Source organism: Neopsephotus bourkii, unplaced genomic scaffold, assembly GCF_033783945.1.
Source record: "Neopsephotus bourkii isolate Nb327-2 ecotype Australia unplaced genomic scaffold, CSIRO-AGI_Nbou_v1 NB_379, whole genome shotgun sequence".
Classification (NCBI taxonomy): Eukaryota; Metazoa; Chordata; class Aves; order Psittaciformes; family Psittacidae; genus Neopsephotus; species Neopsephotus bourkii.
This window is the reverse complement of record NW_026900884.1, coordinates 582,146-870,503: the sequence shown is the minus strand read 5'-3', so window position 1 is coordinate 870,503 and position 288,358 is coordinate 582,146. Positions and strand designations below refer to the sequence as shown.

The window sequence follows — 288,358 nt, the reverse complement described above, 5'->3', positions numbered from 1 at the left end:
TGTGGTGACACAAATGGGGCAGTAAATAGGTTACTGCCCACTGAAGGGCCAGGGCCCTGCCAGGGCAGGAAAGAAGTTGAGCCAGGTTCAGCAGATGGAAAACGCAAACCTGAACACTCAATTCACTCGGCTGTTAATGCCTCCCCCACTGTCTAGCAGGTTTTCTCTCCAATTTGTTAATAAGGATTGCAACCGCAGCTACCTTTCATAGGCCTGCAAGCATTCTCCTCTCATACTTAGTGATCTGAAGACCTGACTGTGGTAGTAAAGCTGTGATTTAGGCTCCTATCGATTAGAATGGCTAAAGATGTTTTTGTGGTCAGAAGCTAACCGATAAATGTTGAGGTCTTGTGGAGTTCAATTCTTCAAGACCAGGCTGTGGTACACTGCCTGACTTATTGCTAACGGCAACTTTTCTTCATTACTGATGACTCTGAATTCTAATGCCTAGTGTTACAGGCATGTCTCTGTTTATAGTTCACTTAAACAAAGTGCTCAGAGGCCAACCTAACCCTATTCCTATTCAGGAATTTTCCTGAAATGAACTATAGCTACAAAGACCTCCAGTGTGCTATACAGAAGTGGTGTTGTATTTCTGCTTTGAGACGTTGAATTTTTCCAATTAGTTATGCTAGTGTAATACTTCTGTCTTCAAATTTGTTACAGTAGAAAGCAATTTGCCTCCAAGTATGCATATTTATATTCATATAATTGTTTATTTATTCTCCAAATAAACTAAAGTGGATGATGGCAATAATTATGTTACTGTTCCCAATCTCCTATTCATCAAATCAATTTTTGAATTCTCAAAAGTTGTTTTCAGCTCAGCCTTCCTTTATCCTTCCGACTGAATTATTTCAATTGAAGAAGGACTTTCTGACCCATTCTCACTTCCTGTTCGAAGGCCTGGATAGCGACAGCAGTATGTTAGCAAGTTGTCAACCTGCCCAGATGGTGAATATCCAAGAAGGCTGAAAGACCTTCAGAATAAACAGGCTGATCTGCTAAGAATACACAGTCCTTCATTAAAAATCATTTATGTGCAAAAGAACTGGAAGTAACGAATATCATGTCTATTTTCATAAAAACTTCATAGGATAATCAGTGGAGTTTCAGGCCAGTGAGACCCAGATGTATATCTGGTTGAATATCTGAAATAATAATTGAAAACCAAATTTCAGGAAAAAGTAGGTAACTGAACAAGCAGGACATTAAAAAAAATTCACAATATCATCCATAGGAAAGAAATGCTTGCAAGGTTTAAAATTAGCAGTAGAGAAAGGCAACTTGACATTGTTGTGAACAACTCAGCAACACACTGATTACGATATACAGCTACAGGAAAAAGAAAATAATGTTACATCATGGGCAGGACAGTAAGGAGAATGCAACACTACACATTGTGGCAAATCAATGCTGTTGCCTTAGCTGAGATACTGTGTGCAGTGCTAAAGTAGTCATCTTAAAAAACACTGCAGAATGATTAAGTACTGAGATAAATGTGAAAAAACTCATTGAAAGTGTGGGCAAGATGACACCTGACTTTAGCAAACATTAAACAATAAAAAAAAGTATTTCCCCCATCCCCCCCATTAAACTGCGGCATTCATTACAATAAGCAGCCACTGAGAAAAAGAACAGGGCGTTCAGAATCAAGCATGGACAAATTGAAAAAAAAAAAAAGAGAAGAGGAAGTTCCTTGCACTTCTATCAGAAGCATCTGGCTGTAGCCATTTTGGACAAGAGGACAGCCAAGCAGCTGGATAGTGAATGTGCTCCAGTGTGGCATTTCCTATTTTCAGTCCTTGAGACACATTGCTCAGAAATTAAGTCAACTTTGTTTCTGGGATTCACAAAGCTAAATACATAAAACCTACATATGAATTAGCTGTTCAGAAGCATTTACAATACTGAGAACATGAACACCAAACAAATCTAGAAGATACCAGCAACATACATTTTGAGGATGTCAACAATTAGAAAATTTTAGCAAACTATTTGCAAGTTCCTGGAAATGTAATTGCACAACTTTGGCTGGCTTTAGCTATGTGTGTCCTGACAGAGTCCCATGGGAAGAACAGAAGTCAGCCTTTTTATAAGCTTATTTTTAAGAGTTGGATATCAGAGCTGCAGAAATATTAGTCACAAAGTACCTTGTGATTAACCAGGTAATAGTATTGTCCTGTAAGGGGGTAATATTAATACACAAGAACAGATCATCAATTTTGGAAAAAGGAAAGAAGGAAGGGTGGGAGGCAGGGAGGAAGAGAGAAAGAGAAGGGAGGCAGGGAGGCAGGCAGGGTCGGAAGGAAGGAAGGAAGGAAGCAAGGAAGGGAGGGAGGGAGGGAGGGAGGGAGGGAGGGAAGGAAGGAAGGAAGGAAGGAAGGAAGGAAGGAAGGAAGGAAGGAAGGAACCCCAGATTTCACGATTTTAAAGTAAGTGTGAAATCTGAAAACCCTACCCTGCTCCCTTTTGTCCTCCATAGACAGTAACATAATGATACTGCCCATTCAGGAAAAACACCAGTAAAGATATTGCTCCAGAGTGCAAAACAAAGGAAGAAAAAGGACAAAGCTGGAACAGAAACAATGGCTTGTGGTCAGGAAATCTGTTTGGTTTTGGAAAGTTCAATTGCACCTGTGAACATCAAAATTTTCTGATATATAGAACATTGCTGAAAAGAGAACATCCTTTTAATGTTTACATTCGAAGGCATTAGCTACCTGGATTATAAACTGCAAACACCAGCAAAAGTCCTCTGCTTTTAAATAATCCATGTGTGCTGGCATTAGTCCAGTCTTAAACCCTATCTCTAACTTCTCCTTGGCATTATTTAAGATAACAGTAACTCCTTCAAACTAAACTCACTTCAAGGCTCAGACCAAGCAAAATTATCTGGTACAGCAGCCACTAGGAAAGCTGTGCTTTTCTATACAGGGTTCTGGAGTACTTCAGCTACAACAGCAGTACAATAATCATATTTAATTAGCTTGAACCAAATAGGAAATTAATGTCTGTTCCAGAATTACAACTCATTTCAAAATTTCTGTAAAGTTATTTTGAGAGCAGTGACATTATCAAGGGATCTAAGAGTAAGACAAACGGAAGCTAATTTCAACTGCTTCTCAAAAACTCCTACTACTGTGGTGGTTGTGACTTGTCTAAAAGTACACATAAGTGCAACTAGGTTAAATTGCAAAATAATCAGTTCATTCAATGACATGGACTGTAAAGTGTACCTAGCAAGACTAGTACAAATAAACTATGCTACGCTTACATCATTGTATACAACCAGCGCTCTCTTAAGCAAGTACATTGCAAAGTTCCATTTGCCACTCTGAGAGTCCCTTGTAACCCTCCCTATACCTGCACAGGGAGCAGACAGCACAGAAGTGCCTTTGGAAGAAGGGAACAAGCTCCGTGTGTGCCTCAGGAGTGACAATTTCCTTCAAGTACAGCCATGGAGCAGAGGTGCTCCTCCAAGAGACAAGGACAACTCAGCAGGGTCTTGAGGATGTATTTCGGAACAGTTTTGCTGGTATTTCAGAGGGAGTAATCAGCTTGCATGTGTCATCAAACCCAAGCTCACTTAGCGTCCACTTGCTGGGGCGGCAGGAACAGATTGCAGAGATCAGCACACTCTGCAAAAGCTTGGTCAGCCCATTCCTGAGGGGCTACCACACTGGCACTTTTAGCAGGATCTGAGTTAGCTGCGGTTACATGGACATAAAAATAACCATTTGGAGTTAGACCAGGGTTCATGTGCTCCAAAGTCCTGACTACTTGGCCAGAAGCGATGCTTATAAAGAACCAAGAGTATGGGAAATACAGCACAATGATTTCCCAGGATACCCTCTCAGCCTCCAGCAAGGAAGGAAAATAAACCATGCTTCCTGCCTTAAGGAGGTATTCTTGCCAACAGCAAAATGCCTAGAATCGGTACATTCTGCATGCATGGCAGCAGCAGGGGCTTTTTCTATAATAATGAATGCTGTTCTGCATTGCAGCTGCTGGAGGTAATGAAGGAGCACTGACTTCACTTAAAAAAAAAAAGAAAACAAAAAAGACCTCACCTATATTAGTGACTGACAAATAGAAAGAGCTTTAAAACCTGTCTTGTGAGGTTTTTCTCCCATAACAACAGTTAGGACTGCATTTCAGATTGCTCCCCTTTGAACATACCAATACAAGTAAATTGAGAGAAGCAGACATTGCATTAGCATGTCAGAACAAGATAAGAGGTGCACAGGCTGAATCATGTTAGAGTTTTATATATCATATATTTATATAAATACAGAACATAAATATATTTTATTTCATGTATCATTGACATCTGTAAATTTATATATGTGTGATAGCGTCCCAATATATCAATACTGATCCATCACCTGTGACAAGCTTATGTACACTGCATGTACTTTTTGTTCTGGGGAAAAGTAGAAGCCAAGGAAGAACAATGTCCTTCAAGAAGATGTAGGCATGTAAGGCATGTAAACGCATGCTTAACAACTGATAAGAGTTGCAAGCAAAGAAGTTTCCCCCTTCCTGCCCTGCAGAGCAGCCCCAGGCACATAGCTTATGGAATAGGAAAGGTACTGTGTAAGTGCCAAGAAATGCAGCTGATTGAAATAATTCCGTTCCATGAAGATAAACTTCCATGACCTTCAGTCATTCCTACTGCTGTAAAAAAACAGTTAAGGTGACAGTGAAAAAATATAATTGAACAAATTATCTAACAGCCACAAATGGCATAACAGAACAGAACAAAACAAGCAAAAATTATCAGCGGCAACTGTGAGCAGTTTCCACTTTCCTCCACTGCTCCTTGGGAGCTCTAACACTCAATGGTACTCAAGCTGTACTTCTACTATCTGATTTCTATACTGTACCACTTGCCAGGGAAGAAATCTCTGGAAAATAGCCATGTACTTTAAAGTTATATAACTTTTTATTTCTTTTTCTCTTCTCTCCACAGTTCTGACTGCTATGAAGAAGGAAGAGGACACTTCCCATATCTGCTTACTAATTCACTGAGTAATTTAGAAAGAGCATGTATTTAATGATTATATTATTTCTATTCAAGCATATTGCAGAATGACAACTGATACCTGCTGCCTAGTCCTGTTTTCTCTATCTATAGTTTAAAGAGCATCTGCCCTTCCCTCTTCCAAGCCCTTTGACTTTGGTAGCTGCATTAAATGAGCTTAGATAGTCACCTCTGCAATACGTAAGTGGCAATTTGCACTGAATGACAAGTTCCTAGGTGATTTCCAAGAACTCCTCCAAGGAAAAGGTAGAAAAAAAAATATGTAGTTATCAAAATTGCAAAACACAGTTTTTCAAATTATCCAGAGATTGGGATGGATTGGGGAAATAATTTTAAATGAAAAAAAAAAAATGTTGGGGACTGAAAATGTCAAAACATTAGAGTTAGATATTTCCAAAAGAAAGCATTTTATTTTGGAAATATCTAAATTTAAGCAACTACCAGGAGGTGATGCTTACCAGAAGAAGCAACTTCCCAGGGTAATGCATGCACAAATGCTAGGATGCTTATTTCTTCTCTTCCATATATCAAATGACATAAATGTTTGGCTGGTTGGGGTTTTTTTGTGGTTTTGTTGTTGTTATGGTTTGGGTTTTTTCTGGATTCCTCATTTATTTTCTCTTATTTTTTTTTTTTTTGTTCACTGTGCATTTCTGTAAGCACTGGATAATCTTGCCTCAGTACTTTCAGTCTTCTGAAGAGCAACTGGTAATAGTGCAATCTGAAAAATACAGTTAAAAAGAGTTCCAGGATCTCTCCATTATATTAAATGTAATTGCAGGATTCCCTATTGTTACAATGTTCATTCCTATTTCCTGTTGCTATAATACTATTCAGTACCACCACAAACTCATGTGGAAGAAAACTGTGATCATCTGAATATGTTTGTTGACACAAGATTAAATGTTTGTACAACAGTTGTATATATACATGTGGGAGCAATTAGTGGTGATGGCAAAACTGAGTATCATGCACTGTTCACTTTAACACGGAAACTAATAAATATGGGTCTCTTCTAGCACATGAGATGGACACACAAACCACTAAGGCATGCACTGTAATTCTGATGGAATGGTAGCAGCTCATATGGACTGTATCTTCATAGGGCTGTGAGACTACGAGGGCTCACTCATTTTAAACTTTTATTTAAGAGTGAGGGGGATTGAACACTGGAGCACATTGCCCAAGGAGGTTATGTAGTCTCAGTCCTTGGAGATATCTAAAACCCCAAGAGACACAGTCCTGAACTCTAGCTGACCCTGCTCTGAGCAGGGGAGTTTGGACTAGGCAACCTTTCAAGACACCAGATGTGTTCATCAACCTCAGCTATTCTGTGATTCTCAAACAACTCTGGGTTGACCAGAAGTTTGAATGAATGACCGGGACAATGAAACTCCTTGGTGCTGCAATAATCAACTGGTTTATGGCATTCAGGTGCAGAGGTAAATGGTTATTACAATGCACTTAAGAATTGGATCCATTTCAGAAGCTGACAAAGTAATTCTTATCTTTTTTTTTTCTTGTTTAACCTTTTCAGAATGAAAGAAATGAATTCCAAGTTTATTATGTTACTTCCTTTGCACTAGCCTATATTAGGTTTAATGAATTTACTGCTAGACAACTTGAATCCCAAGTTAAGATCTTAAAAAAAATAGCATTTTTATGGAATAAAACTCACCAATACAGATTGCTGGTTTGATTTAAATCTTTTTATAGCTTAAGCAATACATAATTGGTGGCACAGCTGTGTTAAGATCAAACCGGGCTAAATGTCATCAGAGCGTTCCACATGCAGAACGCAGGAATCCAGCCTGCTGGATTTACCACCAGTGCTCTGCAGAGTCCCTTAGGAGAGGTGAGAAAGTGCTTGTTCAGTTCCAGGGATCCCTGAGTTTATACTATTTGGTTCTCACTAAACCTCCAAGAGGCAGCAGTGTTTCAAAAAGCTTATTAGGATACTTCAGCAGTGGATTAAAGGAATTATGTGATTGTGGATAAAGGTTTTATAATCTCATAGAAAACTCCCACGGTTCTCCACAAAACTCAACATAATTGCTTTGTCATTTGTGCCAGTTAAGAGTTTATGGAAAGTCACACTGACAAGTCAGAGACAGCACTTGCAGGCAGGGAGATAGAAACCAAACACCAAAGGATCTCTCACCAGGCACACAGATCCAGACCAATGACTCATCACAGTACTTTACTAAGTACTTGTCAGGTCTATATGTCAACCTGCAATAAAGCACTTTCTTGTTCCTGGAATTTATAATGATGAAACTGTCTGCCTAAATTCTGGATGAGGATGAGAATATTCCTCCTTTCAAAAGAGTAACCCAAGAAAACTTCGTGTAGGGTAGTAAGTACGCAGGAGAATGTGGCTCCCTTTCTGCTCTTACAGTATTATGGAAACCAGACAAAGGCCATTCTAGAATCATAGAATGGTTTGGCTTAGGAGGGACCTTAAAGCTCATCTAGTTCCAAGATCCCTGACATGGACAGGGACACCTTCCACTAGACCAGGTTGCTCAAAGCCCCATCCAACCTGGCCTTGAACACTTTCGGGGATGTGAGACAAAGGGGCACAAAATGGAATATAGAAACCTTTAGAATTAGTTTTAAGTAATGTTAAGTTTGTTGGCTTTGTAACAGTAGCAATGGAAAATTACTGAGGTGCATGATACATAGAGAAAAAAATAAGAGTACAGATAGAGAACATACTGAGAATTCTCACAAAATAAATTGTTATAGTTGACATAGTTTTAAGAAAAACAGTCTAGAAGAACAGGACACACAGGGATAAGGAGTATCTGGGAACCGCAGGTGTCCAGGATGGGCTACAGTTAAGCTAACTGGTAAGTAGGAGGATAGGATGATTATTATGTCTCTGGTGCTAACAAACCAATTAAACTGGTATGAGCATCTACTGCACGTGCTTCAAAGGCTGCCAGAAGTGATGAAGATTGTTGGAAGAAGTAAACGACCCTCAGAGACCACCACCACAATTCTGTAAGCATGTGGGGAACATTCTGGAAAATAATGTAATCCATAGGTAGCCTCATGAACATGTATGTATGCCCAGGGGCTATTAAAGGACAGCTTGTGTGGCAACTGGGGGACACATGTTAGGAGGAGCTATCCCCCGTGTCTCCCGGCGCCACAATAAAGAATACCTGCTTGTCAGCTTGAAAACTTTGTTGGCAAGTTTGTTCCTGGAGTTTTCTCTGAATCAGATGGGGCATCCACAACTTCTCTGGGCAACCTGTGCCAGTGCCTCATCATCCTCATAATGAAGAATTTTTTCCTAATATCTAACCTAAATCTCCCTTCTTTCAGTTTAAAGTCATTCCCCTTGTCCTATCACTATATGCCCTTGTAAATCTCCTCCCAGCTTTTTTGTAGGTCCTCTTTAGGCACTGGAAGCTGCTTAAAGTTACCCCCAGAGCCTTCTCTTTTTCAGGCTGAACATGCCCAACTCTCTCAGCCTCCATAGGAAAGGTATTGCCAGCAAACTTGCTGAGGGTACACTTGATCCCGTTGTCCATGTTGCTGATAAAGATGTCAGGGACAGTGCTGTCTCAGTACCGACCCCTGAAGAACACAGCTCATCACTGGTCTCCACTTGAACATCGAGCCATTGACCACACTCAAAGAGTAGTCTCTTTGCGTGTTAACATTCAGCTTTCATCTGTTTTCAATGGTCAGATTGCCAAAGTTGACTAAACCTTTTTCTCACGGACTTTGCAATTGGGGAAGATATTACAGGAGGTCCTTACTGCTCTGCTGTTGGCAGTGTGCTGGAGAAAGGAACAGCTAGTTCTGAGCACTGTATTGTACAGATGAGGTTTAATCTGTACTTGAAAGGACAGCATAAAACATTGGCCTGTCACATCTATGCAGCTACTTAATTTTCCAGTCTAGGGCAGCATGACTGTAAATTACTTTTGCCTACTGGTTGGTTTGGGCAGCTGCAATTGCTCTGCCTCCTTACTCAGAGGAGTGTTGTACTTTGCAAGCAGAACTTGGAAGCTTTCAAGTTGAGGCAAGCCTGGCAGTTTGACCAGGAGCAAACAGAATACTTTATGAATCTTGGCATAAACAAACACTGCCCTTAGATGTTCCCTTTCAAAGCCAGACATGGAGAGGGGGGATGGAAGAGGCTGTTGCAGAGTCTCTTTGAAACTCTCTACACCACAGTATTTGGCACTGTGTCACTTAAAAAGTTTACTTTGGGTTTCATAGTGACAATATTATAAAGCACATAATCTGCACATTTTAACACAGTATATAAACAAATAGCCAGAAATCATAAGTACTCACTAAACTTTGTTCTGTGTCTGTACTATGGATTAAATGTTTTGGCTCTGGTTTTCTTCACCAAAGGCTCAAATAAACCATCCACTCTGCTGCTACTGACTACAGAGGTAACTCATGTAGTGACCACAAGGAAAGGCCTTTTTGTGGGTGCATGCACTCTGCAAGCCTGCTTCTCGGTTGCTGGCCAAGGGACATGTTGGGTCTTTCCCCTAGAGACCCATGGGATTGACACCCCAGGATGGCTGGTGAGAAGCAGGATCTCCACCAGTCTTTCACCAAAACTCCTGTGAGGAAGGGCAGCTCTGCCTTTGTGTTACTCATGGTACAGTGACCTGTAAAAGCTGCCCCAGTGTACAGAAAAGTGTATGTTTCTTGGGAAAGCAGCAGGCTGCCAGGTTCACTTGCACCTCCCTCTCCAAATTAAACCAAACTCTGAGGGATAGGGAAGTGCATCTGGCAGAAGTAATTAAGGGTGTCTCTTTGGGAAATGTTGATGGCCTGATTCTCCCCTTTGTAGGACATGAAGCTGCCATGTCATCGCCATAAGGAAAGACTAATAGAGCTTTGAACATGGCCTCTGTAGAGGACTATGCTGACAGAAGCTTTAATAAAAGGAGTTCATGTCTAGTGCAGCAGATACTTATTTTGTTGGTTTCTAGAAAGAGGAGTTCAGATAATGTAAATCTGTAGAAAGAATTAATCCTGATTTCAACACCAACTTTTAAATTTATTTATTTTCTCTTTTTTAATAATTGATATAACACATCTAATTCTTAGTTAAGAATAATTTCTGAAATAATTCTGGTCACATTAATCAAATGCTAGGTCTGAGATAATGTAATATTTATGGTCTCTGGTGGATTAGCATGGACTATAAAATGTGCTAAATCAGAGACAAAGAAAGCCTGAAATTGCTCTTATGAGGTAGTTTGAGGGGAAGTTTGAAATAGTTTGTGTAAAACGGCTTGTATTTACCATTTAGTACTCATTTTTCTAAAGCTACAGGTTACATTTCCCCTTGTTAATAATAAAGAAATAAACACTGAAATATTAGCGTGAACATAAATCTATTCTTTGAATAGAAATTTCTTCCTGTTTTAATTATTGATAACAGCTCAACTTGCTAAAAAAGGGAAGAATTTTAGCTTTTGAAAATTATTCTGCTGCTTTTTCTCTGCAGTCTTTGATGGGTAAGGAAAAGAGGCCAGCCTGTATACTTGAACCAGCTCCCCTCTCTGATTCCCCTGCCCAAAGACAGAGGCAGCATCGGTTTTTTAGGAAAAATCTACCAGGAGAAGGTGGTTAGATGATTTTTGTACCCTACCAACAACGCTGTGAGGGTTTTCCTACACACACAGAATGACAAAATCACCCACCAGGTTCGCATCTCCATTCTGACCTCTGTGAGGGCAGCGGGTGCAGGTAGCAGCTCTTCCAGTGATGCTACGGCAGATGCTCGGGTAATCGTGTAATTGCACGGCAATTACACATTAACGGCCCGCTGAAAGCTACTTAAATCGGTGCGGAGATTGCACCGGGAGGATTTCACGCTGACACACGCAATGTGGAAAAGCTGTAACAAACCGCGGCTGTCCCCGCGCAGACCCTGCCTGCGCTCGGGCTTACGAGCCGGTATTTGAGGTGTCAGTCCCGCGTACTCAACAGTTACACACTTTATTTCGGGCGCTCAGATGACGCAACAACGCCCCTGAAGTAACTCTGCGTCACCGTTTACCACAGCTTCACTCCCCCTGAAGCTCGCCGCTTCGGAGCGCGGGGCAGCACCAGAACTCGCGGTCTGCGCCACCCAGCGCCCCCGCCCCGCGGCTTTGGCCGCGCCTAACGGTCACCCGTCGAGGCCGGCGCCGTGCCGCTCTCCGGCAGGGTGAGAGCTCCCCCTCCCGAAGCACCGCGACCTCGCTCCTCCCCGCCGAGGCCCCGTGCCCGAGCACAGCTCCCGTACTTCTCTCAGTGGGCCACCGTGGGCTGAGGGAACAGCAGGGCAGAGCATTGCCTCCTGTCCCGGGAGGGGCGTTTGTCTCCCTCCGGGCTCCCAGGCAGGTCTCTGCCGTGCAAGAATGGCTGGCAGCCTGGCTATCTCCAGGCGGAGCCCTGCCTTGGGGGTGGTTGAGCCGCGACCTGGCATACCGCCCCCCCCCCCCGAAGCGCCGTACACCCGCGGGGCGGGCGCAGGGAGGGAGGGAGCCGGGCGGCGCTGGGCGGTGGCACCGCATGCACAGGAGGCCAGGTGCCTGCCGGCTTGTGTTCTGCCGGTAGTCCCGCAGGTAGCCCAACGTTCTCATGGTGCTGAGTGAGAGCGGCGAGGCCGCCGCTGTTCCGGCAGCGCGCGGGAAGGAGCCGGAGGTGCCGCTGAGCCGGGAGGAGGATGTGGGTACGGGGCAGCCTTGCCTCTGCCCGGCGCCCGGCGTGGAGGCAGCGGGCGCCGAAGAGCGCCGCGGCTGTGGCTGCTGCTCGGGCTTGCCCTGGCCACGCTCCTGCAAGGCGCCTGGTGAGGAGGGGGAGTCTGACAGGCAGGGCGGGGGGGAGAGCAGCGCCCTCCTGGCATCGCTGCCCGCTCTCAGGGTGACATTGCCAGAGGAGCGGAGGAAGAGGAAGCGGCCCCGAGGGCATAGGGGCTCACCCCGCGCCGCGGCAGGGCGCAGAGCGACCTGGGGCGGCCGCAGAGGGAGTCCGGCACCTGAGCCTCGCTGCTCCAGCGGCAGCCCTCGGGTGGGGTCGGCCAGGGGCAGCCGAGGTTACTTGGCTGTGGCGGCCCACACCTGGTGCCCGGCGGGGGACACCGGGTCCCTGGGAGCGTGTGCGGCCTCTCCTTCCTCCTCGTCCTAATGGCAGGCACGACCTCCTCCGTGGTTCTATCCCCTGTGCTTGCACTCCGGGGTTGGCTAGGGTCAGGACCTGGTGCCCCTCCAATAGCGGGACGAGCGCTCGGGGCCACTCCGGCCGCGCCTCCCTGACTCCCAGTCCTCAGGGGCGAGCTGCTGCTCGTCCTTTGGTAGCGATCATCCCTTCGGGAAAACAGACCTTGTTGCCAAAGTTTCAAAGTAAGGTTTGAGTAAATCAGGGTGTGTTCTAGCAGCGTGAACTTTGAGAAGGGGCATGAGTGCTGTTCAACAAGTCCATGTACTTGCGACTGTGACTTCCTTGGTAATTCATACCTTGCTTTAGTGTGAGGTTCCTCTTTATTTTGTCTTAATCGGTGCTTCACTTCTTGGTAATTTTGAGTTGCTAAAGCTAGAAACTTACTGCGAAATACATGTTTTTTGTTAGTTTAATACATGTTAGTTTTTGTTAGTTAGTTAGTAGCTTCTTCCTAAAACCCAAATGCCATCTTAAAATAGTGTTTGCAGTTGTTATCTGAAGTTGTTTGGCATGTGTGATTTTTAAACAACTAAAAATGTGTTTCTCGTTAAATATGGACTATAATTGACTTTCCAGCAGAAAATGGATTAAATAATAGTCTTTGTTAGCTGGTGAGCTGTGGAGAGGCCAGAAGAGATAACATGCTTCACCAGTGAAATTCACATCAGTTCTGAGTTGCTTGAGAGAAAAAAACCCACATTTGTAATCTTGAGAAACTTGTATTTATTCATCAAACTTACTTTTTTGTTTTTTTTTTTTTGTGTCTGTCTAGCAAAATTGTTAACTGAGTCAATGGCTGAACTTTATGAATCACTCCTAGATCTTGTCTGCATGACCATGGTGAGCTCTTGCGCAGGCTGTTGTGCTCGTGGCACTTTCCCAAAGTCTGTGGGAGAGCCGTTCACCTGCTTCTTACAGTGTGAAGAATGGATCACCCTCTGGCTTTACAAAAGGTCTGGGAGAATCATCTTCTCACTGACCACCTTCCCTATAGCCAGTACTCTTCTGCCTCTGCTACTATACTCAAGATGCATGTATGTGAGAAGTGTGATTTTCTTCTCTGCATTTTGCAAGTATAAAAGCTGTTTTCAAGAAAATATGGAGTTAAAATACAGGCAACAAGAATTTACACAGAAAATGGTGCGCAGTGGGAGGCATTTGACTAGTACTTAAAACAGGAATGAAAGATTCTTGGAAAGCCTTACATTTGGAGATGGTCAGGGAATAAAAGTGAAAAACCTCAAACCTGCAGCCACTCAGAAAAGAGAGTTTGCTGCTACTTCAAACTTTGTCATTTTCAGACTGCTACACTTTTTTAGAAAAGCATGAGTGCTTGAGTATTTTGATGGCATGGGGCTTTTGCTTGGAAGTTTAATATTTTGTGGGGTGGGAATGTTATCTTAACCTACCATCTTTACAATGTATCTTGAAATGAGTACTCTTCAGAGCTGCAGTTCTTGGTTTTGGTAGAAGAACTTGGACCGGTGTATTTTTAAAAGGAAATAAAACACTTTCTCATGGCACCGAGTACATGCTTTGGCAATATGAGACGTTGATGGTTTAAATTTTACAATTACAAGATCCTGTTTCCGATAGGTTTGGTTTATTGGCTAGCTTACAAAAATGAGTTCCTTCTGTTTTTCCTTTGTTCCTTCTGATAGCGGAATAGACTCCACAACTTCGTTAAAGTTGTAAAGTAGGTATGCTTTATTCAGCTGAAGACGCACGGGGGATTGGTCCTCCAAAAGTCATGCGTGCCTCAGTGTTGTTTCCCTCCTCATTTATCCTCTAAAGTTACAAGGTTGCACAATACGCCTATACATATTCATATTCTATCCCCGCTTCGTATTATAATGACCTAGAAAGTCCTCTGCGCCTGCGTAGTGCCCCCTCTGGTCATGGGCAGGGGTCTCAAGATGAAGTAAATGAGTCTTCCTCTGTGGGTAGGGGTCTTCAAGATGAAGTAAATGAGTCTTCCTCTTCTTGAACTTGTCACCTTTTAGTCTTTACACATATGGCCTTAGGGTTTGGTCGGTGCCCCAGCCATAAACCATCTGCTTCTTCCCGTATCCGGCGCCTGCTTTTCCTTATCAATAGCTACTTATCATTATAATCAGGTGTCTGCTTATCAATACGACCAGGTGCCTGCTTTTGCTTATCAATAGGACTTGGTGTCTTTGTTCTGCTTAGTAAGCACTTACAACAGACAATACCTTGTCTAGGCAAGTAAATTCCTCTAACACAAGTAAATTCCTCTAATGCAAGCAAATTCCTCTAACCCCCCTGTACAACCCCCCTGTACATTGGTCAACCCTCTGCATCACTTCAAATCCCACCCTTAATTCTGGGTACTTCGGCTTACTTTAATTTGATAGGTTTTCCATTTCAACACTCCCGTTATATAGATTGGCTTTGTTCTGTAGTTAATCAAACAAGTTATCATGCCTGAAATAAAAGTTAATAGTTCTGTTTGTGCTGTGTTCATCCATAAGCCAGCATGGGTTTGGATTTCCCATTTCAGTTATGGACCAGTCTGATTCCTCTTGCTTTAATATTAGAGACATTGTTGATTTTGTAGTTCTGTTGTGTGACTGTGTGGATTAGGACATGTAGTTCATGAACATTTTTTAAACGCACTCTGCTTCATAGCTGGTAGATGTCCTGGTCCAGTGTTGGTTGGTGCTAGCTTTTATAGTCACTTTTATGTAAGAGGCTGTTGCTTAACAGAAGTATTTCTAGTAGAAACTGTCATTCATTTGCAGCTGCAGTGTGGCTGGATTCCTTGAAAAGCAGACTTTCTGTGTGCTTCAAATTTTGGTTGTGGTTGTTAAGCCTGGGTCTCTAGAGCTGTTGAAGCCAGAACCAATGCTATACATACTGTATTGGACCAGTCTTAGCTATTGTGTGGTAAGTGCAGTTTCTCATCCTTGAGTGCTGATCTCAAGGAGGATCAAAATGGTTTGTGACAAGTTTTGTTAGTTTAAAACCCCCCACCCCAAACAAAACAAAAAGCCCCTCAAACCCATATTTAGTTGCTAAGCAACTCACAGCAGTGTCCTGCTGATTTGGTTTTTAGAGGATCCATAAGGCCCACAGGCTTCCACAGTAATGTGAGATGAGGTACCCTTTTGTCAAAACACTGCCTCAGGGACATGGAGTTCTTGCTCTTCCTTTTAGAGGGTGTTGTAGAAGAAAAGGTAACTCAGTGTTTTGTGCAGACAGAAAGGAGTGAGGTAACATCCCACTCCGATTTTTAGATGGGTACTCTTCCTCACTGTTCACCTTTAGGTTCAGTGGAAAGACTTCCTATGCAGCAAAGCAATAGCAAAATAGGCTGGTTTCTTTGGGGACGCTGCTGAGGTCAGCAGCAGTTCATCCTCTCCGTTAGCCGCCCTTTTTCTTTTGTTTTTTAAATAATTGTTTGAATAGTTGAGGGTGGAGAAGATGAGTGGAACAAGGAAGAGTATGTCCCTGAAGAGAGCCCGAGGCAGTGGGGAAGCTTGAATAGAGGCTATTAGACTTGGGAAACTACTTCAGGAAGTCTTCTAAGTAAGTGTAAACTAAGGTGATAACTAAGGTCTTCATGGAAGTTTATCAGTACTTTAAGCAGGCCTTCATATGGGAGCACCTCCCATATGAAGATAGGCTGAGAAAGTTGGGGCTGTTCAGCCTGGAGAAGAGAAGGCTGTGTGGAGACCTCATAGAAGCCTTCCAGTATATGAAGGGGGCCTATAGGGATGGTGGGGAGGGACTCATCATTAGGGACTGTAGTGGTAGGACAAGGGGCAATGGGTTAAAACTTAAACAGGGGAAGTTTAGATTGGATATAAGGAGGAAATTCTTTCCTGTTAGGGTGGTGAGGCACTGGAATAGGTTGTCCAGGGAGGTTGTGAATGCTTCATCCCTGGCAGTGTTCAAGGCCAGGTTGGACGAGGCCTTGGGTAATATGGTTTAGTGTGAGGTGTCCCTGCCCATGACAGGGGGGTCGGAACTTGATGATCTTAAGGTCCTTTCCAACCCTAACTATTCTATGATTCTATGATGTTTTAAAATTAAAGTCACTTAATTTTTTTCTGCTTAAAAATGAATACTTAATGGTGATGTAATAATGATACTTATTTGAAGCAAATACTTGGATTTTTACAGCAAAATAAAAGTGTTATGTAAAACTTTTGTAGGTCTAGGTCAAAGTTAGGGTGATTTAGCTGCAAAATAAACATGAAATATAACAGAAGTGAGGTTCTGTACACAAGTTTTATGTGTGTATTTGTGAGAAAGGAAATTAAGTTGTTGCTTATGAAACCTGAGTAACTTAATCGATAATCAGATGGTTCCCAAGGTAATAAGTTTCAGTGTTTCAGAATCTGACCGTGGACCATTTTGTAGTCTTGTATTTGTTGGTCCTTGCAGTGGTCAATCATCCTTCTACAGTGAATCACCCAAACTAGGCTGATGTATCCAAGTTGTAAAGCCCACTGACTTGTGGAAATGTGAGAAGTTTTATATCCAAAGTGTTAAGAGTTCATCTCTTACTTCCTATTTTAATTAAAAAATGGAGACCTGTGGTGGTCAGTGAAATATGTTTTCAAGGCAGTCTCATAAATACATGCAGTATTTGCATTTGTTCCTCTTGCTTCCCCAAGAACAGCTACAAATGTATAAAGCACTGCAGTATGTAGAGCTGATTAACTTGAGAAATCTTCCAGTGGATCATTATTAATTTGAGTTTATCTGTTGCAGGAACAAAGAAGAAAGCTGCGTGTCCAGGACTTGGTCTGTTTTATACCGTACTGTCTGCCTTCCTTTTCTCAGTGGCCTCTTTATTTCTTAAAAAAATAGAAGATGTACATTCAGTGGAAGTTAGTGCGTTTCGATGTATTTTCCAAATGGCGTTTGTTCTTCCTGGTTTAATATACTACAAGTAAGTAGTTAAAGTAATTTCTTAAAAATAGATGTAGAATTATCACTCACTTAAATCAGATTGCAAGATTATTGTAATTCAGACTTCAGTTGCATAACTGCATTGTTTTGGATTAGTTAATAGTTTCTGAATACAATTCAGAAACTGAAAATCTTTGACTCCCTGAATTGTAGAGGTTTCTACAGGGGTTATATCAAGTGTCTTGATCTTCCATGAAATGGTGTTCTTAAAAAATAGAAGGTAAATTGCAGATACGCTTGGGTTATTTTGCAAGCAGGAAAATTAATAGCTAGAAAAACAGGTTCTTGACTCCTAATGTGATTGGGAGTTGTGATGGGAATAAATTGGTCTGTGGTCAGAGTTAAAAATATTTTGATATTTGAGATAAGACCTTCATTTAGAAAGGTGTGTAAAGTCTAGAAGGGTGTGTACATTTAAATGTGATTGAATGCTGGTCATGAAATAAGCAAGCCAGCAATATTAATGTGATGTTTCTGTTTTTCAGAACAGGGTTTTTGGGACCAAAAGGTAAAAGAATTTTTCTTTTCTTCCGAGGATTCCTTGGCTCTAGTGCAATGATTCTTCTCTACTATGCTTACCAAGTCATGCCACTAGCTGATGCCACTGTTATAACTTTTAGCAGTCCTGTTTTTACATCATTGCTGGCATGGATCTTTCTCAAAGAGAAGTACAGTATTTGGGATCTTCTGTTCACCCTCTTTGCCATCACTGGAGTGATTCTTATTGCCAGACCACCATTTCTGTTTGGGTCAAACATTACAGGGATTGAAGGAAGTTATACAGAGCACCTTAAAGGAACTATAGCAGCAATTACAAGCACAGTGTCTGCGGCTTCGACTTTTGTTATACTAAGGAAGGTGGGAAAATCTGTGCGTTATTTTTTGTCAATTTGGTATTACGCAGTCATTGGTTTAATTGGATGTGTTATAGCATTGTTTGTTATGAATGAATGGCATTTACCACACTGTGGTAAAGATAGGGTTCTTCTAATATTAATAGGCTTGTTAGGGTTAGGGGGTCAGATATTTCTTACAAAGGCATTACAGATAGAGAAAGCTGGACCTGTAGCCATAATGAAAACAATGGATGTGGTGTTTGCTTTTATTTTGCAAATTCTTTTTCTCAATCATCTGCCAACTTGGTGGACTGTAGGTGGTGCCCTTTGTGTAGTAGCGAGTAGTTCTGGAACTGCTATTCGTAAGTGGCGACAAACCTTGAAGAAAGCTAAAGAAAATGAAATTTGACAGTGCAGACACTAATTCATTACAGAAACAAACAATCTTGAAATATATATACACACAATATTTGTTTTTATTTATTTTAAATATCTCTTTTACCAAATTGTAGTACCAAATTATGGGCAATAAGTTGAATATATATATATATATTTTTTTTTTTTTTTTTAACAAAATTGAATATGTGTGAACAACTGATTAGGTATATACTTTTCTTTCTCATATTTAGGTGTGCAAATACGAGAAGTAGAAAAAAAATTGAAAGTTGCTTGCCTCCTATCAAAAGTGGGCAATAAGTTTTTGGCTTTTATTTTCCTAAAATCCCTGATTCTCCACTTAGACCCTTTCTCTGTTCTTCTGAGCAGTGAAAATCAGTCTCCCAGGCTTATTTAATACTATTCTGTGCTTGATTAGCAGAGGGATTACAATACAAAAGTTAGAAGTGAAAAGAGAGTTAAAATCCTATAAACATCCAACTTTTCTAGAACAGATAAAGCTTGTACATTTATAAGCTTTCTATTTATTTTTTTTTTCCCACAAAAGAGATGCCAAATGGGGATTTATTTTTAATTTGGATTCTGGAAGAACAAAAGCTATTTCATCTTTCCAAATTATATAAAGAGAAAATTAACTTGTGAAAATTATCTCCAGCTTTAGTTTCTTTTAAAAAGAATTTAAATATTTGCACTTGCTTTAAAGACATAATAAAATAACTTAATCCCTCTTTTTTTTTAACATGACTCTTCAGTTGCTGCAGTCTCAGTGATGAGAGACAACAGTTAATTGTGTACCACTTGTAAATTCACCATTTCTTGTGGTATGGAATGTTATGCTGTAGCTGCACTTTCTTTATTCTATGCAAAATATTATATTTTTTAGGTATTTAATACAGGTTATTTTAAATGCTGCTTATGACCCTTTTGTTTAGGTTCTTCTGTACAAAAGTTCTTTATGAGACCAAGTTAAAGTTTTGGCCTTCATAAAGTTAGGAGGATTTACAACAAAGCTTTTGCCTTTTTCCTAAGAATTTACAAGAGCACAAAGTAATTGCAGTTTCACAGAAAATGCAGGTTGACCAAGGTTATAGCAGAGGTTCTACAGAACAGATCTGGGGAGAGCTTGTTGGGAGAGTGGCATGGAGGCATCCACACCACATCAGGCAGTGCTAGTGGGCAGCTTCAGCACCATTTTTCCAGCCGATCTTTTTAAACCTGCATTTAGTTGCTTCTCTTACACATCTCACTTTTATGGGCCTTATCTTGCTAGCTACAAATACTAAGAAAAAAGGCTTGTGTTACTTATATTAGCATCCTTAATATTTGAGGAGGAATGTATGTTTAGTATCAGATAAGGGCATTTTCCCAAATGGAGTCTTATGTACTTTGAGGTCCTGTCTCAGTAGTGCACAGAGAAAATTTTAATTTGGATCTTCATTTGGTCCTTTGTATCGTGAGGTGGTTTTCAGTTATTTACTCATGCTAGTGTTTTTTCTAAAAGAGAATGCTGGTGGATGTTTTCTTACTTTGATTTACTGATGTCACATATCTTTTCTTTTGCCAATAAGCATTGCATCCTAGTAGGGCAGATCCTGGAACTTAAGCCCTGAAGGACTGGAATGTGCATAGTCCTTTGGGATGTGCCTGGAAGTGGGGAGCTGTCTTTGTGCAAGATTCTGTATGTAAATGTCTGTATGTAACCAACACCCTGAATCCATATATGTTTATGGACACAAGCAGATTTCACTTGAGTGATAGAATCAGATCATGCTTATAGCATGCATTCCTTGCTTCTCAGGAAGGCTGAAGTTCAGCTACTGCTGACACGGTCAGGGGTAGTATGAAACTGCTTTCACACCTCTTTAAGGCCTGATGTAATAATAAAATTCCAGCTTGGAATTAATACTTGAAATTGTAAACTGGAATTGTTTCTCCTGCTGCTCAGCCATCACTGTCATTGAACAGCTGCTTTCAGGGAGGGAAGGAAAATAGACTGCATTTTTTACTGCTTCACTTCATGTTTAATAGCATGTCTTTGAATTGACACTTAACAAAGGTGTGGTTCCAAAGCAGTTCAGGCTGATGTAAACTTGGTTTGTCAGCTAGTCCTGCTCCCTCCCGTTGGCTCAGTGCTCATGCTTATGTGGTTATGTGGTGAGCTAGCCCTGGGAGCTGATCCAGCTGTGTAACTTTTTAGTAAGGTGGTTGGAGAAGGCAAAACCAGAGTAGCCTGAACTTGATGACAGTGTGAAAACATTAGGAAGGGGAATTAGATAGTAGTTTAAATTACAGTTTACAAATGCTGCTTTGTCAGTACAGAATAAAAATAATGTGGAAGCTTACACAGAAAAAATGTTTAAGTCATATGATTTCAATGAAACTTATTTACAGTTAGTGGAGAAGAACAGGCAACTGAAGAAAGGACTGTTTTCTTGCCCTTAACGTAAGTGTAGAAAACAAGCTGACCTGAAACCACCAACCTGATACAGTGATGGGTAATTTTTTCTCTCCAGTTCTTGCAGAAACTTTCATTATATTTCCATATCTCTAGTGCCAACCCCCCCCCGATTATTTTTTTTTTTACTTTATCCAAACCTATAGGGTTTCCTTATGGCTCCACTTACTTGTTTCCTGTTACTGTTCCTAAACCTAAATATTTAAGTAATTTGAGTAACAGTCTACACAAGTTCTTTTTTTAATTATTTTGATTTTGATCAATGTTTTATAGAATTACTCAACTTGTGTGAGAATGAAGGACTTGACTAGGGCTTCTCTAGTCATAACGCATGACAAGCTAGCTTCTGTAGCTAGCTTTTCTAGGTGATGTTGGGAATGGAAGACATTTAAGCCTATATTTTCTCAACCACCTCAATTTTTAATTTTTTTCTTACCCTCAAATGTAGACTGAAAACCAAAATTTTAGTTGGAAGCCATGAAGGAGAATGAAATGATACAAAATTATGGATACCCTAAAATGTTGTGGTTTTTTAAGAGAATCTGAAATGAAACTGGTAGAGCCTGGAGTCTTTCAGATTCTGGTGTGTCTTTTTTCTTGATGATTTCTACTTCTGTATTTTTATTTATTTTTTTTTTAGCTTTAAGTTGCAATACAGCAAGTTTCTCAGGGTCAAATGTTACTTTTCTTAGCTTTCCATAAGAAACATATTATTAGTGTTTCTCGCCTGTAGTATCCTGTTGTGATCTTTACAGTATTTTTAAGTTTAAATGTACTTTTCTAATAGGAAGTCCTTCCTTAGTAATATGGTAGAATATTGTTGCATTGCAACTGCTATGCTATAAAGTTGTTTCTCTTGAGTTTCAGTGTATTAATTCAATGTACTGATTTCAGTGCATCCTGAATAGAAAGAGTAATGATTAGTTATTGGTTGTTTTACACATAAACACAGGGTAAAAAGAGTTAGTGATGTTATCAGTAACAACAAGCATATTTCTTATGTTCTTTACTATGCAAAACACTGTTCATCTGGTGTCCTCAGCGGGATTTTGAAGCCTTAAAGCCTTACATACCCAACTCTTCTATAGAAAGCTAATGGCTGAAAAAAGCTATGTACTGTCACTGTGCAGCAGCCAATTTCTTCAGGTTAAGCTGGTTGTCAAAGTATGCTCTAAAAGCTCTCTAAATACATCTACACTAAGAATTTGACAAGCTCATTGTGTAGACAAGAGCAGTCTACCTAATTAAAATGGATTTCCTGTGTTTGTCTAACACCAGGCGTGAAGAAACATCAGCATAACAGCACTGGTGAAGTAACTAGTTCAGTGTGTCATTTTTCTTCTGAAGCCTGAAACTAGGGTCTCTCCCAAGTCCAAAAACTGTTCTGCGATGTCAGTTCCTGTAATTGACAATGACAAGATGGATAATACTAACCTTGATCATCGTTTAGTATGAACACTTCAAGTTTTTTCTCTTCCTTGAGCTTTTGTTCAAGAACTGTCTGTGAGAAGAAAGTTTATTTCTGGAGAGACAGCCTCTTAGAAAAATCACTTCCTTGCTAGCTAGCAGTAGTTAACCAGGAAGAGTCTGTTTTCCAGTTCTCTAACCATGGTAGCAGGCTCATCTGTGACATCAGTCCCACAAGGGTAGTAGAACCACAGCCTCTGTCCGTGCATGAATTCAGGATTGGCAATGTTGACAACAGATGTGCAACACTGACATCAGCAGGACATTGCAGTTATCAGCAGAATGTTTTTGTGGTCATGACTGCCTGTCCATCCAAAGAAATGTTGTGGCTTTATGTTCCTGCAGACGCAGGTAACTTCAGGTGGAACATACATAGACTTCTATGATAACACTTCTGTATATCAGAATGAGTAGTTTCCTATGTTGTGTGAGTTATTGTTTGACAAAAGGGGTGTAAAAATACCCTAAAGTAATTGATTTTTACTATGTCCTATATATTGCTAAATATATGTTGGACAGTATGTTTTGTAGAAGTTACTGGCTTTGTTATGTAGTAGTATATTTTTATAGACAATTCTTATATATTGAAATGTTAAGAATATTTTCATAAGAGATTTGTATTCATCATTGCTAATAAAATGAACCTGAAGAATTAATCTCTGGTTTTCCATTGGTTATTAGAACACATTTGAATGAAGTGATTGTAAAAGGTTTATGAAAGAACTGTTAATCAAACAGTCCCTGTTAAATATGACCATATATGTCAAATTCTGCTACTGTGAGCATGCTTCATCACTTCTTATGCCTTGCAACAAGCTAGAGGAGAAAAAAAGCTCCATTAGCTTCCATGCAGCTATTTCTTAACTGGAAACACTGTGGCACTGTCAGATCAGTAAAGATCCATTTTCCAATGTCCAAGTGGCAATTTGTGTGGTTTTTGTTTGTTTGGTTGCTTTTTATTTTTATACATCATGATTTTCATTTAAGTCATGTTCCTTCTATTACAAGGTGGTACTTAATTCATCTTAGTGCTTCCCATTATCTGGTATTTCAGTAATTAAATAAACTTTTCACCAAAGAGAAAAAAGCAGAAAAATAAATTATCTCATTTGCTAAACCATCACCTTATTAAATATTAAAAAATTATCCTTGTAACCATGCTTCCTCCTGCAGTGCTGTTTGGTTTTGTAAGAGCAGAAGATAACAGAACAGAACAAGGGTATGAGTCTGCTTGACAGCTCTGTGCAGGTAATACTTTTTTTTTTCTGGCCGTGACTTGTCTTAGCATTACAGAGGAAAAAAGTATAAATGAGGGAACACACAGCAGGGAGTTACTAGTTAGCCTATCTATCCAGCACCCTCTTCTCCACCTTAGGTGCTCAAAGGTTAACTCATTGTAGACTACTTGAAATCATCTGTTTCTCAGGCTGTAAAGTAAAGGGAAACCAAAGTGCTTCCAAGAAAGCTTACTGTGCCAATCAGAGGCAGGAGAAGCCTAATTGTGAAAGAATTTTGTGGAGAAAGTTTGCAACTTTTTCTTGGCAGTTCTGTGGGATCTTTGGAAAAACTATAAATGTATAATGTATAGAAATTTAAGCTTTAAGGCAGAGTGGAAAAAGAGCTTTTTGAATAGGCAGCATTAAAATCTTCATTATTTACAAATGGATAGTGATATAACACATGAAAAGATGAGGGCTATTGATAAATACGAAGACTCTTGAAATAAAATTGTAGAATTATAGCTACCCACTCAAAAAACCCCCAACAAAACCCAAACCAAGCCAAAAATCCCAAACAACAAGGACAAAACAAAAAACCTCCCACCAAAACCCCAATCAAAACTAAGAAAACGGGGAAGGGAAATAGGGTCAAAGGATTTCAAAGGATAAAGAATTTCCATTATTACTTGGAAAACAAACTTTTCTGAAGTTACAATGTGCTAATGAGCAGTGTGAGTTATCCCTTACTGACTTGATAAAGTGGTCTGACAGTCCTGAACACAGGAAGCAGCACCTGTGCTACAGTATGTGGATGAACCTTTCAGATGGGTTTCACTTAATTCTTTTGATTCTTCACTTAGCTTAGTATTGAACTTCTGTTTTCTGACATCCCTGAATGTCGCTCCTGTTACCCTGTCAAGCAGCAGTAGAGTGTGAAAAGGATAATGGTGTGAACTACTTTGTTATCTGAGCTTATGTACTGAATAAAGGGAAAATGGGGGATCTGAGTTCTTGCCCTGCTGGTATAAAGTGTTTCTGGGGTCTGAGTGGAAAAGGGCTGGAAAGAAATCAAATGTTTTCTGGTCAGTGAGTATGAAGTTAATTTTCACCCTGTATTGTGACTGCTCTGTCAGTAGGTGGGGCTATCTTTCTTAATTTATCCTTAATGTGCAAGATTAAACCTTGTTAAAAGCCCAAATCCGCAGTTTTGGACAGTACAAGTTTCAGTACAATGTGGTGTACACAATGTAAATATCTGAATTTAAATAGGAGGCCAAATGCTACTGAAACACTTAAATGACTGTACAGAATGCTGCTCTGTAGACCCCAGGGTAATCTCTTAAACTCATTTCTCTGATGTTTTAAACTGCATCCTGCACCCCCTCTCAGAGCAAAACACTCTAGCGGGTGTAGAAGAACTTTGGCAACACTCTGAAATTCTGGGGAGCAATGGGAGAGTGAGCCTGCCGCTTTCATGTGAACGTCAGTGAACTGGGAGGGATGTTGTAATGAAATCGGGCACCTCCTTGGTAATGATGTTGCTAGATGTGATGCAGTGTGTATATCTAGTGTATGACCTTCTTAAAGAGAAAAGAGGCTGTGTGTGGTGGTAAAAAGTACATTCTTGCTATTGAATACTTTGAGATAATTTGTGATGAGTTAGGATGAATTTGGGCTACTACTTCTGATTTTGCATATAAATGGAGTACATCTGCTGTCTGAGTGGTTGATCAGGTTGTAACTACTGCCCCATTTTTCTCCTGTTTTACTGGGGGATTTACAAAAGTATTTTCTGATCCGCTCTGATTTATATTTTGGGCCTGGGGTGAGACCCTACATTGTTCTTGAGCAGGTTCTTGGTGCAGTTACTGAGGTAGGGAGACCCTATACATCTTCTAGCACTTCATCACCAGGGTTCTACTGCCAAATATTTCTAATGCCAGGGTTTCCCAGGAACTGTGTTGCTCTGGTCACCACAGCACAGGGGTATGGACAGGAGCAGGTGAGCTGAAAGAGCCTCTTCCTTAAGTGTGAAAGCCATGCAGGCTTTTTAGCATAGACACACCATGCTTGAAGCCCGATAAGAGTTGGGATTGGTTGGTCCAACTTCAGGTCAATTTAGGGGAGGGAGATATTAGAAAGGGAGGAAGTGACACATTTAACTACTACAGTGAGCTAGGAAAAATACTTGTTAACTTGTTTTCCATTGGAAGGCTGGCTGGAGGATTTTTTGCTGGTGTTCGCTGGCACTGGTAGGTGTTCTATTTAATAGGAAGTACTAGAGTTCTGGGGAAGCTAAGCAATGCTAAAGGAGAGGAAAACCTTTTTAATATTACTTGGAAAGGCTATGTGGCAAATGCCTTTTATTTCATGTAGGGTGTGCTATGAATCAGATACTAATATTTACTTTTTACTTTCCCATTTGTAATTTATTTCTTAAACATTCCTTTATATTCCTATAAAAGCTACTCAGTCACTATTGAGATTTGATCAGGAAGTGAAGGAAAAAGCTGTATGCTTGTAAAGTAATCCTGGTTATGGTAGGTTATATCACTTTACCAGTACTTCATGCCAACCAATGCTGTGTAGTAGATGTGTTCATTTTTTTAATTAAACATCATGTTTAATATGAATATGGCCCTATGTTCTACTATTTGTAGTAACATATGTAGGCAGTCCATATGAAAACACTTAGCTGACGTTCCTTACTCTTGCCGTATGGCAAAACATTTTCTTCATTATTAAAAACGGAGAGTGATAGAGAAATACTACTATCTGAAATCTTCTGTGGGAGGACTTCATATGGCAAGGTAGCATTTCAAGCATCTTGACCCAGCTTTAGAGAACAGCCTTCTGTATCTCATCTTCACTTGGAAGAGGAGGGGAGAGGAAAGGCAAAGGAAAAGTGTGGGGGAAAGTCTTTGTTCTCTCACTTGCAAAACATGAACCCTGCCTGTGTGATTGGGTACAGATTTAAGGAAGAGGAGGAACGGTTTGTTCTCTGCTGATTATTTAAGAATACCCTTGACAGTGTGCTGCTTGCTTTAGATTATAGCGTGTACCCCAGGGTTAGCATGGAAGAAAATAGGAAAACTAGTGTTAAACCCACAATTTTGTTTGTTTAGTATGCTTTTGTTGAAACCTAGAAACCTTGATTTTGAGGTGATGTATGCTACTTTGTTTTGGCTTGTAGCTCTCTAGATGCCAGAGTTTTGATCAACAAACTATTATACTGTTTTCAAGAGGAATATACTTGCCAGTTTATTTCAGGTCTTCTAAATTTTCTAGAGGACTCTTCGGTCTTTTCAAGCTTTGATGTCCACAGGTATTTTGTAGCATGTTTTTCTAGTTTGCCTTTTGTCTCCTTTTATTGGATATTTAGAGCATCATTGCAGGATTGACAATATTTATTTGCAGCCTTTACTGATCCATTTTTATGAGAAAACAGGCTTCCTTTTTCAAATGCATGCTTATAAATGTGTTCTAGGTAGGTAACTGATGAGAAATTTAATCAATTTTTTGATATTTGCATTTCATTTCTCCCATTGAAACATTTTTAGTGCATTAGGTACTTCTAGACAGAAGCATGAAGGATTAGTTCTCTTTGTCTTGAGGTTAATGGGTATTTTTTGCCCCCCTAATTTTTATATAGATCATACCACACTTACATACAATCTGCTGTAAAGAACAGTGGCTACCTTCAGTTCCTCAGTTGCGCTTATACTCTCATCTGTTAGATATGGAAGGGAGGTGGCTGCTATGCTTGTACCCTCAGGGGGACAGGAGTATTGGGTATGCAATGGTGGCACACAGGAAAGGGAATACAGCACTACAGATAGATCAGGACGATGCAAAACTCTCCTAATCCTGCATATAGTGAAGATTAATGTGACTAGGACATCATCTGTTTTACACTCTCTGTCCCCTGAAATGCTCCCATCAATGGACTGTTCACTGGAAAGCCAATGACATTTACAACACACTTAGACAGTTGAAATCAGGAGAGATACCAACACCAGATTCAGAAATACTAGAAATTTATGTTTTGGAAAAGTGCTCTTCCGTCATCAGCCCCTTTCCTGAACAATTTGGTTCATTACAACAGTTTTACTCTCGTAATCTGGATAGCAAGTTTTCTGCGCATGATTTTAGGTCATTTGCTTAGAATATGGTGGTGGTTTTGTTTAGGCTTTTTTTTTTTACCTTTCAATTTTAGTTCTGCAAATGTTGGGATAATTTCAGGTGTACTTTTATTGCTATGTTACCACTCTTCGAGTAATTTTAGTTCATGATTTTCAGTATTAGATGCCTCATAACCACAGATATTTATTTTCTTAGCCTTAACTTATGATTCCAAGTTGTAATTAGTGCCTCAGTGTTAAAGTGTACCAACATGTCTATAAAACACAGCATATGGATATTCTGATGAAAGGAAATGGGAAGATGGTGCTTTTATAAACCTGAAAGCTGCAGAGCAGATGTGGGAGGAATTACTGCAAAGAATCTAAACTGGCATATAAAACAGAAGCTGAACTTTATTTTGTTTTTATTATAAAAGAAAGAACACATTACTAAGGTTTTGTTATATTCAAGGTTAGACAAAATTGAGTTGCTGAGGATTAGCTGTGGAACTGTGCACTGATGTGACAGTTAATGGAATGAGGCAATTTTTTTTTTCTTTGAATATTTTGTACTAGAACTCTAGACATTGATTGTAAAATGCGTAGTTTTAGAAATCACAGTAAATTTAATGATGTTACTTTTGGGGGGAGAAGCCTGTAATAGATATTGCAAAGTTCATGTCCTTTTTTTAATTTCACGAGCAAAGAGCAGAATAGTGACTACCCTTTTTACAGTCTGATTGGCTTCTTTCATGGAAAGTCCTGGTCATATACTCATTTCTGAATACCTGTTAGGGTTAACCACAAGTATTCCCATACTCTCAAATTTTGAACACCTAATCAGCCAGTCTGACCTTGTTGAAAACAGTAGCTTATTATTTACTTACCTTTTCCAGATTTCAGTAAAGCACTGACGTACCTACCCCTTGAAACATGGGAACTATAATAGTGCTAAAAGATTCTTCTCACTTCATTTTCTTTTTCAATTGATTTCTTAGTGTAATGCTACATTAGAATTGCACTGAATTACTCTCCAGTATGAAATACTATCTTAAGCTTGCAGAATAATTTGGGCAGATAATGGACTTACTTTCTTTACATAAACCTACTGTTTAAAACAGTATGGTTATTATTTTTCATTCTGTTGTTAGCACTTCTAAAAAGAAAAGAGGCTGTGGCAGAACAACATGCATCTTTTATGTCCCTAAGTATCAAAATAAATTACGTTGAATTTATGTATTAATCAAATGCTGCTGGTAGTGTAACTATATATTGCTATGACAAGCAGTATGTACACAAGCACAATGACAGCAAAAGCCAATATGTTAATAGGCTGTAAATTACTGTAAACAGGAATTTAACCTAAAAAGTGGCTTGCTTTCAAATGTGAATTTACAGCATGTAAATTATTGCTGGAAAAGATGGATCCTTCAACTTATTAACTGACAGATGCTTTTTCTTGAGCTTTTTATCTTTTTTGTAGTATCAAATGTCAAAACAGTGAGCAAAGCCAGACCTTTTGTTCCATGTCCATAATTCACGTGTGCTAGGAAATGCGAATCAAAGCTGACAAAAAAAAAAGTAATTGGTTGCATATTGGAATATATGAACAGTCCAACTGTATGTTTTCTTTACAAAATTGATTCAGTTTTATTTTTGCCAGATTCAATAAACTAACAGTTTAAATACATGTTGGAATCTACTTCAATTCAATAGCTTTAAATGAGAAAAATACCACTGAGGAATTAAATTTGAAAAAGACATATGAGAAGCCAGGCTCTTTTACACACTGTGTTTTATAACCAAAACCACCTTGGTTTCCTGAATTGACTGAATTATGCTTTCCATTTGGAAGCCAACCATCAGCAGTAGAAATGAGGGACCCCAAAATGCAAGAGTGATAAGGCTGAAATTGCCTCTGTATATGTGACCCAGGACTAGACTTCAAGCCTAAGTTAACTCCTCATAAGACATAGTTCATAAATTGCCCAGTGAAAACTGGAGATTAATCTAGCCCTATGAACGGCACTCTCAACTCTCCTTTAAATTCAATCACTCACTACTCACCTTGGCAATGTACTTTCTTTGCCCTGTGTAAACACTGTTTTGTTAACAGTCATACAATTCTCTGTGTATTACATCTTTTTCTAAGATATTAGTTCCCCAAAACAGTTACTGAAGTTTCCATGCTGATTTTTTTAATGCCTTTATTCCTTAGCACATCCATTTCCCAAAAGCAAATCCTTCAGGCTCCTTTAGGAATCCTTCAGGCATATACCTAGAGAAGCAGCAGTAAAGAAAATGGCTGTGGACATTAAACTTTGTACATATGTGCAATAAATAGTACATAAAATGGCAGTATACTTGGCTGTAGTAAGAATACATGTTTTGTATAGCACAAAAGACAAATTCTACAAATAACAAGGGGCAGAATTAAGTCCTAAAAGAAGAGCAGCCTATTGGAAAAAGGCAACAAAATTCTTGGCAACTTTATGCAATTCCCTCCCCATATTCTCTACATTCTTAGTAATTAAATCTCTTGATGTGCATGGGTATTATATACCTGTGCCAAACGTCACTGGAAAACGCGACAAGATTTTGAGTTAAACTTTTTATATAGAGGGTACTTTGAATCATCCAACGTGAAATTAAGTATCTTAACATTAAGAAGAGAATAAATACTAATTCACTTTGTGGCTACATGCTTTTTAACATTATTGCCCTCTGTGTTGGCGCCCAAATTTTTTGGCTATTAGAAGAAAAATAAATGTTTGAAATGTCTTATGGCTTTAACTGTTCTGGTTGGTTACCTAAACAAATTCCTGTGTTGGTTCTAGAATTTGGTCAAATGTGTACTGTGGCAGGTTGCCAGTAAAGGAACTGAATGTTGAATTGACCCTGTAAGACTGGTTGTTATTTAGACATGGGCATTAGAGACATCATTTATTACATTAATAACTCATTGTCCTGGCTGCTTGTTTAATGGGATGACAGATTATGGGTGAGTCAGGTAATTTTTTGGTTTGTGGGTGAAGTGAATCCCTGATTACAATAATAATTTGGTATTCACAGAATCATAGAATAGTTAGGGTTGGAAAGTACCTTAAGATCCAAACCCCATGCCATGGGCAGGGATGTCCCAGTCTAGACTCTGTCCAGCCTGGCCTTGAACACTGACCGGGATGGAGCATTCACCAGTTCTTTAGGCACCCTGTTCCAGTATCTCACCACCCTCCCAGTAAATAACTTCTTCCTTATATCTAACTTGAACTCCCCCTGTTTAAGTTTTAACCCATTACCCCTTGTCCTATCACTACAGTCCCTAATGAAGAGTCCATTTCCAGCACCCTTGTAGGCCCCCTTCAGATACTGGAAGGCTGCTATGAGGTCTCCACGCAGCCTTCTCTTCTCCAGGCTGAGCAGCTCCAACTTTCTCAGCCTGTCTTCATACGGGAGGTGCTCCAGTCCTGGGCCTCCTCTGGATTTGTTCTGACAGCTCCATGTCCTTCTTATGTTGAGGATACTAGAACTGTACACAGTAATCCAAGTGAGGTCTCATGAGAGCAGAGTAGAGGGGTATTCAAACTGAAGGCAATAGAAAAACTGCCTTTTGGTGAAGCTTCCTTGAACATGTTGATCAGGAGAAGCAAGCCTAGAACTAAAATACTGTTCAACAGGATTGATCAGGTGAACATGAACAGTTAATGTCATTATACAAAGATAGATACATCTAATGAGCTTAGATAAATCAGACTTTATTGTTTAGATGCTGAGGACAATACTCTATCCTGGTTGGACCATGTGATTTAATTCAAGAACACATTTTATCATTATAAATGTATTAAGGACTTCACTGTGTATTTGAGGAACTTTAAATCTCAGACTATATGGGGAAAGTAATAAAGCAGGCTTCTCAATACATTTTCATTATGGCTGTATGATTTGATCTGGAATGTCAGTGCTTATTGCTTGCCACTTTAATATCACTAATATATATGTACCATTCATGACCCCCACTTTTCATAAGTTCATCCATTAATAGATACATATGTTTTATCTTCTGGGTGTTTTAGGGACAACTAACAGACAATAATGGTATAGTATTCGATTTTATTCAATTTATTATCTGTATTCAATTGTTGGTACTAATACTTTGACTCTTATTGTCTCTGAACTGTAATAATAACAAAGCAAGAATTATTCCTCCAATGTTTTGAAGGCCTGTATTCTAATATGTCTCTAACTTTTAAAAAACTGCAATGAAATTGGCTGAATGGTCACACTCAATTTCTTGTGGTCAATACCTGATGTCTAAGTGGAGATCAGTGATGAGTAGTGTTCCTTAGGGGTCAGTATTTGGACCAGCGCTGGTCAATATCTTTGCTGTCAGCAACATTGCCAGTGGGATCAAGTGCACCCTCAGCAACTTGGCTGATGACACCAAGCTGTGTTGTGTGATTGACATGCTGGAGGGAAGGGATGCCATCCAGAGGGATCTCGGCACTCTTGAGAGCTGGGTCTGCGCAAACCTCATGAAGTTCAACAAGGCCAGATGCAATTTCTTGCACTTGGGTTGTAGCAATCCCAAGCACAAACACAGGCTGGGGGAGACTGGATTGAGAGCAGCCGTGAGAAGGACTTGGGGCTGTTGGTCAATGAGAAGTAAAATGTGACCTGGCAATGTGTGCTCGCAGCCCAGAATGCCAGTGTATGCTGGACTGCATTAAGATGGAGCATGACCAGCAGGTTGAAGGAGGTGGTTCTGCCCCTCTGCTGTCATGAGGACCCCCCTGCAGTACTGCATTCAGCTCTGGGGACCACCTGTTGGAGCAAGTCCAGAGAAGGCCACGAAGATGAGGCTGGAGCACCTCTTCTACAGAGACAGGCTGAGAGAGGTGAGGTTGTTCAGCCTGGAGAACGCTCCAGAGAGACCTTATAGCAGCCTTCAGGAAATCTGGAGAGGGACTTTTTACAAGCGAAGATGTTCTTTATCGTAAGGGTGGTGTGACAGTGGAGCAGGTTGACCAGAGAAAGTTGTGGCAGTGTTCAGGACAAGGTTGACAGGACTTGGAGCAACCTGGTCTAGTGGAAGGTGTCCCTGCCTATGGCCAGGGGTTGGAACTGGATGACCTTTAAGGTCCCTTCCAACCCAAACCATTCTATGCTTCTATGAAATGGAATACACTTGAGACATTAAAGGCTTCCTTTAATTTGATCTGTATGAGGAGTTACTCCACTGAAATACAAAATTTGCCATACTAAAACTTGTATAGCCAAATAACTGATAAAGCAATGAATCCGTATTTATAATTAATTACCCTTACGAGAAATTTTTTACCTTATATTTGCAAGTAATGTATAGGGGTTTTTGAGTTTACTCAAAAAACACCCAACCAAAACAAAACCAGAACCCAACCAAACCTTTTAACATTTATTTTGTCTAGTTTAAATTTTTTCTTCCTAACTGAAATATCAGAAAGTCTTTGGGCATGTTCCTAATGCTTTCAGAATTGCCTCCATGACTGCTAGTGTTTTTAATAGTCAAATGGGCAAACCAGACTTTGCATTATGTGAAGTATGAAGTAACATTAAATCAGTAAAATAATTACAAAGTCCCTGGAATATTCATAGAATAGCAGGCTTGATAAGAAACCTCCAGTCCAGAGTTAATAATTTACAAACAATTTCTGAAATTCAGGTATTTTGTTTTCTGTGTGTTCATTATTTTGAGCGAGTATAGAAATTGTACAGAAATACGTATAGAAATTTTGATTATCTAACAATAATAATCACAGTTGTCTAAAAATCAGACTTTTACTAAATTAATAGTTTTCATAACTAAAACTTTCTTTCAGTACAACTCAAAGAATAACCTTATGATTGAAATAGATTTGTGCTTTATAGAGTGAGCTGAGCTGCCCTGACAGAGCAGTTGCTACCCTCCATCCATGGGCTGTACTTTTGTAGAATGATAATTGGTCCTGTGTGATGTACTCTAGGTTACCCTGCTCTTGCAGGGGGGTTGGACCAGATGATCTCTTGAGGTCCCTTCCAACCCTTGGGATTCTGTGGTCTAGTGGAAGGGAGGAATTGTGGATAAGGCCTATGTGTTCCTTCGCAAGAAAAATTGCCATCCATTGGTAAATAAATAAAACTTGCTGTACTGAAACCAGAGTGCAGTTAAGAAAACACTCTCAGTCCTTATTTTCATGTGTTTCTAATTTTCTTCCAGAATTTCTGTTTTCATGTACACAAGCATGCGTGCTTTTCTTTAGTCCTAGCTGAAGGGTGAATTTTGGAGCAAAGCCCAAGGAAAAACCTTTTGGCAATTTTTTTAAATTAAAAGCATATTTTCAGTGTTTTATGTAATTTGTTAAATAAATTGTTTGAAAATACTGTTACAGAATACAGTATTAAAGACAAAATATTCCTTCATACATTATACTGCAGGGTTTAAGCGAGTGATATATAGTTCAGGCTGAGTGCAGAAAAACGACCAGGTATTCCTCCTGATGTTGGAATATTGCCCAAATAAACTCACATTGCTTTAGTTTCCCCATCCATATAATGTGAATAATACCATCTTGCAGGAATGTGTGGAATTTAATATTTATGCATCACTTTGAAGTTCATTTCTAAGTTGATTTTGTAACCCAAACTCAAAAACACACACTCGGTAGAAGACTGTTGGTTTGTCAGAACTGAAAGACACATCAGTATTTTCTGAAAGTCCAATTATTTTTCTCTACCTGTAAACACTATATGTAGAATCCTAGAAAGTAGAATTCTGGGGCGTTACTTCTGTCATGCACATAGCCTGGAAGAAAGGTCCAAAATTGATGAATCTCCCTGTAACAGAGGCAAACAGATTACCCAGGTAGGTATTCTAACAGGCAGATTTCCAATGTGTCAGCGAGGAGATGAGGTTCTTCCCAAGTAAATATGCTTGCAGCATCTCAGAGGATCGTGCACTTACACTGGAATGGACAGAAGATAGCTTGTCTCCACCATGTGTAATTGGGATGCAATTTCTTCTTTCTCACAATCTGTGTATAGCTTTTGACCTGATTGTAAAGAAGGAAATCACATATGAAATATTAAGTAGCAACTTCCTTTGTTAGATATACCTAGGCACATCATTCCATCATATTTAAATTTTCCTCAGTCTGAAATGCTTTTTTGGGAATGCAATTTCTGAACTATCAATTTCATGAATACATTTTAGAAAGAGTGCAGATGCATAAGCAGTCCTGCAGCTTTGTAATCCTGGTCGTGTCTTCTTTTCTACGGTATTCAGAGAAGTGAATGTCACCCCAGGGGAAATGGGCATCTCATTATTTTGTAGCAAGCTCCTGTCACCATTTTACCTGACTTTAACATTGTTATAATTGTTTTTGGCATATTCCATTATGGTAGAGTTAAAAAATCTTACCATTAGTAAGTAATCTTCCTACGTGCTGGTGAAACATGAAAATCTTCAATTTATGAGTGAGGAACTGGATCTCAAGAAGAGATTGTTAACAAACTGCTTGAACATGCTATTGATTCCTCGCATGCTAAGTTAGCCCATTGGCACTGCCCTGAAGCTATACAGATGCCTTAGTGTTTTGTTGAGTCAAGGATAGGATGATTACTTCAAATTTTCCAATCTGTAAAATGTGAGGGTTTTTTTTCAGTACGGGATACCTTTTATTGTTGGGGTTTTCCAAGCTGAAAAAAAGCATGAACACATTGTGAAGGAAGGTTTATATATATTTTTCCACTGGAATAATGTGATAATAACTTTCCTGCACTCTTTAAAACAACTGGAAAAGCAGAGAGAAACTGGAAAAAGCTTCCATGGAAAGGTTCCTGTTAGATAATTCATTGCCACTATTGTAGTGCTGAAAAACCTGTTGCATGATTTGTCATGAAATAGTTACAATGCCTCTGACACTAAAAAAAACTAAAGTGCACTGAAATATTATTAATTGAATATATTTTGGGTCAATATTCGATACATGAATATATGGAAGTACTGAAAAATATAGAGATGAAACAGGACATGAATTGAAAATGAAAAGATTGGCTACTCAAATTTTACTTTTTTGCAACATATCGTATTATGGCCATTTTGGGGGGGTACCACATGCAGTGAATGAAATCCAGGCCATACTGGAAGCAAAGGGAATATTACGTTTTCTGTAGGACTTGGACTTTATCCAATATGTACTGTGTTTCAGTATAGAATGACCACTATTATGAGTTAAGTAACTGATTTGGTTCAGACTGGCCATGTCTCACAAATCCTAAGCAGTGAATTATTTTGATGTTACATGGCTAAAATATCAATGTTACATGGCTAAAATATCAAAGTGCTTTACTACAGTGAACGTATTTTCTCTCACTATTCTAACAATCAGAACCTGTAAGCCACTGAATGAGTCAGAGTAGATAATAAATGGAGAGTCAGGAAATACTAAGTAAATGAGTATAGTACATATAACACTGCATCTGACCTAATTTCTTCAATCCCTCCCCCCCCCCAAACTTTTTGAAACAGACAACTGCTGATAGATTTTCTCCTGATTGCTATCTCCAGGGCATCAATAGCGTTATATTACCCCCACATGACAATTATTGCAATGATGTGAGTGCAGGCTGTTTGCCGAGGTAACAGCGTAGAATACACTAATAAATCTGTCTTTCAAGTGTTTGGATTTGTTCTTCCCTTAGAAAACATTAGGGTGAGTTCCTTACATTGGAAGAGAATAAAGTGAATGATCTGTAAGTTTTACAGCCCTGTACCAGGGTGCAGTCTCCGCATACCTTAGTTACGAGAATCGGTGCCCTTCACATAAAACCGTCCTAAATAAACTCGTGTTATCTATGGCCAACTTTCGCATGCTTAAAGATGAGAGTGTTTGCTTTAAACTGAAAGTTTACGAGACTTTTTCTTCTTGTACTGCCCACCGAAAAGATCGCATGCAAAGACGCACAGCCTGGTTTACCGAAACCGCATGTTCCCATGGCTTCCAAGGCAGCAGGGCAACATTTCCCCCTCGCCTTCCACAGGATCCCCTCTCTGTTCCCGGAGATAGGGGTTGGCAGCGGGGTACAGGGCAGAGGTCGTGAGCCGCGCTGTTCAATCGCGCCGTTGTGTGCATGGCAGCAACCCGTGAGCGGCAACGGTGCTGCGGGGGGGAGCCGGCACCTCCTGCGCTGCACCGCGGGGGGCGCGGAGCTGGGCGCGGGGGCCGCGCCGACATTCCGATGCGGTGAGGCAGCCGCGACCCGGCCCCGTTCCGCGGCCGCGCACGGCGATGGTGCTTGGGCCGGCTCCCGCGGCTTGGGGGGGGCGGCGCCGCTCCTCAGCGGCGTGGAGGCGCGGGGCCGGGGAGCTGGGGAGAGGCGGCCCGTCTGCGGGAGCTAGGAGGAAGATCTTCCTTGGGGAGCTCCAGCGGGCGGGAGGGCGACCCGTGGTGGGACAGACCCGGGGCGCGCTGTCTGCGGGGGTGCCCTCTGCGGGCGCCGTCTGACCCTTTATGAGCAGTCACACATGCACGCAGGGGGGAAGCAGTCGGGTTTGCGGCCGAGGGGCACGGCTGCTGACGGGGTTATCGCCAAACTTGCAGGGCGTGGAGTGGTTCAAACACCTCCCGGCGCGAGCGGAGCAGCTCAGGGCTGCCACCTCCGACCACGCAGTGTCCGCGGCTCGGACTGGTCTGAGGAGGAGCTGCAGCGGCAGTGCGAGCTGCAGAGCCCGCGCCCCTCGCCGCGGTGCCGGGGCTGGCTCGGGGCTGGACGGCGGCTGCTGCCCTCGGCGGGCTCACCGCATCCCGCCTGACTCTTGCGCGCGGGATGTTCTGAGGGAGGATTCCCTTTCTCACCGCCCAGGAGGGGCGGTCCCAGGGCCCCCCCACCGCGGCCCCGCGGCTGAGTCACCCGGCGGCGCTGTCCCGCGGCACCTCCCTACTCCGGCCAGGCCCGGCGGGGCGGTGCGTGCCCGCCCGCAGCCTCCGCCCCCGGACAGCCAGGGTAGGTGCCTTACCCGCTCCGCTGGCCCGGGCAGCGGCGGCCGTGGAGCGCTGGCGTAGGCGGGGTCAGCCCCGTCCCGCAGACCGCTCCGCCGCGAGGCCCCGCCGCTGCTGGAGTCACCCGGCGGCCCGAGGAGAAGGAGCAGGAGCAGGAGGAAGAAGATGCCTTGGGGACACTGAAAGGTGCGTCCCTTGCTCACCCCGCCCGTGCTCACGGGGTCCTTCCCTGGCTCGCAGACGCTTCCCTCAGGGGCCCCGGGGGTCTGAGCGCTGCGGCCGTGCCCGGAGCGGGGGGGGGTTCCACTTTCGGCCATATTCTGCTGCCCCGGGCTGCCGGTGGCAGGACCCCAGTGGCCCCCACTGCCCGCACACTCTCGCTCGTCGGCGTCAGGGGTCCCCCTCTTCCTCAGGGAGGGTTGAAGAAGTTCCCAAATGTAAAAGCAAGTTGGGGTGGGTTCCCTTATACCACATGCTATAAATCGTTATAAATTCATCCCTCGCTTTTCCTGTTCTCTTTTCTTGTACCCGTTGTGATTGTACAAACGGTTGCTTGGTTTGTGGTTTTTTTTTGGTTGTGGGAGAAGCCTGTGGTTGTGACTGGCCGTGGTGATGTCTGTCTTTTCCCCAACTTGGTGTAGGTCTCGGGGAGCCTCTCTCATGGTCTCCAAGCATTCTTTGTGGGTGCTGCAGGCCCTGGTGCCCAGGCACGAGGGGCAAATGCATTCCTTCCAGCTCCAGACTTCTTTTTGGCCCGCTCGGTGAAGTATGGTTGAGTTACAAAGGCTCTAATTCTGCAAACACTTAGAGAAGTAGTTTCACTGAAGTGTTCATAGGATCAGGACCGAAGTGGCTGGGTGTGATGCTTATCAGTTCTGTTGCGTGCTCTTGGGATGCCACCAGCACAGGTGATATGGAGAAGAGCCTACACAGGTGGCTGTGAACTAGGCTTCTGATAAAGGAAGTATAAGAGCTGGGTAGGGTGATAGAGAAATGCATAAAGGGTCAGCTGTACTTCAAAGAAATGTTTTGTGTTTCATGGTAAGGCTCTTGGGTGAGGAGCAGAATTGGGTTTGCTGTTGTAGTTATGTGACAAAAGTTTGCTAAATATTTCAATCCTGTATGTTTTATACATTTGAATGTTTGAAAGGGGATCAGAGAACCTGCCAATTACGCAGAAGCTGTAAAGAAGCTGCAAAGCAGCAACTGTTACATAGTTTAAGAAGTCATGCGTTTCCAGCTACAGTTAATAGTCTTTGATCTGTGGTTTGTCATCCTGTGAAAAATCAGTGGCAAACAAAATGAAAAACGCCTAAACAAATCTGGGAGCAATGAAACAAATGAGGTGAAACCAGAAACAGACGCAACAGTTTGTGGTTTAGGAAGTGCTTCAGAGAAAAATGCCCAAGTCATAAAAGAGCATGTCCAGTCTGTGCATAAATTTGCAAAGGAGTATTAAAATCTTTCTTCCTTAGGCATCTCAGTAGAATTCATTCATGTTCTGCCATATTGAGGTATTTATCTAGGATACTGTAGTGAGTTCATTCCTATTTTCACATACAGTAGGAAGTTTGTTATTAACACTTTATGACTGCAGACCAGGCAATGCAGTTCCTGCCCCCTCAGTTCACATAGATTTAATGGGATGCATCCATTTAGTGTGATGTTTAAGCAAGAATTCCAACAGTTTAATAATGAAAGAAAAAAAACAACCTTAAGTAAATCTTTAATTTCAAGAAACATGAACACCCTCCTGCAGAATAAAAAATCTGAAACAGTATTTGCTGGAAACCATAGAACAAGTTCATGAAAGGGTTGATAAGGTAATTTGACGTTTGGGAGATTTACAAGATGAGAAAAAGTAATTATCTAGGTTATCCAAGAGAATGTTTTAAAAGAGCCTGAGCACTGTTTGTAAATACCCATAGAAGAGAGTATTTCTTGTATCAAAGGGCTGTTTTATTTAAGTGAAATGTGAATGTTGAGATCTAGTGACTAAAACCTGCACCACAATCCAGTATAGCAGCAAGGCGCATACCGAAGAGTGACAGTTGTAGCTGTTCAGGAAGGATTGTGGTAGATTTATAATGGTTGGAAACATTTAGCTCAGGTTAGCAGCTCTTCTTCTTTGCAGCTGTAATTTAGCAGTAGTTCTTGGAACTGCAACAAAAATTAGTTAAAGGGGGATTTGAGCTATAAAGGAGGCAAAAAGCAATTAATCCATTATTTCGTTAGAAGTACATAACTGCATAGGGATTTTTCATTAAACATTAAAACTAAGGGGTTTTAGCCATGAGCTTACCCTATCTGCATACTTACAGAAGTGGTTTTTTTAAGATTTCCTTTAAAAAGACTGGAGACTGCACTTTGGAGCAGGGTTGTCATTTTGTTTTCTTTTTGTACATCACTTACCCCAAAATGGATATTGGCTTCTGACTGAGTTCTAAATTTTATAAATGACAATGATAGTGTTATTAGCAATAATTCACATCTTTGTTTGTTTTATACACTTTCTGAAAGTATTAATAACATTGGAACAAATCACACAGCTCCAGAGTGGACTGACTTACTGTCACACTTGTGCACAATGCAGCCATTGATGGTTTCATTTGAGTAATGGCTGTCACTTGATTATGCAGGCAGCAGGTTAGCGGCTGGCTGGCTGTACCTTTAGTATGCAGTCTGATTAATTTGTAAATAATACCTTTCTTCATGGCTCTGTTTTAATCTGTTAGCATGCTAATGTGAAATCCATGTTTTTCCTTAGGTTAATTCTGTCTGTTCTTGAGCCTTCTTCATCTCATTTAGAAGAGAGTTGTTGCACGTGTACTTGAGGGCCTACATGACTGAGTACATATTATGTGCAAGCAATCCAGCTTACTCTGCATACTGCTTTATTTGTCTTGGCAAACCTAAACGTATATTTGCTTGTGGGTGGGGTTTCTACAGTCATGGTGCTGCCAGATATTGGTCATATTTCACTCTATGATTTATTTTTTTTTTGAGCAAAATGTCTATCTACTGAAATCAGACTTGTGTTTAAGAGCCGAGGATAAAGTGGCAACAGTTTTTCTTTGCATTTCTTTATTGGGAGCTCTCTATGTTCTTTTGCTTCTGTTTTTGAGGCACAGAATTTTGGTCTTACTTGAACCAATGCAGTTAATTTGTAAATATGTCACTGTGGGATCAAAGTCTTCTCCTTGGTGGTTTCACATATTCTGTCATGCTGACATCTCTGTGCAAGACTTAATTAAATGTCACTGATTTTAAATTAGTCCATCCACAATGCTCTTAACTGCCCAGTCATTCGTAAATTATCCAGCATTTCAAACAAAAGCTAGATATGCCATCAGTTCCTGGAAACTGGTAAACTACAAGAGCTAGAAGGAATGAGCCCCGCTCTTCACCTTCTCCCAGAGCATGCTACATTTCTCCAGTTTATTGAGCATCAGTGATGGTGCCACAGGTAATACCAGTTCTTTCAGTGGGTGATTTAAAGTAGCAGGGACACGCATCTTGAGAAATATGTGACATGCCCCTGGAACCTGCCTTGTGCATTCTTTACATCCAAAACTTGTTATGTACTCCGGCATAACTTTCGAGTAGGGAGACAGTGCAGGCTTGAGTCTCGTACAGGGATGTGTATTCTGTAAAATACACTTTCTTTTTACTCAAATATTTTACTAAAAATATTTTTCTCAAAGTAGCCCGAGGCATATCACAATAGTTTAAAGAGCCTGTCACCCCTGAGATACTTTTAGTCTACATTGTTATCAGTATGTAATGTTGAATACTTTGTTTCAACATTTTCAATGGAGCCACCTCCTTAAAAAAAAACAAACCTGTGTTTTTCAATTGTTGTAACATTTCATAAGTAACTAAAAATTAAATACTTGGGTATTTTCAGTATTCTTTATGTGACTGTTTTGAATGTTTTACCTGAGACAAAAAAGTTGAAACATTGAGTGCAAAGTCAAAGCTCTCATTTGAAAACATTTATTTTGGGCGTAATGGTTTTATTCTATTAGTATGCACAAGTGCTGCATAACTTGCATCTAATAATAGTGTGTTTTCTTAAACAGATGACTCTCCAGTTGCATTGACCTTGCCTTGTGTAGTAGGACCTTGCTGTCTGCTGTTTCAGACAATGCTGTGGTGTGAGATCTCTCCTCCCAGTCTTTTTTCTCTGTCTGTGCTACAGCATACAGGAAGAATGCTGCTGCAGTGATCTCTGGTGTTTGAGGTTTTTGTTACACTGAATCTTCTTTTGAACGTTTTCATAATGTATTCCTTTACTCCAAGCACAAAACTCTTGCTTGGGTTAGGTTAATTTCTGTGGCAGTGCCAATACCTTTCAGCAGTATTTGGGAAAACCCAACTAAGTTTTCCTTTGGAATTCAGCAAGATAAAAAGGGGTCATGAGCAGAGTAGCTATTACTTTGTGCACTACCAACAGTTCACATTAAAGAACAACCTGTGGATTTCCTCTTGAGGAACTTTCTTGATGAGAATAAATCCTTTTTAATTCCTTTAGGGTTGTTATGATCGTTTTGGGTTACAACTGTGTGCCAAATTGCAAGGGAAAAAAAAAACCCAGTGTTTTAATATGGAGGCTGAATTGCCTTCTGAAGACAGTACTTTGCTTCTGTTCTAATTTTAGTTAGTTTCATACTCTGACATTTTTCAAAGATGTACTTTCAACCAGTTAGTTATTATTCAGTTCAGAGAAGTGTGTCAAATTGCATATATAACCATATTGTTACATTGGTGGGCAGAGATTTGTAAGAATTGGATAGTATTTTTCTAACTTTTACTAGAAAAGGTCACTTTCAATAATTTTAAAAAATATTGGATATTCTGTGATCATATGCACTGTTCCCACTGAAAGTTGTAGGAAAATAACCTAATTTGCAGGCATTTCTTGTGAAAGCTTCAAGTTTCTGCTTACTCTGTGTGCACCTGTGGTAGTTCAGTAGGCTTATGGGAAGCAGTGAAAGTAGAAGAATATCTATATGGGTAAGAATTTCTGTATGCATAGCTGAATATCCAAGGCTGCAACCCCCTGGATTTCAGACTGCAGGACTGACTGACAAACAGGCTCCCTTCCTGTTTGTTTCTGTAATTCACATTTAGCTCCATTGTGGGCTGCTTTTCTATAACATCTTGAGTGGCAAAGGTGTCAAAGAATGCCAGGCAGATAATACTTCTTGAAGTCTTTTTTTTTTTTTTTTTACTGTGGTACTTCTGCATTATTGTGCTGGTACTGCAGTTTCTAGATGAAAATGTGGCTCCTTTATAAGCCCTTGAAATTTTTCAGTGTAGCTGTTACTTCTGTGAATGCTCTGTTGTTTGCCTTTTTCCCCCAAAGGACAAAGTGGGCATACAAAAATGGGAGAATTTTGCATAATTACCTTTGCTTTGTTGTGATGGCACCTTTTTTTTTTTGACTTTTCTTAATAGTGTATTTGTGTTAGAGACAACAAATATAGAAACAATAAAATCAAGCAGTTGGACAGCTGCTTATACTGGAATTATTTTACTTTCAGTAACCAAAATGTTGCTGTTATTGATTTGAATATACATCTGTTCATGTTCTGTGCTTTTAATTCAGCAAAGTATAAACAAGGACTTCCACGTCAGTGGTGGTGTTCACTCAGTAGACATAGAAATGTAATATGAAGAAAGTAATAAAAACACATGGTTTCCTATGTGTCATTAACTCAAACCTCCATGGCACTGTCATTTAGAGGCATTCCCAATACCATTAGTCTGAGTAATTTAAATATGTAGGTCCAATTATAAGGCTTTATTATTTTTTATTTTATTTTTGTAGGACAGATTTAGAAAGTAGCTGTCACTACTTCATCATCTGTCATTGTATGACAATTCCAATAAGTTATAACAAATAATAACCAAAATATAACCAAATTAAATACACTGTTCCTTCGAACAGTCTTGGTATACCTGCCAATACGTAATAACTAAATTGTCCAGTTCTGTGTGTTTGATTTTGTTTTACTTGTTTTCAAAATGATCTTTTCTTCTTGAAAGATAAGGCTGTTTGGAGGGCAGTGCCGGAGGGTGGTAATTATTGCTCAGTACTCCCTGCCCACCAGTAATTCATCCAGTTCCAAATTTTGCTCTTGCTCTGGATGTTTTCCTGTTTCTCCTCCTTCTCTGTAGTGCTGAGTATTGTGCTGTTACCCAGAGATAGGTTGTAAGAAAGAGTGGTTGACACTTGAGGAGGATACCATTTAGTTCTTCTATGTCTTTGGTGCTTTTGGTTTGACATAGCCATGGTATGGTATTAACATATTGCCAGTTGTCACCTGATACTGTGGTATGTGGGGCTATAGATTGCTTTCCACAAGAGAAAGTTCAGCTCCCTGCAGCGTGAGTTTATGTGTATGGAAGCAAGGATTATCTCTATTTTCAGGTTGTGTTTCTATCAAAGGTACTTGTCTCAGTTAAAATACTCTTGTGTTGCTGCAGACTGGACACCTGCAGAAGATACGTATCAGCTGAAAGGGTCAAAAAAAGCTTAACTGTGTTTACACATAACAAAGTCTACTCATATTGCTTAACACCACTGTTCCCTTTCTTCCCACAAGACCTGTTGGTGAACTGGTACGTAACAGGACCGCTTAGTTGTGCCTCCTTCTCAGTGTTACATGAAGTCTGCAGTGTTTCTGGAAAAGGAGAGTTACTGCAATTTGCTGAGAAGGGAAAAGAGCACAGCTTTTTCTTTCCTTAGCATTAAAACCGCTCTGTCTGTACTCCTGGCTTATATCTAAAAGCAGTTCTTTGCCTTCTGCACCTTTGAAAATATGGGCTCTTCTAAGTCTGCCATGTCACAGAAACCTATATACTCTTCCTATGTTTTGGATATATATTTTATGTAATATGCCTCTGTTATGGATGCAATTATGGAGTAGTTAACCTAAAGATGTTATCATGCAACTAATTAAGCAAAGATTTTAAATGCCAGCTGCATGTATACTGTTACATCATGTTTGGAAGGTTGAGAAGTTTCCTAACTTTGGAAAAACCATGATGTTGACTTTGTACAATTCTTCTCCTCCAAGGAACAGTAAACCTTGGATCTGGACAGATTTTTCTTGCTTAGCCCAAATCCGTGTAACATTGGATGCTGTTGATTTTATTGTGTTACTTATTCCATGCTGGCAGAAATATGATGTGTCTAAAAATACAGGTTTTGCTATCGAGTTGCCTTTTGGGCCTCTATTAAAACAAATTTCAGAGACTGCATTACTAGGTTCCACTTCATGGTTGAACTAGCTTGTAGTATGAAACAGAAATGTTCATTTGTTTGTATGTATGTATGTTTGTTTTTGTGTTTAGATGTGTGAATTTGAAGGAGAAATTGTTCTGGTACTTAACCAGAAAACAGCTGTAGATGTAGATCTAGATTTTGAACTTGTTTGGGAATACAGTTGAAACCCAAAATGCTCTATTCGGTCGTTTCCATTCTCATCCACCTTTCCTGAAATGAGAGTTAAGTATGTACGTAGTGTGCATTTATATATACTGGCATTAAAATGTTGTGGTCATTAAAACACCAAGCTTTAGTGGGCAATTTTGCTATAAAGAGTATAATATTAACACTGTTCGTTCTTGTTTGTGTTAAGCATATATCGTCAACTACCGATCTAGTTGCATAGATTAAATTTGTTTGGTTATGGAAACATTTTTTATTTGTTACAAGGAAAGAATATTCTTTTAAAATATTAGTTTAGGGCCATGAATAAGTAGGTTTATGAGTCTCTTAAATCATTAAATTTTAGTAGTCAGCCAAAATTTTTTCTTGTTCCAACAAATTCTGAGTTATGGCAAATATTTTATTTTTAACTGAATTTCTGTGTCCTTCAATTATGAGTATTTGTTGGAAGATTTTTTTTTTAATTGTGATTATATTCTGTAACTCTGTCTTAAAACTTTTATTGTGTGTGATAGAAGTGATTTAATGACGAGATCAGGGAAAATATGAAGTCTTCATTAAAGTTTTGTAGATTCATTTGTATAAAGGTATAAGAATTTCTTCAAAATCTGCAACATTTGGGACATAAATGGTCCTTTCTGCTTTTCCAAGATGAGAAAATACTAAAATTTTAGGTATCTTTGGGAGAATCAGAAAAAAAATAATAAAAGAAGTGTAATTTGTGATACTGATAAATAAATAATATGTACAATCAAAATCTATTCTCATAAGTTTCCTAGTTCCTCAGAGCACTAGCATCATGCCAACAAACTGATTTTATTATGAAAACTGCATAGTCAGCACCAACTGTTCAGTGCATCAAGTTCCAAATCCTCATTATCCTTCCCTTTCTAAGGTTAGTTTGGCTCAAAATTAGTAAATGTAGAATCTTTTTTTCCTAAAAATTCTTAAGCCTTTATTGTTCCCATTTGGCTCTTGGTTTTGTGACTAAATGATCTGTTTTTAAAGCTGAGATTATGAGTAATTATATAGTGGTATGACTAGGGGCTTCTACAAAACCACTGCCTTTTCTGAGTACATGACTGTAAAAGTAAGTAATACTGTGAAGTCTGCTTAGAAATTAATTCTCCATACTATTTGAGCTGTGATTCTAGATATGCAAGCCAGGTTCAGTAGTGGTTTGTCGAAATAAACAGTTCCCTAGACAGCAGGCTATAAAATGGGTCAGTGTTAAAATATGCAGTAACATCTTTCAAATGTCTGTGTAACATTAGACTACTATGCCAGCTTGAGTTGTCTTTCAAGATTCAGCTCATAACATTTGTTTGGAGTTTTGTTACCTGATAGGAGTAGGAATGGTAGAGACGTGTAAAGGGTTTTCAGGAGGTCTTCATGACACCCCTCCAGAAGAGGCAAGTTTGTGTGTTCTCTTAAAATTTGCAAATGTCATTCTATTTTGCCAAAGACTTCCCTCTGTGTTTGTATCATCCCCTCATTTTGTTCCATCAACACTTTATTCTATTATGCAAGTTGATAATGAAAATATTTATCTCTAACAGTCAGCTGTTCTTTTGGTTAGGTACAAAAAAGCTGTTACTGAGGCTAAAACTTCTGAGGACAAAAGATAATGTACTACCGTTGCAAGAGTACAGCCCATTATTACCCTGTATAAGAGCATCTGTGCAACCCTGAACTTCATCTCAACTATGTGCTTAATAGAAATCTGCATAGAGTTGACATAGGAGTTAGTGGGAGAGCTGTAAAAATATTTGAGGGAGTTTAAAGCAAGGGAAAATTGTGATATAACACCATTGGAGCTATGATGGTCTATAAAGTATCTAATCTGTACATGAGTCACTCTGCTGTAAACTCATGTGCCTTACTCTGACTTGACATGGTGCTCTGATTATTTTTCTTTTGCTTTGTAATGCTGTTTTCAGTCTTTTATCAGCTTTTCTCTGTTTCCTTGAGCTCTGAGGGAATTATTTGGGGCAGAAAGACCCAGACAACAAAAAACCCCAGCAACCCAACAAATCTTTCATTAGCTGTTCTTGCTGGAATTTGAACTTATCAAAACTCTTCCAAACATTTCAGATGCATTTAACTCAGCTAAATCAATGCATGATTTAAAACCCTGATGGCCTCTGTCTCCTGGTTTTCCTGCCTTACCCATCTTGCTTACAGTAAAGCTCTATTCTGCTACCAACAATATGCATCCCAATAAGGGTTTTGAATTGAGACAGAGACTGTCTCAGCTCTTGGCCAGCGAATGCAAAGGAAGTTGGCCATGTTCCCTCTACTTGCCAGAAAAGCATGAAAGCTGGGGCCCTTCCTCTGTCAAAGAAAAAGGGAAGCTGTAATCTTTCTGCATACAGATTTTTGCAAGTATTGGGTCCCTGGCCTATTCTTGGTAGGACTTGTCTGTCTCTTGCTCACTAGAGGTGGGCCAAAACTCCCAGGAAAAGACCTCTGATCTGCTGTGAACTTGTATAAGTCAACCTGGGCTTTATCCTCTGATTATCAGTTTGACTGTACTTTTTTCCCCCCCTCTAGTTAGTCTTAAATATCAACAAAACCATCCTATCTGTACAGTAATATGGTTCTTATGCATATGGCTTGTTTCTGTTATTCTTTCTACTAAATATGAAGACCTGCTTGCTTATTTTTTTTTTAATATTTGATGTACATATGAGTATATAACTAAAAGAGCATAGGTGGTGTTGTTTTCTAGTATCTATTTATTGTGTATTTTGGTGCAGGCACTTCCACTACATGGTCATCTCTCATACTGGGCTTTAAAACTTTCAGTATTAAGATAATCTGGCAATCCATTGAGTGATGTGTGACTATGTAAAATAAGGAAAAAATACTAAGTTATGAAGGCAACTATTCATAAAATTTAGGCTTATTTTTAATACATACTGGTACAATTTTAAAATATTCATTACTGTCACATCTGAGTATAAAGCATTAAAAATCATCTTTTTGAGTTTAAAAGTTGTACAGTAATAACACTTCTTGCACATTCTTCTTGCCATAACTGTACCTAAGACGGTATAGAGGTTGCTGTGTAATTTTTCTGGTGACTGAATAATGAAAACCAAGTGTTTTGGTTTTTATGGTTATTATAGAAGATAATTATGCAGACCTGATTTATGTACAACTATTATAAAGTTGTATAAAGTACACCTCACTGCTGCTTTTTTCTCTGCAGTTACTGTTGCTTTTTTCTCTACAGTTACACCGTATTTTGTGTAGAAGAGCTCACATGTAAAGTAAGAAGGGATGAAATGCATACATTGTATTTTCAAGGAACTTACTGAAATGTTATAATACTATTAGTGTTATTACTTCTATAGCTGTTTCTGCTTTTATAACAGCATTAGAATGCTTAAATAAAACCTGCCAGCATTAATGAACAGCTAATAAGCCAGAAACCATACAGAATCCACTAAGTCCTCAGTGTGAGAGGTGTGCTGTCTGTTTCTTATTTAACCTGCTCTCAGATTACTCTCAGGAACTGTACTAAGTTTGTCAAAAACTTTGAGAGGTCTACAGTAGATTTTGGGTTTGAAGGTGGTTTGTATTTCCTAAACTAAACTTCAGTCTACTGATTTTAGTTTTCTTAAGGGTTGGTAAAAAGGGAAAGCAGTATTCAATAGATAATTTTTGATTGCTTTGGAAGTCAATAAAAAAATGTCTTGGCTATTTAGAGGGTCTGAGTGTGTCATAGTCCCTGCTGAATTAACAGGAGGAGGTTTAAGGAGGCATTTAACAGTTTGCAAGATAATTTCCTGATAAGATAAGAGGACTATTGATGAAAGAAAAAAAAAAAAGGCACTAGAATTGAAGGCATATGAATTGATTTGGAAAGGACGGAACTGAAAAGGTCTGCAGGAGCAGGTGACTCTTTTGAGGTGTGGCAGTAGCATGCCTAAGAAGACAGATGAACAATGTTTAATTTGAAATCTCAAAGGACGGGTTAGTCTGCTTTCATTTACGTGTACTAGTTTTATATGTTGGTTCTTGATAGGCCATCTACTGATATCCATGAACTTTATTCTAGACATATAGGTACTGGGTTTTTTCTGCTCACCTCAGTTCTTGCACATGATCTGCTTCTTCCTTGTTGGCTTCCTAACAACCAGAAAAGGACATAAAGGAAAGCAGTACCATCTACATTAGAAACTGTTATTGTTTAAAGAAAAAGCTCCATATAATATGCAAGATGTTGGGGAAACGAAGAGCTTCAGACTGTGTACTGTACCTTGTGAGTACTGGTACAGGTGATGATACCCTTTTTGGGTTACTGTTTAAAACCACTTTCTCTAGATATAATCAATGAACTTGACCCGTTGTGCAAGCCACTGGTATACATCACCTTACAAACTATCTTGAAACAGTATTTTGTTTTTACACTGTTTTGAAACATCACATAGGTTTTTGCTGTACGCAGAGCACTGTTGCTAGCACCAGCTGTTGTTTTGTTCAGAACTATGAGGATTGCACAGAAAATTTGTTTTTGTTGCTGTTTTGCCTCCCCTCAGGGATCTTTTCTCATGCTAGTTGTTACTTCATAACACATTCAGCTGCCAGCAGTGGGCGATTTGAGCTGTCTGTCCTTCAGGTGAGCCTCCTGCATCTGATCTACAGGTTTTTTCCCCTCAGCGGGATGAAGTCTGGGTTGTCATCATGTCCAAGGCAAGCCTGATTACAAGGCCTTGGTTTGCTCCTTACATTTTGGTTTGCTGCTTCAGTACTGGCCTGACAGTGCTTGATTCAGTGTTTCTGAATAACCTCCTCATCCCTGCTCCTGACATCCCCTGTTCCTATCAAGCACCAGCACATACACCTGGCCTGATGTTGGTCTGACAAGTCTGGCTGAAAGGTCAGGAGCAGCAGAGGATAGGACCTTGTCCCAGAACTGCCAACAACACAACTCAGCCCAGGACTGGGGTCACAGTCCTGAGCTGAAATGGTTCCTGAGCCCGTTGGTGGGAGTCGCAAGTGCGGCCAGTTATGGCTTTAAGAACTTGGTGGCCTTGGGGCCTTGACAGTCCCTCTGGCAGATATCTGTGATGACCCTGTCCTGGGTTAACATTGCGTATTGTTGTGCTAGTTGCAGCATTGGTTTGTTGTTATCGTGCCCAAGTGCGTTACAGAAAATGGAGTAGTTTTATCTTCTTTAACTGTTACAGCAGAAATAGCATTGAGCAATTCAGCATGCATTTGCCAGTTCATTATCTTTTACAGACCATTTGTGGCTGGGCTCTTCAAGCTTGTTTAACTGTGGCATTGTTCCCTCTCTAGTGCTTTCCCTTTTTCTCTGCTCAATCTTAGGGTATACACCAGGCATATGTATATGCTTTTGCCTTTTTCAGCTAAGTGTAAGGATCTTAAGTAATGTGTTAGCAGCAGGAATACACAATCAAATGGATGCAAACTAATCCTTCTGATTGACTGAGAAACTGTAGCCTATATATGCAACCCTAATTTTTAGAGAATGTTATTACTGAGGCATATGAAAATATGAACGTATGCGTATCTAGGGTAAAAGAAAAAAAAAAAAAACCAAGCAAGATTCCTAGTAGCATTTTCAGGTTTTAACAAAGCAGTGTTGTTTGGATGCTAGCAGAGCCCCTGGCACATATTACTGCTTATGTCAAAATAATAGAGGGTGTTACAGAGAAGGAAGTGTCCTTCTCCAAATTATGACTGTTTTTCATCCTAGTTCCTTATGGAAAAGACTTTGCAAAGTCACACTGTGTGTCTGTATGCCTTTTCTTTCAACTTTTTAACTTGTCTTGTAGCAATCAAGGTTATTACAAAAGTGCAGATCTCAAAAATTCAGAAGACTCAACAAGTATCATGCAGATGTTACTCAGATGCAGAAGTTCTGTAAATCATTCTAGCTCTGAAGAACTTGCTGATAGAGTTCCCACATTAGCAGAGGGTCTATGAAGGAGAAAGACCTTATTAATACACCAGCTGTAAGAAAAGCTTTGGTTGGAACTGGCATCTCCTTAGACATGATTATCCAGAATTCATTACTTTTAGAAGTATGTAAGTTATTTAATGCTTGGTTATTGTGTGTTCTGTTGCTTTACAGTGTACCTTTAGCTACTGAATACTCTACATGGACATTAAATATCCTCTGAAATACTTTTCCCTTAATTATCCCAAGCACTTTGCTGTGTTAAAATTGTATTCTATCTATTCAGCTGAAAGTACGAGAACTTCCAAGAAACATAACAAAGTATGAACAAGTGATTGTTTGCATTAGAGAAGTATAGAATTAGCTTTTTCCACATATTCTTATCCCAATTAACAATACTGTGAAGGCTGAAGTAGACTAAAAATCTGGGATAAAGTCCCATCTTATTAAGGGAGCAGATTTTCATGTTTAGGATTCCAAATTCTTACTATTCTTGAAGCCTACTCCCTAAGTGTGAGCTGGTTTATGATGTCTGCAGTTAAGAAAGAGTAAAATATACAATCGTAAGATACAGGTTCTAAACAGGAATCTCACAAGTTATCAGAAATACTTAATGGAGTACTTTGATACAGGCCCTGAAAGGTAATGAAGAAAAGCAAATAAATCCATACTTTGATAGAGGCCGTGAAAGATAATGAAGAAAAGCAAATAAATCCATGTTTGCTCAGCAAGGATGTAGACAGTCATTGCAGTAATTGAAAAAATCCTTAAATAAAGGATTGCCTCAATGTGTCATAATCTTATGTGGAGACATGCTATGTTGATCTCCAGGCATGTTTCTCCTTCAAATAGGCTAAGTTGTTAAAGATGTGTGAGTGGAGCTTAAGGATTATGGATATTACCCCAAACATAGAGGTTTCTCTGTCTGGGTAAGCTTATCTTAGAAGATGTGACAGTATATTATAAAAGAAACCTCTTAATTTTGACCATGGGTATATTTCTTTCCTATCTATTTAATCAATAAGATTGATTATGTAGTATTTATAATGTGAATTACAGTGATGCCTGCAGGAGTTTTAAAATGTTAAAACATTTAATTTAAAATGGTCACTTAGAATTGATTTTGTTGGTAAAGATCTTGTATGTTAATGTAGTAAATATAACATTGTGAAAAAATAATTTGCAGTTGTGTGGTGACTTGCTGCTTACACATTTAATTCTGGCAAGAGCCAGCATCTTAGAGATTACTTCATGGCTTGAAAGAGGCAGATGTCAGGGTGGACTTTCTCCCAGAGAATGGTAAAGCCATCATAGGCAAAAAATGAACATACTGTTCATTTGCTGAGCAAATGTTGTTTGCTGTGTCTGAGTAGTGCTGTTCTCAGTATCACAGTGCTTAGTATCTGGAAAAGTTAGAAACGTAGTAGTAGTATAGAAGTTTTCATGTATTTTCAGGGGTGCTTGATCAATAGTCTGAAAATGACATTTTTCTGAAGATGTCTTTCTCTTACTCTCTAAGCAAAGCCCCTTGTTTTTTTTTCGCTTGCATTCTCTATTAAGCATGATGTTAGTATGCAGATGAAATAGCAGTTTGTTCAAAGAGAGAGTAAAAATAATAAAAGATTAAATATTACGATTCCTGAATGAATGGTATGACTAGGTCAGGAATGGTGTACAAAGAAAATGTGTTTTGGGAAATAGCAAGAGTGGTGCAGTAATTTAATAATGCTAGTCTTCAGCATTTGAAATATTTTTCTTTGTTTTTCTAGAACTAAAGTGTAAATGCATAGATTGACAAATGACTGAACTCTTGCTCACATACAGATTTGCTTTTCATTTTTATTTGAACTAATAGTGGTGTTTCAGACTTACTCTTGTTGCAGTTATGACAACTGAGCAATAATATGTGAGTTATGACTCAAGTCATGTTTTTAATAGGACTACTGTGGCTTAGCATACTGTGAATAAAAGTGTTAGCTTCGGTTTACAGAAGATAAACTGTAGTGATCTATGCGCCTCTAGCATACCATCAGACATTTTAGTAGAAATATTTTTATTACAGGTTTATTCTGTTCTCATGAGTGTGGGTAGAATTACAGCTAATGCAGGACAGTGAGAGAGAGGGAAATGAGAGGAGGCTTGGGTGCTCACACAGGAAAAATGCTGTGAGGAAGAATGAACAGGATGAGGAACCTGGGGTGCTCTTGTTGCTTATAGTGTGACCTTATTTGGAGCAATTTTGAAGATTTGTCAGGGTGGCATCGTTTTATGGCAAGGTGCAGTTGCAGTGTACTGAAATATATGTCAGTCTGCCTCTTTAAGTCCCTCAAAGTCATGGGTTCACATTGGACAGAAACGCTAAATGAGCTCAGGTGGGAAGTCTACCTACCAGTGGTGCTTTGCTGTTTAGGTAAGAAATCTAGGTAAGAATCTCCAGGGCTGGAGATTCCTGCTGGAGGGGCATGGATTTCTTCCTTGTGATGCTAATCTCTCTGGTATTACTTTAGGAAAAGGAAAGATGAGTGATAATGGTGTTAGGATATTTGGGAAGTGGTTCTTTGCCTCAAGGCTGAACTGTCACTCAGTTACAAGCTGCTGAGCTGAGGCTTGTAGATCCTCTGAATTAGTACTTGTTATTGAAGTGTCCGGGTAAATAAATCTACTTTTGTGGAAACTGATGTACTGGTTTCTATAGCTGCGGGTGTTTGGATTTTGGTGCAGGGAGAGAAACCTTCCTGGGAGGCACGGATGGTGCTCCAGGAAGGGCATGGTGTGTGGTTGATGTACTGTGGTGTCTGAACCATGTCCAGTAGTCTGAAAGGGTCAACCTACTGTAGAGCTGAGTGAGTGGCTGGCTGACCAAGGCATTGACTTCTAAAGGCTTGAAGCAACTGACTTAGACAAACAGTATCCTTTGGCCAAGGCAACATCTCTAACAGCATCTTTTTCAGGGTGTAGTAGGAAGAGAACTGGGATTAAAGTGTGAAACACCCAATTCTGTCACTGCTCTGCCATTGTGAATCTGTGGTTGGATAGTTTTTTTTGCAAGTGAAGGCCTGTAATCATTTTCCTGCTTACTTTCCCTTCCATTTCAGGAACTTTTCTGTCCATCAAATAATGTAATTTTTCCTTCTCGCACACGGAATTTAAATGCAATAATGATTCTTTGAAGAGAAAGTTTGATAGAAACTAGAATGGAGGGAGTATGCCATATTTACAAATTACATTAGTATATAGTCCCAGGTTACTGTTGACTTTTTACAGTTATAAGCAGTTCATGTTTTGAAGTGGCAGATTTTGAATGTGATAACTAAGTTCTCAGAACAGTAATGTGTGTATCCAAGCATTCCATTTTGTATTAATATTTTAAGGCCACAGAAGTGATTGACAAATGACAGGAAATACAGAAAAATAGTTTTCCTCATGTTATTATTTGATTATTAGTATTTGATTACACAAATGATTTTCATTCATATTTTAACAGAAAAAATCTTTTACAATGCTTTAAAAATAATTTGTAATTGAGGTTCTTTGTGCACAAAACCGCTCCACTTTGGCTTCTTTGCTTCTCTTTGTGGGATTTTGCTTAGAGTCTTGATCAGTAGAAGCTCCCACAGTTATTTGCCAACATATTAAACATTGGGTGGCCGCAGTGAAGGAACATACTGTGCTTTATCAACTGAGGAGAAATTGCATAAATTGACTAATGAGAAACCATGTGAATGAACATGTGAATGGGTAGAACTTGAGAACTTGTTAAGGAATAAAATGAAGATATTACTGATGGCATTGAATCCAGGGGAACCACAAAAATCTTTGAAGATGGACAAAGCCTTGAAATGGGATGATGGCTAAATTATTTCTCAGTTTGAAGCTGTAGGTGTTTCAAAGGATCTGAATGATTGATTATTAGCACTCAAATACAGAACATATAGGCCATGTTGTGAATATGCTACTTGCTTTTCAGATCTGCAAAAGATCCTCAGTGGGCCTGAGTGAGACAGTTCTGCCCTTGTGGCAAGAATGCATTACTAGGCTCAGTTAATCTTCACATTAAATACTGACCTAACTAGCTGAGAACTTACTTAGGGCTGAAAGACACAAACCTGTTACTTGTCCTTGTCTTTTAGTGTTGTGTGCAGTGCATATATTCCTTCATAGCAGTTTGTTTCAGGGCTGAACTGAAATTAGAATGAAATTAGAAAAAGGCAGTTTGTAGAGGAGCTGGAAATGAGTGTTGAGGTTTCCAGTGTTTTCACATTGGAACAACATCCCTTTTGTCTTAGGTGAGTATTAATGCAAAGAATAGGAGTAATGAGGACCCTATAATTAGTGTAGGATTCAGCTGTGGTGAACTGATGGAAGACTGCCATGTGGAAATCATAGAGTCATAGAATAGTTAGGGTTGGAAAGGACATTAAGATCATCAAGTTCCAACCCCCCTGCCATGGGCAGGGACACTTCACACTAAACCGTATCACCCAAGGCCTCATCCAACCTGGCCTTGAACACTGCTAGGGATGGAGCATTCACAGCCTCCCTGGGCAACCCATTCCAGTGCCTCACCACCCTAACAGGAAAGAATTTCCTCCTTACATCCAATCTAAACTTCCCCTGTTTAAGTTTTAACCCATTGCCCCTTGTCCTATCACTACAGTCCCTAATGAAGAGTCCCTCCCCAGAATTCCTATATGCTCCCTTCAGATACTGGATGGCTGCTATGAGCTCTCCACGCAGCCTTCTCTTCTCCAGGCTGAACAGCCCCAACTTTCTCAGTCTGTCTTGATACAGGAGGTGCTCCAGTCCCTTGACCATCTTCGTGGCCCTCCTTTGGATTTGTTCCAACAGTTCCATGTCCTTTTTATGTTGAGGACACTAGAACTGCACACAATACTCCAGGTGAGGTCTCATGAGAGCAGAATAAAGGGGCAGGATCACCTCCGTCGACCTGCTGGTCACACTCCTTTTGATGCAGCCCAGGATGCTGTTGTCTTTCTGGGCTGCGAGCGCAAACTGAAGCTGGCTCATATTCATTTTCTCATCGACCAGCACCCCCAAGTCCTTTTCCACAGGGCTGCTCTGAATCTCTTCTCTGCCCAACCTGTAGCTGTGCCTGGGATTGCTGTGACCCGGGTGTAGGACCTTGCACTTGGCATGGTTAAACTTCATGAGGTTGGCATCAGCCCACCTCACAAGCGTGTCAAGGTCCCTCTGGATGGCATTCCTTCCCTCCAGTGTATCAACCGAACCACACAGCTTGGTGTCATCGGCAAACTTGCTGAGGGCGCACGCAATCCCACTGTCCATGTCAGTGACAAAGATGTTAAACAAGACCGGTACCAACACCGATCCCTGAGGGACACCACTCGTTACTGGTCTCCAGCCGGACATTGAGCCATTGACCACAACTCTTTGTGTGTGGCCATCCAGCCAGTTCTTTTTCCACTGAGTGGTTCATCCATCAAATTGATGTCTCTGCAATTTAGAGACAAGGATGTTGTGCGGGACAGTGTTGAATGCTTTACACAAATCCAGGTAGATGACATCAGCTGCTTTACATATTTGTATTTTTTTATATTTCTACATTGCTCCGAGCATTTATTATAGGTGCTGGCAACTGACTGGGTGTGTTGGGATGGAATGATGACCCCCTCCCCCAACATATGTAGTTGAAATGATGAAGAGCAAAGCACCATCTGCATAGTGCAAGTTACTGCCCATTGTTGCCAGGTGAAAAATATACACTTTGTGCCCAACTGAACCATGCCCCCTTGCATCTTGTTTTATATTTCTGCATGTCTGAGGCAGGTTTCCCCTCTGTTTAGTTGCTTGATATCACATTTGACCTCAAGGTGAAAGATTTTCTGTGGACTACATGGATGGAAGAAAATACTCTTTTAGTGGAGTGATATTTAATCCGATTAATATAGTGACCATAAGATATTGAGGATGATGGAGGGGGTAACCAAAGCTTTTCTGAAGAAGTCTTGCAAGCTGACTAAATGAAAATGTGTTTGTGAAACTGTAGGAAATTTTGATCGTTAAAAATTGAGAGAGTGTGGTTAAGATATATAATTGTATTAGCTTTAAACAGATCTAGCTCTAATTTGATGATGATCTGATAAGGAGCAGAGAAAGAATTTTGTATAATAACTATAGTTATTCACTCTGAAGAATACAAACCTGGAGAACTGAGTTGATGCTCTTGGTTTTTAAGATCACAATGGTATGTATTTGTTTTGGTAGTTTCAGAGAAAGATGATTTTCTGGCTGTTTTGAAACAGTAATCAATTATGTGAGTAATTCCAGTGAAGCAGAGGATAACATCTGAATTCTGAAAAATGGTTGAACATTTCATCTTGTATCAATCTTACTGATTCTTACTACCTTTAAGTAATGGAACTTTCCTTATGGTCTTTGCTTTGTTGTGTTTTACCTTACTTGTTAGTTGTAACTTGTGTTGCCTTCTCAAGTTTTTATAGTTACATGTCTATGTTCCTATAGATGAATTTTTAGAATGCGTTTTGGTGAGTTGTTAAAGCTGTTTCAATGTGAGACGCTGTAGCTACATTTCCACTCTGTCTTGGATTCTCCCTCTAGCCTTCACCCCGTTTTGTGCTTGCTCTGTCCTCTGCCAACTGTTCGTGCTGCAAGTGGCATCAGATAATTCTGTCTGAAGACCAGTCTTTCCTTTACCCTCGATTAGTTTTCCTCTGGATCACTTGATTCCTGTCCTTGCAGGAGTTCCTGTTCAGGAGACAGTGAAAATGCCTCACTGGAAGTGACAGGGAAGGAAGGATCAGCTACTTTGGCTGCAGCCTGCCAGTAGGCTGGCTCTAACCCCAAACCTTATGTTTAATTTTGTCCACTTTTGCATGGTTTGTATGATTCCTTTTTGAATTCTTAGGTCTTAAAATACATCCTGATGCACTGGCCCACTGGTTTTGTAGCTGAGTTTTTGTTTTTGTTTTTTTAATTTTTTTTAATATGTATTTTTTTTCTAACTGTATTTCCTACTTTTCCTCTGCATAAGCATTATTTGTCCGTGCCTTTCATTTACTATCTTTTATTAATTTTCAGTTGTTTTGTGTTTCCTTATAGTTTCATTTTATCTTTGAAGAGATTCTTCTTACTAGAGTCAAGTTCATTGAATTCTATTCTTTGAAGATTTTTTGTTTTAAATTCTGCTGCACTCCCTTTTCCTATGAGTGTGAGTCTCTGCTCCAAAGTTTTTCCCACCATGTGAGACTGCTTTCACAGTTCTTCAGAAAGTTAAGGGAATTATTCCAGGAGTAGTTGTTCAAAGATGGAGAAGGGTAATCTTGTCTTTAATAGTTAGAACTGAATTGTCATGCATTGGATAGGAGGACTAGTTTATGTGAGTGTTGATGAAATTACACCTTTGAGATAGGGTCATTTAGCATGAAATTCAAGTAACCACCAAACAGGAAGTTTATTTAAAAAACTTATTGCAGAACATATCTAGAAAGAACTAAAGAACTGACTCTGAAAGTGAGATAAATTCTGTCTTGGGTTCTCTCACTGTGTCTCCTTATACAGAAAAGGAATTTCTGTACAGAAATGAGGAGTGGAGCTGGTATCTGGCAGTAGCTTCAGATTCTGCCTGATGCAGCAATGAATGATGAGGCAGTTGAGGAGGTTCACCATCTGGTAGACATTTGCATAGTTTGAGACATCTAATACTTGATAATGTTTGGATAAGTATTCTAGAAATTAGAAAAAAGACTCTAACTTGACAGGATATATAAATACTGTAGTTCTTCAAGTCTTTTTGTTGTTGTTGAAACATGGACACGGTGGTAAGTCTGAGGTTCTGCATGATGCTCTGTGCCAAATAAAATGTTGTCATAACTTGCTTCCAACTGTTCAAACAGGGTTTGTGCACATCTCGAGTGATTTTTAAGTGTCTGGCTATTTCCTCCTTACTGTTTGCCCGTGGTTCCCCGGGCACAAGAAAGGTTTAGAAAACTGATGACATGGTGCCTGCTTTAGTACTGGTATCTTCCGCTTGTTTCTGAGATAAGGCACTGTAATGATAAAGTAATACTGAGCATGATACAGGATAGGTTAAAGAGGAGTTAATAAATGTGGGTTTCCTATTCTCTTCAAGGAATTGGTCTGGAACAAACGGCAGCTTAATTACTAGAAAAGAAATGTAAATGGATGTTTGTAGTTTACAAATAACTTTCCTTATGAATCAGTTGTTTCCTTAAGAACTTGAACTGGGATAATATTGTTTAACTTGTTGGGGTCGTGTGAGATGATCAGTAGTTTTGTGTCCAATTACTATGCCAAATTATCTGTAGTTTACTGCTTCCCAAGAAGTTTACTCACTGATTGCTTATGCCTTAGATGCTGTATAAATACTTATTAAAGTGAATTAATTAATGTAACTGTTTGGTTGCTGTTATGGTTTTTTTGTTGTTTTTTTTGTGTGTGTGTGTGTGTGTGTGTTTGCTGAAATGCCTTCTGTTTAGGTCGTCACCATCTATATGTAGCATGTAGGATAAAAGCTGGAGATACAGCTATAGATGTCCCAGTGTAGCCAAGATTGTCAGGTTGCCTCAGTTTGCCCTTTAGGTGTCTTAAATTAACTTCCATCCCAGTTCAATAGCAGTTTGCTATTCTGCTGTACAGGAACCACCAGTATGTGTTTTGTAGCATCAAGTGCTTGTTTATCAGTTCCCTTCATCCTCTTCACCCATAATCTTGGCCCCTGCTGGGCATTCACTGAGTTCCCTGTAAAGTTCCCACAGCATCCTACGTACTGGATTGCATTTGGAATCTGGCAGCATGCAGCTTCTCTAAACAATCCCCATCTTTACTATGAAACCCATCCCATACTTGCCCCTCATGCAGTTCCTGCTTCTTCCCACAGTCCGAAAAACATCCTCAAATATTTATCTAAACATCTTTTCCTTGACAGCCTAGAGTTGAAAGGCTTTCAACTTGCTGCATTGTGCAATGGCTCTGATCCTTCACATGCCTTTCCTTAGACTAAATAATAGTGTGTCTTAAGTCTTAATGTGCTCTGTTTTGTTGTTTGTTTTTTTTTTTTTCCTTCTGAAGCAGAATTCTTGCTGACTTTGAAAGGCAATTAATTGAGTCATGGATTATAGGTTTAACTGATAATAAATTTATACAGTTTTATAGTCTTTGATGATGTTGGGTATTCTACATAGACTACTGTAGACCAATTCCAGATGTCTGGGGAATAACCAATTATTAAATATTATAATTGTTGTTAAATATTATTAATACTGATGTAAAGCTTGCACTTTAAGTCTAAAAGTGTATGTCTCGGGTTCAGCAGTAGCAGTCATTTTTTCTCTTAGTAGCTGGTGCAGCGCTGTGGTTTTGACTTTGAGCCTGGGAACAGCACTGATAACACCGATGTTTTAGTTACTGCTCAGTAATGTTTACTCTGATCAAGGACTTTCTGAGTCCCATGCTCTTCCAGGGAGGAGGGGAAGCCGGGAGGAAGCAGAGACAGGACACCTGACTCAAACTAGCCAGAGGGGTATCCCACATCACAGCACGTCATGCCCAGTATATAAACTGGGGGCAGTTACGCAGAAGGGCGAGATTACTGCTCGGGTTGGGCTGGATATTGGTCAGTGGGTGGTGAGCAGTTGTATTCTCTTCCTTTATTATTTCCCTTATCATTATTTTTATTGGTGGTAGCAGCAGTGGGTTTGTGTTATACCGTAGTTACTGGACTGCTCTTATCTCAACCCATGGGAGTTACATTCTTTCAATTCTCCTCCCCATCCCTCCCGGAGCTGGGAGGGGAAGAGGAAGTGGGGGGAGTGAGTGAGTGGCTGCTGACTAGACTTAAACCACAACAGTGTATGCAGCAGTGTTAAAAAAAAAAGCAGACAAATTAGTTTTATGTTGCATGTTTTCAGACTTAATACATTTTGTGTATGTGTGTGCTGAAAGGTTGCCAGATTGTTTATTTTCATTATTCACTTGTCTTTATTGGCTGACCTCTGCATCCAGGATGATTCACTAATGCTGGATCTAGTTTCTTATATTTTTACTTTACTGATAGAAGGAGCACATTACATTTCTGACATAACTTAAACCTTGTAAAATGAACCAGTGTAGTTATTAATGGATTTCTTTGGCTAATCTAGTGGCTTTAGAAAATGTCAGTATGTGTTGAATACAGTGCATGCTTAGCTGTCTTCTTCATGTACTTTTATATTTAGATTTAACTGTGAAATAGGTGTGTTTTGAGTTGAATGTGCAAGATAAAGAATATGATTTTGAATAATTTCAGTGTTGTTTTATATGTAAATACATGTATATGTTTGTATGAAGATTTTATACAAAGATCTTGGCTTTGCCACCCATATGCAGCTAGGCAAGTAAGCCACAGGGAGGGCTTTCCTTCTCCCTCTTTCTCTGCAGCTTTAGAGTAAGCTATAAAATACTGTTTTATTGGTTGAGCTGGTGAGTTTTACACTTGATAGCATTTATAACACTGTGTTAATGTGTTTCATCACACATCTAATGAATTCCATCAGTTTAAGGAATTTGCTAGGCATAATGAGTTGAAACCTGTTGATTAAATTAAGAAGTAGAGGCTGAGAAGAGTGTGATGAGGGACACATAAAACCCTTGTCATCTGTTCAGCAAAGCCACAGCTTCAGGTATTTTTGCAGTTGTATGTAGATGAGAGGCTCTCCCATAATGGCTTTTATTTGCTATTTCATGACATTTTAGCATACTCGTGCACAAGAAAACTTTTCTCTTAGTCTGCTATGTTCATGGTGCATTTAGACATCATAGCAAACTTGATGTAAACTGAAGCTGCTGCTGAGATGTGTGGTCCCTACCAGGCATTCCTACTATTTGCTTTTCATGGAGCATAGTGATCATGTGGCCACAAGGTGGGTCAATTCATTTGGATGGAAAGAATACTTTCCTGAAAAATCAGCCAGCTGAATCAACTTAACTCTCTGGACTCTTGATGTCCAACTTCATTAGATGGGAGAAATGGGGACCAAAGGTCAAGAGTGAGGGGAGGAACAAGTCTGTCAGCTTTAGTGTCAGCTACTTGCTAGATTGACATAGCTGAAACATCAAATTACATTTGAAGATTGCAGAAAGGTGAAAACCAACTTAAGTGACATTTCCCCCCCTCCCCATGCTGCTCATTTTCTCCCGTGTGCTGTTGTAGCACACATGTTAGTACAACCATACATGAACTGGATTGGGAAAATGATCTAGCTGTCAAGTAACTTGAGCAAAAAATTCTTGAGATGGATCAGTTCCATATCACATTGCAGTGGTCATGTGAGGGTGAGAACAGCTGGACATAGACGGGGAGCTTCTTAGTCAGACATTGTTCTTGAGTTGGATTTCAAACATAGGCATGGATAAAAAGTGATGCTGGTAGAGGGACATGGGCAGGAGTGTATCCTCTGGAGCTGAGGAGAAAGGTGACCAGGAAAACCACTGTTGGGGAAGATATGGTATAAAGTTTGTAGAGAAAAGAAAAAGATCCAAGAAAAGCAGTCTGGGGAGGACATGTGTAGAGAGACTTTGGCATAGGAGACAGGTGGGAGGATGATGTTGAAGGAAGGAGGACTGTGGAAGACTAATTCTGGCCTCTGTATGAGCTTTTTGGACATTTGGGGCTATAAATGCATCTTTTTTTGCAGGTTTTTTTTTTACAGAAGCAAATTGGTGAATCAGTGATATGATTAGTTTGGTTTTTTTTTCTTTTGTGGCTTTTTTTTATAGCTTCTCTATAAAGGTGCAAAAAAAGTTAACATGCATGGTCAGTTTTGTGATCTCGGTTTTATTGTGTGATGTTAAATTTGCATAGTAATGTTGTCTTTTTTGCCTTGTAGAGTTATGTGGTTTTGTAAGAATTTTGTTTGGTCACTAGTGTAATAAGAGGTATATTTTCAGTATCAATCCATTCCATTAATCTTTACTCCTGGCTTAGCAATATTACAGTTATTATTTATATAAATATTATTAATATACAGCAATATTAAGAAATGCATTAATAAATATATTTTCATGGCTTGCATTTTCATTTGATTGGCTGGAATTTTTCTGATGCAAACAGGAAAGGTGAATCAGTATACTGACATGTTTTGATAGATGAAAGAAATACTTCAAAAATCAGTACTGAAGACTATTACTTATATATATACTAATATATATAAATATATATACATTTTTGTGTACCCTTTACAGAGTATTATTGTTACTTGATATAGCAAGAAAGAAACTTGAGAGATCAAGAATAAAACAGCTGCTTCTCTTATAACTCCTCCTAGATCTTTCTCATTTGATCAGCATCGTCATATATAGATTTGGACTCAAAGGCACAGAATGGTTGCCAGAACAAATAAGATGGGAATTTCTAGATGGATTGCTTGCAGCTTTCTTCAAGTGTGTAGTGGTAAAAAGTTGTATAAGTTGTGATGTGAGGATTTGAAGGGGAAGGAGCATGGGGAAAAGGGATAGGAAATGGTAGAATAAGGCAATTACAGAAGTACCTTCCTTTTTTTATGTATGTGCTTATGTGTGTGGGGTTTTGTTTGTTTTTGGAAGTGAAATAGCAAGATTGAAGAAAGTGAACTAAAATGAATTTCAGGGTACAATTTAATGATATAGGTGCTGTCAGGGGATATTAAGAATTGCTTGGGTGTTGGGTTTCCCACTATACCTCCTCTACAGTTGTGCTGTCGCAGTATTTTATAGGGTGCTCTGTGAACTGTGCTGGTAACATGGCTTCAGTTTGAGTCCTGTCCCTACTACTCTATCCAACTACTGCTATCTCCTTCTACATGACTTTTTTTATGAACTGTAGCTTTTATTTTCCTTTCTGGTGCTAAATCTCTCCCTTGTACAGGATCCGAGTTTCCCTTCTTGCTTCTCCTCTGGCTGATCTGGCATGCACAAGTATTTTGTAATGGATGGAGAATGTCAAACTCGTGGCTCTTTGTTCTGTCTCTGTCACTCTCCTTTGCGACCCTCTCTGATCTCTCTTCTGCCATTAAACTAATAAATCGCTGTTGAAGGCTGAGATTTCCCATGCATTTATGGTAGCTGCTCTCTGAAGAATGAATGCTGTTCACTGATTGGCAAACTGTTAAGCCATGGATTTGCAGCAAAATGTAACTTCTGTTAAAAATTAGTTTCCTTTTCTTATTACAGACATACACACCACTCCCTCCTGCCCCCTCATCTCCTCCACCCCCTCCGAAAAGTGATACAGTCAGTTACACTTGTGTATTTTATTATATGAGAAAATAGCATATCAAACATCCTATTAACCAAAGAGTACATTCTACATTTTGATTTTTTGCCAAACTGCTTTTGGATGAAGATCGGTAATAAATAAAAATGAAAGCTGACACTAAAATGGTTTAAAAAAAATTGTTAATTATAATTACTTGAGAAGAGTAATAAAATAGATTTCACACTTTAAATTACACTCACTATTAGGCTTTCCTGATGTTATCCTTCCCATCATTCCTTGTTGTTTCATCAACTACAGATGATTTAATTATTGTGCTTAGCTAAACTGCATGAACTGAATTGAAGGAAGGAGCCCCTTCTGCTTCTGTAAATAGTGTCTGGGTCAACATTTGTTTGATCAGTTCAGTAATCAAGATGTGGTACCTAGCCAGTGATTTGCCTCAGTTCTGTGGTATGTTTTGCTACTCAAGTTTCAAAGTCATGTTTTTTTTCTTGTTTCTAGTGAATTTAGACTGTTTTAGTAAACTTAGGCCTTAATATAACTTTTCATTTTCCACATTTTTAATAACATGCAATGGTTTTAAACATTAATTATGGTAAATTAAAATAAAAGCATATGTATGTTTAATATTAATTCCCCATGATTTAGCTCTTATCTTTCTGTTTCCAAGATTTACTTCTACCATGCTAGTTGCAGGAAAGAATCTGAGAGTTAATGGCAAGTGATGAAGGGCAAGTTAAGTTTTTAGCTTAAAGCATACAAGTAAAGGGATTAAAAAGATAATGAATATTTCAATCTTTTATCGTATTCTGCCTTCATGCTTTTTCAGTCATAAAGTTCTTTCAAAAAATACTGTAGACTCTTCATGATTTCACGGAAACAACATGAACATTAAACGTCACGAACATTTAATAGAAAGGGAAACAACATAATACCAAAACACTTCTATTTGTCATAGAATTTAGTTCTGAACAGGAAAATAATTACTTTTAAAAGACAGTGTAGGTTTTAAAATAACTTTGTTCTTCAAAATGTTTTAACCTATCCTGCCTGTAGGTAAAAAAAAATAAAATAGAAAAGGCATTTCCTTTTTTCTCTTTGTATATATCCTGTATGTTCAATTTCATTGTTACAGCTTCAGTAAAATTAGTTTTCTGCAGTCATGTAGCTTTCCATAGTAAAGTGAAGGCGGCTATTTAAATATATACATCATTACTGCGATTTCCCCAAATTGTCAAGTGAGACTTTAAGACAGATTTAAATGTGTATTTTGGGATTCTCTAGGTCTCAATATAATTAACTTGTGTTGTTTTGTGTTCTTTCTCTTCGCATAAAAAAACCCCAGACTTTCTGCTGTAGTTGTGATGGTGGATTTTGTACCATGGATTCTGTTCAATATTTTTTTTCTTTCTTTTTTTTTTTACAGAAATCCAACTTTTTGGATGCCTTATGGAGAGAAGTGTCTTTGACATGGATTATGTGTTTGGTCGTCTTATACAACCTGAGGCAACAGTGTGTGTACTACATATGATAGACGAAGCAATTGTTGGGAGAGACAAGCTGAATGGCCATGTCACAGGAAAAAGCTGGTTTAAAAATGTTTGTATTTCTTGCCAGTAATCCAAGGTTGGCAAAGCCTAATAGCCCCACAGTGAAGAAATACGCTTTCTTTTAAAACCCAGCTCAAAAAGAACGAGAAGTCAATGTATATTTTACCATGTGTTCCCTGATTACTTAGCACTGAACCTTTTATTACACTGAAATCATGCTGTGACGATTGGTAGACAGCGCACCCCCCCTTCCCCCTTCTGCATCCCCAACACACATCTAGGAATTAAAGACTGTTTCAAGATGACCTCTGAGGAGATGACAGCGTCTGTTCTTGTCTCTGTGGTACAGGGTAAAGTGATACCTGCTCAGTCAGCTGGAGATGAAAATACTCAAAATGCTTTGGACACCAGTGTTATAAAAAGACATACTGTCAGTTCGGGAAGGCAAACCACACACACTTTCTCATACTTAAACAGACTTGAAGAAGAAAGTCTTCAGGGCTCAGTGCCCAAAATATTCTCTCTGGCAAAAGAAAAACTGACTAATGACAATAGTAATGAAAACTTCTGGGAGAGGAACAGTTCCATCCCTGATTCAGTGGAATTTGTTAACATTAACTGTAATGTTGTACAGAAAAACTACAAGAGCAAAATCCCGTGCAGCCAGCTGTATAAATCCTGTGATCCTTTAGCAGGGGGAGAGGCATGCCTGGAAACTGGAATTCCTGCTTCACTGGAAAGAGCCATGCTTGCTGAAATTCAGTTGAAAATGAATGGACCTTCGCTGAGAAGCCAGACAGCAGTAAATAAGAATGACAGCAATGATACTGATAAAGTGGCCTTTTTTCACTTTCACTGTGCTAGTGAAAGGAATATATCAAAAGATCTGTGCAGTTTACACAGCAGCTTCATTTTGGATAACTGCTTGCAGCCAGTAAGTGTTGGTGTTAGTAACACCACTGGTTCCCCGACCTGCACTTGCAGATTAATGGAGTTGACAAATAATTGTGAGAATGAAAATGAGCAGCAGCTGTATGAAGACACTTTAAGGGATAAGTATTTATGTCTGGAAAGAGCATCACGTAAGGTTAAAGTGGCGTGCTCAGGTCACAACTTCTGTGGAAATAACTTTACTGGAAGAATGCCCTCAAAGCCGTTTCTGAGCCATTTTGAAGACTGTAATGATAACTGTGAAGAAGATTTGGAAGAGGATTTTTTCAGAAACAAAAAGGAACGTTCTACACTGTTGATAAGACGATTCTGTAAAAATGATAAAGAGGTTAAAAAATCAGTTTATACTGGAACGAGAGCAATTGTTAGGACTTTACCTTCAGGGCACATAGGAACTATTGCTTGGAATTATGTTGAGCAAAGAAGGAACAGCAGTGTCTTGAAGCTTTCTAGGATTACAACAGAACAGCTAACTATAATTCAGACCTTAATAAAATGGGAATTTAATTCCATTCTTGAGATGTCTTTATGGTATGAGGTAAGCTTCTCACAGTGTTGTTTTTGTTGTTTTGGGTCTTGTTTTGTAAATGTTTTGATAACCTGATGACCTTTTCATTCAAAAAAACCCAACCAAAAACCCTTTAACTAGTCAACACTTAGTAAGACTCAATAGGATATTTCACTTAACTGTGTTGAACCTTATGTTGACAAGTATTTTTTTAGAAGAATATACTGTCATACTTTAAAATTAATTCTCTTTAAAATAGATATGGGGTAAAATGTAAAGTTTTAGATCTGTATGAAATTTATACATCCGTGTATATACGTACGTATTTATATAAAGTATAGATTTGATGGTTATATTAATGGTATAATATTTCCATTAAATAAATTGTACTAAATTATAAGTGGCAGTATTAGATTACAGTGAATATTTTTTTGTAAGAAAGCATAATATTTTCCCCAAGCTGCAGATATTTACAATGCTTCAACACTTGCAAATAATTAAAAAACCAATGTAACAGTTGAATAACATGTATTAATGTCCCTATAGTGCCCTGATTTGTGTTATCTTAAATTAGATAATACGAAACATTTTAAGTTTAGAATGAAATCCTGAATGCATGGTTTATTACTGTAAAAAATGACATAGCACATCTCTGATAAATGTGGGTTGAAAACCGGAAGACATTTCTTGCAGTTAGTGCTCAGACTCTGCAACAACGTTCAGTAGGACTAAAATGGAGGAAAACTGACTTGTATAGCATCATAAAATCATTTAGGTTCTGTGAGGGAAAGGTTGGAAAAGACCTTTAAGATCATCAAATCTATCCCTAAAATTAATGAAAAGGTTTATATGAAATTTTGTCAATGATAACAGAGGACTGGCTTTGGTGGCCCAGGAGCTCCATGACAGTTGTGCCCCTCCCCATCCATTTAACCAGTTGATTGAAGAGTTTTATGAACATGTATTTGTTAGGTGTTTGTACTAGGTTGCAAAGCCTTGTAGTGCTGTTCATTATTGAGATATTCAGGTACAAATTTGCTGGTACAGCATGTGATGCATGGTGCGAGGTCATGCTCCCATTAAGGGATGAATATGAGCCATGTATTTACCTAACATGATATCTGCTCAGCACATTTGTTTTATCATTACCAGCTTATTTGGGAGAGAAGGGAGAGTGTTTTGTCACTGAAGTCTCCTGTAATTTTTATTTATGTAGGTATAAAAAGGGAAGGATGTGTTTAGATTTCTTCATTGGGTGTTTTGAATTTAACTTGAGTGCTTTAGTTTTTAACATGAAGGCCTGTTTTACCACTTTCCGCCGCTGCTGCATAACACTAAAAGTGGAGCATTTGGGGGTAAGGGCTTTAATTTGAAGATTTTTTTGTAGTACATACAGAAAACTCAGAAATAAATGTAGTAGGTACTCATTGAATAACTACTTATCTAGGAAAAGTTCTGTCTACAAATGCAAAAAAGTTTAACAGGCACAGTAAAGCACTTTGTGCAATTACAGTGCACATAATGTTTTCTCATGGTCAGAAAAGGTTTAAAACCACATGATTCTAAGTCGTTCTTCCGAAGTGGCGACTACAGATATTTCTCTTATCAACCTCTGTATTTAATCTCTTTCTGTATGATGTGCATCAAGCATTCTTAGCATTATTTTTATGTTATTTTAGTGCCAAATATTATTTATTCAATAATATTTATATGTGTTTATGGTTTATATTAGCATTAGAGATGGTTTTTCACAGACATTAACTCACAGTAGATTTGACAATTATATGGATCTGTTGAACATATGCACTGGGTTAAAATAATTTAATGAATTATGAGCCTTTGTAGGAAGCTTTCATGCTAATAATCAAAGGAAGAAGGAGAAAGTAGTAAATGAATGTGGTAATTTGTTCTTTCTTTCCCCTTATCTCACCCTTTGAGCATGCATTCTGTTTGGAACAGCTAAGTGAACAGTAGTTCTCTTCTTCAAGGAGAAAAAAAAGTTGGAGAAATTAAGTTTTCATAGCAGTACTGGTGTAACATGGAACAATAGAGACCTTTATGTTTTAAGTAGGAAAATGTGGGTCTCATTTGTGCATATCCCTTACATAAAAATTCTAGTGCTAATAAACGAAAGGCACAGGACTGTTGTCTTGCTGAATAAGTTTTTCTTTTTAATTTCCTTACGCAGGAAGATGGGACTGAGGCTTTGCGTTATGTAGAAAATACTTTAAATAGTATATATTTTAATGTAGCATATGATTATGGTTTATAGATATTGTATATGCAGATTTGGACTCCTCTGCTTTGGACTTAATATATGTGTTGTTTGAAGAAAGATCTTTATGCTGAATATTTTTCCTAATTTTGTGTATAGTTTTGGGGGCTCTATACAGTGTAGTACTTGCCATTATCAGACGAATGTGTATAAGATGGCCGTTGTATCTGTTAATGAGAAATTTACTTGTCCATGTTGGAACAGTACGAGCCCCTCACATTAGTATATATTGAAGATGTTGCAAATGGAAAGAATTTGACATAGAAACAAATAATAAGAGTGCAAGCTTTGGTGTTGGCTTTGCTTGGCCTGGCCCAATTTGTCCACTACTTGGGCTCATCTCAGGTTGATCATATTAGCAATCTGACTAATTACAGAAGTCAGAGTTTCTGGGATCTGTCTCTGTGAGATGTTAGGTTCACGGTGCTAATGCACACTTCTTTTTTTTTTTCCTCCTGATATGGTGTTTCTGTGGTGCTGCTAGTGTAGTATTGACTAAGGTAATAAATTTGAGCAGCTCAATAGACTACTGCAGGCTGATTCTCACAAACAGGGTAAGTGACCTCAGTATCTCCAGATGACAGCTGCAATAACATAGTTGCAATGCATAATAGCCGAATTCTTTAGTTAAGCTCATTTTGTAGGCATCAGTACCATCTTTGCTGTGTCATTACATTCCTGATGCTAGTAGTTGAGCTTTAAGAAGCAAGAATTCTGCTGTCTTGTTTACCCAGACAGAAGTTAGCGCAGTAGTATATCTTCTACTCTTCATAGCTGCTAAGGTGCTACTGAAATGCCAAATACTAATAAAGCAACAGTTTAAAAATCTTAATTGCCCCCTCATCTGTTTCCAGATAGAATAATGGTTTCATTAGATTTGAGAGGAGATTTGTCATGTAGGTGTGTTTTATAGTTAATTTAACGATTTTGTATAATGGTTCAGCATTTGTTAGCATTAGGTATTTTTTTCCGTGTAGTGTCCATAGTGTTTTTATGATTTATGTGTAAAATCAGTGTAATGCAAGGGGCTTTGATTGTGCATGGATAGTGTAAGGAGTTTGTAGTAGAACTTCTTTATTTCCATGAAGTTGAGCTATAGTCAGATGGTGGCATCTGTTATCAAAGAGTTAAGAATAGAAAAAAGATTTAGAGGTAAAAAATGTTTCATTAATATGGTATCTAAAATAGTCATTTTAGATAATATTTTTAAGGAAACAGAGCCAGGCAGAAGTAGTTTTCTGTTTAATAGATAATTGAACCTTTTTTTTCTTTTTTTTAATTGATTACTGATTCTGACTGTATTTAGAATTAAAATGAATTTTATATAATTAATATAAATGCTAATTGTAATTCTGAAACTATAGAGAGCTCAATATCCTCTCCCTGCAGTCACCCTCTGTCAGAGTTGTATCAGCAACACTAGTCTTTATGTTGCATGCTTTTCTGGCATTTCTGAAAATATGGATAGATTGAGCAGATGTTATTTCCACTGTCAGTCATGGAAATAGCATCTGCTTTGAATGTTTTGAGAATCAGTTACACTAACTAACTGCAAAGCACTTTCCATCAAATGCTAACATGTGTTTATGAACAAAGAAAGTGTTAGTACTGCTGTATGTTCAGAAGAACAATTTTTGGTAGCTTTTCTCAAGTATCTGGTTAATTGTAACCTTTAATAGTAAATATTTTGTCAGAATGAATAGTATAATCCTTTTTTTTTTTTTTTATTTTTTATCTAGCAGTATCTTGGAAGATACTTTTCCTGTATATTCAAAACAGGGTTTGTATAATGAAGAAGCCTATGTTTATTCTGAAGAAGTGAAACAAAAGCTTGAAAGTATCTGACTTACCCTCTCTGCTAATGATAATAATAAGGATAAGAGTCCTTGTGTATGTACTGTTTCACTAAGAGGATCTGATTTAGTTAGAACAGACGCAAGACTTGCTGGGGTGGCTACATGAAATCACCTGGCAATAAGAGTCTTACTAGTGAAGTTGTCCTGCCAAACTCTGTGAGATTCACAACCCACAAAGCAGCCTAAAAAAATTGAATTCTTCTAGGCTTTCACTTCTTGGTGATTTTTAATTGTTTCTGTAGGAATTTCAGGTCTAGATTTGCTGTGATATCTTTAGGATTATGTAATTTTCCCACAGGTTTTTGCTTCTTGCTGCGTATTTAAAAAGATCAATTCTTTTAATTGACTTTTACTTCTCTTGCAGTTTTGCATGCATATCCAAAATGTAACACTGCTCCTTGTGCTAAAGTCTATGCTATACTTGTACTTTCATTAAAAACCCCCAGTTTGCTACGCTACGTTGTGGATTACAGACGAATTTGGGGTTTGAGATTTTTTTGGTTTTCCAATTTGAAATAAAATGTCTACTCCAGCACACTGAAAATAATTTACAGGAAAAAGATACATCTAGAAAATAATAAAAAAGCAAATAATCTGTAAGTGGTTGGTGTTCTCCACTCTAAGAGTAATTTTTGATCTGACTGGGCATGAGTAGTTTGCCTGTTGCTAACATTATCATGTTCTTGGACATAAAGGTTTATATTCATATGTTAAAGTAGTTAGTAGGTTTGGATAAGATGGTTGATGGTTTTTGTTTTACCTGGACCCTATTTTCTTATGCAAAGGAGTTGCAGTCTTTTCTTTAAAGAAAAAAGCTCCTGAGTGAAATTGACTCTTTGGGAAAAAATTAGGGAAGCAGAAGAAAAGCCAAATAGGCATGAAATTATGTTTTCCCTTCAGTAAGTGCTGTAAAAATAAATAGAATTTTGTTAAATGAAGCACTATACTTATATTTGCTCTGGATTGAATTACCCCAGTTTTAAAGGCTAGCTTTAAAACCAGAAAATTTACCCTGTTTGTAGAACTAGTCAGTTTTATTACAATAATGTGTGATAGTTAGAGATAAATATCTTCGTACTTTGTATTATTTTGTAGTTGCCTTATAGCTTTAACAATTTTGGGCCAGATTATGAACAATAAGCTTTAGCTGTGAGCGCACTTAGGTATTCAGAGCCAATAGTGTGGGAGTCTTGGCAGGAGCAGTATATTATGCCTTCAGTTTTTCCACATTTTCTGACTTTCCTTCTAGTGACTGTTCATTAACTGTAAAGAAGCATGAAGATCTGTTTTAGAAAATCTCCCTGCAGCACATTAAAGAGTTCAGTTTAGAGTGTTAGAGTTGGACACTCTTCTAAATTCTTTCTCAGTTGAAACTAAGTTATCTCCATTACCTATATGAACCGTTGAAAAGTTTGGGTTGTTTACTCTGGTGTGAGTGAATAAAAACTGTGCCATATAAAGATCACTCTGTTGGTGAGTGAATAATTAAAATGTGAATTTATGAGATGTCATATACAATTTAAGTTATCTTGCTTTTCCACAGTCTTTCAAGTCTTCTTAAAAAAAGTTGGGTTGACAGTCATTGGTAGTCATATCTTATCAGTATGAACTTTCAAGAAGGACTTGCAGAAAAAATCTCTACTGTAAAATTATACTTGCCACAATATCTAAGGCATCCTCCATGAGATATGGGGCTGTTTGGTTTCTCTGTGAAAAGTGATTTGATATAGTGTAGTTATGAGCCTCTGCCCAGAAAGAATTTTGTTTGAAAGTACAGACTGGTGACAGCTTAAAAAAAGGAGTAACAACTGAACCTAATACAGCTGTTAGGTACTGTCCAAGTGCATATGAGCTGCAGTATCAAGGGACAGGAGAGCTCTGGGGGTGCTCCCACACCAACCAAAGCTAATTACATCAGTGCAGCAGTCGGAACCAGAGTGACTCAGGGCAGTGTGACAGCACAGAGCTTTCATGAGGAATGTCGGAAGTGGGACAGCGCTGGAAACATCAAAGTTCAGCCCTGGCATTTGTAACCACTTCTTTTTTCTCCTTTTTTTTTTTTTTTTTTCCCTGTTTTTTTTAATTCACCTTGTAATTTCACTAGAAAATTATATAGTTAAAAGCTATTCCTTACCAGCAAAACACGTGTCAGACAGTGCTCATTTTGTCCTGCGAGTTGAGTGCAAGTATCTATGTTTTGAATATTTTGAGCTCTAACCAGATATAATAATTTTTGAACTGGGATGGAAGACTCACTTTTAAGACACACTCATCAGTCCTCTAGCTGAGTATGAGAGTCATAGTATGGAAATATGCAACAGCAATGAAAAGATTTGTTCTTAGCTTGAAATCAGCACATGCACTTGTTGCAGGACTCTGAATAATCTAATTAACTGTTGTGAAAATAGAAGAGTTGATTTCTCTCTCCTCCCCTCCCGCCCCCCCCCAGCTTTTTCAGTAGCTGAAAACAGCCTATTCACTGTTGCCAGCCTTTGTACTTCGAATCCAATAATGTGAGCTTCTTTTATGATGATTAAAGGTGATTCTTACGTACTCTTATTAATGATTACTTTTATTTTATTCTCCTGACACTGTAAAAATTGTTTTCAAGAAACCACAGCACATACAGATCTTCATTAATAAAGTGTGGGCAAAACAAAGGATGTATTATTAGCTGCTCTGGTTTCATGTTGCAGCAGTCTTAGTTCTTAAAGTATTTAGGAATTCCCTTCAAGTATTAGAGAGTGCGTGAAATCCTGGTCGTGTTGTGATCTATTGAAAATCCCCTATCGGGAAAAGGTTAATTGGAGGGAGAAAAAGAAGCATGTGCAAAATGGAGCTGTTTGCTTTATGGGAAGCATAATTTTATGTCAAACATTTTAATAAAGTTTTAATATGGCAAACTTACATTAAAACTTACTTTAAGCAGTTTGAAAACTGTAATTTTAAACTAGAAATATTGTCTATATAAATATGTATAATGCATTATAAAATAATTCAGGTGGAATCATTAACTTGATAAGTAGAACTTCAGTGCCCTTCAGTTGCGTATGCTGTTATTTACTGTTCGTGTAAGCCCTACTTCTGGACTTGAATTTGTTGTCCTTGCTGTTTTACAAACAAGTGATGATCTCATCTGTTTTATAGACTTGGAGACAGTCAGTTGTTAGTGAGCTCACTTGGGTTTTGGAGAAGATAAACTTCTTCCAAACACTCTCCATATGCTGTGGCTAAATTTTTTCTTTTATCTCAGCAGGCTTAGTAGCTCTGTGCTGCACTGTAGTCTGCAGAAGAGACATATCCTCAATTTCCAGTGCAGGACACCCCCCCCCTCCCCCCCCGCCCCCCATATTTTCCCACTGCTCCATCTGTTAATATTTGGTAATTTTAGAGTTACATGCATAAGAACAAGATCCCGCATTGGGATATTTTTTGCTTGGTTTTTTTTTTAGTGTGTGTAGCCAGTCAACACTGAAATACTTCTAGGCTGAATAAATGTCTGAATGATAATTCTGAATGTTTTATCACTCAGAAGAAACATAGGAGCGTATCTGAGCCATGGAGAACTTTTCAAATGTGGTTGTGGGTTAGATTAAGCAGCTGACCCCTGAGAGAAAACTGTTGTCAGTCTTCTCTGTTTTAGATTAGGAATTAATCTTGAGTAACTTTGCAGACCTAGAGCATCAAGCTGCAAACTTGAGGCCGTTACAGTTCTGACCCTGTGCATATAAGAGATGCTTTACTTATATAAGCACATTATGGTTGCCTTGGGAACCATAACATTTCACTTCCTGTCTACTGTTTACAATCTTGGGACTGCAGTAGATGGCTTGTCTGTGGAAATGTGTGTATTTTAGAGGGAAAAAATATTATGATATTAACTAGTATTCTGGCTTACCTACGTGTCCTTTTCTAACTTATCTTACCTGAAATACAGGCAGAACTACAGGAGTGCAAAATCTTTTGCTACATGAACATTTTATTGTCATCCAAGGATTTGCTATCAGAATAAAGGAGGCTTTGGTCTATTAGCATCAAGTCACTCAACAGGTTGAGGCTGTAGAAAACATAGTGAAAGGTTTTCAACAAGCAGAAAATATAGCGTAGGTCGTATTTAAACCAGCAGTGTATTAATTTTCTTATTCTCTGGCAGTCCACAAATAGAGGTCTTTTTGCTTTGTTTCTTTTTTTTTTTCTTCCTTTAACCAGCAAATTGGAGATGGACTTTTATAATAATTTGAATGCTTCTTTTGAGCAGATATTTTTTTGCCATTGATTTGCAAAACCTGCAAATCCAGCCTTTGCAAGCAATGCTCATTTTGAGTAATTTTTAATATTTTAATTTTGAACACATTTCTCTTCACAGTTCAGCTTTGACCAGCTGTTTCCTGTTTTTCCTTCCAGTGGTTCAGCTGACAAGGAGATAAATGCATCAGTGGTTTGTTTCAGAATTAGAATTACCTTTATAAAATGGTGGAAGAATAAAACAAATAAGTTGGACGTCATTACAAATAAAGTTACGGTGGAGTTCTGAAGTACTGTTTGCTGCACCTAGATGTTTTATAGATTACAAAGCTTTTGCTACTCGGGGAGCTCATTTGGTACAGGAAAATTAATCCAACATCAGAAACACCAGGATGAAGCTTTTTGTGGGGAATTTGGGTGAATGTGATGGACTTTTTTCATGCAGTTCCAAATATTTATGTTTGTGAGATAATATTTTGATTGATCTGTGGTCTGCATAATGACCTGACCATTAATTCATATTTGTCCTGCTCAACCTTCCCTCCCCCCGGCTTTTGGACTGATTTGGATAGAACATATAATCATTTCTGTAATAATGCAAACTGTTTTGGAATTCTAGAACTGAGTTTATACATGTATTTTTGCAGACTAAAGGAGGGCAGGTTTACTGGGGAAGAACTGGTATATTTGATCAGTCTTAGTACTGACTTGTACAGTATACCATTTCTTTTTCTTTGCAGTGAATTTAATCCACATCAGCACAGATAACAGCTGTGTTCTGGCTTCAGACATCTTTCTTCAGGGCTTTTAAATGAGCTATTTACTCATTTGAAAGGTGTTTATGTAATGAAAATATTGCCCTCTGTTTTCAGAACTGAGGTTGTCACTGTAGGACTGTGGAAGGATCAGTTCTTGACCCTTCTTTTTTTGTCCTGGTGTAGCAGGCTGTCCTATGGCATCTAGCATCACCTGTCCTTTGCTCTTCTTTAGTTCTCCCTGTGACCTAAGTGGTCAGATCTCATTTAGTCTGCACCCTCTGGCATGAGAGAAAATCACACAGAGACAGCTGACAGCATGTTGACTCCCATGGCCAGGGATTCTCCCTTGACTGAGGGGTTTAAATATTCCTTACTTGTTAGGTTACTGAGTTTCTTAACAGCCAGTAGTAGAGGAAGAGCTGCAACTTGGTCTGTGGTGAAGGTCCCGGCTGCAAAACCTTAGAATATGCATTTGATACCCTGAGCAAGGTGCTGTATCCTCAACTATTTTTTTATCTTTACCCATTTATAGGCCTCAGCCCACACCATTTTTAAGGCCTGCAGACTTCTAGAAATGCCAGCCTTAATAGCATTTACCTCAGGGTATGATCCCACTGTTGCCATTTGAAAAAGGCTTCCCCTGCAGGTTGCACTGGGTGCTTTTCTCTGAGGTTTTTCCAGGCTCCTCCCCATGTTCCTTTTGGTGGATGCCTCCAAGATCTGCTCTCACTTTCTAGGCTTCCTGATCTCAGAAGGGTTTTTCATTAAATTCTGTGATGGGAAGGGAGGAGAGTTCCTCTTCCCTCTTGAAAACTAATTTTTTTTATAACTCCTAACTAGGTTTTCTCTTTTTACTTAAGCCTATCAATAGCTGTCTGCTGTTGTTCCTTAGTGCCATTTTTGTGCTTACCTTCATCTTGCTTACTATTCCCTACATGGTGGTCTTCATGGAGCCTCCCTTATCCTTCAATATTTTATACAGAAAAAGACTTCCCAATATATTTCTTTTTAGCTCTCTACTACTAGATAGTATTTTTTTTTCTTCAGCCAAGTTAAGACTGAAGTTAAGGCTGAAGTTCCTTCTTCATGCAGTTGTGTGGTCATAATGGGCACTCCTGTTTCTATTATCCTTACATCCATCTTTGTTGAGCTCGTACAAGTTTACATGAGACATCTGTACCATTTATAGCTATTATATTTAATTTTTGGCATTTTTTTTTTGCCTTCTTCCTTTCCATGTTCTTTCTGGGCATTTTTTTCTAGTGAAGGTTAGAAACAGCATTTAAACTGCACGTTGGACAACTGATCGCACCTGGCTCTAGTATGACACTTTTAGACTGTAATTGGCTTTCCAAGAGAGGTGGTATTTTTGGCTGAAGTTAAATACACATTTCATCAAACTATCATAGAAAATAGTAGATTGGTAACTTTTTTCCCTATTGTACTTATCAGGAAAATAAAGTCTGTTATAATCAATACTTATGTTAGGCATTACTGACCAGATTCCTCTGATTCTTGCTTAATTTAAATTTCTCCAGTCTGCAAAGAAACACAAGGAAAACAACAGACAAGATGAAAGCAGATTCACAGGGCATATCCATGAGGTTGTGACTCACTGGATCCAGGAGAACAAAACCCAGAAAAACCTTTTTCCTTGAGTAAAAGAAGTGGAAATTGCTTTAACAGTACTGGGTAGAATTTGCTAATACGATATGAAAGGTAGTTAACTGAAAGAACTAATGAAAAGGAACCAGTGTTCTATGAAGAACTTGGAAGTAAAATAAAAGAGAGAGTTGATAGAGAGTCCTTTGGGGACTTTAAAAATAGAGAGAGTAAAAACCAACAAAATCTTATTTCCGAACCTAACCAGAACTTAGGGTTTTGCTGTTTTTCTTTGGACCTAAGGCATAAGTAAGCTAGTGCTAGTAGTATAATGCTTAGGTGTAAAATTGTATTTGATTGCACTTTCAAGTAGAAATACAAAGAAAATCAATAGAATTTGGAGACAGATTGTTAGTCATCATTTGATTTCTAAGCCATTATGTACTGAAGCACACTGGGAAGGCATGGTGTGACAGTGCCAAACATGTGTGGCAAGGCTCAGTAGCTGGGCTATTCTGCTAGCTTCTTGGGTTTTTAATTAGATTATGTTTTATAGTGTTGTGGTTTTTTTTCAGGAATATTTTCTGCAATGGAAAGTATCTGATGAAAATAACATGCTTTTAAAAATAGTTGTTAGTTTAAAAACTTCAAATCTGCAAACAGAGTTACTGAGTGTCAGATTTGATGAAAATAAGTTTCAAAATCTTTGTGCAACAAATAAAAATAAATGATGAAAGAAATGGAATGAAACTTCATTTTGGAAAGCTTAGAATAGCGAAGTTTCCTTTAAGATTAAGATGAGGCGTATCAGAAAATCTGACACTGATATAGATCTCTTGTGTCTACCTCTCTCTCAGAGAAGAGGGACAGAGCTCGCACATTTATCTCGCTCTTATGATACCATTATCATGGTAGCAGCAGAACTTAACATGCACATGCAAGAGTTGTCTGGTTGCTTAGGTGACATTTCTGTATCACACCACAGCACCACAGCTTGGAAGCCCATCACTGAATCCAAATTTTAAAAGAGAAATTAAAGTGAAAAGTCCCATAAGCATTGTATTGTTATCCTGTAGTCAGACTTACGGCTCTGCCCCAGCCATGTTGATGTTGTCCTGTTTCATTGCCTCCCTCTGATGTACATCCTGCAATGTAGATAACTTTCAGCTTCAGATTTTACATTGCTGCCTTCTTTGCTGTGACCCTCTTGTGAAGCATAGTGATTTCTTTCAACACTCTGAGGGTATTGAAGCCCTGGGTGCAACCCCACTAAAATTATGGTTTGCTGAAACCTTGCAGACCTGGGCAGAGAATAGTGCAGGGGGTCACACCCCCTCCACATCCACCATTTTATGTCCAGCTTTAAAGAGGGGAAAAGCTATCCTTCCCATTGGCATACCTGAGCTGCTTCTCTTATGCTTGTCCTGAATCACATCATAGAGCTTCAGTCTGTGGCTTTTATGTCTGTGTTAGCTCCAGCTGCATGGAAGGGAATCCCACAACTGTACCTGGGATCAGGAGCAGCTGCCAAATGAGCAGGGGCTGGATGGCACAGCGAGCCTGCAGGATAGTAAAACAAGTTCAAGTTTTCCAGACACTCGTTTTTGAGTATCTGGAAAGTTGTTAGGCCAAAATGTTAAGACATTAAAGTCTTCCAAACACCTTAAGACTGGGTAACAACTTCTTAATGAATTATCAAGGTTACCATTGAAGGAACATAAGTAGCTTGAGGTGTATTTGTCTAGAACAGATAAATCATTATTGTGTAACATTGAAAACCATGTTCTTTTTCCTTCTGGACATTTGCTTCATTATGATTTTTTTATTTTTTTTCCCAAGAAGAAAGGTCCATGAGCTTAAAAATAGATAAAGCACTGACAAATTATTAACTGGGAATTTGAAACTCCATGGTCTTTGTAAGACAGCAGTGTTGTTTCTGCTGAACAGTCTACATTTTGAATTTTTGTACTTTTTAAATTTTTAACATATATTGTATAAGCAAGTCACTGATACTGTTTTTTTCTGTAGCACATCTGCTTATTAAAGAACGTTACTGGATTTTCTCTCTCATTTGGTCTTCTGTATTTAGAGGATCTTCTTACTAGTATGTCTATTAACACATGTGGTCCATCTGTTGATCCTTTGCAGGTATTAATACAAACTTGAATAAGAACAGAGGATGCAAAAGAAAATCTATTTTGAGTTTCCTGCTTGAATCAAGTTGGATGATAGGACTTGCTCAGATCAAATGGCTCTAGAACCATGACACTGTAGATCCCTGTTCAAAGGCTGGCCTCTTTGCTAATTGTTTCAAGTTGTTACTGTCCAACCAGCTGTTGACATGATGTCTAACATGGTTCCTTTGTCTTAGCCAAATACCATGGACAGATGCAAATGATCTGACTGATGTCAGTCAAAGAATTGCCTTGTATTTCTTATACTCAGCAACATTAGGATTAGGGATTTAAAGGTTTGATTATAGGAGTCCAATTTGAAAATCTGGGCCTAAATTCCACTGAAACATTTTATGAATGTGTTGACAAGGTTTCTTTCAGTTTAAGTACGCTATCTGTGTAACTGTCATCACTCATTTCTGCTTAGACCATACATACATACTTGCATACACACATGCGTATATATTCAGATCATTAGCAACTGTGAATTATCTGGTAAAATACCCATAATGATAAAATGTTTGTCTTGCTGCAGTCCTTTTGACAATACAATTTGATTAGAGAACCTAGACAAACTATAGTGGTAGCAGAATCCTTACACTACGTTTACATGACTCAAATCTCTGAAAGTTTCTTGGTAGAACTGCATTAGCATCTTCTTTCTGGGAGAGAAAAAGCTAAGGTTTCAAAACAGCTTATGGATGGCTGTATGTATTGTAATGTGGAAATTAATGTTTTTATGTACCTTGATTACAGCACATATCTGTTCATTTGTTGAAATTGTATAAATTCAAAACTATTATTGAAATTTGTGCATTAAAATAAAATGAAACAGGAAAAGTCTGATCTTCAACATGTCATTGAAGTCTGACTATATCTGAAACAAAATGTGAGCCATATGCCATCTGGTGGATAGAATTACTCATACAGTTTTATTAGTAACATTTAACAAGCAGCTTCTGTTAATGCTTTAAATTAATGTCAGTTCTATGCTGCATTATCACTTTTAATTGGCATTAGTGGATATTTAGTCAGAATTAAAGGGAAAAAGAAGAAAATCTGAAAACTGAATTCAAGACAAAATGAAATTCCATACTTGGTTTTGGTGTATGAATAGTAAACTGAATGCTTGGAAGAAAAGCTGCAAAGCCCAAATGGCAATGTAACCATTTTCCTCCACTTCAAGTATTAATTTGAAAGGTGTAAAAATGTGTGCCAGTTAGTCGAAGATCTCTGATACACCTTTCTCAAGTCCTTGCGTAACTGCAAATTATGATCTGTGTGACATAGCCTCTGCAGAAAGACTGAATACTGCTCTGCATCTGCACTGACATGACGGGAGATTGGAGTGGTCTTTCAGAGCCCATAAGCTCAAATAATACAGCAGCTTTGGTGTTCCTTTACTGCAGATCAGAATTGCTTTTTTTTGCCAGCCATTTGGGCCACAGTTTCATCAAGTGTTGCACAGAAAGCTGTGCTTCTAAAAGTATTAGACTGCTAGTAGATATGAAGGCAGAGCTGAGTTGGGTATTTTAAAAACTAAATTAGGCAGATACAGTAAATAATATGGCCAGTATTAAATATTTTTGTTTTCACCCAATGGTGCATGGGCATATGACTTCATGATATGCATCTCAGGACACCTTACAGAGTAGACATAACGTGGGATAACAAGTGGAGCAGTCAATGTCTGTTGATTCAGGCAGAGAATTTCTGTTATGTTGGTGGATAGTTTTTATTCTTTGCTCTTTTAGTAAACATGAGGGGATCTAATGTCCTGTTGTCTACTGGAAGAATCACATTTTTCTTTAGACTGATCAAAAATAATAATTTTGTTTTTTCTAAACTTATTCTTAGCATATTAGAAAATATTTGAAAAAGTACTTCATAGTGTCTTTCATACTGTGATCTGCTACAGGTCGGATCAAATAAAAGCAAGTTTATGCTTATAGTCTGAAAAGGAATGAATAATTCAAATACATTGTAATCAATGAGTGTGTGAAATGGATTTGTCATCACCATGTTATGTCATCGTTCCATTAGCTAATGTAATGGCAAGGAGAGAGCCGAAATGCAACACAGTGGAAAAAACAGGTAATGATATTACTTCCACATGCTCCAAATTTCACAGGGCTAGTTCAGGTGTCTGTACTGTGCTGCACCACTTTCCCAGCTCTGAAGGTTTAATAGTTTAATCATGGCACACAAACAAGATGGAGATTTAATTGCACATGGAAACATTCATGGTTTGTTTCATTACGGGAAGTAACTGGCTACTTTAGAAGTATTTAAAAAGACTCTTCTTGACAGTAAATTTACTTACAGTAGACTCAACAGACTTACTACATTTGACTCCAAACTTCATGGTTCTGTTATTCTTCTTGTAACTAATTTATTTCTCAACATTCAAAGACAAATAACGTTTAAAAATCCAGAGCAGATGTTCGTGTTATTTGCAAAAATTACAGTTGAAATGCTTTTGTGCTGTATTATAACAGAGCCGCTTTCTGAACTAAGCTGCTTTGGCACTTTTCTGTGTCGAATATTTCATGAAGGAACAGCATGTACAAACTTACCCCCATTTTAACTCTTTCACTGGTCAGAAAGCACATGTTCAGTGGAGCGTTGCTAAAATAACTACAGGTTTATACTTCTTCTCACAGTGCTCTGTTCTTTCAGAAACATATGTATGCTACATTGGGAATAAATTATCTGGTTTGTGCTGTGAATTTACTGTTTCATATGATTATTTACCCAGCACTTCAAAAGATTCAACAAACACTGTTGTCTAAAGTTGCTTCAAAAAGATCCTTTCCCATCATTTCTTTTAAGCATTTTCCACATACTGCAGTTGTCTTCCCATGGAATGCTGAATGACTCCTGCCACGTTACATTTAAAAAAAAAGAAAACAAAGAAAAGAAGTATTTTTCCCAAACTGCTTGAATTGTGGTCAGCCAAAGGAGAAATATAAGTCAACTCTGTCCAGAAGAGGCTAAGAGATAAAAAAATTATTCCTTCAGGAAATTCATGGTAAACCCTCCTCCACTTACATTGAAAAGCTGGGCAGAAATGTTCATGTTTTCATTTCCAACTTAACAGCATGGCTAGGGAGGCAGGTCCTTTTCCACCCTGTGTGACCAAGCAGAAGAGTCAGGTCTTTTCATAGGCTTTCTGATGACATGTAGCTCAATTAGTCCTGATCTCACTTTTTATTTTGAAGAATAAGGTCCTGATGTATATGTCGAACCTTACTTTTCTGAGATTTCCTCCCCCCTAAACTTTAAATAGTTAGAAGTTGGGGTTTGGTGTTTTGCTGGCTCTCTTCTACAAAAAAGACAGAATAATCTTTCCCTGAGGTGAATTTGCCCATCATGGAGCCAACCTCCCTGTCTTTTTGTGCTTATATGGCTTGAACAGAGATGATATTTTCTCTTGGATAGTCTTATGTCATGACAGTTATGTTTATATGAATATAAACAAAAAGAAGATTTATTCTGAGCAAATTATCTGAATATAAAAGTTTTATTCAATTTGCTTTGTGTGATTGCTTAAAATGTCCTCTGTGTTCGCATATATATTTGAAAAACATTTAAAGATCTGGATTTATGAAGAAGTTGCTCTTGGCAAAATGATTAAAAGAAACTTTTTTCATGTCCAGAACAATGCAAGCACTAAAACAGATTGTATGAAAGAAATTTAAAATGAATTTTCTTTTTTCAATCTTCACTGCTATGCATTTCCAACAATGTCAGGCTTTAAAGTCGAGGTGTTTACAATACAGCCTGTGAATTTCAAAAAACATTGGAATATCACTCCTCAAAGTCTTCGCTAGCAGATTTTTAAATGTTGGATGCCAGATTCCTTGTTGGAAGAATGTGATTATCCATTTTACTTTCTACTAAATGAATAAGATTGTGGGCAAAACTTTTTGCTTGCTCATACCCTTGTACAGACAATTCAGTTGTTTTCAATTGGACATTGAAAACAATTTTCCTACCAGTAGATGGAATCAGATGTAAATCTTAACTATTAAACACAGTGTGTAGCTGTGTTTTCTGATCTGACCAGAACAAATAGTGAGTAGCTCCAGTTTTGAAGTTCAGAAATAATAGCAGCTTTCTAAAAACAAGTTAGCTCAGAAGAATAGAAATGGCGTTGATAGAAAGTTAGCCTTTGTATTTAACAATGGAATGGCTTTGACACTGGTTGCCTACATGCACTTTTGGAGAGTACTTGTGGATGGGTTAAAAATGTTCGATGGTTATTGAAGTTTACTACTGTCAGAAGGTAAGACTTTCTCCTGGATGCTATCTTATAGTCATATCCTGGTATTTTTGCATGTCTTGAGTTAAAGAATATTCTGTTGTTTGTTAATATCCAAGAGTGAGTGAGCCATGCACCAGTTTATCTTTACCCAACTCATTGAAAGGGGTATGTAATTCCTTGGAAAGGTCAGACAATATACAAAGCTTTGTCTAGCCTTATAACTGTGGCGGTTGAAGGAGAGTTGTTCAGTGTAGAGTTAAATACTGGAAGTTAGTAGTTACAGGCTTGCCTGCAGACTCTTTCTCTGAGTAGTTCTTATTTTGGAGATGTTATTTATATACTTATTTTCTCCACTTCTTCTGTGTTTGTGACACAATAGTAGTATTATGTACTGATTTTGGGGTACAGTTTTCCTTCCTCATTTTGGAAAGTAAGAGGGAAAATTTACAGACTTGTGACTAGTAAAGCTTTTCAATGAACTTTAGAAATTAGGAGATATACAGGAAACAAAATGTTCAGGTACTTAGTGATGGACATTCCTGGCAAGGCTTTAACACAGACTTTCCACTTGTTTTTTGTCAGGTATGAAAAGTGGAAAGCTAGGCTTCAGTCTGTTTTTCTGAATTCCTCTGAATTTTTATCTTCCTTCCTTCTCACCAATAATTTTATGAGCTGGAGAGTTCCCATTTATATTTTTGGAGGAAATAATTTTTCATGGGGACATTTTTCTCCTTTCACCAAGAAGAAGCTTTCCAGGGATGGTTTGGATCAAATCATACAGAATATTTGTGATGAAAAGCATAAGTTTCTGGAGCTTGAAACAGCTCTCACTTTCTCAGTGAAAGGACTAGAGTACTTAATGTATTGCACATCCATGTCTTGGTACAAAGCTTCCAAAATGTTTATGACGCTAAAGCCCTTTGGAACAAATCTATACAGGCAAACTTACTGAAAGTCACATGGGAGAAGTTGTAGCACGACAGTTCTGCATCTGGGTTTTCCTGCTTTGGGACAGATCTGGCAAGCAGACCAAAGAGGATATGTGGGATGTTGTCTTCATTTTCCTCTCCTTTTTCTCCTTCCTCCCTCCTCCCCCAGGCTGTATACTGTAATACAGTTCCTTGCAGATATGTGCTCTCTTCAGTTCCATTGATATGGAGAAGTAGAAAACCAACAAGATATGTATTTAATGATTTGTAGGAAATACAGAGTTTACTTCCATGCTTTAGCATAAATTTTCATCTCTTTGCAGTGTCAAAGAAGGTCACTGTGAAATTAAAGCTATTTTGGAATTGACAGGCTCTTAAGCGGTCATATAGTCAGTCTTCTACAGAGATGGTTTGTTGGTTGTTTGCTTTGGAAGGAGAACAAAGCTGAGTCATAGGGCAACTTCACCTTTCTGTCATGAAAATCCTGCATCTGGGGAGAATGTCCTCTTCTCCTAAAGCATGTTGCACCATTTATCCCTCGTGTGCTGGCACAATAAACTCTAAAGTGTCATCCCTCAGGCATTTTGCAGTGGTTTGTTTACCTAAAATTCCTTGACATTACTGGGAAAACACAGGTTTTCTTTCTTGGACTGGAAGAACAACAAATAACGAAAAAGCTGTTGATGTGGGTTGGAGGGACCAATATTGTTCATCTGTTGGATTCCACAGGTGAGTGGAGTCTCTTGTAAATGTTCTCATGCTATCAGGTCCGTATGTTGTGGCACTGAAAAATCCATGAAAACCTGTATTTGACAAGAAAAGCATTTCGTTTTCTTGCTACCCCTGTGTTAAGAGAGAGAGTAAGGATGTCTTACTGATGTCTTACTCCTGACTGGCTTAGGCATGTCAACACTTGTCGTGTGTCCTACATGTGATATTGCGAGTGCCTAATATGATCCCGGGAACAGCTCAGGCCTGGAATCTTGGATGTAGACTGTAAGCCTCCTTCTCCCAGTCTCTTTTGTGTAGGGAGGCACTTTAGGGTGTTGAGAATTTAGTTAGCTCGATAAACCTGTTTGTGTGGAAAAGAATATGTTCAGGACTATGGGGACATGATGATCTTAAATTCAAAGGTTAGAGAGCATTACCAAACTGTACGTGGAATTTAGGTAGTGTTTTGTTCTTCTGCACAAACCCTAAGTCCTGAAAGAGGAAAGAGAATTTCATTGTTTATCTGCCAGAAGTGCACTTAAATTGTGTTTGAACAAATCAGTTAGATTCTTGTTTTGTTGGGACTGCCAAGAACAGATTGGCTGTCTTGAAGTATTTCATTGCATAGTGGATCATGCTGCACATTAAAGAAGCTTGAGAGAGTAAAGCAGTTTCTGTACTAGATGGTATCAGGGTTCACACTATTTGGATAATAATGTGGTCATAGGCACTTAAAGTGAAGGTTTTATTATGGACTCCAGGAGTTGGGAATTTTCAGTTCAAATTATATCTTTTGTTTAGGCACTTTGTTCTCAATTCTCAAAGAACACTTTTGTAGTGATTGCAAAGTAATAGCTAAGAAAAAAAATGTGAACTTTAGCAGTGTATACTATATAGGTAAAGCTAGAGATTCTAGAGCTGCTTACCTAAATGTATTGCGTACTTTTAAGTCATTATTTTTTACTGTAGTCATGTTTCTTATCAGTTACCATTTTCCAAAACCATTTTACTAAAAATCATTAACGTATCCTTTAAAATGTGCATAGACTTAAAAGTATCAGTACATTATGAACTAAATGCCTATAGATATTTGCAAACAAACTTCAAATTTATCTTGGAAGAATTCTCTTGTAGTTGAGAAAAGCAATTAAAAATACTTACCTGAACTTTATTAAATTCCCTGCTTTGCTTAATTCAAAGTTATTGTTGTTCTCCTACTTTCCAGTGGAATAGAAGCTGCCACTGGGACAGGAGTAATTATAGGAAAGAAGGACATCTTTTCATTAATCTCCCATGTAAAAGTGGGGCTACCCATTATGAAGACAGATTATGATTTCAAAGAAATGAAGGAACAGGTTTGTCACATAAGACAGGTAGCAGGTGGAACATCTGTAGATGTTTCTGTCTGTTTCCAGTAAAACATTTGGCAGGCCAGCTAAGGAAGAATAGCTGTTTTTTGTAAAGTTTAGTTACAAGACATATCTAAAGATAGGGGTTTCCCTGAGGAGCTAATCTGTGCTGCAAACCTTAGCGTGTTTGGAAGAGTATTCAACATGTTTTCTGTGGGAGAGGTATCTTTAAATATTTATATGATATTTCTCTATCAAAGAGTCTCAGTTTTGACAGATGCTCTTCAACAGAGTTAATCAGTAGCTACAGAACATAAAGCAGTGTCTATGTACCTACTTAGGTTGTCGTTCTACATAGAAATGCAGTCATCATTGGGCATAAAGTAGGCAAAGAAGAGACTAGAGCTATCCCTCTCCCTGATTACCAATGCTGACTCTCCTTCCAGCATGCTTTTTCTGTTGCTCTTTTGCTCAAATATTATTGATTGATCCCTATTTAAAAATTGAATGAAATTGGTGTATGTGGAAGAGGTGTTTACACTGTCTTTTCATGTTTGGGTATTCCATGTAAAGACTTATGTCAGTATTGATACTATAAAAGGGGATTGTTTTCTAGACACAAATACTTGGCAAAAAGAACCAAATTTTAGAATATCCTGTAGTTACGCCTTTTCAAGCAAAAGTACATTTTCCCTGACAGTAACAGATAAGAAATTTCTTCTGCCTTCCAGCACTTGAGGAAATCAACCACAAATTGCTATTAGGGAATTTTGGGTGCCAAAGCAGGTATTATAATGTCAAGGCAATAGCAGAAGATCAGTGATTAGAGATAGCCAAAAAAAATTTTTTTTTAAAGAACACTTCTCCACAGGTAATTCTATGATATTTTGCTATTTTTGTAAAACTAAAGATTCTGTAGAAAAATAGATGCAATGTATTCCAGAAAGTCTTAGTCAATAAAAACAATCATGCGAAATTGTCTTTGCTTCAGTTCTAGAAAACTGTGTTGTAATGCCAGAGCCTACAGTACTAAAAAAGTCATAATGTACTGATCCTTGGAGCTATTAGTGACAAAGTTTTATACAGTTTTGTAAATTTTTTTATAGAACTCAGCTTTTCCCTGCTATTTTTACATTACTTTCTAGATGATGTTATATTTAATAACTATCATCCTGATAAGCACTGTTAGTGCAATAATATTTAAACATTTGTGCATTTTTTTTTCCCCCAAAGTCATTGTATGTGTTTTCTTTAGACAGAAGAAGTAATGAACAATGGTCTCTGCTCTGTACCCTTTTACTGTATTTGTTGCAGTCTGTTAATTATTGTAAGAGGACACTGAAGGAAGCTACTGGGTTTTACTGATTGTTGATGTCTTTCATGTTGTTTACTTTGCTGATGCTCTACATCATACTCTATATTTTCATGGGTTTTCTTCTGTTAGTTTTTCCATAACTTTTGATGGAAGGTATTTTAGAGACAGTAAGGGATGAGTCATGTTATTTAGAATATATTTTCAGAAGATATGCAGCTCTTCCATTTATTTCACAGTTTCTGCTACTCGGTGGCTTTCCATGACTTGGTATTCTCAGCTGTCATTGCTTTTCAGTTGCTGTTTGTCCACAGATTTCAAGAGCAGTATTTGAGGGTAAACTAAATAGTAACAAGGCTCAATTCTCAGATAAAGTTACCCAGGTTACAACATACGGATTTATTAAAGTTAATTTGAAGTGTGACACACTTTAAGGGTTCTTCCTGAGGAATGTAAGGCCATGCACTCACGATACAGCCAGTGTGCTGTAGTTCTTCAATGTGGGCTCACTCATCTGTACTTTCATATAACAAAACAAAACAAAACAAAACAAAACATTTGTAAGGCTCCTTATTTCAGTTCCAGCACTAGAAAAAATTCTATTTCATCCACTTTGTGTTCCTTTGTGACCCTCTTAAAGTAGCATACAGCCACACTTGGAATTTTTAGGTTTGCAAAAATAACTTGTGAAACAGTCCTTTCCTGTCTAAATTGTGCCCCCTTGTGAAGAAATACAGTGGGTCAATAGAAAGGACATCTGCAGAGTTAGAGTAGAGCAGTGTGCAGCAAACCTCAGCAGTATGCTTGGGAACAAGAGAACAGACATTAGAAATAATTTTCTTGTGTTTATATAATTTGGCTCAAAGTTTTATTTACCAGTTAATCTATGTATTTTCTGCAATAATATGATTGCATTTGTAACTTAGAGATGATAAATCTAATGTGGGAAGAATTATTTTATTTTTACTTACAATGAGTTTACATCATGCTGGTGACATTTTTCTGTATTTATAAGTACATTTTAGAAATTGCTTAATGGCTAACATTGTAAATTTTTTTTTCTATAAATTCATACAATACCAGGAGTCTAAGGCATTCCTTTCAGATAAATTTAGCATTGCATAATTTCATTTGCACTAATGTAAACACAATCTCCAGTATATCAGCAAAATTAAATATTAAATATGTCAGATTTTGTTATCTGTGTGTCTGTGGTTAAACTAAAATGCTTACTGAGTTTTGACAGAGAACATTTCCACTGACTGTTGGAAAAGTAGAGTTGTAAGAGCTGCAGAGGTGAGGCAGCACCATGTGAAATGCAGCGACAGGATTAAGATTTGGCAATGAACTTCTTTTCTCTCCAGGCTCTTCGGCAGTCTCTGTAGACGAGAACAGACTGTCATCCTGTATTGCTGAAAGCTAGCTTGCAGTTTCTGCTTGTGTTTGCTTGTTCACATTTTATACAGTTCTATTTTTCTTGCCAGTTGATGTGACATGGATATGGATATGGTGAAACACAAGGGGAAAAGGTATGGTTCATGTAATATAAAATATAAAAATGTTTTCTTACTGCAGGAATAACAGGAAGAATTTACTTCTTCAGAAAGAAGAATGTAGAGTTGCAGAAAAATATATACTTTATATTAAACAGGATATTTCTTGTTGGAACATGCTGCTTTTTCAGCCAGTACTTGCTCTGCAGATGTAGACAATTAGCAATTTCTAAAAGTCTGGGTTTTGTTTCCTTTTTTTATTTAAATTAGGCATATTACATGTGAATGTTTACCAGCTTATTGTGTGTAATTGGTTGTAAAGCCACTTACAGAATTTAAGTACTTGAAGTTATAATACTTGGTTGAACTTCTGTCTAGTTATTTGTTTAGTTTTAGGTTCTAACTATAAATAAAGTAATAGAAATACAAGCTTTTCTTTTTCTTACTTTGTTGTTTTGATAACAGACGAAATTAATGAAGTCAGCGTTAAAACCCCCAATAAATAGCTCAGTTACTGTAAATTGATGAAGAAATATTGCATGTACAGCAGGAATTTATAGAAAATACTTGCTATTTTTTAGTGAATTATGGTGAAATTAACTGGTTATATAAGATTTGGGGTTTTTGAATATTCAGTAAGAATACAAATGAAAGCAAATTCTGTACCTACCACTTCACCCAGTGTAATTAAGAGAAAAATGTTTGGTAGAAATACAATCAGGATGACATTTGATTATTATGTCTGCTTTTATAAAGACTAAAAATCCTGTTTTGTCTTACTCTCATACTGTATGCATGTGAAACTAAAATTATAGGCAACTCACTTCACACTAGTGATGATAGTGAAAGAATTATTTCCTTTTCTCAAACATATGTTGTACTTTTAAATAGTTGAAAAAACTTGAAAACTGTGTAATGTTCAATTCCTATACTAGTCTTCCAGTAAAGTACTATGTTTCAGGAATTTAAACTATGAACAGTGCTTTTGACTTGGCCCAAGCAATTTCTTGTGTAGGCTGGTTAATGAGGAAGCCAAGTACCTACTTGTGAAAATAACTTAGTAATGTTCTTTTTTGTACATAAGCTCTAATGGTTAGTAAGAGCAAGTTGTGATGGTTATCTTTAATGAACACAAACTCTATCACTGTGACAACTTGTCTTATTTTCACTTGTATAGCAGGAGTTTTACCTTTCTGATGCATTTGTAGTTTAGTGCTGTAGCTTTACTATGTTGAAAGCAAATAGGCTGGAAGCATTATGGCAAAGCTTTGAGGTCTTCAGTAAAAGGCCCACATACCTGCTTTTTCCTTTGTGTAAAAGTGATAAAAGGTAACTGAAGGTTGATACAGTATGAATAGTGTTAAAAGTCACGTATACTGTGATAATGTATGTCAGCATTAGGCTGTGGGACTTGCTTTCCAAGGAGCTGAATAAATGCATAGGAAGATAAAATTCTTCTTTTAAAGTGTGTACAAAGTGATAAAAAGGTGATTGTGGGATTATTAACTGACCATATTGCTAAGTAGCATGTACATGAATATGGGCCTTTGCTGATATATTAGTAAGTCCAGAAGAGTAATGCCCCATGAAGAAAGTAAATACACTGGTAGCCAGTCAGGAGATGAATGACTAGACTAAAATGTAAGATTACAGTCAAGTACAGATTGATAGTGCAGCATTATCAAAACCATCTTAGTTTATGGAATAGTATTTATTGCCATCTTTATTCCTTCTTGCTTCTCTATTAATCTTGTGAGAGGCCATGACTCTTAAGAACTATCACTTTTGTATCAGTTATTTTAATAATACTAAACAATGTGCCCAAATTTTCCATCTTTTATTTTCCATCTATAAGTAACTGAACTTCCATCATTGCTTCATTTTCTGTTTTCATATGGTCTTCGATAGATAAATCTTTTTAGACAGGTTTCATTGTAGAAGAATGTATTAGTACAGTTTGTAATGTAAGTTTTTGAATATAGAGGCTCAATTTTAAAACAGATTTTAAACTTGCATGTCTCAGACAGAAATCACCTTTTTTCAACACAGGATTGCCCTTCTCTATGCTAGTATTGAATAGGTTTATATATTTTATATAGACCTCTGTTATTAAAAGCATATGAAAACATTACCTTCAATAGGAATCGATTGTCCTTGATACACTACTGAGAAAATCAGGGACTTTAAATTATAAGGGGCTTGTTTATTCTCTGCTGCAGTAAAGATCCATTAGATCTATACTAGCTTTCTAAAGTACTTCTTCTGGGTTTTGTCCCTGATGCCACTTCAAGTTCTTATTGTAGCACTATTTGAACAAAAAAGTTTTCCTGCTTATTCTCGGAATGACACTACTGTGACAAAAATGACCTCTAAAGATCTTAACAGCATGCTTGTCAAGTTTAGAGTAATTTAGACTTCAGTAAAATGTTATGCTGCTACTAGAATTTTAAGGAAAAATGCAGTGCTTTTAAGGTTGGGTTTTGTTTGGTTGTTTTCTTATCCTGTGGTAATTATTTAAAATGAGAGAGTAACCATTTTTGCTTGGGAGTTAATCAAAATATCTACTACAAATTTTCCTCCCTCGAGTACATGAATACTTTATTATGTACATGAAAACTTGATGCAGCTAATTCAAACCAAATCTGAGCTCAGCTCTCCCCAGTCTATTGAAAGGCACTATTTTTCACTAAGATGAAGCTCTGAAAAAGTTAAAAAGAAATCCAAAATTGGGCATGTGTAATTATAAATAAATGAGTCATTTTTTTTTTTTTTAAACTGGTGTGATGGTGAAAAGAGAAACTTATAATAGGGATCTGAGTTTTATCCTTCATTTTGAGAAGTTAAGCATATACGTATGTCACTTAGGCATATAATAGTGTTATATAATTGCAATTTATAAAAATGATTGCACTGAAAAGAGTGGCTATGACTTTTGCTAAGGAAGCTGTTGTATATACAGAGTTTAGTTGAAGCTAATGCTAAAGCAAAATAAATCTCATGGATGACTAAACTGTAGTCCCTGTGTCTAAAACAATCCCCAGAGAACAAGAAAGTTAATTTGAAATATTTTTGTTCTTCTGGTCTTCAGCCAGATGCCTTAAATTCTGAAAATCGAGCCTCAAGTGACATTCCACTCCAGTGGGAAAGAAAAGGAGAACATATATTTTAGTCCTCCAGAATCATATTTAGTTCATTAAGAATTAAAACATGTAATTTAAATACTGAACTACTGCTCTCTCATTCCCATTCTCTTGTTCAGTCACTCTCATTCTCTCAGTCACTTTCTCTTAAATAAGCATATTTACTTTAAAAAACACCTTCCAACTGTGATGTAGGAATGGGACCTTTTGGAAACTGCAGAACATTAGATAATCTGTCTTGTGCATTTCAGGCAAGTAGAACTGAACTGGAAAAAAAATTAATGAGTCATTGTCCCATGTTCAGATCTTGGAATTGGCTTCCAAAACTCCATTTAGAGAAAGCAAAATAAACCTGTAAATTTTAATGTAAATAAATACCATCATTTCATCTTTTTAGCAGATTCTGATGAAACCTAATAACTCCTCCAATAACAATTACTTTGGTAAATATAGTTTTATTCTGGTATACAGTTGTATGGCCATTAGTATGTATTAGGTATCTATCATCAAAGTTACGTCATAAAACAAAAACAAGGTGTAAAAATTGAATATACTGTGCTCTGAGGGACAGTTATTTAGTTTAAGGCAGCATCTGAACACACTGCTGGAAACAAGGAAAAGAAGAAATTATTTCTTTAGGTCACTGCATTGTGTATTACCTGTTCACACTGACTCTACCTTAAACTTTCCTAAACTTTTGATACTTCCTATTGATATATATTCACTGTGGGCAGTGGTCAATAAGGGCTCATTTTTTATCAGTAAATTAAGGTTAAATATAATTTAAAAATTAAGTTCAGAGTATCAATATTCTCTTGTTACTTTGGGCAAGGAATGGTGCTTTCCCTATCTCTAGGCAACTAAAAGAACCCCTCCTCAAAGTGGAAAATGCCTCTTTATAGAACAGTTATATCATTTCATGAAATCATGTTTTGTAGCCTGACCTAAAAGTCTATTAAACAATTCAGTCATGAAAACTCTGAGAATTTCCTGGCCCCTAAGTACTATCCAGAATAATCTTATAATTATTCATGTGACCCTGTGAACCCAACAGCTGAAGTACAAGCAAACAAATAAAGCATGGATTCAGTGTCTACAAAATTGGAAAATGAGAAATAGGTTTCCTGTGCTAAGGAAAATGCTCCAAGTTGCTCTTTTATTAGCTGTATACCATGAGTAGGATGCATAAATTTTACAACTGGAATAACAGTCCTACTGATCTTTTGCAACATTATCAGTTACAATAGGTTTTAAATGAAAAAAAATTAGAGATACAGCATGCTTCTGTGGCAGTTTATGTATATGTAATACTTATATTTCTGAGCATAGATCTAAGCTGTAGACTGTTTCTGCTAGACTGAGAAAGATCCATCTTACAACAGAAATCCACAATGAAAATCCAGTATCAGTCAGTCTGATACAAATAATAATAGTGATTCTATAAATACAGTTTTATTACATGTACTTTGTCTTTTAGCTTTGTCACGTTTACTCTGAGCTTGAGACCTTTGTAAGCAATTTGAAGCAGGTCCTTTAGTCACAGAGATGCAACATCCCACCACATAAAAATTAAATTAGCCAGTGCTGTGAGCTTTAACTGCTATCATTAAATATCTTTCGAATTTTAGTATCAAAGACACAGGAATGAAATAGACTGCATGCTTTGTGAATCAGTTATGTAAGTGTATGTCTTAAAGTAATGTTTCATAAGAACAGGTAAAAACCAGAGTTTTGCAAAAGTAGTTACACCTGACTTCGTCAAATACGTAAGGTTGTAGGAAGAGGATGATAAGCAAAATATTTAAGGGCTGGTAAGAAACAGTCTTTGACAGTCATAATTTTGGGGTTTTCTGTTTCATGCTTTGTTTTTAACATGGTCCTGTTGACCAGAGATCACTTCATACATACTGTGAGTTGCCCGTCAAGCTTACTGTCAATTCTGTAGTTCAGAAAAATGTAACTAAGCTCATCTTTCAAAGTTGTTTAAAAAATCAGTTAACGTGTGTGGAGATGCAGTTGCTGTTAAATGTGTGAGCTTTGCAGAAGCCTTTCCTCATATGGAAATATTACAGTTGTTATAAGGTACAAAATCATACCGACTTCTGCCTGTATCTGATGTGTGTGTGGGGTTGTCTGTTTCTTAAAGAAAATCTAGACTCTGTGTTGCTCCATGCATAGAATAATGGTTGCAATAAATAGACATGGGAAGGGAGCTGTTGGGTTCCTCAGCACTGAATGCTCGGCATTCACCTGGTTTGAATTCACCTCTCATGCTGTCAGTGTTTCAGAAATTAAAAAGATGAAAATTATGCCTGTTTGAATATTAAAATTACTCATTTATGTCTACCTTTGAAGACAATAAGCCTTTAAGGATGTGTTAAATAGAGTTTTCAGTAGCTTCTGGTATATTTCTTACTAGTTTTTACTTTCAACCTGGAAGCTTAGAAATCCATTGTAATAGTAGCATCCCATTACAGTTTGATGTTCCAGAGATGTACAACTAAAGGTGGAATCTACAATGAAAATCTGTATCTCTCTTGATTTGGAATTATTTGGTTGTGGCATACTTAATATTCTAACATGAAGCGGTTTGACTGTGAGTTATTTCAGTGTGCTTTCTGACATGGAATTTTAATCCTTTTTATTTTAGATTATTACTTAGGTACAGTAAAACTTCTGTTCTCTATTGAAAAGTCAAACTCCTGGTATTTTTCTTGGTTTAAATGTTTTGTATAATACACCTGACAAGTTTTATATGAATGGAATATCTTTGATTTTTTAATTAGTAAGAAGTATAAAAAGTAATCATTAATATATATTAGAAATACATGATTTTAGAATGAAAAATGTTTTTATGTTTAAAACTCTGTAGACAGTTTTGAAAGCTGTTAAGTAATTCCAGTTCACTTGATAAGGTGTTCAGCGATCAAGCTGTCATCTTCTCACTAAATGAAGGTGTGCATTAGCTTAGTAGTATGTTTCGAATAGGTGGTTACCTTTAGGATAAAATTGAAATAATGCAGATGTTTGAATAGAGTGTATTTAATTTATTCAGTAATTAAATCAGCAATTTTTTTGATAAAATTTGGAGGAAGTAAATAAGCACTCATTTAGTGCCAGCTGCACAAATATTTGACAAAAGTAGAACAGTTATCAGAAATTTATCTCAGCATACACCAAGTTGAAAAATACTATAAAAATTATGATATAAACTGAAGAAATTAGCAAGAGAATTTAATAATCAAATAATAACTATTAAGAAAGATTTTTTTTTTTTTTTACATATACTTTGGTCCCAACAGAAATATAAATAGCTGGCTCGGCTGAACAGAAAGAGGTATTTTTTGCCTTTTCTGTGTAAGATAATAGAAGTAATCTGTGTCCCATGTATATCAGATTGCTTTTTCTGTCTTCCAAATTTGTGAAGTCCATCTTTCCTTTGGTAATGGCTTTTAAAATAATTAGTACTGTTACCTTACAAAAAAGGAAAATTAGTAAGTAGTAGCAACCAGGCTTTACCAAAAGTGAAAATCATGACTTGTCAGACTTTTGGGCCTGCTATTACAATTTCTGGTCATAAGTAAAACCAGCTCTCAAATATATTTAGTTTCTTAAAACTGTATAATTATTTTCTTTTTATCATAAATGAAACAATTTTCCTACTAAAGGTATTGATCATATACCAGAACTGAATGGAGATGGCTGATATTATTTCTGAAGAATGATGAGTTATGTTTAAGGATTGCCTCTGCAAGATGGTTTGATCCTCATTAAATTCAGTTTCTGCTCCTTGAAATGATTTCATCCTTAACAGGATGCGATTCATAAGAAATATTAGCCGGTGAGGTAATACACATTCTGTAATTGCAATTGAAGCTGTAGAGAGCTCACAGAACACCAGTTAATGAATATTAATATTTGGGCACATCTGTGCTTTTTCACTCTTATGTCAACCTTCCAGCTGCTGTCAATACTGCTGCCTGTGTTACCACGGTGAACTTGGCTGTTTTCCTGTGTCCTCTATTCTTCTGTGCCATGTTGCCCAGTTACAACTTACTGTGAAGAATTTGATACACAGCAAAAATTGCTGTTGCGTAAGTGAGCATTATTGCTATGAGGCATGGTACTCTGTATTGTGCTCTGTGCGGGCACTGGAGGACCCACTTCTTCCTAATCATTGAAGAGAGAGGAAAAATTTGAAAAGCCTTTGAGAACAGGCACTGCAATGAGGATACTCACAAGACAACTGCTTGCTGCAGTGTTTTATCTGAACTGTTAGAACCTGAAGCTCATTTACAGAAAAGCAAAGGAAAACATCTGGGCCTCCCACAGTGACTGTAACACTAGACCTTATTAGAAAAGCTGTGAGTGAGTTTGTTTTGAGTATGCTGGAACAAGCATTGACTGCTATGATGATGAGATGCCTTAAGACCATATTTCTTTCCTGTGATGTGTTTCCTTTGAATGTGTAAGGTGACTGGGCAGACTCTGCTGCATGCTCTGTCATGCCATACATGCCCTACCCTGGGGAGGTCACCTTACTTTTGACTCAGGGCAGAGAGGGCATACGTATGGTGTTTGTTTTTACTCACTGCTCTCAACTGCAAATTATGAAAGCAGATAATTTTTTTAAATCACGGTCTTGGTAGATGCATTTAAAAAATACACACGATGCCAGAAAAAAAAGCCCCCAAACCAACCAACAAAACCATCTTACTTCATTTTTCTATATTTCCTTTCTGTCCTCTTTTACCTACTTGTGCTGACTGCATTCAAAGCATCCTCAATGCAGTGATACTTAAGATCTTTCTACCTCAGCTATCTAGTCAGAGCATCCTCCCCTTTGTCTTTCCTGAGCTTCCATGCTGGTGGGCTGCTGCAGTAAACAAACATTTCCACTTCTTGCATTCTCAAAGTAGCTCCTGTTTTTGTTCTTTGTAGTGTCAAACACCACCTCTGAACCACACCACCCTGAGTATGCCGGAAGTTTTTTACCCTATAGTAAAATGGTGCATTTGTCACTGGGCAAAATCGTAGTGGTAATAGTTACTGTGTGTATGTATTTTGAGCAAGGTCTTCTCCCTATCTCTGCCCCCCAAAAGCAACAGTAATCCCAGTATGCTATGAGGTACACTTCAAATTGTTCCATGGCACTGTATTCTCCTATTTTCTAGGCATTTTTTCAAATACAAAACAGCATTTCAGCAGTCTAAGGATATTTTAAGGAATTTTTCCATTACGAAAAGTAGTATTTCCGCATTCAAGATATTCTGTTTAGGCACCATGTGAAAATACATAGAACAAGATATGAGCATATTGATTTCTAGAGAGTGCTGTTAACTCCTGATGTTCCGAACAGTCTTTGCACAATTACATGCATTTCACTACAAGTATGCATTTATAGATCCAGCTTTCTTGCTGGTGAGTTGCTGCTGTAGCTCTGAGATTAGCTGCATACAGATCGCCTGAGGCTATTTGTCATCCTGACATGCTGTGGCGGATGGTGACCATGCCACACTGTGCCAAACCAGTCCTTTATTGCTATTTCTTAAACACAAATGCATACCTGCACAACGTGGCTGTTCCAGGAGAAGTTGTTCAGGTGATAGTTCTTTTTTTCATGTTGGTAAAGCTGCAGGCAAGCTAGATGGCAAGTGCCATTGGTGAAACTGAAGTGAGTTCTGCTTTGCAGAACAACTGTTGTCTTGCAGAGCCAGTCTAAAGGTGACATCCAAATACATCTCCAAAAACTGTTGAGTGTGAAGAAGGCCATCATGATATGTGACCCTTTATTTTATTTCTTTTTAATCTGGGATGGTTGTTAATACTTTAAGAATGTTGCTTGTTAGCCAAAAAAGATGGATCATGAGATGCTGGAAGAGGATTTGTGGGAATTTTTTGAGTTTGACCCCAACTTGTAAAACTGCAGTTCCTTCCAGATAGCTTTTTCCGCATTTGCCACTGTGCAACCAGGGGGAAACTGCACAATGGAGTGTCGCAGGAAGACAGAAATTGGAGAAGCTTGAGATAGGTGGTGAATCTCATGCAAATTTGAGTGGCAGTACAATTTGCTAAAGCTTGCGGATGACCATTTGTCATCATCTGATTCATCTTGAATAGTAAGTAGGAATGGAATTTAGCTGACCACAGGTTTTATCCCTTGCCCCACTTGTCTTGTAAAATACCAGAACTTACTAAGATTCTTAGCCAAAAATTTGATCAGTTGTTCTGGTGTGTGCTTATTTGGTCACAGGCCGCAGAGGACCACCAAGAATAAATGTCTATCTTTTCTACTCCAAATACTGGAAAAGACTTACAAAAAAATTCTCAAAAGGGTTTTTGAAGACCTCACCTGTTTGTTTGCTGACGTGAGCAAGACATGTCAGTGAACAGAGCTGAGAAACAGTCTTGACACAACAGACCTTTCTGCTGTTCACAATGCCATCTCTGTCAGTCAAAATATATTTCAGGTTTGAGCAACCTGCATAACTGAGGTACAGAGCTCTGGCATGTCTTCTTGAGAATCTTAAGTACATGAGAGAAAGAAAGACAGGTATATAAACTATTCTAGCTGTAACAGAAAATGCATTCAGTGTTTAATGTATTTCAATTCTCATCATTGACATGTAATCAAAAATTGTTACAACAGATTCCAGTTTTAGAAAATCCATGAGTTAAACATTTCCTTCTTCCTGAAAACCAGAAAAGTATGAATACTAAACTTGCAGCGCCCTCTTTATCTTCTTCGAGGAAGGTCTTGTAGAGATGGCCAGTCTTTGATCTTTTTGGGTGCAGAACATTTGCAATGATGCACATTTGAACCCAATGGTCACCTCCAGTCTCTAATGTTGTTATTTTCTTAATTTTTAAAAAATATACTTTTGTAGCTGGAACCCTTGGAATCCATGCTTAATGCATAATAACACGAAGCTTCTGTCCTGAAACAGAATAACTGTTCTGTAAATAAAACACAGTGGATTTATAAATTTGTTTTAAAAAACCCAAAGTGTTTGTATATATTTGCGATTTTGCCAAAGGTTTGGCTTTCTGCAGGGGAAGTTTGAGTCATAATGAAGTTGCATGCAGATGCTTGTTAACTTGTTCTTCTATGTTAAAGGTTTGTTTCTTTTAGGCATGTCTTTAGTCTATATTTTATTGCAATTTAAATAAAATACTTTTCAAAATTTTTACTTGGTAACCCCACCAGTAGCAATAGAAAATAAAACATTTTTACTGTAGCTTTTGAAGTTTTCGTTTAATAAAAGTTTTTTTTTCCCCCTTAACATTACAAACACCCATCCATGCAGAATCTGATTGCTTCCTGCCGTCTTAACCAAATTTTGTAGTGAATTTCTCTTCAGAGATGCCTGAGCCTTATGAGAGCACAGAGAGGAAGTTGCTGAAGGAAGCCCTGTAACTAGATTCTGTAGTGCTGTAAGCAATAAGCATGCCCAATCAAGTAAGCCTTTTCAGAAATGGGATCTCTGCAAAAACAGTGCTGAGAAATGGGCAGTTCAGGTCAGAAAGCTTGCTGTGATTTTCCAGAGTTGACCTTCCATGCCTTGTCCCACGTGTCCTTGTACCTGTAATGTTTACTCATACTATATAGTTGTAAATGAAAACTGGAGAATTGACTGTACAAAATAGTGGGATTCATTTCTGTTTTTGCACAGCAAGAATTATTTTTGAACATACGAGACAGATGAAATGCAATCTCTGTAATTCTTCTGTATTGGTTTAGAAATCTAAGAGTTTGTATGACCTGACTTTAAATCCCAGAACAGTGACAGACCTTTATTCATAGATTGGTCTGTCTGATTTTCAGCATTGCTGTAAATCCCAACTGACAGTTGTTTGTTCCAATGTCTTTGAAAATCAGGCTATAGGTATTTGAATGAAACTGTTGTGAAGTAAATGCATGTGAAAGTGACTGGAATGATCCTTGGTCATAACTTCCAAGCGATTACTATTAGCTTCATTTGGACAATATTAGTGAGGGATTTCTTCTGAAAAACCTGCAGTAAATGAAAGAGAACCATCAGAATTTGCTCATTTTAATGATTTTTTTCTTGGAACAGAGCATATTTGGAAAGAGCAGTGTTTCCTGTGATGTTAAGAATTGTGTTCAGGCTCATATATTCTGTAAAATCTTTGTGTTTTCAAAGTATATATTTAAGTGATCTGCAAGACATACTGTCCTGAGAGTTATTACTTGTTAATATACCATTCTGATTTGCAGGCATTTAAAATTACTTTAAAAACATGCAAGAAATGAAGGCTTTGTGTTGCAGGAATGCTGCACATGTGCTGTTGGCAGCCCTTTCTAATAGAAAGGCTTGTAGCTAAACACACACAAACACACACACTCCTTCCTCCCTCATTTCTGTGTTTCATTTTGATTATCCAGGTTATATTAATCGAGGTTGGACAGATGCCAATCAAAAACAATGCAGTGAAATATTAAAGCCCCATTAGAGTCTATTTTCTGTTGTTTCTGTAGCCTAGTAGCACTAAGCATAATTTTTCGTGACTGTTCTTTAAAACAAACTTTCTGGGTGCGTATATTCTTTATATAAAGTTAGAGAAATTAAGTGTCCTTCCTAATAATAGGAATTTTCAGTTTCTTCTTAATTCCAGTTTCTGGGTTTCGTATGCACCAAGCAGTTGCTAGTTGTTTGGCAAAATGGTAACTTGCCCCCAGGTTCTAAGCTAAATACCTGAGACAGAAAACATGAAGAGAGAAACAAATAAAAGATTACAGTAAATAGGAAGAGATATGTGTAAGTTTAAGTGAGAAATTAGAACAGTTATCTTAGTGAACTGCAATACCCAGTATTTCCAATACAGCAGAACCTGTGTACACCAGCTTCATTTTGGGGGAATATCTGTCTTAAACTGCAGGGCTAAGAATGGCTGTAGCGTTTAGGTTTCTGCCACTTTTACTTAGGAAGCCTACAGTAAGGTCTGTGGAGAAAAGGACACAAGACGGTTTGCAATTGTAGTGATGACTAAACAGAAGAAAAGATTATGAGAGAAAAATGTGGAATAGTTTCAGGGCCAGCATGAGTTGCTTGTTCTTGTAGTTCTTATCGTTATTTTTAGAGAATGTCTTAATAAAATATGTTTGTTGTCACTGTAAGAAAGCTTTATTGCCTGAAGGTTATCAATAAACTAACTTGCAGAAAACCATTTTAAGTTACTAGAAGCAAAACTGAGGGTTTTTTTAAAGTAAAGTTTTGATGATTTATTGCATATGTTACTAAGACCTGAAAAATATATTTTGCTTCCATTTATTTTCCAAATATGGACTTTGTTGTAAAACTATCAGGATGGAATTCTGCCTAAATTCGATCTTTATTGTAATGTTAATTTTCATTGTTTTTCTTCTTTAGCATTCTAGAAAATTTTATATTGCTAGTAACTTACTTTCTTACTTACCATTAAAATCTCTTAAACAATAGAAGAGAATAAAAAAGCAGCAGTATACTTTCATTGGAATACCAGTGTATTAGTCTATTGAGTTATCTGTTTCAGCTCATTTCTTATTTTAAAAGCAAAAAAACAAACAAAAAAGAGAAAAGAAAAAGTATTAGAATGTATGCTTGTCTAAAGTAAATCTCGAGGTTTTATAATTGCATATAAATTTTACTGTATACATGTTTAGTACTCATTACAGTGATATATATGAAAGTTCAACCCAAACTCCTTCTACTACGTGTCAGTACTTTGCAGTACTTTGAAATATGTCTAATATTGCAACACTTTCAGATCCAGCTACTGTCCTCAGTTTCTTGTGAGTTACAGCTCAATATGTAGTATGTGAGACAGTGCAGCATCAGATTGCACATGACTTTGAATCTTTACTTTGAAATGGAAGGCAAGAGTGAATCAGGAGAGATACGCCCTTGTGAGTCATTGTTTTTTGACAGGTAACTAACTGTCAGTTCAGTGCTGCATTTCACTCTTTTTAGTTCATATTAATTTTTAATTGCAGTGATCATTCCTTCATAGTGATGTAGGTCAATATAAGTACATCTGCCAGAATGAAAAGTAAGCCCTGGCTTGGAATCAACTTTTTTTTGTCTACCAGGCAAGTTTAAGTTTCCCCAGTTCTCTAGTGCAATCTCACTAAAAGGTGATTTTTCCCTGTCAGTTACCTGAGGGATATGTTCCTATTCTTATTGCTTCAATTCTCTTCAGTAGCTAAGTATACACGTTGTAAGTCTGTATTTTTTCCTAAACTCATCTATGTGCAGCAGCAGTAACAAATTCAGAGCTTTAACACATCAAAACAAACAGTATTTGAAAATGTTATGTGAAGCACAGAGTCTTTGGAGACAGCTAGTGCCCCGAAGTCTACTTTATACAAAAGAGATTAACACCATTATTCTATGTACAATCTCCCCAGCAAAACACTGTCGCCTATTTCTGTCAACAAATGGTTTCTTTGCTTTGGCAGCTGAAGGAAACGTTGGTTGTGTAGGCAACAGAACATGCCTTTAGAAGTTACAGAACCAAATTTTAAAAATATTTTGGAAGGTAACTGCAGTTTTGAGAAGTTAAATTGTTTTCATTAACTAAATATTTTTTTCAACAAGCCAAGAAGAATAATCATGTCTGCCACGTGTGACACACTCATAATCCTTGGGTAAGGGAGGTTCACTACTTTACAGTGCACCTTTTGGAAAGGTGCACATCCCACTGTTCCTTGCAGACACTCACCTGATTAAAAGGTCTGCACGTATCCTACCCAGATAACACACTTTCTAAGAGTGCATTTTCTTTCTGAATAAAGGTGGAGATGAGCAGCATTCTTAATGAGAGTTTAAGAGACCATGAAACTGTTGTATACCAAAGAAAAGAACATAAAGATGCTCAGTAAAGGTTTGCTATTTCTAGAAGCCAAAAAAAAAAAAAAAAAATCTGGAAAATTTGCAGGGAATGGGGAAAAAGAATAGATACTACAGCATTTCACAGCATAATGAATCACAGAAGCCATAGTTCTAATGGAAGTGAATTCTAGAAGTCATAGGCGACATGTGAAAGATTTATGTTAATAAATGTATCAGTGCTATTTTTCAAACAACTGAATTGCATTATTAGTTAATAAATTATTATATTTTAAATAATATTTAACTGGTTTCCCCAGTAAAGAGTTAACACAAAAATAAAAGCTAAGAAATACATTCTTTAGTGAATATTGGATCGTATTTAATTTTCTTATTTATGGAAAAAAAATTGCCAAATTTTGAATTTAGTAGCTGAATCAAAGCTTCAGCTATTCTCAGTTTCTTAATCTGGATGAAAGACTTACATCATTGTTCACAGCTTCTGTTTGTAGTGGGTCAGATACCTTGTGGGAACGGGGGGTTTGAACTGCCCTCACATACATGGCAGGATGGAAGGCAGGCCTTAGGGCAGAAGTGGAAGTGTGTGCAGATCACTGTCAGGAGCCACTTCCCTCCTAGGTTACATGGCTGGGCATGTATGTGCCCTGTGGAGGTTGCCCGTGCCTCTGACATTTGGTGTGCACAGGCTCTGCAAACAGTTTCTTATGATTTGACTTGGTGCATGTATGCTCACATCATAGGAACAGATGTGATTTCTGCGGTTGGTGGCTAGCTGTATTTTATTTATGTGTGGGGAAGGATGGCATCAAGAAACAAGCCATTAATCACAAAAAACAGTCATTATGCCATCAGCTTATTTCTTGTGTGCATCTAAGGATTGATGAGGAACAACCCCATGAAAATTGTCTCAGCACCTGTCCTGGTCACAGTTATAATGATCTTTCCCTATGTTAATTTTTATGTTGGTAGTTTACACTTTGTAATTCCAAAGCACAGATCATTGAAACAAATTAATGCTAATTAGTAAGTCAGCATACAAGAATGCCAAGAATCAAGGCTGTCCTCTTATACTAAATGAAAAGATTTCTTTCAGATTCTTGCTTTGATCATTAAACTCTTTTAAGTAAGCAAACATTACTTAGTTGCTAAGCCACAGAGCGAAGTTCATTAGTGTGTTAGCACAAATATCGGAAAAAGAGTACTAAACCAATATTAGATAGAGGACCTGTGCGTAGGCTGGAAGTAATGCAATGAGCATGACATCAGGACATTTTGAACGATTGCTCACAGAGATTAAAACAATTTCTGTTTGCAAAAACACGCCCCACTCAGCAAGAAAAAGTGCAAACCCTGAGGAAATCTGTTTTTCTGCTACTGATGTCTGTAGGACTTTACTGAAAGTACAGTAGATTTAATAGTCTTATGAATAACTTTGTGTGTGTTACCTATTTAGGTGTTGGCCAGATGTATTGATGTGGCTTTTTTTTTTCTTTTTGTCTAATGCTGATGCTTAAAATTGGCTTTTATTAGAATGCTCTTAGCCATAGATTGAAAGCCAGAATGCCATCTTATTTAAGTAGCCTGTTTGGGAACCCAACTCAAAATCCTCACAAAACAGTTTTGGATTAATAGATATTTCAGGTTTAATGCATAAATGTGGTGGTTAACGCAGACCCTTTTTGCAAAGGCTGCTGAAATTGCATGAAGTCACACTTGTCTGGAAGTTTTTGATATTGTTCATTATCTTCAGCATATGAACTAACATCTCATGCTTTTGTATTCTTCACAGATCTTCAGTACAGTGAGAGAAGACGAGGGAGCAGAAGACATTTTTGAATATTTTCCTTATCTTCTGAGAAAACTGCCAACGTTTGATACAGACTGTATATGCAACGGTGATGGCTTTTGTGTAAAACCATGTGTAACAGGTGCTTACTGTCAGTACCGTGCCACTTTACAGAGGACTGCTCTCTCTAACTATATAACTGGTGCTTTACTAGAAGCAACTACATCACTAGGAGCAAGAAGTGGTCTTTTAAACCTCTTCGGAGGATCGACTGGAAGAACCATGCTTAAAGGTAATGAAGACTTAATTTTTTAAACCCTGCCCACTTCAAGTATAGGGTGTATTGCAAAATATGAAATACTGTGTAATATTTTGTAGTTTATATACTTCTATCTGAAGTCAACAGATGAAAAAGATTTTGATGTTTTCAAATATTTTCATTTGTCATCATTATGTCATAATGATTAGCTATGTTACTTTAATAAAGTAAAAATGCATGCAAACCTGAAAAGATTCTTATTACAAAGCAGACACCTTTTCAGACTTTTTTTCTTTTTCTCTTTGGAAACAGTCCTTTCTGCATCCAAAGTTAATGCCTAAGCCATTGCTGTTAGGGTGTTCCTTTGTATAATATTTCTCTTTTGCGAAGTGCTCCTGCTCATGGGCTGACTTGGTTCAGGACTTGAGAAGGGAGTATAAACTCTACTTGGTTGTTATTGTTATCATTGTACAGGTAACTGTCAGCATAGCAGTGCATGGTAAGTATGTACCATTCATTACTGATTTATTGTTGATCTTTTCCCAGATCTACCATTTTTCTAGTACTACACCATTTCAAATGATATGGGTATTATGTTGAAAATGCCTATTGGAGGATAGATGTTATATACTAACTTTCCATGCTGATCATCATCACATGCAATAAGAATGCCATTATGTGATTTAGTTTAGTCAGTTTTGGAAGTTAAATAGGACAAAAGCATTCTTGGTACAAATTCACTGCATTAAACCAAGGTTTTGTAGAAAATAGTAACCGGTTGTTAAATTCTGTTTTAGTGAAAATGCCTAGAGTATTTCCTAAGGTACTCAAGCGTTTGGGAATTTATCATCATTTGGTATACTGTAACAAGAGCATGTAGTATCTCAGTTGTACAATTGTAGAATTGAAGCATGTGAATATTATGGTTTGCCCAAAATTTTGCAGGAATATGACAAAATCAGTACAGAATTCTCATTGAAATTTTCTTAACTAGTGCAGCTACTGACCTGTTTTTATAGACAGATAATGGTGTAGTTTTTGCTTGGATCAGGTTGTCTTATTTTTATCCCTGAAAGTAGCTCTTTTCAGTTTTAATTCATCTCTCTTTAAGTGTATCAAATGGCAGAGAGAGGCACTAAAATCTTATAAGAACAGGTACAGATGGCAATCTGTAGCGTCTGAGTGAATTTCAGTAGTACGTTGAGTAACATCACTAAGCTTCACATATGCTTGTCATCTGTAAGAGACAAAGATACGTACAGTGTCCTATTTTGGTAGGATTTTTCCTTTTTTTTTTTTTTTTTTTTGTTTGGGTTTTAATTGTTCTGGGGAGATGAGTGTTCTAGAAAAGTAAACATGTATATTCCTGCGACAGCTCTGGAAAGCAAGGTTAAAAGGGCTGAGTTGTGTATTTGGTGGTGCAGTGTGATGGACCTTCTTCCTACAGAGTGAGAGAAGGGAACACAGGTTTTTGATGCTCCAGGTTTGATTGAGCAAGGATGCTGTCAACTGAGTACAAATGTCAGCCTTCCATGGGGCATGTTCCTGCAGTGCCTGAAAAGCCCAGCTGGTGACTGTCACTGTAGAGTTGCAGGCTCTTGAGTTCTGAAACTGGAACCAGCAGCAGTAATTACTAACTCAGGCTCACTGACATGCTAATATAGCTGTATCTTTTTATGGAGACTGAGCTAGTGACACATGCGTGTTCTGTGTACTAGCACACTTGGCACTAGTTTGGATTCTGAGCTCAAGAATGTAAGATCTTAAAGAAATGGCCTAGGTCTTGAACGTGATTTGCAATTCCATAGTCAACCTGTGTAAATACTAGAGATTTGTTTTAGTGTAGTGGTCTAGGTATGATTTACTGTAGTGGTCTCTGTTGAGGAAGCTTTAGGATTTTGAAGTTTTCTGGTTGTAGAAGGTTCATGTTCAGATATAATTCTTCTTTTTCTCTTATAAAAATAAAGAAATCTAGTTTGTGCACCTTGGTTGATCACTAGCACACCAGTATGAAGGAGAATGAGGTTTTTTTTCTGGTAAGAAAATCACAAGCCATTTTGAAATATGTAACTGAGACCAGTAACTTAAGTTCTGTCTGAAAGCAGTAGAAAGCTTAAGCACAAGGGAAATAGAGTGTGTGAAGTACTGAATTCCACATTTCATGATTTCTGAATTGCTCTAAGGGGCACCCCATGTAGACTGCAGTATATCTAGTCTTTCTAGTCTTGTGCCAAATTTGTGTAATATGAAAGCAGGATCTGTGTCAAGTAGATGTGTATCTTCCACCACGTAAGCCCATTCCTTAACTTTGCTACAAGTTAAGCTTCAGTACTGACATGAAACTGTGAGCACAATTTGGCAGCTGTCAGCTCTAGGCAGAGTAATTATTACTGTACTTGGAATGAGTTTCAAGACAGTTCTTAAAAAGCTTCAAAAGTGGAAGTGATTCTGTTTGTTAAAGTCAGTTTGTATCAGCCAGTCTTGAAAAGATCTTAAGGGCTGTTGGATTTATACTCGGAGACCCTCTTCTGGGCCAGACATCGTTCCACTACTTTTCTTTCAAAATGTTTGTAATTTCTGGAGATAAAGTCCATCACTCTCTTGCACAGTCTGTTTAAAGAGGAGACCATTACTTTAATGGGGCGTGTCCTTTATGATTTAAAAGGAAAAATTCTCAAAATCTTTATACACTCTGTAGTCAGGGATTTTATGTAGTATTTCCCCTGGAAATAGTGATCCTGCAAACAGAAAGTCCCTAATGCTGGCATAGCCTCCTGGTTTCATGTCTCCCCAGCACTAAGCATGTCACAAAATTCTTCATGTTCAGTCCTTCAGGAGTTATTTAGTGACCTATGCAATGAACTGTACAGTCACAAGTGGTATAACTCCAGGAAATACTGTTCCAAGGTTTTGTTCAGTAGCTAAGGACTCTGAGTGCTCTGAGTCCCCAGGGCTACGATGGTCTTGCGGGCAAATCAGCTGCCAGTGTTGTTAGTTCAGAGTAGGCTTCCAAACATACCAGACCTCAGAATCCAGAATTCCCAGTCACGTGGATGTGGGACTGAGTCTTTAAAAACTCCTGTAGGGCCTGCTCTGTAGGAGACTCCTCTCTGGGGTCTGAGCAGTGAAACTGCAAGCCCTGCTCTCAGATGGCTCTCAAGAGCTGTCAGGCTCCCGACTGAGGAGCTGCAACTCCGGTCCTGGTAGCACAGAGACAGTCTGAGAATGGACTCCCGGGAACCACAGATGCCTGGAGTTCCCACAGCTGGTTAGTGACATTCACATCCTTGTCAGCATCTTTGTTACTACAGAGGACATAATTTTCACGTAGGAACACTGCACACATTTCAGCTGCACTGTTTTAGCATCTCTATATGTAACTCAGAATTTCTGGTTAGTAAAAAGTTTTGAGAGTGTCTTTCAACAGGATTTGGATTGAAACCAGATTTCTTTCTATAGAAAGGAAGTCCTGCTTCTCAGCCTGTTCTATTTCTTGCAAATTGATCGTTACAGAAGTTTGTTTATAATTGTGAATGGGCCAGAACTTTCTCTGGGATCATAGTTGAAGGCTCAGTTATTGTCACAGTTCATGTGGTGTTGACATTTTTATGCAGAAAGTGAAAAAATGTTGGGGTCTGTTTTAATCTTAAAGAAGGAACTTGTGAAAAAGTTTGTGCTTTGTATTTGACATCTGCATCGGAGTTATTGTTGGAAAGAAACTTGTACCCTGTCCCCTGCCCCCTATTCTATGCCTCTTATAGGGGTAACTTCTGTAGTTTTGTAATCTGAGGAAAACAGAAGGAAAAAGAGGTGTCTGAGGATGGAGAGGACCATGGACATTTTGTATCAATATTCTTTTCACTTCAGCATCTTTCAAAGCTGATCAAGTCTGATGCCACTTTCTTAAGTGATATAAATTGGACTACATCCTTGATTGTTGTTGTTCATTTTCCAGAGAAAGCTCACTAGGAACTTATCAAATAGGCAACAGCAATTTTGGACCAAGAACAGAAGGAAATGGATTTGTCGTTAACATGGAGACAGAGTGCGTTTATCTTAAGAAAACCTATTACCCAGGATTCAGAGATCAGCCTTTTTTCTGTAATTAGACTTCACCATCAGCAAAGATTGGCCAGCAAACAGGCCCTAAGTTGCTGTGGCTTTTCCCACTTCTGTTTCTTGCAGCCTTTGCAAAAGGCTTATTATTACAATATTAGGGAAATTCTAGGATCCCTGAAGTTGGGGCAGCTGTCTGACAGCTATATGTCAGAGTCATGGGCTATAATAGGCTTTATGCACACAAATTTAAGAAGGCCAGCATGATTCAGCTAGTCTGTGTTTAGGCCCAAAGGTTACGATCATCTAAAGTGAGGGATAAAGGCCAATTGAGCTGAGATTAAGACCTGAAGTGACAAAGCATATCTCAGGCTGAGAATCTAAGGTAAGAAGATGAGACAAGCAATACAGTGTAGGAGAGGAAGTCAAATCTAGGAGATAAGTTAGACAGTAAGTGGACAATTTGTCCTGGAGCAAGGGTGCGAATCAGGAAACCAAGAATTTCATTATACTCTTTTGGCTCCAGGAAATGGCTCAGAAAGACCAAGAACAACTGCAGGTCACCTGGTTAGGGGCAGAATTAAGAGTGACATGGAAGAATCAAGTCTGAGATGGCAGAAAGGAGAAAGATTTGGGAGGACACTATAGCCAGGCAACACCTGAAACTGTCTGGAGCTGACTACAATGGTTATCTCTGTAAACTGGGAGAGGGGAAAGATCACTGCAGTCAGTCTCCTGGACCTGTCACCATCTGGTCAGGCCTGGTTGCAGCCAGGTTGATCACAGCAAGAGCAGTAGGAGAAAGACTTAAAGGAGGATCCTTGCCAACATTAATTTAACAAAAACTTCATTTAATCCAACACGTTTGATACATTGTAGGCACAAAGAATTAATCTGCCAGCATAGACAGTCCTCTTTCTGGGTTCAGTAAGGTATGTTACTGCAAGATGAAAGGATACATAATCTATCTAGGCATGATTGAAGTAAACTAGTCTAACTAATGTAAATAAATGAAAAAATAGTATTTTCATTTGTAAAATTACTCTTTTGAATGGAACAGGTATGATACTCATGGTACATGTGAATAATCCATACATGACTGTATGGATCTGGGTATCCTAACCAGTGTATAGAGCTAAGCAGTTAAGAAACAGAACTGAGTTTTCAGTGGTTTTGTATAGATTATGGTTCCAGTAATAGTATGTGGCAGTTTGATGATCCTTTGACTTGTGTAACTGAGTTTCTGCTTACAGGAATGTTTTTGTTGGTACTCTATAGCTGGTGTTTCCACCAGCAGAAAAAAGAATAAGGAAGGGAATGAAAGACATAGTAATGTCTGTGGATGAAGGCTGAGATGGCAGAAATTTGTGCAATATTATGTTAGTTTTAAAATAAAATTTCTTATTTTTTCATGAAGAGTAATTAGCCTTCAGAAAAAATCAAATGGGATTCAAAGTGCAGATAGTTAATCCCTGAGCTACTTATTGTTGTTTATTATTTTAAAAGTCTGAACATTTGTTTGAATGGGCTTTGTAAAAGTAGTGTCCATGGGAACTTTTAAAGTGTAGAACAAAACTTTTTTGGTATGTTTATGTTAGCATGTCAATCATGGAGAAAAAACCCAAGGACCTCAAGATGACTCAAGAGTCATCTCGGGAGTCCCTTGAAGTTTTGTTTCTAGGAAACAAATTAGAAGAAAAATCAACTTTTATAGCATAATGCTGTTGTATTTATACCCAGACGCTTCTTTTTTTTTTTTGTCTTAAATTCTCAGATATACTGTTCAGTTTTGTTTGTAAGATTGAGAGCATTCTGATTCTTTTTCTATAGTTTTTTAGATATATGCTTTTATATTTGGTGAAAAATTCCTTAGTATTGACACTATAATGATAAGAATTGTTTCATCTGATGCTTTGTTTTATATTTTTGTTGGAGATAGTATTAATAAAATTGATATCTATAAATAAAATTAATTTTTAAGTTCTGTAGTGGATTCCCACGGAGGTCCTTGTATTATCATACTTAGCACGAATTCTTCAGACACCTAAATGTAGTAGTTTTCATCTGGAAGCTGAAAGCATCACTGAATTCTTCCAGTTAAGAAAGAACATGCTGGTACTGTCAATGAAAAAATAATGGTGTTTTGGCCACATTCCAAGATCATTCCTCCAGTAGAGTATCTTCATACAAGACGTATATTCACCGAATAAACAAAGTGACTCTGAGTGTACTGCTCACATTCCAGTTCTGCACAGACCACTCTTTCAGACTTCCTGGGGAAATGGAGAAAGGTTTCTTGTGGCGGTGTATTGTTTTTCAGTCTTGTGTGCTCTAGCAAATTTCATAACTAACTTTTCATGATGTAGTCCTGGTGCTTTTAAAAGTGATGTAAACCGTGTGTAGACAAGGCTAAGGTTAGAATGAAGAAGTTTTAAAAATGCCGGAGTATGATATTAACAGTTGCTGGGATCAAGGCAGAGTTTTGGTGTCTACTTAGTTTATGATCATAGATGCAGTCTGAAAGGCTCTGCTGTCTTCTTAAGTCCCCCTATTTGTAATTTCTTTACAGTTAATCACAGTTCTGGAAGGCTCTGGGAGGTTTTCTTCTTTGCCTCTCAAAGAAACTTTTTTGGATTGTTGCCTAAGTCATAACCCTTTGTCCCATTAAAGCTAGTGCTATTGCCTTTTATTAGTGACTCTAGTGCAGAGTGCATAATAGCTGTAAAGGTAGGGTATTTGCTAATAAAGAAACCCATGTTGTGGTTTTTGTAATGCTTCGCTGAAGTTTCCTAAAACAAAACTAAATCCGTTTATTACTTTTGGCCTGTTTAAACAACACTGATATAAATATAACTTGTACAAAAGCTCGGGTGTAGGCTAACTTATTTCTTTATATATTTCAAGACAAAACTCCAGCAGAATTTAAATTGCTCTAGTTTGTAACTCTGCTGTCAAAATCAAATGCCTTTGGTCTTCGCAGGATGTATGCCCGTCCTTAATTTCTTAACTTTCTTTCATTTGAATCCTGGTGTTTCAACTTTTATCTGGGGAGGGGGGTAACCTGACCTCTCAGTGAGCCAGCCAAATGCATGTCTTCTTCATGGCTTACACAAGGCACGTCAGTTATGCATTTTGCCACAGTTTGTAGCTTTAAACTGAGCAGCTGTTGCCTGACTGTTAGTTTAGACAAGTGCAGCCTGCAGACTTTTTGTCGTATTGGAAGTACCTGTTCTTCTGGCATTTCAGGAGGAATCTAAGGTTCAATGGATGACACATTTGCTGGTAAGATTTGCATTTCTGTGGCCCACAGTACTTGGTTCTGATTATATGTAGGTAGCTGAACAGTTTTATTTCCAGAGTTAGAAGAAGATTGGGTAGGTAAGGGTTCTAATCTAATGTTGGATCTATAATGCCTGCACTTGATAACAGTGCTTTAAGAACAGTTAAAACTGTTGTTAGATGTAAAATGAAGTATTCAATATAAACAAAAAGAAATAAAAGGCCCTCTCTGTCTTCAATGTGTATTTTGTATTTCAACTTGCTCAAAATGGAATGTGATATAAATAACTATAACTAATCTAAGTGTACTTTGCATTTATTCATTTCACGTTGTAATTATTTTGATATCAAATTATGATGTGGATCATTCCCGTTATTCTACAAAAATAAGTGACTGTTATAAAAAATGCTGTACAAAATATGAATGTGAGATACAAAGAAGTTTTAAAAAAGTACTAGCAGCAGGTAACTATTTTTTTCCCTGAAGTTTAAAAATTACTCAAATGTTACAATTTAGTAACATACTTTTGAATGTAAATCCACTCCTGCTATTTTCTTTAGTAAGATTTTATGCTTGGATCTTCAGTATATAGCTTATAACTTGTAAGCAGTTCATGCTTTGTGGATGCTTAAGGCAGTTGATTCTTTTTTCCCCTTTCTGAATGACAGAAGTGCACAGCAGCATGTAAAAGAATGTATTGCTACTAATTGGTCATAAAGAAACACCTATATTTACTTTCTTTTTTTCCAAAGCTGGCATGTGTAACTTCAGTGAATGTTCATAAGATTTTACCCTGCGAAAGGAATGTCTTTTATGTGCTAACCCTCCCATTTCCCTAATCTGTCTGTTAGTGAAAGACTGTGACAAACAGTCACCATTCAAGATAGTATCCCATTGCAACAGGAAGATTGTATTGGTTGTCAGCACCTGTATTTTCACTTCAGTGATTTAGACAACACAGAAAAAAAGGGCCTGATATCAAGTGTATCTTTATTAATTGCAAAATAATGGTGGTTTTAATCTTTTTATTCAGACAGTGATAACCAATCTGAGATACACTTAATTGGATTACAAGAAATAGAGGGGAAATTATTTTAGTTAATTTCTGAATTATTAAAATTATAAATTCAGCTCAGACCCTGCCTTTGAGAGGGCTGTTTTGTGATATTTTATTTTGCTTTGAGTTTAGGTAAAATGGTGCAAGAATTTTCTAGAAAATAAGCTGATGTGAGAATTTTCTTAGTGTAGAGTTTAATTACTTTTTCCTTAAGGCAATTCATATTGACGTAGTTTTCTAATGTTTAAGTATTCACTTTGGAAATAGTTGTTATATATAAAAATGCATTGCTGCTTATTTTAATAATTCTGAAATAAGGAAGTTACCAGTGAGATCTATCAGGTGCAAATTGAAAGTAGTTTGCCTTCAAAATATCTAACAATAAAAGAACTAGAAATACAGTTTGATGCTACAAGTACCTTTAATTGTTTCTTGTGATTTCATGCACATCTTCTGCTTTTTTTAATAAAGTGTTCAGTTCTTATAGAAGGGGGATAAATCTCATGTTGATGCATTAGTTCTTCTATCCTGCCCCCCTGCCCTCCTCCCTAATTCCATTTCTCTTTCCTCTGATATTTTCAAGTAAAGCACAGATACATACCTTTTGATTTAACCACATGATGTCTTCTGAAAGCTTTTTCTGAGGGGAGGGTGGGGGGTGGGAGGAGGATGACATCTCAGTCTGGAAAAACTATCATTTTAAATGCCTTTTAATATGTTATTGCTGGATATGGAGAAGACTTGTTCTGAAGTTGTTCACTTGTATTTGCTCTTTCAGAATTAAATTGCAAAGCTCTGCAGAGAAATGGAACAAAAATTTCTTAAACATGGATTTTTCCTTGTAAAAGTGAAGTAGTTTCTGAAGTGTCATAAATATGTGTGACCTTTTCTAAAAACTCCTCCAACATATGTTCTTTTGCGGGGGGGAAGAGGATGGGAAATTGCTATATCTGAAGCCATTGAACTACATGTTTGGGTTGTGTTTTTTTCCCTACTACACTTTGTTTTGTAGAGTATTTGTAGGTAATACTAACATTTCCTACTGCCTGCAGCTATGGATCTGCAGCCACTGGAACCATACTGAAACTTCTGAAAATCTCAGAAGGGCAAAATGTGCCAGATGTACAAGTTTATTTTCATGTACCCAACTATCCTGAGCTGTACAAGGTCATGGTAGAATTTGTAGGTTAAGGACTTGATTGATATTTTAGAGATCTTTAAAACATCATTTTTATTAGTGAGTAAATTAAACACAAATAATGTTAACAGAAACCACAGTAAACCATTATGGCAATAATAATTCAAACTAAGAAACCAGTACAGTGACTAATTTGAACTCAAAAAGATGGGAAAAGTAAAAATGGTTTGTATGGTCAGCAAAGAATGCTTTTACTGTATTTGCTGAGAAGAGTTACATCACAGTAATTAATTCTGGTTTTGTGTCAGGGTAGGCACTTTCTTGACTGATAAAATGTAACTAATATTTTATGAACTTAATTATGGTGTCATTTGTTAAAGCACCATGAAATAGTTTTGTTATTGCTTAAAGACAACCAATGCTATTAAACTTAAGATGGCATAGGATTTTGCATGCAGGCTTAGTGTTTGGGAGGAAAAAACTTCAGGAATTTTCAATAACCATATATAGAACGAATTTCTGTAAAAAAGACATCAGGGGATAACTAAATATATTTAAAATTCTTGTATGCAGAGATACAATTAAGAACTGTGTCTATAACTAGGATTTGTATTTGCTTCCAAGTAACTTGGGGGGCAGCAGTGGAGCAAAAGAAACAGCCAAGCCTCCACCCCCTAACCCCAAACTGCTTTTGAACATCAAGAGGAAAAACGTCTTGGTTTGTCTATGTTGAATTATATGAGTTAAAAAGAACAAATGTAGATTAGCTTCAGAATAAAGAGTTGATCCTTTTTATTTTGATAATGTCATTTTTACAAAAGCTACCAACTGATTGGCCAAAATATTTGGACAAGCTCAATGTAAATTCGTAACTATTTTAGTCACACAAATAGGAAATAATTTCATCTAAAATGTTGTGCAGAGATTCAGTGTTTAACATGCTCACTTTTGCAAAAGTATCATCTTGAGAAAAATTCTTCTTTTTTATGTATACGAGTTTTTTATAGAACATAATTGCTTTCCCTTGAGCTTCTCATGCCGTGTAAAAAAGCATGAAACTGGTAGTTCTACATTTACATTTTATTTGACTTAGAGCAGACTTTTGCAGACTAAGTTCATGCATACTTCATCTCTCTCTCTGATATGATTGAAAGTTAAAGAGCTTCAAGCATGTTGCATGTCACAAACAAAATAAACCCCCAATATTTCCATAGTTTGGAAATTATTTATTCTTTTTAAAAAAAAAAAAAGTCTTACAGGAAAGGGAAAGCATGAGAGGCAAAATAAACTAAAAAAAAAAAAAAAAGGTGATTGCATGGATGATGTTACATCAACTTTTAAGACAGGAGGGCAATAAGAGCGTGTTGTTTGCAAAAGTAAAACAGCTCATAGAATTGCAAAGCCTAATGTCAATGGAGACTTCTAGCTATAGCCTGACATCCTTTTAAGATGTCATTTACTTTGACTCAGTTGCCTCTGGTCTAGGCTCAGTAGTTGAAAGGCAGCAGTGCTAATGTAAAGTCTTAGAAGGATGCCTTAGAACTATCATACACATGCAGAGCTCTTTCCAAGTGGTCAGTGATGCTTGCATTCAGAGTGGGTGACCTATTTCCAGTTTGAGTTTGTCATCAAGGACCAACTGTTTGTGCTTGTTATGCCTTTTTTCTTACTGATTGAAGTCTTTAAATACTAGCTTATTACCCCTGTTAAACATGCTTACATATCTACTACGATCAAGTCACCTCTCAATCCTCACTTAATTGAACTGAATTTATGCATTTCTGATCTAAATCTCTCCCTCCAGGTCTCACTATTCAAGCCTGCACAACTGTATAGCTCTCTTTTGCACTCTATGGCTAGTCTGTGTCTGTAAAAGCATTGACAAGGTAGTGGATTGTTGATATCATTGGTGATTTATGTGGGAGGACCTTTATTGCCACATCCACCTCCTATAAACTCATAGAAAACATCTGAGTTTAGTGGCCCTTCTTATTTTTTCTGAGCCATTGCTGTTAGGAAAGCAGAACTCCATTACATACACAGGATCTTAATTCTGTGTCTAGCATGCTTCCTGTTTCCAGTAGATCTAACCTTTATACACTAATTTGACTACTCTTTGCTTTACTATTAAAGTGATACTTAATGGCTTACAAGGCAAAATACTGAACTGTAATATAACGTTACTGGAATCATTTGGTTTGAAGGGGACTGTGCCAGTCATTTTGTTTTGATTCTTACTGTGTAAACAGTATTGTTGACAGAGTTGTCCCTAACCCCATTTTACACCTCAAACCAGTGTACAGGTAGCAGTGGCACCACAAGGAATGGAAAGAAAGAGAACTGTTAATTTTTAGTATGTACTTTCAGAGGAGGAATTAGTTGTATTTGAAGTCTTCAGATTAAAGGAGATACTTTAAAATCTGAGGAAATTATCTCAGAAGGTAGTAATTTTGAGGGGCTTTTGGATAACAAAATTACTAATTTTGAAAGTTTTTATGTTAGAAAAGGACCTCCCAACATTTTCTAGCATAATCAGCTAAAGCTAATGACAAAGACACAATTCACTAAAAAGTCTTGTGACTGTTTAGGAGAGCTTTTGTGTAGTGAGTGTCATTAATCCTGTAAAAACCAAATGGGATAAATGCTTTCATTTTTACAAGTTATCTAGTAACAACAGTATAATACATGTAGCTATGCTGTTTGCTTGAACACAATCTTGTGTAACTGTAGCTTTGTTTTAGCTTACACTAATTGCCAAATGAAATGAACTAAAGAAAAACAATTATAGAAAATAATTGCTTATAGCAGAATTTAGTCTAGCAGAACCATAGCAGTTCACTAAGGAGACTGTTAAAATGCTTAATGGATAAATAAGTATTTAAAGCATTTATATTTGAGGTAGGAAGAAGGAAGTGATCTTGAGGCAAGCTGTAGATGTTGAAATCTCTACTATGAAGTTAAGGTTGATTTAATGGTTTGTGTAGTCTATTGTTTTGTTTCTTTCAGTTTCCACACATGTGCTTGCCCTGTTCTCTGGAGTCTGCTGTATTCCACTAATCTCTCTATGGCTTAAACTCCTGAGCCATTCAACAGATTTTGGTTCGAAGGCTAAATCATGCAGGCTCCTCTACTCTGTAATTTAAATGCACCTGAAGGAAAGAAAGCATCTTTTCAGCTTTGACTTCTTGGAAGTTCTTATTATTCTGCTGAGTGATTTTCATTAAGCTACATTATATTTTGCTTGTCTCAGGACTATAGATTCTTTCTTGGACTTCACAGTTTTATTAAGCATACCAGCATTTCCACTGAGATTGGATGCATGCTGTAGAACAGCTTTTGAGGGTATCAGTGAATTTCAGCATGTGACTTACTAGGTTATTTGTTTTGTGTTTTAAATGTATGCTAAGAACTTTAGTTGTCTGCAGAATGCAAATAATTATTCCACAAATAGAGAAATCCTTTTGAGCAGTTATATAATCACAAAGAAAAATATATTTTCTTCATGTTTGCTGTGTTTCCATACATAGACTTCTTGGCTATATTGCCAAGAAAAGTATTTGGTTTGATGAATGCTCTTTCTGTCACAGCTGGACATGTTGAACATGAGAATCTGTTGCTAAAACATCTATGCACCTTTTGCCTTTGACCCGACAGGTAACTAGCTCAGTGAGTTGCATGTTAAACTGCTAACTGTTTCTCATATATAACTACAATTTTACAACCCCAGTAAATTCTGGGTTGCCCTCAGTAAGTTCCATGGATACCTGGTAGCCCAACAGGCCATGTTTCTACTGCACAGCAGTCATGGCTGTCACTGAAGTGGTGAGGTAGCTCAGGATGGCTAGGTCCTTCAATCATTGGTATAGCCACTTGCATTTGATGTGTTCTGTATGTCAGTGAAAGGATTTTGATCATATCGACCTGGGTGTTGCTGATTTTTTTTCCTTTTGAAATGCCTCTCAGCATCATTTAAACTGTGCTCCTGGTGCAGTCATTTGTGATTCCAGAAACCTTGCTAAAAATAGCTGGCTAGTAACAATACTTTCTTAAAAGAAATATGGAAATATAACACAAGCATGACAGTATGATGCAAAGTTGTAAAATCATGTTAACCCTATACAAGAATAATATATGAATTTCCTTTAGTTTCCCATTATCCTCCTTGTGGGAAAATCTGAGCTTATTTAAGGAAGCCTGCTGTGAACCATTTTGAAAGCTTTCTGGTAACTGGTGTAGTTAGATGTTTGCATTAAAAGATACCTTTTAAAATTATATTTGAAAATGACATTCTAAAATGGGGAATAGCTTCTTTCATTTAATTTCATAAGATCATTCTGCAATTATTTTTCTTTACTCAGTAAATTTAGCTATGATAATTTCTCTTTACCAAAAAGGTGTTGTACTACACTGGAAACTTGCCTTTTAATTGCACTTAGGAAAAAAAGTGACACTAGAAGTAGTTAGGATTACCCCTAAAATAATAGATAGTTGTGATTCTAGGCAGAGAGATTAGTTATAGGTTTTCCAAGTTACAGAGAGAAGTAGTCTACACAAGAAGAGAGCTGAATTACTCCCCTTCTGAAAAAGCACTACAGCAAAGATTTCATTTTATTCCTCTATAGTGATAAGCTTTCCTTTTCTCAGGCTGGTTTCCTGGGTTATAGTTTAACCCTACATGAAAAATACTAATTTTCTTAGTAATTTCTTAGTCTGGGTGAAGAAAGACAGATACACTAATCCACCACAAAGTAAGCAATAAACATGTATTAGAAAAGCCTGTGCTTTTCCTGTACTGATCCTTTTTGCATGTTGTGTATTGTAGTTTTATACTTGAGATCCTCTCCAGGTGTCCTCGGCCACCTGCACTGGCAAAAATTTTTACAGGTTCCTATCAGGCAGTGTGCATCTCCAACTGCTTGTTTCTTTGACATTGCAGAATGTGTGTGGAAGAAACATGTTACATTACTGTGAAATTACACGAAAATATCACGATTGAAATGATATATCACAAAAACTGTGATATTTACAATTTTTATTTTAAAGTGTTTGTTAAGTAACAAACTTTGGATGTGAGAACACTTGTAGAACTTAGTCCATGATACTGTATTTTTCAGAGAAAAAGTAAAACTCACTCTAGGTGTCTTCACTTAATATCCTTTTTTGTTGTTTTCGTGATTCCTCTTCATCACAACCAGTTGATGTTGAACACATTTATCAGTAGTTAAAAATCATTTTTATGATAAAGTACCTTTTACACTGGCTTCAAGCATAGTCTTTTAAAACATATATGCTTAATTCAGTGACACTATGCCTATATAGTCTTATAAATGCCTATATAATCCAACATTGGTTTTATGGTATTTCATAATGTGACTCTTTTATTAGCTTTGAAGATAGTCCACATTTAACTCCAACTACAAGAAAAAAGATAAGTGATATATACAACAGTATAGCTCAAAATAGTTCAGTTGGAAGGGACCTACAGTGCTCATCTAGTCCAAACGCAATAGCTAGCTTTAATTTCTTTTCATCCAAATTTAACGGATTGTACCTGTGTTTATCTAGGAATATTGGTAAGGATTACAGCAAGGACACGGGCTCTGATTTTACCGCTATGTTTTTGTGCACTCTAAATAGACAATATTTTGCATGCAGAAACCAAACCTGTAGTAGAACAGCCCTGGGTGTGTGGGGGTAGAGATAGCTGACCACCATGACAGCACACTGTAAAACATGTGGGAAGAGCCATGCATCTGTTGCACAGCATTCCCAGTGGATATTGTGGCTGCAGCCACGTTACTGACTGAGTCATTGTCAGTTAATCATGTATTCATTTTCACATCTTAAAAATCCTACTCTTTTTTTGACCAGTACCAGTGAACTTCATCTTAAAATACATCTAGTGAATAGTATGACTTAAAATACTTGCATGCTATTTCTGTCATAATGAAGTGCAACTGCTAAATGGTTGTGATTTAAGAGTGTTATCTTTGCCCTTCATACTGTTGTGAAACCCATCAATTTATTTCCAGTTCATTATTCTTTTCCATTTTCGGCAGATCTTTTTTAAACGTCTGTGTCCTTGGTTCATTCATTTATTCTTGTATGAGTGAGTCTTTGCATATTTTCCTCTACATAGTGAATTTTGAACTTGGAGGTAGAATTATTGCACAAATAGCTATGTCCTTACAGCAATATAGAACTCACTGCTGTTACTAACTCTTTGTTCTTATTAACTCTTTGTTAAGTAGCTTTATAAATTCTGGTATATTCTACAAAAGCACTTTGAAAGGCCATAGTGTTCTTGCTAGGTTCTTCCTATATTCCTGCTATTTCAGTACTTTCTAGTTTTTTTCTGGGATTTCATTTGATGCTATAATTGCAAAAGATAAACTGAGCCTGCAGTTCAGTATGGTTTTCAGAATGGAACCTTTTGCCGTTTCCTAAGCAAGAAGTGATTTTAGGAGTAAGTGGTTGTTGTTAGAAGCACTCCTTATCCTTCTGTTTGCTGAATTCCACTGTGTCAGTCGGTTCATGAGTCAGGATTTTGTTGTGTATAATTGTAATTTAATTCAGGTATACCTCAACATGATTGCTGCCTTTTTTAAAAATCTTCTCCAGAGGTTCATATCTCTAGTCAACAATAAAATCTCAGCCTTAGTAGAAATATCTGTGTGTTATCGTTTCAGTCATCTATTTCCAGCAAAATTCTATTCTACAGGTGATTTCTACTTTTAGTTTTTTCCTTTGTGCTGCAGAAACTATCTTTTTATGCAGCCTATTGTGATGACTTGTTGCTGCTTCACCAGAGAAGATTACCTTCTCCAATGTCCTGCTATTACCATGGTCAAATTCAAAGCGGGTATTTGCAAACTAGCTGTGGAGTTTGCTGTTTCTATTCTAAATATGAAAAAGATCTTGTGCCCCAAGAGTGTGGCTGTAACATTATGTGGCCTAATAAAGGATTATTTTACAGACCCCAGGCTAAATTTGTCTTCTTTCCTTCAAGTCATCGCCTGGGAATCTTCCTTTGCTCAGAGTTTTATCTCCTGCTTACTGATGCTCAGGTCATACTGTAGCTACAGAGCTCCCCTGTTAATAATAGCTCATATTGCTGGATTTAGAGATATGGGGGGAAAGCAGGTGTGTCTTCTGATTCTTTGATTACTCAACTCATAAGTAAATTTGAGGAAGAAATGACATCTATTAATTTCAGTGGTTTCCACAGTGAAATTAAACTAGATCCTGTTCTGTGGCAAGCTTCCCACTCTTCGATACTGGAGTGAGCTGTTTGCAGTCAAAATTAATAACAGTGAATTTGTGTTCATTAAGAGAGAGAAATGTTTTTAATTATGCAGAAGAAGAACAGGAAATTAACAAAAGCTTGTTGGTTAGGTTATCATGGTGCTAGCATATGTCACATCCAGGGGACAGCAAAACAATGCTATCCCAGATATACTGGTTTGTATCTGAAGCTGGTGTTTAATTAAACTGTCATATATTACATATGCGTCTTCTGTTTGGGAGAGTTTTTATTGTATTCTCTTGGACAGAGCTCTTCTGCATTATAAATATTGACATTTGTTCACCTGAGTCTCTTTTTTGATTTTTGATTTTTTACATAGTTTTATTTTATTTTCGCACCATAATCCATATGTTCTCTTTAAAGCACACGAGCAGTCTGTAGCATGTCTTGTTAAAAAGGCTTCTATTATAATCCATTGGTTACCTTTTAAAGCCATCTGAGAAAATCCTCTTTTTGTGTAATTTCAGTCACAGTAGTATAATTTCATGGAAGCAAAGTCTGCTACCAAAATTGCACCTGAGTTATAGATGTTATAATAGCTTGAATAATTTTTATTCTTACCGTTATTGAAATCTGTTTTCTGCTTTAGAAACACAGTTTGTTGTAATCACAGGATCTTCCCCCAGTAGTCTTCTAGAGAGTAAGCACTTTTTTAGGAATTATTTTCACTTTACTGCTTTCAAAGTGCTGCTTTTTTAATGTATGGAAAAAATACTTTTTTTTACCCTCAAAGTGTAGAAAGAAAAGCAAACAAGAAAGAAAACTAAGGCACAAATAATATACAAATGCACACACACAAAATACAGTTATCTCATTTGTTAATTCACTAAATTTTGCTTAAAGTCAATTTTCATCTTTTGGGCAGGTTTACTCTTTAGAGATTGTGCTCACTTAAAAAAACACAGTGGCTTTTCCCTGGCACATTCCTACAAGTATCAAATGTAAGAGCTGTTGTGTTTGAGTTGGGATGAAAGTAATTCTGCACCACTGTCCTTACTTGGTCACAACTCACATGGGAAGTGATGTGATTTTATCAAAGTACAAATTGCATGGTTGGCAATTGCAGTTTTACACAGGATTAGCACTTTTGACATTGGTGTGATTACAGTTGGGGCTCTATTTGTTTTCCTTCTGTCTTTGTACGGATTCCACTTTTACTTTGCTCAAACCCAATCCTAAATTTCTGCTTAGAGAAAATTGATGGCAGCTGCCCAATATTTATATCAAATTATGTATTAATAAATTATTTATGTGCATGATAAAATTTAATAAATAAACTCCTTTAAATGTTAGCTTTACAAGAAATATGTTAAATGTACAGATAATTTTGCTTTTATTCTTAGGACCGATCACATGTCATAACTACTGCATTTAGTAGAACATTTAAATGTGAAAAAATCAATTTCTAATTACACCTAACTAACACTAGAGTTCTAGCAGTATTTTTCATGGGTTTATTTATAAAAGTTTCTTTGTATTTTTCTTTAAAGTGAACTCCTTGATTTTCATATTAAAAAAATACTGAGTTAACCCCTTGCTAACAAAGCTAACACAAACATAATATGGCTTCATAGAGAAAACCACTAGGAAATAAGTAAGTTTTTCAGGAGTGTCTTGAAACTTTTTTGTATATATACACAAAAATGCACAAACTGTTTTTACATACTCACACACTTACAATTGACTTTTTCAGTATAGCTTTTATAGACCCTGTACATATACAGCATGTATGTCAGTTCTAAGTTTTATAGTAACAAAGATTGAGTTAATTTGAAATTAATCTGCTGGTAGAAGAGCTCCTTACTGAACATTTTTGAAAGTTTTAACAAAAGACAAAAATGAGTAATTCTTAAGGCTTTTTTGTAGAGTTTATGGCAAGCCTAGGCTGAGTAACATGCTGAAACAGGCATTTTGTACTTTTCTCCCATTCTTAAATAGATAACTCTTTTGTTAGAGAAGATGAACCCTTTTGTTCCCATGTATATCAGCAATGATTAAGCCAACCCATGAGTCTTTTTTTAAAGCAAGGCAGAGGTTATCTTGTTTTGATTAATAATCTTTGAAATATCAAGCACTGCTTTTATCTGCTTCAGCAGTTTATCGAAACAATAAAGCAAAGCTATCAATTCCAGCTTTAGACAACTTGCAAATGAATAGTCATGATCCTCATTTTCTGCTCCTAGTTTTAGCATTAACTTGGTGCGGTAGAGCACAAAGAATAATACCATTTACTGCAGCAGCAGCTAATTTTAGTGAGGACTGTATCCTACCTTAACTAACAAAATCTACTGTGATTTTGACCCGAAAGCCATTCCATTCTGCAAGTTAATCTAAGGGCCTGGTCTTTCTTGGAAGCACAGGAAGACAGGATCTATTTCCTGAAGAACATAAACTGACAACACAAAGCTAGAGGACTTGTGGATGAGACTGGTTAGGGAGTTTTCTAGAAGGGAGAAGTGAAGATCAGTTTCTGGCATGATAAATAATAAAAGTCTTAGACACAAGAAAGATGAAAAATGGTCCAGAAAAAAAAGACTAGTTTAATATAGGCAAATAAATAGAGAGAAAGGAAAAGGAGCTGACTTGCGCAGAGTGTAAATCATGGAGAGTGGTGAAGCTGAGAATTAAGATCCTGGATTTAAGTGCTAAAACACAGGAGACTGTAATGAGGAAAGAAAAAATTTAGAATCTGGAGAGGTGAAACCCATCAACAACCAAGACATGAATTATGCATAGAAGAAATAATTATAGGTGTAGAAATAGTCAACCGAGAAGTTATATTTCCACGTCTTTAGCATTTATATTCATACTTTAGCCATGAAAAGGCTGTGAGCCTTTGTAATTCTGTTTGGCCTGCGTACCTCTCCTTGGATATTAGCTGCACTCTTGCTGCGGCAGCCTGTTCCATGGACCCTTACATTAAAGATGCAGAACTTACTGAGTTCTTTCAGTTCAATGGAGAATTGAGAAAAACTAGTTTGAAATTAAGCTTTTTGAATCGGGAAGGGTTTTTATTTCTCATCCTTTTCCAAATCCAGCAATACCAGTGGCTTATCTTGTTTAGCCTGTGACTTGAATCACTCTGTTTGGCCTGCGTACCTCTCCTTGGATATTAGCTGCACTCTTGCTGCGGCAGCCTGTTCCATGGACCCTTACATTAAAGATGCAGAACTTACTGAGTTCTTTCAGTTCAATGGAGAATTGAGAAAAACTAGTTTGAAATTAAGCTTTTTGAATCGGGAAGGGTTTTTATTTCTCATCCTTTTCCAAATCCAGCAATACCAGTGGCTTATCTTGTTTAGCCTGTGACTTGAATCACCTTGGCTTAGCTTCCACGAAAAAAATTTCTGACAGCTTCATTTCCTGTTAGAAAGAAGCTGGCTTGCGAAGCCTTTGTTATGGATGATGATGGTTTCATTAAATGTAGTTTCATTAATGGTTTTCAAAATCCCTGCTTTAGCAGGGATTCTTTTGAGGTCCCTTCCCATCTCTAGCATACTGTGATACTGTGAGAGATTCCTGGTAGTTTTCAGCAGTCTGGAGCACTGCGGAGCCACTTTCATACCTCTGGTCATTTCAGTGTGTTGAGCCTTGTTGTTAGATGTGAGAAGTTGTATTAAATGGAGCCTGAAGGGTGATTACACTTGGGCAAAGGCAGCATGCAATAGGACCTGAAATAGGATCCAGTTTGTTTCACGTTCAGTGTCCACCTTTGGCAGGTTTTGAGGTCTGACCAAAGCTGTAATTCCAACACAATGTGGAATGCAGTTCTGTCAACAGAGCCAGTGCGGGCTGTTTTGGTAGTTGACATTGTAATGGAGAAGGTGAATTACTGAAAGTGTACCCCTAAATCTCACCAGCAAGCCTTATGTCAGGGAACAGCTCAACTTCACTCACGTTCTCTCTTCCATCAGCACTCCTTACAGAGTTACACCTTGTTTTCATATTACACTGATACAAGGTGTTTATAACTGTAGCTACCAAATAATGTTGGATTTGGAGAGCACCAGTATTTCTGCAACACTGCATTGTTCATAGTGCTTGCTGCTTTGTCTCCCGTGTTACGTGATCTCTGCAGCAGAGCCGTGATCTGAGCCGTCTGGTTCAACTGTCCTTTCCTCACATCAGTGTCCTCTCCAGAGTTCAGATGCTGTTGACAGCTACAGCTTGTTAGCAACTGGGATGTGTTAGTTGCCTTCTGGGAGCACATCTTCTGGTGCATTGTCATGTGAAAAACATCCACTTTGTTGTGCTCCAAGGCTGTAAACCAAAGCACAGTAAGTTAGGATGCCTGGGAGGTTCACTTCAAGAGTGCATTTGAGATCCAGAATAAATTGACAACATAAGCACAACCTGTACACCCTCATTTTCAGCAGTGAGGCACAGGAGAGGCTGGTACAGGCTGTACTTTCCTGCCTTCTGGCTGGCAGGGTGCCTTGTATTTCACAGGAAAGTTCTTGAGTGAGAAGAGCTGTCATGCATGGGGGATCAGTGAGGCACTGAGACTTCTAGGGAGCAGATGGGTGGTAGCGGATGTTTGTCTCATGCCTTTCATATCCTCCTCCTGAGAGAATGCTGGTGGTGACAGTGATGGTTTGGTCCATATATGCAAAGCACTATGCAAATATATACACCCTGTAATATAAAATGATCATTATATTTTGCATTGTTTCTATTTTGGCATCAGCTTATGTTCTGATGCTACATCAGAAATAGTCAAATGAGCTTTTTCTAATAAAATCTATCAGAATTGTTCTGCACAGATTTAAGTAGAAAATAGAATTGGAGTTTCATATAGAATCAAAGCAAACAAGACTGAAAGGAAGGCCAGAAGCTCACTGTGCTCAACCCAGGATCAACATGTCAACATGGTGTTCTTAATTGTCTTCGCCCCTGACAATCTTCCTTGATCTTGACAGAGTTTTCTTCATATCTGCAGTTACTGTACAGCACTACTTCAGTATCCTTGAAGCGGAGTTCCTGTTTAACCAGAATACTGCTTGTTGCAAATTAAGTCCATCACTTTTCCCCTCACTAGTCTAGGTACAGACATAATTACTCTTTGCCTCTTCCAGAAGCTTTTTATGTATTTGAAAATTTCTCAACAGGTTCTGTTAGCCCTAAAGCTTTATTTGGGGCTGCTGTAATTTATCTTTTTACTTTTAGTAAAATATATTAAAAAGACAGTTTTCTGTTTTTTTAACTTTCCACTGATTGATAATAGTTTGCATAAAATGAGTAACAAAGGAAATCTCAGGTAGTATATTTTATGTTTATTATAAAAGAATTAATTTTAATAAGCCATTACGAATTTGTTTGTTGTTTGGGTGTTTTTCTTTCAGAGAGCAATAAGGATATTTGCTCCCTCTGTAAAAGGAGAGTTTATTGATAGAAAAAAAACAAGGAAGTAAAAGATAGATCCAGAGTGTACCTCCATTATGTGCAAAAAATCCCTGATGATATTTTGTGAACCAGTACAAAAAATAAGCTCCTTTTCCTGGGAAGGAAGAAGAGTACAGGACATACTACCATGGCTGTTTGTACATTTAAGTAATTCTTGAAAGATTTTTGTTCAGAGAATTCAATTTAAACTCCTCTAGTCAGAAGACTCACACTCACTGTTTTGGAATCATGGTGTTGATGTTTTGGGCTTCCCACATGGTATTACAAAGCTTGGCTTCTTCCTTCTTAGGAAAAGTTTTATTTTTCAGGGGACATTACTGCTGGGATATGATAAAACTACTGTTAATGTATTGTAATAATGGGTAAAACATGCATACTCCCAAATACATGCATTTTCCCAGGGGAATGAAAACTGCTTTTTGACTTTGGACATTTAGTTTCACAATGCAGTGAGTGCAGATGAATTATACCTTATAGCAAGAGGAATATGAAAAAAAATGCTGACAGACACGAGGTTTACATGATCACTGTACATTATTTGTTGTGGCAGTACAGTCCCCATGCCCCAGGCAAGCAAGGCCTCAAAACCATTTGTACTGTGGACTTGAATATGGAGGCAAAACCAAGCTGCGCCCTGCCTAGATGATCCTTTTATTCGAAGCTTTGACAAGACTGACACTGACTGAAGCAAACATTTGGAAAAGTCAGGAAGCAAGCATGTTTTGGCAAGCAGCTTAATCTCGGAAGCCCCAGTCTCTGGAAGCCCCCAGCTAATATCTGATATAGAGATGTGCAGAAAGACCCTGACTGAAACAACATTTTAGGTTGTTTAAATGTAAAGCAGTTAGGATATAGTGTACTGCTGAATAAATGAGCTGTTTAACAGGACAAAAAAACAAGTTGTCTGCTTCTGCACTGCCCAGTCTAAAAGTTAGGGCAAAAGCCTGGTAAATATTTTATTTGTTTTGTTTCAGAACGTCAAGCGTGCGCATCTATGGCTGGCTCCAGTGCCCTTCCCTCCAGCGTGGCTGGTATCAGCAAAGAGCTGATCGAACTGCAGCACCTCATCCAGTTCCCTGAAGAGGTGGCCAGCATGCTGACTGAGCAGGAGCAGGAGCTCTACCGTAAAGTCTTACCCATTGACTACCTCTGCTTTTTAACCAGGGATTTGGGTAACGCTGAGTGTCAGAGCAAGCTGCCGTCTATTAAAGCTTCCATATCTGCTTCTATTCTTTCTTCTCCCAATGGTGAACATAATGCTGTAGAAGATCTGGTGACAAGGTTTAATGAGGTAAGACAGAACTTTGAAATTACTTCTCATAAAGGTTATTATGCGATTTGTGGGTTAGTTATTTCCTTTGTCTCTCACAGCTGAACTTAGCCGTCATGACAGATTTTTAAAACATAAGTTAAGATGACGAGGGCATTTTAGCTAAATAACTTCCACTGAATTTGATAGGAGTTATGTGACCTAATGCTCAGTGAGTTTGGAAAACTGCAACTGAAGTTTTTCTTGCACTTTGTAAAGTAAACGGGAAAAAAAAAAGACAGATTTGTAGTTCTTTGTATTTATGCTGACAGTATGGGGTATACTTTCAGTCAGTTTATTATTTTGTTCAGGAGCTGGAGTTTTATTTATTTGTTTTGGATTTTTGTAGACTAAGCATGATTTTAGGAGTCAGCACAGAAGTATTATAAACTAGAAGTTTCTGTATAACTAATCTGCTTTATTTATTTATTTACTTAATCACCCAGTGTGTCTTGAATGCTGTTGCACAATGAAGTTTCACTTGGCATCACACATTTTCATTTTACTTTATTTTTAGAAAGGTGATCTGATGAGTTTCATGGAAAATTGATCAAGCCTTGAGAAAATTGTAAAAAAAAAAAAATGCACCCAAAAAACCCAACCCAAAACAAAAGCACCCCTAAGTAAAACCTTAGGGTTTAGCTGGAACAATTCCTTTCTTTCTTTTTTTTTGGTGTGAATCATGCTTAATGTTAGCGGTTTGTAGATTCATAAAAGTGAAATAAAATTAAGGTAGTCTTCACTTACGGCCTTTTAGTTTGTTATCCACTGCATTCTTATGCTTTAGTAAGAGATGAGAGTTGTGCATGTCAAAATGACAGCACACAATTAAGTACATATAGAAGAATATGTATTAAACCTCAGTGAGCTTCCTGCTTCCTGGGCAGATAAGAATCGGTGACTGAGTATTTAGCATGTTTTGGAGGATTCCTGTTATTAAATAATAAAATACTGTAAATATGTGGACTTCTCTCAAGTAATTCTATTATGGGAACATAAATAAAAGTTGCAATTAAAAGTTGGTTTTTAGACAGAGCCTAAATATTACTTAAATCAGCTTTAGTTACTGTATTTAGGAAAATACTGTACATGGTGATTAGTTGGAGAGGAATCTATCTGCTGACCCAGGCAGGGTCCCCTTCCTGTGGTGTTTCTCTTACAGTGATCGCCATAGCGGGGGCAGTGGGAAAAAGGTGAAGAAGTTGAGCTCAAGTATGACTTGGTGAGGTACAGTGTCAAAGCAGTGTGTTAGGACATTCTGCAGTTAGCTGTACAAAAGTTGATCATCATGTGTTCTGATACTGAACAGTCACAGGATTGAAAAGCAAGTAGAATCATAGAATAACAGAATAGTTAGAGTTGGAAAGGACTTTAAGATCATCTAGTTCCAACCCCCCTGTGATGGGAAGGGACACCTCACACTAAACCATGACAACCAAGGCTCTGTCCAACCCGGCCCGAACACTGCCAAGGATGGAGCATTCACAACTTCCCTGGGCAACCCATTCCAGTGCCTCACCACCCTTACAGTAAAGAACTTCTTCCTTATATCCAATTACCCCTCGTCCTACCACTACAGTCCCTAATGAGGAGTCCCTCCCCAGCATCCTTATAATCCCCCTTCAGATACTGGAAGGCTGCTGTTGAGGTCTCCACGCAGCCTTCTCTTCTCCAGGCTGAACAGCCCCAACTTTCTCAGCCTGTCTTCATATGGGAGGTGCTTCAGTCCGCTCATCATCCTTGTGGCCCTCCTCTGGACTTAATAATTTGAAAATATTTTAATCTTCATTATTCATTTATAACACTCCTGCAGCTCTCATTCAATATAAGCTTCCATGAAAATGACAGTATTTCTTCTATTCAATAAAAAAGTTCCTTTGTGTCACAAACCAGAAATTGACTGTCATTTTAAACAAGTGTTATTAATATGTAGTAAGTGGCAGAGAAATTACTAAACACCATACTGCTATATGAAAAAATCCTCTATATAGTACAATTGCTCATTTACCAGAACAGTGGCATGGAATTTTTTTCCCATTATGTATCAGAAGCTGTCACCCTAAAAGTCATTCTGGCTCCCACGTTATAAATACACTTCAGTATTTCTATAGGCAACGCCAAAAAATATTAGCAAGTGCTCCCTGACTTTTGCCAACAAAAGCATGACTCTTTGCACAAGAATTTTCTTGCCATTTATAAACAAAGACATTTTGAAAGTTCACGCTTGTGTTTGGCTATGGTAACTGATACACTCCACCAGAAGATAAAGCAGATAGCAGAACAGTGATTTATTACAAGCAGTAAATATTGTACAATAACTCCATTTAAACATATCACATCTATGCTTAAAAAAAGTTATTCCAGATTATACTTAACAGTAACCCACTGCACTAAGCAGGATATAATCTATGCACCAGATAGACAGGAATTAATTCAAGTTGAATGAAAAATTACCATGTAACATTAGCAAACAAGTAATGCTAGACTAGAATAATTGCAAAGTTACAAACCACTAAGACTAAAAGATAATGTTGACTATTTCACCAAGAGGCAACTTTAATGTTAAAATTCCCATTGATATGGAACAACCTCAGTCATTCCTGTTGAGACTTCTTCACCACCTCCCGTATGAAGACAGGCTGAGAAAGTTGGGGTTGTTCAGCCTGGAGAAGAGAAGGCTGCATAGAGACCTCATAGTAACCTTCCAGTATCTGAAGGGGACCTATAGGGATGCTGGGGAGGGACTCTTCATTAGGGACTGTAGTGACAGGACAAAGGGTAATGGGTTGAAACTTAAACAGAAGTTTAGGTTGGATATAGAGAGGAAGTTCTTTACTGTGAGGGTGGTGGGACACTGAAACAGGTTGCCCAAAGAAGTGGTAAATGCTCCATCCATGTCAGTGCTCAAGGCCAGGTTGGATGGTGTCTTGGGTGACATGGTTTAGTGTGAAGTGTCCCTGCCCATGGCAGGGGGGTTGGAACTTGATGAGCTTATGGACCTATCCAACCCTAAATTATTCTATGATTCTATTACAATATCTTTTTAAAAGTGACTTTAAGTGAAAAGTAGGGGGAAAAATTGGTCTTATTGAGGTAAATTTTGCTAGAATTATTTACTGTTTAAATTCAGTAACTCACAGAAAACCCAGTTCTTGACTGAAGCTGCAAACTCCCATTGACTGCAAGTTGCAAGATTGAGCAGTAGATACTGGGAAACACCAAATGGTTCCCTTATATTTTAAATATGTTTTTAAATAAACATTTTTAAAAACTGTTTTCTAGATGTGAATGATTTAAATAGTTACTGATGAGATACATAGAACATGAAAATCATTTGTTTAAACCTTTGTATTTACTGTTGGTTAGTGTTGCTTACTATGAATTACAGTATTTAGACCTCAGTGGAGTCTAAGAAGTATAGGAAGGACTTGCACAGAAGAATGTATACTTACACTGAGTGGTCAGCTCTAAGTGTTTGACATGGAAATAGTCTATGAAGAATTGCAGAACTGAGAGAGAACAGTTGCTCTCTGCAGTAGGCGAAATTGCTGTTTGAAGACAATTAAGCTGGCTGAATGTGCAGTAGATAACTGCTGTTATTTTTTCTACTCAGTTCTCATTTGTGAAAAACTGCAATAGAGAGCATACTGTCTAACACTGGATGAGGCATGTAATGTGCATATTCTTTTGGTATATTACCTGGGTAAGGTGTTTTGACTTAAAGTACTGGACATGATTCGGTGATCACATTAATGATGATAATCCAGCAGGAACGCTTCCTAAATTTTCTTATCTATAGAAAGGCAGGATAACAGTAGCTGGAGCTTTTGCCAGTTTCAGTATTTCCTTATCTGTACCTTGTTTTAACAGCTTGAGAGTCTTCCAAGATTTCTGAAAATTATTTGGTCTCCTAGTATGAAGATGAAAATACATTTTTGTCAGATATTCTTGATCTGAGATCACAGTGTTGTGAGCCCGAGAGGAACTGAAAATCATGAAAAGGATGAAAAGAAACCAGGAAACCAAGTTAAGCATAGAGTAAGAAATCTGTATCAAAGCTAACAACACACAAGGAGGACAGTTGTGGTTGTGCCTCAAGCCAGAAGGACTTTGCGTTGAACTGGGACGTGTTAGGCTGTTCCTTCACAAAGGTTGAATAGGCTTTTGGCCAACCAGACGTTAACCTTAGTGTTACCAAGTGATAGTGCAAAAAATAAGTAGCAATAGGTAGTATAAATTTAATTTTGGGGGGCTTGCATGATTTTTACTTTTGTTTTAATAAGAGCTCTATTCCTGCTTTAAAGGCGAGGTAACCAACTTACATGTTCTGGAGATCTCCTTTTTTACTGTCTTTATAGCTAGGTTTCCACAGGCTGCTTACATCTTGCCTGAAGACCCACACAAACCCCCACAAAATGGGATGGAATACATTCTGGGGTTGTATTTCATTAGCATTTTAAAAGTTTCAGGTCATTCTAGCCCTCAGGTCTGTACAGAAATTCACAGAGAAATAAAATATTCAAAAGAAAATAAGAATCTTATAGTCTGCTAATGTTTGTATGCAGGATTTACTGTCTAACAGGTAGAAATTCATATGACATATAGCCCAGTCATTAAAGATTCATAATGTTTACATATATAACATGTTTTTTCATATTTTGGTTCCCTGAAAGTACTATAGAAGATGGTCATGGTGAGATTGCCACTGAAGCTTAAGTAACTTCTATAATGCTGTTATAGAAAGCCTGGTCACTATTGTTTAAGAAATAGCTCATAAAACTAAAGTTAAATAAAAAAAAATGTAATCAAAGAATTCGAGAACTTTTCAACATGTGGAGTAGATGCAGTAAATTTGAAAAAGGAAAAGTTAAAAATGATTGATAATCGCAGAAGGGTGAGAGATGCAGATGAAAAGTATTACTGAATCAGTATGTTTATATACTACACTGTGGAAAGAATATAGATTGCTATGCAATAATTTTCAGGTATCTAATGAGGAGGAGAATAGAACTGAGAGAAATGATACCATGCTCCTAATGGATTTGAAATGTACATATTTCAGACCTAATGAAAATAAATAAATAGGTTTGCTTAAGAAGAAATGCATCCTAGTGTTCTGCAATTAGCAAGGTGCTAATTCCCTTGTAAAGAACAAATCCAATCAATCGCTCTGTTGGAGTAATGTAATAGTGTGGCATCAAAACACTGAAAACCAAACCAGGAATTTTGTTTAGTTTACAAAAAAGGGAGAAAACTGTATTGTATTCACGTCCATCTACAGCTCTTCTAGGCAGTGCATGAACTACCTTAGACATCTAAATTGGTTGAAATTGAAATTTATCAGAAATTTTCTTTTACAATGCTATGATAAAATTGAGCTTTTTTCAGTTCCTTAATCTTGAAGTTTAGATCAGATTTAACAAATATACAAAGTGAAAACAGAAGTTACATTACTAAAAGGAAAGCACTTAACTGATATGATTTTAGACCCCTGATATATTTCTACACTTTCTTTGATCCAGTTATCATCCTAATTTTCCAGGATGTCAGTTTGCAATCTCAGCTGTCATAAAGGTTGTGTTTTGCTCCTTGTCTCTGTACTGTATAGGAAACAAAAATTATTGGTAACATTTCAGAAGACATTTAAAGGAGAAGCTGAAAAAGTGGACAGTAATTTTGGTTTTTACTTAATGCTTTGTAGGAAAATTGGGCAGTAGAATGAATAGGTCCTATTGTTTTTCTCTCATTTTCTTCTTGCAACAGCCTGAGGTTTCAAATAATCTCAGAGAAAGGGAATTACATTTCTGTTGCTTTAACCTATTTGACCTGAAATTCTGTATATTACACATCTTGTTGCTGTGGGTTGTTCGTTTTCTTGCCTGTTAGTATCTTTAATTCTGTTACTTCTTTATAAACGTTTTGAAGAAAACATTGTTTCAGATAGTCTGACTGCAGTTGGTTCAAATTTTCAACAGCAGGTGAATAAATAAGATTTTTAAGCCATAAGTTTAGTAGAATGTTCTAAGTTTGTTCCATTTCTGGTTTTATTGCCAGAAGATAATAAGGAAAGCCATCTTTAAAACAATGGACTTCTGTGTTTTCAGAAAGGGTATAGCTCCAAACTTGGAAGTGTTGCAGTATAGGAATTAACATCTCTTCAAAGCTTTTTCAGGTAAAGAAGAATCTTTCTGTACGTTTTAAAGATGCATAGTACCCCTATATAAATAAGGATAACATACTGCTAAACCGGTGTATTTGAGAAAAAACTGTGGCTCACATGTGCCTGTTTATAGCATGTAACTTTGTATCAGAAATTAATTCAGATTTACAGGAGTGGAAGAAGCAAACGCACCTGTAGATATTTCAAATATTCTTAAATGTTTCAGCTTTTTAGCTATTTTTTAATGTGCTAGGAGAATGTAAAGCTATACAGTAGCCTGTGACACATGTACACAGATAATTAGAAGGTATTTTATATTCACGTTTTATTTATTATGAATATTTTGGGCTACACACATTCAGTATCATCAACTATAAATAAGGCCCATAGTCTTTAAAAGTTTAATTAAAACAGTAGTTATATGATAGTGGAGACTTGGGCACAACATGTACTCAACAGTGAGACACAGCTGGTATTTCATTTGCTTCTAATAATATCAAATTGATCATAGTCATTTCAGAGCAAGGCAGTGAATCAAGCTAAAGACAGATATTCTTTCCTGTTACTAAATGTAATTAAAAGCTGATTCTGAATTACTGGATAGTGTGGGAGGAGAATGAAATATAGTAACATCCATCTTTGCAAAACTATTGGCTTTTGGATTCTCTAAGGTTGTGCACATAATAACAGTACTAATATCTTTTTCTGCTCTATAGAGCACTCACTACCAGAGCTTCAGTTTTCATGGATGAATAAAAACTGTGGGAGGAATCTATTAAGGAGATTCTGCAGAGTTAGCAGAGGCCTAGTAGTTGAGAAAAGATTAGGAAAATGGTACCCAAGTAAGTTTTAGGAGCCTGATAACTGCAGAAATATACTTTTTTCCATTTCTCCTTGTTGCCTCCTGTGCCTTTCTCTTCTTCATTTAGTTCTTCTCTCTGGTTCTGTTCTAATATTATTTGTTTGCACTGCTTCTTTGTCTTGAGTGCCATGTACTCAGTATCATGCCTTTATGTTACACCACAGTCTTCCTGGGCACCTTTTTCTTTTTCATGTATCTTTACTCTCCCAGACTCTTCCAAATATATGTTTTTTACTCCCAGACAACCTTCTGCCTTTTGCCAGCAAAGCAACCACGGAAACACGAGTTCAGTGTACGTGTTGTAAACATTTGTATTTATGTAAACATTTAATTAATTTATTTCTGGCCACAGCTTCAAGGAAAAGAAAAGCAATAAAACCTTAAAACAAAATGCAGCATTTAATTTTCCATGCTGAGATATGTATACAAAGCAATTGTGATTGAAATTGCACCAGAGTGAAAAATCATTCAAAGAGCTGTCTGAAGTTATTCCCACTATGGAACAAGCAAGATATGAAATTCAGTATTGCCAAAAAATAAGCTAAGAAGGTAAAAATGTTTGAACTGCTCCTTTATAGCAGTGCTACTGGGGTGGTTTAATTATTCACTAAGTCATTCTCATATCAGTAATATTTATTAAAAATACTGCCATTTAGTGCACTAATTGATGATAGATTTAATTTTAATGGTTTCAGTTTGTCAGTTTTCTTCATTGTTCATTCAAAGCACAGATTTAAACCCTCACTAGCAAAACAGAGACATATCATTTTACTGAAATAATGGAATGTAAATAAATATTGTGCTCTGCCTTTCAGCATTTTTTTGCAATGCCTAAATGCCTTGCATAATACTTTTTAGAAGATTGTGTTTGTTCGAATATCAAACTGTTTCCAGTCCTTGTTTGGAATAGTGTTTAATCAGATTTAAAATGGTAAATGTTCTTTGTAAGGTTATATAATTTCACTCAAGTGTGTAAAGTGAACCATCTGTTCATAAAATATGCAATTTTAAACACTCAGATTTAAAAAAATACATTAGAAAAATATTTTGTACCTTATAGCAAAAGCCCAAAAATGTTAATAATGAAATTTTAGAGAAATCCACATAAAGTAAACCAATTCTATGTTGTATACTGTTCTCCTTATATCCATCATTAAGAACTAAGGGGTTTGTGCACAGTTAGCGATGCAAAGGAACTCACTGTAGCCAGCTATTAGTGAAAATGCTGCACACTGCTAGTGTTTTTGAAAGCCTCGTAAATACTAATCTGCTCCTTACAGGTTTAGAATAATAATATCCCTTAAGAACACTTTTACTTTGTAGAAAGACTTTATAATGTTGTGAAAGGTGAATTCAATTTTTGTTCTAAAGAGGGAGAAGTCAAATTACACTGATATACTAAGAATTTTGATTTTAAACAAGTTAATGTTTGATTTTCCCTCTTGCCATAAATACTGCATGATAGATATCTGCTGAGGGTTATATTTTTTGCATGGATTTTTCAAGTTCTTCAGATTTTACTTAAATAACTCTATTTTATCAAGCAAAGGTATGTACTGTAATCTTAGTTTGTGGTAAGCCAAAAGATTTTATACTAACTGCTAGTGATGGTAAGTGTTAATCTGCAGGTAGACAGCTGTGTTTGCTCATTTCAGCTCTGAAAGCTGCATCTCACAAGTATTATGAAGTTCCTAAAAACGTAATACAAAAATAGAAGGCATCATTTCTTCCGTGTAGCATCACCCACTGAAGTATATAGCTTGGGAATTACTGTGAAAGCTTTGTAAACTTAAGAGCTGGGGAAATTAGTGTAGAGCAATACAAATTACAAAACACTGGGCTTTGCCGCGGGAGAATCTTCACAGTTCCCTCACTCAATACCACTGCTGCATTTGCAGTCCAATGAAAGATAATAAATTAATTTCCATTAAAAAATATGCATAGAATACATTCTCTACAAGTTATATACTTTTTTAATATATATGCATATGATTTTTTATAATCTTGAGCACTAGTAAACTAAAAAGGAGAAAAGGAGTGAAGTAAATCCATGACAAATTTAGAGATACATTTAATACTTAACTTGCATTAAGCATTGTTCTGTCTTGTATACTATATGGAGCAGGATTCATGTAGAGCTAATGGTAAACAGTCCTGTAGTTTGCACTTGTAAGGACTTTAAGGTTATATGCTACACCTTGACAATCAAGTTCCATCATAAGTGTCTCCTTTATATCATTCATATTTTACTAGTAAAAGCAGCTGAGCATCAGTAATAAGTATCAGTATCCTGCCACTGACAAATTGGGAGATATTTGCCTGCATGTAGACTTGACTATAAAACAGTGGTAGTTTAGTGATTAGGTAGTCAAAAACAGGGGCTTATTTTACTTTTTGAATGATTGATAGATTTCTCATGTTTAAAAGTTTAGCATGGGCTTGTTTAATTTTTGTTAATAAAATGCTGTAAGGTTTTTAAAAATATATTCCTACTATTAATTCTGGAAGTAGAGCTGTAAAAACTTTTCTGTCTTAAAATATGAATGAAAAGGGAGAACTGCAAATCATAACAGAAATTTTGTGGAGCTTTCTGAGAATGTCTCCATAGGTCCAAGGTTTGTCTATCCTAAATAAAGGTCTTGCTACAGTTGTAAAAAATCCCAAGTAAGTTAAAACTTTGAATAAGACTCAGTCACTGCCTAAGAAATTCACAGTATGCTTGAAGATTAACGTTGAGTTATAGTATGCCTTTCCCAAATGCATTAGCAGAATCTAACTTGAATTTATGTGAAAACTTTGATCAAAGTAAGAAAAGCCTAAAAACCTTAAAAAAAAAGTTTGTTGAAAAGATTTTAGTGCAGTCAAAACAGTAGAGGTGATATGAACAAGATAACTGCAAAACCCCTTAAACTGTACAGATCTTGTAGTACTGTGCTAGAGATCACTGCTCAGCTACAGTCTGTATTTCCTGGACGTCTGGTGCAGATCAGATTCAGGTCTGTGTTCTCGTACTCAGATGTGAAGGATGCTCCTATACCTCTGAAGAGTTCCAAATGAGGCTACTTTACAATATATCTGAAATTAATTTTGCACAATGTTGTCAGTGCTGCTCTGTATTAGGGGACCAGAAAATGCTTAAACCTGTAAGTATGTATTTTATTTGATTTTCCTTGTTTGCTACTTAGTATTAGTACGCAGTAATCCTGAAGTAACTTTTTTTCTATCTGAATGAAAAGACAGATGTTGTTGCTAACTTACTTAAGTGGACCATATTTTAACTTCTGACTTTTCTTGTCTCTTGCAATCATGTGGATTATAGCAATGAAGCCAGGATACATTTTCTCATACTTTTCAGGCTCATCAGCAGTGCAGCGGAAATCTAATTATAGGTTTGCTGTGATGATTTCTGTTCTGAAGGGAGTTTAAAATGAGTTAAGTAAACAGAACTGTGTAAGTCAAGTGTGGAAAAAAAAAGGTAAACTGGAAAATAATGATTAATATGTTGATATGTATGTTGTGATCTGACAGTAAAGTGATACCTAACACAAAAACGTGATCCAAAAAGCATTACTGATCATTCTGAGGAATACCCTCAGTGTATTTTGATCTGCTTGGCAAGACTGCTATTGTGCAGTCTTTTGGCTGGGGTGTGCTCTCTGTGGTGTCCTGGAGCTAGTTAGTTCAGGCTGTGCTTGAAATGCGAAGCCCTCGTGCTGCTGTAGGGGCAGCCTGATGACTGGGTAGCTGGCTACCTGACCGTTCTTCATCCTTGCATTAGGCGCTCCTCAGGTGTGATGCAGCTGGGGAGATATCTCTGCAAGCCAACCAAGAATGAACTGTTGGAAGAGGAGGTGCTGTTTTGTATCCAATTGGCTGAAGTGTCCAGAAGTCAGAGGCTGCCAGGATGGAGCTTCCCTTTGCTGTCTCCTGCTTACTAGAAAACCACTTTTAGAGGTAGAAATCACACCTGGTTTTAGTGACAGAGAAACTATGCCACTCTAAAATACTGTCTGTGCTACTTCCTTGCCAAAGTGGAAAAAAACATTTATTCTCTGCATGTCTGTTGTGTGAGGGGCATCTACCTCAGGTGTACATAGATGAAATCTTTAGTTTGTACGAAGATCTTGAAGAGTTTGTTATTTTTGAATACCCTCTTTGCAGAGACAGGTTATACATCCAAGGCAGCAAATATTTAGTATACACATTATGAGGTGTCTGGGGGATCCAGTGGCAGCGGGACAGTCATTTGAGAATGTTGATGATTCCTAGCGAGTTGTACCTTGGAGGAAATATACTGGACTGCTCACATGTTTATCAATAAGTCACTAAATTCTGGAGTGGGTTTACTGTGTATTGTTTAATGAGTGTATGTTTTCATTAATGTGCTTCAGTTTCCTCTGAGCTGTCAAACATGATTTTTCCTGAAGATTGCAGTCCTTTCAACTTAACCTGCATTTCAGCGTTGCTTGTACATTGTTCCTTTTAGCTGTGGATGTAATGAGTAATCATCTCAAATTAATGCCATACCCAAACTATTTCATTATGCATTTATTGAAGAGCTTTAGAATATTTTTTCTTCATTATAAAGTTTGTGGCTCCGTCAGTTCAATCTACCTGGGCAGAATAAAATATTCAGAGAGCTTGCTGAGGTTCAGCTTCTGTTTTCTGTTCCTGTAAAGCCTATGGGTTCAATGAGATCTCCCCCCTTCAAAACTTCTCTAAGAAAAATACGCCATGGCAGTTGAAGTGGGTAACTGATATTTCTGCTTATTAATTCTGTGTTTGTTTCCTACCCAGGTTCCAGGGCCACATTTAATTTTGGGGAAATACCCCCTCAGCTCTGTTATTTGGCTGAATTCTCTTTGCTTTCCAGCTGTCTTCACTAAAAAACCTAGGAGTACAAAAGCCATTGCAGATGTTAAGCACAACACTCAGCAGAAACTTCCATGAATGAAAGGAGATGACCTTTGTTCACTGCTCCTTTCCTCTGCTCCCTCCTTTCTGACAGTACTGTTCCATTTTAATCATTGCTGCTCTAGCCTCAGACTGATAAAACCTTCCAAGAAACCAGTTTTGGGATACCAGCTTTTCTGAGAAGCTCATAATCTCCCTTTCCGGGGTATGTGTTCAGATTAATGTATGATGGGTTCAGATTAATCAAACAACAGTCTCTGAATAATTCATAGAAAATCTTTATGGAGACCTGGTGTTATTCAGAACCACCAAAAAAGTCAATTTATACTCCTGGTTACTGCTAGATATGACAAAAGAACTGTAGGTTGAAACAGTCTGTAGCATATGTAGAGGAACAGCCCTGCTTCATTCCTAAATTCATCAGCATGTAAAATGATATGAATGAAATTTTCCATTATCTGCATCTGACTGAAGTATCCCAGTCTGCTCCTCACAGTTTTCTTGATCTCCAGGAAAAATGAAATTTCTGAAGCAGATTAATAAAATTGATTAATTTTCAGGAGTGGGTTGTATCTTTAGATGCTCATTTCTGTCCTCTCATTCTGCTCGATCCATTATACCTGCCTTTGCCCATTCTGTTTTAAAATTTACAAATTTAGAAACTTTCTTTTTCCTTCTTGTTTAGTGAAAGATTTGAAAAATATTTTGTACTCTTCCTGTAAGTCTGTTCTTGTCCTGAAAGAGGAATGAGCATAAACTTCATGGGAGACTACTGCCTTTTGCACCTTTATTTTGCACTTGCATATACATACACAATCTCGATGCTACAAAGCCTTGTTCATGCTGACTTTTATCATTTTCTGTTTGCTTCTACTGAGCATTTGTAAGAATTCGTAATTGTTTATAGCAGTTCTAAACTCTCTATTAAATGAAATTTCTACAAGTGGCTGTCCTAGTTTCAAGGTTGCTTCTTAGTTGGGAGTCTGAATTCAATTGCTTTTTTAGATATTCTTCATCAATTTTGATACTGTTTTCCCATGAGCATTACATCTTTACTACCTTAAACACACATATTAATCAAACTGTCATTACCACGCTTGGTATTTCATACCAAAAAAATACTAATTCTTTTTGTGAGATTGCATGTTTAGCATTTGCATTCCCTAAGAGAGCCATTTCTGGAAAACAGGAATATTATCCAAAAACAATATGTAATTTTATTCCAGCATACACAAGTAAATGTATGCCAACCTTGCACTGCAGATCGAACTGTTTTGTTTCACAATTTCTGATTTTTAAAATGCATTAATTGTGTTACCTTTTATTTTGGTTTTGCCCTCATTCGACCCATGTCATGCAGTGCTCTGGGTTTTTTCATATCCTAATGCTCACCAGGTATGCACTTCTTTATTGATTCTGTTTTTTACATTTTAGGAATAACCAATTGAGCACTTCAAATAAAATTTCAGCTAAATTCACATTCTCATTCGGAGCTGGCAGAGCTGTTAGATATATCTTGTATAGGGCAGCCAGTATTAATAGCTTTTATTTATTTTGTATCATGGTCTCTACAGCAACAGTATTTGAGAAAGTTTCTTCTGGATGTACAACATTGGACTCTGGTACTTGTTCTACCATTGTTGAAAGCTCTGTACCTGTTATCTATTCCTAAACTTTCTTCTTGTTACATGTTAATTATAAAACATACAGTAATTATTGAAACAGTAGTTAACCTGCTTTCTTTTAGTAATCACTAGACCTGAAGCAGGTTTCTTCCAGCTCTGGCTTTCCATACCCAAGTGGTCCAATGAGGGCTAGGACAGATGGAATACTGTTTTTTAACAGGTCCATTGTCCCCTGTTCCTCACATCCCATTAGAGCATCCCCGTCACCATGGTATGCATTCCCAAGTATGTCCTCACTGTATAAAAGATGGAATGATTTTACAGCCTCATTTCTTCAAGAATTCAGTGTTAAAAATGTGATGTTTTTGTACACACATATACATTGCATATATTTGAGCTATGGCTTGTCTTCTCTGCACATTTCTCATTTATTGTTCTATTGTTCTTCATTGATTTGGGCATTAGAAAGATTAGATAGTGACTTAGATTTTTCATTTTCTTTGACTGTTCTCCCTCAGGAGTGACAGGCTCAGAACACTGTGTCTGTATAGACTTGCATAAATGGAAACCCTATATAGTTTTAGTGTCGTTGGTTGGTGTTTTTTTTCCTCTGTAAGTACTAATGCATTTTATTTCACATGCTTGTTTTCAATAAACGTCTACGCCCCCTGAGGGGGGAACTAACATTTCCTAATTTTTATAAGCCTCTCCTCACACTGGTATTGTCTGTAAACACTTGAGACCTTCAGGACCAAAGAATGGAACTCAGTGTCAGTAAACAAATCACGTTTATTGCTTCCTAAGTGTTTACACAATGATAAAAATCAAGCCCCCAGGGATTCATATTGTAAAAAGGAACAGTTGGTTTAAATTAGGTTTCCATGTGAAATATAGCTACTTTTTATGGATGTTGTGGGAACATAAACTGGAAAGAAAATCTGTACACTGATAAAATGAAGGTTTGATTTTTACTTGTTTAAATACAAACAGAATCATGCACAACATTAAGTTCTGATTCTGGCATTAATTAATCAGAAGTTGGTAGTATGGTCACACTTAGGAATATGGGTTTTTTTTACTGAATTTGCAATCTTGAATAATATGAATGATTTCAAATGTTCAGTGCATATAGGAATTAGCAAATTTGTACATTAAATGCAAGTACCGGTTTTGTGAAGTTAAGTAAAAATAAGAATTCCAATTTATCAACTTTCACTGTCCATGTTGTAAGAACAAGGGTTATTCAGAGTGAAGCTGCGATCTGTAAGTTATGTTAATAAGAATTTACACTGCAGATCTCTCTGGCAGCTTTAGAAATCTGTCCATATTCTTTTGTGGCCTGAATGCGTATTTGGAATATCTTAAGATGCAGTGAGTTTTTGTTAATTATTTCTAAAGTAGTTTATCATTTAGCTGTTGTAATATGTATGGCTGTGTGTAAGGTGTGTTTGCATTGCATATATGATTTGGCCCGGAACGTAGAAGTAGAATTTTGCCTGGTAGCATGCTGACAGAAGGAAACCACAAAACCCCACGTTTTCCCTCAAATATGCATGAATTCTCCAAGTGACATTGCTTTGATTGACTGTACCATCTGTTTTATTTTACAAGGTGAGCTCATGGGTTACCTGGCTGATCCTGACTGCAGGTTCAATGGAGGAGAAACGAGAAGTCTTCTCATATTTAGTACATGTGGCAAAATGCTGCTGGAATATGGGCAACTACAATGCTGTAATGGAATTTCTGGCAGGGCTGAGGTACTGGCAACTCTTTTTAAATGGCTTTTCAGTGACAGATTACACTGCAGCTTCTGTTAAGCAGATGTTTCTGGAGAACAATGGGCTAAACAGAAATCCATGGCTAAATCACACTATCTCACCCTGTGACTTTCTAGTAATCCCTTTTGGAAAAATGAAGCATCCTAAAAGCTGTTTTTTACAAATGCTCTGGAGACACCATTGGTTTTCCTGGTACATGCTAAATATGTTATATTAGAAAATATATTTCTGTTTGTTTGGGTTTTTTTAGCAGAAATTTTTTTATGTGAAAAGAAGGTGGGGAAACAGTTGTGGTTAATCTAATCGAGTAAAGCTAATCAACAGGAACAGGGGAGAGTTAAGACCAGATTTCCCATTTCTTAGCTTTGACCCTCCTTGTATATCATGTTTGTGTAATAAAGCTTCAAAGTGTTTGTATTGTTGCTCTTTGTGGATTAGTAAGGATTCTCATTGAGCGATTGGATTACATTTTTGCTATATAAAACACATTTGAAACACTCATAGGCATGAGGAGTCCTTTTGAGCAGAATGCATCCACAGTTTAAAAGCTAAGTTGTGAGAGGAAATACAAAGCCAATTAAAGGCTTAATTTTATCTCTAATGCATCTGCACAGCACAAGAGAGGAGAGGAAGGCTTAGTGCTGCTCAGCAGTGTTTCCCAGACAGGGGCAGAAAGGGAGGTTAAGGCTGTTCTACTGTTAGCCTTCCTACAGACCTTTTTGTAAGTTTGGGGCCAGGTAGAAAGGCCATATAATTGCACAGACATACAGCTTAGAGTGTGGGAAGGCTCCCTGCTGTACCCACTATCCTCAGGGAGCATCAGGAGCTATTCCTGTTTGAAAGCAAAGGTTCTTTTCATCTACAGCATTGCATTGGTGCCTGAGAGCTGGAACATGGTCCCAATTTACTTATTTCTGTGAAAATAAGTAATTTATTTAGTGACTGAAATGAGGAAAAAAAATCAGTGTAAATTATTTTAAATAAATTTAATTAGAAAACCCCAACTTTTACTAACTTTATGGGTTTTTCATAATACAACTAAAGGAATTCATAATAAAAGATCTGGTTTATCTTTATAAGTTCTTTAATCTTTTCTCGTTTCTTCCCAAGCCCTTGTGATTTTAAGGCAGTAACACAATGAAAGTGTTAGAAAGCCTCTTTTATGTCTTATGCAACTGAGCTTTTATTAAAATGTCAGGTGTGATTCCAGTAGATCAGACTGCTTGATTCTTCTTTTTAGTTTTTCTCTTTAATAATTCAAAAGGGGCAAAATGGTCCTGAACCCCAAATTCTCATAAAAATAATCTTGCTTTCATGCATTCATTTCTGAATAATGATGATAATTTCCTCTGTTACATACATGCTGTCAGCATTGAACTTGAATGTAAATTGATTTTTTTTTTTTTTAATAAATGTTGTAATCTCTTTATGCAATAGGTCAAGGAAAGTTTTAAAAATGTGGCAATTTATGGACCAGTCAGATATTGAAACCATGCGAAGTCTGAAAGATGCTATGGCACAGCATGAGTCATCATCTGAATACAGGAAAGTGGTTAACCGGGCACTCAATATTCCAGGCTGTAAAGTTGTTCCTTTCTGTGGTGTATTTTTAAAAGAGCTTTGTGAAGTTTTGGACGGGGCATCGAGCCTTATCAGACTCTGTCCACGATATAACGCCCAGAATGAAACATTAGAGGTAAGTGAGATTCACGTTTGAAAGGGTTACGTTGATAGCTTTCAGGTGCTTTATTTGTTATTATTTTATATTGTTTATTATTTTATACAAAGCATCATCTAATTAAATTTTTCTAAACCAGGCTATTACCACTGTTGAGTTAAATACAGCTCAATTTAATTCCTATAGTTAGTGTATCAATTTAGATTTGACTGTTTATATCTAATTCAGTACTGGAGTACTGAGAAATTAAAGTTAGGACCAAAGGATCATGTTGATACTTTGTGTAAAATAAGTATGTCAATCCTTAAAGATTTAACTACTTTCTGTTAAATGCTCCGACCTTCCACTTAATTAATTGGGAATTGGAAAGTTTTCAATTCCTTAAAAATGGAATTCAACTCAGTGGATCAGGCTTTTCCTCTATGAAAAGAAGCAATTCCTTTGAGTTTTATAATTTTGGTTTAAAAAAAGATGACCCTGTTAGATGAAAAGATTAAGACTGAGGCACTTAAAGAGTTTTCAGGAGTTAATGAAAATTATATTGTTTGATTTATTCAGTGATTTGGTCTGTTTAGGATTGGAAGTAGATACAAAATCCCATAAGAAGCTAATATGAAATATATGCTAAATATTAATTCTTGTAAGAAATTCTTCAGTGAGACGTAGATGACATACTCTATTCATTACTATACTAATCTTTTAGGTATCTCTAGTTTGTTTCAGATTACAGTGGACAAGATAATTTCTTGCAACGCATAGGCCAAGATGGTTTAAATAATCCAGAAAAAGAATCAACAGCAAACAATATCTTTCAAACGATTCGGAGCTGCAATCGCAGTTTGGAATCTGAAGAGGGTGAAGATAATTTTATTGAAGGCAGTAATTCAAGAAAAAACTCTTTGAAGGACAAAAACCGGTACCAGTACGTCTCCTTTTATTTTCTGTTATCACCTGTATATTTCATGTTTTTAATCTTTAATTTCCTTTTACCAAGGCTCACTTTTAGTAATAAGGTAAACTTTAACATCTTCCCTTTTATTTATCCTCTTCCAATTCGAACCTTTTCCCCCTGCAGTTATGCTAAGTATCCGATACTCAAATGCTAGGAAACTCTCTGTATATTTTCCCTCGTGATGTAATTACTTCCTCCCATGATAAGGGTAAATCCTTTTCATCTTACACATAGCCCTTTAAAAACCCACAGTTATGATGACAATTTTGATCTGCTGTGACAGGAATAGCACCAGGACATATCTGTTATCAGAGCTCAGGACATTACATTCCGCATGCTTGGGCAGCATTCTGCCTGCTTCAGAAGAAAGGTTATTTGTTATCCTTCAGAAGATCTCTTCTTTTAAGGACATGCTCATTTAAGGCTTTTGAATTATGTCCAGAAAACCGTTATAAGTCAGTACACATTTTGAATTTTCAGGTTGCTGTAGTCCTGCTATTTTGCATAAAAGTTTTTTTAATTGTGCCCTTTGTAAAATAAAAACAGTGTTCAGGAATCTCAGATTTTCACTTCAAAGATGTTGTATATTCTGTGCTGTTCACCATCAAGAAATATGTGAAGTGCAAAGTTTAAGAGATCACTAAGTCTAGAATGTTGCTTTCTGGTGAAGTTGCAGTCCATATAGACACAGGTGGGTTTAAACTAAACAACTGTGTTAGAATAATTTCAAATTAAGTAATGGATCTGTACTGTTCAGAGATGAAGACCTGGAAAATTACGTGAGGGCTTGCACAGAAGAGCATAATTAAGTCATTGCATGAGTTACTTTATTGATAATGTGAATCAGAAATACCCATATTTCAGAAGTATCCAACATATTTCAGCTACTTACACATAAAATCTAATAAGTGACTGCCTGAGAAGGAACTACCATCTTCCTGTTTTAAATGCATTTATTTAATTAACATGCAATTCTAAATTTCATTTCAAATAAATAATGATTATTTCCTGAAATGATGGTTTCTAATAGAATTATTCACATCTGGCTTTAGTTGCTTCTGGGAAGTGGAGCAGTAGATTAAGCCAAGAAAGACAGACACACTTCTCTGTCCATTTGTGTTGTCTCTTGACTTACTTCAGTTCAAAGACTTTCTTCCAGGAATGACTTTTATTAATGATTATGCTTTAAAATCAGCTTACAGCAGTTCAAGTAGAGAATAAGATAGGGAAATAAACTTTTCACTTAAATGAACAAAGCAGAATTTAATTTAAAAAGAATAGTATGGAAATAAATAAAGTTTTCTTTGTTAAGTGTTTATGAAATCAGTACTTGGTAAATTAATTATGCTTTTTATTTAAATATAAACTTTTAAGTTGCAGATTAAAATAGGACTTCAATGCAAAAAGATAAAAGCTAATATAACACTGAAATGAAAGTTTAAAATTTAAATGAACAAAACCGAACATAGGTAATTGAAGTTGTATTTCCTGTTTCAGGCTACTAACTACTCAGTTGTTAGAATCTATAGAACTGATTTGAACGGTATAATGACTTGTAGAAAAATACTTCTGGAAATACTCATTTAGCTCAGGTACCTCCTAGACTTTGGAAATTCCTTATTCACCTGCCGTCCCTTCCCTGGGCATTCAGACAGCTGGGTGAGGCACATGAGCACATTGCTGCAGAAGAAAAAGGGCCATAGTTCGTTGTCCCTGTTGTATGGAGGCTGCAATGTTTGATTTATTTTAATGCTATGAATGACAAAAAAGTTCTAAAGAAGAAACTTAGGTGAGAAAAGTCATATTTGCATACAGGTTTATAAAATCTAAATTATATAATAATTACGTATTACTTGATAATTGTAGTATTTTGGTCGTGAGGGCAATCACCTTCTGCTGATTTGGGTTAGTGGTGTGGAACATGAACCCACAAAAGCTGGTAGATTAGTTTGATTTGAAAAAAATGAAAGGTGTCTAATAAACTCAGTGTTAGTGTGTATAATTACTTTCCCAATTGTGTTAGCAAACAAACTATCACTCTGTAATCAGTGACCTGAATTTCTGTACATGCCAGAAAAATATCAAACTTTAGTCTTTATTAGAACTCAGTCTTGACAGTTCTCAAATAAGTAAAGGTAGACAGGAAAAGACAGAAAAGTTTGAAATACCATTTTTATAGAATTGTTAATCAAATTACCTATTAAGTTACTATAAACTTTGATACCTTGCTTTATTACCCTGATCTCATCTTCACTTTTAAGCTTTCCTAATTACAGTAAATAACTTTTTAAATAAGGGAAAACCTCGAGTTTTTTGCTTTTCATATCCCTTGCAATTTTCCACTTTAAAACTGCAATCTGTTTTAATCTTTCCCTTATCCTTTCTTTTCCTTGCCTCTCAGTGCAGCACATATAAAGAAAGCTGATTCAAACCGAGTTCTGTAAGTGTGTTCTCAATAATTGATAGCTGTGTTGCTTTTGGCAGCTAGTGTCAAAGATACATTTCTCTATATGATTCTGTGTGAGTTCTTGGCTTACCTGCTTTTTATACATTTTAATCTGCAGCATGCCAGTGCTATCAAATGTGAAATAAGCCATAAACAAAGCTCTGCCATTTCTGTCTCCGCTACACCAGACTCCTCCAGCCATGCACATCTAGTCTCAGAATATATTTTCTAGCATTTCTGCAGAGATTTATTTGATTGTTTTGAGGTCATGGGGGGGAGAAAGAGCTCTTTTTGTTATTTGTTTACTTTGAAAATCTTAATCTTGCATAACACAGGTAAATATTTTTATGTGTCTGGAAAAACAGTTTATACCAGCTCAGTTATAATGCATGACCTTTATTTTTAGCAAGATTTCTTAAGGAAAGAACTACAGTGAAGGCTGACACAGTTACTGTGCGTTTGTCAGTCACAAGTAATAAATCCTCAGTCTGTTGGCCACTTTTTGCTAAATTTGGTGGAGAGAGAAGTAGAAATCTCACTGCTTAATAAATTGAGGAATCATTAGAGTTGATATATGGAATAAGGGAAAAAATTAGAATCAGTTAGTGCCCAGGGTGGAAAAGATACTGAGGAAGAGCTAATGGTTCTCCATGCTGTTTAGCTTAGGGAGATAGTATAGTTGACTTGAAACAAGTTACAACATGGATTGGTTTTGCTTAGCTCATAAGACATGAACAGGAGCTGAGTGTACGTGATGATATGAAGAGGAAGCACTGAGGCTGTTAGGAAAAGATGCCTTGAAGAATATGCAGAGGAAACTGGTTTGGATTTTACTGTCCAGATAGCCTTAGGAAGATGTGCTTCATTAGTTCTGCTTCATGGAACAGTTTGCTCTTTTTATGTTCATTAAAGCAGGATCAAAATATTGAACATTTTTTGCATTCATACATGTTAGAAATTTCTGCAAGGAAAAAAATGTGTTTACCTCATTTATTAGTTCGGTATGATTGAGTGTTGCTCTATATCTACTGTTTCTCATCATGGTAAAATATTTTGAAACTTTTGGTTGCTGCATGCAAGCTTCATGTGAATCTTTTGCTTAAATAAAATTAAATTTTCTAATGAGAGGTATCTGATCAAATTCTTGCTTCCTTCCTATGAGGAACATATGTATTTGAACCACTGTTTTTAGAAGTGTTAATCAGAGAATTATATAATGTGAAAAGTCACCAGATTAAATCAATAATAGAGAAGAGATTAGAAGTCCTGTCTTCAATCCACTAGGTCCTGCTAATAGTTTCCATATACGGTACTTGATATTTCAAATGAAGCAATCTTATGCTGTGGATTTAGAAATTGGAATCATGGCTTTAAGATCCAAATGGAGGGGTTTTATTGATAATGTAATGTTTGGGAAGTTCAAAGAACATATATTGTTATAGCAGTTATAATTAATGGTAGCAGCATCTACTTATTAATTCAAAATTGCAATAATGGAAATTGTAATACTCTAAAAACTACGGATGTTCCTGTAAGTCCAAATTGTAAAACGACAGTATGCTTTTTGTTTAATTTACAATAGAAATATATTCATCAGTCATAGCATAAATAAGCACATGTATCACTAAAGATATGTCTCTCGTCTTTATTCACATACAGATTTATCATTGGAGATCTTTCAGATTCTGAAAGTGATATATTTGAGCAGTTGAAGGAGTGGGACACTAGTTCAACAGAAGAGCAACAAAAGGCTTTCTGCCATGGGATAGAACTCATTCCCTGGTATGTGTTATCTATCCGGGCTGATGTCCATCAGTTCATGCAACAAGGGGCAACTGTCATTCATTACGATCAGGAGACACACCTCTCAGCACGTTGCTTCCTTCAACTTCAGCCTGACAATAGTACTTTGACTTGGACAAAACCAACAACAGTTTGCCCTGCAAACGCGAAGGCAAAACTGAGTGTGCTGGGTACTACTGCTGAGCTTGGTAAATACCAGATTCTTGGTAATACTGGACTGGTGGAAGGTGTTTTGGACTTGTTTTCAGCCAAGGCTGTATATATGGGACACTCTGGCATTGATATGCACACTGTGTGTGTTCAAAATAAACTTTGCAATATGTCTCTTGAAGAAAACAGTATAACACTACTTTATGGACTTCAGACTACTGATAATAAGTTGCTGCACTTTGTTGCTCCAAAATACACTGCCAGAATGCTGTATGATGGATTGCTGGAATTGACTAAAGCTGTAAGGAAAATGAGGAGATTCCCTGATCAAAGACTACAGTGGCTACGGAAACAGTATGTCAGCCTTTACCAGGTAAAAGATGCTGTGATTTCATATAAGAAAAGTTCAAAAATGTCAACAACTTAATATAATGTAATTAGTGTCTATTATAAGTTAAAATTAAAAGTGAGAATCAAATCTCCAACTTTGCAACACAGCTTAAATCAGTAAGACCTGATTCTCCGCATAATGTTCTGTCAAACCTTGCATGTTTTCAATACACTGAAGTTAAATTTTTTTATTATGGAGCTGTTCATATGTTTGGAGTTTTGGAATAAGTATTTTATTAAAGAAAGAGCAATGCCTGTACTGGAAAGAAGTTCTGAAACACTGAGTGATGAGAGTTAGGGCCAAAACCCCTGCCAAAATAGCAAACAAAATAGCCCTTTGATATTCATGCAGTAATTAAAAATTGCCTCCCCCTGATGTTTTGTCTTTCATTCATTCCTTAGAGATGTCTATTTTATTGCTTAAGAAAACGTGTCTGTTCTTTCTCTGTTTTGTTAACACTAAGAATTTTTGTAGGAGGACGGAAGGTTTGAAGGCCCAACCTTGGCTCAGGCTGTTGAACTGTTTGGAGGCAGACGATGGAGTGCAAGGAACACAACCACAGGAACTCTTACCAAAAGCACTGAGAAACCTAGTGTCCAGAGAAACAACACTCTGGGATTAAGCGCAGCTAAGAAAAAGAAAAAAGTACTCATGAGGGTAGAATATTTTGTTATTCATGTAGTTTGGCTGATTTGTTTCCTTCTTACAAGTTACTGTGCAGCTAATGGTATTCTGAACCAGAGAAGTTAGAGAAGAATTTAAAAACAGTTTATTGCAATTTCAGGTTTTGAACTTGTTTTCCAATAGTTCAGGTTTCTTTTCTCATGCTTGAAGCATTCTCAGGACATGTGCATGTTGGGGCTAGCAGAAGGGTAACAGAATCTTGTTGGGACCTTTGGGTGCTTGTTATTTCTAGGGTGAAAGTGGAGAGGCCACTGATGATGAAATGGCAACTCGGAAGGCAAAAAGCTCTAAGGAATATCGTAATAGGAGTGGTTCAGATCCTCAAGATCTTGATGAACATGAAGAACCAGGTAGATAAGTTAATAATTCAGTACTTAAAAATCCCTCAGAATTTTGCTCAAAGCCTTTTTTTTATGGTGTTAAAAATACATCTATGATATGAAACTACTTTCGCAGTTGAAACTCCAAATGCTATAAACTTCCAATTTATGTAGTTGCTTATGGTAGTTCTTTCATTTAGTTTCAGTAGCATATCCTTTCCATTCAGATGAAATGGGTATATAAGTGTTGTTTAGAATGTATCTTTTTTTAACTGTCTTGGGACAAATCTAAAATCCCGTTAGTGTCTTACTACACCGTAATGAATTAAGTTATAGGTCTCTTGGACAAAAATATTTTTATTGGGCCAGATGTTGTAATTGTGCTGCAAACTTTTGTTTTCTCCATAGATCAAAATATTACTATTAATGTTTCTCCATCTAACAACCTGCCATCAAGAAGAGCTCACTCTCTGACAGCATCTGGATCTCCTAATTTAGGAGCTACATCTTCACCAGCAAGACCCGTTTCCTCTCCTGTAATTTCTTCAAGCAAGAGTCAGTCTAGGTAAGGACAAAAGCAATGCTTTGATTTAAAAAGAAAACAAGTTACTGTTACTTAATTATCACTGAATGTGGGTTTCAGGACAAACTAATAAAATCTGACAAAACCAATGCCAGTAATGTCACTAGCCTTTTGAGAGACATCTAAAACACACTGCAGAACAACATAGGACATTTAAGCTGAAATACCATGAATCTGAGGACGGCTCTGTAGCAAGTCCCTGAGCAGCATGTTTCCGTTTATGTCTATTACAAAAGCAGATTGGAATGCTGTTCCAAAGCTACACAGATACAGAGTTTAACTCTTTCTCCAGATCTGATCCAAAACATAGTTACAAACGTCATCTGTATAATGAAAATCAACAGAAATGTTGTAGATGTGTGAACTGAAGTTCTAAGGTTTCTTAGCATAAGTCATTTCTACCTTGGGGAGTATTAACTTTTGCTGACATTCCTGGTAATGATTGTAGTACTGCCTTGGGGAACTAGAGGAACAGACTTGAAATCTTTCTCTTATAGGCCTGTCTTCCTTGAGAAGAGGGTTTTTTTTTGTGTCATTAGGCAGTGCAGAAGGTTGTGCTGTGGTTGTGCAGTGACATAGTGGACTATTGTATTAGTTCTAGAAAAAGTGATAGTAGTAATTGTAGTAATAATAATATAACAATGATAATGCATCAGGGATGTGGATGGTACTTTATGACATGCAAGAAAACCAGCTCAACAGAGGTCATCCAGCGCCTTTTAACAGAATGAACACTAAGGTGTGGTTATGAGTTTGGGTTTCCAGGAGAGCAATGACAAACAATAGAAGCTATTATTTCTGCTGGAAGAGCGTTGTTTTTGAAGTGAGGTGTTTTGTGTAATGGTGAATGTTGTGTATTTCTTAGGAATTTTTGGTTTTTTACACATAAAATTTGTCAATAGGTATGAGGAGTAGAGCCACATGTGGACAACTTTCTGAGACTCATTACTTTTTGCTTGCTTTTTGTTCTTCACTGTTGTTCAAAACCATGTGATGAACATGCCAGACTAGGGTTTACCTCTGTAAGACGTTTCTCTTTTATGAAGGATTGGAACAGCTTTCTTTTACATTAAAATGACAAAATGCTGCTTTACTACCTCTGGAAAATACTTCTGTGCTTTGCAAATCTGCTTTTTGCCTTTATGCCAAAATAATTGTTGTTCTCTAAGTGAGATTAAAAAGTTCAGTGGAGAATTTACATTCCCTGGGGAAGAACAGCTAATATTCCTTAATTCCTCTCAGTTCTGCTTTTCTGTACAGATCCCTGTGCAGCTTAACCCTATGGGCCTCCCTGAGTTATGACAGATTTTCCCTGGCAAAGCCGTGTGGAAACTCCACTGCATTTCTTGGTAGAGATTTCCCCAACTTGATATGACCCTTCTTGTTAGAATTTGCTCAGCATACAGCTGTATGGCTGTTTCATCGGTCCTGAGGAAATTCCTCAGAACAGAATTACATGCTTTATCCATTGCCTTGACCCAGTTTTTATGAGCCATTAAGAGACTCAGAGTACTGGAGAGAGTTTTAGTCTTGGTATTTACCCTTTGGACCCTTTATAGGTCTGAACTGTGCTTGCCAGTTTTCATGTGTGTGAAAACTTCACATGTGCCTTGACTGTGATCACTAAGCCTAAGCTGTCAAATAGCTGGCTGTCTGATTTGCTGCAAAGTGCTGTATGTGTACTAATTTACACCTGGGATCTCTTTTAGAGTAAACCAGCTGGTTACCTCCAAGATGGAATTTAGGTGCAGTTCTGGGAATGTTTCCTCCAGAGGCTTTGGTAATTAGGTAGTATGGATGGAGAGGTTTTTCAGTCTGAAACCACCTCCAGTATACTGTCTTGTAGGGGATGCTTCCAGCAAGGATTGTAGTGTCAAGCAAACCACCATGTCCTATTGCTTAGTGTTACATTAAATAAATGGCAATCTGTCAGGCAATAGTATATGCCACAACTTATTTCAGCCACTTCAGATAGAACACACACCAAAAAAGGAAGTGATGTCTTAGAAACAGGAAAGCACTATACTGAAGCAAAACAGACCTGAGCCAATTGTTGCGCAGTTATAACTGACCGCTTTTGTCAGTACTATCATAAATTAAGATAAAATGAAGTATCCATTTTCTAAAGTAACAGAAAGTTGGACTGACCTAGATAATGAAATAACCTAGGAAATACAGGATCCACTGGGGGTGCTTGTACGCATTTGTGTGGCTCTGCACAGATGGCAGCCAACAGAAGTTATTAATTCAGATAAGTATCTGGATTCAGACTCAAACACTGACAAGGCTTCATAGTTGGAAGTGGTGTTGAACATGAGCTGACTGTGCATTGAGTGCACGTCCCTCACAGAACCCAGAGCTGAAGGGTGGTGGATAGAGTGTCCCACCAGGCTAAGCAGGGCCTTCACAGCATAGAAAGCTGAGCTGGTAACAAATGATCGTTAGCTGCAGTACAGCAGCCAGGAGGAGGAGAGCAAGAAAAATTTCTAGTTCTTTTTCTCTTTCTCTTGGTATATAATATGTGCATGAACTTTTGCCCGACCAGTAAACTAGATCGATGTCCCCAACAAGTGAGAAGCACTAAATAAAATTTCTACAAGTGAAAAATGAAAAGAATCTAAATATAATGATAGCAATTTGAAAAGAGGAGGACTTGGCTATCTAGTTTAGAATAACAGTAATCCTTACATGTACAGATTGAAAAATGGTATTTTTACATACATAACTCATAACCTTGATATTCCTGACTTCCTTACAAATATTTTTTTGTTGAGAATAATTTCTTACACAGTCCAGATAATTCCCAAGCACAGGCAGCCTGTAGATGTCTTTTGTCATTCTTTAAAAGCCTCTAGCAAATTTCCAAGTTATTTGGCAATCTAGTGCCACGTGTAAGGTGGAGGAAGCAGTGGAAAGCATGGTAACACCACTGGGAAACAGATAACAGGATATGGAAAAATAGAGATTTGGGCTTTTTTGTGAAGAGAGATTAAACCACCTCACACGTTATACCCGGATACAGGTATAATCCAGACTGTTACTAATTACTTTGGTTGTTGTTGGGTTCTTAGGGTCTTTTTTTTTTTTTTTTACAACCTGTGCTGGTTACCTATGGAAAGATGTGGAAAATACTCTTTAGCAATCAGGTCCAGTGAAATGCTGAGCATTACCATCTGCTGCCAGTCTTCCACTCAGTGCTCTGCAGTTGCAGTCTGTTTTCGGGAGTCCAGAGATTTTCCTCATCATGGTTTATTTTTCTTGTCTGATAAAAATGTTAGGAATGATTTTAGGAAAGAAGTCATATGCACTATGTCAGTACTTGCCATAGTGACGTCAAACAAATTGAACATTATCAACTAAAGGAGATGGTGTTTTTAGTACTTTTAAATCACATTCTGCTTTCAATTGCATGCATCCATCCCAGGACAGGATGGAATTGAGGAATCTGATCTAGCATATTTATGTAAAATGTTGCCTGCCTGCAGCAGGTGACTGCAGATGTCTTTAGGAACATGGGACAATCTGGTCCTGTTTTTCCCTCACAGCTGTTGGAACTGGAACTATTTGTACTGAGCCTGATGGCAGAATTCATAGATTAATGGATTTGCAGATCTTAACATTACAAAATGTCACAATAAAGTCTGACACGAGGTCACCTAGTCTGGTATTTTGAAACAAATACTGTAACTTCTGGAGTTAGTTATGGTTTGAACTAGACAGTTCTTGATACTTGTGCTGCGGGTTGAGATGCCTCCCTTTTCAAGATGCTGGTACTGGTGGATCCCATTCCTGCAGTAGGTGTTCATTGGTGTTTAGGCCCAGGAAGAGGCTCAAGAGCTCAGCCTACCATTACAAATTAGTACATGAAATTCACCAAGGATTTGTTCACACTACTCAAGGGATAGTTCAAGTTGGGCCTAACTACACTTACTAGTGCAAATCCAGTAGTAGCCTAAGGATTTTGGGATGTAGCTTTTGGAAATATACTGGTCCTGCTTCAAGTAATCTTTTTTCAGCTGCAGAGCATCAGTTAACAATTTCAGTTATAAAGAAATTGGCTGGGATTGCTATTATTCTGTTACTCAAGTCAACTAATACAATTAGCACCAAACACCTAGTTGTTTCTGTGATTATTTTCTGCCTTGGCTCTCAAGAAATTCCGGTCTATTTTCCTTACATCAGCCCCAAAAGCTGAAAGTAGGAAATCATTAGAACTTTGTTTCTAGTGGCCTTCAGAAGCTATTGTCCACGCCTGAAAGAAGAGGACTGTAGCTCAACCTGTCTTTGAGTTATCTGCTGATAGTCTTGAGTGTTCTTCAGAAGAATCTGGGAAAAGACATGGGCTAGGAAATAGTGAGGGCTGAGTGCCAGGAAAGGGGAAGGGTTATGCTTCTTAAAATCTGCACCTTTAATGCTCCAACATGTAAGAAACCCCAGGTGTGAGAAAAACCCTGTTTTTCTTGCACAGTCATTCAGAATATTACTGTTTTACTTTGACAGAACAGAGCTTCAAGGAATTCTATATATGTTTTAATTTTCTCTTAGCAAATCTTCAACAACCCTTACGAGCAGCCTGTGCTCCAGGAATATTGGTATTGTTTTCTTTAAAGAGAAAGCGAGAGTGCTTTAATTTGTGCCATTTGCATCAGCCCCATTTGCACATGGAAGAGTTTTAAATAGCATGCATGTACATTATTAATTCTGGCAAAGCCTGCAGTTGTCTTGAGGGAATAGCATAGCTGCTATAATCAAGGTATAAAACAAGGAGGTACAAACTGTTATGCATCTTATAAGATACTGCTTTATTTGCTTCTTTCAGATACTGGTTATAAATGTATTAAGGAGAGCACAAATAAATTGTTAAAGCAGTAATGCAGAATGTTTCAATAAATGGAATTTATTAAACCAAGCTACAGCAGTCTTTTTCTGATTTAGTGCATGGAGCAGCAGTAGCTGGCATGGCCGCGTTAAAGGAGGAATGAAGGGGTTTCAGAACTTCATGGTGTCTGATAGTAACATGACTTTTGTGGAATTTGTAGAGCTCTTCAAATCTTTCAGGTAAAATGTATTTTTATTCTGTACTGATATCATTCACCCAAGTTTGTAGAAAAAGTAAAACTTGAGCTTTTCTACTCTTTTCGCAGTGTCCGTAGCCGCAAGGATCTGAAAGACCTCTTTGATGTCTATGCTGTGCCTTGCAATCGATCTGGTTTAGAGCCTGCTCCACTTTACACTAATTTGAAGATTGATGAGAATAGCAGTGGATTCCAGCCTGATTTAGGTTTGTTAAAAAGGAAAATACAGCTGCTACATTGATAAGCTTCAGTTACTGTCCTTAAGAAAAAGTGTCTCATTCTCATAAAGAACTATCACTTACAAGTTTACGTAGAGAATTGCTGCCCTACCTCCACTAATACCTAGTTAGCAGGATGTAAGATATGTTCTTTGTTCAGAAATCAAGGGAAGGAAAAGTATTCCTGCTCTGTATTAGCCAGTTATATCTGTAACCAGTATAGCAGAGGCACAAAGCTTGTTGCTGAATAGCTGGGCCCAACACAAGGATCTGTACCTGATTGCAGGAGCTCTGGAAGGGCTAAAACACTGAGCAAAAGTAGGAAGGAGGAATGAGGAGGCTGCACCCTGTGTCTCATTTGGTTGTTTTTTTCCTAGTACATCAGCTTTATGTGGAACAAGGGGGAAGGAAACTTCTGTCCCATTTTACATTCCCCTGATACTGTAATCTAAGTCTGGAGCTTTTTGCATATTTAAAGAAAACAGCCTTTCTGCTTAGCAACCTGTGGGGAGGGTACAGTACAATTGACATATGGGAGTGGAAGAAGATACACAGTGACTGCACAGGAAGGGTATGAGGTTGTACATAGTGAAGGAAAGGCTTTGAGGCTGTCCATGGTGTAGGGAGGAAGCAGGAGGGTCCTGGGTGACAGTGTGTGAGAGGTTGTGAATACTCGTTAAAAGTTCTAGAATTTTACTTATAGTAATTGAGCATTTATAAGCCTCTCCCAGTGTTGTCATACTGCTTCATGATTTTTCTTCTGTTAGTGAATAGAAACAAGATGGATTTGTTCTAATTCACTATACCAGTGCTAAAATATTCAGTCAGATATTCAAGTGTGGTGTATAACATTATGTTCAGTACAGTAGATATAATACACATAATTATATAGCTTATATTTCCTTATTTTTGCTTTCAAGATTTGTTGACTAGGAATGTTTCAGACCTTGGTTTGTTCATTAAGAGCAGGCAGCAGCTATCAGATAACCAGAGGCAAATATCTGATGCTATTGCTGCTGCCAGTATCGTAACCAACGGTACTGGAGTTGAAAGCACATCACTGGGAATATTTGGAGTGGGAATCCAGCAGCTAAACGACTTCCTAGTTAACTGCCAAGGAGAACACTGCACCTATGATGAAATCCTCAGTATTATCCAGGTCTGTAGACAAATATCTTGCAATTTTGCTTGAACTCTTGTTACTTCTGTTTTCAACACTAACATTGTTTGACTTGTAGCCAGAATAGCATATCTGTGTGGGTATTTACTTTCACGCTGATAGTGTTGCAACAGTTTACTTGAATGTAAAATTTAATACTATCTTAATTCTGGGCTTTAAAATTGAAAAGATGCCCATGAATATTTCCTTAAAAAGAAAAAAAAAATCTAAATAAACTGGTTTATTGGCTCTGTGTGTTTTATCCAGAAAGGGATGTCACCACTTGGGAAAAGCATTCATGACAGTGAGTTAGAATCGTAGAATCATAGAATAGTTAGGGTTGGAAAGGACCTTAAGATCATCTAGTTCCAACTCCCCTGCCATGGGCAGGGAACCTCACACTAAACCATGCCACCCAAGGCTTGGTCCAACATGGCCCTGTGTTATTTTCTCCTTGTTTCCTTGTGACCACCTTTGGTAGAATTTGACCCCGATTTGTATCTAAAAAAAACACCATTTCCACTGATTTTTATTTTATTATAAAAATTTTCCAGAGGAAATGTTTTATTTGCTTCTGTACAATGGCTGAAGTGACTAGAAATACGTAGAAAGTCTTGAATTCTTCCAAGCATGCTTAATTAGTACACTCCAAAGTTAACCTCTCACTTAGCAGTTAACAAAGTCTAAAAACCATATATTTCAGGTACCAACATATAATATAAAATTGCTAACTTTAAAAGATAGAAATTCTAAAGAAACCTCAAGTTAGCATACCACAAGTCTTTTTATTTCAAGATGGTGGTATGCTGTGTTTAAGCACAGTATGTAGGAGAAGGATGCCTGATTACAGATCCTTTTTAATTTCAGTTTAGGTGCTGACTGCTTTGAAAAGGAGATTGGATTAGATTATCTCCCAACATGCTTTCCAACCCAAATGATTCTATGATTTACAATTATGAGTTTAATATGCTTGTTTAGTGATTTGCAAAATAGGCATGAGCCTACTGCAAGCACCTGGTTACTTTACACACAAAAAGAGACAGGATTTACATACTAACTGGTTAGTTTGGTGGGCAGACTACACGATAAAAATATGGAAAATACCTATTTTTAAGAATTTTTATCATATATCTCTGAAATGTCTTCCTTTTTATAGAAATTTGAACCCAGTGTGAACATGTGCCAGCAGGGGCTGCTATCTTTTGAAGGATTTGCAAGGTAATTACTTGTGTGTTAATTTTATATATATATATATATATATATATATACAAAGATGACCTGAGTGTATTGTTGTTTGCATGACAGTAACAAAATACTCAGAACAGCATAAAATTTCCTCACATCATCTCGTCTCTAGATTTTTGATGGATAAAGAAAACTTCGCCTCCAAAAATGATGAGTCACAAGAGAATGCTGAGGACTTGCACTATCCACTGTCATATTACTACATAGAGTCTTCACACAACACTTACCTTACTGGCCATCAGCTTAAAGGGGAGTCCTCGGTAGAGCTCTACAGCCAGGTATGCAGGATTAGATCATTGTGTAGTTTTCAACATGAACTTGTTTGTTTAACTGGCAAGTCGCAGAAACATGACCTTTTTGCTTTGAAAATCTAAATGTCCTAAACCCCTGCTCGCAGAATGTTGGAAAACATGATGTGTGGGAAAGCTGCCTGTAAGCACAGTTGTGCTCAAATGCCTTTTCTTAGGCAAAAACATGGGTTTAGCTTGAGATTCATAGCATTTAGACACCAGTCGGTCTGACCCAACCTACTAAAATTAGACTTTCCCACAGGAAAGACTGATCTAATATTTTAGTTCATTCAGATGTCAAAACCACTACTCAAATACTGTACATTGCTCTGCAAAGACAAATTTCAAATGGAGCTATAACTTCTAAAAACATTTCTTCTAGGAATATTCTTCAGTTTTTTATACTGTTTGCCTGATTGGTGGTCACCAGCAAAAGAGCAATTTTTCCCTAGGGCTTTTGGTTCTGTGTTTGTTTGTATATATGTGTGTGTGTGTATGTATATTTGTGTGTCTGTGTATTTACCAAATGCTAGAGAAAGCATCAAACTTCCTGTGAGTAGTGTTTTCATTACTCTAAATGTTAATGACTCACCATTGAGAAGAGCTTATCTGGTGTTCCATGTGCTGCTTTGCCTGGAGTTACAAGACATGGGGGTGAGGCTGTGTTAGGAAAGCCTGAATAACACGATTGCACAGAAAAATGCAATTGCAAAGAAGGTTCCTGTAGTAACACTGCACAGAGTGATGTGAGTGTTGTGTTGATAATAGATGGGAAGCTCATCTGGCTCCAAAATTTGCATGATGCAGAAAGGTTTCTTCCTGTCCCTCAAGTAGCTGTCATTGGAAGAGAAGGGGCTCTTTATTCTGGCTCGGTGTGTCTGGCTGTCACGGAAGTGGTGGTGCGCCAACTATGGAGACAACTATCTAAAATAAAATTATTCAGGTTTTGAATTATTTTTTCATTTGCTCATGAATGTTTTTGCTGGAAATGGTTTTGATTGTAGAGATCTTTGTTTTCATAAGAATATTTAATTGTAATCCAGATAACTCCTTCAGTGCTAGGCATGCTAAATATTGATAGCAATAATAAGCTGGGCTTAATAAGCTGCCAACAGATGGGTTAGCTTATCTTTCCCTTCATCCTTCCTCTTTGCTTTCTTCAGTGGTCTTCTAGCAAGTAGGGCTTTATAAACTAAATAAATGAATAAATAAAAATGGGTGGATGGATGGATGGGTAGATAAGTGTAAATTAGCTTAATATCATTAAATAAGATGGCCTGCCACATTCTAAGTATACTCATGGAAGTTGTAAGACATTATTTTCAGACCACTTTCTACTTAAAAAACTAACAAAACCAACAAAAAGAACTGGCAAACAAACAGAAGATGCTGTGCCCATAAGCTATCCTAGTAGAAACCTGGAATAAATTGCCATGTTGCTTTATAGCTGCTTTTGTAAGTAGAAATATGGAAAAGTTTCTCTCCCTCAGAAAATTTAGCTATACATTAAGAACCAATCACTTTCTGCAAACAGATTGCCTGTGTCCTATAAGATACCATGGATTTCAAAGCTTTATGGTACTTCTAAGAACATAAATGCTTTCTTAATTTTTACACTCTTTCTCAACCTAGGGTATGCAGTTAGCTGGGTTCTCTAGCTTCTATGGGCTATGTTTACTCCACAGAGGTTACTCTTTCCAGCACTTTCACTAAATCATTTAGTTCCATTTAGCTCTGCAATGTCTGCCTTCTACTTTGGGGGCATGAGACTGTGGCTTATACATGCTTACACTGTTCAATTGCATTGTAGGTTCTTTTACAAGGCTGCAGAAGTGTAGAATTAGACTGCTGGGATGGCGATGATGGGATGCCTATCATTTATCACGGGCACACTCTTACTACCAAGATCTCTTTTAAGGTATGCTGGTAATTGCACATTGAAACAAACAAGCAAAAAAAAAATCAGAAGAAAATCAGTAGCTTTTTCTCTAATGGAGGAAAAAAATAACCTATTGGAAAAGTACAAACCCTAATGGGCTAAATACTAATAGAATATGAACAAAAGACCATGTAGACAAGAACTTCTTCACTGTAAACATGCTTTTCAAATTAGTTTTTGTAGCATAAGTACTGTGATTTTGTCTTTTTGTTATCAGCATAACTAACGTGAGTAGCTGTTACCAGTTTTGTTGTAACAAGATGCTAGGTTGATCTGCAGATCTTGTTTTGAAAGCAGATTGTGGATTCTTTCTTCTTAGAGGAGAAAAAGGATTCCTTCCTTTCTCTCTTTTCAGGTAACTGTAAGGTAACTGAATGCTGCAAAGTAATCACATGTTCTTTCAATGACCTTTCTTTCTCACAGGAGGTAGTAGAAGCTATTGATCGCAATGCATTTATCACCTCTGACATGCCGATTATTATATCAATAGAAAACCACTGTTCATTGCCTCAGCAACGCAAGATGGCTGAAATTTTCAAGGTAGGCTAGGAATTGTACATTATTCCAAGCATATGCCTTGGGATTTTCCATAACATAATAACATGTTCTCAATGTTTCAGAATGTGTTTGGAGATAAGCTGGTAGCAAAGTTTTTATTTGAGAGTGACTTTTCTGATGATCCCATGCTTCCATCACCTGGCCAACTCAAAAGAAAAATCCTGCTGAAGAATAAGAAGCTGAAAGCTCATCAAACACCAGTGGATATATTGAAACAGAAGGTAAAGGGCTTCCTTAACAGCAAGCAATGAGACCTAGATTTTGTTAGAAATAGTTCATTTGTGTTTGAAGTTTTGTCATTCCGATATGTACAGCAGAATAATCTAATGCATACTCATGCTTGGAAGACTCACTTGCAACACTTGGAATTGGCCTGCAATACTTTCAAATAAGTGGACAAGACCTATAGCCGAGTATAGACACAGCATAAAAAAGTTTTAGTGAATTTTAGTTTTATAATACTTCATAGTATTATGATTAGTGCCACATGTCCTACGTGATAAACATAAATGAAGTTTTACTCTGAGGCTATAATATTTGCTATTCATGTTTGTTGAACAATAGTGATGTGCATTGAGCAAGTGTGTATATATAGAGCATGCAGTAATTTTTACTAGAATTCTGCTTTTCTCTTTTTTTATATTCAAGCCAGGCAAATGCTCTCTTTCTTACTCCCTTTTCGCGGGGACTCTGCTATTCAAGTTGTGCTTATACTTAAATGAGAATTTTTCTCATTTCTAAAAATTAGGGTTGTGTCTCTGGTAGCCTCGTCTTAACCACGTCTGTGGTTAGGCAGTAGTTAGATTGAATCCTTAAAAACTAATTGCCTTTACCCAAAATGTAAACATAATTGAATTAGAATTGAATTCTTGTATCAGAATCACACTGATTGTACCAGTATATGGACATTCTCTGTCTTTTTAAAAAGTTTTAAACTGTTTCTGAGAAAGCATTCCTCAGGCTGGAAAAAGGCAGTATTGCTCTAGATGCTGTGCAAAGTGGATATTTTCCCATAATTAATTACATTTCATATCTTACTGAGTTTTTTTCCACCAATACAAGTTTTCTTTATATTCAAGCTCTTAAGAAATTAGCAGTCTTGCTAATTTCTCATTATATTTATTCAGTGCTTTCATATAAATAAGATGCAGGCAGCAATGTAAACTCTTCTGCTTCTTAAAAATACTTACCAAGAATGTAATAAATGGTTCTGTTGCTGTAGGCTCACCAGCTGGCACATATGCAAGCACAGGCTAGCAATGGTGCTAGCAACCCCACACCTCCCAATGAGGAGGAAGAAGATGAAGAGGATGAATATGACTATGACTACGAATCTCTCTCTGATGGTAACAGTATATATTTGCTTACTTTATTACAGTGCTGTTGTCAGCAATAAGGCATGTAAATATTCTAGTTCAGGAATGATGTAGGTGAGTTCTTACCATTTGAGAGGAAGATGTGCTAAATGTTCTTAGTGTAATAGTCTGTAATACTGTGAAAATAATTTGACTATGTAGATGTAGAGGACTTGAGTACAACTTTAACTCCAACCATAAAATGTTTTAACTATGCAGCGTATGCTAACCTGTAGTATTTATAAATTATATTTTATATTATTTATATTACTAAAAAAATGATTGTGTTCATAATCTACTCTACCTTCGGCTGTATTGTCTTTTATGAGAAATCGAGACACCTGAAAGCCAAAGTTCACAACAGGCTTAGCCCTTGCATCTGTGTGACTGCCATTACATTGACTTAAGATGCAGATTCTCCAAACTTCTCCTTGGTTACTATCTAATACCAGAGATCCCTGAAGAATTTATTTTAGTTACACTTTCAGCATCAGCTGTTCACTTCATGCGTAAAGGCAGAGAAGCCATTGGCTTATCTGTGGCTTTCTCAATAAAGAGGGCTTTATTAAAGCTTTAGCTGCTCAGTGAAAAAATGGCAAGGCATGCCTCACTGACTTGCCTTGTAAGTTCATGTGGCATCTATGCTTCACCTACTCTAGCTTTCAGGAACTGGTAGAGCATAAATCCACCTTTATGAACAATTTATAGATCAGCTATAATGATTGGCATGCCAGAGGTAATAAAAAGTGCTGCATTCAATAACTTCCACTACTTCGTTAGCTCTCCAGTTCAGTCAGTCACGTTTGATTCAGCTACAGGTGAAGGACAGAATGCGCCACACTGAGGCAGCTGAGATGAAGTCATGCCAATTTTTTTTCCTTCTGCTTCAGTCCGGTAGATACTGGTAGAGCAAATAGCTGGAATCAGGAACATTTAATCCTCTCAAGTTCTGATAAAGGACATTTGTCAAATAAATTCTTCATCCTTGTTAAATTCCATAAATGGGCCACAAAACTGACCAAGGGGAAGTGGCCATGACCAGTGGCTGGATGCGCTCTTTAAACAGCATCTCCCATTGCCTCTGTCAGAAAGAGAATGCTGAGTTAGAGTGACCATTGGTCTGACACAGCTGGGCACGTTCTGCTAGGTAAACCATAAAGTACTGTGTTCGTTAACTTTTAATGGATGCTGTGTTCAGATAAGATATAATTTTTCAGGATGCCCAGTGGCATAGGACTTCTTTCCAGTTGCTCTTTTATTCAAACTACTTGCATCTGTATTTAATGATTTTAAAAAAATTAACATGCAGTTCAGGACCTGATGCTGCTTGTGAGATAGCAGTATAATGTATGCTAATATGATAATTCATGAGTTTGGTGCATGCACTGTCCTCAGTTGCATTTTGCTAGGAAGCTGGCCCAGCTGGCTACTTGAGAGTACTGCTTGTGTGGGGCAGGGTGGAGACAGTGTGTGTACATTGCTGTGAAAAACTCAGAACTTTGATTACAGGCTTGCTAGGAAAATACTGTGAGCTAATTGCAGTAAGTCATGTTTGAGCGATGTTCGAGTTAAGCGAAAGTTTGAGAAATCTGAAGCTAGCAAGAAACATTCACACCTTCCAATATATGAAGGAATCTGTGGCATGTTTTACTGCTTTATGGCAATGATTATTCTCTGAGATCTTTAATTATGTTCGTATTTTAGCAAAACTAATCTAAATAATGGTCTGTAAACTTTCTAGATTTTCAGTTTTATTTTCCTTACTGATGCGTTAGGATTGTGTAAGGCTAATAGTTTTACAACTGACACTTAATTTTCATTTCTCTGGCTGTAAATCTTAATTTCCTTTACTCTTATTCCCTCTCTGACTCTGTTTCCCTGTAGCTGATGTCCTTAATGCTTCTCCTGCTCCTAACAGCCAGGAAGGTAAAGGCCATTTGGTTGAGCTTTTTAACTGCATGACATCAGCATTGCATTTCCAGCCTGCTGTTAAATGTGACAGTGTGAAAATACGGTTTCTGCTTCATATTAAAAATGCAATCAGCAATCAGATATTTTTGTATGGCACTGTTAACTGATCAGAAACTGTTAGAAGGCTGCATGTATGACACTGGTTATGCACAGAAACAGTTTGGTCAAAGCATCAGGAATATCAGGAATGAAATAAAACCATTCCTTTTGTGACAGTCACAATATTTTGGTCTAGGAAGACCAAATTAATAAGGTGCATGATTTTCTGATAAATATGTAGCTTTGAAGCGGAATTTCTATAGATATAAAAAATATTTATTCATGGTGAATGTAAGGAGAGCAAAGCCAAAACTTGCTGCCCGAAGACATGTATGTGCTTGATATTGTTAATCGTGTTTGGACTCAAGCAATTCTTTGCTATTCAGGAATATCAGTTGTTGTCACATGGCAAGCTTAATTCATTTAGTGATTTTGTTTTAAGGATCTCATGAGCACAAAAGGATGGGCTTTAAAAGAAGTGCAAAATATTAATCAAAGCTGAGCATTAAATTTTTTAAGTAGAAAGTTACTATTAAAATGCTTTGACCAGTAATTTTGGCATCTGGTTATTCAATTAAGATTCACAGCATTGTCCACAAATATTAATTCAAATTTAATTTCCCATTTAAATTGTTTGGCTTTATGTTTATTAAAATACCATTAATTTTTAGATAACATTCTTGAAGACCGACCTGAGAATAAATTATCAAGTGATAAACTACAGTTTGAATATAATGAAGAGACTGCCAAACGAATAAAGAAGGCTGATTGTGCTACTTACAATAATAAAGGAAAGGTAGTTCTGCTTTTTACCCCTTTCTTCTCAGCCATGCTTTGATATATAACCAACTTCAACAGGATTTGAGCAGTTTAGGTAACTGAGACTTCAGATGGCAAATGTGTTTTACTGAAGACAAATAGTAGAAAGCATGGAAACACACCAGAAAAAATAGATTAAATAGAACAAGCACTCAACATGCTGTTCAGAAAAAGTCCTCAGAGGTTATTCAATGTACAGACTGTTTGGCTGAAAATTTTAACTGTCGTTGCTCTCAATGAAAGAATTCATTGAAGCAAGATCCAGACGTTTATTTAGATATCTAGTTTCAATTAATGTCAGTGGAACTGAAGATTTCATCTACATCTTCAGCATCTTTGTGTATTGAAATAACATTAAAATACTACACTATGATATCAGATAGCCATGTTACTGTTTATTAAATCACCTGACAACTGAACAATTCCATTGCTGTGTAGTAAATTGCAGTTTCTCCTGAACACAGATGGGTTTTGTCTTAAATATTTGTAGAACTGACTCTTATTAAGGGCTTTGCACACTACCATGGTTTCAGTAACAGGCATTGATGCATAAAACCTGCCCAGGGAGATGTGTTAGTTGAAGACAGCAAACCGTGTAGGAAGAATGAGAGATTTTGAAGACATAAGTAAGATATGCAAGAGTACTTTCACATTCAATAATTTTATTATTCCGTGTTCTTGGAATTGTTACATAGGTTTATGACATGGAGCTGGGAGAAGAATTCTACCTTCCCCAAAACAAGAAGGAAAGCAGACAGATAGCGCCAGAGCTGTCAGATCTTGTCATTTACTGTCAAGCCGTAAAGTTCCCTGGTAAGTACACTGCCTTGTTTTATTGCTTTAAACTTTCAAATTCTTGGAAACATTATGTTTATGTTTTGAATTAGTTATTACAAGCATTTTCAAATTGAAGTATTTGAGGAGCTTTTTTCTTGATGATTTGGTAGTCTACATAATAATAGCTTCTGGCTGAGAAGCGGTATACATAAATTATGTGAAGACATATTGTTTGTCATATTAAAATGTTTACGAGAGTGAAATTTGCCAGTCTTCACAACGTAGACAACTGTTTCATGCCAAATGCCGGATGACAGAAAGCTTTATCTTAAGAGTTCCAAGTTTCCATGTAAGGACCTACTGAATTAGGAAGGAAAATATTCTTAAAACCTTGCAGGAATTGCTTGTCACATGTCTTTAAGTGACCTCAGTTCAGTGTCTCTCACATTTGCCTACAGTGCGTCTTCTGTTTTTATCCTCAGTGGATTAGGAAGGGAGATATTTGCAGGGGTAAAGGAGCCTTTTCATGCGGTAGGTGGGAACAGCTGATTGCACACTCACACTCTTTCTGGAAAGGGTTAAGGAAATAGGAGGATCTTCCTTTGTACAGTAGGAAGAATAATGTTTGGAGAAGAAAAGGAGAGGGAGTAACTGAAGAGGTCACTGATAGTTACTTGTTCAGTGTTGAAACATGAGGTTGAGTATGTTTTGGCTCATACTGTGTACATAAATAATTTTAAATTGAGAATTTATTGTTTATTAATGTTTTTAATGTTTTGAGTAAAAAATCTGCTTTTTATTGGAATGGTTCTCTGTGGAAAAGTTAGCAATTCTGCCAAACCATGATCTTACACAAATAGAACTCTAATCAGATTAGAGAAGCTAACCAAACATAAAATAGTGTCAAATAGGCAAGATAAACATGCTGAAAAATGGGGACACATTCTTTTATAATCTTCTATAACATTAAGAATTGTAGGTATCACTTGTGAAAATAATACCTTCTAAAAATTAAAATCTGATACTCTTTTTAATGAAATCTGCAATGAGATATCTTTCAAATAAAATATTTTCTTTTAAAGAATGATATTCAAATTAAACAGAGGTAGTGTAGGTAATTCCAAGCATTTTGACACACAAAGTAGTTCTGATGTTCTTAGAAAAAATTGAAGTATTTCAGGTTTTTAATGTAACTGCAGTTATAAAACAAATACCTGCTTTCTTTATTGAATTTCTTCCTCTTGCTTTAAAGGGGACATGAAAATGTGCTAAGAAAACAGGTTTCTTTCACAGAACATATGAAACTATAAAAATTAGTTTTCCAACAAATTTTGACTCCTTTGAGACAAGTTCTGCCTTCTCTGCAAGATAGTAGACTTCCACTGGCACCATGCTACTGACTGAATTCCTCTGCTCAGATGGAGAGCACAGACACTGTTCCTTAATATGAGAATAAGGGTAGATGATCCAAGACTTTGTAGCTCTGTTGACCAGATTCCTAAACAACTCAGGCAATGCAAGTGTCTTGGAAGCAGGGAGGGCAGAATTCCTGTCAGTGTCTGACCACAAACTAACTGGCTTTTGATCTGAACCACATGGTGAGTGGATGCCAATTACAAATTAACCTGCTACTTTAGCATGATTAGATGAGAAGGGCAAGGGAATTTGCCATCCTCTGGATTAATAATCTGACAGCGGTAAACTGGTGTGGTTATATCTAACACAAGAGGTGGGCACTAAATTCTGTAGCTTGAAAGATAGAGCATAGAGGTTGTAGGGAAGTACTAAGCACATGTCAGTATGGTAGTATGATAGGATCTATGTGCAGTATGATGGCATCTAAGTTGGTCCTACATTGACCAGGGAGTTGGATCAGATGGCTTCTAGATCCTTGCCAACCTCCATTATTTTGCGAATTTATGATTCTATGAATAGGTGATGCTGTATTATGGAGTCAAGTTTAAATTGGAGTGAAAAATGGGGCTTGCCTCTAGGAGGTGTGTCGCATGCAAAGCATGGCCATGGGAAAGACTGAAAGAAAACTCCCAGCTGCAGCTTTCCCTGTGGTCATCACGCTGGCTGCAGTTAACACTGCTGTTTTGTGTTGCACTCTCTGGTGATTTATAAGGTTTGACTGTTTCCTCAGTGACTGTCTCCACAACAGGCTTTTGAAACCTGGATCTTGCTTGCCAAATCCATTCGATCCATTGAAAACTGGGATTAAATAGTGCTGGAAGCACACAGTGCATAACTCCTCGTCCTTCTAGTCAGTTCATATTCCTTGATCTCAGCCTCTACCATCTTTTGTGGTTTATGTGTATGCTTTGGCCCAAAGAGACAGTATGTCTTCAATACTGAAAACATTACGTATATCCTAAATTTTACTAACCCAAGTAGTTCTATTGAAGCTATTAGCATAATTTTACGAAGTGCACGTAGATATGCTGTAAAGATTGAGAGCTGAAAGTTTACAGCTGTGGACAGGTTTCAGTAGAAGAGAGTCCAGTGTATCCTTTGTGATCTACATTTGTGATTGCAATATTAGTATTAAATCCAGAACTGTCTTTAGACAGGTGTGAACAGATGTGAGTTCAGGAGGGTCGTTTTTGCACAGTTAGGCAAATAGCAGTGTACTTGCTTTGCTGTATTTTATACCACAAGTACATCTTGGGTCTCTGAGAGCATCCCACACCTCACCTGCTGTGGGTGTCAGAATAACTATTGTGTGTTTTGACTTCCTTTAATTTTGGTTTTCTGTGTGCTCTCTCCAGACAGAAACTGACCTTAAGGAGTAATAAGTGTTTTCACTTCACTGGAATTTAGGTCATTACTTTTATGATTATTTTTCTAGAATGCATATGTTTGAGTAATTGCTATTCTAGAGCTTTCCAGCTCTGCTTCTAATACATATTGGCCATTAAACGCTTAATGGATTTTGCACACCTACCATATTTCCTATTGTTGAAATACATATTCTAAACAGAAGAAGATAATTCTGAAAACGTTTGGAAGTTAAACTGTTTAACCAACAGCATATTTTTCCTTTATATTAGGTCTTTAAATCATATTCCTGCATGTATTTAATTATGTAGGTATCCAAGATGAATTCTGTGATATTCACTACTCTGCAGATTTATTGCCTCTGTAGAAAGGATCTTTTTTTTTTTTTATTATTGTTCTAAGGATGAAAACATTGAGACTGTTAACTGCATTTTTTTTAGTATTAGTTAGGACCATTTGGTAATTTGAGACAGAGCCACAGCCTTCCTCAAGCCAAAAAGTAAAATGAGAAAAGTTATATCACAGAGATATAACTATGTACTGTATTGCCTTATGTAAGTTTTTATATAGATTGTATATATAAACATACATAATATATACATATATAAAGACATATCTGTATGTAAAGAAGTTAACATTAAATTATGGAGAAAAATATGCTGTTTACCCTGTGTACTGTATGACAGGCATATTCATGCCTTCAAAAATAATGCCAAATATGATGGAAATTGTCATGCCCTCTTTGTCATGTTTTTTGGCTCATTTATTTTACATTTATGGGAACAGGCTTGTCAACTCTAAACCCATCTGGCTCTAGCAGAGGAAAAGAAAGAAAGAGCAGGAAGTCCATTTTTGGCAACAATCCTGGCAGGCTGAGCCCTGGGGAGTCAGCTACCCTTGCCAAAGCATCTGGAAAAGGTAAAAGTTAGCATCTTCTTTCACCAGTCACGTGGAATGACTGTAATCCAACACATGTACCAGACCAAGTTGTTAAAGATCAAATACTTTACAGTGTGTAAGATATTGAACTTTGGAATGTTTCTTTTGTTAGCCAGCAGGTATTACAGTAACACTATTATAACTGAAGTGTTGAGTGTAGAATGTTAAAATAGGATTACTTGGTCAGGAATAGGACAACCCTAATTCATAAATGATTCAGAACTAGCATATAATTTAAGCGATGTATTTTCAAGTTAGTATTTTAAAAGATGTGAGTGAATACTTTCAAAGTACAAATGGAAGGCAGAAGTGTTGGGCTGGATCCAGGAAAGCATTTTTAGTGTCTGAAGTAGGACTTAGTTGCCTAAAATTCAGCCAAGTCCAAACATGCAATTGTGAAAACTCCTGTGTTCTACAGTGGAGATATTTAGACTCTGCAGGTGATTCAGATTGTGAACTTGGAAATTGTACTTCTGTGTATGAACAGATGTAAAGAAATACAAAGGAAGTACAGAAAAAGTTCTGGAGCAGGAATGAGACCCAGACCCCCTGCCTTTCAAGAGAATGCCATAAACAGAAAGCTAGAGTTGTACCCTTTCTTGTACTCATTTTCTGGCTGAAGGAGCATTGCATTTCTTTCAGCCCAAGGGCATGGCTGCAGCAGGTAGTTAGATTCCCTTCTAGAGACCGGTGTCATAAAAATGAAGAGGTCTAGTGTCTAATTCTAAAGAATGTAAGAATTTTACTGGCTTTGTCCCCTAGTTCTTACAGCCTCTGTAGACTGCCTGTTGGGAGACGTAGAAGCTAGCTGGATTTCTGTCTTGCCTCCCTTATGTAAAATGTATAAGTGGGAAGAATGGAATTTTATACCTTTTTTCATTCAGGCAAATGCCAATTAAGTATTTATTTATGAATATGGTTGTTAGCACATCTAATCATGGTATCATTTCAGTGCTTTAACATTATGTTTCCTCTCATGGATTATTCTTATTGTATAAGACGGAATGTGACACACTGAGTACTGTCATTTTTCAGGCTCAACTTTTCCTGCTATAACCAAAACATGCACACATCCTTCACCACGAAACATTGAATTTATGGAGTCTCTGGATCTGCAGCTGTAACTTGAGGGTACTGTTTATTTCCTAGGCCCTTTTGATGTGATGCGGCAGACCTGGGAAGATCCTTGCTCTCCTTACAACTCTCCAGCTTCTCTTAGTGCTATCATAAGGACGCCCAAGTGCTATCATATCTCCTCCCTGAACGAGAACGCTGCTAAGCGGCTGTGCAGACGGTACTCTCAGAAGCTGATCCAGCACACCACATGTCAGCTCCTGAGGACCTACCCTGCTGCCACACGCATTGACTCCTCAAATCCCCATCCACTGATCTTCTGGCTTCACGGAGTGCAGCTCGTGGCTCTTAACTACCAAACAGATGGTATGCGTGCAAAACCACACATTTTAATACATTTTAAATGTGAAGCAAGTCCTTAAAATGTGAATTTGTTTTTGATGTTTGTTTTTACCTGCTATTACGAGAAGAGTCCAGGGAGACCTTACTGCAGCTTTTCAGATCATGAAAGGGGAGAGACTTCAGCAGAACCTGTTGTGACAGAACAAGGGGTGATGGTTTTAAACTAGAGGAGGGAAGATTCAGGCTGGATGTGAGGAAGAATTTTTTTACAATGATCGTGATAAAATACCAGCACAGGTTTCCCAGATTGGTGGTGGATATGCTGTCCCTGGAGACATTCAAGGCCAGGCTGGATGTGGTTCTGGGCAACCTGGTCTAGATAAAGATGTCCCTGCTCATTTGCAGAGGGGTTGGACAGATGAGCTCTGAAGATCCCTTCCAACCCAAACTGTTCTATGATTCTGTGACAGTCTGGTTCTTGAAAGTAGTCATCCCAGAGTTCAGGAGCTTTATGCCAATGCAGCAGATCTCCAGGTAGCACAGAAGTTCCTGGACAGCAACACCTTCCATTTTTATTATTATTTTATTACTCAAGGCTCCTTTTTAACCCCAGTTCAAGCAGCTGTTTTCTCTTTTGGACATCTTAAAGTATAAGAAGCTACTGAACCGTTTTTTACTTAGAAGTGCCACCTGAGATGCTGGTTTAATGTTGATCAAAACATTTTTGGGCCATTTCCTATCCTATCTTGTGTTCCTGCACCTTTTTGATGGAGGATTCATTAAGTCATCCACAAAGCTACAGAGTTGATGATGTGCATTCTGCAGTTCAGGGCAAATACCTGGAAACCAAATATCTATGTGTAGATGAGCACTGCAATTGGATAAAGCCAATGGAAGGGCATAGAAGATAATGAACCATTATTATAGTGTTGTATAATGAAGTATTGGATAGATAGGATACATAAATTGCAGCTATTTCTGAAAACCAAGAATGAACTGATAGTTCATGACAGGAATCATGTTTTCACTGTTAGTTTTCAATTGCTCCTTGTCAGTTTTGGCTGTCTTGCTTTCACAGATCTTCCTCTGCAATTGAACGCAGCAATGTTTGAGGCTAATGGTGGCTGTGGATATGTTTTGAAACCTCCTGTTCTGTGGGACAAAAACTGTTCAATGTACCAGCAGTTTTGTCCTTTAGAGAGAGATCTTGATAATAAGGAACCAGCTATATATTCTTTAACAGTAAGTACATTCAAAGGGAATTTAATGCAGCCAAATGGGTAGAATTAGACAACGTTTAACTACAGCATTACAGTTTTTAACCAGCATTACAGTTATGCATCTGTATGAAAAGATTGAGCCTTTAATTGTTACTTGTGCTTCTGATGATCAGCATAGCTAACAATACTTGGAGGGGGAAGGAGCAAAGAATTGTCATTATTTTATTGGCTGGTTTGTATCCATAGTTACTTTCACTGTTTCCTTCACAATATTTGTCGAAATGCAATCCTGAAAGCTTTTTCCCTGGGACTACACAACATGTGCCTGGATGTTTCACACGTTTGTGAACACTTGAGAAGCTACACAAGAAAAACCCAAAACAGTATGAAAAGCTGCACTGAATCTTAAAAAAAAATAATAAATAAATTCTTTTAAACTTATATAATAAGATACATGATTCATGGGTTTATGGCAAAAAAAAAAGTGTTCTAAGCTAGTATTTCAGAAAGGTGAGATTCATAAGAATCCAAATTCTCCCAGCGACGGGAATTGCACCCCTAACTCGTGTTGCATATGCCAAAGCAAGCCAGAGGTCAGTGCCATCGTCTCACAGTAATGGAGAGGGAAATTTGATCCTTTTTGACTACGTTGCTGGTACATTCTTTTGGGATTAACTTTCAGATGCCTTGAATGGTTACACTCATGATGTGTATGGGGTATCGTTTTCAGAGGAAGGATACCATTGCAATGGGGGGCAGGGACTGAGGCAGCTCTGCTTCTGAAACGCCTGCCCTGGCACTTACGAAAGTAGGGGAGTGTTGTAGTTAAATCAGCATGTTAATAAACTGTGCTTAGGAGCGTGATAAACAGCAGTTAGCTCAGAATCATGGCAGTAAAAGAATTACTCCACTAATTGATTTCTCTGTGTGCTCCTTGGATTCAGATTGTGTCTGGACAGAACGTCTGCCCTAGCAATAGCACAGGCAGCCCATGCATCGAAATCGATGTGCTTGGGATGCCTCTGGACAGCTGCCATTTCCGGACAAAGCCCATCCATCGCAACACTCTCAACCCCATGTGGAATGAACAGTTCCTTTTCCGGGTTCACTTTGAAGATCTGGTCTTTCTTCGGTTCGCAGTTGTTGAAAATAACAGTTCAGCTGTAACAGCTCAGAGAATCATTCCCCTAAAAGCTCTAAAAAGAGGTACAGTGTAGTTTGTAGTGATGCCCTATGCCAGAATGGTCCAGCAGGTTCTTGGACTGAATCCTGCTGGGAGAGGTGTATGTTTAATCAGTTGGCTGTACTTTTCTAGAGGAGACAGAGCAAAATTCAAACAGCATGCTTTGTCTTGGCATTGTGATGCTGATCTAATACACTTCCTGAGAGCTGGAGCTTGCCCATGACTTGTAAAAAGTCAGATCCTGTGCTGATGCAGAGACTGGGACATCTTGTGTGCAGTTGCTCTGATCCTGAGCTGTGTGTGTGAGGTTATGTTCACCTTGAGACCTGCTGCTCCCTTAGGCAGCAAGGGTTGGTTTCATTCCCCGCTTTCCTTTGCCCAAGAAACTGCTCTATCTGGTGACCACGGGGCAGAGGGAAGTTACCCTTATTGCAGCCATGGCTGAGGTGAAGGAAGGGTGGAAAAAGGTGAGAGAGAGATGAGGAAGCATCATTAATTCTGCGGCACCTGGGAGATGGAGTTTCCATATTGCCAACATAAAAATACTTTCACATTTGCTTTGCCCCACTCTATACCACGTAACAGCCTTAGCATATGAGGAGATCTGGCTGTAGCTACCTATTTTCCCAGTGAGATTTTATTATTGTTTCATTCATATTCTAATATTTAGCTGTTTTATATATGAATATATTGCAGATTTAGGGCAAAACAAAGGTAGGCGCCTGTATGAGCCACATGGCAGTTCACAGCATCTGTGTTATGCTGTTGTACAGTCAAAGAGTGTTAATGCAGTGTTATTACACTGCTTTAAAGCCTATAGATGTGGCAAGTTGTAGGTATAAATATAGCAAGTTTGAGTTTTCATTTATGAGACTTGCATCCCAGGATGTGGCAGAGTACTTACAAAAGGTTTTTTTTCTCTTCAGGCTATAGACATGTCCAGCTCCGTAACCTGCACAATGAAGTATTAGAAATTTCTAGTTTGTTCATAAACAGTCGGAGAATGGAAGAAAGTCCCTCTGGAAACACCCTGCCTGCATCTATGGTAATGTAATTATGCTCTTGTGAATGCCATGTATTCTTGTTTTGGTGACTACTACAGTCTGGAAACTTCTAGAACCAGATTGTTCAAAAACATTAGCCCCTAAACTTGCACAAGTGTCTCAAGTACCCTGATGCCTAATTCTTTTGGGCTTCAGTGGAAGTAAGGTTATCCCACCTGGCTCAGACTGTTGGAGGGTAAATCTTTTCAGTGTCTGGCTTCTGGTGTTTTTAACTATAGAACTAGAACTATCAGAAGTAGTGCTGGAGGAGGAGTATGACTGAGCAGCGAGGTCCAGAGCTGCCTCATGCATTTCTTTATACATGAATCATAAGCAATGCATTTGGGACAAAAAAAAAAAGGAAGATGCAAATTACCAACAACTTTGGGATAATGAGAGTAAAACTGAATTCTGTTACAGGAAAAGATGGAGTCTGTATTTCCGTAAATACATGCGTACTTATACATATGCCCATTTATATGTACAAACATATACATACACATATAAATGTGTGTATAATATGTATAAATATGTATGTATGCATGCATGGATGTGATTTTTTGTTGGTTTTTAAATAGCCACTGATTCTAGGTTAAGTACCTTTAATCATGTATATTATTATATTGCTGATTCCTAAAGTGTTAGATAAAACATCCGAGCCTGTGTGTGCAGCACATACATTGCAGATGTTACTCTCCTGTGAATACATGCCCAACACATATCTTGGTGAATTACTAGGGCAGAAGGGAAGAACATAAATGTTTTGGAGCGTAAAATGAAGCCACGGATTTTCATCCAGGAATTCATAAACTGAACCTGAATACTTTGAGCTCAGCTAGAATGGATAATAGTAGTGGAGGTCTGTGCTTTGTCTGGTGGCAGTTTATGTACTCCTGATGGAAAACTTACTTTTTCTTTTCAGCTTCAAGGCAGGGGAGGGTGTTTGGGGAGACTGGTTTGTTGGGTTTTCTTTTAATACCTGGATCTGTAGTGTAAAAGCCATTCATTAGCAGAATAGCTTTGATTTGTCAAGGTCCTTACAACTTGTGTGCACAGTTTCTGCTAAGAAATCTAAAAATAACAAACCTGTGTAAAGCCATTCAGTAACCTGTTGAATGTTGCCTAAGCAGTTGTTTAGTATGGGAGAAAGGAAAGCTGCTGTGACCTACAAAGTGACAATTCATGGAATTCCAGGCCCGGAGCCCTTCACTGTGTTTAATGTAAGTGGAGGGACCACAGCTGCACAGCTTCTCCATCAGGTAAGTTGCACTCTGAATTGCAGGCTCTTTATTGCAAGAATCCACACTAACATCACTCTGGACATTTGTCTCTCTGCATTTCCCACATGGAGGATCGTTCATTCATCACAGCAAGGAGGTGATTTAGCAAAGTATTACTGTGGAATTAATTACATTGCAAACACAGAAGAGCATCAGTGAAATTTTCCCAATCTTGGATTCAGAGAATGAGTTTTACAATCTTAGACCGTATTCTTTATTAGTATTTTACTCTTTGGACATATGCAGATGAGAAAAACAGCGTTTCTGACCAAAGGAGGCAGTGGGCTGTCCTTACAACAAGGTCAAACATTTCTACGCAATTCTTTGAACTCGAGTTCATAGGAATACAGAGTAAAAGAGGCCTAAGTTCATGAGTAGAAAAACCAGTTAGCTCAACAGGCATTGTTGTTCTAGCAGTGGGAAAAGACTGTACTGTCCTGAGATTGTGACTAAATTGTCTGGCCAGGCAAACAGGACAGAAATAAGCCCAAATAGTACTGCCTTGTCTGGAATAGTTGAACTGCTTGGCTAAAGAGAACAGTACATTACTCTGGAGTAAAATACCTGAATAATAAATAGCACATCAGAAATCTTGCCTGCACTGTCAGGATAGTTATCGATTCTTAAAGCCTCCTTGTTCATTCTCATTTATAACTACTAATTATGCAGTGTTTATATTTAGCTGTCTAATTGCTGTGTGTTTATTGTGGTCTCTCTTAGCTTTTGGCTGCCACAAAAGGCACCGAGTCATGTGCTGCAGACTATTTTCTAATGGAAGAGAAAAGTTTTATATCTAAAGAAAAGAGTGAATGCAGAAAACCACCATTCCAGAGAGTGATTGGGCCTGAAGAAGGAGTAGTGCAGCTTTTAAACAGTTGGTTCCCAGAAGAAGGATATGTTGGAAGGATTATCTTTAAAACCCGAGAGGAAGTAAGTCTGTTTTATCTAAACTGTTATTTACAAAGGTAGCTAAAAATAGCTGTGAGGACCAGGAAACAAAAGGGTGTAGTATTTGTTTCACTATCTGGAGACTAATGTCAATGCTGTGTACATCATTTAAAAACAAACATAACTCTAAAGTGAAAGAAATTAGACTTTATACACCTGTGTGACACTAACTTGACTTCACTCAGCTCTAGTACCAGCTATGGTGTTTAATTGTTATTGCTTAGTTAGCAGTTCTATGCCACTGGCTTGCTGTTTTGACTGACAGGTCTAATTTAATACAAATCAAGACATTGAGCTGATAGGACATTAATATAAAGATATTTAATACCAAAGGATCGTAGGTAACCGAACTCCAGATTACAATTACAATCAATCAATTTAGATGCCAGCAACTTCTCTGTTCAGAAAAAATAGAATGGATTTTAATATTAAAGAAGTCTAAAAACCTCAAAGGATTATTAAATTATCAATGATAGCCTAAAATAATTAAATAGGTTATTTCTGTTAATTTAAAGGAGGAAGGTGAAGTGATCACTTTAAATTATGAGCAAGACATCCAAAGCTTGACAATATGCTACTGCCCAGGCTGATGAGAGAAACAAAAAAGCAGGAGAAAGACACTTAATGATCTCATTTTCAGAGGCACTTCCACTGGTCAGTTCAGCATGTACTGAAGCTTGTTTAATCTTAACATAGTAGTACATGCACACATAGGTTTATACACACACATTTTGCACACACAAATGACAGAGATGCTCTAGGATCCTTTAAAATGAAAAGAAATATTTTAACTGATTATTTTTATACTTTTGATAAAACTGCAAATTTTCAGGTTACCATTATTATTATGCAAATCTTTATGTTGTTTTCCTCTATCTCTAGTATTTGGAGCATAAATCACTATCTATAAATTTGTTTGTGGAAACAGTAGCCTATTTAATTAACTGCAATATTTACTTTGTAAGTGCATGTGTCCACAAGTGTGTCACTACCAAACCCTATTCTTTCAGAAAACCTGGGCTAGAATCTGTCTTCATAGATGAGAAAATCATGCTGCAGTTTTGTCCTGGGATGGTGGGACCTCAAAGCACTCCCTGTAATTTTGAGCTTTTCTGCAGATAGCAGCCTCAGATCTTGGAGCTAGAAATGAAGCTGTAAATTTACATGGAGAAACATGGAGCAGGCCCATTTGCAGGGTGTCATACACAGCCCATATTTACAGCGTACAAATTCAAGCTCTTTTACAAGGGGTTGAAGAAAATGCATCATCTGAGAGAAGGTACAAGGAGGAATTCTATCTAAAATGTGCAGTAGTCATTGATCCTGACAAAGGACAGAGAAGCAGCTGCCTTCTTGCCCCATGTGACAATGTTCACTCGGACTCGCACTGTCTAAATTCTTTCGGCTTTAGTGAAGGGACAAGCAGAGAAAAGGACATGTTCCGCCATCTCCCATCATACTGATGCCATTTCATTACAAAACATGATTCTGCATATGTAAGGAGATGCAAACATAAGGAAATGAAGGATTTAAGTGACTGGTTTTGCATAATGTAGTACTATGCACGCCTCCATTCTGTGCCAACTATGAAAGGTATTTTAGACGCTGTTTTTAGGAACACAGGTATTTGTTATCAGCAACAGTGGCTTGTCAAAACTTCTGTGTAGAAGACTTGCATTTGATGAAATAAAAGCTTGGGCAACAGCACAGTGTCCGATTTTCATGTGATAAAAACCTTTTGTGACCTCCAGCTCTGAGTTACATCTCTGAAGGAAATGAATTTGTGTCTCCTTTTTTCCACAGAATTTAAATGAGAGAAACGTCTTCCAGGAAGCAAAGGAAGATGCAGCCATCAGCTCTGAGGATGACAGTTTCTTTGTTCAGGTACATGATGTTTCCCCAGAGCAACCACGCACTGTCATCAAAGCTCCCCGCTTCAGCACAGCTCAGGACGTCATACAGCAGGTAAGCAGCAGGTTTCCGTGTAGTAGGACTGAAACACATAGGGTGGAGGTTGGTTTCACACAAGATAAGGTGGGGTTTGTTCTCAGCACTAGCTGAGGAATTGGTTTAGTAACCTGAATCTGAGGCAATGCTTTCTTTTTTGTCTTCTTTTTTAATGCTTTTAAACAGACTCTTTGCAAAGCCAAATACTCCTACAGCATTTTGAGCAATCCAAATCCAAGTGATTATGTGCTGTTGGAAGAGGTGGCAAAAGAGCCAGCAAACAAAAAGTCTTCCATGTCTAAACCATCTCAGAGGATTCTCTCTGATCAAGAGTGTGTGTTTCAGGCCCAAAGCAAGTGGAAGGGGGCAGGAAAATTTATCCTTAAGCTCAAGGAACAGGTTCAGGTAAAAGATTAAATACTTTGCATCAGGTTTTATAGATTGTGTATGACCAGCTTAATGGGAACCTGTTTTCAGTGGGAGGGAGACACAACTGGTGTGAGGGTGGACAGGGAGAAGAGACTACAACAAAAAGCAGATTCCTCTTTTCTGTGCAACTTCCTTTTTTTCTTTGCCAAACTGCATCAGTTACATGCAGCAACCCGGTTCCCTTGCAGCCTGCAAATCCTGTGACAACCTTTATCTTCTGCTACCAGCTTTCTGGTTTTCAAAATCTTCTGGCTGTGCATGCCATGCTCCCCATCACAGGGAAGCAGAACAAATGGGCACAACTTAACTACTGGAATAAAGTCCCTTTATTCCTGCCCAGTGAAAGAGTTTTGTTGCTTTATCATAGTCTTTGGAGAACAGCAGGAATGATGGACATGCCTGCTGGGAGAAGCTGTGTTCTCCCTTTCAGCAGATGCCACCAACCCACAGCAGTTGTTGCTTTTAAGTAGCTGCCATAAGCACAGATTTCTGTATCAGTTTATACCAAATCTGCTAAACGTATCTTTGACAATGCATAATTTTCAATTAATTTGTTTGGAACAATCAGAACGTGCTTGGCTATGAAAGCACAGCCGCACAGAATTTCAAAAGGGAAGACTGCTTAGAATAGAAATATTTCAGGTGTTTTCATAATCCCATGTTTCACAGCTACGAACATCCTGTTAGACCACATCAGTGATACAATTTATGTCTCTACAGGCAGCACGAGATGACAAAAGGAAAGGCATTTCCTTTGCCAGTGAGCTCAAGAAGTTAACCAAGTCAAGTAAGCAGTATCGGGGATTCATATCGCCACCCCTGCAGGTCTCGCCGGATGGTCCACAGGGCAAAGATGAAAGGTCTGCGTGCAGTTTGACTTTTAGTGACATTACGGAGTAACAACCACTGTTGCCTACAGGTCGATCGATTCAGGTATGAGATACTAATTCTAACTCTGAGCACTCATTTAATATGTGATTTACAGAGTTCTTTTTCCAAAGCTGGAATTGGTTAAACCATAGTGAGGTAGAAGGGGCTGAGAGGAAGATCCATACAAGGCTTACCCATTGGTGTGCATAGACAGTATGGTCTTCAGTTATTTATTGTGGCATTTGCGACAGTGAATCAGCATGGTGTGAAGACTGGAGTTTCACACAATTTCTCTGCCCATTTAAAAACCAAACCCTGAAATGCTGGATCCTGGTTGATTTTATAGTATGCATTTTAATCAGCTAACTGTGCTTAAATAACGATGGCCTGTTAGTCTTTTGCCCTGGGTCAAAGTAAATAGAAGTACACAGCAGAACTTCCATTATTAATTACATGCATATAATAAAATCATCAGGATTGACAATCTCCTTTTTAGCTAAAACAAGTTTACAGTGTTCATTTCTCTCTGGCAATTTTGACAGAAATGTTTAAATATTTTTAATGTCCTTTCTGTATCTATTCAGTTTCTTCCATCTTGCTTGACTTAAATCAACAAATGAAATACAAAATACTGCCCTGTTGTAGCACATTTAATTTGTCTGCTGGCATACACTAGCCAGGTATTTACACAGTGCTATTACAGCATTGAGGTATCATCTGAGAAGCTGCAGCTCACTGTAAATGAATCTTTTTCATTGTTGATAATCCCATCCCATATATGGGCAATTTAAGATTACGTTTTTTCCTGTGTACACCTAACTATCAAAGCATTATTTGAGATCCATTTTCATGCTATTGCCAAGTCATTAACAAAATTCAAGTAATATTTTCATTTGCAAAATATTCCAAATATGAAGGGACAAATTTCATACCCCATTTCTTGGCTACTATAAACCCCCTAAATCATCAAATCAGATGAATTGAAGGAAAGCAAAGCAAATTACGGAAAGATCCCAGTCACGTTCCGTCTTCTGTATTTCTTTATTTTTGAAAACTGGAATTGACATCACTGAATCCTTCTGCAGTGCCTTAGGAGCCTGCTGCGGACTGACCTGGTCAGCAATTGTGTGCCCTGGCCTACAGATGCATAATACAGGCACTGCTGCTAGATTAGCATCCAGAACCCGGAAATCCTAAATGGGAAGGCATAGATTGGAAAGATGCCTGTCAGCTATCGGAAGATTCTTCTCTTCCCGTATCTTCACATCTGCAGATTCTCGCTAGGCGGATGACGAAGTGTTCTTGGACTGTGTGCTGTAAACAAATGCGTGCCGTCACCCTCCCCTTTTTAAACTAATTTTATCTAGTTGCCACTAGGAAACTGAAGGCAGAGAACCAGAGTGTTCTTTTATGTGTATTATATTAAAATAATGCACTTTTACCTAAAGATTTCAGCTAAACACTGTGCTAAGTGATTGTAAAGAGATTTAAATATACTGTAACTTCCTCTGCATTTCTGTTTAACTTTGGTGAATATACACAAAACACTCAAATTATTTATGGTTTATCTACTTCAACAAAATAATGTACAATAGCTAAATGCACCTAACAGGTAGCGATACTTTGACAAAGAATAACATTTTCTTCTTATGAATTCTAGTTTTCCAGGCTTGTGTTTAAAGAAAGAATATTTATTATCATGTTCCAAAGTACATGCCATTGTATAATATATTTATCATATGCTACTATTTAGAAAATGCAAAACTTTTACCTCTCTCTAGATTTAGAGGAAAAAAAATGTTTTAACTCTTCCAGTTGTTTCTTTTCAGCACAAGATGTTCAATACCCAAAACTGACCAAACTCAAATCAATGCATTGATAAATTTAATTAACATTTCAAAATACATTTTCCATACAGTCAGGAAGTGTCGTTTTACTTGCCTGTTAAACCCAGAGAGTATAAAGAATTCTTACGGTGTAACTCCTGATATTCTTGTTTACATAGACACACTGTTGTAAAGTTTTATGTTTGCTGAATTTGTCAATGATACATCAGTTAGTTGTGGTTGTCTATTTTTTTTTCTCCATGGGAGTTATTAATGTGTTTAGTTAAAACAGTCCATACCAACCTACAGGGGCACAAATGAAGCAGTTGCTGAAATCAGCCATCACACTAATTTTCCGCAAGGAGAGCATCTGTAGTGAAAGATCTGCTCTGTACACGCTTTGTCTCCCTAGACCAAGTCCTAAAGAAAGCATTTCAGTTACCTGGTGTGGCTAAGTCAAAAACCCCATGAATACAGGGAGTGATTCATGCACTCCGTTATTCCACATCAACTTTAGCACTCCAGCACAAAATGCTGCTCCTAAGCAAGAGGCATCAGGCAAAGGATAGAACAGCAGTTGTAACTAAAATGAGGTTTACTTTTGATAGTGCAAGGATGAAAGGTAAAGAAGTTACACACAGTAGTGCCGTGACAATCAACCTTCCCCCCCCAATAATTAGAAAATTAAAGCAAAGTTATTAACTGCCATACAAACAACCAGCAGAACCTGCATTCTGTCACCAGAAGCTATTAAGTCTTTCACTATGCTACAGAGAATTCCTACAAAGTAGCCATTAGCAAGGCAAAAAAGTGCCCCCTTGAGGTCATTCCAGCTTTCAGGAAAAATAACCACAGGCACACAAAAGGTTTCCCCATGGCCTGTCCTCCCAGAGGACATGCGCTCCTCCCCACTGCTTATCTTCTGCACTGACGTAGCAAAAGAGCGCTTTGCAACTCAGCAATATGATCCAATCAAACACCCCACCCCTAGCTCAGCCTCTTCACTTGGGAATGATGAATTCTAACCACACAGCCCCTGTAAGCATGAGGTACAACTCTCTCACCGCACCCCCAGGGCACAAGCATCACACAAGCCTGATACTGAGTAAAATGTTTGTTGGAGGTGATCTTACCCAGAGGTTGATAGGCAGTTTGCTTTGGACTACTTTGGAATTACTGGGAAAAACTTATATTCATCTACTGCACAATTTAACTAATGCAACTTTTTTAAATGTTTGTTAGTTTCATTCTCTCTCATTTTAACACATCAGCAGTGTCACATCACTAAGAGTTATTTCTTTCGATGTTTTTATGGCATTTTAGAAAAAAATACTTTCTATAGGGTTTGACCGTACTGACTTCTTGACATCACCTGTAGTATCATAGGAGTCTGGAAGACACACTTGCTAATTCATTAGATTCAACACAGAAAGTTCTTACGCCCATGTTACCATGCAGTAATAGTTCTCTGCCACAGAGCTAAAAAGAAGGAAAAAAACCTTTGGGCAATCAAGGGACAACAGTAGCCATGTCACATTGTGTAACACACAGCAGCCTGAAGGTTTGTACTATTTCTTCTAATACAATCATTCTGTAGCTGTGGGAATAGTTTATTTAAAGTATCTTCTTCATCAGTCAGAGCCTAAAGTTACTTTTGCTGCTGCTCATCCCAGGGAAAGAGAACAGCAAAGTACTCATCTTCCTATTAAAAAAAAAAACAAAACTTCACAGGCAGTATGAATTAATTTCAAGTTTAGGTATTGGTAAATATCCAAGTATACTTTTGTTAGCAAAATTTGATATATTTTGAGGTGAAGCTGGGAAGGAAAATAGCATCCTTCCCTTTATGTTGGTTCCAAGTATCCTGATAATGAAATACACTTCTGAAGCATTAACCATTTTTATTTGGGTTTTTTTCTTTGGTGAAAAGCCAGCTGAACAGATTTCATGTGCTGAATTATTGTTCTAATAGGAAAGTTTATTCTGCTTAGCCACAGATTTTATGTCTGCAGGAATACCTGTCCACACATTCCTATGGCAAGACTGACAAAATAACTTTGTCCCTTTCTGTGCTTGTGGCTTGGCATGGACATCAATTAGGAAAATACATTCATTTTTACATGACAAATTATTTACAGGAAGCAACTTCCAGGATAAAGTTTGAAAGAAAGGAATGTAAATAACCGACACCTTCCAGAAACACAGAGTTTCCAAGTAGTAGCAGAGCCTCACGCTGCACAGTTCACAGGTGAAAATCTCATGCTCTGTTGCCTATAGGCAAAAATAGAGTAGCATTTTACTCTATACTATTTTAAAACCACTGTTGCTTTTCTACCACTTTCTTAGCTTGTCCTTGTGCAGCATTTTGCTGCATGCAGTGACGTGACTGTATGGGATAGAAGCTGGGCAGCCACAGGTCCTGGTCTAGTTGGTTTGGACCAACTGGTCCTGCAGTACTAGTTGGTTTGCAGGAACTGAGGCACATCAGGAAGTACTTCCTATTACCTGAAGCTTTTCCTGTTTCTTTCTTACTGATCCCAAGTTTAGCAGTTAGAATAGTAGCAAATGCTACATCAGTTTTAATTTTGAAACCTAAGCACATTATTTTTATTGCTACAAATAGGACTAGATGAAGTATCTCAATATCCATCTTTAGAAAGCCATCTGCTTCTAGAAATCATGTGTCAAGAATTAAAGACTTTAACATGGAAAATTCCTCAAGAATACATTCTCCTACATTCATAGTTTGTCTTTAAAAAAGAACAACTTGCTGGTAACTTTACATGTCACCGAAAGGTTGAGTATGCAGCTTCTGAAACTGAACTGTCCATTCTGCTTTAGGCCTCCAAATACTTCAATTAACATTTGATTTGTAATCACTGGCTGTTACTATTCCACTCTGAACCTCAGTTTTCTTTTAAGTAGCCTACTAAGTGTAACAATGGTGGCATTTCTTCCTGTCTGTGATAAATAACTTCAGTAGTGGTAGACATTTGGCAGAGTTAGCACATTAAACACAAAAATAAATAGCAGTAAATAAACTTTGCTCCAATAGACGAATAGGGTGTTTCAGAATGACTTAGTTGTACAGTTGTCTTCTTCTGCCTCTTCAAGCATTCTGTCGAAGTATTCTGACAATGCAACATCACTATGTGCCAGTCTTTCTATTGTTTGGAAACTATGTAAAATGAGTAATTTTAAAAGTGACTTTTCCACCTGGACTATTTTCTCTCTGCCTACTTGAAGAATAAACTTGTATTTGTATATGTTGTAAAAAAAATAAATGGTTTATGATGTTGACACTTTGCTTTTGCCTTCCTGAACTGAAAAAGTACTGGCAAGTGGTCACCTTGGAATTTTTCAGAACTTAAATCACATCTATATTTGCAGACACTTAATGGAAAAGAACCACTCAGAAGTGATGGGAACAGCAACCTAACCAGACAGAAGCACATGTATTACATTGGCGGTTTTGTAATCCACACAGTAAAATACTTATTTTCTGTTCTATTTATAGATAGATATCTATTCCAGAAATGCTTGTGAATTTGTTTAGCTACCTGAAATTTGGTGAACTAGCCTGGATGATATTAAAAACTAAAAAAGTGGAATTCAATAGCTTCCTTTTCATCAGAGATGAAGACGACCCCACCACATGCAAAATCATTTCAAGATGAGGTAAATGGTTAGGAGACATCGGAAGGAAAACAGAAAAAACACAATACATACGCCAAATCTCAAAGTACTTTAAACATCAGACGAATCAAAATTCTGTTAAAATTTCAAAACTATTTATTAATTTAGCAACACAACCCAGTGATTTCTCAGAATTACATACATATACCTATATTCTGTTAGAAAAATTAGAAAATATATAAACAAAAATACCATAAGGCATGGCTGCAGACAATTTTAAAATCACCTGGTTTTGTATCTTTTTTAAATTACTGATGCGACTGACTGTTTATTCTGGTTCCCAAGTTTTGAGAACATGAGCTCAGTGATTGGAACTGTGTGAAAAACTGCTGTTACATATTTTATGTGGCTCTAAATTCACACAATAACCCACCTGAATTCCTTTAATGGTGAGTGGAAATTTCTTCCAGCCGGTCTTTCTCTCTAATTAAGAAGCCAACTGAACATGACTGACAGATATATCTACAACAAGGATGATTCCTTCAAGTGTTTAGCAAAATCCAAGAGCTTTTGTACAATAGTCCCACTGCGGTGTTGTTGAAGCTGGTTGTTTAGCTCTTCATCTATAAATGAATCCTTTTGTGAGAATGTGTCCTGAAAATTACAAAACATTAGTTCCATTACTAAACAAGGCCAGTATGTGTTTTCCATGCATAGCTTAAATTAGCAGTTATGTCCATTATTGCCACCTATGGACAGTCTCTTCTTTCTGTTATCTTCCTCTTTGTTTCTGCTACCTGAAAGACCTTCTGCATTTCCTTAATCAAGTGCTAAATAAATGTCTCTCCTATCTGCTGTTCTCAGCCTTGTTCTGTCAGAGCTGATAACGGAACACCCCAGAGCAGGGCAAACACATCAAGAAGTCATTCTAAAAGGACAGAGTAAGTAGAAATACATTTTCAGAAAGTGCTTCTCTACAGTGGAAAAAAACCTGTGCTCTCAAGGCTTTAGGGTGACATTACCGAGTTACAAACTGAAGGCACTAACAAGGTTAATAAGTTGTAATATTTTCATGAGGAAGAAAAAAAATTAATGATCACTTTTTAAAGGACACACCACTCACTGTACATTTAATGGAGATTGGATCTGGAACATTCAGTGCTGAGGCTCTAAAAAGTGTTCATCCATTTCTCCTGTTTATACATTCACTCTTTGTTCCCTTCAAATTTACACTTTAAAGCTGTAACATGCCACTAATGGGGATAAGTATCCTTCTACTCAATCAAAGGCTCTGGAAATCCAGCTGTCCTGCCAACTACCAACACTGAGGAAAGAATGCTGGCTCTTTATTACTGCTTTTTGAACAAACATTAGTTCATCACTACAGAAGAGGGACAAGAAATCTGCACTGAACCATTGCAAAGTGCATAAGATAAATGACAGACAAGTAAAGTAACAGCTACCATATTCATCTTGCTACATGAACTGATGCTATGGGAGGTGGAACTATGCATACAGCTTTTTCTTCCTTCTTTATAGTCAATGCTATATAATGCCAGTTAAAAAAAATAAATACTTGAAACAGAAAGTGCAGAAACCAGAAAGCCAAAAGAAGTGCGCTAATGCCTGGGCACTGCATAGTGAGTCAGCAGACAGATACAAAGCTATCTTGGCATATTGTGGTTAAAAAAGGCACACAGATTGATGAGACAGTACCTTTCTTCTGGGTGTTACTGATGCAACAGGAGGATTAAAGGTCATTCCTCTCATACTGTATGCCTCAAAATGTTCTGTAGCAGGCCTACAGCAAAAACCACAGTGAAAGAATAACAGTATTAGACACATTTTTAAATAATGTATCAGCAAATCAAGAGCAGATTTTTACACACAGCATTCACACCCTGTATCATGCTTTAACAGAACTCAGAGTAAGGAGCATCACCTGGAAAAGACTGAAAGTCAACAAGCTGGGAAAGAATACAAGTAAAAGCAAGTAAAATGTGTTTAAATACTGAGTTGGAGGATGGAAGAAAACTGTTCTATTGACTTGCAAGAGCTCCAAGCAGTCACTGCTTGCCCTGTACAAGCAAGCAAAAAAAAAAACCAACTAAAAATAAATAAAATACATGGATAAATATTATCTAGCTGATCCTATCTGCTCCAGTCTCCAACAGTTCTTCACCAAAGGGTTTTATGAAAATCATGCAGCCGTGGGAGAAGAAGGAATACTGTCATCACATAGGAAAAGAACTGGTTAAAAGATAGGAAACAAGGGACAGGAGATACGATGAATTTTTACCCTGTCAAGAAGAACCTATGGATTTCCACAATGTCTGTGCCAGGACATTGCTTTTCAACACACTCAAATATCAACTGGAGGGTATCAAATTATTTGTGGCAGTAAGAATGAGCTGCCTGTAAAGAACTGCAGATAGTCTGTATGAGGTGGCCAGTAAAAGGGCAAATGAAATTTAGTGTGGAAAAAAACAGAGAAAAGCAATCTCAGCTTCACATAAAAACAACAGGCTCTGAGCTGACCACTGTCACTTAAGGAAAAACAATCTTCTTGTTATCTTGTTATGACAGATACTTTCCTGGGACTTGTGATCTTAATGCTGTTTGGAGTTGAAAAGAAACGAGAACAGAATAGAAAATAGTTACATCAGTGTATATAAATCCACAGATCACTCACATCTCAAATACTGCATCTGAGTCTCTGATTTCCTCATCTTGAAATAGTTGAGTTGGTAAAAGTTCAAGAAAAGGCAACAAAGATGATGGAAAGTACAAACAGCTCCTGTCTGGGTCACATCTCTTCGGCCAGAAGAGAAAGTAGATGGAGGGTGGCATGGTTTAGTGCGAGGTGTCCCTGCCCATGGCAGGGGGGTTGGAACTTGATGATCTTAAGGGCCTTTCCAACCCTAACTATTCTATGACTCTGTGATAGAGGTCTATCAAGTTATGTGAGGCACAGGAAGAGTGTATTAGAGCAGACTGTTCATTTCACCTCCCAGAGCAAGAACCAGGATGGCTGTTCTTTTGTTTTAACATATGCAGACTTTACGCTGCAACTTGGTTTCCAGTTTACACTGGACAGCCACAGTTCAGTGATCCTGATCCATATGCGCATCAGGGCTGCTACTGAGAAAATGCAGCCATTTTGCTCCCATGGGAAGAAAGAACACTGCACTTCCAGATTTTTACCCTGGTCACAGCCTGAGAACAAGCCTTAAAGGAAAAAAAAAAAGGCAGCCAACATTCTGTAGTGGCAGAAGAACAAAGGAAGTGAATTTGAAGAACAAAATCTTTTCATTTTATGGATAATTATTTTTTGGCATTCCTTCAATAAAGTATGAGCAACAGCTTCTTTTCAGGCACTATTTTTAAAAATAGAACCCTCTGATAACTCACCTCTGGCTCAAATCAAGTGAAAGAGCTGCTGAGCCTTCAGTTGGAGCACCAGCAATAAGGTGAGCTGCAAATTTCTGCACTGTTGGATGATAGTGTCTCTGAAAGAAACAAGAAACTGAGAGATAAGGGATAATGTATTTATCTATTGATACTAGCATTTATTTCCATTTTGGCAAGACGGCAGATTCTGCTTTTGTTTTAGACAGAAAAAAATGAGCACCACAAAATCAGTAAGTTTCTGGGGTTAAGTAAATGAGAACACCCAGTCATACATTTATCCACTAGCATGTCATGCTGTAAATGCAACTCTCCACAGCTAATCTAGTTCCTAGTCCCAGAAGGCAGGAGAAAGGGCAGCGGAAGCCCTCCCCATGCCTCAAACTCTGCACCCTGGCTGGAATGACAGATCAAGGTGTCAGCTGCTCCCCAGAGAAGGGCTGGAATGCAAGAGAACTTAACAAATTGAAATAGTCTCCAAAGAAGTCTTATTAGGCAATCTGCACTAAGATCCAGTGTGGCGCTATCATAGGGGATGTATAACATCCCCTTTTGAGCTCAGTCTTACCTTGTATCACCATGCTGCTCTTTGTTTTTTACGGAATAGGCTCATGTGGGCCAGAACTGATTGGTAAAACTGCAGACCCATGTTTGCTATTTGGGTAAAGCATGTAAACATTTAGCACCTATTTATTGCTGACCTTTACTTCCCAAATCACTCAGCTACTCACTGACCTGCAATAAATGCAGCTCCCATAGAGCTGTGTTCTGAGCATTGCAATGTTCTGGTTCATCTAGTTCTGGAAGATAAACTCCACTGCCTTGAGATTCATTGTCCAGTAAGAGGTCCATCCTTGGGAAAGTCTACAACAGAAAAAAAAAAAAGGACTAAGTTGCTTACATTACATAACCAATTCTAACATGGTTAAGTCAAGTTCAGGGCTCTTTCTATATTATTCTGTACCAGCAGTATTTAAGGATCCTCAGTTTTCATCCTTTGTGCTTAAGAAGCTTCAAAATAGTTTGCATAAAATCAGTGTCAAAAAAATCCAACACCCTTTAACCAGTAAGCTAAAAGTTCCAACAAGTAAAACTTACTTGCATTAATACCCTGTTTGTTGCCAAGATCCCAACACTGGAATTTGGAAGTACATGAAGAGCAAGCGTGGAGAGTCGCTTTAGGAAAGCAAGAGCTCGTTGCTGGGAAACTTGCTTTCTCCGCTTGGCAAACATGACATCCAGGCACTGGAGCACAATCCCTATGTCATCATTGGTACCACCTCAAAAAAAAAAAGGATTTCATATAAAGAGTAAGTAACCATTTTGAGGAATGCACAGTTAAATACTCTTGTCATTGACTGTACACTGAAACCTGAGAAACAGCATGAAAGCTAAGGGGTTGAAGCACATCACTAATGTGACACAGACATAAACATCCACCCTTTTTTGGCAAAAATAGTCCAGTTTTGAAGAGAACAAGTATATCATTGTTTCTGTGCTCCTTTCTAAGAAAATACGTGTTCCATCAAAAATGTCTAAACTTTAGAAGCAGTTAGTGTTTTAATCCTAAATGCATTCATGAGATCATCTTCTATAAATTGTTAAATGGTATGAAGGTTTACTCTTTTACCCATCCAGACTTGTAGAATGCTTTTTATCAATCTTTCCTCTCAGTGAATACACATTTATGAAGTTAATGAAAATAATGTTAATGTCAAACTTTGTAAGTATCTTTTTTCATTAACTATTTGGCTTCTCAGAATTATTTAGATTTGAAAATTCAAAAATAAAATAAGATTTAGATTTAAAAATTCAGACATCAGAATTATAAACATCAGAAATATAAACCAGATATTTCAGAAAACTGATGTTAAATTGAAGCTATTCTTTAAAACATGTAAGAAAAAATAGAGATTGTTTTCTGTTAGGGAAAGAGTTTGAGAAAAAAGAGAGAATTTTTTTAATTGCTGTTGAAAGAAACAATTATAAGGGAGTCAAACAACTTAAACTGCGGACAGGATAAATGCTTATCTAAGACCACATATTTGGCATTCCCTAATGAAATAATCAGAACCTGTTACCATGCATTGCAATAATACTTATAGTATTTGTACTGCAGTGGCACAACGTGCAATTTGAGAAAGAAGTAGATTAAAGCAGATAGTAACATTTTCAGAAGGTAGGTATCTTAAAACAACTGCAGTTTATTAACGTTGCATTAAGGCTATGATACCAAACAAACAGAATAAACATTACCTAGGTACACGCTGAAAATAAGAATCTGAAGTTACCTGCATGTAGGCTGAACAGTGTCTTGTAAAGATGTGTGTAGAATTTCATTGGATCGATGTTAAGAACATCACCTGTTAACATAATCCCAAGTAAATACATTTACTCCATTAATTATCAGACATTATTAAATAAAAGTTTGTTTCCCAAGATCTCTTACCTTGACCAGAGAGTATATGAAAAGCACTGAGAATGCAATGAAGACTCTCACGATAGCTTAAACTCTAAAAATACAAAACTGAGTAAGTACCCTAAAGAACATAATTTTAAGAAATCTGGAATAAAAGCAAGCTCAACTTACCCCAGATGCAATAAGTGAATGAAGGACAATCAACAGGTCATCAAAAAATTCTATATTTATGAGATGAGCAAACCTTGAATAAAAGAAAATTTTACCTTTAAGCTATAGACATTATCTGCAAACTCAGTTCAAAGTATTTTGGATTGCCAAAATTCGCAGCTTAAAAGCAAAGCTAAATCAAATGCTGAACATCTATTATCTTAACAGAGATGGATGATTCAGTGTCCAAGTGCTAATTACAGCTTCCCTAAAGCATAAGAGACATGCTCGTATTCTTCAGGAAGTAATCAGACAAAATAATAGAATCATGTCACATCCTGTTGGGTTTGCATCACATCAATTCTATCGTGGTGAATTTAACATCATTAACATTGAAATGTGCTTAGAAGTAAGTGAAAACTTCAGCAGAGAAATAAAAGAATTTCAACGCATTTGTCAGGGACCATCTTTTGTCACTGCTTATAAATCCCTTTCAAAACCAAAAATCCCTCTGGTGCCTCATGTCTTTTCTAACACACACAAAAGAAGGTGGACTCAGTTCTTACTTTGCAAGACCTTCTAGCACAGCTGGCAAAAGTGGAGACTTCTGAGCTTTCTTCAAGATTCTAAAGTAAGTTACAAACACAATATTCAGGGTCTCTGTATGCTGGAGAAAGAAAACAAAATCAAGTAAGTATTTGATAAGCATGTAAACCAGATATTTCTACTTCACTTAAACTCAACTGAAAATGCTTCTCTGTCAAGCCTGCACTCAGGCCTTCCAAACCAATCCTGGCACTGCCATATATGCTCTTGTCATGCTGAAAAGCTGAAGTCCTGCTCTCCTGCCCCCTATTTTGTCCCCTCACACTCTCTTAGTTAAACAGCCTCTCTTCCCCCTAGTCCATGCTAGTCTTTGCCTAAAGGACACCCTGAGAGACTGACAACAGCCATTTCATAGCATCACATGGAACATGGCACCTAGAGGACATATATCAATGGATTCAATTACGTTTTTTTCTTTTTTGCAGAGTGTGGAAGGAAATAGGAATAGGTAAACTGAGAGAGGCTCATTTACTAAAACCTAGACCTCTGGCAAAATGTTTATAAGCTGTCACCACTACCTAGAGGTGTGGAATGCTGGCTGGGATGGAGGGGAGACACTTGGTTACTTGGCTGCTACTTTGCAAAACCAGGAAAATAATTTCTAAACTACTTACCAGCTTCAGTTTTTTTTCTTTACTTTCTGATGCTTCTGCTTCCAAGAGTTCTCGTTCCAGCTTCTCTTCTGCCTTCTTCCACTGAAAACATACAATTGATTTTAAGACAACAGATTACGTGTGTCCAACCAGCCTGAATATCCAGGTTCCAAAGATACCCAGAGAAAAAAAATCTCTCATGCTTGGTGAGTTCCTTAAGTTACACTGTGATGCTACAGGGTAACCAGCTAAGATGTATTCTTTCCTATCAGAAGCAATTAATCAAAGGTATTATCAACATCAGAAAAAGAAAAAAATAGGAAGATAATTAAGTTCCTTTTAGAACCTCATAAATGTTCAATGCAAAGACTAATCACTGATGCTGACAGATAACACTGGCAACAGAAGTGCAATCATTGCTGAACAAATTGCTACATAAAGTCAGTGCCACAGAGCATGAGAAAGGACAGGTCATACCTTTCTTTGCATTCTTGAAAGATTTTTCCTTTTCTCTTTGTAAGTCATGAACCTTTTCTTTGGTGCAATGTCTTCGGAATCTTTTTGTAATTCTACTTCCTTAATTCTTAAGTGAAGAAATACTTTTAGCACCTATTGTAAAATAAAATAAATACAACGAAAGGTGATCCACAATGGAGCAATGAAGGGTAAGAAACCCCTAGTTCCATTCCAGCTAGTGGGCTCTGCTGGTCAGAGGTTCTTCTGTTTAATTCCATTCTGTTCCTTTATACCTATATCTCATTTCTGCACCCAGTTCGCTCCCCAGCACTGTCCATTTCTAACCATTCTTCCACTTGCCTCTCTCACTTCAGGTCTCCCTGCTGAGTAAATCACATCTCTAAAGGGATCTGATCTCCCAGTCTCCTTCCCCTACCCCATGTATCTTTTGCTAATCCTCTGTCTCAGCCCACTCCTAACCTGGCTGTGTTCTGATCAAGTGAGGAAATTCTGCTTGTCTGTAGCCAGCAGCTGCACTAACTTTAACTTTCAGATTTTTTTTAAACCATTGACAGAAGAAAATTCTGTAGTATAACAGAAAGACTCTTACCTCAGGTCTGACATCATAATTTCTACCTTTCACAAGGCCAGAAATTACTTTAACTACACCAAGTGAAGCATAGCCCAACTTGTCTTGTTTAAAGAGCTTCTTAACTGCCTCACAGCACAGTTCAGAAATCTGAAAAGTGAATTCAAAGAAATTCTTCTGTAAAGCCAAGTCCATGACAACAGCTCACTGCTAATGGTGATGGTATTTACTAACTAGAAAGTGGATACAGCCTTTAAAATAGCAAAAGATATGCCCATAAGATCTGGTTATTGTGGATAAAGCTCAGAAATAGATTATTTTTCATCCAAGACAAGAACTGTTCCCCTAATCAGAAAATCACTTACCTTTTTTGATGCATCATTCATGAGCGGAACAATCAGAACAATAATGTTATTGTGGAAGTTAAAGTGGGGTAGGGCCACAAGCAGCTCACACAGACACTTCACTGCTACTTCTGCCAGACCTTTATATGCTTTTAATGAGATGACATTGCTTTTCTTCAACTTCCTTTGCTTCCAATCTGCACAAAGTATTTTTAGTGATTACTGTTGAGAATGGAGGGGAGAATCTAAATATTTACATTTGTAGTTATTGCAGGCATTCTCCTGCATAGTTCATGAAAGTAATACTTGAAAAATGAGGCAGCATTCAATCAAAGGAGGTAAACTGTGATGCCACAAAGAACTTTACATTTACCATCAAGAAAAGAATGGGAAGTGCTGACTGTACCTTTAATTGTTTGTTCCAGATTTTCCAAGTAAAATTTATACTGGCTTACAAGGCCTTCTTCAAATTCTCTCAGTTTCTGAGTTTCTTTTTTAACCTGTAAACGTAATACAAATCAGATTTTATTCAGAGAGCTAAATCCTGAAATTTTCCGGTGGCAAAAAAACAAAAACAAAACAGATTTTAAAACAATTTTCAGATATCTAAGTAGTAATGTTTTTTTTTGGATGACATTCCTAGAAATATGTTAAAAGTACAGTATTTCTACACATTTCTATACACATATGCTCAGAGGGTCTTTTCCAACTAGGCCTATTTCATTTATGAAGACTGAAGTAGAATTTTCAACTAGATGTTATTTTAAAGCCTCTAAACTGCACTACCTACATTCAAGAAACCTTCTGATGAACTGGGTAAAAACAAGCTCCAGAAAACAAGTTACTCTGCATTTCTTCAGCAAATTATTGAGCATATTTCAAAGAAATCTGTGCCAGTTGGGTAACAATGACGCCGAATTTGCTTTCTTTATAGTTCCCTTCAGTGTGATGCAAAACACCATCTTATTCCAAGGTTTATGATGAAAGTCACCCAGGTTTGGTATACTACCTTCATCACAGGTTTGGTATGCTACTTTCATATACCATTTTTTTTCTTCATTATCACCAGCACCTTACCTACTTACTGAAGGAAGTAAGTAAGAATAAAAGGTTCAGAACAAAGACCTCTGCTCCTAGAAGTGTCACATTTTCCAAATTTCCACAAGTAATTATTTGTCACCCTTTGCTCAAAACTTAAATTCATATTAACCAAATCAGTATTGGCATTTGGCATAACTAAAAAATCTGAACTACTCATAATACCCTAGGAAGAAATCTGGTATTTCACCTTGGTAGCCTTTTCTGCTTCAGTCAGAGGCCGGATTTTGTAAGAAGGCGCAATATCTTTGAATACCTCCATCAAAGAAACCATGACCAGCTTCCGAACAATCACAGCCACATTAGGATCCTGCTCCATCAACATGGCACGCAGCTCCTTCAACTTCTTAATCTGATTAACACAGGAGGCAAAGTCAGCTGAAGATCACTGACAAACCAATGTAAAAACACAATGTACATTTTAGCAATAGCGTGCCACAAGGAACGTGTTTCAAGTTTTGAATACTTGAAAGAGAAAGCTAGTAACTCAGCAGTCACTCAAGACTCAGCACTACATAATGAGGCAAGAAATGCTAGGAATACCAATGAAATTTTTACCTTAGTAATGCTCAAACTATACTTGCACAGAATTATAGAAAATAATTAGCATATTCTGAAGCACCGAGAACTACCAGATACCACCCTTAAATCAGAGTTTAAATAAGGGTCAAGCTTAAGGAACAAAGTAGTTTGGACAAGAAATACCAAAGACAACATTATTCATAACACTACAAGTATTCAGAGGGACAAATTACTCCTGAACAGAGCACACACAAAATCATTTGGATCTTTACCCAACCCAAATCTTTTATACCACTCAAGAGCTGGTATAAATATTCAAATCCTTTATACCACAGTAGAAGTTTCACTGCCACCCCCTAAGAAGTGATACAATACTGACCTTTTTCCTTATTCTACACATATGTTTTTCTGCTTTCATTATTATTTGGCCACTTCAGACTTTTATTGACTTATTGCACACACAGAGATGAATGTTGAGCAAATGCTACCTACATTGTTATCTGGATCAGACAGAATGGCAGATGCTAAGGCAGCTATGTGCATCTTCCTTTCCTGCAGCTTTTGTCTCCTTTGAGCAGCCATTTCTTCAGGAGTGAGAACAGGCAGGGGTTCTTCATTAAAGTCTAGCACAAGATGTGAGAGATAGAAAAGAGGGTTACTAGAGAAGCACCTTAACAAACATGATATTGCAAACTACAGTTCCAGATACCGGATTTCAGATGGGGAATGCGATAACCCCACACAAAGGTTAATACATGCAGTTCCACAGTAAAGGTGGAGATTAATTTTTGGTCCACTAAAAAATCTTATGCTTACAAAAAGAAATGGACCAATGTTTTTTAATCTGCAAATGGTATTCCCTAAGTATAGTGGGAACATACAACATATGACCCCAACTACGTCAAGAAACTACAGTGCTCTGCAATTTGAAGCAAATTATTCAGCACTCACTTCTTTTTTAAAAAAATACAATTGTTTTATTTGTGTTTTCTGAGTATTATTTGGCTGTATGTCCCACCTCAACTTTAGATTATATTTAGAAACTAATGAAAAGAAAACAAGCTCTGAATCACTGTTATGCCTTGGGGGCAACATAGTAATGAACATGTTAAAAAACACTCTTAACAAAATACATTTAAATTACAAACTTCCTTAGGGAACGGCAAAATACTCTTTAGATATGTCAGTGATTTTGGAAAAACAAAAAAAAAACAAATACAAAAAGCAAACATGATGTTTTATTACCCTCTGCATCCTCCATTTCTGCATCCTCTTCTTCATCCTGTGCATCACTGAGAACTGTAAAAACATGAAAAGCATGTAATTAACACCAGAATTTTAAAAGACTAAATTATTTACACCTGGGCTAGTATACCAATTCCAGAATCTGTGTCTTACCTGGCTTTTCCACAGTTTGGGGAATAATGCCACCCTTATCTTTGATTGGAAGCAGATGGATGAGTTCTTTTTCTGGCTCAGTTTGCATACGCCTTGGCATCTTCTCATATTTTTCAATCACACTTTCATGCTTTCGTTTTTTGATGTGAACAGGTTCACTGAAAAATATAAGGCAAACTAAATGAATTAGCTATCTGATTAGACAAGAACCATGCATGACAGAACACTAGCTGGATTAAGTGTCCACACTTAATGGCTGATCTTATTAAGTGGAATGTTTGCGTGTGTTCACCACTGACAGCACCAGTCAGCATTCAATCAAACTGTGTTAATGTGTATCTGCATAGGATGTTTGAATTCAGGACAATACAATGTTTCCTATCTCCTATTTTACAGGAAACTAAATGTGAAATGAAGAAAGACAAAATCAGAGTTAGTTAATTTAGCAGGTCAGCCAACTCTGTGAATTTTGAAACACTGGCAAATGAGTGCAAACACACACATGTGAACTGCTTGCACTGATTTTTGAATTTACCAAAAAAATTTAAATGGTGCACGTCTGTAGTGCAGGCATGCTGTGAAGTGCATTGTCTGTTTATCTTATTAAAAAACTAAAAGCCAGGGATGAAGGATCACATCAATTTCTTTTGAAACTAGACTAAATTATTAATTAGTAACTATAATCAGCATTAACAAATTAATTCGTATTTGAATTAGGAAAAAAAGCTAGAAGAAATGTGCTCTCTTCTTGAAAACAGTCAAAAATGCTTTTGCACTCATTTCAAAATTTAGCCTGACACAACCACTTCAGAACCGAAGAAAACTGAAGTTTACAAAGAAAATTAAAACCAGCCTCCAGCAGCAAGGCATACTGAGTCTTTTCATATTCATCAAAAAAGGCAAGTTAGGATTTTCAAACAAGCATGTAACCAGACTACTCTGTACAGCATATTTGTAAAGACTTACAATCTGCAACTAGAAGTACTACCCTTTTATGTACTTCATTGTGAACTCTACCTAATACCTTGCTCCAGAAAACTGGTAACGAATTTTTTGTATGAATGCTTTGGTGTTGCATGTTTTTTTAAAAGAATTAAGTTTTGGTTTGTTTTGTTTTTTTTATAGCAACCTGTGATGCAATATAGAAAGTACAGGGCCCTGAAGCCCAGGGAATGTCCAGATACTTGAGGGAGGGAAGGGGGGGATATGTATATGGATCAAAGCATTTCCTTCAGTTTGAGAAATGCTACTCATCTCACAGCCAGAGACCTCATGGGAAGGAACACTGTCCAGAAACAGTATCCTGAAGGTCAGGCAAAGCAGGTGAATGCACTGATACACACCACTGTAATAGCATATGCACTGACAGACTAAGAAGACAATGAACTAGAACTACAAAGAAAAAACAGACTGAAAGTGACCTCCTGATATATGTATTATATTACATATTATACATATTAACCACAAAAAGCTGAGTTAATACAAAAAGTAGACATCACAACAATACTCACTTAGAAGAAAGATCTCTGGTTAAAAAGGATGCTTTTAGAGCCAAATCCTCCATTAATTTTAAGTCATCTTCATCCATCATGTCCAGTGGAAGAGCATCTTCTTCCTCTTCTTCCCGTTTTTCAGCTATTTTACAAGATGATGTGACCAGATTAAGATCCTGTATGTATATTCAGACTTGAAAGACTAACCCTGCCTATACTTGTGAGACCATTTTACACCTCAATTCAACCTGGAGCTCATGAACTTTCATGCATGCATTTTGTGTTACCCCAGAAAACCGTCCCTTTATTGTGACATCTGATAATTATTCCAATAACTGTGAATTATTTCCAATAATTGTGAAATCCAATAATTGTGACAGCAAACACATTTCTACCGTCAGATCTTGTTGCCCGAATGGCAACAACACTTTTGTGACTGTCTCCTTCTTCCCTTTAAACAAAAGCAGCAATTATTTGTATGCAGAAACTGAAACTTTGTTTCCTTGACAATTTTACAAGATGAAGCAGGGTAAGGCTTATAAGGGTATTTAATAACCCTTATAAACATTTTCACTTATAAAAATAACTCTGAGCAAACACTTACCTTGATTTTTCCTGCATTCTTCCAAAGGAAAAGGTTTTTTAGAGATAGCATCTCTGACAGCCTCCCTTAGCTTCTTTTGTTCTTTTCGGTACTTCTTAGCAGCACTCTGCTGCTTGTACTGCTTATTCTTTAATTTGTTGTCAAGTTTGATTTTACTAGTTCTCAGTAACTTGCGAAAGCTTGGAACTCGTTTTGTGTTTTTTCTCTAGGAAACAAAACAGAAAACTACAAGTAACTGAAATGTTCATGGCCTTTGTGAAATTTACTTCACTGTTTCAGATCTCAGTAAGTTCATGTTTCTATCAGGGCTGAACCATATGTTTCTTCCAAACAGGACCAGTCAGTTCCCAATTTATCTAACAATGCTACATTTTTGAGAAAAGATACTGGAAAATAATGTTTTACAGCAACATTCTTCGACAACTTTTTTATTAAACCCTATGTCCATTACTTTTAGACACATGAACACTCAAAATACAGTAAACAGATTGTCAGGGCACTGTCTCCTCTCTTCAGGATGCTGATCTTCCCCAACATGCTGTAAGGTACAAAGTACAAAACCACGGTCTAAGAGAAATGTCCTCCTCCTATGCTGAGCCTTGGCTCTCTCCTGTCCCTAAGCCTCCATAACCAGTAGCTGCATGGAGGAGATGAGGCTGCCCTACTGCAAGGCTCAGAACAATCAATACAGGTGCCCTGTGCCAAAACTGCAAAACGCACCTAAGGGTGCTCAGGATGTAAAAGGACGCAGCACAGCTTAGGAGGGGGCATGGAAGGGAAGAGCTGGTAGGGGGAGATAGGTCTCTTTAGTAAGAGGACAAGTGGCTCGATCAGCGTGGGGCTCCTCCAATGCGGAATTATTACTTCACCCTTGCCTTCCCTTTTTCGTTTTGACTGCTGGAAAAGGGCTGAAGAGACAGAAGCAGCACTAACACTTGTCCCATGCCACACACACAACACTGAGCTACAATTGCTACAGACAGCAATGCCCCTGCTCAGAAGCCACCTCGGGGGGTGGGGTGGGGGGCTGCTTTCCTCTTGCGGCGCCACCTCACAGCCCGAGAGCATGCAGGCCGAGCATGGGGTTGCGGGGGGACTGCTGCCCGCTCTGGATAGCTCGCATTTACCGTCCGCCCCCCGGCACCCGGAGTTTTGTGCCTTCCTACAGCCCCAGAGCCGCAGAAGCACCGGACAAGCTGCCCGGTCCGGGAGGAGGCGGAGCCAGCACAGGGAAACAACCCTCTCTCTAGGAGCCCGTGGCAGAGGCCCAGAGGCCGCCCTCCGCACGCGCTGAGGCGCCAGGCCCGCCATGTGGACCCCGACAGGCGAGCCCCGTAGCAGCGGGACACCAGAGCACCGCTCCCTCCACCCGCCGCCTCCCACCACAGCGTCCTACCGGTTTCATGGCGGCGCCTCCGAACGCGTGCACCGCCGGCGACAGCTAGCGGAAACAGCGGGTCGGGGCGGAGCTGAGCCCGGCCCGCCCACGGCCATAGCGGCCCCTGGCGGCGGCGGCCGGGCCCGGCTCTCTGGGCAGCAGCTATTACTGAGGGAGAGAAGGGCGTAGAGAGGGGCACCCGCTCCACTTCATAAATAAATACAGCTGTTATTTTAATGCTCTGATCTCTGCCCGCCACCGAAACACTCCCTCCGGGAGCACAGTGGCCCGCGCTCCCGAGCCTCACAGAGAGCAAATCCGACCTCAGGGCGTGCTTCACTGCCCTTCACCTCAGCTCCTCAGGGAGGCAGAAAACCCGGGTAACACAAATGGGGTTACTTAGAGCAGGAACCAGCTCCGCTTCCATCAGTAACGCTACCCTTGAGGCATTCTCCTATCCTACGGAGCAGCAAGGTTACAGAGAAAGCAAAAAGAACCAGAGTGCACAGCTGCCTATACGTTTTATTTACACAGGAATTGTTACTAGTGGTCTTAAAGGAAGGCTTGATCCTTCTATTTACAGTTATATACAGATTTATAGTTGAAAAGTAAGAAAACTGTACAAGATAACACAAAAAATATAAGACAAATTAGATCCAATTAAAGTAGTGAATATGTAAGTTAAGAAAAATCTGACATTTACGTTTTCAAATTGTAATGTTATGAGTAGCATATATGTAGTTTTTAAACCAGATAGCAATGTAAGTTACACCACACTAAATCTTTACCCCAATTATGTAGACTCTGCTTTTAAACACCAGACAACTGAAAGCCTCCTGCACTTAAAAATACATAACGGTAATTCTGATTTCCACATAATGGAACTGATTTCCACAGAGGGACCAATTACAAAAACCCACATGTAAGGAATTTATTTACATTAAATATTAGCAAAAATGGACCAAGAGAGTGCAAGTGTTCCTCACCTGCAGTGCTATCCATTTTAAATTTCCATCCCCTAAAAACACAAGTTGTAGAGCATCTTCAACAGGAAATGTTTGAAAATATCCACCGTGACACATACAATACGACTTTATGTCTCACAGTTAACAGATGTTAAAGAATTAGGTGTCACTAAACCAGATGCTTTTTGGATTTCAGTATTGCACACTAATAAAAGATCATTTCAAAAACAATTCAGTGTCTGCATTATTCTTAAGTGTTAAAAGTGGCTGCTCCTTTGACAATACAAAGTCTGCAGATAGCTTTATCAGTTTCTAGTGTTCACCATTACATACAAGCTTTTCTTGGTTGGAAATGGCTCAACAAAAGGAAGCTTCTGGTGGCAAAACCCTTTCACAGAATACCCACTCCATTTTTAATAAGCTGCACAACCAGTACACCAAAACAAATGCTTAACACAACTCCCTTTGAAAACTGTATACTCTGAAAATAGCAGCCCTGATCTTACCACTGTTTCAAATTCAGATGATTTTTGCTCTAACAGGTTTGGGCACAATACTTTCACAGTTCCTGAGTTAATTACATTTGCCCAGACTGAAGAATGAAGCTGCAACTTAAAAAAAAAAACAAAACAAGAAAAACAATACCCCTTCCCAAATCTAAACCATCTTGCACATAAACACACCAAACAACTTTATTTGGTCCTCAATACTTTCAAATGGTTAATTTTGGAGGTAATATCTGTACCAAAACATTTGGTTTGGATAGCAGTTTTGGGGCCTTAAGATTTAGCATTTCCCTCATCCCCCCAAAAAGTGCCTTTGTGGTATTTGTAAAAAAAGTTATGCCTCAAAATTTCTTTTTAAAGTACCAACAGAAGTTATTACAAATGTTTATTGCATTGAGCTGATTCTTTTAAAGTATTAAATATGAACTCTCCCACTTCTCAGTTTCACAGGTTTTAGTATTCTGTGTGAAAACAAATCTTCCCACGACAAAAGCTAATACTGGCAAAAGGGTGAAGATTTCATCAGTTCATTACTCCACTGAGAGCTGTGTCATTTTTCCATCTAATTTTCACATTTTCTATAGTGCTTTTCCACTTAGAAGTCATGTGAAAACTCCTTTGTCATCAAGTGGTTTTCCACATTTTCAGTTTGACCTCAGCAGTATGATGATTAGCTTTTCAGTGCTGGGCTATGATTCTTATCTCCTTCTTTGTTGTCCTTCATCAGTGAGGCAAACACCTGGAAAAGTAAATTATTTAATGAATTAAAAAAAACCCAGTTTTAAAAGTCAGTCTTATAAAAAAGGATCAATATTAGCCACCACAATATTAGCATGGAGATTAATTTCTAGAATTAAATACTAGAAAGGAAGCACCCATTGCTCAGAAGTCAAGACATGCAGCATAAAAAGCATTAAGAGAAGGGCCCCATAAACTCATGTGCTGACATGTTTGTTTTGACATATACATATATATATCCAAGAAACTCACCTGTGCCCATTTTTTGTTACTATTCTGCATCTGAATAGCTGCAATACAAGTAAAAAGCTTTTCTGATGTAATGTCTTCTGGAAGCTTTGTTAAAAACTGTGCTATATGAATAAAGTCCATCTGTAGGAGAATATCTTCATATAACCGAAGGATTCCTAATCCTGTCCTAAACAAAAATTCTTCTCCATCTCTACAGAAAACATCCCAGACACGACAGGCCAGATCAAGTGGTAATGACTTGCTGTAGAGTGTAAAAATCCTACAATTGAGGACAAAAACAAAAAAAAAGGTACAGTTACAACTTTAATCTATTTCAGAAGTATGAAAACACAACCTCCGTTAAATCTCAGTTACACTGAGAGTGAGCAGATAAGTTTTTTTCACATGTTCTTATTTTCTCCATATTTTAAATACCCATAAGTCTCCTGTTTTTGAAGTCAGAACTCCTATTCTGAAACCCATCTCTTTTTATGTTACAGGAAATCATCCATTTGAAAGGCTTCCTTTAGGAAGCTCTGCCTAGAGAAGTTACAACCATCTTTACACTCAAGCAGGGTATAATATACAAATAAGAACTTAAGCGCAAAGATTGTAACCGAGTAACTTAACCCTTCCCGTTACTAAGACCATAGAGTTTAACAGCTCTGTTCATAATTTGATTTCTAAATTAAATCTAAAGCCACACATCATCTCAATAGAAGGCTACATCCCACTAATATACTAATGAGATTTCAAGACCTACATTCCACGATACATTTTGAATTTCTGTTCACATAAAAAATCACCAAAATCTAAAGACAGTCACTGTCCAACTGCATTTCTTACTGTAAAGTTTATTTTTAAATAGCATTCATTATACATGGGCAGATAGTTCAGTCTGCCGTATGTCCTGCACTGTAGAAGTCTTCCCATAACCCTGTGGTGGTTCTGTCTCTCCATTATTCCTATTGCAAAATGCTTCAGGAACCTTAGAACACTCCTTACCACAGACTTTCTCACAGGTGACTGGAAGCTGAATATTGTAACACTCTGTACAGCAGCACTATTTCTGCAACATATCTATCTGTCTCCATCTACTTAAACTCTCAGGACTGCAGCATATTCCTGACACAATGCTGCTACTGTATAACCTGCTCCTGCTGAGACTTACTCCTGCTTACCTATAAGATGCATCTTATAGCTGAAGTTCAGATGACATGACTGTTTTATATTAATTTAACCCAATTCAACTTAATGTATTATAAACTTCTATCCCATATAATAATCCTATTTAAAGCACATACTTACACACTCACAGTTATGAATATACATTCCATATCTAGCAGCACTACAAACACTTCATGTGCTTGCATTACTGCCTTCGGTTACAAGCACATAAATATAGTTTGATACTTTCTGCTTTGGAATGTTCATTACTTAAAAATGTTCGCTCTATTTCCAATTTTATTCCTTCCCAAACCAGGTCATAAGCTTCACCCTCCTGCTTTTAAAGCCTATATTCCTACATTCATACATTTTTCCATAGCTGATTATGCTCATTTCATCAAGTCACAAGCCAACTACGGTGTAGTAGCACCCTCTCCCCTATTTACATTACATATAGCTGACTTACATGCAGCAACAAGAAAATGAGACACACAGGACTCCTGCATGTCTTATTTTCTATCTGAACAGATGTCACTCCTAATCCCAGTTCATAAAGTTTGAATCCTGCCAGAGGACCTGTGGTTTCACAAAACAGTTCACCACAATTTCACAAGACCTAGAAAGCTAAGGTACATAAGCACGTACAAAATGCTTTTTGTATGCTGTGTTTCCGTTGCTGAAAAACCTACAGCAAAAAGGAAGGTGTTCCAACAGTTCCAAGGTTAGTTTTGCTATGTTCTCTGCACTCACCAGTCTATCAAATATATGTCTGGAGTAAGACTGTATGACTTGAAATGAAGAAACAATTTGGGAAGGTTTTCTTCAAAGAATACTTCAAAGGCTGCGAAATATTTCAGCATCTGTAGAATAGTAAAGTACCTCATAAGCAATCATCAAAAGAATGTTTAAAGTAACATAAACCCCCACCAAGATTTGAGGATGTCAACATATACTAAGAAGTCACAATGTGCTAAGTACAACAATTAAGTGTTTCTAGAGGAAAAGTCAAAACAGTAGAATGTGTTTATGGATTAGTATCTGGTGTTCTCAGTTTTGTAACCACATGTTAAAGTTATCCATTATTATATAGAACAAAAGGAAGTCATCAATACTTCAAGTCAAAAGAATGTTATGGTTCAAAACCAGAAAACTGTGCATACCATGCTGTGATCCACACGGAAAAAGGCCAGCTGGCATGGCTTGTTTAGAAGGTTAGCAAAGGCAATGAAAGCATCTGCCTCTTCCAGATTGAGAATGAGCACAGCAGCAATGAAGGACATCCCTTGTACCTTCAAGTGGGAAAAGCATTGGGCAAACGTAGGTGAGTAGATTCAGTACACCTTGTATCTTTAGAAATGCAAATATTTACAGTCTGCATATATCAAATACAATTGCATAACATTTCCACATGAACAGAAACAACATGGATAATTTTATGCATGCAGTGAATCTGATTTCAGCAAGAAACAGTGTTTCTTCAGATGCAGGTTTTCAGTGCCTCATGGAAGTTCCAGGAGGTCACATGTTCACTAGTCCTCGGGACTTGGAATGCAAGAAAATTAAAACCACACAGGCTGGATGCAGGGCTCATGAGACAGAACTTGGCCTTAAATTCACTGTTAAGCTAAGGGAAAAGCAGACATGAAGAAAAACCTCACATATGGGACAGTTTAGGCCCAGACAGATATGTTGGAATTGAGACAAAATTCTGTTTCAGAACAGTCAATACGTATCTTTCCACTTTCCAAACAGTATTCGTTCATATACATAAAATTACTTTCAGTGGTTAGCTACAATGCAAGTTTACATTTTTCCATGATTACTCTCTCAAAAAACACTTCAGCTTGCAATAAAAGTGAAAAACATTTATTCTTGTAGTTGTTAACTGATGATGTGAATACTCATAATACTAAAACTAATTTTACCAATTTCAACTGCAATTATGACTATTCTGACGTTTCTAGGCACTTATGCTGCCTGCTCCTCATTTAAAAAAAAATGCACTCACTTAAACCAGCTAGGGAAAAGAGTATTGATATGCATCAGAAAAGTCCAGCAGCTTTCAATTTTTGTGGGATAGTTTACATTAAATTCACTGCCATATTAACATTTAAAAAAAATTCCATTATCAAAAACATCCAGGCTAGCTGTGCTCCTAATTACAAAAAGAGAAGACCTATCCATGAAAAATTACTTATTTGCCTTTTAAAACTCCACCCTTGGCCCAAGCAGTCTCAGAACCTGCAGTTTGTAATCTCACTTAAAGAATATGGGAGGATCTCCAAAAATGAGGTCACACATGACAGAATTCAGGGCTAAAAACATTTGAACATGAAAAATCAACCAGATATTGGTGCAGAGTCCCAAGATGTCTGATTTAGACAGGAAAACACACCCTGTGCTAACCAATGCTTTTTTGCATGGGACAGACTTAAAACTCAAGTTCTTTTCTAGCCCAGATGTGATTAGAGCTTGTGAAAGGTGTTCCTAGCTACCCCCAAAAACAAAGAAAGAAAAAGAAGAAAACAAAGCATCTGTTATTTCACTGCTTCTGTAAGCTGACAACATTCAGAAAGATGCTTGTTTTTTTTGGTTTGGTTGCGGGTTTTTTGGCAGTTTTTTATGGGTTGGGTTTTTTGGGGGTGGGGTTTGGTTGGTTGGTTTTGGGGTTGCTTTTTTTTATACCCACAGTAATGTTTGCTGCAACCAATCTTACCTTCATTGAACTCAGATTGAGCAATTAATCTTTGACAAGACATCAATAAGGAGTTCCTGTGTTTAGGATGTGCAGTAGTGAAGATGATAGTATCACTAAGGAAATCACAGCAGTGGGAGCAACAGTAGGACAAACAGATTAAGTGCCCACTTGAAGTTTACTTCCATTTGTTTGCAGATGGGTTTGTTTGTTTCCTGTAGACACTCATGTCAGAACTGTAATGCCTTGTGAACACATTTCATTCAGTTTTCCATGCAAGCCCGATAGTATACTCGTCCTTAACATTCAGTACATTTTCAGCTATTTAATTACCATCATTGAAACTGCTATGAAATTAGTCAGTGCCAAAGTTGATTTTTTTAAGTGCTAATAGCATAAAGTTTAGATATTTATTACACTCTACTACATGACTTCTTAAGCTTATCTGCCATGTTATAAGCATCTTACAGCAAATACTTACATATCCCACATCTGGTCTGTAACATGTATATGCTCCTAAAACACTATGCAGGAGATCATGATAAGGACCACCCTGATATAAGGGGAGGGAGGAAGAGGGGGAAAAAAAAAAAGGAGAAAGTTTAAAAGGTTTTACAAAATCACTTTATAAATACAGGAAGATAGCAAGCCAGTATTAAGTTTTTCAAGATGTAATTGAGCTGGCGCTTTGTTCACATCTAGGCTAATATCAGGTTTTACTCTAATCATTACCATGCATGTTTTTGAGATGTTAAAGTAACAGAACAATAATCCAATGAAGTATTTCACTGGAAACAGGTACCTAATGAAAAATAAGGATATCTGATATACATCCAGGGGTTGTTTTTTCCTTTACAGAGACAGTGGATGTTTTAATACTTAGTAATACAAGTTACTATATTACAACAGTGCATGCTATTTTATATACATGTGTGTGCATATATTGGATCTATACAAAAATCATAAAGCCTGCAAGTGTGTACTAAAATGCATCAAGATTTCCATAGAAGCAGTGAGAATATTCCCATTTTTGCATGTAATTTCATACGCATTAATAGGAATCACATGCAGTATTTTCCAGGACAGAAAGACTCACAGACCATCATTAAGTGTCCCTACTTTATTCTCATTAAAAACGAAACTAAAAGCAAACAACAAAACTCATAACATGATGTTGCATGTATAAATGTTTATCTTACTTTTGTTATTTATACAAATATTTTATTTATACAAACAACTTCTAGAGACTATTCCATATTTATCCAGCTAGGCTTCTTTTCTTGTGTAACTATTCAGATGTTTAAAGCTGTTGTAACTAAAGTTACAGAAATCTTACCTTCTGGAAAATATACAGGGATGGAAATGTGCGTGATATATCCAACTTAATCAGCTCCAGACTGGCCTCGCGGTCAGCAACAGATGCACCTGCATCTGCAAGCAAAACCAACACTTATTAAAACTGATAGATAAATTCTACAGACTTCAGAATAAAACTGCCATAGGCACATAAAGACTTTTAGCATCTAAGAGAAAAAAAGTTACCTAGTTCCAATTCTTGAAGGACACTTCTACAGTGCTATACTTCAACATCTAGAACTGTCCACTGATACTTCATATATGCCATTAACTCCAACAAGTGAGGGAAACTATCAGTAATTACTACCTGTCTACTCACTCTGTTTTCAAGTCATACACCTCTGCACCTTTCAGACTTAAAACCAGCAGGTTACCTTTTAATTCTGTATAACACTCTATCCAGCCTTGCATTCACCAGAATTTGAACTTTGCCCAGACCAGTCCTCAAAACCATCTTTTCTCTCTTTCTACTGTGACTTCAATTACTAAATCTGTTCAAGACCACAGTGTGAGAGCACTGCCCTTGATCTAAACACAATACAGTGAGATCTCACTTTTCAAATTTTAATTCTTGATCAGCTCATTTGGTGGTTCATTTCAGCCAGGAGTACTGAAATATGCTATGTAAAGTACACTAGAGGGGAAGAAAACGATGAATTACGCCATTATCACAAGAAGACAGTACTTCCTCACCTGCAAAGTAAGACGTATTGCTTCCAAAGTCATGCATTCCTCATATTCCATCTAGACTGAAGGTAACTACAGATTATAAATACAGAGAAACTTCACTGAAGTTTCCAGAAGTGACCACCCAGATCTGTGGAAGTTTTGCATCACCGTTCTTCAAATGGTAGGAAAGAAGGCAGCATTCACTCAAGAACCTCCAGAAGAAAATCAGCTGGTCCTTGAGTTACCTCTTCTATTCTCTACATAGCGACATGATGCAAATACTAGTGATAGCAAGGAGAAAAATATATGTGGCACTTGCAGAAAAGGCTCTTTCAGAGGGCTTAAAGCAGCCAAGACCCCTCTGGAAAGCAGATCACAGGATTTGATGAACTGGCTAAACAGAACCTGCTCTGCTGAAGCCTGAAAAGCAACATTTCCTTCCAGATGTCCTAGAACTACAATAGCTGCTTTCAGGAGTGAGTGGGACTTTGAGAGAAAGAAGGCAATTATTATTACAGTGAAAGAACATACACAATCTAAAAAAAAGTGCATGCAAGAACTGCTGCTTAATCCTTCCTATCTTTTTCAAAAGGAACAAGCATTATATTGGATAATTTGGGAATATTTCATTTGGGGCAGTATCCATTTAGTGATTCCCAAAGAAGTTGAGAGTCTACGATATGGAGCGCAAGAAACTCCAGATTTATACAAGAAATTAAGTTCTGTGAACTCCAAAAGAGTTAAAGATATTTGAACAGGAAAAACCCTCAGAACTACTCAAGTACGTTAAATGAGGCTAAAATAACTGATCATCCAAGACTTTGCTACTAAAGATTAGTAATAAACACAGCATGTTGGCTTCCTTTTCAACCAGAAATGAAAATCCTATTATTAAGTTTTCCCTCATTACTACATTTCCCAGAACATCTGACACAATAAAAACGGGCCCTTCCCCCTTTCATTCTCATCCAGAACCACTACCTTTCCAAAATAAACAAATTACCAAGCTTTCCCCACAGTCAGCCCACACCCACACAACAAAAGAACAAACAGCCACCCCACAAACCAAGGGGGATTGCAAACACGTTTTCCAAGCATAAGCACATTTTCAGTCATGTACACACAGAATTTCTTTACAAACAGTTCATCTCAAGACAAGCTTTAGATGAGTCCTGGGGCTAGCATAAGGAAGACACACATAATTTACAGAGTAGCCAGTTAGTCAGGACTGGCTATGGCAAGTGCAAATAAGAAGTACTTCTTGCATTACAATGCCATTTTCTTTCCCCCAAAAAGACACCAACTCAAATAAAGTAATTTCATAGCACCTGGTACTGACAGAATCACAGAAGACAGCGTTTTTTAAAAAAAAAGTAACTGTTAACAGCAGCAGGAGTTAACATTTATAACAAAGATATATCATCACCGATGCTATTTTAACAGAAAGAATACCCACAGGAGACAGCAGTATGCCAGAGATAAAACTCCATTATAATATAAGTATGCTAACTTCCCTACTTAATAGATCTGGAAGAAAAGGCCATCTGGGCAATCAAGGAAACCCAAGTGGGATACAAAACGTGTAGTTTCTTCATTCTTCACCTCTCAATTCCACAAACAAAGAGAATAATTTTTTTTTCCTTTCCCCAAATTATGGAGACATCCCCAAACTCAGACATCTAAGCAGAATGAAGCAATAGTATTTACCATACTATAGTTACCCCTTTCTTCTTTTTGTATTTCACCTAAAAATTTCATGAGAGCTTAGCTCTGGTATTTCAGGAATTCAGAAGAAAACACATTCATTTGAAAATTAACTAGCACATGCAGTATTTGAATGCATCTTTTATTGATACAGTAAATATTGTTAAGCTCCTCACTCACTGACTTGTTATAAGAAAGCGAACATTTAAGTAGGGAATGACTGAGAGCACTTCCAATTAAGTGTTCCTAATGCTGCAACTGCAGCTGAACTTGTGGGACTTCCTGGGCTTGTAAAAGTGAATAGGAGGCTATCTAGTATTCAGGAGAACCCACCTTCGATGTCATTCTCAGTACTCGTCTCACTGAAGCTTTTCCATCTTTCCTTAGCTCTTGACAAGAAGATTTCATAAAGTTCTGTGAGAAGGCAAACCAAAACCAAAACCAAAAGAGATAAGTAAGAAAAGCACCCGTCCAAAATAAAAGCATACGAAGTATCTTTGCCTTTGGTTTTGTTGCCTGGTTTCAGCTTAGCCACCAGGGGAAAGGGGAGAATCTATTTAGATGGTTACCACTAACCACTGGAGTACCACTGCATATGGTTTTATAGTGTGCACTGTGTTATGCTTTCTTCTGTGGTGATCATGCAATTACATGAGGGAAATTATGTCTTAATTCAGATTTTTATTTTTCTGAATAGGTTAGAACACTTCCAAGTTCATCAAAATCATTAGTTATAAAATAAAGCAATTCCCTTTTCCACCTCTTAAGAAAGCAAAGCTACAAATTCTCAATTTTAGGTATAAAAATTAATTTTTTGGGGAGGAGTACTACCTTAACTCTTTTAAGACAAAAATACTTCTGTAAGCAGGTTTTGATCCTTGTTTCCATCCTAGTTACCAGACTATGTCTAACTGTAAAAAGACCAGTTCCTAAAGTTACAAACTACAGTCGTTTAAAAAGCAAATATACCCTGATTTTTACTTTTTTTAACAAAAGTTTAACCAACTTAATTTTGCATTAAAATGTGACTGTAAAGACATACCAGGAGTGATATTTAACTCGTTTCCCACAGCTAGACTCCAAACCTTCCCACGTACACGTGGGGGTAATCCCTGCCACCACAGCTCTCGAACTCTTCGGGTAGCACGCCTAAGATAGGGAAGCAGGGAAAGAAAAAACAAGTTAAAAGGCCACATATTGCACATCTTGTTTTATAAAAATCACTGGGCAACTTACTAGCAAAATACATGCTATTTCCAAAATCAATATTCAAGGATCTCTGCTTATGCTAAAACCCCACTAAAAGAAACCCCAAAACGTGAAGGTCCCAGAAAGCACATTTCATGTTGTGCTGTAATGACTTCTCACTACGCTATGGCAACAAAAACTGACTTCTTGACCAAACAGAAAGGAAAATGAAATAAGGCATGTGGGTCCTTTGTTTTTAGAACAGAAACAAGCCAGCCTTGCCTCATTTGCCTCAGACATCAGGAAGAAATTCTTCACTCTGCAGGTAGTGAGGCACTGGCACAGGTTGCCCAAAGAAGCTGTGGCTGCCCCATCTCTGGAAGTGTTCAGGGCTGGGTTGGATGGGGCTTGGAGTAACCTGATCTAGTGGAAGGTGTCCTTGCCTGTGGCAGGGAGTGGGAACGAGATGGTCTTTAAGGTCCCTTCCAACCCAAACCATTCTATGAAGATTTACATAACAGAACTTTACTTACATGCCTTCCCAGTTAGGTAGTATTTCATTGACCCAAATCACCATAGCACTAGCGATATTCTCTTCTTGCTTGAAACGCTCTCTCATTATTTTTTTCCTTTTATGTGCTTCTTTAATTTCTGTTAGACATATTAATAATTCCACATTAGTGTATATAAATTGTTAGGTAAATAATTCAGCTGTTATCTAATTATTTAAATGTCTGAAAGATCAAAGGTAAATTACAGTTGCTGGTACTATTTCTGTTGACTGTAGGTGTGTTTCTCAGGAACTTTTTAATTTAAGCTGTCTTTAATTTATTCAAATACACATCCATTTGGACAAGGAAAAAAAAAAAAAATCTATCTAGAAAACTCACAGCATTTTTCTGCAGTACGCAGAATGACTAAAACGCAAGCACATCAAGCTGTCTTTCCTGTAATGAATTTCACACCATATTCTGCCTAAACTTTACATACTTCTTAGACTAAACAGCAAGAATTATGGATGAAATTATTACTCAAAAGTGTAATTCTACACCCCTTTAGAATATTCAGATTTTACTAAAATATCCATCTAAAAGGATTATGTATTGGCTTTTCTGGAAAGAGGGCCTAAAGATCCAAGACAAAGCCACAATCCTGAAAAGAGAAGTGTGTTCTGCCTTCTGTTAAAAAGAAGCATTTATAGATCTGCTTATTGAAATGGTTAAAGGAAGACAGAGCAGTGTTATCTTAGTATCACTAAGAACCACTGTGAAATTGCAAGACATTTTCTGTTTATGCATGCGTTAGAAACATCAATGGCATGAACACACCATCCTTGGTAAACTGACACAGCTGATCAGCTTCATTAAGTTTTTACTGAAGCTTTGTGTGTGTGTAGCAATAGTTAATTTAAGGAATACTAAGGCACATATACTAAAACGCTACACATGCCTGACCCTCAAAAGATGCAGTTACAGAACACAGCCCACAACTTACAAGATGCATACCACAAGAGAAGAGTGAAACGGATTGTCAAATGCTTTGGATTTCTTATTACATCTTTCAGAGTAAGCTGCCACAGATCCATAGAGGATCAATCAGTTCAGAAGCTTGTAACTCTGACAACAGCCCAAGTAAAACATTCAGCACAGATTCTTGAAACAGCTTATTCCCTGAATACTAGGCACAAGACTACAGAAATCCTTTCAACAACTGTTCAGAGACTGACACAGTACCAGATGCTACAGACCTGTTTTTTAAATTAAACATATCTAATGGGACTAGGAGGGCTCACACAGCTACAGGTGGCTGGGAAAAAAAAAAAAAAAAAAAAAATCGATCTCAACGAAGTTTTCATCTGTCTTCACACTGAAATCAATGTCAAATTCCTGAAAAGAATGCCAGCTCTTTAAGCTGTCAGCTTTATTATACTTTGGCTCTTAGTGGCAACTGTAGCAACACAGCTTGGAAAAAGACAAAAAAGAGTCCAAGTAAGCAGAAAGTTTCTAGCTGATCACATTACATAGGTAGTTAAAAAAAATAAATCGTTAAGTTACTATGGTGGGCTAAGAAAACAAACTGATAATTGAGTTTTGATGTAAACTGTGTGCACATGTGTACCAGACAATAACCCAGATACTAAACAAAGCTGTTCTTTATTGTACCTACCAGCCTGAGAACAGCCAGAAATTGCCCTAGTTTTGCTGCACAGTTAAAAGAATTATACTGGTTATTGGCAGTTAACATACCTCGTTTTTTCGCCTCTGCCACCATCTCATCATACTCTTGTCGGTGACGTAAAGCCTCCTCCACAGATTTGGCAGGAAGATTTCTGAAAACAAGGTGTTCATGAATTCAACAGACACAACTGACATTCTGAACCATTTCAAAACAGGTTTTAATTTGGCCTCTGTCTGAGCCTTGGAGTTGTCACACTACAAGTGCTTCAGTAACAGCAGTAGAAAACTACTAGATGTTTACTGCTTCTGTTTATTAGTTCTCATACAGCTTCCCCCAAAGCAGGATTCTTACATTTGTTGAAAATCCAGAGTGATGCCCAAATTAAGTTTGCAAGAAGTGACATCAGGAAAATACTGATATTCCACAGTTATTTATTCCAATGCATTTCTGGACATGCATACTTTAATCATTAAATGTCACTGTATATCAATACTCCATTTGTTCATATGAAATCTATTATGACATTTTCAATAAAAGGTAAATGTTTTTATTCATTATAGATACTCCTTTGAAATTCCCACAAAAGAAAATACCAACAGAAGAAAGGGCAGATCCATATTTATGTCAGAGCTAAAGCTAACGAAGCTTGCTGCAGTACTGCAAGTTCAAAATGTGTTTGTTTTTTGGCTGGACAGCAATGCCCAAATTGCCAAACACACACTTCCTTTTGACCAAGCAGTTATTCCAAAACAAATCAGAACACAATGTTTAGTCTCAGTCTCTTACCCAATCTCTAGCTTACTTTGGTTCAAAATAAACAGAAGCCAGTTTTGTGATTTTAATATAAAAAAAAATAAATCCTAAATAATCAAGCAAACAAAAAAAAAAAAAAAAAAACCCAAACCCAGAAAAGATCCCTTTACTTGTATTTCCAGTGACAGAGAGAACAGAATATATCTTTAAGGATGAGATGGTGGCAACACATTACACATTTGGCATGACACTCCAATTTAAAACAAGTAGTGTCACTTGTAAAAACATACTTATGTTAGTTTGTGAATTGTGATATTTTGAAAGTACAGAAAAGCATCAGCAAAACAGTTACTGCATATCTCACTCTATCAAAAGAAATAATGCATTTCAAAAAAATCATCATAGCAATGAGCTTATATACCACTAGAGAGAATACTGAAGGAAACACTACACGTTCTATTTTCCATTTCCTAATTGGAATTAATTAGAGCAAACATTTAACAGTAACATCACAAGCTTTCTCAAGGTGCAATTTGGAAGGTATTTCTTAGGTTCCAAAGGAAATTCTTCCCACTCCTGCTTTAAGTGCCTGATTCTTTTGCTTTTCCTTTATAAAAAACTCCTCTGGTAAGCCAAGCTCAGGTCTCCTGAAGTGAGAACTGCCACTGTTAAGTCTTCCTGTCTGGTCTAGGAGATTACGTATCCAGAATGGGGAAAACAGAAGGGAGTGCACACTGAAATGGCAGTGAAGAAATCCACGAAAACTCTTCGGAAATTTTCCTGATTAAGGATGCCTACCACAGTGCCACAGGCAGCCATGACATACAGCAGCCAACAGACTGGTGGCCCCAGGCTCTATTCTAAAGCCATGGCGAGAAAGAATTCCTCATGTAGGCTGTAATGTACTTAAAGGTTCTTCTGAAGGTATTAGGCTATTAGTTGAGACGGACTAATCCAGTGATACTTTCACGTAAAACTAGTGAAGTTTAGCATATCAGAAGTATATCTAATGAATTCAGTCATCATCAGTTCCACAGCAGGATCATACTTACGCTGGTCGATCCTCCAGAATCAAAGCAGTAGTTGAAAGTGGTTCAAATTCAATATTTTTACGTCTTGCTGATGGGGGTGGAGGTTTATACATTCTTCCTGTCCGTGCTTCATATTCCTGAACAATATTATTGATAAAAATTACATATCAACTTTCAGCCACACTTCTAATTAGTAAGCATATTACCTAACACTTATTTAATAATGTTAAAATATTGAATAATTAAAGACACAAGGAGCTAACATTACAAGCTGAAACTGATTATAGCAAAATAGTGTAGCTTTGCAGGACTGCTATTATGAATGAGAAAGCACTTTCTTATACCAACTTAACCTTTGATCTACTCTAATTCAGTATGACTACTGAGCATCCGAGGACCAGTTAATTATAAAATTTCCATAATCATGCCAAACTAGCTAGTGCACAAGTCTACTGAAGCAATACATGAAGCTGACAACAGAAAAGCAAGCCACAAAACACCCAAAATCAAAACAAACAACCCACACAAAACCAAAACACAAAACCCCCCAACAAAAACCCCAAACCACCACTACAAACCACTAACCAAGAATGTATGTCTCTTCCCTTAAGATCTGATAGCCCTCAGGTTTCTGAAGCCTTTAGGAAGACCATCAAACCTACACTATCTAAAGCTATCTCCACTATAGTCAGTGAAAATATAACAATATTTATATTACAAGTCTTTTTCACATCATTTCTTTCTCAGAGGTTAACACATGCAATCTACTTAGAAAGAAATATTTAACAGCCCTTAATACACATTCTAAAAACAAAAGAATCCCATTCCTTTTTCCACAGAAGCAACTCTACAAAACAGAAATATGAGACAGTCTTTAGGAAAGAAGCTAGACAGAGGAACATGAAAACGTCAAATCTCATGTTCCCTTTTTTTTTTAGAATCTGTAAATAAAAATTCCCTGCCAAGTTACTTGGAAACCCATTCTTACAAGCCAGCAAATCTTAAAAGGTTATTTGTGAGAAGACTTCCAACTTATCCCTAAACCAAAGTAGCTCATGGGTTCATACTCTCCTTAGGCATGAAGGCTAAATAAGAGTTACTCTGCAAGTCTACTAAGACCTGAAAAATCTTTATCGGGCAACAAAATTAAGGTACTTTACTAATGTACTTCCACAGATCACACAGCTGTATTCTTAAGCACAGCCAACTGAGCTCTAACTTGCATAAGTGGTTTTTTATCTAAAGACAGTTTGTTCTTCCACATCGATTGCTTTAATAATTGTGTAAGTAAATTGAGCCCCAGACTAACCAAAATATCTGATGTCTTAATCACCAAAAATTAAAAAAAAAACCAAACAAACAAAACAACCCCAAAGTAACAAAAAAACCCACACACAGTTACTAATGCAGCCATGTATCTTTCTGATCAAACCTAAATCTTCTCCAGAAATAGTTTCCAAATGAACGTCACACCTAATAAACAGCTTCTTGTACACATTAGTTCCTCCAGGGAGAAACACAGGACTTTGCATATTCAGTGGTTGTTGACAGCATTATAGAAACAGAGCTGACAAATTTAGAGCTTTTACAGATTAAAAGCCCATAAAGGTCAATGGGAACACAGCTATAGATTGGGCAGAGAAGAGATTCTGAGCAGCCCTGTGGAGAAGGACTTGGGGATGTTGGTTGATGAGAAAATGAACATGAGCTGGCAGTGTGTGCTCGCAGCCCAGAAAGCCAACAGAATCCATGGCCGCATCAAAAGGAGCGTGACCAGCAGGTCAAAGGAGGTGATCCTGCCCCTCTACTCTGCTCTCATGAGACTTCACTTGAAGTATTTTGTGTAGTTCTGGTGTCCTCAACCTAAAAAGGACATGGAACTGTTGGAACAAGACCAGAGGAAGGCTGCGAGGATGATCAGGAGACTCCAGCACCTCCCGTATGAAGACAGGCTGAGAAAGTTGGAGCTGTTCAGCCTGGAGAAGAGAAGGCTGCGTGGAGACCTCATAGCAGCCTTCCAGTATCTGAAGGGGGCCTATACGGATGCTGGAGAGGGACTCTTCTTTAGGGACTGTGGTGATAGGACAAGGAGTAATGGGTTAAAACTTAAACGGGAAGTTTAGATTGGATATAAGGAGGAAGTTCTTTACTGTAAGGGTGGTGAGGCACTGAAATGGGTTGCCCAGGAAAGCTGTGAATGCTCCATCCCTGGCGGTATTCAAGGCCAGGTTGGACAGAGCCTTGGGTGACATGGTTTAGTGGAAGGTGTACCTGCTCATGGCAGGGGGGTTGGAACTGGATGATCTTAAGGTCTTTTCCAACCCTAACTATTCTATGACTCTATGACAATGCAGCCTGAGATTTCCAGAGAAGTTACAAAGTGTTTGTTCCGCACTAAGGTGACTTAAAGCTTTTTGATCAACAGCCTCCGTACTCTATCCATTTTAATGATCTTTAACAAAATTTCTGTTCTTCCACATTGGGCGTAATACATTGAATGATCTGAAAAATATAACCTCAATGGTGTCATGTTAATCGCATCTCAAGCGGGTTACTACAGAATCACTGAGATTGGAAGTGGCCACTGGAGATCTTCTAGTTCAGCCTCCCTGCTCAAAGCAAGGTCAACTACAGCAAATTGCACAGGGCCTTGTTCATCCAGTTTTTTAGTATAACCAAAGATGGAGACTCCACTCTGGTATTCCCAAGTAGGTTCTCATCCACACTCTAATCAAGCCCTACCTGTTAGCTTCAGAGATCAGAGGAGATCAGGTATGTTCACAGCATTAAGGCCATACGCATTATATGCTACTAACACCTTTCAGACCCTGAGGAGTTATTTGAACTTCTTGCCGCTTTCTGTTTTCTAGTATGCGGGAGAGAAAACAATAGTTCAACTGATGAGAAAAGGGGACTGCATCGCCACAAAACAAGCCAAAGAATGGTTCTGGAACACTCTTGGTACCTTCTGAAGTGGTTTCCAACCCCCTAACCCCAAAGTCTTCAGCTACCTTTCCAGCTATCCACCCTTTTACCACTGTATCACACTCTGCCCCATGACAGTATACCAAAATTCTTATTGGGTATATCATTTTATTAGTGCCCTGGAAAGACAAACACAAATCTAAAGCACCCAGCCCACAACTTCAACTAGAGGAGAAGCTCTGTTGCTTTTCTGTCTTCAAAAACAGTCCAAATATGCACCTTGGAAAGAAAAGGAGCAAGCAACTGCTTGCTATTATCATTTATACGTACATTCACATTAAAAACCTAATTCTTTGTAAACACAATGACTTACAAGTTACTTGCCAACTGTTCTTAAATACAACTTTGCTCTAAATATTTCTATATCTCTGGCCAAAACCAGTGGTTATAGAAATTCCCTAGAACATATTTTTCTCCTGAAGGGTAATTTCATGACAACTACTGACTGGAAAATAATATGCATCCAACATGATTTGGCACATTCAAACAAATATCTCAGAGAACTGGACATACAGGATTCATAGAGTTCTGTTCTAATTAGTATATATCTTAAGTCTAAAATTTCATTCCACTTAAAACCAGAGACATTTTAGGCACTTCTGTCATGCTTTATACCTCTGGATACCCCAGCACATTCTTAACTTAGTAACGTATCCTGTGATAGTACCCTGGAGGTCAACATCCAGGCTCCAGTAGAGTAGCAATGCCATTCCTCATATACTTGCATAGAAGTTCTGATTTACTTCCATATTTTCTAGTACTTCATAACAGGAGACTAAAAATCAAATTCATTAGTTGTCAGAGATGAGGAAACTCAAATAGTAACAACCTTTTTCACATTCCTACACACCTGATTCAAGTTAAATAATAAAAGCACTGCAAGATGGAGGGGATGAAGCCACTCTCACCTTTTTATTACAAACAACATGCTTGAATGGTGCTGGTGTTTCTGGCTATTGTACATGCTAAGAACTGATACACTATTTCAAAAAAACAGTGAAAGACAAAGAGGTTGGGGCATGGGGAGGAGTGGAAATTTAAAATCTTCAGGGGGGATTTCCACATAAGCAGAACTCATCACCCAACTGTGTTTCTGAAAGCAAGTAAACTCATGAACAGCTGGGTTTTGCAAGAAAAGAACACATGAACAGAGAAGGAAAACTGTTACTAGAGTCTAGGCAGAGACCAAAATAGCTTCAGGCTCAAACTGTCATAACAATCTCCAAGACTAAATACATTACAAAGCATCAGAACTATCCAATGGAAGATGCTTACTCCTCAAGGAGCCTGTGCTCTAGGAAACTTAGTTGAAGATTACATTCCAGAACCATCAGACATGCATTGAAACCACTAACTTATGCAACTAAAATACCTTCTTTTTCTGCAATATTTTGTAGGACTAGATGTAAAGAATTCAATAAGCCTTAAACATGCATTTGATACAGAACCTAAAATTCGTGGCATGGGATAAAAAGCTTGAGCTGATACAGAATTTAACTTCAAAAAATGTGAGCTAATAGTCCTCTGTAACAAGGTGAAATACAGCTTCAAGTCCAATGTCTTGTCAAATGCTTAACATTCAGGGCATATGACAGAGGACAGAACAACTGACAGCTAAGATTCAAGACTATGTAAAAAAAAAAAATATTGTGGAAGTGTTACATGTATGGTTTCTGTAGCTTAGGAAATGTGAAAATATTGCAGCATACCTGGTACTTACTGAAAGTTGCAGAACATTTCACAAGCCCAAAGACAAATCAATCTCAGCTTTAATAGAAAGTAAGCATAGTTATCACCTTATTAAATCTGAAACTGCACCCTCTCATCTACTGCCAATAATTAACCTGTTAACAGGCTAAAAGTGTGTTTTTCCTGAAAAACACTGTGACGATATATTTAAGAGCACTTCAATATGCGGAGGGACTTGTATTTCCAGTATTTATTCCTGCAGAAATATAGATAAGCCTATTAACCTACAGACAGGTAACAGGTAAATGAGGCTGGAAAAAATCCTTTGCTTATAACCTGCCTTTGTGCTTGAAAAGATAAAGATACACCAATATTATTTTTAACTATACAAAACTAAAGTTTATTTTCTTTTCCTTCCTCAGAACCACCATATAGGACAGCTAGACCACTGAGAGCTATTTTAGATATCTCTAAACAGTACTGGATTGCACTATGGAACATATGTGTAATTGCCCATAGCTGCTTCTTCCAGCATCTTAGGGAACTACCTTACAGAAAGAAAAACCAGCTGCATTGCAGCATTCCAAAAGCATTAGATATGACCTTAAGTAGGGTATGCTCAGGGGGATAAAGCACTTAAGTAAGTGTGCACATAATGATTCCGTTTTAGAAGACAAACCTGCATCTACAATGCCTGAATTATAGAGCTTTAAAGGAATAAATATTGACCATGAAACTTAATGTGCATCTTGCTGGGCTAAGTTTTGAGCATCCAACAACAAAAGCTGAACTGGAAATGAGTGATAAAAGCCTTGGATTACAAGGCCTGTGAAGTCTTCAGAGTCCTGAAAGTACCAGTTGTACAGATTAAGCACTACATATCCAATTATGTTTTAGTTATGTTAGAGGAGAAAATGATAAAGTTAATTCATCTTGTCTACCTTAAAGATTGCCTGTAGTTTAAAGTAGACATCAAGGCATACTAATACTCCAATTAAACAAAACATGCACCCTGTGTATGACAATTTCTTTTGACATGCTTTACTCCCCTAAAACTCCAAGCCTTGTACTGAAACAGAATTTATTCAATCAGTCATTACTTCTTTTTGAGCAAACAATGGGGATTGCCATATATTCTGCAAGGGGTTTCAAACCTCTCTCCCCTTCACACACATGTTCAACTGTGAAGCAGGTAGGCCTCTAGAAACATCTATATGATTACTTCCACAATGTTGTACAGTTAAGTAGAAATATCATCAGAAAGATTATTTCCCTTCATTTCAAGCAGGGCTGATCATCTACAAATGGAAGCATTAACAGAACCGCCTAGGAGGGCGCTCATCTACATCACCCTAATAAAGCTAATACAAAGTTTATGTAAAAAGAATTTCTACTAACATATAAGGATTCGCTCTCATGCCATTGTGTGTGTCCCAGGTTAAATGTTAAAATTGCTGAGCTAGCACTGGCTACAAGGTAATTATAAAAAAGAAGTGCTCATAGCAAGAGTAGATGTCACTGAAAAACTCGAGTCATAAACTAGACATTTTCCCAGAACTAAATGCCAGATGCTGTCAAGACAGACAGAACGGTACATTCTTCTGCAACCTGCAGGTGACACAAGAAGAACCTATACTGAAGGAGGGAAAAATACTAATCTTCACACAGTGCAAGAGAACAGCCAGACATGAGTTTTTCTACGTCAGCCTTCCAAAGTAATGCCATCCATCTTCAACTGTTTATTTTTTCCTTAACTGGATATTTAACAAATTGCATCAAGTTCCACCTTTTGTTCTTTACAAAGAGTATGAAGCCACAGGCTTTGGGCACTTATAAAGAAAAGCTGAGAGTGGCCAGACCATGTACCACGAACCATAGGTATCAAATATCAACTAGCAGTTACATTACTGCTTTATTTCACAAAGCCAGAGTTAACGGATCCACAGAACTAAAAAGCCAACTTGTACCTTTCCAGTTTAACATAGAGTGTGGGATTACATTAAAAGTTTTCAAAGTAAGAGACGTGCACTGGACTAATTTCAGATGGATACCAGTCACAGCAAACCGAAGACATAACATATAACAAATGTTTCAAAAGCTACGCTTTTCTAGGTTTCCAGTTTCATTTTAGAAATAGTGATTAAAAGCATCTGGAGTTCTGATGTGCCACTGTGTGTTCTGTGTTAATAGCTTGTATAATTTAGGGGAAAAAAAAAGATACCAGTTTTCAAAGCTAACACAAGGTGTTCAAAAGTATTATAAATTAGGCCTTCTAACAACTTTTATCATTAAGCAAGGAGGCACAGCAAATACAAGTAAATTACTATCAAGCTCTAGCATTACCTATTTTCTGCTATTCAAGAACATGCAACATAAACAGTAATACTCAAACACTTTTAGCTGTTAGTGAGATTCATGTGTGAAGTTTGTTTGCTTTGTTTACTAATGATATCTAATGAGTTGATGGTTAGTTCCATAAAATATTCATGCTACTGTGAAAATGTGATGTTTGTTCTATTTTAATGAGTGCTACACAGTCCCATGCACGGCATTGCATATAACTAAAAGAAAATATATATATTAAATTTCATACCCCTGTGTTTAATAGACTGAGAGCAGATATTGACGCAAGACTGCCAGTACTGTCATCCTAATGAGAAAAACAGAAGCAAAGCCTTAGTGAATAAATTAAAAAGACCATTACAATATAGCAACATGCAAGCCAAAATTTAAATTCACACATATCTATGTTCTATGTTGGAAGAAACATAGATGTGTCTGTTCCTTGTTCTTCAGCCCTCAAAATATATGAAAACACATACAAAGACTTCCCACTTGTGCAAAATGTGTATAGACATCTATTGGACTGGTTTTTCTGTTTTAATTTACATTTATATTTTCTATAATCAACGTCTTTGCCTGAAGGGCAATCTTTTTCTGTGGCAGTTCTCAGGTGCATAACAAAAGGTATGATACACTGTTGCTCACTAGTCCCAGTCACCCATAAAAGTTATACTTATTTAAACATTAGCCTTATAAGATAGCTGTTAAAAAGAATTATATCTTGTCTACAGGATGACACGAAACAGAAACTGTTTGCTCCAAAAACACATCTTGAAAACCTTGCTTTCCTTCAGCTCATCTTAGACTGCATTTCACACCCAACTAGATCTTTACCTATAAGCTAGTTAGCTCACAAGCCCTCAAACTCACAAGCACAAGCCTGCTCAACCTCAAAAGCTCACTTAAGAGGAAAAACAAAAAAACCCCCAAAACGCCACCACCACCATTATTTTCACTTGTGCCATCCTTTGCTAATGAAATTCAAAAGCCCAATAGAGAGGGAGGAATCCCATCAAAAAGATGATACAGAAGACCAAGAAAAAAAAAATTGTCCCATCAAATCAAAGACATTCCATCATTTTAATTACATCAATTTGTTTCTATCTTTGTTTCCCCAAAACCCAGGAACTTCCAGGGACAGAAATGAAATTACATACAACGCTTATGCGTTCCTTCTCAAGCTCTAGGAAGTGAAAGTTCGCTTCAATACTCTTTGTACTTGACCTCAAAGACTAAAAAAAAAAAAAAAAATACAAACCAAAAAAACACAAAAAACCAGCAAGCAGAAGAATTCACATCAGCAGTCAACACCTCCATGGTGTTTTCAAAACATTAATGCCATCCATGCTCATTGTAGAGTACTCCCCTGAAGATGCATTTGTGCCACCAGCACAGCACAGCATAGCCATCATGAAAAGTTCTCCTTGAGAGGTTTTCTTTGGTAAAAATTAAGTCAAACTTGGTAAGTTTTGACAAGTTTACCAAGCTGGGTAAGCCATGTTACTTGGAGCTGAAGTGTATTTTCTATCCTTTGTGCAAACAAAAGGAGGCATTTGTCTCACTGAGGTCCAACCAGCTTCATTACCATTTTACTGACAAGATAATCCTGCAAAAGCCTGAAACACTGGGGAATGTCTTTGGTTTATCTTTAGCATAGCAGTTTACTGACTACATGTGTGACTCTGGAGAGATAAGGAACACTTATTGAAAATCTGACTGCTACACTGTCTACAAAGGAAAACCATCACAGACATTTCACTGCTGCTAGTATAGAAATTGTTATTCAGGTGTTACACTGGTCCTTGCAAGATCAAATACCCCGACTTATTGTCCTGGTTTCAAGGCAGTTTGTTACCAACCATTGTTAACCAATGTTACCATTTCTACCCCATATCTGCTAAACAGCAGAAGTCTTGCTTTTCTATTTTCTCTGGTAAAAGTGCAAGATGAGCCAGCCTATCTAGATAACAATCTACTTAAGAACCAACCCTGTGAAAAAGCATCTAGCACTGTATTTACCTACTTCATGCTGATATTCAGCCCTTAGATTTGTTGACAAACATGACATATACACTTTTAAGCATCAAGAGCTTCCTCCGCTGTTAAATCAAAATAACAAAAACCGGAGGGAAGAGTTACTATTGCAAGTTACAAGGTCTGAGTCACATGAAAACTGATCCAAAATACATCCATTCCTCTGAAGAGAAAACTCCAGTAAGTTGTCCCTGGGAGACCATGGGAGTTCTGCTGATTCGGTGAATGCAATTTCTCCATTAGAACTCGGACTGGAGACAACGACATTGGAAACACATGCAAGTGGAATCATTAAGCTTTTCAACCCTTAAGTACTTTTTTTTTTTTTTCTCAAAATATTGAGAGAGATTCAAATACTTTCAGAGGTTATAGGACAGTGACCCAGTCATCAAAATCGGCATCACTATTTGACAGACCGTCTGAAATTAATACCTTACATTTTGTATGCAACACGGCAGCTTTTGAAAGACGCATCACTTCTGAATAAGGAATAATTTGTAAATCACTGCAAGCTCTTCATGGTGCATCAGATTTACGTAGAAAATAAGCTCTGCCCCTCCCCCCAATTTAAGTCTGCCATTGACAGTACTTTGCTAAAATAGCTGATAAAGTTAGTGTATGTTTTACTTCTTTTTATGTTGCCATGTGCATTTCCATATTTTGAGTTTAATTCAGGCATATTAGGAAAAAAAAAATCAAATCACTGTACTGCTTTAAACAAATTAATAAGTATTCAAGACTGCTTTAATAAAACCAAGAGCTAATCTTAATCAGTTGATTTTTGGAATCATTTTAATTATAGATTAAAAGCTCTTTTCTTTTAGCTATAAGCATAAAAAGTGAAATTGAGCTTGCATTTTTAAAAAGAACTTGGACTTCAGTCAATACACACCAAAATCAGCCTACAAGTCAGTTTCTCCTTTAAATGCTTCTGTATTAAAATGTTTCAGCAGTCTAACTTAAAGCGGATTTCTGTACAGATTGAAAATAATTTACTAGAATGATCATTAATGATCACATACTTCTTATAATAGCCAGTTTTATTAGCTGCAGTTCATGAAGAAAGGCACACTTCCTAAAACCATCAAATGCATTTGACATTTGCAGTCCTAAGGAGTTGCTAAGTTCCCTTTTTAAAAAACAGTGAAGGAAGGAAGCCCAGAGGAGGGAGATGTCCAGCAAAAGAGTTGGCCTCGATCACATCCTGCTTGGGCAGCTCTAAATCCAAGGAGAGCAAAGCGTGCCAGCAGCTGCGAGCAGGGAGATGCAGCTGCCAAGAACTTTCAGCCTCTGACCCAGTTTGCACTAGAGCATCTCACCGACAGCATGCTGATGGCAGCACAGCTGCAAGGGACACTGCCATCTCCCCAGACAGGCAAGCCCTGCAGGTGGCTTTTTGGCAAAAAGATTTATCATCTTCCACATATGCTAAGAAACTTGCAAAGGAATTATTTACAGTAATATTCATTAGACAGTCTCTAAAGGCAGAGCTGGCTAGCATCATCGTCTGAAAAATGTCTGAAACAGTATCCCAAATTCAGTTTCCAGATTTTATTGGAAGTTACTCAAGATATTAGAATTACCAGCTGACTTGTCTGGAGAGGCATATACAACAATTTCCAGTTGACAGTGATTAGGAGCCACAAGCATTCACTTAAATGTAATTATCAATTTACTAAATCATCCTTACCAAAATGAAGGTAACAAAGGAGGCTTCCGCTAGCCAGGATACAACAGGGCATGTGAGTTCTACCAACCTTTTGACTATAAATCTACAATGATGCAATTTTTTTTCTTGGTTTACTAACAGGAAAGTCCTACTAATAAATATTGCTATAAACCTTTGATATAAGCATTACCCTTACCCTAAAGACTTCCTTCTCCTATTCATTATGAAGTTTTTCCTGTCAAAAGTTATGTTTTCCTCGAAAAGAGCTTCTCAAGACCTCATCCTTCATCTGAAGGATGCTGACTCAGTACTGAGTTTCCTTAATCAAGTGGTTATTTGCACCCTCCCAAGGCTGGCTATTGGCATCAGTAAAGTCACAGAACTGTGTTTAACCATGGAGAATGCCATAACTGTTGCTAATAATAATGTACCATAAACTCCCTTGCAGGCAGCTTGCCTACAGCTTAAGCCTATTCTACTTGCATCATCTTACACCTAGAAGCTCATTTTACAAAAGATGGTAAACAGTGAGCAGCCATTGTTCTGACCATAGATACCTAAAAAAGTTGGGGGAATATACAGAGTTTATATTTCAGATCATAAACTTTTACTTCAATTTGATCCTTTGACTTCAATTTAGAAAATCAAAGTGGCAGTTTTAGAGACATTCCATGTAGGATATTAAATATTTTGCTAGGCTCACAGTATTACTTTAAGAAGTTGACAGAAATATGATTAAAGGCCTCATAACTGCATTCTTGCCTATATTCTTTCCATTTATTCTCCTGCAGAGTGAGGAATTTAGTCTAGAGACTTCAGTCAGCCATTCAGAAAGTGAAGATAGTATTTTCCACTGATCTTCAATAACCATATGTGTCTATATGCGTTCTAACCCACTGCCAGTTTCGTAAATTTGAACATTCTTGAAAAACACTGGATTTTCTTCAAAGGCATATGTACAAGGAGCTACATTGTAATTTTTAAGCACACATGCAAGACATTTGATGTATGTTAGGTATAGAGACATTACTGTCATCTCTCAATTTAAGAATTAAATTGTCTCAGGTATTGTAGGTTTAACTCTGTGTTAACATTAATCTGGATCCCCTCTGATAACTGCGTTATCTAACCTCATGATACTTTATCTAAAGACCATGCATACTTTAGATAAAATTAAAAGCTAAAAATATTAGCTACTACTGACACATTACTCAAGATTATATAAATCCAATAATCTGGCAAACATTATACACAAACCACATGACTAGTGGCTAGGATCAACTCAATCACGTTTAAAGACAATACACTGTTTTATTGTATTTGCTTTTTGAACACTTTGGAGAAGTTAAAAAAAACATGGTTAGCGCTACAGTTTAAAAGAAAAACTGACACTGAGGACCAACAGAATAAGAAATTAAGATTATTTCTGCAGGTGACTTGGTCTACAGAAAAAACATCTTCATTACTAGAAAATGGGAAGCAGATGACTGTAAGGGTGGTGAGGCACTGGAATGGGTTGCCCAGAGAAGCTGTGAATGCTCCATCCCTGGAGTGTTCATGGCCAGGTTGAACAGAGCCTTGGGTGATATGGTTTAGTGCGAGGTGTCCCTGCCCATGGCAGGGGGGGTGGAACTTGATGATCTTAAGGTCCTTTCCAACCCTAACTATTCTATGATTCTATGACTGGTAGTGTTGTGCATACTGTCCATTTCTCAGGATGAAAGAGAAATCTGGATTTTTACTACAGTATTTTCATAGCACAAAGCCAACAGCATTCATGTGCAAGTAAACTAACACGACTTGCCCTCTCCCACCCAAAAATGGAAACAATCTAAATAAGGAAAATTGTATTTGAAAATGTTGAAAAAGCATTCCATTTACTTCACAGTAAATCATAGAACAGTTTAGGTTGGAAGGGACCTTTAAATGTCATCTAGTCCAACCCCCAAGATTGCAGTTTCTGTAATCTCATCATTCCCTACATTTTATTGTGACAAGTCCCATTACACTGAAGTCCTTCAAAAAGAACCCTCCCTTTCCACTTTAGTTGCTCCCAAAAGGCCCTTTTCACTAAGAAGCTCTTTCTAGAAGGTGGCTGAACACTGCTTCATTCACAGCCATTTGCACTTGTCAAATACATCAGCTTACAGAGAATGTAAGAAAGGAGACAGGGAAAGCAGCTCTCAAGAGATTCAAGTTACTGTTTTAACCAACACAAGGGATATTCACATCTCTTACATCAACAAATCTTTCAACTTAAGAACTACATGTTAACATTACGTTAATGATACATTACCAGTTCCTCATCTTTAAAGACTATGATGTTTCATTATTATTTTACCAAATTAAAGACAGGCTCCCTAGGAATGCATACATTAAGTTCAACTTTGTATTAGAGGAAGGAAATCAGAATTACCTTTCTGTAGTACCCTAGTAACTCCAAAACAAGTTCAATTTACATTACTATTTTGAAACAAAAATATCTTGAGTGAGATTGAAAGTCTAAATGAAACAAGATTACATGTTTCAGAATTCTATGCAATTTGTTGCTCAAGTTACCCAGTCAGTAAGTCATCCAGACAGTAAGTCTTCCAGGCAAGAAGGACTATGCAAAGAAGAGTTAGATTAAAAAACAGTATTTCACAATCACTTTACTATTTAAAATAAATAAATAAAATAAAGCAGCATATCACATTAAATGAGGCAGTTTTTACAGGAAATTAAGACAAGTTCTGATTTCTTTTCTGGAACAGCTTAAACACTTTTTGAACATGTATCACCTTTTTACAAGAAGAAATGTACTGAAGAATATACTAGAAAATTATAAAACCCAAACTCAGTAACTACTATTCTTTAGACAAATACTTCCCAGCGCACTCTACAGTTGTATAGTAACAACATGGAGATAAACAGCAGAGAACTGCAATACCTATACATTAATTTTTATAAGTTTTGTACCTAGAGTTGTGGGATGTTTACTCACCTGCTGAATAATTTTGGAATCTTTTGGAAGGTTTTCTCTGGGTGGGACTTTTCCAAACAACTTCCAACCAGGAGCACTTTGGGCAGCAGGCTTGAGTTCCTTTGTCCTTTTAGTGAAAAAATTTCTGAAAAGAGAGGAGAGTTTCCTTTTTGTTATAAGCACATAAACAAATTATATTTGTACCCACGTACGTTTCTTAAAACCAAGATCACCACTGGAGAGATCTCTCCGCAAATATATAGTGTGCTACCTTAGCTTTCTCTTTTACTTTATCAGGTGGAGGAGCTTTTTAAAGGTGCTTTATTGCTAATATTTACACTTAACATTCAATTTTACCTCTGCATTATAAGGTACTTTATGCAATATCCAAGCTGTTTTAGTAATACTAGGTATTTTCTTACATGTAAGTTAGCAGCATGCAACAGCTCTCAGACTTTTGTCTGTGGTTTGTTTTAGTGTATCTTACGGAGCTATTCGGAGATCGAAAAGAAAATAGCTGGAAATCACTGTGTAAATTATATATACCAAAAAATCCCAAGTGAACTACCGCTTCTGCTAATATTTTCTGAAACCTTCACATTTTCTTCACACCTTCAAATTCCATAAGCATGGACTAGAAAACCAGGGAACATGCACACAGCTTCAGTTTAGTAGATAACCTTTGCCACTGCCTAAAGCAACTACACTCACACGGGTGGGATGACTGTACTGCTCCATTACTTCTTAGAAAGCCAACAATCACAAGATCATATTAGAAACCATTTGTCTACATACACAGCTGTACTATTTGACTCCAACCACAAGCTCCCACAGAGCATGCTGTATGACAGCCTTGAAAATGAAAGAGCACACTGATTCTAAATACTGAAATTTACTTTCCAGAAACTTAGTAACACAGAGGGATTAAAACTTCAGTAGTCTGTAAGGTTATTTCTCAAGACGCTTACAAGCTGACCTCTGAGCAAACAGAATATGGAGCATTTTCATCTGAAGATATTTTTGTGCAGTGCTAACTAGCAAACCTTGTATGTTCACGCTCCTCCTCTGAAAGACAGATCCCCAGGTTTACTCTTCACTTAAAGCATTTGCTTTATTTTAAAATACATTTTCTTCTCAAAATGAATGCAGTAATGTTTGTGCACAAGAAAAGTGTCTCTTGTCTTTGACCAGATGAAGTAGCATGCTTCAACAACCACAATGGATCTGTAAAGTACAAAGTTGCTCTTAAATTGCAGCATTGTCACAGTTTCTAGCCAGGCAGCATAGTTTTACAATTGTAAACTGTTAAGTGTTTGTCAGACATTGTATAGCATTCAAATACAAACTATCTTTTCAGTTCCCAGAATGTTTTTTGTTGTTCAGAAAACAAGTAAATGTCTGTCACAAAAATCCCTTCTGTGCAAGTTTGTGTTAATGGACTCTGCAGATACTTGTGCACGGTTGAAGATCTAGCCACCAGAAAACAGCAAGCTGTAGAGAAGCAGCAGATGCTGATAAATCATGGAAGTCTCCCAAGAACTGCTAAGCTCCAGACTAGCATTCGTGTGGAATACAGGAGAACAGAGAAACTCCAAACACCAAGACTCTCCTATAGCAGTAACTGAGTGAGGATGTTTGGGAGTAATTGCTTGTACTATATTAATAGTTACTTATTATTAATGGAATCAAGCTGTTGCTATATAGCCTGATTAATATAAGGTTGTGATCCTTGCATCCCACAACTCTGCTTCCACAGGGATGAACTAAGATATTGCAAGTTTCCCTGATGGGGCCAAAGTAAGCACACAGAACACTAAACAACTGGTTTCTGACATATGACCTGGAAGGAAGGCTTATGAATAAGCCATGGTACCAACATCTTTAAAAGGCACTGTCCTCAGTAAATCCCAGAACTGTGTGCAATTAGTGAAATAAACAAGTCCATCCAAACAAAAAACTACACTACAGCCTTGCCCTTAAATCAGCAGCTATTGCAGCAGCTGCATCTGAACTTAATTGGAGGACAATTTTTTTTTTCCCCAAAAGCAGATATGCAGGAAGATATACTCTGGAGTTACGTTCCTGACATACAAAATAGCTCATGCATCCTGACTTCATGGATAGCAATAACCATCTGGTCTCTGCACATACTATGGAATACCACCAGGATTACCTGGCAGTTCAGATCCACTGCTTCTAGCACTTATGGAAACTGAAAGATGTATGCCCTTAACACTGACGGCAATCTGTTACTATGTCAAAGCTGGTTTATGATTAACCAGGAAGCTGGTAGATTTAAAACAAAAACCATGCAGATACTCCAAAGGTTTTCATTAAGATTTCTGTGTAATAGACTTAGGCATGCTCACAGCTCTTACAAGATTTTATTCTTAATTCTTTTTAAACAAATATAACATTAAAAAAAACTTTCCAGAACATAGTCCCCATCATAATGAAACTTGGGGGGGGGAGGGGTGTTAATATTCTTTGGTGTACTGAATTAAGCAAAGGCTTGTTTCACTTTTTATGAATGGACAAATGAAAATATACTATTTTACTTCTATTGAGCAGATACTCACTGAAGTCTGCTTCGTGTGAAGGCAAAAAACTGGTCAAACTTCGTATCATGCCAGAATAAACCTCACATAGGCATTCTAATTCAAGAGAAATTAATGGGAGGTTTACAAATAAGCTTTGCTGAACATGGAAGGACACTTTTAATACATTGTTGTGGCATCTAACAGCATCACATCTGATGTGCTGTTGACAACAGTAAAGCCTTACAAAACCCCTGTTAAAGAACAGCATCTGTGAATGCTTACAAGTTGTATTCACTGAATTGCAGGAAGTGTACTAGATTTGATATATTTGTTACTGCTTGGAATATTCATGAGTTTTACTGATCCCACAAAAAATCATCCATTGAGATGGACTGAAAAGTCAGTGGATTTGGGGATTCTGTACAAAAATGCTATTTGAAAACTTCAGAATTTCTTAAAAAGAAGCCTACACTTTACAACTGAATAATGCTCTCTTTTGAAAGGGCCTGTGGGATAGCAGTATTAAATTAGTTCACTAAATTGTGCTCAAGTTTACAAAAGCCCAGTGGAAAAGCTGCAAGGGTATTTTTTCCCTGTTAGTTTTATATAACCACACTAGAACACACACTAACACTCTCAAATGACACTCAAAAATGTTTCAGTAGGTGCACTGAAAAGCTTGAAAAGTAGCTGAAGCAGCACAGAATAAGCCACTACTGGCACATACCAATACATCTATACCTAAAATGGTTTGGATTACATTATACAAAAACCTATGGGCTCTGACCGCACAACTGCAGCTGTAGTAACAGCTGCAAGCGGCAGTTTTCTTCTTTATTTAACAACATTGTTTCAACTATTCCTGCCTGTGCCATGGTACTCTGGGCAAAGGTTTAACCACATTGATGGTACAGTAATTCAAAGATGTTAACCATTTCCACAGGTGGCATTCATGGGATATTCCAGTAATGCAACTGCTTGTTTCCACTCTGCTTTTGCTTTTCAAAACACTTTTTTGTTGCTGTTTAATATAAATTAGTGAAGGTTAAATGCAGTCAGAAATAAGTCTCAGAAGGGGGTAGGTGAAACTTGCTATTTTAACAGGATTTCTTTTGTTTACTTTGGGGGTTTGGTTTCCCCATAAGAAATGTTAACACAGAACTTGTTTCCACTTTTTGAGCTAGCTATATGCCAGCACAAGAGGCTGAGAGATTTCCAAGTTTTAGAGGAAGTCATTGGAAAATATGAGAGGCATTTTGTCATGGTTTAACCCCAACCAGACAACTTGTTCACCCACTCCCCCCCTCTTCTTGCCCTCCCCCTACTCCTGGGGGAACGGAGAGGAGAATCAGAAAGAATGCAACTGCCATGGGTTGAGATAAGAACAGTTTAGTGACTAAGGTATAACACAAATCACTGCTGCTACCACCAATAATAGTAATGATAAAGGAAATAACAAGGGAAGAGAATACAATACCCCATCACCAGGCGGCCGATAACTTGCCCCCCCAGCCCAACCAAGCACCGACCGATACCTCCTCCAACCCTGCAGTCCACCTGCCCTTCTGGGTAACTCCCGGTTACCTCCTGGGCATGACGTGCTGTGGTATGGAATACCTCTTTGGTCAATTTGGGTCAGGTGTCCTGTCTCTGCTTCCTCCCGGCTTCCCTCCTCCCTGGTAGAGCATGAGGCCCACAAAGTCCTTGGCTAAACCAAAACATCATTTTTATCAGCTTTGTTCCCAGCCCGAAAGTCAAAACACAGCACTGCACCAACTACCAAGAAGGAGAAAAATGACTGCTACTGCTAAACCCAGGACACATTTACTTCAAGCTTGATCTTAATTTCATCCAACACCAGACTAGAAACTGGGCTGCCATATTTGTATATCAGCCACTCAAAGAAAGCTGAAATGCTTCAAATAGCAGCACCCATGAACATCAGCAGATAGGAAAGGCACCAGGCTAGATACAACTCCAGCACTCTGCTTCTAAGCATAACTGATTCACCTCTCCAGAAGACCAAGTAGTTTCGTGGTATTTTTCCGTTTGACAAAAAACGTCAAACTCAAATCTAGTTTCAAGCTAGATGTCCTTTTGCTACATTTCTTTCTTTCAAAGATTACACACATGAATCTTCCCTTTCTACAACTCCACTGTGCCCCACTTAAGAACAGGCTAAAAATATTTTGCTGCTTCATGCATCCAAACAAAAACTGAAGTTGCTTTCCTGTCCATTCCAGATGCACATCCTTGCGTTTCCAACCTTAACTTTCAGCCACAAAGAAGCCTGCCAGAAGAATCACCTCCACTGATTCAGAGCTCTTTTGTTGGAAGCAATCAGCTTTTACTTCCCATTTTTCTCCTAGAACTCCCATTTGAGTCCAGCATTCTTAACGCTTTGAAACAGCATACAGAAGCCTATATCTGCCCTTAGTCTTCAAGCCTGAAAACAAGATCTAGATCCTGACTTACTGTCTCCACTCCCTCTATCAACATGTAAGCTGTAGAACTTAAACCTATGCATTAAGCAACAACTGCAAAGTGGCATCCCCAGCTTGGAAGACCACAGGACTAAAGAAAGTCATTTGGTAGCACAGCTATTCTAACCTGGTTGAGAAGAAGCAGCATAAATTATGCTAGAACTACAAAGGAAAAATAAAATAGTATTTTAGAAATGTGTGAAATGCAGCTGAGTTGCAAGATGACAAACTTAAATGCAGACCTGATGCATATAGATGACTCTGCATTGTTAAAGTACTTTTGGGACTAGAAAGTACTTTTTAGCCTAGAAAGCCATTCTAACTGTTTAGCCAGTGAGTCTAGCACTGCAGTTGCAATCAGATTTTTAAAAGGCATAGCAACCTCAAAGATAATTACCCAAAAAATTGTGGGCATCCCTGGAAAGCAATCCTTGCAAAACTTGAAGTTTGGCACCACAAAAATTGTTTTGGTTTTGTTTTTCAAATAAAATATTCAGAAGTCATGGTTATCTTAGAAATAAATGAATACTGTGTTTAAATCTTGATGCTGAAAGCTAGACTACCGTTTTCTAATTTATTTCCCTTACAAGGTAATGTTGACCTTGTTCAAAATGTTTACTTACTGATCTACAAATAAAATAGTTCCAATAAGTGACCAGTAAGTTAGATTACCAAAAATTACTTTTTAAAAAACCCACCTTACTGTTAAAACATTTTCTTCTTACTTAATTTAAACACATAACCTGGTTTACTGTCATTTTCAATGAACAATCATTTCTTCTCATTGTATCCACCTTTCAAGACCTGTGGTAACAGGAAAGCACCCAGTAAAGATCTGAAAGCCGCAAAAACCAACAAAGGAAGTGAGGTCTGATTATATTTTCCTTTTTATTAAACATCTAGTTCCCATTATTAGACACCGCATAGAAGACGACTGTCTCATGTTAACTGCAGGCAAGCAAGACAAACAGGAAGGAATCAGTATCACATCAAAGCATCCTTACTCTATTGCATATAACTTTTCTTCCCAGAATCACAAAGGCTTAGAAGGGAATCCAGCATGGAATTAATGTGACAAATGAGCACTGAGTTAGACAAAAAGCAGCATAGGTTTTTGCTCGGTTTTGTTTTGTTTTTTTTTTTTAATAATTAAAAAGATGCAGTTTAAAAACCCCCGTACCTGCATTTCTCTGCAATAATTAAACTGCATTAAAAATCCATTGATTTCAATAAAACCTCAGGAATATGAAGTAAAACTCATTTAAAACTGTGTATGTGTTACAATACGACTGATTTTGCATCTCCAAAAAGATCAGAATTCTGCTTATGCACACAGCCTGGTCTGGCATCACCCCTATGCTTATTTTTAAATAAGCTTCCTAGGCATATAAAACAGGTCTATGTTTGAAATTTGTTGAAATTTGCATTACCTGAAAGACAAATTGATATAGAAACTACTTAGGTATCTTTATCTAAAAAGCTGTATCAGTGAAGAGTTAGAAGATGTACATCCCATGAATTATTATAGATGCATTTTTACTGGTATAGCACTAAAATTAATCATTTTTACTTAAACCCATACTTTCAGAACAGTCTGCACCAATTCTGAAGGCCCCTGCAAACCTGTGATTCCGTATTCCTTCATGACTATTAGTGATCACATAACAGGAATTATTACATTCACACTGGCTTTTTTTCATGTCATGTTTTTGTCATGTGCAAAACACAAAAGCCGCTTAAGAACACAAAAGAATTTTTCATCATACTCAAGTCTTGTCCGTTCTGCTAAGGTCCTGTGTGGAACAAGTTGGAAATTACAGCAGAAAACACATTGCCTGATTATACACAATTAGCTCCTCTGCTTTAAACAAGACTTCTCAATAATTTACATACAGAAACAAATGTAACTCAACTCTAAGCATAAATAATGAATCATTAAAAGGAAATAAAACCTTTTTGGTTAGCCACTTACAAAGCTTGCAGAACGACAAAAAGTATGATTCTATTTCTACATTTTAAACTGTTTATATACAGTACACAATTTGTAGGAATTGACAAAAAATTATCTCAAAAGCAATGCATTCAGAGTGCAGACAGTAATTATTTTAGACCAATGGATAGGGTATTACTGCTTCCCCGTTATTTTAGATTTGAATTATATGACATTCCCTAGGAGCTATTTGCTGATTTTCACGTGTCTTCTCACATTATTAGTTATAGCTAGAAAAGTTACATGAACATAAAAAAGTTAAGAGTAAATACCCCCTACTTTACAGATATGCTTTCAACTCATCCTTTACTTCCACATTTAAACCTTAATTTGCTAGTTAATATGCAAATGTATTTAGGTTTAGTTTAAAATTCTTAACATGGAGATTTAGAACAAAACACTAATAAAATACATTTATAATTTATTAAACATTCTATATTTTTAGTTTCAATAACTTAGAATAACATCAGCCTGTTTTGATTCAATGCACTTATAATGCTGCTCCAAGCATAAGTTTCCAAGCTCTGCCCTATACTGGAGGAGAGGTGACCAGACAGATTTTACAGTTCACCTCTTCTATCACCTTGCTACAAGAAGCTAAACACAAGCTTATCCTTACATTTTGTTACCCTCATACATAGACCTGTTATGGGACATTTGCAATTTTAGCATGTTTTAGCAGTACAAAGATCTACTCTTCCTTTCTACAGCAAAAAGAATATCCCAAACCACCCTCTCCAGACGGACTTTGATGTTTGCATGCATAATACTCTACAGTCTTAAGTGCTATACAAGCAAGTCTGGGGTTTCCCGTCCTCCCTCTAAAAATAAGGAAAAGAAATAAATCATAATCAGAAGAATATGCTTCTTCAGCAAAACCAAGCTTGCAGTATTTTTTTTTTCCTTTTTAATGGCATTTCCACTGATATTATTCATAAACCCTCAGCTACAACTGGGTATACCTGAAAGCTTATGAGCTGTAAAGGAGTAGATGCTAAGGACTGAAGGTAGAGAAGGAGGTTTCTGGTCTCTAAGAGAAGACACAAAGATTAAGAGAACTACTGTGGAATTGCACTGAAGAGACTAAATTAGATCAGCCCTACTGCTCAAGATCCTAGTTGATACCAGTTCCAAAGAGGCTTTAGAAAAGGTTTTAATACAGGTACACAAACACTTGAGAAGCTTTAAGAGTTAAAAGCATTTAGCACTATTAAAGAACATACTGTACAGAACAATTACTGGTAAACAGTCTTTTAACAGTCTACTCTTACACTCTTTAAGAGCTGTTGCACAGGTCAGCTTTACAAACAGGCTTAAACATTCAAAAGCATATGTAAGCAAGCACATACACAAGGTAACAGACACGGTTACACTTTGGAATGCCCAAATACAAAAAGATTAAAGGAAAATAAACAGTGTGGTCTCACCTTTACTTTTCAAAGTGAGTTAGCAAAATGACGCTCTATGCCAAAGTAGTCTATCATTTTCATATTTAATCAGGCAGATCAGCAGCTATTTTGACACTACATCGAACACTATGGTGAATCTATAATAACCAGATCTCACTTGCCCACAGAATCAAAACTAAATTCTAGATCATAGCTGCAAGAAGTGGAGAATTTCTACCAGTCGACTACAGATGTTCTGCTCTTTTGTGCATGGCCAGGGATATCTACTCCAACAAAGTCAGAGCTGATTAACCAGCAATACAAAACCAGTGAATTTTGTTTGAAAACAGTGAATGAAATCAGTGAATCAGTGTTCACTCTAATGAAAACAGTGCTCCTCCCCACACACACATAACAGCCAAGCTGTTTCAGCTCCACTAAGGGGAAGCCCATTTCTTTTTTTTGCACCATTAATGTTCTACACTCACTTCTGTTGCATCGAGTCAGAGACTTTCCACACCTTGAAAGTCAATTCAACTCACTAATCCCACAGAAAGCTATCCACATTTTTTCACTCCCTGGCTTAGTGAGCTACAGCAGCTCACAGAGGATCAAATAAATACCAGAAGCAGGGAAGACACATTCACTTAGTTTCCTGACAACAGCAAATCCTTCAATCCACTCACCAAGACACCTCACAAAAGTACAACCTAATGAAGCAAACTACTTAACATTGTTCTGGTAATGACTGACTCACTTTTAGTTAAGACAAAAGCCACCATCTTTATCAGAGCAGTCACTAAACCTATAGTCCACATGTTCCTATACTATACACATTTTCAAGACAAAGATGAGAAAGATTTCCAGCCTTTGACACAGCTTACAAGTCTGTGAACAGTAAGCTCAAAGATGGGGCAGAGTTTTATTTTGAAGACTGTCCCATGGGTTGGTGATGCTTACTACTCTGACCTGGCTAGCCGAACCTCAGTTAATGTTCTTCCTTTCTGGTCCTAAACAGAGTGTATGTTGACTACTCAATCATGTAACGTAGTACTACAAAATACTACTGCACTGATTGTGTAGCCACTCCATGTATCAGGTTTCTGCTGTGGTTAGCAATTCACGGTATATTTTATGCCACTGCTTCAGCAATAAATTTGCAGAAATATTACAAAATGCAAGAACCCAATTCTGATCTGTTAGACAAAAGATATTAATATGTATGAGCCCGATTACTTTTGGTTTGCCTGATGGTTTTGTAAAAAGCACATAAGAAATTTCTCCATCACACAGCTGCCTGCAGAATTTAAGGAACAGCAAGCAATCTGCAAAACACCTGAGGTTTACAGCAAAAAGTTAGAATCACGTTACCTGTTCAACATAGAATCACGTTACCTGTTGTTACCCTAACACTGCCAAGTTTGTCAGTAAACCACGGCCCTAAGCACCACATCTACAAGTCTTTTAAATACCTCCAGGGATGGTAACTCAACCGCTTCCCTGGGCAGCCTTTTCTAATGCTTGACAATCCTCTCAGTGAAGAATTTTTTCCTAATATCCAATCTAAACCTTCCCTGGCACAATATGAGGCTGTTTCCTCTCATCATACAACTTGCTACTTGGGAAAAGAGACAAACACCTCACTACAACCACCTTTCAGGTAATTGTAAAGAACGGTAAGGTCTCCCCTCAGCCTCCTTTTCTGCAAGCTAAACATCCTCTGTTCCTTCAGCCACCCAAAGGAAAGATATTTTGTGTTTTGGAATCTCCACTGCTTCCCAGTTCACAGCTATGAGCTGCTCAAATAGCTTTGGTAGTTCATGGTTCATTTGTTTTTTTTAAAGCTTTCTGGTATCCAGCTTACAAGCAGCTTCATTACTGTCCAGCAGCAAGGCAGACAAGATCCTACATTAAACAGATACATTAGGTAACTGAAGCAATAGATAGGGTTGAGCTTTGTGGAGTTCTCAGACCCCACAGGCTGGCCAGGGCTAAGCCTTCCCTGCTAGAGAAAGCAGAGGAGCTGGTGCCAACAACTGCTGTTCTTGAAGCACAAGATGTACAAAGTATGCCTTTCTCCCATAGCAACTTCCTCAGCACATCAAACCAGACCTCAGGGACAGAGGCAGCAGCAAGTCTGGGTTTCTGTGGCTCCAGCAGAGGCACAAGGGCTACAGATGTTTCATTGCTCTTGGTGTCTTTTCTCCTAGACAATCACTTAGCTTCCCTATTCTGGAAGTCTGAGATCAACAGAACTGTCCTAGGCAAGGGGAGCCATCAAGGCAACTTTTATTATACTACATGATCAAGAGAGACTCTGACTTACCCAACAGCACAGTAAATAAAGTTCCAAATATAACAATGGAAACTGAACCCTATTTCATCTTAACAAAGCAGTATCTTGGGGAGGGATGGAGAAAAACTGAAAAGAGCTTCCTTCTACAGGCTACAGGTATTATTTTCAGTCAGGAGGTAAGAAAACAGGAAAGGAATTTACAGGAACACCAGTCTGAGTGTCTGGCTGTCAGAAGTTCTGGAAGAATAAACTCATCCATGACCATCAAAACTAGTTTTCTTCTAACTGAAATCCTAAGTTCACCCACACAACATCCATTCACCTCTCACACTGCTACCCCAGTGCCAGGCCAGAAGCAGTATACTCTGCGGGTGTTCATACAGCTGACTGGTTTCTGCAGTACAGAGCCAAATTATCAGAGCCAAATTATCAGACCCTCCCATTGCTCAATGTTTATTCAAACACTTGTAAGATTTTTCTGCTTGAGTCTTCTCCATCTCAGAAAGGTTTGACTAAATCTGGCTAACAGTCTACGCAGTATAAGAGGCATCAGGCAGTAACTGCCTAAGCTTTACTTCCCTAGAAAGCAGTGATAAAAAGGCTGAGAAGCATAGCACAGTTTGAGGCTGAGAAACTCAAAGCAATGCCTACTGCCCAGTCCAACAAAGCTAGTCCCTTCCCAGCTGACAATAAACAAGACCAATAAGGGATAAAAGAGGACAGGCTTTATATCGTAAATATCTCAGCAGTTCCCAAAAACTGAAAGGAAGAATAATAATTTTTGCATCCATGTAAATGAAATGTAACCAAAACCCTTAAACTTTGTGGGTTTTTTTCTTAAGCAATCAAGACAAAATAGCCTAATGAATAACTGAACAGCCATGAGAGCAAAAGCATAAAACTACCATTTACTCAGAGGCCAGCTGTGGTTAAAGCTACCTCCTTTGGTTGGTGTTTTCCATGTAAAACATTCTCCTTTTAGTCACATCCCATTCAGAAGAGAGATTCCATTCACTTGGTCACACTATTCTCAATGTAGAGTCTGTAAGAAATTCCATGACAGAAAATAAGCAGAAGAGACCAAGGAATTAAAAACACCTTCTGCAAAATGAAGCAGAGGGGAAGTACTTTCAGGTTAAGTTTAATGCCTCTGTAACACAGTTCTGAGCAAAACAAGCTATGACTCCAACCATCTGTTGCACACTGGACAGCAATTTCGGCTCTCTGGCTTAAAAAAAGAAGAAAACACAAAGCCTCCCCCCCGAAAAAAAACCAACAACACAACAACAACAAAAAAAAAGCCACAACCAACCAAACAACAAAAAAAAAAAACCACACCAAAAAACAACACAGCATCAGCTTAAGGAGAATTTACTTCAGGAAAAATCCTATTAGGATTATAAGGCTCCCAGTGCAAATATCTTTACCAACAGAGAATGTTACACTGTCTACCAAGGAGAGAAGCAAAACTGCTATTTAGGGAAGTTTACATTGATGATTATGTGTATGCTCTAAGGTCTCAGAAGCAACATTTAGTCAGTCAGGTTTTCAGAAGGGAGTGTGGAGACAGGCTGCAGTCAGAAGTTAGAGCAGTACAGCAATCCAGCACCTATCCAGAGTTAAATCAGCATACGATTGTTCCACTACCACGTAACAAAGTCTGTTCAGTTTGCTACTCAACAGACATCCTAGCCAAAATGATAACATAAGCGGAAAACATCTCACATACTTACAGTGGGACACTCATTACCGATGTTTTTCAGAAACACCAAACTCTGAAAGCTACACATCACAAGGCCCAGAAGTAAAACTTTCTCAAACAGGCATTTTCAACTCACAGACCTTGGGGACTTGCTCATTTTTGTGATTGCTTGGAATCTGAGAGGCTGCTGCCATACACATTTAATTTGCTACAGTGAAATTTGCACTTGCAAGAGAAACTTCAAATGTGCAGGGGTATTTCCTTCACTTTTTTTAGGAACAGCAGGTTTAAGTTTTCTGTGTACACAGTTATTTTAAAAGTTGGGAGAAAAAAAATGCTGAGCATTTGTCAAGTTTGCTACAGTTTGTTTTACTTTGGAGATTACATTTACTCTATCATTATATTTGTTATTCATATGACTGAGAGTCAGAAACTGGCTAACACATCAACACAACCTCATAAATCATTCTTTGCAAACAGTGAACTAAGAGCCTACAGAGAAGCTTATTGTTTTGACAACATTAATACTTTTTCCTATTTATATCAGGTTAATTATGTCTAACAGAAAAAAAAAAAGAAAGAATACTGTTCAAGTTAGTCACCGATCTGGGTCCAGGTGCCCTTGCCCACTTTCTCCAGTGAGCTGTAATTCAATTATAAGTATCAGCTTGTTCACTTAAGTCACAAGATTGCTTAGAGAAAGCAAAAAAACCTACATCTAACAAAGACAGAAGAGTCAAGGGTACTGTGGGGGGAAGTTTTGTTGTACTCCCTTAATTATCTTCCCAATCAGTTTATTTCTTTGATCTGTAAGAAGCACTCTGTATTTTTTTCTTTAGTAAATCTGAACAAGGTAAAACCCCCAAATCAAAACCAAACACATAAATCTTTCAGGATTGCAGCAAGAACTGACCAAGTACAGGCACAGGTAATAAAGGAACATAAACCAAACATTGTGAACTGCCCCCATCAACATGTTCTTTGATCTTCACACAAACACAAGGTTTAGAAGATCTGTGATAACTAGGACAGCTCGTTCCCCTCCTGACTCATTACTGACCAAAACACCATGAAACAGAATTTTTCCCCCACACAGGCACAGTACATCCCCTTAAGTTTCACTGATTTATGAAACAGAAAAGCTCTGTATACAAAGGTAAACATTGATTCTGGTATTAAACATTCACAAGATGCAACTGTAGACTAGGTATATGCTTATATAGCACAAAAAGCTGCCAGTTCTATTTAGTAATAAAATGAAATACAAACCACAGATCTAGAGACACTACTACGTACACAAATAACAATACCAAGAGATTCACATCCCTCTGCAAACCTCCAGTCCAGTCAACGCTATCTGCAGGGGCTAGGTTAGTAGCTTTTGAAGAGCTACCTGCTTGCTGCATTTACAAACAGGGAGTTAAAAAAGATGTGGGCCTCAGCAATTTCTCAGTTCTTTGTTGCTACACATATCAGTCCCTTCAACTTTCCACCATCTCCCCGAGTGAAGATTCTTCAAAAGTTCTGGACAATAAACACAACCATTCTGGATGAGGAAGGAAGGAAGGATGAGACTAACACATGTTTTATAAGCATCTGTGTGCCAACTACCACACATGCTTACAACCCCTTATGCCTACTGCTCACAGAACATGAAGTCCTCTGAGAGGTGGCAGTTATGGATTAATCCTCGCGATCTTATCAGGAAGACTTGCTAGATCGCTTCTGGAAAACAAGTATTTGGGGAAGTGGTGCTTTAGTACAACAAAGTATCGCTGCTGTTGTCAATACCAACCTTACAGTACCTGAAGGTCAGCCTTCAAGAAAGCTGTGGCTTTTTACAAGGGCATGTAGTGACAGGACAAGGGGGAATAGCTTTAAACTGACAAAGGGTAGATTTAGATATTAGGAAAAAGTTCTTCCCTGTGAGGGTGGTGAGACACTGGCACAGGTTTCCCAGAGAAGCTGTGGATGCCCCATACCTGGAAGTGTCTAAGGCCAGGCTGGATAGGGCCTTAAACAGCCTGGTTTAATGGAAGGTGCCCCTGCCCATGGAGTAGGGGTTGAACTCTATGATCTTTAATGCCCCTTCCAACCCAAACCATTCTATGATACCTATATTTATCTAGTAAATACACAGTTTGGAAAGAAACAATGTCTACACAAGCTGAGAAGGTGCCTGTATGTACATGTAGAACTATGAAGTATAATTAATCTTTACAAGAGGTTCAGAATCACCATGGCTTAATCTCAGCCCTGGAATACTCACTGCTGCTTGTCCTTTTTGGTTTACTGTTCTGCTCTGTATGTGCTGCTTTGAGAGATAAAGCACACTGCAGGTAATCATCATGGTTTTATTTCAACTGTCCATGCAACATTCTTGCCCACTGAACCATTCTGTACCCAACAGCAATTTGCTGGGATTACCCAAAAGCAATCCAATAACCCAAGAACAGAACATTGTAAGCTGATATGCAAGACCACAAACCAGAAGAACAGTGCCTATGTATGACCGTATTATGAATCATACACAGAAGTACAAAGCAGTGACAGGTGACTTTCAAGAAGCCACATAATGCTCTGACCATAACAGTAGCACAGTGGAGACAAGTGACCATAGTCATGCAATTTTCCTTGCCACGGCACTCTGCTCCACATACCTCTGATTTACTTGAGGCATCCCAGTTCACATGTTGAGAGAAACAAAGAAGTAGAACAAAAAGATAGCAAACACGATTATTTTTGAGTTGGAAGTCGTTAGCATTGATTTGACAGGCTTGATAATTTGGCACAAATACAACTTAAGATCCCAGGGCCAAATATTACACCTAGTACTTACCTGAAAAAGAAAGCTTTAATCATTGATGTGAACTTTCCCATGACCTTAAAATAATTATTACTGACAATCTTGAGGGCACCGCTGTTCTTCCTGTGGCAGAGCTCAGGTAAGATGCTGTCGTTGACAGCTGCTCACATTTTCCACTACCTCACCCCATCACCTTCTCCTCCAGTTCAGTGAAATGCAGACAGACAACACAGTTCATTTCAATAACTGTATGGCAGGCCTGTCTGAGAACTGAAGAGCTGGGAGAGAGCAGCTGGAAGCAGTAGCCTCCTAACCCAGATCTGCCTGGTCAAACTGTTTGGTCACAGCAACTAGTTTCACAATGAAGGCAACAGGACTTCTCCCTTGCCTTCTCTCATTTGTTAAATAACAGCAAGAAGTGTCCACCATTTAAAAGAATTTCCATATAATTATAATCGTTAGGAAAATCAAAGGGAACTGCAGAAATTTAGACAGTTTGTAAACCAGACAAAGAGCATTACAAGTGCAAAACATCCTATATAAGAGGCTCCAGGCTGCTGAACTACCTGTGTTTAACATATCCAGCACCTTTTCTTATACACTGTGGGAGCAGGTACACATCTTGACAAAACACAAATGAGTTCTCTCTCAGCAAGTACTGCTGATAGAACACGGCCACCTGCTAATACTTAAACTTTAGGGAGAAACAGCATTTATGGCTCTGTGCCTACTCAAAAATACAAGCAGCCATCTGCTGAGAAGCTTCACAAGGAGGTATAGTTGCTGTAACATTCAATCACAGGGCAATTTTTACACAATTTAGTCCTCATTACTGATGGCCAAGGTATTTCTCTTCCTAAGAACTAGCGAAAAATTCACTTACAAACAGCAAATGGCAACTGTCAGTTCTGAATGAATCTGAGCAGCTTAAAAAAAAAAAAAAGTGAGAAGTCGAAGCTTTTAAAGTGTCAGAAATAGCTCAGAAAACAAGAACTAACTACTCCAAAAAAAAAAAAAAAAGAAAGTTTTATTACCACTTTTCTAAGCAATGGAGACTACAAACTAGTATTACTGTACCTAGGGACAAATCTATCAAGGAAGAGAAGTTTCATTTTGGTTTGGTTTTCTGGTTGGCTGTTTTCTGTTTGTTGGGTTTGGGGTTTTTTCTAAATAAGTAGAAGGGTTTTGTTAGAAGATCCTATTTCGGCTGTTCAGATTAAATCAGCTGTAACTAAGGCACTTTTATGAATGTATAGACAGAGCTGAAGGTAAAGCCTCTAAAGCCAGTATTGCTAACCAGGGCCAATGCACAAGAGGCACAGCCAGTTGGGTCAATCAGGGGCTATGAAACTGACTCTAGGCAAAGCCTTTTTTTCACTGAGTTGTCAGCACTGTAGCTTTTGCCAGGATAGAAGCAATAAGTTTTTTTTCCATGTATTACCCAGGCTTTCACTGAAAACAGCAAACATCAGTGTATACTGACAACTTATACTGCAGATCAAGTTCAGCATTTTCTATGAGGAAAATCCTCCAGAATTTCATAAGCTATTGCTCTGGGGCAAAAAGCAACAAGTACCAATGTCAAAGTGTTCAAGTAATGAGGCAAAGGGAAGAAGTACTGCAGTCCATGTAACACAACGGGGGAAAAAAAGGGTGAGAATGAAGAATACTAACAGGAAATACTGGGAATAGAGGGACATTTCTCAACTCATCCTTGAAACAAAGGTGAGGCATTAAACTTATCCTGCAACTGCCACTATCCTTATCCTCAGGCGGGAATCCATCTCTGCCTTTCCTGAGGGCTGGCAGAAGGAGCTTATTTCTCAATTTCAGATCCTGCTTTCAGATCAAACCTCTCCTCTCCTACATCAATTCTTCACTTAATAGACTTTACCTGTATTGGAGACTCAATGTTCTATCAGAGTGACTGTCACAGTAACTATAAGGTTTGAAAAATAAAACTGTTAGAAAATTGGAAATTAAACTCTCTTCTTCAAACAGAAGTAACAGTATTCTAGAAACTATTACATTCAAGATGTCTCTCCTGTGTAGTATGCTGAAGAGTGACTCCTGCTACAGAGTCTCCAAGCGCCCCATGGGGATGTCCTAAAGCTTTTGGTGTTGTACTAGAAACTTAACAGAAGCCGAGCTAATCTGGGCACAAAGCCTACTCCTTAAAGCTTTCCACAACACATAGTGGAATAAAAAAAAAATTTTATCTATAATATTAACAAGTAGCAAAAGTTTTATGAGCCTTTTCAACTTCCACGGCAATTCTCAGAATCGCCCCAAAGGACCTTCCAATACCAGCACTTGACCAGCAGTTTCATCAGCACCACTGCGTTCATTCTGGAAGTAAAATTCTCTGGTACAGGAAGCAAATTCCGGTTTAAAGTCCGTGTAGTCTGTAGCAGTGAAAGTACCTTTATCACGTCACCCTCACGCCCAACACAAAGCCTCTTCCTCTCTGTAACAGTATTTTCTTGGTGGTAAAAGCGCCCGTCGCAGTTGGAACCGCTGCCCGGCAGCCAAATCCTGCTGTCTTCCGGACAACCCCAACAGCCCGGCACACCCCAACCCGCGCCCTGAGGGGGAACCCCCGTCCCGGCTCCAGGATAAGCTGTCGGGCGCGCCGGTACCGGCCCCACCGCTTGCCCCTTTACCTGGTGAAGAACTCGGCAAAGCTGCTGCCGGCGCTGGCGATGCCAGCCCGCCGGGTCCTCTCCGCGGACTCCTGCGGCAGCGCCGATGTCGCGGGCGCCATCCCTCCGTGGGGCAGGTGGTCCGGGGCGCTCCTACGGCGGCTCACCTCGTAGGTGTTGCGGGAGTTCAGGTTCACGTCCGTGAAGCCGAGGGACAGGGCAGCGAGCTCCGCCGCTCCCCGGGAGGTCCGAACGCCAGGGGCGGCCTGCGCCCGCTTGCCGGCGTCGTCCGGCGGGGCGAGGGGCGGCGGGAAGTTGGTGACGGTCCCTCCTCGCTGCTCCGCCTCGCTCCGCAGCCGGCAGTTCCTCAGCGGCTCCTCCAAAGCGATTCCCCCGAGGCCACAGCCACCGCCCCCCGGGCTGGGTGAGCAGGGGAGGAAGCCCCCGTTTTGCAGTTTCGCTTCCTCCTCCCCCGGCCCCTGCTCATCCTGCTCCGGCTCGACCCGTCCTGCCCGAGGGGCCGGCGGCGGCTCCTCCGGCGGCGGCAACAGCAGGAAGCCGACGTCCCCGTTGGTCATCTTCCCGCGGGGGCCCACAGCGCAGGCGGCCCCGTTGGCGGGCTTCTCCGGGCAGCGCTTCCCACCCGCCACCAGGTACCGCTGCAGCAGCCGCTCCTGCCCCGGCCCGCCGCTCCTCCGACTCAAGCCCCGGCTTCCATCCCGCTCCCCGTCCTCCTCCTCCTCTTCCTCCTCCGCCGCCGCCGCCTCCTGCCGGCCCGCGGGAAGCACGGCTGCGCTGCCCGGAGCCCCGGCATCGTCCGGCCCCACCATTTGCCGCCGCGGAGCCCCGGGGATGCCAGCAGCGCAGCGGGGTGGGGGCGCGGCCCCCCCGGCGCGGCGGGGGCCCAGGGGGGCGGGGCGCGCCTTCCTCCGCAGCGGCGGCAGCGCTCACCGGCTCGGGCAGCGGCGGCCCCGGCTCACGCAAGCGCGCAGCGCCGGCCCTTCCCCCCGGAAAGGCACCATAGAGAGGCAGGGCGGGAAGGGCGCGCCCGCCCCCGGCGCGGCCACATCCGGAACCATAGAGATTCCAACTAGACCGGATCTTCCCCACCAGAGAGGTGCCGCGGAGGCCGCCCTCCGCCCCAACCGTAGTACATCTAAAGGCGCGCAGTCGCTACCGTATTGCACAGAATAGCCGGGACTTCCAGGAACCTCTGGCGGTCGTATGGTTCAACCCCCTGCCAAGGTAGGGTTGCCCAGAGCAGGTTATACAGGAGCGTGTCCAGGCGGGTTTTGAATGTCTCCAGAAGAGGAGACTCCACAACCCTTCTGGGTAGCCTGTTCCAGTGCTCTGCCACCCTCAACGTAAAGAAGTTCTTCCTCATGTTGAGGTGAAACTTCTTGTGTTTTAGTTTATGGCCATTGCTCCTCATCCTGTCACTGGGCATCACTGAAGGAGTCTGGCACCATTCTCCTGCCACTATCCTTCAAGATATTTACAAGCATTCATGAGATCCCCTCTTAGCCTTCTCTTCTAGGCTAAACAGGCCCAGCTCTTGCAATCTCTCCTCACAAGAAAGATGCTCCAGAGCCCTGATGATCCTTGTGGCCCTCTGCAGGACGCTTTCCTTGTCTCTTGCACTGAGGAGCCCAGAACTGGAATACAGTATTCCAGATGTAGCCTCACCAAGGTCGAGTAGAAGGGGGGAAATCACCTCCCTCGACCTGCTGGCCACACTCCTCCCAGGTTACTATTGTTGCTCTTGGCCGCAAGGGCACACTGCCAACTCATAGTCCACCATCCACCAATACTCCAAGGTCCTTCTCAGACGAATTGCTCTCTAGTAGGTCAGCCCCAACCTCTGCTGGTACTTGGGGTTCTTCCTCCCCAGGTGCAGTACCCTACACTTGCCCTTGCTGAACCTCATTAGGTTTCTCTGTGCCCAATTCTCCAGCCTCTCAAGGTCCCACTGAATGGCACACAGCCTTCAGGTTTATTCCGCCGCTGTGCCGCGCCACTCCGCCACGGCGACCGGCAGCCTGTGCCCTCCCGCAGAGCTGAGCTACCACCCACCCGGGCCGCCACTCCGACCTCGCCGCTTGCTGCTTGTGCTGGGACTGAACGCGTCGGCGGGGATCCCCCAGCCAGCTCAGCACCCCGCGGGCCGCGGCCGGCAGCTGGACACGGTCTCTGTACGGACGCGGCCGCCGGCCCGCCCCGAGCACCCACGGACCGCCGGGCACCTCAAGCGGGGTCCGCGGCCCAGGACGCCCGTGCTTAAACACCCTCAGTGCGCGCGGTAGTTTTGGTTTTGACACTTCAACCCCCTTTTTTCCCCTAAGGGAGTAACAGTAATAAAAAGACGTTTAACAGCAGCGAGGGTGCTGCGAGGGACGCTTGGTACCGTAGGTTAAGATGTGTTTGCGGCAGGTGAGGCAGGACGGAGAAGCGGCAGCATCGCATAGATGGAGCTGCGCGGAGGTAGGCGGCGACGCCGCGACCCAAGAGTAATCCCGGTTCTTAGATCGGGGCGGGTTTTGCGGAGGACTCACCGAGACCTGATCCCGGTTCCCCGATGAGGCGGAGCTAGCTGCTCGCTGGGGGCGGCGGGGATTGCGCTAGGTGTCTTTACTCACTCCTGGCCCACGCCAGGGTGTTGCCGGGGAGCGGAGCCGGGACGAGCCGTCTCGGGCAGGGCATGGGGAGGACGGGGAGAGCCGGGGACAGCTCAAGCGCGGCCAGGGTATTGGCACGGCACAGCCACCGCCTGCACGGCGGGCCGCATCAGTGCCCGAGAGGACAGGGTGAGCACGACAGTACTGGGACTGTCTGGGGCTCTGTTTTTTTGAGGAGATAGGACGTACATGAGCTTCTGAAGGGAACGAGGGTGAGGGGGAAGAGAAATAGGATGGGCATTGTGAAATCATGGGGTGAATCCTCTCCCGAGCAACGAGGGGATCACAAAATTCCTCAGGTTAACACTGCAGAGGTGGATGGAGGACATGTAGGAAGGCAGGTTGTTTCTCACAGCATCTCTCAGAGGTAAAAGCAAGTTATTACAGTCCCCTCTATTCAGTGAGAAAGCAGGCCAAATGTCTCAGTCAAGAAAAGGCAAAGAGGCTTTAAGTACTCAGAGAAGCAGTAACAACATAAGCCCCACACAAGGTTGCCACCCATCCTAGGCTAGCACCAAAGGTAGTGCCTCAGCCCTGTGTTACTCTTGAATTCCTACAGTAATACTCACAGCTGGTCACAAAGAAAGTGCCACTCTCTTGGGAATCCTTGGCCAGAGAAAGCCTCCATTTGATAACTCCACTTTCCAAGATCCTGCAATATAGTGGAAGTCCTTGCTTTTAAAAGCAGGCAGGTGGGGCATGCCCGGTGAGAGAGACCCCACCCATCACATGGAAATGGGGAAGAAAGGGTCATCCTTTCAATGTTTTTGTGGGATTGTTTTTTTGTACAAACTGGGAATATTCACCTAAATAAGAAGTTGATGCACTTCGTTGTGTTACAACTTTGCAACAAAAAGCCTTTGAGGCTTTGCTTTAGTAATGAAATAAACAAGCAAACAAAAAAGAAGTCTGTGATTTCTCCCCCTCACCCCCTTGTCATCTTGTAACCGTACTTCTGTGGTCAGACGTGCAACACTGGGTGTTGCACATGTAACAAGCAAGTCTGATCTCACCCCTTTGGGCTTTAGCTGGAAAATTCTTGGGATCTCAGAAGCTGGAGAAAAATCAAATCTGATTCTGTTTTGTTTTGTCTTGCCTATCTTGACAGCAAGCATGCGATCTCATCCAGCTACAGCTGTGCCAGATAAAGGGCCATTGGCCTCAGCTGCTTACAAAAATGCCCAGTAAAGGTTGCTAGGATTACCTGTCCTTTGGATATGCTAGGTGAGCTTCTTGTGAAAGCATTTTGTAGGCTAGTTTGGTCAAAAACAGCCATTAGCAAAGATGAACTAATTAAGCTTTTTGGTTAACTAAAGCTTTTTAATTAAGCTTTTTGCTGTGACTAATATGGTAGGTTTTCTGTTCTCCACTGTGATCCGGGTCATCTAGACACATGGGGTCTCATCTTTATGGCTGCTGAGTAAATAATACATTTTGAGTGCTACAGAGGCTGCCTTTACTCGTGAGGATTTTGGGTCTAAGGGAAGACTCGGAAATCCACAGTGTTTGTGCTCATTTTCAACAAAATATTCACTGTTTAACTGGGATGCTGTATGGCAATGTCACTCTTGAGTAGACTCCTATTAATGCAGAACCTGCAAAACAGTACCAGATGCTGAGTAAGCTAAGCAAAACGAAGACTGGCACTGAGATTATAACACACAGGATTGGCTTGTGGTGGACTTATTTTAGTCATTGCAGCTGGTAATTATGTCAGGGATTCTGAAGGATAGCAGGTTGTTTTGCAAAAAATAAAACCACTTGGTTCATGTTTGCATTTATTTCAATGTTTGCTTTTATTTTAACCACTAGAACTGCCGTGGTTTAACCCCAGTCAGCCACTAAGCACTGCACAGCCACTAAGCACTGTACAGCCACATGCTCATTCCCCAGTGTGGGGTGGGAGAATCAGGAGAATAAAACCAAGAAAACTTGTGGGTTGTGATAAAGACAGTTGAATGGGGTAAAGTAAAAGCCACATGCACAAGTAAAGCACAACAAGGAATTCATTCACTACTTTCCATCATCAGGCACATGTTCAGCCATCTCTGGAAGAGCAGGCTCCATCATGAGAAAAGGTTACTTGGGAAGACAAAATGCCATCACTCCAAACATCCCCCTAATTCCCCCACATTTCTATGCTGAGCAGACATCATATGGTCTAGAGTATCCCTTGTGTTTCCTCTCAACTTCTTGCACACCTCCAGCCTACTCGGAGGGGGGGGGAGGGGGGGGGCATGAGAGGCAGAAAAGACCTTGCCTTTGTGTAAGCACTGCTCAGCAATGACAAAAACACCCTGAATTATCAACACGGTTTTCAGCACAAATCCAGGACCCAGAATCCATGTAGCAGGTTCTATGAAGTAAAATAACTATCCCAGCCAAAAACAGTAGAAGGACTTGCTAGTCAGGCAGATTAATCTTACAGAGATATATACACACACTTATATTTTAACAAAACAATAAAAAACCCCAAACATCACCTCCCACCCCAGATTTCTAAAGAATATTTTGGATTTAAAATCACTCCTGCAGGATGGAGCTTAGAACTGAATGAAGGTTTTTAAACTCTCTATTGTATTTTCCAGAAATGCTCAATCCTGAGGAATATCTTAATGAACTAAAGAATTAAAGATGTGATTTGCAGGGACATGTATTATACAGTTTGCACGTAGCTCATAATGAAACAGCTTTGAGCCAAGTATCTGAAAGTCAAAGCAATAATTCACAGAAAAGTGCATGCTCCCCCAGGCAACTAGTTTCATGTTAGAAGGTCATTCTGATTTGGATGAGCAAGGATGGCAGGTAATTTGGATTCTGTAGGCTGTCAGCAATCCACAGGGAAGAAATGGGGACTAAACAGCGATAAGTGGTTATAAAATCCAGGAATTTTAAGAGCAGGACTGCTGAAAGGACTAAGAGTGAAGGAACGCATTTTGAGCCTTGCAAGAATGCAGTCCTAAGTTACAATTATTACAACAGTTTTGTGAAATCTGGTTCAGAAAATCAAAATCCCACATCATTTCACCAGTCCATTTTAGGTAGGGCAAGGTCCCTCAAACAATTGAAACATCACAAGTGAAAGAGAGTTAAACTGTAGTTGGAGGTTAGGAATGACTGGCCGGAGTGGAAACCTCTTATCTTCACTTTGATATGGAAGAAATTACCACACGGGATTCTACCCTAAGCACACCACACAGTAACTGTGCTGTTGCCTGACGTTTTAAAAAATGACATTATTCGTACTGTAGTTCTGATCTGGTAGCAAGATCCTTAGTCTCCAGTGTTTTAGACATTCATATGAGAAGCAGCATAATTGATTAGTGAAAAGAAAATAGCTGCTTAGTTGAATATTGTGAATAATTTATTAGGCCGTGATTTTGTATTGTCCTCAAATTGATTAGAGCAATTTGCATGTAATAAGATCCTTTGTGCTCCTGGCTCTCTAAGGTGACCCTTACAAAGGAGGCACCTTTATCAAATAAGAATCTGTAAAGAAAGAGTGAGTCTTGTTACATAAATATGAAGATGAGTTCTTTTTCTAAAACTTTCCTGCAGTAACAAAGCCTGTAGCTCAATTTATAAAATGCCTCAGCTATGAAGAAGATACTCCAGGCATTTTGGATGTCAGAAAGAAGAGAGCAGTATCTTTTCTACCTTAGAAGGCTGTCAGCATTGAGTGCCATGCCAGTTTTGGGGTGGTAACAAGAGAATATATACAAAACAGAAGATAAGTGAGAGGAATCTGGCTAGTTTGTTCGCACTGTTAGTCACTGAAAGAGAACAGAAGCAATCTTCACTGACATTATTTTGTATTAGATGTAGAGCTTACAACTTTCAACTAAAAAAGTCCTTGCTGAGGCAGCGTACAAATAAAAAACACATGTAGACTTTGTTCCAAAGAGTTTACAATTAAAATATCATGTAAGGAACAAATCAGGCCTTTCAGTACTCTTTACTTACGGTTTGCGTGAACTGCAACCCTGACTCTTGTTCCAGAGATTTGTCACATGCTGCAGTGACTCAGACTTGATGCCTGAGAGAAGCAGCCTTCTTGGTAAATGCATCAGCAGCACAGAACTAGACCTGTCTGCATCCTGGACTATTTTTGACAGCTGACCTTTCAATACCATTCCTCATTAGGAATTGCCCCTGTCTATAACTGCATCCTTTCAAAGGTCTGAACACTCAGGAAATATCACACATCTCTTATATAATTAGCACAATTCTAGGTCATTAGTTTCAGCTCTGGTTTCCAGTTTGATCTGTGTTGGCCCATCCAGTTACGGATTTTGGTGATTCAGACCATTTTTTACTCCCAAGTTTAAATTGTAAGGAATATGCTGCAATCACATGAGCCAGGCAGTTGTTTTCATGGAGTCTGTGAACACAGGCAAAGGATCTACTCAGGCGTTTATGACAAGGTATACTGTGAACAGTGCTAAAAACACAAGCTTGCAACCTCTGCATACTTTGGTGTGTGGCATTTGCAGAACTGAAGTCACACAGTGCTACTGTCAGTATGGAGAAAATCATAAGGTATTCATTCAGGAGCAAGAGCCTGTTGCTGAAATGCAGAATATAGTGATCTGATTTCCCCACCAAACTGACATCTCCATGAGAGCTCAAGTCTAGTGTGACATTTTGAAAACCTCAGAGGTTTAACACCTTGAGCAAAGGTATTTAGTAGTTAAGCTCAAAAGCTCTGTCAGGACTGGTCTCTACCACAAAACCAAAAACAAGGCTGTGGCCACGATTCTCTTGACCGTTTTAGCACAGTGAATTTACATTGCAAAGCCTGCAGACTAACATTACCAAAACATTCTCACTTTGCAATAACACTGTGTGTTTACCTAGACTGCTCTTCAAATGCTGATAGAGGTCTCTTCAAGAGAATGCCTTTGTCATAAACTATGAACCATCTTTTCTCTTTGGGGACATATATCTAACATTTTTTGGACTAGCCTTAACATTAATATATTACAATGCAAATGCCAGCCAACTGTGATATTGAACATAACCTGAGAAAACTGATATAAGAAAGTAAACAGTTAAGTCTTTTTCCTATCACTAGCACTTTGCCATCCAGAAGATGACGCAGCTTTGCATTTTGAATGCCTGCACACAAAACCTCATAAGCCAGTAAATTTTAACATCAAAATGGCTACTGAAAGTGCTAAGCCTGAAATTGTTAAAAATTGTTTTCCTTATATAACAGGTCTGGTGGTGAGAAGCAAAGAGAATGTCCCTAAATTGATCCCAAAATCATGACAACTGTTTTGCCCAGGGCTAGCTATCACAGTAGATGAAGTAGCCTAAGCTCCAGTTAGTCTTCCTCTTTCCTGTATTTATGTTTCTTCAAGGAAAACAGTAACAAATGATTTGAGGAGACAGATGACCTACTCCTGTGTCATGAAAACTTCCTACAGAGTGGTGAGATATACTTAAGAAACAGCTACTGTGCAGGGGCTTCAGGGAACCTAAGTAGATGAGTAAGTCCAAGGTTCAGACACATCCTCCCTATTTCTAAGCACTTTTACAGGTCCCCTCTATAGGCAATGAGGAGAGAGCTTTTCTAAGGGGCAAGTTAGCTCACTTGAAATCAATTTCAGAAGCCCATCTGCACTGTCTACAGGAGAGAGTATAGGCAACACGCAAGCCAGGGGCATTCTCCTAGGAAAGAGTGAGAGGGGAGGTTTTGGGACTAGGTGCTATGAATGCAAAGCATCTGCAGGGATTCAAGGGAAAACTGGGCAGTGCTTGACTGAGAGATCCAGCAGGGTACAGTCAGTCACAGCATAGCACTGCTCAGGTATGTTTCAGGGGCTTTCATCCATCATTTCAAAGTTTAGACCACTGACATGGAGCTGCCTGTGCTCCCAGGGAGACTCAGACATTTTCCTAGCAGTGGCCAAAGAGCCCCAGCCTCTGGTTTAGAGGCAGGATACTGAGCTAAATGGATCCTTAGTCTGATGGGAATTACTTTTCTTGTGTTCTTATGTAAGTTCTTATCTCCAGTTCCCAAACTGCAGCTCATAAATCAGGCATACTCTGTAGTTCTGGAAAATTTGAACAAGGAAACTGTTGATTTACAATTTGCTCCTGGTGAAATACGTGCTGAGAAATGCTACTCCTCTCTTAAAACACCAAAACAAACCCACAAAAACAGCCTGTACAAAAAAATAGCCAATGCCTATCACTGGGTTTTTCTTCTCAAAAAGAACAACATACTAAGGACTCAGATATTAGCTTACCTCTTGTACCAACCAATGCTAATAACTGAAATGCACATTTAATTGTTACACACAGAACCAGTAATGTATTTAGTGGTTTATCACTGCTTTTTCATTACTTCTGTAATTAAAACATGGAATGGCTTCCTCAAATCAATATACAGGAATAACTGTACCCTAGGGCTCCCAATACCTCAGATGTTCTTGTATTTGTAGTATAGTTGTGCTCTTTGGCAGTTCACTTGCTTCTTTGGAAATGATGCTTTGGCAAGAACATCTTTACACCCCACTAATAGCAGTTTGCACTTTTAACACAAAGCCTTCTAGGCAGGATCTCATCACAGAATATAACTAACAATTAATTAAGATGTTCAGAGACATGAAGTTTGGCAGACTCCTGCACACTGCAAGTTTCTCCTTATCACACTCCTAGTCATGCTGCAGTCCTATAATTAAATTACACTGCTTGTGGGTCAAACACGCTCTATATCTGTATTAAGATAATTCAACCTGTGTTTCTTTCCTTAGATATATGCTTATTCTTGCTGTGGTTCAAACAGTGCCAAAGCCTCCCTGAGCACTGCAGTGGGGTAAGCTATATTTGCCATTGCTCTGCTAAAGACTAGCAGAGGTTATTTGCTTTACAGGTTATTGACAATCACTGAAAGACTCTCCTTCCATGTAACCTCCAATGATGACCACTACCAGACTGGTCTATGTAGATGACATCCCTATGTAGAGATTTCTGTTATCAGCTGGATATCACCATCAAGATACTCAAAAGCTAAGGACTCCTAACATATCCCAGTATATGTCAGTAACCTCAGGAACAGAGATTTGCCTAGGAACCACCCTTACCTGAAACCAGGTTAAGGTATAAGCAAACAGAAGTCTTCATTAACACATCCAAACCAGAAATTTAATTACACTGATTCTTAACAGAAGAGAGAGCAAGAGAGAGGGGAAAAAAATCTGTTTCTGCGATGATCCAGAAAGCTTTTCTTTTCCTCTTTCTAGGAAAGCTAATCAATTAGTTACCTGATCACAGGCTGTGTCCATCTGCCTGACAGAAACCTCAGGCTGGGTTCACAGAGACTGCAAGTTTTCTCTTTCATTTTGTTCAAACCCACCCTTTGTGATCCACTGAAGGAACAGGTGCAAGCTAGCAGAGAGCAGACACAGATGAAGCAGAATAAAAGGAGCAGATGAGGGAAAACAGGCAACACAGGATCTCACATTCCTTGGCTTGAGATCCTCATTCACTCGAGCAGTAACCCTGTGTTGTTAGTGGAGTCATATTTCTGGGATAAAATGAAAGGCAAGAGACTGTAATGAAGCAGAGATCTGGCCTTTGCTCCTTTCCCTGAGAATATTTTGGCTGGTTATTCTCCACCTAACACTTTTGGGTTTGTTTGGGTTTGCTTTGGTTTGTTTAGGACCAACAACAATTCTTCCTTATTTCATCCACTAATAAGGCCCATTTTAAATCATTTTTTATTCTGCCTCAACCCTTTCCTGTTTTCAGGCAGGATATCAACATGGTCCTCAGCCTACAGCAGAAAATGTTTTGGTGGGAGATCATTCACCTTCATGGACTCTACTTTGCACTTTTTCCTACCAACATTTATGGTCACATGAAATGAGAATGTTTACTTTTCTAAAGTCAATATGTAGGTGATAAAGATTTGTTAGTCTTCCCCCATGGTGATTACAGAAAATTCCTGTCTCAGACTTGTGCTCTGTTTGCTCACTGTGTTGCTAATACCGATAAAATCACTTCTGTGGCTGATAAAGTAAAAGCAGGGGAAAAAAAATTGCTAGTTTTTGGGTTGTTTTTTTTTGCCAAGTTATATTGTATTTGTATTGTTAAATTAAAAACAGGAATAAAAAAAGTGTTGTAAAGCAAGTTGAGGGCTATGAGAACAGGGCTCTGTCTTTGCATCCTCCAAACACATTCTTTTTGATTCATAAGTTCATAGCAAATATTTAGGAATAATCTAATTGATCTGCCCTGAACCTACATGTATTATATACAGCATGACTACAAAATTAGTTGCCCAGACTAAGCATCAAGTCCTGGGTGCTCTGGAATTCTGTCCACTAAATTTAGTAGCTAGAGAATTCCATTAAGAAGAGCAGATGGAACTTGAAAGAGGCTTTCCTCCTGAGTTCAGTGAGAACTGAAGATGAAATATTTTAATTTAGTTTTATGATAACCAGCATAGAAGCTTTCAAACCTTCCACAGAAATTTGAAGAAATTGTCACAGGGTGTGGAAGAGCAAATGAGTGAACAATTTTTCAGTGGCAGCGTTGGTGTGAACAGACCCTACTCTGTTCCAGCTCCTGGCCATGCATTCGCCTTTTTAATCCTGCCTGCTGTTACACCATCTCAGTTGGTTTTTGCCATGTTACTTTACAGTCCTAGCAGTTCTGCTGGCTTCACAGCACATGAAGCTGGATGATGTATATACATACATAAACAGCTGGAAGCAAGACTTGCCTGCCTCAGTCTACAAAGTGCTGCTTGTGAATGTCCTAAATGGTAGTAAATAAGAGTTTATACTTAAAAGAACAGGATTCCTTATCTTGGCCAAACAGAATAACAGGGAACAATTGGAAAGGGTAAGGTTCAATTTACTGCTCTGTGTTTAAACTGCATTAAACTGGCAGAGAATCCCTTAGGAAATGCTGCAGGCAGGCACAGGCAGTACGACAGGCTAATCACAGGCAGTGCAGAAGGGGAGAAACTTCTTAAGTCTATCATTTATTAAGGCCATTGTTGAATATATTTACTAAGAAATGTTTATCTATAAAAACAAAAATGTAACACTTGGCACCATGGATGGATAGAAATGGGGGTGAGGAAAGAGGCATATATTTACTATGCAGAAATAATCACTTTCTACTTATGCAGTGTTGCATCCTACACACATCCTGAGCTATTTTCCAGACAGCATTGAAAGCTGGTTTTGCTGAGTGATTCTATAGTGAGCAACACCAGAGTTTTTATGCTCTGTTCATCACTGTGGTGTCCGAATCCAGCACTGCATTAAGTAATGGCTGTAGGTACAGCCATTATATAGTAGCTATGTCTGAACTGTGGGACAGTGGAACACTTCTCATTTCTCAGTTCTAGGAGTATATCTTCTTTTATCCTGACTCAACATTAATAGCTAATCATGCATCATGCTGCTCCCTGCAACAGTTTCCATAGATGAAAAACCAAGGAAAGTCTGAAAGGGATCTGTCCCCCATCTAAATGGTTGGGGTGTCTTATGGGAAATACTTATGCAATCAAAGTATAGCTGATGCAACTAATATTTGTCATGTTCTTCTACAGTGAAAGAGTCATATACTGTAGACAAGGATTTCTGTTTATGTTTTGTATTCAAACACAAATTTGCTCAGCTTTTGCTAGAGAAGCGGCATGGAGCACTAGATGGCAAGGTGTGTGAGGTGCTGGAACTTTTGGGACAAAGATAGTGCAATCAAACACCCTGCAGGATGGATTTTTTTCTGACGAGTGACAGTTACCAAGTAGTTATTAACCATGATCATAGAATCATAGAATCATAGAATGGTTAGGGTTGGAAAGGACCTTAAGATCATCAAGTTCCCACCCCCCTGCCATGGGCAGGGACACCTCGCTCTAAACCATATCACCCAAGGCCTCATCCAACCTGGACTTGAACACTGCCAGGGATGGAGCATGCACAACCTCCTTGGGCAACCTATTCCAGTGCCTCACCACCCTAACAGGAGAGAATTTCCTCCTTATATCCAATCTAAACTTCCCCTGTTTAAGTTTTAACCCATTACCCCTTGTCCTATCACTACAGTCCCTAATGAAGAGTCCATCCCCAGCATCCCTATATGCCCCCTTCAGATGATCTTTATGTGAACATTTTTTGTGACCTTTACCTGCATGAAGTCTGGGAAAACCTTGAAGATAAAGAACTTGAATCTGAATCAACTTCCAAAGGAGCTGGTGTAGGCTGTGGAGACCTTATCTGTTGTGCCCACGTCTTTAACTACCCTTGAACATCAATGCCAAATTACTTTAAATGTTGTAGTCCAGCCGTGAGTTTGCAGGAAGTGGGTAAATTAGGCTTGCTATTGCTTGCCAGTATAGGCTGAGAGCCTAGGTTCCATAATAGAAAGTTTGTGTTGTCAAACGAGTGTTCGAGAGGAATCCAAAGATTGCTCAAAAATACATGTAAGATAGCTTGTAGGGATGTGAAAGAAGAGTGAATATAGGGTTGTGAAGCCTTCAAAAGTCTTTTATCTGGCTCCTGGCATCACTTCTGCCTTGTTTACATCCTGTGTACTGAATTTTATTCCTCAAACACAGGTTATCCGAGCACTAAGCCTTACTAGTGGCAACAGTGCGGTCATCTCTTAGGACAGAAACAACTGAACGTCATCCCTGTGTTGTCTGACTGTGTAGTTGAACCAGATTTGAGTGCCTGCATGCAGACTTTTAACAAGATGAGAAATTGAATTGGTCCTTGTGAAACACTAAAATTCGGTGGCTATCATGTGTCACATTTGCTGGGTATTAGAAAGCCTTCCAGCTTCCTGACAGGCCTCTATTTCACTATATCTCTAAAACTAGAAGACACAAAACAAGCCAAAGTAGACACAAAACAAACAAAAAACCAATGCTGTGGCTGTCTAAAATCCGTCAAAGTTGAAATAATTTTGAGTAGAGATTAAATTGCACTTCCTGAGTGCTGAGTACTGTCCTGTATAGACAGAAAATGCATTTGCAGTCTACGCTTTGAAAATATCAGACATCTCTCAAAAAAGTATTTACATATTGTGGAGGCATGGGTGAAAAAGGAAGGAAAACTCACACTGATCTTCTGAATAATTAAAATCTGCATATTCTGAAGCAAACCAAAGGAATAAGTTCCCAACTTAGTAGGTCACTTTTTGTCAGAAGTGGAGCGCGAATTATTCATTTCTATAGGAGTCTGAATATGAGTTGTTAATAGTTCTGCCACATCACATTGGCAAAAGCAATTTTCATTCTGCAAAGTGCTGTGTGTGCCCTCTATTGGAAATGATGGATTGCACTTTTAAATCTTAAAGCTTGTTTTAGGAATGCAATGATAGTCAATGAAGCCTTTGTATCCCAAAGCGCATGGAGGTAACATTTTAATAGTCAACTTTTCATTATAGACCGGCTTTCACATTATTATTAACTTGATGACTTTAATCTAGATTAAACACTAGCTAAAATAACATAGGTACTGATTACTATAGCAGTGTAATGCATTTTTCATTTCTTTTTAAAAAGCAAAAGTAAAAACTCACTGTGCCCTGCCTCTCTGGGAAAAGGCAGCCACTGTCACAACATACCCAAGCAGCTGTACACGTTGTTGGCTTTGGAGCTGTGCAACTCAAAAATGAAGCTCATGTGCAAAAGGACAAAGACTGCATTAAAACCATCTTTCCGCCTCCTAAATTATGGGCTGTGTCAGGAGCCAACTCAACGCCACCATACCTGCAGTCACCTTGTAAGGTGCTTTGCCTTACAGGGTGCCCTATGGCTGCCAGTGCATTGTGCTTAAGATCAGGAGTCAAGAGCACTGCCACAGGGCTGCATGGGTGTTAAAGATTCCGGTTTTACCTCCTGTATGTTGCACTGTACCTAAAAGTCACAGTGGGAATTTCATCCCCGCCTGAGTTGTGAAGGGTGCCTGCTCAAAGGTATTTGCCTTTGAAGGTGCTGAGTGAAAAATACCAGTGTTGGGTCACTGGCACTCTCTCAGGAAAGTCAAAACCAGTGGGCCAGAGGGGAAAAAAATCCAGCCATGGTCTCTTTGGTGGAAACACCTAATTGGAACTGTTCTGGGGAGCAATAAGCAAGGGACCTGATAAAAGCTGGGCCACTGGGAAAACCCGAGACACTCATGCTACTTGTGGAGAATAATATCTTGATAAAAGAAAACAATAGGATGATCTTATCAGTGTGATATCAACACAGAACTTCTCTGGAGAACAGGCTGAATTACTGAAGTTGATCAGAAAGATCCTATCTCTAAAGGTGATCTACTAAAACCGTGAAAAACAGGATGCTCAAAACATGGATTTTGATTTTAAACTAAGTCTTACACGGTAGACTAAAATAAAGGAGAAAGACTCCTTTTAGCATTACCGTGGTGAAATGAGAGAACGATTTTTTCCATCAGTAATAAGAATTCACTTGTTTCTCAACACAATAATGAATTCATTTGACTATTTGAAGGAAGAATTTTAGAAATGTTAAATTTCTTTATGTTTTTTTTTTATTTATAGTTAACAGAAAGCATTAAATAGAAATTTGAAGTAAGATAGCTCAGGTTAAAGGCACAGTTATGAAATGTTGCTTTGCAAAGCAAACCCTTTCAAATTAGTTGTTGTTTTCTTAATGCTATTCACATTAAAATTGCAATTCAAATGACAGTTGATTGAACATCCTATACTATTTCAGTCTTTCAATATTTATAGCTTTTTGAAGATTGTTCCATCTACCTATTATTTTTTAAAACAGTTTATTACTTAAATATATTTTGTACTCTTAATAGCTATTACTTAGAGTAGTCATCTGCTAACACTTTAAATATACGTGAAAAGGCAGACTTCCATAAAATGACAAAACTAATAAAAATGCTCAAATAAGGGAATAGTGAAGGAGGCAGAATCTTTATATTAGCACTAGCTGTTGCTTGAGGAAATCACAGGGACGTTCAAAGAGATACATCCCTCTGAATACCAGGAAAGTAATTTGCCAAAAAACCAACGTAGCATAATGATTCATATCCAGTGATAGCTAAGCCAGAGTGTAGTCCTTTTGGATTCTGGAGTCCAGCTCCAAAACTAACAACTGAAAAGAGCCTCAGGAATAGTAAACTATAGCAGACAGAGGATAAGAAAGGAATTAGAAGGGTTGGTATGGCCCTAAAATAGATCTATGCATTTTCTGTGTCACCAGAGGTTAAAGGGAATAATAAAAAAAATATTTAAGTTGTCCTAGGAAGGGAATGTTGTCTTTTCTACTTCAGTTCTAAATTGGAGAACATGATGGGAAGACAGCTATCCTTGACCTCATCTCTAGGAGTGAAAATGAAGCATTCTCTCAGTCTGAAGAGTAGCTATGAGATAAATCTGAGCAATCCTATCATTTTAAAAGCCTAAGAGTCGTCATGTCCAGGTGGCATACCCAAGAACTCTGAAAGCACTTACAGATTAAATGGTTAGGCCATTAGCAAAAACATGCGGCTTTTGTGTGAGACCTGACAGGTCGAAATAGTGCACTTGTGTTTAAATTAAACTCTACAGTGCTGTCTTCAGTCACTCAATAATCAATAGGATTTACTCAAGACGCTGGATTGAAAAGGATAGCTCAGTATTGTCTCATCCAAATGCCTCAATATTTGCTAGAAGCCAGTATCAGGTCCTTAATTAACACCCATGATCTCTATGCTGAGGAAACTCTGAAAAAACCCAAACTTTTAGGTCCAAATGCTCTTGTGTATGCAGTCTAAATATGGCCTGAATGAGTTGCAGCAAGAGACTCCAGTGTGTGCTAAGCCTGCCACTCCCTGGGCATGCTGGCAGCCACAGGAAGGAAACTCGGGTACAATAGCAGGAAGAGAGCCATACTCTAACGACATTCCCGGTTTGGGTGATGGTGTTGGAGCATGCTGCAGCACACACCTACAGCTCAATTTAGGCAAAGCTTGAGTGATGCAGTCACTAGAACACAGAACCACTCTCTTTAGATTATATAAACCAAATACACACATGAAGCAGAGACCCTGCATCCCATCAATTTGTCAACCACACTACAATGAAGTACCTTACTGATTATGGTAGGAAAGGATCTCATTGGCAAAGTTTCTGCAAAGAGCCATCATCTCTTGCTGAGCTGGTATAAAATACTATCTTGATTTTGCCAAAATAGCAAGAAAATTAAATTGATGTCAATTGTTCTTTAACATTTAAAATTCCTTCAATATTATCCTTCATGACAGATTGATAAAATAAAAAAGAAACCCCTTTGTCTCTTAAGGGAATCTGTTTAGCTGCTTAGTGGTCCAAATACGCAAGAGGTAGTATCTTTACTGCTGGGTAACCATTGCACTGTGATACCAGCAAGTATTGCAAAAAAGCCATTTATCTGTATTTCATGTACTCCTAATGCCTTTACAAGGAAATCCCAATTGCAAATAGGGACCGTCTTCCAAATTACATCATATGAAAGTGTCACAGCATTCCCACAGACTGGTATTCATAAGCTATCATATAGTGATGCTTGGCAGGCCTTTCCAAAAAGTGAATTTGACAACTCTGGCCTTTATATCGGGAGAGAAGCCAGGCATTTTTCCCAGCAAAGTAATTTGGTTAGATATTACATCACTTTTATTCTCCCTTATTTAATTTTAAAGGTATTCCAAACTCAGGAGTTGATTTACGAAGCAACTCATAGTAAAATCATAGTAAGAGCATTAACTTCAAATGATGTGAAGAGCTACAGTGGACTCTGTACGGGACATCACAAGCTCAAATTATTTCTGTTAAGCCTGAACACACTAAACATGCTTTTGATACTTCGCTGTTGATTTAGTTATTCTTTCTTTAACTTCCCTAGATAGTTTCTGAACCAATTAATTATTTAGTGGCTTCCAATTCACTCATACAGCAAATCCATATCTCTGTAATAAAAAGATCATTTATTTTTCAGTAAATGCTGGATTCACTGTACAAATTGATTAGCAGTCTATGATCAAGCTCACAAAACTCACATGGCATTGAAAGCATTAATATATAAATATAAGATGATAAGTGTACACACACACACGCACGTACAAAATTGGTTAGATTCCTTGGCTATACAGAAATGGATGAACAGGTAATCATATTGGCTTCAGATGTAGTGTTATTGCCTTCAGTGACATTTTGTTCCAATACATTTAAAATCAGCCCACAAAAGTAGCTGTAAAGGCAGTCATAAACCCCAGTTTAGTCTGATTCACATACTGGCAATGGTTTTTCAGACTGCAAGGAAGGCAGCTTGTTCAAAGCATCATTTTACCAGTACCTCAACACATCTTTCATTCCATAAAATTATATCACTTCTTGAACTTGGTTATAATAATGCTCCCCCATTTGAACAAGATTTCAAAATTAAATGAACTATTTAATTAACTGCTGCTGGTATTACATTTGTTTGACAAAACAGTAATGATTTGCACTGAACAAATGTGGCTGAAATCTACAGTCATCCTCTGAGACCACGCAGTGTCAGTGAGACTTGGCATTCATCTGCGCACAGCTGCAAGCACAGTGTGGACCCTGCCATTAACCTGCTGGAGGCTTTTTCTCCTCAGCCAACTCCAACATGACAGCACAGGACATGAGAACTGTGGTGCCCTTCCAGGAGGCACCTTGAGGCTTGGGTTGAAATACCATACTGTTGAGCACTGAGTTTTAACCCGTTTCAGTTGCTCAGCCAGTGCATCTGAGACCTAGGCAGAGGCATGAGCTCTGAATGCAATCATAGAAAACCATTAAAGGCTTAATTTTATGTTCTGGATCAGATCTTCTCTTATTCATAACATGTGCTATAAATATGTGAGCACTGAGTCTAGGATGAAATAGTTTTACAAGGAGGAGGTAAGATAAGGAGTAGGAAAGGGGAGGGAGAAGGGAGAAGAAGGGAGAACTGATTTTCATTTCTTATACAGGTCTGTCTATTTAGGCCTCCTTCTTTCTCTTCATGGAGAGAGAGAGATTTTGAATACAGTGACTGTTTAAAACTGTACAATATCAAGACATTATATACATTGCAGTATGTTTTATGTATATTCTCTGGGTAAGTTTATTTTTTAACAAATGGAATGATCTTGCAATTTTCTGGAGTCACAAGAGGTCACTCAGACCTTTCCTGTTAAATCCTGAGTAAGATTAATTCAAGAAACAGCTATGTGCCTTAAAATCAAAGCATTTTCAGTTCACTGTATACACTGCTTTTCACACAGACTTGTGTTTCCCTCCATGTCTCTCCTCCCTCTCCAGTAAGCTTACACTTCACTCCACCATTCCCAATATAGGAATAAGAGCAGGGAAATGTTTCTATTCCTGTCTTCGCCACTGACTCACTGTATAGTTTCTTAAGCATTTGCATCTTGCAGTTGGATCCTCTTGTATCTAAGATGAATGTGGCTGTTGTTTTCTTTAGAAGAGCATTTACAATGTGTGTATTCTGTTGTGTTTAATAAGGATTGAGTGTGCACTGCAACCTTCATGTCAGTGAGGATATGAGTAGGGCTTCTGACTTCTACGCAGATGCCTACTTTAATTATAACTGTGGGAAATTAATTTTTTAAGATATCTACCTCTCAGATTTTACTTCAGCCAACAGACACAAAAAATTTGCGGTAGGGCACTTGCATAAAAAATATGCACACAAACCAGCATGACCACATATGTTTCCCTTTATAATGCATGCTAAAAAGGAGCTATTTATAGAGTATAATGAGGTCCTGGGAACTGGAGGTACATAGAGACACTGAAAACAGTTGTTTTTATAAGAATAATGCTAGCTCCCTTCCAGAGCCCTGAAGCACTACTATCTGCTGAATATGCAAAAGCATTGCTCTTTCCTTCTCAGTGCTATATTGCCTTAATTCCATCTACTGTCCCTTACAATTCTTCACAACCATATTCTGTTCTTCAGGGATATTTGATCGATTGTTGAATGAGAGTAAATTTACTGAGTCAAATTAGCAAGTGTGTAAATAATCCTTGCAAACTAAGATTTAGTCCTTGGTATTGGAATGGCCATCAGAGACCTACTATGGTTTGCAGATGTTGGTAAAATTCATGTATGTGGAACTACAAACGATTCTAAATAAGTCAAGGTGTGGAGGTGGCTGTTATCTTACAGCCTATGCTATTTGGTCAGCTACTACTCTTTGAACAAAGTATATATTTTATCTTAGAGAAGATTCTAGATGAATTGTTTGAATTGTTAGGCTTATAGACAAACACATGAACAAGAAACATATTCCAATTTTCAGTGTCACCGCAGGAATAACACAGCGGGCTGCATTATGAAGACTGTGGTCTCCAAGGCACGAAGCAACTAGAATCTTAAAAAACATGACCAAATGTTAACAATCTGTTATGAACGTGTACAACCCAGCTAGTTTTTCTGTAAATATGCTGAGTTTTACAGGCTGAGCTGCTGGCTCTGCTGTTCAGAATTTGTTTTAAAGATTCCCAGTCTCTATTCTAATTACCAAGAATATTGTAACAGTAGTTTTAATTAGGAGGCATATTTTCTTTTAAATATAAAATACCTCTTCTAAAACCAAGTACCCATTTGGTGTCTTAATGATATGAGCTGATATTTTTGATTCAGATCCCAATCTTTCTTCTCATGACAAGATTACTGGATAAGTTCTTCCAAAATAAAGGCTTATAACCTATTTGCATTAGGATACTTTTTTGAAAGTAGGTTGCAAATATATGCAAGACGTTTATATGACAACATGCATATTATTAAAACAGCAAATAGAAGACTGTTGAAATACATCTGGAAACACCCCTAGCTGAAAATAAAGGATTAGGTTTTGGGTGCTTGTGTCTGAGGAAATGCATGAACAACCTTCTAAAATGCAGAACTAGAGATGGGTTAGGTTTCTACTGTTTTGGTTTCAATTCAAAACAAAAAATAAATAGCAAAATACTGTTTTGGTGAAAAACACAGCTTCTAATACCCAGATTTGGTATCACTCTCAATGTAAGCAGACGCAAAGTGCTATTCTACTCTTTAAGAAACCTGAAATACTGTCGTGGTCTCAAAAAAGAAAGAGATGCTTGGAGAGCGCCAGATCCTCGTCCCTAACACTTCGGCAAGTGCACACTGAAGAAGGAAAAAGGCTCTTCCCAGCCATTACGAAGGTCGCTCGAGCCTTTCCACGCCATTCTCCCCTGGCAGCCAGCTCCATCGGAACGCCGGCTCTCCTCTCTGCTCCCTCTGGGCGTGCGGCACGCGGAAAGTTGCTGCTCGTCCATCCCGGCGCTGCGGGCAGAGAGCCGCGGGACCCCGAGCACGCCGCCGCCCCCCGCCCGCCCCGCGCTGCCGCCGCAGCGGGACGGTCCCTTCCTCGGAAGGAGCCGCTGCGAGGTGAGGGCGGGCGGCCCCGCACCGGTGCGGTGAGTACCCCCGGGGCAGCCCGCCGCTCTCGCGTGGGGGAACTGAGGCAAGCGGCGGTGGACGGAGATGCCCCCGCTGGCGGCCGCCCTCCCAACCACGGACGGCGCCGGCTGCCAGGGGTCCCGCCGGCCCCTCGAGGAGCGTTGCGCCGGCAGCAGCGACAGGAGGAGCGCCGCTGATGGGGAACGCGGCAGAGGGGGGCGGCCCGCAGGCGCTGCGGGTCCTTACCGGGTGCCTCCTGGGCGCCCTGGTGCTGAGCACGCTGGTGGGCAATGCACTGGTGTGCCTGGCTGTGCTGCGCTTCCGACACCTGCGTGCCAAGGTCACCAACTGGTTCGTGCTGTCGCTGGCAGTTTCGGACCTCTGTGTGGCCCTCCTGGTGATGCCCTGGAAGGCAGTCACTGAAGTGGCTGACGGCTCCTGGCTCTTTGGCAGCCGCTTTTGTGACACCTGGGTGGCCTTCGACATCATGTGCTCCACTGCCTCCATCCTCCACCTCTGTATCATCAGCCTGGACAGGTACTGGGCCATTGCCAGCCCCTTCCGCTATGAGCGCAGGATGACACAGGGCCTTGCCTGCGCCATGATAGCCACAGCCTGGGCTCTCTCCATCCTCATCTCCTTCATCCCAGTGCAGCTACACTGGCATAAAGCCAAGGAGGGAAGATATTCAGGCTCCTGGCTGCCTGGGACACCCCGCTGTGATGTCAGCCTGAATCGTACTTATGCCATCACATCTTCACTTATCAGCTTCTACATTCCCGTGGCCATCATGATCATCACCTATACCAGGATCTATCGAATTGCCCAGACCCAGATCCGCCGTATCTCTACCCTCGAGAGAGCAGGGGGGCAGTGGCCAGCTCATGGCAAGGAGCCGACCTCCTCTCTGCGGAGTTCCCTGCGCAAGGAGACCAAGGTGCTGCAGACCGTCTCAATCATAATGGGAGTCTTCGTTTGCTGCTGGCTGCCCTTCTTCCTGCTCAATTGCCTGCTGCCTTTCTGCCAGCCTGAGCTCAAGAGAGGCCATGAAGGACAGTTACCCTGTGTTGGCCAGACCACTTTCAATGTCTTTGTGTGGTTTGGCTGGGCCAACTCCTCAGTGAACCCAGTGATCTATGCTTTCAATGCAGACTTTAGGCGGGCTTTCAGCAATCTCCTAGGTTGCCGGCGCTTCTGCTGTGGCACACCTGGATCCACTGTGGAGAGGGTCAACTTCAGCAATGAGCTGGTTTCCTATCACCATGACACCACCTGCCAGAAGGGAGGACCTGCCTCGTCATCAGTACCTCCTCCTGCCATCACTGCCTGGGTGCAGCCCACACCCCAAGCCATAAGACTTCAGGGAGAGGACAGCAGTGAGGAGTTGTCTATGGAGAAGGGGCCTGTGACCTCCCAGTCACAGACTGCCCCTGGCAGCAGCCCCAAGAGTTGTCAGGTGCCATCTATTTTGCAGTTGGATTGCAAAGCAGAGCTATCTCTGGAAACTATTACCAGCTGTACAGGGCTTGGTCAGTGTGAGGGACCCCATCACTCTGTTCTAGAGGGGTAAGAGATTGCGTGTTCCTTACACACACAGCCATCCCACAGGGAGAGCTCACTCTGACTCCATGTGAATTAAAGCCATCCCACAGCAAAAAAAATCCCATCCCAAAGCAGTGGAAACGTATTGCTCTTTCCACAGAGGGGTGATGGGAGTATTAAGTCCATTCCAAAATGATCTAGCAGCCACATATTAACCTCTTCCCATCTTCACCCTTTACTCTTTTGCAGTCAGAAGACATTTCCCATGTATTTGTCTAGCCTCACTCTTCAATCAGACTTCTGATATTTATTAAGAATAGTGAGGTAATTAGATCAAAATGAAAACAACTCATAGTTTGAGACTATAATAGATAAATTAATCTTAGATTTAGTTAAAATCCCATTCTCTGCCTCCCTCTTTCACATCACAAAATGTGCATAATTCTGATCTTAAAGGTTTGTGTTTTGTTTTGTTTCTGTGTGTTTATTTCAAAGCCTTGTGTCTGGATTTACAAATTGAATCTGTGTTTAGGCTCTTAAGTAGAATTTACTCTATTAAAACATCACTATCTTATGGTGAGTCAAAAGACTACCCAAAACCCTGGGAAATTAAGTTGATTTAATATAAGACCCCAAACACAATTTCAGGGGACCAGCTTTGGTATTTCAGCTTAATGATACTGACCTAGGATCTTCCTCATCCTCAAATGTTAGAAAATGTAGTATAGTGGGATGGTGCTTGAGAACTAACACTATAACTCCAGAGAACTTTAAGCTATCAGCTGAGGCAGCTTCAATCCTTCCTTTCTCCTGCTGTCTCAGGCAGCTAATCCTTCCAGAAAGCAAGCTGGTCCACAAAACAGAAACTGACCATATCATCTCTCTGAACACATTTCACTACTTGTAGACATGAACAGCAACAAAAAGCAGAGCAAATGGGCATTGAATGGCTTGCAGGAGAGAAAATACTGGGGATACTTGATGGTCATTTCTGTATGTGTGAAAGGGCTCAGCAAACATTAAGGGGCTACAACAACACCTCACTGTCCTCCACTTCTGTGTCCACCACTGAAGAGTTCTGCTACTGACCATCATTAATCTATTTTTTTGGCCTTTGCCTACAATTGAGTTCATGGACCTTGATTCATCTAAGGAAGATGAAGATGTAACTGTCCAGAAAGAGACACCAAAAATGCTTACAATTCAAGAGTTTTCTTGAACTTCCAGTCTCCTAGATGTTATAGTTGGTATATTTCAGAACAGTGCTGAAAAGCCAGTTGCTGATCACTCTCCTTTAAGTGATCCTTCTCTCTGTGAATTTTAACTGTGTGTAGTCCTTAAGTTCCTGCATGTATTTCACCCCCTCTCCTCTCCACTTGCATTAATTCTCATGGGAAAAAATGCTTCTGCTAATCTACTTTTTACTGGAATGTGTCCTTGATGGTTAGCTGGCCATGACTGCAATCTGTTCTTCATGGCCAGGAGTGGCAAGATGAGAGGTAATGGGCTTAACTGTAAGAAGACCAAGGCAAGACTTCAGAAAAACTTCCTAAGAAGCAGGATAATTAGCACTGCAGTAGATTGCCAAGGGAAGTTGTAACATCTCTCAGTAAAAGTCTCGAAGATGACATTGCTAAATGTCTGTCAGAAGTGACACTTATATTGTTAATCCTGTCTTGGGGAAGTGGCATAGCATCTCTTGAGATCTGTTCTAGTCCTGCTTCACTATGACAACACGACTCCTTAAGTATTAAGCTTAAGATGTTTGGTTATTTATTACGTTTGCATGCAATGATTTTTAGCTATTTTCTTGAAGGCAAAAAAGCATACAGATAAGAACTTTGAGACCCCATTGGTGTATTTCCTTTCTTCTCTGAATGATTACCCATATTTCTTAATATTTAACAGCTATCATTCAAGCATGCCTAGAGCCTTTTCTGGAAAGAAACCCCAAAATAAACCTAATATTTCTTTAAAAGAGGCACAAGATGTACCTCTCTGTACATAGGGTGGGTTGGTTTTTTTTTGTTTTGATTCCCTTTGGTTATCTTTAGGTGATTGTATTTGAGCTATACATGGATTCAGATGCTAAAGGGTCAGTGAATTTGTGAGACGATATTACTTGCTATATTTCTTCTTCCTTACACAAACCAGAAACATGTATTGTAAGAGCATCAGCATCTTTTATCTCCTAAAAAAAACAATCAATAAAATCTTACAGCTGTAAGAGACTTCTTATCTCACCCCCTCCAGACAAAAGCCCATCCTAGGGATATACTGACATACTTGATAAGATACAATCCTGAAGTGTAACTCCCTCACTGTCTGCTACACTTCTCTTTCTGTTGCAAGAGCTTCAGCTGGCTCAATCCCTCAGAGGACTATCTCCCTCTGCCCACACACATCTTTCTTCTTGTGGGCAGGCTGTCTCTGGCACAGAGACACACATGCACAGGAGCAATTTGTTGTGGGTTTCTTTTAGTGTGTGTACAGTGATAAAAGCTCTTAATTAGAATCACAGAATGACTTGGGTTGGAAGGGAGCCTGCCATGATCACAAACACTTTCACTAGACCAGGTTGCTCAAAGCCCCATCCAACCTGACCTTGAATACTACCAGGGATGGGGCAGCCACAGCTTCTCTGGGCAACCTGTGCCTCACAGCCTCATAGCCCTCACAGTAAAGAACTCCTTCCTAACACCTAATCTAAATCTCTCCTCTTTCTTTGTTGTATCGCTACATGGCCTTGTAAAAAGTCACTCTCCGGCTTTCTTGTAGACCCCCTTTAGGTACTGAAAAGCTACTATAAGGTCTCCCTGGAGCTTTCTCTTCTGCAGGCTGAACAAGCCCAGCTCTCTCAGCCTGTCTCCATAGCAGAGACGCTCTAGCCCTGTGATCATCTTTGTGGCCTCCTCTGGCCTTGCTCTAACAGCTCCACAACCCTCTTGTGTTGGGGGCCCCAGAGCTGGACACAGGACTGTAGGGGGACTTCTCACCAGAGCAAGAGCAGAGGGGCAGAATCACCTCCCTTGACCTGCTGGCCATGTTTCTGTTGATGCAGCCTGGCATACAGTTGGGTTTCTGGGCTGTAAATGCACGCTTCTGGCTCATGCTGAGATTTTTGTCAACCAACACCACCAAGTCCTTCTCCTCAGAGCTACTCTCAATGCATTCTTCACCCAGCCTGTGTTTGTGCTTGGAATTGCCCTGACCCACGTACAGGACCTTGCACTTAACCTTGTAGAACTTCATCAGGTTTGCACAGATGCTCCTCGCAAGTGTGCCCAGCTCCCTCTGGATAGCATCCCTTTTTCTCTAGCGTGTTAACTGCACCACACAGCTTAATGTCATCAGCAAACTTGCTGAGGGTGCACTTGATCTCTCTGGCCATGTCAACGTAACAAAGATGCTAAACAGCTCCAGTCCCAATACCAACCCCTGAGGAATACCACTTATCACTGATCTCCACTTGGACATTTTTTGAGCTGTTGACCACTACCCTCTGGATGCAACCATCCAGCCAATTCCTTACCCACCAAGTGGTCCCTCTCCAGGCTCTGGGTACCTCTTGCTAGCACTGGCATCAAACTGGTAGGGGGTGGGATGAATTGAGATTCCCCTACCCCAGTTACTTTAAATCCCTCTTCACCAGTTTGGCAAGTCTATGACTGAAGATGCTCTTCCCCGTCTCTGACAGATCCCCCCATCAGCTCCCACAGACCAGGTTTGTCAAAGCGGGTCCCATGCTCTAAGTAACTGAACCCCTGGTTGTGTCAGGAATCAGCGGAAGGGAAAAGTTTACATTCTCACAAGGTTCAAACTGCCTTTAAGAGCTGTAGTCTGTATGAGAGAAGTAGTCTTGAATTACCACAGTGAGTGATGAAACTTAGGGTATGACAGAGTGGGTGGCAGAAATTAGGCAAAGAATATATTTGAATAACCTTTTTTCTTAATAATAATCAGAAATGCATGGTAGCTTTGATTTATGAAACTGCATTTGTGTTAAGAATAGAAAAAGCTATTTGTATCAGTGCCTGTGGCTATAGTTTAACTAAGGTTCATTAATAGGTCAGATTGCACCTGGAAAGAAATGGATTTTTACCTGAGGATAAAATCCCTGGTCTTTACTGAAGCTTTATAAAGGGACAGTTTAAAATTGCTCTTTGTAAGTAATGCTGGAAATAATAGTTTGTACCTAATTGGTAATGGTCATTACTGATGTGCAGATGATAAATGCTACAATAATATACATCTGTAAGGTCGATTATAGTAAATATCATGTTCGAGGCTGCAATAAATTTCAGAAATTGCTTATTATAAGTAGCATATTGCTGAAGGTACTTCATAGGAAAGCCACACCACCTAGCCCTTCAGGATACATCTGCTGCTGTTGCTGATTTAATAACATGAATATTGATACTGTATGTATATTTATTTTCCTAGCCTGGGAAGGTTTCTCATTGTTAAGCTTACTGCAGATCATGCAGATCTGTGAGCAAAACTGATTTTCCCAGGATTTTTTCCCTAGTGATTTCTAGGGTAAGCAGCTGTGTTAGGTCACACAAGATTCGATTAGCATCATTGGGTTCAAGTCTGATGAGATATAATCAAACTGTTACAAAAAAATCCAAAGGTTTACTTCAGCAGAAATGAAGAGACAAAGTTGTTGCCTATCCACACTATTGAGGCTGCTCAAAAGAAAACTCCTTCCAAAACAAAAACTTGGTGGCACTTTCTAATCCATTTCTGGGTCACAACTTCCTTGGCTTGGCAAAGCAAAGTGAAATGAGTTTTGGGGAGATCTATAGCTACTCCTCAAACACACTTTTTATAACTCAGATCATCAAATGTACGTATTTCACCACAATATGTGTATTTAACTGACTAAAATCAGTTCACAGAAACTAGCAGTTCACTAGTCATTCCACACGTACAGCACCATTAACAGTGACCTAAAACATAGCTTTAAAATAGCCTTTGTGTCAAAAGAGTTCAACCTCACAGATACCTTATCTAAACACTCTTATTAGCCAATATTTAACCATCCGAATAAAAACATGTTCCAGCTTAGTGAAGTACAAGTGGTGGGGCTTTACAATGTTTACCAAATGCCTCTTTGTTCAAATATTTCCCACTCCCTGCTGTCAGTATACAAAGGTCTTAACTTGCTACAGCTCTTATTTCTTTATCACACAGCTAAAATTAATACAAACTTCTTGCAGCCAAATAAAAGCTTACGTAGCTGAGCTGCCATGGCAGCCCTTCTCACTATTACATCACACATGAGAAATAGGGATAATGTGTCCATAGGTGCCTGAGCTGGCTGTAGTGATGCTTATCCAGCTGAAAGCTTTTCCTCTCTGTCAGGTTTCTCTGAAACTTCACTGGGTTTAAAAGTTAAGCATGGGGGTAAACAGAGACAGATATGCGCATGCATGTGTGCATGCCTTCTTAGGCAATTGGACTAGAAAGTGTTCTTCAAGGAAGAGGACATAAACCTCAAGGCAGGGCTACCTGGAGCTGGAGATATAGCAGGGCAAGGACAAGAACTCCTTCCTGGTGAAGGACCACGGCTGGTCTCCCCCTCCCCTGTGGCAGAAGTGCCAGGTGGCACTTCAGTAACCAGCCATGAGGTGTTGTTACTCAAAACTAATGTAGTGCCACCAGTTACTTACATGCAACACCTCTGTAGCAAAAGGCAACAGCAGAACAGCAAAGAGGGACTTAAACATGAGGTTGATGCAGAATTTCATCTTTATTCCTAAGCAGTATTTTAAAAATATTCACTTCAAACACATGCACATCCTTGACGTTATGCTTACATTTTTGTGATGTGCATAGCTTATCTACTTGCCATATCATTTATGTAGGGCTTGATTTTGCATTACACAGAAACTGTCAGAGATTGCCAAGCACTTTAAGAAGATTGTTACAGTTACAGCACTGCCTTTACACGTGTCAGTTCCAGGAATGAGAAGGGATTGAAAAACCATGTGTCATTTGGCTTGAGGAAACATAAAGCCTTGGGACAATTCTGCAATTCAAACAATAACAGAAAAATACATTCTCAAAAAAAAACCCCATTAGCAAAATCCTAATAAGCAAAACCTAAAAAGACTTGATTTCCTTCCAGCCCCTCCTTCCCCTGGGACTGGAAGTCTACTCAGGTATCCAAACTGCAGGGTGTCATGGTTTAAGTTACTGCAGAACCAAGGACACAGGGAAAACATGCCACCTTCCCCATCTTCTTCCTCTTTCACAGATGTGGATATTGCAGAGAGTTGTTAGCCCTTATATGCTGCAAAACATTTTCATGGCATCAGAAAACATTATTTTTCCAAAATTAGTCTTCGCTTGTCCTCCTTTTATTTCTTGCAAAATTGTTGTAACTCATTTTACTGAGTTGAATACAGACTGAACAACACTATGGCCTTAGAAACTCCATCCAAATATATGTACAAATAAAAAAATGAATGAAGTGGTTCTGATTTAGCAACTATTACATATAATTGATATGATAAAGGTTAAAGAAACCCAAACCAACCTCATCCGTAAGTTCGGTGTAACTTTAATAAATGATGAATTCAGTGGAAATACCAATATCAAGAAAAACAAGATTATACCTTAACTGTGTATATTTTTTTCTGATGCTAAGCTGATGCCTTAATGTTTCAGTTAAGCTTTAACTGCAGTGAGAAACAGCTGACCTAGGTAGCAAAAAGAGAAATCTGTTATACAACTTGGTTGTCAGCAGCATCTGTTGTGTTGCCTTTGCCAAAATCATGCCTCTTGTGATAGATTTCAGATAATGCACCTACACACACCATATTAAGTATATTTCGATCAGTTGAATATTCCTCAGTAAAAATTCTTTTGGGGAAAAATTCACTATTCATAAACTGTTTTTCCCCATCACCTGGGAGGCTGAAGTGGCTTTCCGGATGTTAAGAACTATCAGTCCAGTCCCCCTGTGCTCTGATTTATTTAAGGGGTTTCATCACTGTGGTTACAGACTCCCATCACACAACTCTAAACTTTAACTCATTGTTATAATTTAACTCACTTTCCTGAACCTTTTCACCTTTCCTACTGTGAAGGGACATACAGCGGGATGCACACCCTGGGGTTGGACTGTTCCTCAGATTTCTAGTTCTCATAAGAATGAATTTGCATTTACACCAAAGCAAGGCACAAAGATGTTAAAGTGGTGAACTTTTCTAGCATATTTGGTTTGAAAAGCTTACAGCAATCTGATCTGAGCTGGTTATCCCTCTCCAGTCTCCTACCTGTGTCTAAACATTCAAGGCATTTCAGAAAATCCAGGATTTATGCCTGCATTTTATGTTTTTCTAGATTAACTACTAAGCTATATGTAGACTGCCTATCAGTGACACTACTGACAGCAATAAATGAAGAGTGGACATGTATGAAGGATTTTTATATGCATAGCATAAAATGAATGAAAATGCTAAGGAAAATACAGGTTTATCTTTATCCAGAGAGAAAGAATTTAATCTTGAGTCAGTTTTATTTTAGTTTAGGTAGTGAGAAGACATTTCCATTTGTAAAATCTGCAGAAACTGTTGCTAGGTTCCGCTTTTCCTTTAAAGATCATTTTCATAGTTTTCTGCAGTTCAACATTTTAATATATTTTTAAGTAAATTCATCTTTGCACCTATCCTCAGTGAGAACACATCATTTCACTCTTTTCATATTTAAATCTGAACTAGCTGAATGGAATTTATATACACTGTTTCATGGGCTCAAATCTTGTGATGACTATCACATGAAAGCTAACTACAACTTGCAATTAAGCAATTTGACTGAGCTTCTACTGCAGTCAGTGGAGATCTGAGCCAAACAGTCAAGCATGTCCAGAGTGCTTTATTGGACCAGGTCTTGGTTTAGACCCAGCTGGTAACTCAGCACCACACAGTCACTTACCCTCTGCCTTCCCCTCTCTGGGTGGGACAGGAAGAAGAAGCGAAAGAATGTAAACCCCACAGGTTGAGATAGGAACAGTTTAATCACTAAAATAAAGTAAAACATAGTGATAATAGAAAGAATACTAATACTAATAAAACAAGAGAAGAAATGAAAGCTCAGAAAACACAAGTAATGCAGAGTACAATTGTCATCACCTGCTGACCGATACCCAGTCTGACCCAAGCAGTGATCTGGGCTTTTTGGGTAATTTCCCCCAGTGTATATACTTGGCATGAAGTGCTGTGGTATGGAATACCCCTTTGGTTAGTTTGAGTCAGGTGTCTTGTCTCTGCTTCCTCCTGCTTCTTGTGCCCCTTCTCACTGGCAGAGCATGAGAGACTGAAAAGTCCTTGTTCGCAGTAACCATTACTTAACAACAACTAAACCACTGGTGTGTTATCAGCATTGCTCTCAGACTAAAGCCAAAACACAGCACTGCACCAGCTACTAGGAAGAAAACTGTTACAGCTGAAACCAGGACATGGAGGTACCTACTGCAGGATTAAAGGAACAACTCCCTAAACGAGATGAAAGAGTAAAAAAAGCCAGTGATACAGGATAGTAACAGACAGGGGATAACAAGATCAAGTGTGCACAGTAGTTGCAAACTTTTGCAGTTGGTAACAAAGCTGAATCAGTCAGAGGTCATACTAAAGACCAGAGAAGAGGTAATGATCTTTTCTGTGTACACAGAGCTGGATTTGCTCTTTTGTTTGATGGTCAGTCTGAAAAGTCTTACCATTTATACTTCAGGAAATAAAAAGATATAAACCATCAAAGTGATAAAAACTATCAATGTTTTAAAGTAGTTTAAATAAGCGGAGGGAAGGAAATGAATAACAGAGCTGAGTTTCAAGACAGCAAACTGGTAATTAGGCATTTTGTCTCGTGTTTTGGACTAGAGCAGAATATTAGTGATACCAAAACACATTATGACAATAAGTCATAACAGGGCTAGTCCAGCCACCCAGACTACTTTTTAAACCAGCCTCACAGCATTTTACTCATAGGAGACTTTCTTGAAAACAATTTTTTACTGATGGAGCTGCAATAGAAGTTCTACACCACTGATGCATTTCAAGAACCTTTTAAGGCTGAATTTTAATAGGTATTAAGATAGCCAGATCTCAATATAGCTGCTAAATTACTTCATAAAATGTCTGTATACAAGGCACAAGAAAGCATAACATATAGAGCAACTATTGCTGGGAACAACAGTATTTTGGGTGCACAAGAGCTTACTGCAGGCTTCTTCAAAAAGGGGCTAGATTTTCACTGTACTGCTGACAAGTTATTCTACTGAAGAAGCACAAATTAGCTTTAAAGATTTTTGTAGTGGAAGCCATTTCCTTGAGATGGGATTCAGGGGCACCATCCTTGCACATCTAGGGCTAGTCTGGGGACAAGAGAACAGAGATAAAGGATAATGCCTTTTCTGCTGTGCTGATGCCTGACAATTCAAATAAACTGATTTTATTTAAAGCACTGTACTCACTACTACCATTACTTTTGCCTCCAGCAAAACATGCACAATAGATGCTTATCTGAATATGCATTACTTTTCCCTTTCTTTTTAATAGAAACAACATTTTATTTCACTTCTGAATAATCCCCTTTGTGAATTTAAGCCTAACTTTCAGAGACAAGTGAACTGCAGAGGCAAAAAATTTGACTTGTAAATGTCCCACTGAGCTTCAGTTGTTCTTTAGTATGTCTTACTTTATAAAGCTGAAATGTGTAATTTTGGGTGGAATAAGTTGGGTTCAAACAGTTCCTCAAGCCATAAGCTTCCAAATTTATTTTTTTCTCCTTAGATGTTGCTTCAACATTCCTGTTGCCTGGAAGTGCAGTCAAGAGAGTCATTTCTGGGAAACACACTGGTGGAAGATGAAGGAAATCTGTATGTAACAAAAAATAAAAGAAATAACTTTAAAGGCAGAAGAACAGCACAGGGGAAAAAAACAGTTTAATACCACTGAGAGTTGACACTAGTATTTCTGTATTACTTCAGAAAATCATACATTTCCGTTCAGGAAATGCTAATCACTGTCTCTTAGCCTCAGCTATACTCTGTTCAATGAAAGGGACAATTCTCCTCATTAACTCTATATTCGCACTTAGGCTATAGGAGTTTAGAGGCAGAAGACCCATCACTCTTGGCATGATATCATGTGTGGTGATACAAGTTAAAACAGAAAATATAAAGAATTTCAGCATCCGCAAGGTGTTAAACTGGAAGAACTGGCTGTATAGAGCAGGAGTCATTGTGATTTTTAGAGCCTTTAGGCTTAGCATCTAATATCACACAGTTTTGTACCCACAAAATAGGGTGTTTTTTTCCTCAGTTTCAGCTTCCTGCATGTAATACCAGTGTTCTATATTGCCTGCTAACCATGCATCCTCCATACAGTACGAGCAGTTCCTTCCCTGTCTGATACTGTGGTATTTGCTGTGATTCTGTTACTAACTGACCTGGTAAGTATAAAGGCCTCATCACTATACTCTCCTAATGAGCCAAGATGTGGAAAAATATTTTCTATTTTTAATTGAGATTTTTAGTCACAGGGAGATCAGGATTGAGAAAGAAGAAAGCAAGCATAATCTGCTAACAGCAGAAAATACACGTATCTGACCGTGTTGGACGTAGAGAGAGTGCAAAAAGGGCAAAGTGCATGCACAGAGTGTTTTGTGCAGCGATGGAACCAATGATGTGCACACCTCTTCTGGATGCACCTTCTTCTGGTTGCAGTCAGTCCACAGTGGGAAGACTTCCTTCAGAGACATCAGGTCTTTAGAAAGATTAAAATGTGTGCCCAAAGAATGATCCTTTCAAGGCTTAGGAAGTCCCAGGTCCTGCTTGGAGGCTCAGTGATCACCCAGCGATGTAGTCCACCACACAGCAGAGAAGACACAGTCAGCTGCAGCACAGAGACAGCAGTGGAGAGCCAGGGCAGGGCTAAAACACAGCCGGGGCCAGCCCACATCTCCAGTGGGATAGGCTTGTCTGGCTGGCTGTCAGGATACCTTTTGTTTTTGACATTCATAGTTTAGGGATGGGAACATGTGCTGTATATGCCACAAAAATGATACCTCCTTCCTTCCTTACAGAGCAAAGGGGATGAATTAACTACTTCCTCCACAACTGTGAAACACTACTGCAGGTGTAAAAAGGGTTTATAAGGTTTGTGATTATTTTTTCATTTTAAATTGAGGGGAGAAAAAGATCCCTTAGAGTGGTTTTTATTATGATTGAGAAATAAGAGAAGGAAATTCAGTTTATAAATTGTCCAATCCTGTCTCACTTTGCTAATCCCTTAGTACATATTCAGAGTAGCAAGGCAATAGGGAAAGTAATTATATTCTTTGGGAAGAGCAGCAGCTACGGTATGCGAAGGGAAAACTATGTTTTGGGTATAAATTCTATTATCACTTCCAACCTTTCCAGAACTGCCTACATGAAACTCTCCCCATGCACCAGAAGCCTTTTGTAAATGTGTTAGGACTATGAGTACAGGCAGAGCCTGGCAGCAGAACTCATGGAAGCTACGGTGCACTTGGCTAGCAACAGCAAACTACAAGAAAACAGATGAGCAAAAACGTACAAGTGCGGTGTTTACTATTACTCTTTTTTCTTAATGGACAGATTATTTCATATCTTCTACCATGAGAATAAAATACTGTATTTTCTAACACAGACTCAAAAATGCCAGAACTGCTTAAAAAACTGCCTGCAGCAAATGCTTGGTAATGGGATACAATTTGTATCAAACCAGAACATACCCTTTTGGAAACTCAGTGACCTGTGCAGTGTCGAGGGAAACACACAGAGCAAGAATATGCTGCTCAGCTGCTTTTATTAATACTAGGTTCTTAGTTCTGATTTTAATCACATGTCTTTCCTTGATTCATTATGGTGTGCTTTTTTATTTGGTACTTCTGCATAGTATAGCTCCACTTAAAAACCACGGTATCGAACTGCTTTTAATGATGTAATACAAGAGCCATGAATCCTGTATTGTCAGAGTATACATGGGCTTGTATAGCCTGTGCATATCTGTCTTATAAAAATCACTTGAATTTACAGGGCAGAGGCAACTTCATTGTTTGCTAGTGTCTAATACACCAGCATTTTCCCCATTATCTCAGGTCTTTAGGTAAAAACACAATATAAATATAACTCCTGCCTATTTTTTCCCCCTAGAAAAACATCCACCTTTTAGGTACATGACATCTTTCATAATTATCTGTGTTGGCATTTCTCTTCCTTGATCTGTATGTAGATATGATATGTAGATATGATCTACATATCAGCTCACACTGTGGAAAACGGACCTCCAGCCTTCAGTTTGTAAGTAGCTGGCAAGAGAATTAAACTCTGAATAAACTGAATGACCAGACAGCTTAAATATCTGAACTCACTCCAGTTTCAGATGCAATGATACACAGAAAGCACTATCCATATTACATTTTTCTTCAGAAAAAATAGACTATTTCTATTACGTTTTATGAAATAAAATTAAACATACCAGGTCAGTTTATTATATGCTTTACAAATTTGCCATTTAGGTTTTTGGAAATTTTGACTGAAACCTTGTCTGTCAGACCCTTTGTTCTATAATTTATTTATTTATTAAAAACCTTTGTATTTCAACATATAGCCTTGATGTTTTTTACTCAAACCACAAGACATTTAACCTGTTTTAAAGAACTCAGTCTTCTGTTCACAACTTGGTTGTCAAATAATCGTAATTTGTTTCCTTTATGGAAAGCTATGCAAACCTACATTTTGTTAATGAAACCCTCACAACTTACATTTGCAGAATGTGAAATTTCCTCACATTTCACAAAAAGAAGAAAAATAAGAAGCAATCCCACCTGTCTGAGTTTTGTCAGTGATCTGTATATGTTTCCTCCCACACGTGGCGAATGGGGAGCTCATGCTGCAGCACCAGGTTTTACATTACCAGCCGTCTGCTATCCTCACGCTATGCCTGCTGCTTCATGAATAAAAACTCTCATACCATCTGATACAAACATTCTCTGGTAGCATTTTAATAGCTGATCTCCTGAATCATTTTAGCTTCCCCCACTCCCCTTCCCCCCACTTCCTACTCTTTAGTTACTTTTCTCACTTAAATGATGAAATGAGCTGTTCATAGCATGTTGGTCATCTCCACCACACTGTGAAAGACAGCAAAGAAAGTCTCAAGATGGGTTTCTTGAGTTAATTTTAACACTTCGCATTTCTAGAAATGCTCATGTTAAATGGGTTCCCCCTACTCCTTCTGTCTGTGTCTAAAATAAGTAGCCAAGATCAATTTAAAAGGCTCATTATCTTTCTACAATGCTTGTGGTTTTTAAAATTACCTATAGATCTGTACAGATATTGCTACAACAATGAGGAATATATTTTCTGGTTTTTTAAATGGACTATAGGATGCTGTAAGTTCTATGAAAGGAAATGGTCTTTATTTTGGTATGTCAATGGATCCCTCTGTTTAGCACTGGTTGAAATCAATTCTTTCTGTGATTTGCTTCTCTTTTAGAGGCCAGAGGCTGAATTATTTTGAATGAGCTTAAAGAATGGAAAAGGCAAAGCTGAAGTTCAGCCTTTCACAAGACTTAAAACTTTGATCAGCTGATAGAAAAGCCTGGAGTGGTAGGGGTGTTTAAGCAGCTCCGATACCAAGCTGAAAAAAGGGGCATTGTCAATGCTGAGGTCTATTAATTATACAGTGAAGAATGAAGGTAGGAAATAGTGGTCGTGAGAGTTCTCTGCAAAAGGAGACAACAATGACTCTTTGACAAACATCTGAGAAACAGAAATGAAAGAACTTCATAAGTTTGCTTATGGAGGTAAAGAATAAACATGACTGAAAAAGAAGCATCCTCACAGTGGAAAGTAGATTATAGAAGAAAACATTTAATAGGTGACATTTAAAATACAAAAAATTATTTGCTTATTAAAATTAGCACATCATTTTGTACCTCTAATCAGAAATAGAACACTTTCAGTTAAGAATATACAAGCCGAATCAAGAAAGAAACATACACATGGTGTGAGGAACAAAGCTGTTCCTATGGAGCAAATAACAACTACCAAACCCTCATCACTAAGATTTCCTAATCTCCATTGAAAAATACAGTGTTGGCGAACACAAGGCGAATGACTCAGATCAGCTTGTGAAAAAGCCTGCGGGAATGTGAGACAGAAAAGATGGTGGAAACATATGTGGAGCATTTTTTGTTAAAGCAAATGAGTTGAGGGGAAACAATATTCTAGGATGATTCTGAAGCACCCTACAGTGGCCTGGCTTCCAAGAGAGCACTGAGCAGTAGCATGATCTGTTGGCTGACGGATGGACAGATGAATGATTTCAGATTCTGCAGCATCAGAAATTCACTTATAAATCTGCTAATGTCTGATCAATGCTATGCAGTTTCATTAACAATTCTAGCATTTTGCAAAAGCCATCTTTTGAATGAAAGGTTGGGTTGAACTTCATTGGAACTTTATTTTTAGGGAAGGAAAGAACCAACACACAAACACATCAAAAACTCAGACAAACACATGAGTCTGAGCCTAGAAAAGTGCTTGAACAGGACCTAGAAGAGGCTTAGAAAGAAAGGAAAATCTGAGCAAGGAAATTCTTGTTTCATTTTGTTCCTTCTATGCTATTAGAAACATGGCACAAACCCCAGAATTTCAGCTATCTGCACATCAAAGGTGCTAATAATATATTAACATGTA

The 288,358-nt window shown here is 38.4% G+C and overlaps 5 protein-coding genes across 9 annotated transcripts; 3 read left to right on the top strand and 2 right to left on the bottom strand.

The window, feature by feature from the left end:
* Positions 1-11,516: 11,516 nt before the first annotated feature.
* SLC35G1 (solute carrier family 35 member G1) lies at positions 11,517-18,535 on the top strand. Its single transcript, XM_061348932.1, has 3 exons — positions 11,517-11,870; positions 16,982-17,162; positions 17,668-18,535. Exons 1-3 carry the CDS (start codon positions 11,663-11,665, stop codon positions 18,425-18,427), a joined length of 1,149 nt encoding a protein of 382 aa, XP_061204916.1. The 5' UTR covers positions 11,517-11,662; the 3' UTR covers positions 18,428-18,535.
* A 47,231-nt stretch (positions 18,536-65,766) lies between these two features.
* Positions 65,767-184,465, top strand: PLCE1 (phospholipase C epsilon 1). Of its 4 annotated transcripts, none has more exons than XM_061348955.1 (33): positions 65,767-65,935; positions 66,236-67,375; positions 106,096-106,384; positions 129,566-129,882; positions 145,073-145,218; positions 146,677-146,935; positions 147,631-147,839; positions 151,975-152,641; positions 153,134-153,316; positions 153,576-153,693; positions 154,072-154,228; positions 159,182-159,304; positions 159,391-159,527; positions 160,460-160,698; positions 161,855-161,916; positions 162,056-162,221; positions 164,044-164,151; positions 164,596-164,712; positions 164,793-164,951; positions 165,953-166,076; positions 167,970-168,011; positions 168,767-168,891; positions 169,610-169,727; positions 173,259-173,390; positions 174,561-174,851; positions 175,906-176,069; positions 176,992-177,253; positions 178,157-178,275; positions 179,404-179,532; positions 180,274-180,483; positions 182,305-182,466; positions 182,635-182,853; positions 183,598-184,465. In XM_061348955.1, the coding sequence occupies exons 1-33, from the start codon at positions 65,786-65,788 to the stop codon at positions 183,775-183,777; spliced, it is 7,023 nt and encodes a 2,340-aa protein (XP_061204939.1). In that variant the 5' UTR covers positions 65,767-65,785; the 3' UTR covers positions 183,778-184,465. The 4 variants fall into 4 exon arrangements, with proteins under 4 accessions (XP_061204939.1, XP_061204940.1, XP_061204941.1 ...); XM_061348957.1 differs by adding an exon at positions 150,271-150,309 and having other exon boundaries at positions 65,793-67,375; XM_061348956.1 differs by lacking the exon at positions 167,970-168,011 and having other exon boundaries at positions 183,598-184,464.
* A 4,877-nt stretch (positions 184,466-189,342) lies between these two features.
* On the bottom strand, positions 189,343-204,368 carry NOC3L (NOC3 like DNA replication regulator). Its single transcript, XM_061348960.1, has 21 exons — positions 204,286-204,368; positions 202,890-203,094; positions 202,304-202,427; positions 200,793-200,950; positions 200,640-200,693; positions 199,887-200,017; positions 199,063-199,224; positions 198,181-198,274; positions 197,796-197,971; positions 197,452-197,580; positions 196,863-196,994; positions 196,407-196,487; positions 195,753-195,853; positions 195,208-195,280; positions 195,067-195,130; positions 194,909-194,980; positions 193,716-193,897; positions 193,353-193,481; positions 192,621-192,718; positions 190,926-191,010; positions 189,343-189,863 (listed from the first exon to the last, which is right to left on the bottom strand). The coding sequence occupies exons 1-21, from the start codon at positions 204,292-204,294 to the stop codon at positions 189,732-189,734; spliced, it is 2,391 nt and encodes a 796-aa protein (XP_061204944.1). The 5' UTR covers positions 204,295-204,368; the 3' UTR covers positions 189,343-189,731.
* A 405-nt stretch (positions 204,369-204,773) lies between these two features.
* TBC1D12 (TBC1 domain family member 12) lies at positions 204,774-251,822 on the bottom strand. 2 transcript variants are annotated; one of them, XM_061348961.1, is made up of 14 exons: positions 250,999-251,822; positions 233,152-233,275; positions 226,716-226,772; positions 219,470-219,585; positions 217,733-217,815; positions 216,020-216,137; positions 215,341-215,447; positions 214,632-214,712; positions 211,906-212,000; positions 211,051-211,122; positions 209,035-209,163; positions 208,625-208,734; positions 206,729-206,987; positions 204,774-206,477 (listed from the first exon to the last, which is right to left on the bottom strand). In XM_061348961.1, exons 1-14 carry the CDS (start codon positions 251,805-251,807, stop codon positions 206,409-206,411), a joined length of 2,229 nt encoding a protein of 742 aa, XP_061204945.1. In that variant the 5' UTR covers positions 251,808-251,822; the 3' UTR covers positions 204,774-206,408. The 2 variants fall into 2 exon arrangements, with proteins under 2 accessions (XP_061204945.1, XP_061204946.1); XM_061348962.1 differs by lacking the exon at positions 226,716-226,772.
* Positions 251,823-271,930: 20,108 nt separating this feature from the next.
* Positions 271,931-274,481, top strand: LOC133209969 (D(1) dopamine receptor-like). Its single transcript, XM_061348954.1, has one exon. The coding sequence runs from the start codon at positions 272,276-272,278 to the stop codon at positions 273,647-273,649; it is 1,374 nt and encodes a 457-aa protein (XP_061204938.1). The 5' UTR covers positions 271,931-272,275; the 3' UTR covers positions 273,650-274,481.
* The last annotated feature ends 13,877 nt before the right edge of the window (positions 274,482-288,358 follow it).

What these genes read in the sequence shown, in the direction of transcription:
- SLC35G1 (XM_061348932.1), top strand. Translation starts at nt 11,663, where the DNA reads ATGGTGCTGAGTGAGAGCGGCGAGGCCGCCGCTGTTCCGGCAGCGCGC. An exon ending in ACGCTCCTGCAAGGCGCCTG is followed by an intron (nt 11,871 to 16,981) that starts GTGAGGAGGGGG and finishes TATCTGTTGCAG; the next exon opens with GAACAAAGAAGAAAGCTGCG. An exon ending in CCTGGTTTAATATACTACAA is followed by an intron (nt 17,163 to 17,667) that starts GTAAGTAGTTAA and finishes TCTGTTTTTCAG; the next exon opens with AACAGGGTTTTTGGGACCAA.
- PLCE1 (XM_061348955.1), top strand. Translation starts at nt 65,786, where the DNA reads ATGGAGAGAAGTGTCTTTGACATGGATTATGTGTTTGGTCGTCTTATA. An exon ending in TGGTGACAAGGTTTAATGAG is followed by an intron (nt 129,883 to 145,072) that starts GTAAGACAGAAC and finishes TTATTTTACAAG; the next exon opens with GTGAGCTCATGGGTTACCTG. An exon ending in CAGCTATATATTCTTTAACA is followed by an intron (nt 176,070 to 176,991) that starts GTAAGTACATTC and finishes CCTTGGATTCAG; the next exon opens with ATTGTGTCTGGACAGAACGT.
- NOC3L (XM_061348960.1), bottom strand. An exon ending in TGTCTGATCCAGATAACAAT is followed by an intron (nt 199,225 to 199,886) that starts GTAGGTAGCATT and finishes TGTGTTAATCAG; the next exon opens with ATTAAGAAGTTGAAGGAGCT. An exon ending in ATTCACTTATTGCATCTGGG is followed by an intron (nt 195,131 to 195,207) that starts GTAAGTTGAGCT and finishes TTGTATTTTTAG; the next exon opens with AGTTTAAGCTATCGTGAGAG.
- TBC1D12 (XM_061348961.1), bottom strand. Translation starts at nt 251,807, where the DNA reads ATGGTGGGGCCGGACGATGCCGGGGCTCCGGGCAGCGCAGCCGTGCTT. An exon ending in GGCAGAGGCGAAAAAACGAG is followed by an intron (nt 216,138 to 217,732) that starts GTATGTTAACTG and finishes TATGTCTAACAG; the next exon opens with AAATTAAAGAAGCACATAAA. An exon ending in TACTGAGAATGACATCGAAG is followed by an intron (nt 212,001 to 214,631) that starts GTGGGTTCTCCT and finishes TTTTGCTTGCAG; the next exon opens with ATGCAGGTGCATCTGTTGCT.
- LOC133209969 (XM_061348954.1), top strand. Translation starts at nt 272,276, where the DNA reads ATGGGGAACGCGGCAGAGGGGGGCGGCCCGCAGGCGCTGCGGGTCCTT.